Raw genomic sequence first — 237,715 nt, forward strand, 5'->3', positions numbered from 1 at the left:
CATCTTAAGGCCTTTGCGATGTTAAATTTTCCTGATAACATCAACATGGCAATATTGCTGGAAGCAGGAAATGCCATGTTTTACACTAAGATTTATTGCTCATAGAAATGTAATCAGATCATTATCATACACTCCTGAACAAAATCTTAAGACCAGGAAAAACATTACAAGTATTCGCATTTTGTGATCATCGTACTTCTTTAAAATGTCAAAAGAAGAAACAGGAACAAGAGACAAAAAGCATGGAGTATGCCATTTATTGAAAGCTGCATTTAAACTCAAATAGGCTGTTTATCAGCTGATCAAAAAGTTAAGACCATAGCTTTAAAAAGTTTAAATATGCACAAAAAATTAAATTGCGTTTATGTCATTGTCCTTCAGACAGTCAAACTGCAATGGCAAAGGCAAAAAGGTTGTCTGACTTTGAGTGTGGCAGGATTGTTGAACTGCATAGGCAAGGGCTCTCACAGTGCACCATCGCTGCTGAGGTGGATGCAGTAAGACAGTAGTTTTAAATTTCTTAAAATATCCTGAGAGTTACGGGACAAAAAAGTCTAGTGGTAGACCCAAAAAAATTCTCCTGCACTGAGCCGGAGGATCCGACAGACTGTTCGTGAAGACACCGGCTGATCCTCAACCCAAATTAAGACCCTTACTGATGCTGACTGCAGCCTAATAACGATAAGACAGCATCTGCGAGGGAAGGGCTTCAAAAACAAAAAGCGTCTTTAAAGACCCCGTCTCCTCCCACACGACAAACTTACTCGCTTAGAATTTGCAAGGGAGCACCAAAGATGGGACATTGAAAGGTGGAAGAAAGTTGTATTCTCTGACAATTTTTTTTTAACATGGATGGTCCTGATGGCTTCCAAAGTTACTGGCATGACAAGGAGATCCCACTAGAGATGTTTTCTACGCGGCACAGTGGAGGAGGCTCAATCATGATCTGTGGTGCTTTTTCCTTCAATGGGAAGATGAAGCTTCAGGTTGTGCAGGGGCGTCAAACGGTAGCTGGCTATGTGGACATGCTGCAGCGGGCATCCCTCCTGACTAAGGGCCTTCGTCTGTGTGGTAATGACTGGGTATTTCAACAGGACAGCGCTACAGTTCACAATGCCCGCCTGACGAAGAGCTTCTTCCAGGAGAATAACGGCACTTTTTTAGACAATCCTGCATGTTCCCCTGATCTAAATCCAACATGATCTCACAAAGTTCCGTGGGATAGTCACAGAATTTTTGGCTCATTTTTCGGTGGCATTCTCACGGATTTCCGCATATTTCCGTGGCCCTGCCACGGACTTTCTTTTCCGTGGCATTCTCACGGATTGGTTACTCAACTGCTTTTTCCTATTTTCAAACCATTGTCGCTTCGGTTTAGGGTTAGATTTGGTGTTTGCGTTAGTATTTCACTTTAAGTATTGGTTTATACTATTTTTTCTGATGTATTCTTTTATATTTTCTAAACTTTAATCAATTGTCGCCTGGCGTTGGGGTTATAGTTGGGTTTGGGTAGGGATGTCATTTTATGTAAATCTAACCCTAAAACGAAGCGACAATGGTAAGAAAATAGGACAAAACAGTTGAGTAACCAATCCTTGAGAATGCCACGGAAAAGAAAGTCCGTGGCAGGGCCACGGAAATATGCGGAGATCCGTGAGAATGCCACGGAAAAATTAGCCAAAAATTCCGTGACTATGCCACGGAAATTCGTGAGATCAGGTTGTCTAAATCCTATTGAGAACATTTGGGGATGGATGGCAAGGGATGTTAACAAAAACGGACGTCAGTTCCCTACTGTAGATGCCCTTCGTGAAGCCACCTTCACCACATGGAGCAATGTTCCCCCAAGCCTCCTGGAAACATTCTTCCATCTGTTGGTGCTGTGAACTCTGTAAGGAGAGGAGGTTTACTGTGAGTATTGTGTGAAGTACTGAAGGCATCGTAGTCAGATCAACTACTGTGTGGAGAAGTGGATGTGCTGTATTGTGTTTCAGATGCCCGCCCCTGTCTAGATCTCTGGTCACGCTGTGGAAGAGGAGAGGGAAGCGATAGGCCGACTCATACCGTACACCCTTGGTGTAGTGCTTCGATCTGTAATACCCATATGAGGGATCTTACTTGTGGCTGTGGTAGGCCCTACGTGCAGCAGCCTGCCTTGTATTTCCACCTACTCCTTTGTGCAGCCCAGTGGTGATGTATTGACATTTAATTGCTCACTGAAGTATTTCATCGCTTATAAAGCTCTGTGTGTGTTACTGCCGATCCTCAGTTTCGAGCCAAGGGCTCTGTATCGACGAGGGACTGTGTTACGACGTGTTGGGAGCCCCCGTCTAAGTGTGTCCGCCAGGAATCCGTCTCAGTAAGGAGGATCCGCTGTGTGTGTGTGTGAACCTATGTCCTCTCTTGTTGTGGAAGGTCTGGAAACTAAAAGTAAAATCCCTGTTGTCTCCGGGGTGGTGAGTCATCTCCGTAAGGTTGAAGTTCCTTCGCCTTTATACCTACCTGTGTATCCAAGCTACGAGCCCAGTGTACTTGCCCCTTTTACATTTACCCGTGCATCCAAGCTACGAGCCCAGTGCATTGCCCCTGTACACTTACCTGTGCATTCAAGCTATGAGCCCAGTGTATTTTGCCCCTTGACACCTACCTGTGCATCCACGTTACAAGCCCAGTGTATTTGCCCCTTGACACCTACCTGTACATTCCAGCTATGAGCCCAGTGTATTAGCCTCTTGATACCTACCTGTATATCCAAGCTACGAGCCCAGTGCATTGTCCCTTTACACTTACCTGTGCATCCAAGCTACGAGCCCAGTGCATTGCCCCTTTACACTTGCCTGTGTATCCAAATCACGAGCCCAGTGTATTTGCCCCTTGACACCTACCTGTATGTCCAAGCTACGAGCTCAGTGCATTGTCCCTTTACACTTACCTGTGCATCCAAGCTACGAGCCCAGTGCATTTAAGTAATTCAATAAAGTTTGTTTTAAATTGATACTCACTCTCTCGTGTGTCTGGTCATTGGGGTGCTTTTGGGACCTCCTCGAGGTGGAAACTAGGGAGGGGCGAGACCTGTGACACATACAATGTCCGACCTGTACCAAACTTCATATGTTTGACAAGGGTCCTGGGCGTGAACACATCAATATAACAACAATCAGTTACAGTTATAGCGCCACCTGTTGCACACAGGAGGTGTTTGGCACATCAAAGTTCCTTTGAATATCCACCCATATTAACCTACTTAAATTCATATCCCCCTGGTTCACTGCTTAACTAAGGCCCTAGGATGGCGGTACCATGCATGCGAGGGCCCTACCATTGCTGCTTGCAGCTTTAATGTTTATTGTTTTTATGTTCTTTTTTAAAAGAAAAACTTAAAAATATATATTTTAAGTAGCCTTAATAAAAACGAATACGTTTTGGTGCAAACTGCTGACACTACATCGATTAACATTTTTACACTTTCTAAGTGTGCCCCATTGGGTTAATAATGCACGATTGGGATCTTCACACTCACTAAAGCCAAAAACAGGATATACGTCATGAAGGTAAGTAGTCGAATGGTCAAGTGCAAATACCGCAAGTGTGGTTATTTTTGACACAGCCAAAAACTGACACAGGTTATTTTTTTCTTTTGGATTAAAAGAAAATAAGGTAAGTAGTGTGTTTTTCTGCCCCCTACTGGCTAAATTAACGTTGTTTGCCACAGAGATGTGAAGATCACACTTTTAATTTGTTTGCACCAATGATCTTTTTTACATTAGTTATTTAATTTCGTATAACTCATTACATGTAATCCTATTCGTATTCTTTTGAAAAGAAACTCAAAAACATGTATGCTGTAATTTATTATTTCACTGCAAGCCACCAACTCTGAGTCTCCAGCATGGCCCTAAAATTAACTCCAAAAGGTAAAAAAATCTTTATTTATATTCTGAATTTTGACATTTTATGTTTATGTTAATTACATTTAGGCATTTCTAAAACAAACAAACAAACAACAAAGCAAAAAATGTAAACTAAAATATTGTTCTTTGAACCTCCACCTATTAAACTACCATACAGAAACAGACACTAATTACTTTTGTGGTATAAATATATTGGTAATGTTACAATTTTGAAACCAAAATGTAGCAATTAGTATTATAAGAAATACCCAGTGTTTTGTTTCTTTTCCTGCAACAAAGTGTTTTGGTCTTCCTTATTTTGGTAATACAGCGGGGGAAATAAGTATTGAACGCGTCAACAGTTTTTTCAGCCCATATATTTCTAATGAGGTTATTCACATGACATTTTCACCAGCCCAACTCAAGAAATTCACAAATATAAAGAATTCACATAAAGATATGTGTAATAAAGTTGAATGACAGGAAAAAAGTATTCAACATGTTAAGATTAAAACTAGTCACCAAGGCAAGGAAGCAGCTGAAATCCATAAGTATTTAGAAAGTAATTCAATTACCTATCTACCTAAATTGATGAGCTATAAAAAGGCTTTTCGTTACCAAGGTGTCACACAAAAACCATCTCATGATGGGTAAAAGCAAAGAGCCCTCCCATGACCCTTCGCAACCTTGTTTTCATGAAACATTGATGGAATTGAATAAACATGTATTTCAAAACTTCTGAATCTTCCTGTAAGCACCACGTGGGCCATTATCTGCAAGTGGAAGCAACATCATCAACCAGCCACATCAGGAGAATGTAGTCTGTCCAGACAAGAGCAAAGTTTATCGTTTTGGCTGTCATGACTCATGCTACACACCATGCTTGGAGAAGAAATGGCACTGCACATCACCCTAAAAACACTAAACCAACAGTGAAGTTTGGAGGTGGAAGCATCATGGGGCTGTTTTTTTTCATCACATGGTCCCGGGCCCGGCAGACTTCATGTAATTATAGGAACGATGTATGGAGCCCTTTAACGGGAGATTCTTGATAAGAATCTGCTGCCATCCACCAGGATGATAAAGATGAGACGTGGTTGGATCTTCCAGCAAGACAATGATTCAAAGCATACAGCAAAGGAAACTCTCAATTGGTTTCACAGAAAGAAAATCAAAGGTCTGCTACCTCCAACACACTCGACCTGCAAATCATATATTTGTCTGTGTATTATTGTGCACTCATATTTGATTTGGTCTTCAATGGTCTTGCTGGTCATCACATGACTTAGGCTCAGTTGATGTAGTCTTATCTTGCAGCGGTGAAGACCTCCATGCTGGTGGTCCAGAGATCTGAAGAACCCTTTAATGCAGCACTGCTTTCAGCTTTAAACCATTGTGATCTACAGCAAGCAGTCTGTGGATTACTCAGATGCTATACATTTTTATTGACTGATGGTATGCTGAAAACCTTTATGTGGAGTGCATGTATTAGGCTAATGCACATCATAGTTTCCGTTCCATCTTTCTCTATCATTTTTTCCTAAAATCCAGAGGAGTTTGTTCAGGCAGTTCAGAGCACTGCAGGGATGACTGTTGTCCTGCTCATTAGATCTGTTTTGGGAAATGAAGATGATGTACCTGTCACAGTGAGTGAGCTTACTTCATTCAGTTCATGACTGTATCTGAGTCATGGAGCTCTGGCCATAAAGACTCTCGGGTCAACAGGCAGAAAAAATGAAAAATTGTGTCCAAGGATGGAGAAACTACTAATACCTGAAATGCTTCTCTCTCTCAAGATGCAAGGTGCTGTGGCATACATATTTATATTTAGGATATTACTTGGAATAAAAGTGTACTTGTTGTTCAAAGTTGTCCAATGGAGTGAAAGTTAAGAATACAAACATAAGGAGAATCTTGATAGTGACAGCTTTACATTTCAAAACTGAGGCGATATCTCCTTAGCTCTTGTTTCTGACACGTTTGTGATGTTTTCACAGGCGCATTATTCAGCCAGTAACTATGGGTTTCCATCCAAATGTGAAGCGAATCTTTTCAAAATTCACTATAAAACGAAAACAAAGAAATACGAATTAAGCAAATGACGGTGGTTTGGGGTAAATCTAGCAACCAACAGTAAACAAAACAATGTAGCAGTGGGTAAATGGAGACAGGGCTGCATGCAAACATCAGACCTAGTCTAGATCCTGAACCTGATTTTCTTTCAGATTCTCGGGTGGGGTTGGAGCCGATGGTGTAGTGGGCATCGCTCCGTCACCTGTACTTTCCTGTCTTCTCCTTACACACTGTTAAATAAAGGCAAAATGACAACAAAAAAAAGATTCTTGGGAGGGGAAATCAGAATACATTTAGGCCGAAAATCTTGTAGAGCCTGGCTTTACAGGGCATTTAAACAATCTTAAGCAATTTTATCAGTTCCCTGGGACCTTTGCTCTACCAGTTGAGCTACAGTAACATTTCTAAACCTGGCTGTACTGTTGTATTTTGGAATAGTAATGAGTTAATCAGACTAAATTTCTTTTAATCCATTGCTCGCTTTCTCTTAGAGCAGTAATTCTGAAAGTGTGGTCCGCGGACCACTAGTGGTCCGCCAAACCCCCTCAGTGGTCCGCCAAAAGATGACCTAAATTAGGCAAGTGTTTATACAATCGTCACTTATTTAAGTAGATTTTTAATGCACTTGTGTAACTGTGATATCAGTTCTTGCTATTTTGTTTTAATAACATAAAATGGATCGGTGGCTAAACCAAAGAGGAGTTAAAAGAAAAGATCAAACGTCAACTGAAAGCAGCTAAAATCCACAGATCCATTAGTTTTGTAATGTACTAGTTTTTCATGTGTAAAATCCCTGTAATTTCAGTGATTTTGGACATTAAGGGGACATTTTTTTCAGCATTTCATTGTTACCATAGATACAACCATAAACTTCACATACCCACCACCTCAGTTTTAAACTAATGGCTCTTTGGAATGACATTAAGTGGGACCTAGGCTGTTACAGAATGTTTAATTGCATTTCACATTTACTTTTTCAAATGAAATAAAATTCATATAATAATTTCTGAACATAGCATCGCATTTGTGTTTAAAAAATTAGTTTTTGACTAAACAGTTGCATATTAAACTTAAATTTAGCTTATCCTTCCTATTTTGTTGTTTTTTTGGGGGCGTGTTAGAGTCAGATTCTGTTAGGTGGTCCTCAATAAAATATTGAAAGATGAAGTGGTCCTTGGGCTGAAAAAGTTTGAGAAACACTGTCTTAAAGTGAAGTAGTCGTTGCAGTTGATTGTGTTCAGGCTTACAAGTGTTCCCCTCTCCTTTACCTTTATCTCGTCGGGGTTTCTCCTCTGACCACACGCCTCCACCACCACGTCTACTCTCACTGGGAACAACCGCTAACGGTTGTATTACCAGACTCAATTGCTGTTTCAAAACCTGCTACTTATCTACCAGCATAGAGCACATAACCCACCGCCAAAGACTATATTGCTCATCTTACCCCAGATCTTCTAGCTATGAAGTGGCATATGAAAGAGAAGTACCAGCACCCTAGCCTGTCTGATGGAGCATTTAGAAGCGGAGCATCTTCTAAGGCTTGATGACGGTCTTCCTTCCAGCCTGCTGGGTTTGATGGGAGATCAAACATTGGCAACGTATGCCAATGATCTGCTGGAGAAGCTGTTTGTGAGTCATAAAGCCCAGCTTTGTGCCCGGTTTAAAGATGGTCACGCCTAGGTGAAAAGCTGGCATGAGGCTTAGGTGATGCCACTCTTGCAGGTTCTGTGTGTAGCCTAGCTGGATCAGACAATGTATACACCGATTCTAACAAATCAACTACACTTGTCCTCAAAGTTGATGGGCAAACGTAAGGATCTTGGAAATTGTGATGGCTAGACAACTGGGTCAGAGCATCTCCAAAACCGCAGCTCTTTTGGGTGTTCCCGGTCTGCAGTGGTCAGCACCTATTAAGGAAAAGCGGTGAACCGGCGACATGGTCATGGGCGGTCAAGGCTCATTGATGCACGTGGGGAGCGAAACCTGGGGCATGTGGTCTGATCCAACAGATGAGCTACTGTCGCTGAAATTGCTGAAAAAGTCAATGCTTGTTCTGATAGAAAGGTCTAGTGAAGCCCCTGCCTCGACAGGTCAGGGCTGTTTTGGTGGCAAAAGGGGGACCTACACAACATTAAGCAGGTGGTCATAATCTTATGGCTGATCGGTGTATATTGGACTACTTTCACTTGAGTCATCATGGCAGCTACTTTACAGTTTGTTTATTTTATTTTTATTTTATTTGTTTATTTGAAAAGGGACAATGTACACGTATCAACATTCATAACAAATGTAAGTGAACCCGAATTAGCCACAGGCTAGTTTTCATCGGCAGTCCCTTTGCCAGATGTTAATAGGCATCCTAAAACAGAAACTGTTGTGATACAATAAAATTGTTAAGAAAATACAAAAGGTAAATTTATACTATAATAAAATCACAACCAATCAAATAACCAAATAATATATAAATATATATACACATGCATATACATACATACATACATATATATATATATATATACATATACACACATAATATAAATACATAATATTGTGAGTTAACTTGTTTGTTACATAACATTTACATACAAAACACTTAAAAATACAGAAAATATTGCATAAGTGTCTTGCATGCCTGTTAATCTCTCTATGCATTTTTTTTTTTTTCGAGTCAGTATTTAGAAAAAGTAACTATGGTTTTATTATAGTGAACGTGTTCAAACCATGCTAGGATTATAATTGGACTGTTAGATGAATGTATAGCAAACTTTATAACAGAACAAATACACAATTTATAGAAAACGTCACATGTGTTGCTGTTTTATTGTTATGTGTCTGTTTTACAGAAAAAAGCCAACACAATGCTTTCAGTTTGTCATCCAGGGATGATACAGCAACAGATAGAAGAGCAGGAGATGATGAAATGAAACTATGATGATGATAATGAGATGAGAGGAGCTGGCATTGAGCCAGTGATTTTGAAATTAAATGGGAGATGGGATGTCTTAAAATACACAAATTTCAATGACCTATTTTTTCACAAGCTTGCAGAGAATGGTTTACCAAAACTAAGTTACTGGGTTGATCTTTTTCACATTTTCTAGGTTGATAGAAGCACTGGGGACCAATAATAGCACTTAAACATGGAAAAAAATCTAATTTTTATGACTTGTGTAAGGTCTTGTGATGATAAAGGTAATAAAAACCTCAACCCACCCTCACCGCTCCTTTCACACATTTTCACTGCAAAGTGATCAAAATGCACTGGAAAGTCCATATGCAAGAAATATGCAAGGAAGGGTGTGTTTCTTTATGTGGGTTCCTGTATAGGTGCACAATAAGAAATATCTCACAGCATTGGAAACTTTGTTTACTCCGTGGCTATATTATTTCAAGGTAGTCAACCCACAATGTTTTTGGGGCTGTGACAGTAGTTTTTTGTTCTGAAATATAATAACCTTTTTTAAGAAAGGAGGAGTATGTTAGTACAGTATTTTTTTTGTCTTACATTCCTTATGTGTATTTCTTTAAAGATATTTTTATCTCAAACAGCAAATAAGGAAAAAGTAAGGTCATTTATTACCAGCAGTCGGATGTGGTCAGTGTTGTGTGAAGGATGGGTGTGCTTTGATAAGCCATTTAAAGGAAGAAAACATTGTGACATTATTTACATTATAACGAGCTTCTTCTGTGGCAGAAACAACCTGCAGCTTGAGATAAGAGTTGCACTTTTTGATACCCATTTACAAAGTCTCTTTTAAAAACGCACTTGTTTAATCGGGCCTATTAACATTACATTCGTATAATACTGTGTAGTTGGTCTTTGGTTAGCTTTATTCTTTTGGCTTTCAATTTATTCGTTTTTTCTTTCTGTTTTATGTGTTTATGGTTTGATTTTAATGTCAGCACTTTGGTCTTGAGACTGTTTTTAAATGTGCTCTATAAATAAATGAACTTGAACTATGTGATCCCAAAAGAAACATCTGGTTAATTTATAACCTACAGTGTAATTGAATAACATGAACAGGTTGTTGACTTCAGAAGAGCACACAACAACCACTCTCGGATAAATATTGATGTCTCCTCCATGAAAATTGCCATGAGCAACCAAATCCTTGGTGTTCACCAGGTGGAGAACCTAACCTCGCTTTAGTACTAACCATGTTTTTATGTATTGATTACCATTTTGTGACAACCTAGAAACTATTAATTTTTACAGCGTGACAGCTGAGAAGGACAGCTGAGAAGATCATTGGGGTCTCTCTTCCTGCCACCACACAGACTTCTACCACACACTGCATCCGCCAAACCATCAGCTTTATGGATGATCTCACATTTTCCTGACATGACATTTCCCCGACATCTCCACTTTCGTGCTGTCTGGCAGAAGATACAGAAGCATTTCAGACTGCTTGACAGCGTTTCACCCAAGCTCCTCACACTGCTAAATGCCACTGGGTAGCTACCATTAAGTATGTGGGGGTTACCATTATTTATCAAAATATCTTTTTTAAATTTTAACAGAATAAAGAAAGAGGGAGTAAATGAGAGTGAGTAATAATGTCATAATTTTCATTTTTGGATAACCTTTCCTTTTAATAATGTTGTTGTCTTATGTAGCCCTGTCATGTGTCCTGTTTGGCTTTTGTACACTGTGGTCATGGAGGAATGTTGTTTTTTTATTAAACTACAGTATGTGCAAGCTATAAATTGATGAATAAAATGACAATAAAGTTTGTCTAAAAATACAAGAATTTCACTTATTGATTTGACACTGATTGTAATCTTTGTCATTAGTCAGTATTAAATTAGACAAAGATATCAAGGTTATATGTATGTTTTAAAAAAAATATGTTGCTGGGTTTTTCCACACCGGGTCACATACTGATACACCAATGCTGGAGAGATGTGATGGACTGCTTTAATGCAAAGAACAGATATCTCTATGTAAGCCTTCTTTCTGAATATATTTAGATATAAGGGAGATTTAAAAGGGTGTTATGATCTGTGACCACTCTTTGAAGTTAGGACTGTGGATATGGCTCCCTCTAGAGGACTTCACCTCAATGAAAGCATTTTTCTTTTCCCCCTGGTTTCATCCATGGGCAAGATTTCTCAGGGAATGTCTTGGTGAGAACATATTTCATATATTTTTAAGCCTGGATGCAGGAAATCCCACAATATTAATGTATGGATTTTGCATAGCATTTGAATGCAGGATGGAGTTTGGATATCCCTGGCATAGATAAAAAATGAAAATCTATTACATTTTGAACAGGAACTCTCCAATCTTTCATGAAATTTACTCCCTGGTCTCAGTCCCTGAATTTTCCAGATATGCCTATAGCAGTGTTTCTCAAACTTTTTCAGTCCAAGGACCACCTAACAGAATCCCACTCTAACACTCCCCCCAAAAACTCCCCCAATAGGAAGGATTAGCTAAGTTTAAGTTTAATATGCAACTGTTTCAAGTCAAAAACTATTTTTTTTTAAACAAATGCAATGCTATGTTCAGAAATTATTATATGAATTGTATTTCATTTGAAAAAGTAAATGTGAAATGAGTTGCAGCTTAATATGAACATCAAACTGCACATGTGAAAAAAAAATGCAATTAAACATACTATAACAGCCTAGGACCCACTTAATGTCATTCCAAAGAGCCATTAGTTTAAAACTGAGGTGGTGGGTATATGAAGTCTATGGTTGTAACTATGGTAACAATAAAATACTGAAAAAAATTTGTTCCCCGTAATGTCCAAAATCACTGAAATTACAGGGATTTTACACATGAAACAAAAACTAGTACATTACAAAACTAATAGATCTGTCATCTGTGGATTTTAGCTGCTCTCAGTTGACGCTTGATCTTTTATTTAGACTCCTCTTTGGTTTAGCCAACCAATCCATTTTTACGTTATTAAAACAGAAAGGCAAGAACTATAACAGTTTTGCAAGTGCATTAAAAATCTACTTAAATAAGTGACGATTGTATAAACACTTGCCTTGTTTAGGTCATCTTTTGGCGGACCACTGGGGGGTTTGGCGGACCACTAGTGGTCTGCGGACCACACTTTGAGAATTACTGGCCTATAGCTACTTTTGTCAAGAACATATTGCTAACCAACAAATGCCGATATAGCATCCAACTGTTTATATAAGATGTTATGTGTAGAATACAAACAAACGTGTTGCTTGCTCTATCTTGCCTTTGTGTCTGTAGTTCTGTATGCAAAATATGCCAAAAACTTATGTTGCCTTCATTTTGTTGCTAATCACTCTAAACAAATCCAATTTTCCAAATTAAATTAAATTTTGCAATTGCTCTACACCACTTCCCCAGCATATCCTAAAGGGGAATATTCAGAATTAAAACAGATCCAACCAGAAGATGAGAGGAAACAGAGATGTAGCTGCTTATTTTCTATCAGTATGTTATCGTACAGTATGTTATCCACACAATCAGTTACCTGCTACAACATGGAGCTTGTGTGTGTGTGTGTGTGTGTGTGTGTGTGTGTGTGTGTGTGTTCTGATACTGTATATGTGGTAAATGTGTGTAATGCCATGTATACTGTAACAACATAAACATGATTAACACAGTGAGTGAAATGCTTAAGATATAATAAATTATATTGTTTTATAAATGAAAAATGTCAAAGGAGGCTTGGGGGTTGAGTTAGGAGGAGGGTATAATACAGTGTACAGTATAAAATAATATTTCAATATGTCAATGTGGTGTCTCTATAAACCAGAGGGCAGGGGCTCATAAAGGCCTAAAAAATGTTTCAAGGGGGCTTCTCCAGAGATCAGTGGTTCCCAAACTTTTTCAGCGTGTGCCCCCCCTTGTGTACGGTGCATTCCTTCGCGGCCCCCCAAAGACAATTTGTGACAAAAAAACATTAAATTATACAAAAAAGTAGTACATTTGGTTAGTAGCCTTATTTTTTTTTAGGTTTAATTACACAGAATTCATGGTAAAAATGAATGTATTTGATAAAATGTCATAAAACTGGGGCCCCGATGGCACCATCTCGCGGCCCCCCTGGAGGCCCCGGCCCCCAGTTTAAAAACCACTGCTCTAGATGACTAAAAAAAAGGCAAGCATTAAAATGAGCTAAAACAACAAAAAATATTTTTGTAACAATTATAGAATTGTCTGGTTAGGCCAAACTCCAAATATTGTTTAGGATGGGGGACCTTGAAGTGAAAAAGGTTAAGCTTACTGTGTGTGTCTGATCATCCTTACAGTGTGGGGACCCCACAAGGATTGTTATACCAGAATAATATATACATTATACAGAATAATGTTCTTTAAAAATGTTAAAAAGTGGTACAGTTTTCTGTGAGGGTTTGGTTAGGGGTAGGGGAAAGGTGAGAATATACAGTTTGTACAGTATAGAAAAATTAATGTCTTCTATAAAACATGGAAATTAGTGAAACTGAAACACTTAGTTTATGTAATTAGCAACTGTAGCTATTGTTGCATTTTGTATGGGCCTGTCAAATATGATATGGACAACGTAAAAAGCTGTGTTTACATAAGACAAAATAAAAAATAAAATCTGTATCCTTAAGGCTCTGAGTTTTGTGACGGTGAAGCACCGCCTCTGATCTATTATCCCTCCCCTTCCATCCCCTGCTCACACTCCTCCTGCCTTCAGTGGGAAAAATTCCTGCTGGAACATCCATGCTGGATTGAGCTCGGGAATTGTAGCGGAAAGCAGGCGTCTGTGATACAGCGAGGGGATTTCCCGCATGTTTATTCACATATCGTTCAGGTAGGTTTATGTGATTACAGAATAAGACACGATCAGAGATGTGTTATTGTGAATTAGTGAACAGCGGTGTCGAGTGACGTTAAACACGACAGAACAGTGCACGCAGATGTCGTTGTGGAAACACTGAACTTCCTAAATATGCCGTTTACCCGTGAATTGAAACAATGTTTACTGTGCAACCGATATTGCTGTTAGAAACGCTATCTTTTTACTTACGTCGTAGTTAATTAGCGTTATAAGGATAAGGAAAAGTTTGAGATTTCGTTGTTGTTGTTGTTAGCTTTCCTTTTACAGTTATCGCATATTTTGTTTAATGGACAGTAACAGTACGATTATGTGATATTAAAGCAAATAATTGAGTAGCTGACTGAAAATATGAGTTACAGTAACGGTTTATTGTACAAATCATAGTTCACATCAAACCCATTCATTCATGTTATATCTATCACATGTTTAAAAATGTCAAAATCTTACATTTAATCCATGACCCATAGCAGGCAGTTTAAAGTGGGTTGTTTATACATTAGATAAAAGATACAGAGTTTATTTTTATTTTGCAAGCAAGATAAGTCTGTAATATTTCGCCACCCACTGTATCTCCATCTTTGTGTCATTTTGTTCAACCAACTACCTAATGACAGTAGAAAAACAAGGCTTTTAAGAACATGACATCTGTTTTCCTCCGGGCTGGGCTGTCCCGTCCCCTAACGCACAGTTGTAAAACAAAGCAAAAAAGTTGGGTTTCCTCTATACCACAACAGTGTTAATTTAAGGTCACACAACTCCCATAAAGCTGCAGCCGGCTCAATTTTTCCATATTCATAGGATCAAATCCATGACCACTGAGAAATACACTCAAGTGATAAATCTCTTAATACCTGTCGGAGGAAGTTAGGTTTATAGTTATCCAGAAATATTCATTCGCTTTCTAAAAAGACATAGCACACACAAAAATGTGTTAGATTTTTTTATGGGATGAGGTATGCCTGTTTTTGTATATTTGCAGTATTTTCTTTTGCCGTCTTCGTTTTTTAAGGAATATTCTAGGTCCCACATCTGGAACACTTGGCTCGCCCATAAATTTAGCGATTTCTTCCTCCCTTTCTTTCTCAGTCGCTCTTCTGCATCCCTGCATGAAAGCCAGCAGCAGTCAAGGCCACACTGAGCCTGGCCCTGTGGCCACCCTAACCACTGCAATAATCCCAGTGACCAACACCGCTCTCAGAACCGGATTGAGTTTGAATATAGTTTGTCAGTTCCAATGACTTCGGCTGTGTAAATGTCTCTCTCAGTGTCCTGAGATCAGAAATAGACTGAAAACCAGAGACCAGACAGGATGGCTTTTCTTAAATTATGATATGGCCAAGAATTAGATGTATAGATGTATATCTGTAAGCAGGAGTGTCATTGACGTTTTCGTCATCTTGATTTAAATATACATCTTGTTTTGGTCTGATCTGCCTTGTTTCTGTCAACCTGGCAGTGGTCAGCAGATGGTGGATTGCTTTGTAAAATACCTTTCTAAGCCACCAACCCTCCCTTCTTCTTTAGGAATTCAGGGTAGCGCACCAGGCATAGAGGCAACTAGCCAGACAGATGGAAGGTGAAAAAGCACTATTGCCCCTTCTGCATTTCTTTTCACTGAAAGGAGAACAAGTCGTGTGAGTGGTTGCTATGGCGACCTCTCATTTTCAGACGACTCGAACCCATCTGCTTGCTGGCTGCACTTAGACGGAGAAACCATGGTTTGAGGTTTTATATTGTGTTTTGGCTCCTGTTTGTGAGCTATTCTTTGTCTGAGCCTATGTACAGAACCCACATCCTTCCCCCATGTGTGTTTATTTTGATAGGATGTTTCAAACGCAATACACCTCCATGTAGTATAGCTCAATCAAAGCTGTCATATTTTGCCATATGATAGTTCAGTGTTTCATTTTATTCCAAATTCAGATTTTTTGTCCTCGGTGGCTTTGCACCTTTTACACAGAAACGGCTTCTTTAGATTGCATGCTGAAATGACAGCATACCTCCAGTCATTGCCTATTAAATGCATTCCAGGGGTCCACACCCATTTCTTACTACAGTTTGCTCACCTTTAAAAGCTTCTCGACTCTTTTCTCGGTCTCTGTTACCTTTTCGCAGGCACTATTCGGCTATAATGAAATGTTTCGCACTGCTCAGGCATGTGGCGACAGGATTCAATGTCTACAGAGATCCGTCCTTCCTAAATGATTGATTAATCTGTGAATGTGAAATGTAACCTATCTGATAGCAGATCAGCAGGAAACCAGGAGTAGTAGTAACCAGCCTTATTGTCAAACGATCTGACGGCTCTTTCGAGGTCCCTCGCACCCCTGCTGTGATAATCACAGCCAGGTTTGCGCGACTGCAGAAATTTCTTTCTGCATGTCTACATTTCTTAGTATTAGATACAGTTTCACATTCCCTAGCTGTTTTGTGCAGTTGTGTTAAGGGTCATTATTTATATTTGGAGACCCTTATTGGAAGTGGCAGCTTTGGACTGCTAAGCTCGTGATTAGCATTGCTGTGCTACACTGTGGTCTGATGTAATTTGATAAAGTGTGCTAATGATGTCTCAAAGTCTGCGAAAGCTGAGAGATGTTTAATGCTATTACTGTATTGTTTTGCAGATTGTAAACTTTTATGTGTTTGATGCTACCTGCGGAAGCAGTTATGATGATTTACATTGTTTATTGGAAGTTTATTGGCTGTAAAACATTAGCTAGGTTAATTTTGCTTATATGCATAAGACACACTGTGACTGGAACCAATGAGATTCAAAGTTTTTGATGTGCTGCTGTATTTGAATTCACTGTGCTGATCTGTATGTTAAAGAACTTTCATATTTTGCTGAAAAAATTCTCAAAACATGAACTGTTTTTTTCACAAATGTTTTTTTGCTCCAGAAGAGATTGGCCTATTATTAGGGCTGTGACGATTAATCGTGCAAATGCGCGTTTTCTCAATGAATGGATTTTAAAGCTCACATATCACACACCGATGTTGCCAATTTAATGTTAATCTTGGTTACCAGAGTAGTAGAGTAGCCTTTTGTGTTGTCAGATTTTTAAAAGATTTTTTTGAAGAAAGCTGCACACTTGAAGGCGTATGGTGGTGGGCATAGCTAAAGAGTTATGGGTATGCGCAGCCCTTGAATACTTATCTAACAGCTGTGACATCGATGGAAATCAAACTGAAATAAACCCTTTTTTAAAAAAAAAATAACTATGGCATACAGTCAGATACAGCCTTATGATACACATGATCCAGAATTGGATACTGAGTCAGTAATTGACTAAAGGGACCAACATCAGCAACGGTTACAGTCGGACGTCTCTATCTGGTTGTTTGTGAGATTTAGATTTACTTGCGCCTGTGGTTTGCGACTCCTAAACAGGGTCTCTTTTAAAGTTGGGACCGCTCCATCAGTTGTAAACAAGTGGCAAATCTGGCATCAAACTGAGCCTTGTTTGTAAAGCAATCATCTCCGAAATGCAGCCAGGGAACAAACATAAACCCATTCGTAATTATGTTGCTGTCTTCGAAAAATGAACTGCATTCTTAAGACAGGGAAAGTTAAATAAGGTTTTCTTCTCCTTACATCCAAAAACACACTTCTTTCGTCGAACCATCTTGATAAAACAAAGTTGTTGTGTGCTGTGCAGTGATACCGGTGACTTCTACTTGACGTAAAGGCGCATTAAAGGAATATGGGCTCAATTTTTTCTTGTAAAGGATAGCCCAGTTCGAAAAAAAAAATGTTCAGAAACTTGTAGGAAAAAGGAGGCGTGAGCTTGGCCCAGAAATACTCCCATCACAAGCCTTTTTGACACTTTTCTTATGTTTAGCATGAGGGTTACAACTCTTAAACTGTGTTAATAAGTCAGAATACATGAAATCGCATTAAACTCACCCTTTAATGAATTACGGTGAAATCCAGGCACATCCAAAAGCCAGAGGGCGCTCTCATGCAGAAACTCCATTAGTGCCACAGAAGAAGTACCAAATGGTATTCTCAGGGGGGCAGGGTTTCATATTTTATTGAAGCTTCCCTGGACGCCGCCATTGCTTAGCGAACACCTATCTGCTGTTAGCATCCCATTGACTCCCATTCATTTTGGCGTCACTTTGACAGCGAATAACTTTACATCTGATGCGTTTAAAGACTCCATTTCCCCATTAATTATTTCGTAAGAAACACGAAAATGTATAAAAGGCTCCATTACCATGTATCTTACGTTATGTCCCAGTAGAAGCAGTTTTTGTAAAAATAGGCTAACGATTGCGTCATAACCTGCGACTTTCTGTCGCACAGTAGAGAAATTACGGTATGGACTGGGAGAGAAGCTCACAGGCAATCTTTTATTTTTTTAAAAAATATTTTTGTATTATAGAAGTATCGGATCGGGACTCGGTATCGGCAGATACTCAAAATCAAATGACTCTGATTCGGACACGAGAGCAAAAAACCTGATTGGGACATCCCTACTATACCCACTAGAATCATTTAGGGCATACTTGCACTCTCCAGATTGAACCACGCCTGAGCACATTTGACCTCCAAAGAATGGTTTGTTTGACTAGTGTGACTGCTCTGTACCATGCCCAGGTGTGGTTTACTTGGCTCAAGTGTGGAAAGCACAGTGTGAGCACAAATTGCGCAAGAGCGCGGTTTACAAGTCAGTTGCACGGCAGTCATCTTCATCTGCCTTCGTAAAAACATTCTGATGGGGCATGCATGTGATCACATCCCAAACGATTTGAAATAGATTTGAAATAGTGCCTCCACTGTTGAGAGACCAATTTACTTTCTTCGCATTCTAATGACAAAACTAGGCTCGGATCAAAAAAAGTGTGAGTGCAAGTTTAGGAGGGATGATTACGCTTAGACACGTTGCCTAATGTAAGTACACCCTTAGATTACTGCTTTTTGAATCTTTACCAATTTAACATTTTCACATTGTGTTAAACTGCTCCTTCAATCATCATTCAATTTAATAATTTGCAGGAATGGGAGGCTGAGTTCTGTGAAGCCTGATTTTGATGCATAGGGCCTGAATTAAAATTGATAAGAAATATTGCAGTCTCATATTTTGTCACCAGACACCTCTCCTTAGCTTTCTTTATCCCTTCCCCAACCTAATCAATGCATACTGTTTTCTTTGAAAAGAAGTGTTCTATTAAGGAGTTCCTTAATTATGCATGAAGACTGTAATGGCCTGTTTTGCTTCAGTGCTCATGTTAATAAATGCAACCATATTCTTTCCTCATTACACCGTTGTGCCCCAAATCACCAGTAATGTCTTGAAATATTGCAGCATTCACCATGTTACTCCAGCAGTCTGTGGGCACTGCATTGGGTTAGCATGATTTGTGTCCGCCCACGGCTAATGCTTTTTCAGTCGTTAGGCCATTTTTTGGAGAGTTCCTCTTCTTTAGTCACTTTCCCGCCTGTCTCTCCAAACTGTATATTATGATGAAGACTTCAGTGCTAAGTTAACAGAGCTTTCTCAAGATCACACCAGCTATTCAGAAATACACGCGTAACTACAGTTTTTTGTGTGAAATTAACACATCATACTCGTCATCACACATTTCTGAGATGCAGATGCTATGCCAAAAATATATAAAAAACCGTAACTTTTTGATTGTTGTTGTTCACTTGCCATTTAGCTTTGAATTTGAGGCAATCCTGCAAAAATGTAGCCATTTTGAAGTTGGAGCAGCAGGAAGGAAGTCATGAGGATGTGGGTTAGAGTTGGGTGAATGTTGTCTCAGAGGCCCATGATGACCCTGCTCGGCCCCTTTCTTTTCTTCTTGTAGAAACAACTCTACAGCCTGTCTTCAGAGTGGTTATAAGTCACCTTTTAGCCCCGCAACAGGGGCCAATCCATCTGGGAGTAAATGCACTACATCATCGGATATTCTCTGCTTTACTGTGGCCAATTAGTTTGCACCCCGGGCCCATAAGCAGTCTGCCAGATGCACAGAGCAGTGGTCTGTGGCTTAGCGAGGGATGGGCTTCAGTACAGAGTCTAGGAGTGGTTATTACAGAGGCCCATCTCAGTCCACACACGCCCAGAGATTTGCCTGACCATGATGTTGATGAGAAAGTAAAGGAACATAAAATAAACTTTTGATACGTAAGCCTGAATGCACTGTAAGTCGCTTTGGATGAAAGCATCTGCCAGTTGCTTAAATGTAATGTAAATGTACAAAATTGGGTATTTCTTGATATAATGCAGTCAGACGTTTCAGGTGACTTCATGTTGAGCGTTTCTCTTTACGGCCTTGACTGGTAAGTGTTTGGCGTGGTGTTGGCAGATAGTGTGAGTGACTCATCAATGTTAGAACGCTTTTGTTCTGTTTTATCACTGAGCACAGATGAGAAAACCATGAGAAGGCTTTATTATATGTTGGCGTCAGCCCTCTCTTTAATAGTTTTGTTAGGGGGCTGGTTCCTTTAGATACAATCAAATTAAACTCCCCACGGTATCTTCAGATTTCTCTTCAGTGGGTTTGTGGTTGACTGGATTAAAGCCAGCTTTACTCCTCTGTCCATTGAGATCACTCATGTGCTTGCTTGGCAGCACCGTGTTTGTGATTCTTGTTGAAGTGGACCTCACAGAGGATGATTTATGTTAACAGTCTTGATATTCAATAACAGTCTGGAAAAGACAAATTCGTTCTCTCTTTTAACTCGGTGGAGATGGCATTTTTCACAAACTTGGCAACTGACAGGGTGATAAAGCCTTTCCTCTCAAGATCACACATGAGACTTTCTTGCCCTGTAATTTCTACATATACATTGATGCATTTGGCAGAAACCTTTATCCGAAAATGATTTAAAGAGCATCCAGGCTATATTTTTTATCAGGATGTGTGCATTCCTCGGAATATGAGCCCATGACCTTGGCATCACAGGCACAGTGCTCTACCAGTTAAGCTATAGGAAAGTATCTCCCCTGTTGGTCCATCAGCAGACATATTTACAGGGCTTTTATGGTTAGTCACAGATATTTTACAATCGTATTATTGTGATGACTGGCTAATGCAGCATTCCTGTATTCTGTATTCCTGGAAAACGAATAGGGGAGAGCGGGGGCACAACCTAACGCTTTTTGACTTTGGCTCTATCATTAAAAAAATATTTAAGTTAGATAAATCATTCTTTTTTACACAATCAACACACACATCTCTGCTACAAATTAACAGTTAAAGTTTGTTTGTGGGACCTACCGTTGTCGTACAATTACACTGAAAGTGACAGGAGTGCAAACGATAAAACTTACCCCATAGGTGGTGTTAATTGTAACAAACAGAGGGTTTGTTGTAGCACCTGCTAGAAAATTTGGTTAAAAGACAAATAATTCAATACAATTCTGTCTATATACTATAATGTGGATATTGTTTATCTGCCGATAATAGGTAAATCTGTGGATATCTACCTTCATCTAACCACCATCTTTGTTTGTATTATGCATCAATGCATATAGATTTTTTTTAAAGGGCATGCACAATTAAGACAAAATAATCATAATTGTGGGTTATACATCTTATTAACAGTTAAGGGTGTCACGATTTCGATTTTAAATCGAAATCGATCGAAATTAAGTCACAGCTTCGAACTTCGAATTAAAAAATGGGATCGCCGATGCTGCCACGCCCCCATGTCACGTCCGGTCGGCTTGCCAAGAGAGGGAAAAAAACTCTCAGAGATGCCTTTAAAAACATCTGTCCAGCGGAACGCGATCATATTTTAAACACGAGGGATGCTACAACTCCTTGAAATGCATATCATAAACAGGATTAATACCTAGTGATCTGCCTTTGGACAGAGCGCAGCTCTCTGCACGAGCGCGAGAGTGAGAGAGGCACAAAGATGCAGCGGATTATATTTGAAAAAAAAGGGATAGTTTGCCTCAGCTCGCATGAAACGCATAAAACTGAACAAATACATAAGGATTACTACTTTAGTTTATGTTTAGACTTCGGACAGATTCGCGAGCGCGTGCACGTGCAGGTGAGACAGAGAGAAGCGCAGCTGCTTATGATGCTGGATTTATTTCAGATGTTATGAGTCCAAGACACGCGCATTAAGTCCATGTGCATTAAGTCCATGTGCGTGCAAGAAGGAATCCTCTCTCTACAAGCTCTCGCGTTAAGTGAAGCCCACAAACTCTCATGCGAGTTGTGCAATGTGCATGTTAATGTTAAACTATAATAATAATAATAATAAATAATGGCATATCATTTTTGTCTTCAAAAAAATATGTAAAAATCAAGAATCGGATCGAATCGTGACCTTAGAATCGAAAATGTAATCGAATCGAGGATTTGGAGAATCGTGACACCCCTATTAACAGTTATCATTTTGTTGAATAGTATTTACATATAAGGTTGGATTTGGTGACTTAAACACCCAACTTCTCCAAACCTCCAAAACACTCTTTAATCAATATCTTAACCAAAACACATCAAAACTTTTTACAAATTGACAGGAGATTATCTTCTGACAGTAAGAGAAAAAGACCAAAAGCACAGATTGCTCAGCCCTGTAGAAATATAGCTGCGTTTCAATTAACCCTGCGTTAGTTTGTGCCCCGCTCACCCCTACATTTTGGGTGTTAGCATTAATGTATACCCATTCAGTGATAATAAAGTTCTACAAATATACTTCATCTTCAGCCTTTTTAGACACATAGCTGATTTTTTGAAGGAAGGCAAAAACATTATCAATTTGGAGAAACATTCTCCCTAGCCCTAGGCAAGGGCTACACCGTCAAAAGTTGATAGACTTGTGTTTCTACTTTTGAAGGTTTTTCTCCCAAATGCCTTCCATTACAAACTGTGAAATATTAGCAAACATAGAAACAGACAACCACCCCAAATAGACACACTTAGGGGCTGTCCACACGGAGACGCGAATCACTGTATACGTATACATTTTTTATCGTATTGGCGTTTCGTCCACACGGATCCGGCATTTTGGGAATCCGCTATTTTTTGAAACCGGGTCCTAAAGTGGATAAATCTGATATCGACACCCTTGGGGTTTCGTGTGTACAGCCTATCCGTTTATTTTGTGAAGCGAAAACGTCATCACATCACGTGTCGGCAAAATCACACGTAACAGCAACAACAATAATGGCGGACTACATGATTGTGTTCGTGCTACAGAAGCTACTAAGCCTACTAGCTTTATTACAGCAAAATCTATTGCTTCTATAGAATTGTGGTGAGCAAGCGATAATGGACAACACCATACGCCACATGCTCTTAGATCCACCGCGGAAGACAACCAGGAGAAAGACAAAAGGAGGCTTTTGCTCTTGAAGTTGCCGCGTTTGCCATCACTTCTTCTTCTTGGTTCGTATACAGCGCACAAGGTTATGCGCATTCTCAAAGTCTTCTTCTCCGTGTATAGTGTATATCTGTGGCAGAAGTACAGCGCCCCATACTGGTCTGGCATATATACTACACCGCTTTCAGTCGGTTTCAGTGGTTTTGTTTGTGCGCAGATATTTCTTGAGACGACGCTGTGTTTACGGATTATTTTTTTTAGAACGAGAAAAAAAATGATCGGATAGGGAATGCACCGGCTTTGTGTGGACAAAGCCTTAGACCCTTGGTATAGTCTGTTGTTTTACGTATTCGTGAGCGTATGCGCACAGTCGAACACACAGCCTTGCAAAGCGTAGTACATTTGACGTTCGACGCATGCACATTGTGACACATTGCAGTACCTTTCATGGACCACACAATCCTGCACACCTACACCTACAGTATACGCAAGATTTGAAAATTTCGTCGGTGCACATACTTTTTTCTGATTACGAAAAAACGTCACGTGTACAGGACTGGGACCCTTGTGTAAATAATGGTCTATACGTCTGTCTTTAGACCCCACATCTGCATGATGTCCCTGAAAAATTACTGACTATTGTCTTTAATCACTTCATGGCTAAAGCAATGTATTAACCTACCTAAAATAAACATGCATTATGTCTGTGTTTATATTGCTCTGTTCTTTAATCAAAGGAAAGTATGTGAGAGAAATGGGAGTGTTTGTTTTTATTCTGGCTGGATGTGTTCGGCTGATGGCTTTTGTGTTCTCTGGCTGAACCGCAGAATGATGTGATTCAATCTGTATTTTCTCCCATTCATGTATCAATTCAGTTGCTGGATTATTATTATTATTAAGAAATGTGTAAGTTAATATATCTCCATTATAACCCTTATTTAAATTACTTTAAATAATTTAATCGCCTCAAGATGTCAGCAGTTGAAATACGTTTTTGAAAACAATTTAATTTTTATGAGCAATATTCCCTGATATTTGGTAACATGTTTCTTGAAGTTATTAAAGTCTTCACCTACCACAGATGTACAGTGGAGGTCTTTTTAATTGTACTGTAGTAAGGCTATTGCCGTGTGTTTGTGGTGTGTCTGTGTGCTGTTGTGGTGTATCGTCTTCCTCATCTGACCCTCATTAGTGGTGGGGATGGGGAACATGAGGAGTCTGTCTGCGGGACTGTAGACTGTCTCATCCCTCTCTGCATTAGTCTTGTGTCACACTCAAATGAATAAATAAGACCATAAGCAGATGGTCTTTATAATCCCTCTGTGTTGCTGTGAATTTCAGTTGTTTTAAACAGTTAGAGGGGTCAAACAAACACTTAACTTTTTTCCTTCTTAAAGTCCAGACTGTTTGACCCAGAGTGAGGGGTCAGGGGTTGGAGTGGATTAAGATGTTTTACGTGTTCAGGTGTTACTAGTAAGATGATTTTAAAACAATGTTAGGTTGTTATACAAAAATTAAATTACCATGTGTTTGGAATAATTTGTGTTGCACTACATACATTTAGGCATAACAGTTTGAAACAATATGTGACCCTGACCCACAAAACCATTAACTCTTTCCATGCCAGCATTTTTTTTTTCACAAAAGTTTAATGCCTTCCAGAAAATTTTCTTCTTCAAAGGCTCTCTAAGCGAATATGTTCAACGTCACTTGTTGTTGATATTTGAACTGTTTTCAAAGGCTGCGTTTACATTTTGCATTAACATGCGATCTCGGTGATCCGTTCACGCAGATCCGATCATTCGTATATCAGGACACGGCGCGTTTACATTTGTCACATAAATGTGGCTTCTGTATCTGGATGTGTGATCGGATCCCGTGCGGGGAGACGCGCGCTGGGTGGATAGCTGTCAATCAAAATGGGTACAGCTGTCTTTAGCCACATGATTTAGGGTTTTCGCGCTAACCGCAATCCCGTATTGTACAGTGCTACTGAGAAGCCAACAGCAGAGAATAACTAGCAACCCCAACAACCGTGATGTTCACGTTTTGAGCGTTATATTTTTTTAGCTTTAAAAGCCTTATCTTTAAAAGCCTTATAGCGTCCGCACCGCGGATGAATGTTCTGTTTAACTTTACCTGAACTTGACTTTCACCCGCATGCTTTAAATAAACAACAACATCCGCGTGAAACATGACCGACTCCACTGTTTTATTCTGCCTTAATAAAGGGCTTTTGGCTCTGCCTGAACTTATATGTATATTTATATTTTAACCATAAACTGTTGCTAGTTATGATTCCTGGTAATTTTAATATGATTTAATTAAAAGAGCTAACAATTTCCTGAATTTCCTGTTCATAGTGCGTAAGAAGTAATGTAATTTACAAACACGTATAAGTAACCTTGCATAAAACCAACACTGAATAAATGTGTTTGGTTAATGTTATTATGGTTTGTACGTGTTTTAAAGTAACTTAAAATGTGTTAAATGAGACAGAAACAGCCGATTGACCAGAAAGAAGCGTAACATTCATGTTGATATGTCACCATGGAAACGCAAACATTATAACGATCCTGATTTCTGCCATTAAATATTAAATCTCTCTATGAATAGGAACATATAACATATGCCTGAATAACTTAAATACAGTCAGCAGTGTTAAAATGCTTTTGAATATCGATTTATTAAGATACTTTTAAGCGTATCTTTCGTTGCTCCACAAATATGAATGTATGCGTCTCTCACCTGCGCTCCATGACCTAACGTCCTTTATTTTTGACAGCTGTCAGTGAGAGGAGATGATAGTGGGTGGGGTTTTTCGTGACGTTGACCTGTAAATGCAGATACGATGGCTGGATTGCGTTTACATTACACTGAGATCCGATCACAATGCGTCCTCGACTACCTCTGCATCAGGACACACAGATCGGATAACATTCCGATCACAGACGCGTTTACACTTGTCTTTTCAATGTGTATGTGGACAACATCCGGATACAGGTCGCATGTTAATGCCAAGTGTAAACGCAGCCAAAGAAACGGAGCGTAGCTAAATCCTCCCCTCCCCCTCCTCCTCCGTGCTTTCGTGAACGCGACCAACCCCCACCCCCAAATCCTTCTTGGCGTTTATTGGCTGTAAAGCTTTGTTTTGTTTCGTGGTGCAGGTTTGGCCACTGTGTGTATATTGAAGTTTGTAGAGCCTGGGCTGTCTACAAAGATCGCGTTTTTTACAGTTTGATCAGCGGTCAGGTAGCAAGCAGATAGTGAGGAGATGTGTGCTGTATGTAACAAAAATATTTTTATGGTCTAAAACGCGTGAATTCGCTTAGAGAACCTTTAAATAACATATCAAATGAAAGAACAGCCCCTTTGTTTTAATAAAAAGTTTCATCCTACCTTTATTTGTTCTATTTTTATCAACTCTCAAATGCGTAGGGTTTTGGGATTTATAAGTTGGGTAATAGCGGAATTATGGATTGCTGGAAAAACTCGTCATTGACAGGGAAGCGTTTTCTCTTAATTGACGAGTTAACTTGTCAATGGCAGGGAAAGAGTTAAGGGTCAATTTTTTAAAATTGAGATTTATACATCACTTGAAACCAAATGGCTTTCCATTGATGTATGATTTGTAAGTAGTGATGCACCGATGTATCGGCCGCCGATATTTATCGGCCGATTTTTTATGAATTTGAAACCATCGGCATATCGGCAATAGCACGAGAAAGGCCGATACCGATTGTTTATTAATTAAATGCATACAGAAATCCATTATATGTAAAAATGAGTTAATGTTGTTAATAAAATAAATGCTGAATAGCAAAAACCACCGTTGAAGGTTGTCATGTTGTCTTATTATATTTGCTTAATTATTATGTTGGTCAGTTGAATGTTCATTAGATCAAATCCATGTTCAGTAAAAATAATTTGATGCAGAAATAAACTAGCTAATAGACCAACTGTATAGTGTTGTATACAAGTGTTTAATATCGGTATCGGCATCGGTATCGGCCAGAAGTTGTCTTATTAAATCGGTATCGGCATCGGCCCAAAAAAATCCTATCGGTGCATCCCTATTTGTAAGGATAAGACAATATATGTCTGAGATACAACTAATCGAAAATCTGGACTCTGAGGGTGCACAAAAATTTAAATATTGAGATAATCGCCTTTAACGTTGTTCAAATGAAGTCCATAGCAACATGTATTACTAATGATAAATAATTTTTATATATATTTACAATAGGAAATTAAAAAATATCTTCACGGAAGATGATCTTTACATAATATCCTAATGGTTTTTTGGCATAAAATAAAAAAATTATATTTTTTGATACCCATGCGACTTAAGACTGGTTTTGTGGAACAGGGTTGCATAAAAACCTGTGCTTTTTCACTTCCGCGGGTGTAAATTTGGTCAATAAATTCTGGGGTGTAGCAACTTTCGGGTAAACATAATATTTCTAAACACATTCTTTAAACAGTTATTTCTGAACTGAATCTGTATAAAAACCTTCATCAAAAGAAGAAGCTCCTTGTCTGCTTCAAATATGGATTTTTGACAGCTGTAGAAACCTCAGCAGTTTTGCTGCAAGAGTAAGCGGATAAATGATATCCCCTTTCCCTTAGCCCATCATTGTGAGGCAGATCCTTTTGAATAAGTAATAGCTATCTGATGCTGGTGTGGATTGTCAGACAGCCAGCAGCTTTACAACTTGACTTCATCTTCTAGTAGGACAGTTATGCCAGTTTGACATTGGTTAACGCATATTCACTGCAGTTAAAACTTGGAGACAAAAAATGTATAAAAAAAATAAAATTCTTAGTCATATGAGATAATATTTAGAGATGCTGCCTGTATGGTCTCTCAGTTCTGGTGTGCGAAGTGATTAATGGTTTAAATCAATAGCCTGTCTTCTGTGGTAAATGTAAACCAGTCATGGTACATCCATCTGAGTGCTGTTAGGGTGTTCTCTGTGTCCATCAAAACAGCCCAAAGATAAGATGTGAACATGACGCGTTCATGGGTCTAGCTTGCACGTTTATCAGTCCGTGATCAGAATTACTGCACACAGTTAATGGTCTACATTAAACTGTGAAGGCTGTGTTGGGATCTTTCATCTGGATTTTGCAGATCACCATGGGTCAGATGCATTAAACCGAAACCCCAGATTCTGGAAAATGCTCAGATTATGTGTCCTATAATTTGTTCTGTGATCGGTTGATTTTTAGATCATTCACACTGCTAGTACTAATCAAGGAACCGGCATTATTGACGAGAGGCGCGTGACAATCACATGCGATTTATTGTGCAGCCCTAATTTTTTATATACCAAATACACAAAATAATGTTATTTTTAGCAATGGAATAGGTGCACTTAAAGAAAATCTCTTTATTATGTAAGAAGTAACACTACAGGGTTTTGTTTAAAACTGTTTTCCAGTGTTAGTCTATGTACTTATGCCTCAGGGATGGGTGGTATAACCAAAAGCGTGTATTGGGGTATGAGTCAGTTTATTTTACGGTAATGATATATTCAGCAATATACTGTACATTACAGGTTACTTTACATATTTACTATTTACATTTCCCTGAGAAATCTGGCAGACAAAATCATTATTTAAGATCGTCACTGTTGTGAAAACAAATTGTTTATGTATTTGCTCAGGAACTGATTTTTTTTTACCAAGTAAAAGTTACTTATTGTAGCCTTCAAAATGATGTCTGTTTTCAGTATGTATGTATGTATGTATGTATGTTTTGTGATATTGGTACATAATAAATTACAATTATTAAGTATTACTTGAGTAAAAAGCTTGTTGAAAATATTCCTTTTTATAACTAGATGGATCCCCTGACTCGCTTTTTACCATTTCACAGCCATAACATACACATTGGCTGATATTTGATATATGGCTCAAAGGTCGAGAAATGAATAATAGCTGTATTCACATCCTTATCTCTCACTCATGCAATCTGCAATATCTTAAATTGATCTACTGCAAACATTTGTTTCTGCTGAGCAAGTGTTTTTTTTTTTTAAGTTTCCTTAAGATAGATGTGTGTGGTGTGCATGTGTGTGGTGCTGTGTGTCAGTCTCATGTGAACCAGACACATTCCTTTAACTGTGTTTTAATTTTTTTTAACTGAGCCTTTTTAGCTCCCACACAGACTTCAGTTGTGATTGTACTCCAGTTTGTCTCACAGGCACAGTAGTGCTTGATCATCCAAATGGGTCTTGTACTTTTTATATGTTCACTCAAGACAGATGTGTTTGTAGTCTAAAGCAATCGGAGTCATTAGTGAGATTCTGTTGGAGGGCTTCTTTTAAGTTTTTTTTTTCTGGAGTTTGGAATTTGTTCTGACTCATACTGTAGTCTAGTTTGATCCACCCTTAATACATCCCAAAACGTCACCCCCAGTCTCCATAAGGATTTGCCTTAAGTTTCTTCTTGGCAAATGCATATTTGGCTGCACCTTTTTTTTAAATGTTCAAGAACAAGATGATCTACTTTCCCTATATACTATATTACCCACCAACCTTGTGTGTGTGTGTGTGTTTAGGTCATGTAGCGTGTGTGTGTGCGCGCGCGTGCGTGTGTGTGTGTGTACATATATGTATATTATTCTTTTTTTCACTGAGTCATTGTTCAGGATTGCACTGTGTCCTAGATTATGATACCTGGAGTCTGGAGTAATTTACTGTTGACATTGAGTAGCCAATATTTCATTCAATATGTCCATGTAAAGATTCTGCATGATTGAATGGGGTGTAGGAACGGGATATGAACTCTGTCTCAAAAGTGTAACTGGGCACTTGTTCTGTAATTTTCTATGGCACACAAAAGGGCATGTAGGGATGAAGAGGAAGTGGTTTCCTACGGGCTTTTGATCTGGCCTCACCGCTCACAGCACACTAGTCAGCCGTAGCTGTAAGATATTTGTTGGGTGGTTCCTGGTGGAAATGTTTTACTCTGACCATGCAGTCCCCCGGTAAATTTATTAGAAAAGACAAGCACAGGTTGAGAAACCCTTTTATTGATGTGGCAACCTAATTATTTTGTGGGCTTCATTTCAGAAAAGACCAAATTGGAATTTCCTTGCTGGTTTATTTTTGTTTGTGCATGTTAGGTCAAGACACTACAAAGGGGAGGAGATTTAGTAGTAAATCGCCATCACCTGCTTTCAGATGAAGCAGCATTTACTACACAAAGCCATATTTCACCGAGAAGCTCTGCAAAATTGCAAATATTGTTGCAGGTGATTTGTCCACAATTAGTGCTGGGCGATAATTCGATAACGATAATTTTACCGATACAAACGTTTTCGATAAAACGATAAGGACAGTTCGATAAGTGATCGATAATGTTTACGCACTGTGCGTAATGTTGCGCGAGCACTTCCGGATGCGGCACGCGCTCTTGGTTTACAATCACAGTGAAAGTTAGACTTGAAGGAGTGGAAGATGAGGCAAGTTATTCATTTATTAGTAGAGACCTATGATTTTCGCGATGCGGATAACGCGGACGGAATCACGGAATCCAAATGCGCGGAAACATTTTCTTGTGTGTAATGTTGGACGCGCAAACAAGGTTCGTCAAACACAGCCAACACAATAGGTGCAGTATACTGTACTTTCATTCAGCGTCCGCCTTGCGCACGCACTCGTCCGCACAGCTTTAAAAGTATATTTACAGGACATTCACAAATTCAGGAAACTGAGGAAAAGCAGCAGATCCACCACTGCAGTGAATATAGTGTTTGCGTATGTGCGCTCCCACAGCAAAGTGACACTCTTGACATCCATTTATCAGCGTCTATAGCTCGTATATGTATAACACACGCGTGATCACTGAACTAAGTTTTCTTTCTTGTTTAAGTGAACATAAACAGCTGTTACTCAGTATATTGAAACCTAAAGCAGTCTGTCTTGGGTCTTAAAGTGACAGTAGTCTGCTGCTTTTGTGTCAGAAATGTGTTGATTTCATAACAAATAGATTTACATTTAATACAGATGCATTAAAACAAGATTTTAGTATTTGTATTTCTCATGTTCTGAATAAAAAGTAGTTTAAAACCATTATTAACTGTCTGGTTTTTACCATTTTCATTCAGGAGCAAAAATCTGCCTTTAAATTTGACAGGAGTAAAGATTTGTAATTTATCATGATAATTATCGATATCGACTGATATGGAAAACATTTTCTCGATAATTTTTTGGGTCATATCGCCCAGCCCTATCCACAATTATGAACGGTCTTTTGCCTAGTTTCTTTGTGAAATATGGCTTTGTGTAGTAAATGCCGCTCCATCTGAAAGCAGGTGATGGCGATTTATTACTAATCATGAAACCGGCTTTATTGAAGAGATACACATGAGAATCACAGGCGATTTATTGCCCACCCCTAGGTTCTGCCAACTACTATTTACACAATCTGCACTTTAGTAGATGTCTGTGTCCTGTTTCTCAACCTTTTCTATGTCCTCACATAAATTCTCCACATTAAACTTCTCTTTTGATGTAAATTTTGTCCCACTAGGTGGGCCGTATTTCATACTGGACTCTGTAATCAAGTCAAAGCTCTAGCAAATGAAATCATACTTGCGGGCATCTAAGTGCTTTTATCGTTGTATATACTGTAATGTTTCTGTGGTGGCATGGACTCGCTGATAGACTTGTTTGTATGTTTGTAGTGTGATCATGCTGTGTATGGTCTGCAAAACATCAGGGGCTTTTGTTTGTTTCTTCAAGACTGTGGATGTAGTTTTTGTAAATAATGGGCTGCATGAAATCTCTATTTACAACGTGTAATCGGAAAATCTGTTTTCTTGAAAAATGCATTCTATGATTGAGTTTATCTTTTTGATGTCTGCTGATTCTAGCTGGCTTAATTTCAGAGATAAATGTTAAACAAAATAAATGCTTTGGAGAAAGAGGAAACTAAACGCATCACCCCCTAGGGATTTTAAGGACCTTTCACTTTACTCCTCTCTCTTGCATTAGTTGTTGTCATCTCCAGCTCATTGTCATATTTATTTAAAAATCAATTCTGTTACATTAAACAGCATCAGAATTTGTTAAGGAATATCATTTTTGTTTGTTTTAGATCTATTACATTCTGGCTCATTCAATTCTTGTGGTAATAGATGGAAAATAAAACGCTCTCCTAAAGGGAGCAATTCACTTCCAGACCTCTTGAGAGCTGTCCAGATCTCTGCGTTCTTTCACAGTCACATAAATTATGAGTAAATTTGCTATTAAGAGCACTACATTTGTGCCAGCCACATCTCCACACTATGAAAAGCAATAGTATTTTTTTAAGAGCACGTTTATGAACTGCCATCTTTCTAAGAATTAAATCTCTGAATCTGTCCATTAGTGATATTTATTGTATTTATTCAAAAGCTAAGTAGCCATTTTTTGAGGGACTGTGATTTACTGTATAGACAAGGACATAAAAGTTAGTAAGGCTGTGTAAAATAATATTTTTCAATATAAATATGAGCTATAATTTTACATACTTTTTTAGAGAAGTAACAACTGAAGTTAAGCCAGAAGCTGTCAAATATGCACAAACCTTTACGTATGAAATTTTGATTCGGCACATCAGTATTTTTTTCCGTATAGGCATAATTACCCTGTAGAATTAGACTGCTGGCCCAGTTTTGGATATAAATTACAATGAAAATGTCACCTCTATCTAACTTTATGGTGAGGAAACCAGTGCATGTTTGATAGTGATGAAAAAGAGGCACAATCAAAACAGAAATTGAAAGAGAGGCTATATAATGTGAATGTGACTTGAGATGTGCTGATGAGCAGAGTATAGATTTAAAAGCACTAAGAGACGTGGAGAAAGTTATTGCTGATTTTCTTTTTCTCAAGATTCTCAAAAACTCTTTTTATGTTTTTCACACTCATGAGCAAGTGGTAGTGGAAACTTACTATGTTGAATCTGCAAATGATTTATGTAGTTTCGTTTTTACACCAAAAGTAGACTTTTTGCTGCTGGGTTTTGCCGCTCAGGATGAGTGGATGTGTGGGTATTGATTTTAAGCCTTAAATTGTGGTTTTGTCACCTTAGTTGCTGTCTGTCTGAAAAACTTTCTAAAAGGAAATAAGTGGTTAATGTGATATGCTGGAATAAAAGTTTATAACCCCCTGGCAACATAAAATGTTACATGCGTCATGGCTTTTTGCACAATTCATAATAATTGCATATTAAGCTATTTAATCTTTTTTTCAAAGTTGATAAGATGTTATGTAAACTAAGAGAAAAAGAATGACAACAAAAATTCAAGGGGTCATGACAACAGGAATTAAATTTCGCTCGATCTTTTAACATATAGACGGTTTCATCGGACACATCGGACGCGATTACGTGTCTGGTCGGAACTTTACTTCCGGTTTCAGTTTTTGTAATGGTCTGACTAGTTGCTGAACTGAACTCTTGAACAAATACCTCGTCGAAAATAAAAAAAGTTTTGGTTTCCTAGGTAATCTACGTGTTGCTTGTTTTATAAATTAACTTACTTTAAAAGGACTTTGTTGTTATTTCTTCTTAGTGAAGTTTACCGGAAGTAATGTGTTGATCACGAAAGCCGCTTGTTTATGTTGTTACTGCTGAAACTGTCTATAACCGATCTTAGTATCAATCTTTTTATAGATTTAAAAGCACTGAAAGATGACTTTTATTGCTTAAGTTCCATAGCTTCAAATCGCCATAAGGCAGATGTAGAGATTGTATTATTTTCCCTGTGGTGGTGACGTACAGTGAGGAAAAAAAGTATTTAAACACCCTGCTATTTTGCAAGTTCTCCCACTTAGAAATCATGTAGGGTGCATGTCCAAAAATCCAGAAATCACAATGTATAATTTCTTTTACTATTTCTTTGTATGACACAGCTGCAAATAAGTATTTAAACACCTGAGAAAATCAATGTTAATATTTGGTACAGTAGCCTTTGTTTGCAATTACAGAGGTCAAAAGTTTCCTGTAGTTTTTCACCAGGTTTGCACACACTGCAGGAGGGATTTGGCCCGCTCCTCCTCACAGATCTTCTCTAGATCAGTCAGGTTATTGGACTGTCATTGAGAAACATGGAGTTTGAGCTCCCTCCAACGATTCTCTATTGGGTTTAGGTCTGGAGACTGGCTAGACCACGTCAGAACCTTGATATGTTTCTTACAGAGCCACTCCTTGGTTATCCTGGCCGTGTGCTTTGGGTCATTGTCATGTTGGAAGACCCAGCCTCGACCCATCTTCAATGCTCTAACTGAGGGAAGGAGGTTGTTCCTCGCAATACATGGCCCCGGTCATCATCTCCTTAATACAGTGCAGTCGCCCTGTCCCATGTGCAGAAAAACACCCCCAAAGCATGATGCTACCACCCCCATGCTTTACAGTAGGGATGGTGATCTTGGGATGTTACTCATCATTCTTCTTCCTCCAAACACGTTTAGTGAAATTATGACCAAAAAGTTATCTTTTGGTCTCATCTGACCACATGAATTTCTCCCATGACTCCTCTGGATCATCCAAATGGTCATTGGCAAACTTAGGACGGGCCTGGACATGTGCTGGTTTAAGCAGGGGCACCTTCCGTTCCATGCATGATTTCAAACCATGACGTGTATTACCAACAGTAACCTTGGAAATGGTGGTCCCAGCTCTTTTTAGGTCATTGACCAGCCATCCTGTGTAGTGCTTGGCTGATTTCTCACCTTTCTTAGGATCACTGAGACCCCACGAGGTGAGGTCTTGCATGGAGCCCCATTCCGAGGGAGATTGACAGTCATGTTTAGCTTCTTCCATTTTCTGATGATTGCTCCAACAGTGGACCTTTTTTCACCAAGCTGCTTGGCAATTTCCCGGTAGCCCTTTCCAGCCTTGTGGAGGTGGACGATTTTGTCTCTAGTGTCTTTAGGCAGCTCTTTGATCTTGGCCATATTAGTAGTTGGATACTTACTTGGTTGTATGGTGTGGACAGGTGTCTTTATGCAGCTAACGACCTCAAACAGGTGCATCAAATTTAGGATAATAAATGGAGTGGAGGTGGACATTTTAAAGGCAGACTAACAGGTCTTTGAGGCTTAGAATTCTAGCTGAAAGACAGTTGTTCAAATACTTATTTACAGCTGTATCATACAAATAAATAGTTATAAAAAAATCATACATTGTGATTTCTGGATTTTTTTTAAATTTTGTCTCTCACAGTGGGCATGCACCTACGATGACAATTTCAGACCCCTCCATGATTTCTAAGTGGGAGAACTTGCAAAATAGCAGGGTGTTCAAATACTAATTTTCCTCACTGTATATGTGAGTGAAATGGCTTATGAAATGGGAAAAATGTAGTGCTGGACTTGAATTCGTCCATCGAGAAATGATTGGACAATTTGAAGTTGGATTATGTTGCTAATTGCTGCAATCTTTTCCTGGACCCTGCCCACCTGCCATACCATATGACCGGAAGTTTGTTTTTCATTTTAAAGGGGACAGAGAATGAAAAACCATTTTTACCATGTCTTTGTTAAATAATGGCAGTCTACCCGCATTCACAAACATACAAAAAGTGCTAAACATGCTAAACATCTCAGTCTCATAGAAATTCCTCTTTTATAAATGTCAGCCAGAAAACGGCCCAATCTGAAAAACTGATGCTTATGACATCACAGGCATCTCCCTGCCCCTCCACTTTAAAATAATTAGCCACATTTGTTGAGTGGCAGCAAAGTCAGCCAATCAGTAATGATATTGCAAGTTAAGCCAGTAGGGGGAACCAAATAGGTGCAAAACCACTTGTTTAAAATCCCCCACCCTAATAGAGCTATCTGAGAGAGGTTTTTAGGAAGCTTCTAAGGCATTACAGACCCAAACAAAAACATTTTTGTCTACATGTCACATCACAGAACAAGGATAAATACCCCGTTCAATCATTCTATGTCACCTTTAATTTCATTGCAACTTTAAAATACCTTCCTGTTCAACTAAGACAGAATTTATTTAATCGTTCTCCGGAAAAACTACTATATAATGGCTATATTATTGACAGACCGAGGGAGGGATGAACATACAGATAGATGGACTGATGAATACATATTATTTTATTGTTATTCAAACATGGGTTGTAACCCAGCACTGAGTAATTTTTAACCCAGCTGTTCTATCCTATATTACCCATCATGGGTTAAAAACAAACCATTATCTTTTAGAATGTAGTGTTTATTTATTTTACAATAAAGTAGAATACAGGTTTGAATTATAAGTAAATAAATATAAATAAAAAAATTGTATGTGAAATACAACAGTATGATTATGGCTTCAGGTGTCTTGTTTTTGAAGTGCATTTTATCAATATTTATTATGTTTTTGTTGTTATTGTATATTTCAATGCTAATGCAGTGTTTAAAATTGTTAAAGTATAGCTGGTCTGTTAAAAATATTCCTGCATGGCAGCGTGTGGCCTCTATTTAGTTCTTGGTTTTTGGTCTTGATTATTTCAGACTGCTCTCTCGCCCGGCAGTTTAGTCTGTGGCCATTTCACGGATCGTATGATTGCAGAAATGTAGCGATGTCCTCCCCTCTGTAGGAAGAGACTGATCTTCTGCCCATGTTAATGGAAAACTGCCTCAGCGGAGTAGAGAGGACAATAATACCACATGGTCAAGCTGAAAGGAAGTGTTTTGTCATGGGTTGCCTCTGAAATTGCAACAGCGAGACTCAAAAGTCTTTCCTAACACTCATTACTGCTTACACTTACACAGTGCACACCCACAGGTATCGAACTGCTGCAGTCATTCATTTTCGTTATTCAACAAACTAGATCTAATCAGCACAGAAATTTCCATTGTCACCCTGACAAAAAACCAGTTCCTCAAATGTTTGTTTTTCCTCAATACAATACTAATATTATACATTACACTTTTCCTGTCACATTCATAGCGCATACTCATTTCCCTTTTTTGTGGGGGCTTAAATATATTTTAGAAAACATATTTGCCTGTCAGTTCTTCAGATTGGGTGCTCTAAAAACATGCATTAACAGTCTACAGTAAATATTGCAAAAGTCATTATGGGTTCAAATGTCACATCCATAATTCTGAAATCGCCCACTTGATCCGTTTCTGCCCTAAAGAGACACCCAATAAAATAGGTTTTATTTTTAAAACACTTTGTTCACGCATATAGCTAGCTTTCTCCAGCATGTCTGACACTGTCACAGAGATTTCGACCTTTATTCTAGCTTTTACAGGATGTTTGTAAATCAAGCATCCTGTCTTTCAACCACAGTCTGCTGTGAGAGAGGCCTGAACAAAGAAAGAGAATGGACAGAGCAGTAAGTGTAGCTGTAAGTGTAGCATATATCATTTGTGGCAGAAACCCCACTGAGTAGCAAAATGTCCTTTGCCATCTGCCCCTTTCACAAAGACTTTCCTCCTTTGACCTCCTCCCATCTTCTTTTTCTCCTGTCATAGCTGCTGCTTCACCGACAATCCCCTTTTTATTTCTCTCTACCACCTCTTCGTACCTTTCCTCCTTGCTTGAACGGTCCACATTATTCAGTCTGGCTCGGATTATTCCAGTCAATTTCCATTTTGCGTTCTCCAAGATCCTTATCACACACATGCATCAGTCAAACTTTAACATCTGATCCTTATTAAACCACATCCACGCACACATACTCCATATAACAGCACTGTAAGATTGAGCACCATTAGTCTGGGGGAGGAATGCACTGTTCTTTCAGCCACATGCCCTGTTACCCTCTTAATGTGTATGTGGACTGTGGAAGATCATTAACATTAGTTGGTAAGAGGATATAAGCTACATTACACATACAAGCACATGCATTTATACAGTATGTTAATCTTTTTTTTTTTTTTAAATGAGACCATATGTTGGCTGGACAGATGCAGGACCCAGCTGCATTTGGGTCTCCAGGTGTGATGGTGGACTATGTCCTGTTTAATGACAAAGTGATGGATTGGGTATAAAGATGGACGCTGCACCTGGAGGACAAGCCGCATCATGTGTGGCCTGGCCACAATCCTCAATTTCAAGGACAGAGTGAATTTATAGTAACTGTGGTTCATTTAATGTGGTGTAGGATTGCAGAAGTAATTGAATAAATCATTGTGATTATGGCTTGGCTGCTGCAATACTTTTCACTTGTTTTCTGTATATAGATCATGCAAAACAATTTGTTCATGTTTGTGAGAGGGTCAGTGTAAAATTATTGAAATTTATTGATGAATAATGTAATCTATATATGTGGCATGCAGTTGCTCTATACACAGTACATATTTTTAACATAAACTCACTGATTACAATATCAAGGGAAATTGTGCTTGCTGAGTCTGAGTGTATTTCTTAGCCACCTCATGCTAACTGCTTTATTTCAGGCAGGAATTTCCCTTCTGACAAACTACTCCTTAGGGTACATATGTGGGATTAGATGAAAGAGAATGAAAGATAACCCTGTTAATGTTAATGTTGAATATTCTTACATTCATTTGCATTACAATTCAGCTTGAGATTCACATTGCCCCCTGTTGTTGGGGTGAGGAACACATTTCAAGTCACTGCACAAACTTTACTCCACCCCTTCAGCCACATGCCCTCCAACCCTAAACCTGACCTCCAAATCCCCAACTTGTGTGAAGCAAAGCGAGTGTTTTAAAACCGGCTGCTTTTAAACTCATAAAGAGTCTTGGGTATCAAACAGAGACACAATTATTTATTTCAGTGTCTGTCCAGTGACAAAAACATGTTATGTATGGTATTCTATACAAATCACTTACAGCCCCCTTACTGAATGCTTTCATGCACGATTTTGTTTGACAAATCTCTCTTTATTAACTCCTAATGGATCCAATGGATGTTCGGCTGTCATACATGGTGTCAGTTTTCATAGATGGCTGTAGGGCAAGTTTGTACTGTCAACGTTTCCCAGTCCAATTTAATTATAGTATAATAAATTATAAAATGAGTTCTTTGCAAATAAACGTCTTGTTTGTATTTTATAAATTACATTTATTGTGGTTGATAAATTCGATTTACATTAACATTACATGATTTATGCATTTAGGCAGACATTTTTATGCAAAGTGACTTGGTGACGTGGGTGAAGCTGAGGTGGCTGGTTGCTGAAACCACACCCGCCTAGCACAATTCTAGTGATAGCAGTGGCAGTTCACTGGTCACTCAAGTGGCCACGCCCTTTATTATGCAGAACTTTAAGGCTTAATATAATTTAAACGAATGAGTTGCAAAAAAAATCACCCCCCCACAGCAAAATTAGCAAAATAGACCAAAAACGTTTTTGTACCAGGCTGTAAACATATTATTTTCTGCTCTAAAGATGGGCATTTTAATTCATCGATCGGCCGGTCGATGAATTGCAGTTTAAATCACTTCCATATTGGCTTCATCAGAAAGATCGGAAGGTTGCCCCTCGAATCAAACCCAGACCTTTGCGCTGCTCTACCAACCCGCTGCTCTTTCAGTCAGTAGTATGGTGTTCACAACAGGCAGTTCTGTGCCCTATAGAGGCCCCCTTTAAACCCTGCATAGATTTCCTGTGATGTCATCAGTTTAGGCCTAATCTAGTCTTGTCTTGCCTGTATTATCTATTTTTTGTATGTGTTCTGTCGTTTCCGTCGTCTTGACTTTCATCACCTGGGGTCTTTTTCCACAAGTGTGTCCTACTTTTTCTCCCCATTTTTTTCTTAGGTTTTGATGTCAGGCCATTTGTAAAGCTCTGTCTTTTTATCTGCTGTACATTCGAGGTAGCTACTTCTGCATTTCGCTTTTATCATTGTTCTGCATGACAAAACACTTGCCGTGGTTGATATATGGTTGCAGGATTGACCTTGAACTCATAAGCCGCTCACGCTACAGTTGAACGGTTTATTATTGTCGTTTCATGTTTTGTTGAATGAGGTGATGATAAGATTATCATCTTAGTGCTTGACCTCTCTCTCACTCGCTCTCTCTCTCCCTGTCTTTCTGGCTGCTTTAACCTTATTATTCTCCTTATTGTCTGCATTTCTGTATGTAAAACCTTTTAAGTCCCTAATCCATTCAAAATCTCTTGCGCTGTTGGCTTTGATCGATTTACAAGTGGTTATTTTCACAAGAGGGCCTCCGAAAGTGTGACAGATATGGCTGACCTCTACATGACATTACTAACTTAATGAACTGACATCTGTCCCTCTCTGTGTAAGTTCAATCTGAATCTCATTGGCTGAGGATGTCGTATCATGTGACTTATGTTTCTCACTTGTTTTCTTCATATGGTGCATGTGGGTAATTGTCACGTGGTATGGCAGATACTGTTACAGTATAATATTCATCATGATACAGTAAGTCTGTGTCCTAAATTGAAGTCATGTACTTTTACTATACATGCAGTACATACTGCCATATAACAGAAGTTATTTGTATTTACCAATGACATTTTTTTTAATGTGGCACAAAAACCTAAGCAATGGCTGCTTTACCAAAGGTGTTCAAATACAGTACTTTTCTGTTTCTAACGAACAATGCAGATACCACATGTTACAGATTTCTCAGACAAAATTTATGTAACCACAGCTTGCCTCAGTAATACGCTTGACTTATAGATTTCATGCATAATATTGATATAGTGTTCCTCAAAACATATTTTGACCTTAAAATGTTTTTAATAAAAACAGAGAAACATCCAGTTAGCATTTGGATGTTCAGTTCAAGATATTGTCTTAAAATGATTTAGCACTGATTGAAATTTAAAGCAATACTATGTAGTTTCCATGTAAAAATGACTTGCAGCTCCCCCATGTGGTTGAAAGCGCAACAGTGCCTGGTATCAGACACTCTTCTGCAGGCAGGGGGAGGGGCGGGGCTGTGTGCTCTACCCTCCGCCGCCACTTTCAAAGTGTGCTTGTAGCAGCTAGGAGGCTGCTCAGGTTGCAGCAACAGTACAATTTGTCCAGTTAAAAGTTGTTCTATCACTGAAATAATTTTAGAGACATTATTTAGAGGTAAAAAAACTGCATAGTGTTGCTTTAAGTATAGGCCTACTAATGCACCATTTGATTAAGAGTATGATTATGTTTACACACTGTAAATTTTAATCTCTATGTGACATATACCCTGTCAATCACCCATGCTGATCCTATGCATAGATGTAGTACTGTAGATGGTGCTGAAATCTTTCAGTCTTTACAGGAAATGTACTTAGTACTTAGAGGGGCTGTACTTGTATTTTTTTGGCTCATTTGCATGTTTCTGGTTTGAGAATTGGTAGGATTTAATCATCCATGTCACAGTTTGTGAGGTAATGACAAGGTTGACAAAGAAAAGCCCAAGCTGTTTACACTTTCTCCCATTTCTCTGTAGACCTCTGTGGAGAAAATATTAGGTTTCTTTATGAGTTTACAGGACATTTATTGTGCTGTCTAGCTGGATGGCTAACTGTCAGACTAATGCAAAACAGAGTAAATGATGTTGCAGTGATATAAAACCACAAACTTTGAAAGGCCTCAGTTTTTCTTGCCAGAATTATGAGTATTTTTCTTTGTGGTACGGACCAACTCTAGTGGTTGGATGAATAAACAGGCCTAACCATTGTCTCAGTTGGAAACCTTTTGGCTAACCAGGAATTATAAGGCAGTGCTAAGACATGTGACAGGTTTAACATATTCATTACAATTCATAAACACTATGTTTTGGACTCATTGACTCAACTTATCCTAATTTCTAGTTGTTTTCTAACTTGCTTCCAATCTGTAAAGGCTAAAGTATGGTCTTTATGCGATTTTCTGTATACTTTACACGCACCACCAGATTTTTGAAACCCGGCATACATTGTATGTGAAGGTTGCCCATGCGCCTACAGGAGAATTGACCTTAAAGTACAATTTGTTTGGCTATTGTGATTTCTCCGTACTGTACCAGGGTGCAGTACGCTTACGCTGGATTTCCACCTACTGCGGAACGGCTGGGGATCTGCTGCGAAACGGCGGCAGAGTCAATCGGTTTCCATTCAAGTCAATGTGTGTATTTTCACTGACTGTGTTCCGAATCCGTCACAGCTCTGGCCATCCGCAGCCCTCCGGAACAAAAACGCAGAGCTTCTATTTTTGCCGGATGCCGGACAGCTCCGCAGGGTGGAGCCATGACTATATCGCGTGATCATACCTGAATTTGCGAGATCTCGTGTCATGATCTGGGCTGGTCCAGCAAAATGTCATAATTTAACGGCATAATGGGCGGAGACGGAACTAAATATTACGCGATCATCACGTAAATTTGCGAGACCTCATGGGTGCTCGTCACTTCAGCACGCAGCCGCTCTGCAACAAATTCGGAACTGGTGGGTATTGGCGGACGGCGGAGTGTGGAGCCGATCTGCAGCCGCTCCACAGTTGGTGGAAATCCAGCATTAAATGTACCTTGCTACGCTTTAAATCGGAGGCGGGTCACACGGCAAACGATCTGCGCAGCGTGGATAATTTCAAACAGACTTAATAAACCATAAACTCTAATTACGTTAAACTCCGCATATCTTGCGCATATCTTAGTTTTTTTCAAAACAATTGCATTTTTTAAGGATGTAAGCGTACTGTCATATGTATTGTAAAGTGTAGTGTGAGTGCAGACAAGTTGGGGCAGTCTTACTCGGGTACAGTTTAATGATGTCCTGTATGCCCCTTAGCACCTGTTTATAATGTGAAGTCAAGCAAGCATGCTGCTCAGCTGTAGAGATAACCTGATTGTTTACACTTGGCAAAACCGCTTTGCTCTGAAAAAGCAGAGGACCTTTTATCAAGAGATTGCGGAACGAGAAATGATTGTTGTCACTTTCAGTCTGCGGTTGGAGACCACAGGCATTACAAGCATATAAACTTCCTCTTCCTCTTTGCGCAAATTCGTTTAAAAACCACAGGATCACAGGTTACTGCCAAGGTGTACTTTCGTTCTCAGATGACTGAAATATTCCATTTATCTCAGCCAATTCAAGTTTAACCGAAGGAAGTGCTTAAATAAGGCAGATTTCTATCTTTTCTTGAATATTTCAGTGTATTTGACTATCAAAACTTGTATTATTGGGAACATCAAGTTCCTATAATTTTGGATTCAGGTTGCTCTTTTCCCATGGGGGAATTTGTCTAGCTTAATCACACCCTAGCCTGAGTCTGGATTTTAGGAACAAAAACACTTGGCTTTGTCTGTGTTGATGGAAGAGCTTTCCTGCAGCTGTACTTTGACAGGCATGGGTGATGAACCAGACAACGAAAGATACTGTCATTGTGTCAAAAGGTGACAACAGGGCCCCTGAAGTAAAATGAGCCAAAGCTATCCGAGCGTCTTTCACCATCACTGGCCCATGTGGATGACACTGATCCTCTGTTTGCCCTTAAGATAATCTAAGTTCCTGCTGAGCCACTGAGGAAAATACATATGGATAGTGTGGTTTGAACAAATCGGTTTCGTTTACATCTGCGTATTGAACAACTCTTCTACGGTGGGCCTGATTTGTAAGTCATCGGTTACAGAGATTGGAGAGATGAGATGTGGCTTCTTGCTGTGTGTGTGGTCTCCGATGTTCTTGTCATTGGAAACCTTCATGTAATAATAATGACTGAAATCGCTTGGCGATTTCAAACATAATTTTTCCAATAAAGGTCTTCCCTCTGTGTTTTGCTACAGTACAACCACACATTGTTCTAACTATTTGCTTTGAAATGCCAAACATAATAATGATAATTCTTTTGGCTTCCCAAACTATTTTCATGTTCTCAGGTAGTGTTTGCTATTCCCTCGTTGGTCATAATCTTATATGTAAGTGCTTTTATTTTTCTATTTTTTAAAGAGAAAGTCCTTTTAGCATACTTTGGTCTTGGCAAAGGTTTTGAGCAAACTCTTTATGCTTAAACTGAGCTAGTCTTTGTGTACACTCCATTATGCCTGTCAACCCTTATTCTGGTTTGCTATGGGGTACTGTGAGCTTCCAGATGTTTCCTTGGCATTGAAATATGACCTGAAATGGGTAAGTCAGCTAGGTTAAAATGGGAATCAAACTGAAGGCAAATTTTTGGTTTATTAATTTTCTTGTGAAAGGTAGTGTATACACTGTAGGAGGAGTGTTAAGACAAAATTATGTGACAGAAGGTAAACCATTCAGTTGTTGTCTCATTAACATCCAGTTTTGTAGTTTTGCATGATATAAGGTAGCTGCCACAGGACAAACATGTCATCGTCTAAGACGACAAAAGGAATGAAATGCGCTTTGTAGAACAGTTTGTCCATTTAGGGAGCGTACACACCAAAGCTTTTTTTCGACGCATTTTTTAAAATTTGTTTCCAATGGAAGCACAGTGTTTTTCAAAACAACCAGCAGCTGGCAGATTTTTTTCAGCGCTGAGCGTCTAGAGTTGATAGAGATTCAACTTTGGGTGAAAAGCTCTGCACGTCAATGTCAGTTCTCACACGACCATCCAATCACAGTGGAGGAGGGGCGGGACATGTATCACTACCAAAGTACTCAGCTGAAGAAAGCTTGTGCTCCGCTAAAAAACAGCTGGCATTCAGCGTCCTCTAGGCGTTTTCAGCCCTGTTAAAAAGCTTTGGTGTGTCCCACCCCTTAGGGCTACAGTAGAAACATGACGGCGACTTCCATGTAAAGAGACCCGCAGTTAGGGGTGTGCCGGTTTCAGAATTGGTGATGACGGTTATGACGTGAGTCAAATGTGACGGTTCATAACATAACCGTCTGTGGGGGGCGTTTTGCTCGTTTAAATGCTTGTGGATTGACGCGAAAGTGTCATTTTACCATAAAATCATGAATGTGATGCCAAGTGTGTTTTTAACAGTAATGACTTTAAGCAATTTAACAGAAAGCAATGAAATATTTAAAAACACAATGTTGACAGAAGACTGCGCTGTCACTCTCTGCTCAGAATAAATGAATCCTCTCTCATCTATTTTGATAATCTTCAGAGAAACAGATTTAATTGTGTCTATATCTGTCATTACATGGACCAGAATGTGGGTTAAAAAGCGTCTTGAAGAGGTTTTGCTCATAAATGCATGTAAAGTAAAGTAATATGAACTTGAGATTTTTATACTGTTACTAAACTGCACAGTATGCGCAGCAAACGCAGCCGACAATGGCCACGCGCGGCAAACACTCTCCACATACAGTAGGCGCTGTTCAGTGATCACACTTGCGAAGTAAACCGGCGTTTGAATAAACAAGACACTGATTAGCTACTTACTCTACGTTTATTTAAAATTAACAGCAAGACAAGCAGTGAATGTGCTTTCAGGAGAGTTAGTAGATTAGCATGGGAGAATTTGAACTTGAAAAGCGGAGTGTACTGACGCCTTTCCGCGGTTAAAACAACATTCCTTCTTATGGTCATTCATGTTTATTTGATGCTATAAATTAACTAGAAGGAAGAGATGATTTGAAAGGTGAGACTTTGTTTAATATGTTTAATCTCAAAAGTAACCGAAAAGTAACCTGGTCTGTCCTGTATGTCAGCGCGTTGTCAGTGTCTGCTCCGCTCTGTATTTTTCACTGCGTGAGAACATGGTGGGGCGTATAACACAGACTGTTAACAATTGTTTTAAATAGTATTTAAAAATTCTGTATGATACATTTTTTTATATATATTTTAATAACACGGTTTTGCCGGTTATAGAGTTCTAATGACGGTGTTCAACTATAACCGTCGGTCTCACGGTTATATAATGACCGTCACAGCCCTACCCGCAGTGTATGAAGATAAAAATGGCTCATTCCAAGGTAATAAACGATACAGTTCATCATGTAATGTACGCCATAATAATATGCTTATGTATATTATATTGTTTCTCTGTCAAGAGATTCTCCTAAAAGTTACAGCGTGGAAAATAAGTATTTGACACTTTAGCATTTTTATCAGTAAGGATTTCTAAGTGGGCTATTGACACAACATTTCCAATAATTTTCCATAATAAATAAAGTGGAATGACACAGGGAATAAGTATTGAACACACTTTATTTAATACTTTGTAGAAAAGCATTTGTTGGTGATTACAGCTTCTAGACGACTCTTGTATGGAGAGACCAGTCGTCTGCATTGCTCAGGAGTGATTCTGGCCCATTCTTCCACACAAATGGTCTTTAAATCTTGGGCCTCTTTTATGAACTTTGATCTTCAGTTCTCTCCATAGATTTTCTATGGGATTTAGGTCAGGTGATTGACTGGGCCATTCAAGCAACTTGATTTTCGTTCTTTGAAACCACTTTATTGTTTCTTTGGCCTTGTGTTTGTCCACCCTCTTTTCATTTTCAGCTTTCTGGAAATAATATGAAGACCAGTACCACTTGCTGAAAAGCAGCCCCAAACCATGATGCTTCCACCCCCAAACTTAACTGTTGGTATGGTGTTCTTGGGGTGGTGGGCAGTGTCATTTCTTCTCCAAACATGGTGTGTAGAATGACTGCCAAAAAGTTCAATTTTGCTTTCATCTGACCATACTATAGTCTCCCAGTAATCCACAGGCTTCTCCAAATGCTCTTTCGTAAACTTTAACCAAGCCTTTAACATGCTTTTTGTTCAGCAATGGATTCTTGCGTGGTGAGCGTGCATGGATGCCATGGCGGTTCAGTGCATTGCTTATAGTTTTCTTTAAAACAACAGTAACTGCTGATGCAAGGTCTTCCTGAAGTTCTGCCGAGTGGTTCTTGGCTCTCCTGATTATTCTTTGGACTCTTTGGACAGGGATCTTACGTGGAGCACCTGATCGTGGCCGGTTTATGGTGACGTGATGCACTTTCCATTTCCGGATAATGGCCGCCACAGTGCTCACAGGAACATTCGGCATTCTGGAAATGCGCCTATAAGCATTCCCATTAAAAGGCTTTTCAACAATAAGATTACGAAGTTCTTGAGAGAGTTCTTTGCTCTTACCCATAATGAAGTCTTTCCTGTGTGCCTCCTGGGTAATGAGAAGCATTTATAGGCCATCAATTAGGAATAAAGCAGCTGATGTCAATTAGTACTGATGGGAGGCAGGGTTTCTCCCTCAATTTTGACAGATTTCAGGTGATCTCCTGGCTTTTTATGCTATTTTGCACCTTGTTCTCTCTTCATGTGTTCATTGCTTATTCCCTGTGTCATTTTACTTTATTTATTATGACTCAACTTGTATACTTAAATGTTCTGATTTCTTTCTATGAATTCAATATTTTGCTTGATGGCTACATCTGGTGGAAAGTTTGTGTTAATAGCGCACTTAGAAATCCCCTTACTGATAAAAAATACTTATTTTCCCTGCTGTACATATTGCACCTTTAAAGTTCGGTATTTTACACTTAAAGCCCTGCATTTTTGTGTGAGCATACCAGTGAACACCCCTGACCACTCGGTGAGTTTCACGTCTTTGTAAACGAAAGTTTAATGCATTTTAGGAAGGATTGTTCCAGTGCACCATTAAACCCATTGTAAAGGTAGGAGCTGAAACACAAACACCCAAAAATTCTCGGGGCAGCCGCATATGTCGAAATTTCAGTCAAAACCGTTCTATTTCATCATAAACAATCTGAAAACAGGGCTTTAAGTGTAAAATACTGAACTTGTCCTTTAAACCACAAGAGCATAGGTGAGGTCAGGTACTGATTTTGGGTGGTTGGCTGACAGTCAAACATTACAATTTATTTCCAATAAGATGTTGATTGGGGTTCTAGGCTACATGCAGGCCGGTCAAGCTGTTGACGCCAGACTCTGTGAACCATTTTTTAAAAAGTTTATGAAGGTCTAGTTGACAAGTCGACCATTGTGACTCATTCCTAGGATCAAGAAATCTTTATCTAAAGTTAAGTCTGAACTTTATGAAAACAACAGGCCTTCTTGCTCATTCTATCTACATTAGTTCTGGTTACTCTTTTCCACCTCTTTTACTTTATTCACTCTTGTCCTCATATTGCTTATGTTTCAGTTGGAGATGCTACTCTGATTGCATCATTCCAGTTAATCAGGATCTTCTGCGAAAGCCTCTGGAGCTAATTAAGCATTTTTGCCCCATCTTCTGTTTTCTCACGTCTTCCGTCTTCTTCATTCATATGGAGTGTGTTTGCGTGCGGAGACGGAGCAGCCACGCTTTGACACAGTGTGTTTGACATCCTGTTCACAGGAGCTCATTTGCCTGTCAGCTGTTTTCTCTTTCAGCTGTACCTCAGAAACAGACACCCAGATCATTCCTTCCAGAGGATAATCCACGTATCCTGTTCAAGTCGATCCGGGATCCAGATTGATTCTGCTGTGGACCCAAATTGGCAGCAGTTGCTGTTCTTTGCCATCAACACCCGGTGCTCATAACAGGCCTCACTGAGTTTTGCCCGTTTTTTTTCTGATGAGCCAATAAAAAGGGGCTTTTGTTTGAGTGGTGTTTTATGAGGAGACTATTTGCCTCTGTTTCTTGCCTCACTATGTGCTAATGCATAAGCCTGTCGTTCCCAAAGCCACAGGCCCCACCCATGAACTTCCACTGAGTTTGAACAGCTACTCTGGATGTGGAAAGTGGAGCGTGGGTGTTTGTTTAGTGCCATAGTTCTTGAGTTATTGCCAAGAATCTGAGTGAAGGACACAATGTTTTCCCACTGTAGTGAAATATAGACAATTAAACATGACTTGAACAGATCATATGCTTCAGTTTAAGCTTCAGGGAAAGCATCTGCACCATGCTGTCAGTTACAGCGGTTATGGGGAAAACAGTCAGAAAGCAAACAAAAATCAAATTTAATGCAGTGATATTGAAAGTCTATGAGAAAATATTAATATTACATTAGAGTAAATATTAAAAAAGTTTCTCTATTCTGTGCAATCACACGCACCACCATCAGTACTATAAATACAACAGTGATATCACAATGTATTGTATACTGCAAAAAATGTTGAATACATGGTCACAGATTGGACCGCGGATCAGTACCACTTTTTTGTGGTTGTATTAACTTTCACCTCTCTAGCTAGCTGAGCAGTCACATGGTCACATGGTTATGATTTTGGCTCTTCATGGCAACTCCTTTGGTCACGCATATCTGTTTTGACATTGGTTTTAGTAGTGCTCCCACCATACTGCTTTTCCAATGGGGCTGGTGCCAGAACCTGGGTCCAGTCTGGAACTCAACTGCGCTTTTCCACCCAAAATCTCAGTGACCGGTTGCATAAAAATTCTTAAGTGAGCACATCCCTGAGAACGCCATACAATATAGTTTTTATAGTAATTTATCCGCTTAAAAAATCACCACGTTTCGTTTTGTGGCACCATACTTAATCGTGTAACTACTCGTGTAACAGTCTTTAAATGAATGCAACCATACTTTGTTGTTTTCTGTTCAGATAGAGGGCTGTTTTTGAAAAAATATAATAAATCTAGTCCTTGTTCACTTAAGCCAACACGCTTGAAAAACAGCCATGTGCTTTTTCACACAAGAACTTGCACCCCTACGCTGCAGGGTTGTAACTCTTTTCTCACAGCAGATGAGAGATGCTGGCGGCTTTGGCTGAAGACTTTGACCTGAAACCTCCTCTTTGGTCTCCCACTACACGCTTCCTGCACCTTTAACGGCTTTCTCGTTTCAAAGTAAATATAGCCTGAGTGTGGGAGTGTGAGAAAGAGAGAGTGCTTCAAAATTAGAGCTTCACTGGGTTATCATGGTGTGGTTTGAATTGTTAGATAATTTCAATATTATTGGCCATATTGCATTGACATTTTGACAGAGAGGATCTTTTTTGTCATTCTGTCCTCCTTGAGCTCACTGTGTATTGCATTGCTTTCAGAAAATCTGTTACTGCTGTATGCCTTTCACTGATTTCAGGCTGTGCGCTTTGTTACAAAGCCAGCCGTTGATTGATTTATATTGTTTTCTAATATTTTGTGGTTTTGTGGTGCTGGCAAACTTTCTCTGTTGTTCAGCTCTTCCAAAACACAGATGCTTCATGCCCATTCAAAAGATTTCAGAGCCAAGTGGGTTTCAACATAATACAACTTCCAAATTTTTTTTATAGGAAAATGATGTCGTCATCATCTACCCACCCTCACGTCTTATTAAGATTAAATAAAAAAAATGCATCATCACTTCAGTGTAGTTCAATTGCAATTTTACTTGGTTTACTAAAAAAATGTAAGTCTTATTTGATATTTTAAGCATTATTGATTTTTTTATTGATTTTTTTAATATGAAAACCACCGGAGTAACACATACATTATACATATCTAAGGAGCTATTAAATAGTTAAACATTGTTGCATGTTTTAGTTTAATTTCCATTTAATTTCCATTTAAAGGTGCTATGGAAAAAAGTGAATAATAAGAGCTCTGTACATGGTAATGACATATTGTGAGTCTCAAACGTGTTTGTTTCCTCCTCCTTGTGTAAACCTTGTGCACCCAAAAGACCAATAACTTACTGTGATGTCACAGTTGAGATGTATGCACCAACATTAAATTACACATTAAATTAATTACAAAGTTGTTTAAATCCTAAAAACAAAGTTGTCAGTGAGTTAGCGCTACATGCTAGATAATGCTATATTCTAGTGTTAAGGCTGAAGTTTTACTAATGACTTTACATTTACGTTTTGCAGGTCTATACTGAAAAAACCCCCCCCATAAACACGAAAAACTCAGAAACGTTTAACAATCTCCAAACAATTAGTTGCTCTTCAAAATCTGTAATTTTGTCTGATACAGGCTCAAACATATAAGGTCTGTTTACTGATAGAAGCTACTGGCATGAGCTTCAGAGCAGAACAATCAGAGCCGAGCTCAATATTATTATTCATGCCCCTTCCAAATAGGGCAAATAGACGTTTCATTCAAAGGACAAATCCTAGGGTTGTAAATGGACATGTAAAATTTTTCTGGGTAATTTTTGCACTAAATAAAGTTACATACCTTCTATGTAAATATCAAAGAAGAATTTAACATATTATTTCAATGCATTCTATGGCACCTTTAATTCTGTCTTTTATACCTTCAGAAAAAAAACACTTTGTCTTAATCCCATTTGCTTTATCTTTGCAGAAAGCCGTCATGTTGATGTGGATCATGGCTTCCTGATCGGATCCTCTTGACCCCTATCATCTCATTCCCTGTACCCATCATTGGCTCAGTGATGAACCACACACCCAGCCCCAGCCACATGACGGAGGCCGCCAAGTCCGGGGCGGGCCTGTTGTGCGGCCTGGGCCTGGGCCCGGATCGGGTGCGTTCCCCAGACAGCCTGACCCACACGCCTAGCCCCTCAGGAGGAACGCCCAGTTCCAGCCCTCCTCTGCTGCTCTCTCCAGGGCTGGCCTGTGATGGTGTTATCGGGGACTGGGAGAGCCGCGAGGAGCTGCGTCTACGCGAGCTGGAAGAGGCTCGGGCGCGGGCAGCTCAGATGGAGAAGACCATGCGTTGGTGGTCAGACTGTACGGCAAACTGGAGGGAGAAATGGAGTAAGGTCCGTGCCGAACGCAACAGGGCGCGTGACGAAGTTCGGCAGCTGAGACAGCGTCTGGACGCCCTCACGAAGGAGCTGACGGGGGCGCGACGGGAACGTCAAGAGCTGGCAGCCGAAAACGAACAGCTGCGACAGGAGGCCCAAAGGGTTCGGGCAGAGCAGAGCTCACCAGTAGATGCTTCTTCGGCAACTGCGTCCTCAACGTCCTCCAACCAGCCAACGGGATCAGACGGCAAGCCGCACAACCAGGATGAGGAGCGAGTGAGCGATGGTCCAGGCTCTCCAGAGCAGGAACCTGTGAGAGATGTGGGCACTGAGAAACCAGACAGGCAAAAGGTAGTGTTTTTAGGAAATTACTTGATGGAAGAGGTGTACGAATTTCTGCAAACTTTGCACAGGTGGACTGTTTTAAATGGGTCAGCCAGAGACCTAGTTTTCATTTTTGTTCCTTACCTTACTCTCTGCCTTTGCTTGTGTGCCGGTTTCATTTCTTTTGTCCTATTATTAGAGGCAACCCAATCTTCCCCCACCCCACTTTTGTTTCACCCATGGGGCCACAGCTAGGGGTACAGCAGCCCCGTTCTCTACCCAGCCATCCCTGTTTCATTTCCAGACATGTCTGTGTTTTTCCTTAATGTGTTTTTAATTATTCTTTCAGTAGAATTACCCCTCACACACGTGGTTTAGTCCTCTGTGTGCATAAGCATAAATCTCATCATGATGCTTTTACTTGTGAAGTTAATGGAAAGATAGTGTAGCCCTATACACACACCACACGCCATCAAATATAAAAAATATAAAAATGAATGTCAGTGTCAAACCTGACCTTCATTTTTAAGTATGATATATTTAACAATATATATTTCTGCAGATATCAGCAGGGGGTGTCTGGCGGCCTTCATCGCATAATTCAGTGCCGACTACCTGCTGAGAACCAAACTGGCTTCGCATTTTTTTCATTAGCTAGTGCAGAATAGTTCACTTTGTTTTTGAAGATGGGTCACTTTTAGTCATTGCTGAATAAGCAAACACTGTAAGCATAGTCTGTGGGCTGTTTGATACTTTTCCATTTCCTGATGCTCCATATCTGGATTAACACAGACTGAGTGCTTCCACATGTGAATCTCCAGGTATTTAATAATTAGGCCTTTGGGTCCCCCTGACGGTAGTGAGATGTTATTGCATGCTTGCTTTTATGACTCAGTAGTGGTTTTTCTGGGGTAGTAGTAGGAAGTTGGCAACATGTTTGGTGTCTCATGTCTCTCTCCTGGGGGCCGAGTCTTTGATATGTAATCCCTGCTGTGTAGGAAGGAAGGAGGGTAGATGAAGCATTGAACTGTAAGGCCGTTTTTTATTACTGTACTCTTCCAAAGTGCTTGGGAATTTCATTCACGCACACAGGAAATAAGAGAAAGATGTAATGTTATATTTGTTATGTGGATGAAATAGGAAATGTCTCTTCTGTGGTTTTGTTTAATGAAAGATGAAAAGCAAACATGAAAATTGTTTTTTTTTCTTCAAAATGCTTTGAATGTGTTTTTTCTAAATTCTTTCTTCCTTTTTTCTCTATCCTTCTTTCTTTCTTTCTTTCTTTCTTTCTGTCTGTCGTTCTTTCTTTCTGCCTGTCGTTCTTTCTTTCTGCCTGTCGTTCTTTCTTTCTGCCTGTCGTTCTTTCTTTCTGCCTGTCGTTCTTTCTTTCTTTCTTTCTGCCTGTCGTTCTTTCTTTCTGCCTGCCGTTCTTTCTTTCTGCCTGCCGTTCTTTCTTTCTGCCTGCCGTTCTTTCTTTCTTTCTTTTCTGTCTGTCTGTCTTTCTTTCTTTCTTTTCTGTCTGTCTGTCTGTCTTTCTTTCTTTCTTTCTTTTCTGTCTGTCTGTCTTTCTTTCTTTTCTGTCTGTCTGTCTGTCTTTCTTTCTTTTCTGTCTGTCTGTCTTTCTTTCTTTTCTGTCTGTCTGTCTGTCTTTCTTTCTTTTCTGTCTGTCTGTCTTTCTTTCTTTTCTGTCTGTCTGTCTGTCTGTCTTTCTTTTCTGTCTGTCTGTCTTTCTTGTCTGTCTGTCTTTCTATCTGTCTTTCTTGCTTGTCTGTCTTGTCTTTTTGCTTGTCTGTTTGTGTCTGTCTGTCTGTCTTTTTTGCTTGACTGTCTGTCTGTCTTTTTGGCTTGTCTGTCTGTCATTTTTCTTTCTGTCTGTGTCGGTCTGTTTTTTGCTTGTCTGTCTGTCCTTTTGGCTTGTCTGTCTGTCTGTCTGTCCTTTTGGCTTGTCTGTCTGTCTTTGGCTTGTTTGTCTGTCTGTCTTTTTTCTTTCTGTCTGTCTGTCTGTCTGTCTGTCTGTCTGTCTGTCTGTCTTTTTCCTTTGGCTTGTCTGTCGGTGTCTGTCTGTCTGTCTGTCTTTTTCCTTTGGCTTGTCTGTCGGTGTCTGTCTGTCTTTTTTGTATATGTCTGTCTTTTTGGCCTGTCTGTCTGTCTCTTTTCTTTCTTTCTGTCTGTCTGTCTGTCTGTCTTTTTGGTTTGGCTGTGTGTCTGTCTTTTTGGCCTTTCTGTCTTTTTGGCTTGTCTGTCTGTCTGTCTGTCTGTCTGTCTTTTTTCTGTCTGTCTTTTTGGCTTGTCTGTCTGTCTGTCTTTTTTTCTGTCTGTCTTTTTTGCTTGTCTGTCTGTCCTTTTGGCTTTTCTCTCTTGTCTGTCTGTCCTTTTGGCTTTTCTCTCTTGTCTGTCTGTCTGTCCTTTTGGCTTGTCTGTCTGTCTGTCTGTCTTTTTGGCTTGCTTGTCTGTCTGTTTTTTTAAAAGTCTGTCTGTCTTTTTTTCTGTCTGTGTCTGTCTGTCTTTTTTTGCTTGCCTGTCTGTCTGTCTGTCTGTCTGTCTGTCTGTCTGTCCTTTTGGCTTGTCTGTCTGTCTTTTGTATTTCTGTCTATATGTCTGTCTGCCTTTTTGGCTTGTCTGTCTGTCCTTTTTGCTTGTCTGTCTGTCCTTTTGGCTTGTCTTTCTTGTCTGTCTGTCTGTCTTCTTGGTTTGTCTGTCTGTCTGTCTGTCTGTCTTTTGTCTTTCTGTCTGTGTCTGTCTGTTGGTCTTTTTGGCTTGTCTGTCTTTTGTCTTTCTGCCTGTCTGTCTGTCCTTTTGGCTTGTCTGTCTGTCCTTTTGGCTTGCCTGTCTGTCCGTCTGTCTGTCTGTCTGTCTGTCTGTCTGTCTGTCTGTCTGTCTTTTTGGCTTGTCTGTCTGTCTTTTTGCTTGTCTGTCTGTCTGTCTGTCTTTTTGCTTGTCTGTCTGTCTTTTTTCTTTCTGTCTGTTTGTCTTTTTTGCTTGTCTGTCTGTCCTTTTGGCTTGTCTGTCTGTATGTCTGTCTACCTGTCTGTCTGTCTTTTTGGCTGGTCTGTCTGTCTTTTTTCTTTCTGTCGGTGTCTGTCTGTCTTTTTTGCTTTCCTGTCTGTCTGTCATCTTTGCATGTCTGTCTTTTTTTGCTTGTCTTTCTGTCTGCTATTTTTTCTGTCTTGTATATTCTTTTTTGTCATTTCTTTCTGTCTGTCTGTCTGTCTGTCTGTCTGTCTTTCTTTCTTTCTTTCTTTCTTTCTTTCTTTCTTTCTTTCGCCTCCCTGACTGCCAGCCTGCCTGTCTTTTATCTGTCTGTCTGTCTTGTGTTTTCGGTTTTGTCATTTGTCTATTTTTGTCTGTCCTCTCAGGATTTGGAGTTATTGGAGGCTCTTCTCAGGGTAAAGTCAGAGGCTCCAGACTCATGGGACATGCGCAGTGTTAGTAGCTTGCGTTCGGTTCTCAGTCGGCAGGACCGGAGCAGACTGCTGTGGGAGGACCTTGCTACACTGGAGGAAGACTCCAGCAAGCTCAACGCTCTCCAGCTGCGCCTGGACGAGTCTCAGAAAGTCCTGCTGAAAGAACGAGAGTAAGATGACATGGTTATGGTTGGCACCTATAGATACATAACAACAAACCTAAACTGAATCAACAAAGCCCTTTAGAATTATAGAGCAACCACGAAAGGTTACAGGAAAATGTGTTTTCTTGCTTTCTTTAAGTGAGTTAATACACTACATGGTTCAAACAGTGTCAATACTGTGTCCCAGGTTGGATTTAACACTTACATCTACATCATGGGATGCGTCCTGTAACCATTAGCTTAAAAGAGTTTTTTCAATAAACTGGTAGTAGCTTCTAAGGTAGGGCTGCACTATAAATCGCATGTGATTGTCATGGGCATCTCATCCGTAAAGCCGGTTTCTTAAGTAGTAGTAAATCGCCATTACCTGCTTTCAGTTGGAGCGACATTTACTACACAGAGCCGTAGTTCACTGAAAAGCTAGGCAACATCCCTTTTATTATCACAGACGATTCGTCTGCGATTATGACTAAATACTGGTTCTTGCCACCAATATAGCCATAAAAGCTGTTAAGCGGAAAGAAAAAGAAACATACCCATTCTGTTGCTTCCATTCTGCCAAGTAACATTTTTATTTTTAGATTAGCTGTTGAATTGCACCAGAGACAATATAATGTAATGACATGGGCTTAAAATAAATCACACTACTCAATTTGGCTGGAAAATTGTATTGCTGACTTGAAATAGGTTATTGCAAATTAATCTTGGTAAACTTTTAAGGAGATTTCAGTTTTTCCCCATTCAAAGCTGTGTGACTGGAAATAGCTGCCTGAAGGCATTGCCAAGAAAACCGAGTGTTTTAAATGGACTTTGATTGCACTCACAGGATTGTAGGTTGTCATAGGCAGTGAATGATACACATATGTTGTCTTCATCTAATGGAGGCATATCGGCAGACAGAATAGTTTTGCAAATATTTAGTTTACCTACCTTCCTCTGAGACCTGCAATGTGTAGTTGCAGACATCACAAGTGTATCTGTTACATAGATATGTGAACCTCAACATGTTGTGTCTGTTCTCTTGTGTCTCAGGGATAAACATGCGCTCATCAAGAACATTGAGAAGCTGGAGGCAGATCTAAACCAATGGAAACTCAAATATGAGGAGCTAAACAAGACCAAACAAGAGGCCTTAAAACAGGTAAAAGAAACAGTTGATGTGTACCTACAAAGAGGCTTATTAAAGAAAAACACCACAGTTTTTCAATATTTTTTACTATGTTTTTACCTCAACTTAGACTAATTAATATACACACCTATCTTTTTTCAATGCGTGCACTTAATCTTTGTACAGCGTGTCGTGAATGTGTAAGCATTTAGCCTAGCCCCATTCATTCCTTAGGATCCAAACAGGGATGAATTTATAAGCCACCAAACACTTTCATGTTTTCCCTATTTAGAGACTGAGTAGTTTTACATAAGTAGTTACACGAGTAAGTATGGTGGCACAAAATAAAATGTGGCAAATTTTTTTTTAAGCGGATCAAAAAAGTTTTTGGCCTTGAGCGCAGTAATGTTGATGGAAGTTTGAGAGAGAGGTGGAGTAGTCAGGAGTGATGATGTTACTGCGCGCCGAGGTCAAAGTCCTGCATACTAAGTGCTCTTCCGCCATTCAATATAGTTCTCTTTTTTTTAACCACCTTACGTTTTATTTTGTGCCACCATACATACTCATGTAACTACTCATGTAACAGTCTTTAAATAGGGAAAACATGGAAGTGTTCGGTGGCTTCTAAATTCATCCCTGTTTGGATCCGTAAGAAATAAATGGGGCTAGGCTAAATGCTAACACATTCACGACGAGCTGTACAAAGATTAAGTGCACGCATTAAAAAAAGATAGGTATGTATTAATTCATTGAAGTTGAGGTAAAAATATAGTAAAATATTGAAAAACAGGTGATGTTTTCCTTTAAACATACAGTACTGGAAATAAAATAAAGAAACCTCACAAGATCACCTTGCACATTTTCTTGGCAGACTTTTTACAATGTATCATGGCAATTACAATAGTACTTACAATAAATTCAGATCAGAGGCTTAAGCTGAAACCAAATAGCTTTTTAACCCGTAACACTGCGGCACATTTAACTCACTGGCTTCATTTACTGGATGATGCTATTTTAAGCTATTTGTTTTATCGTTGATGCCATTCCAGCTTTGAACATCGGTGTTCATACTTAAGTGACGTATTTGTTATCTGCATATCAAATACAGCACTGTACAGTGCTATGGTCTTTTCACAAGGAGGTGATTTGAATAGTTAGACCATGAAATGTGTTTGGGAAAATATGAGTGCATTGAGTTCGAAATCATCACTCCACTTTCAAGTCCTGATGTCTTATCACATGTCTAAAAGAGTCTGACACAAATCCTCTTTACACTGTCATATATTATCTGTTTCAAATAACACGCACACACAAAATGGGGAAATGATAAAACGCCACTAGGGGGCAGTTGTCACCTATGGAAGGCACTTCTTGACATTTAGAGCATGAATCCGACTTTGCTGGGTTTTTTCTTTGCTGACAATTTTATGAAAGACAGCCACATTGATGAGACCCATTAAAACTTTCGCTCTCAATTCAAGCCTCCCATTAACAGAATGAAGGACTGCTTCAACATCATACACCCAGACTTTAGACATACAGAGGAGAGAAAATGTAAGTGACAAATCCAGAATAGGCACTGTGTTGCACAAAAGATGAGTGCATAGAATGGAGGAATGCATGAGATGATGGGTAGGAAACACACACACACGTGCGCACACACACACACACACACACAGTAATGTAATAGATGAGCTTCCTTTCCTCAGCCAATCTGCGTGAGCTCCCGACCTGCGGCGAATGTTAATCACCACGTGTGAGTCACAGTACACTGGGTGCGAGACACTTTTGAGAGATCAGCCTATGACCATAGAGCTCTTCACACTTAATAGCAAATGTGCTCACCCAATATCAGTATGAGTCGTATTAAATGAGCAAAGACTTTCACTGCGTTTCATCAACTGTGAAATGAGAGTTGAGCTAACAAAAACATTCAAATCGAAATGTTAAATCTGTTTGAATACCAGTGACATCTTCAAAATATTGCATAGTTTAGTTGGTATAGCCAAGCAAATCACATGCCAAGAAATGTATTTGAATACCACAGATATTCTCCATCAACACAACCGAAAAGTATGTTTTGCTTACTTTCAGTTCAGTAATAACACCGTGTCTTTATCTCCTCTATCTTCAGCTAAACTTGCTGAAGGAGGTACATCAGGATGAGCTGGGCCGCATGTCTGAAGATCTGGAGGATGAGCTGGGTGCTCGTACCAGTATGGACAAGAAACTGGCAGATCTCCGTACAGAGGTGAGACGCACGTACATCGACCATCTGTTGCCTTTTACAGCTGCACACAGCAAGCCATTTCTGTGTCACCGTAGGATATGCTGTGATGTACATCAAAGCGAAACATCCTAAGGCCTTTGAACATCCATCCGCTGTGTTTTCAGTGTTTGGACCAGCCTCAGCATCCCTCTGTTAATCAAGCTTGCCTCATGGCAGAAAGCTGCTCTAATGCTTTCCCAGCATGCATTGGGGCATTGCTGAAATGAACCTGGCGGGTGACATTTTGCACTTTTTGATGTAAATCTAATAAAGGCTACTTCTGTGTGTCAGATCGTAGCCGCCATGTCCCCTCGTCTCCAGAACCTCCCTTCACCTTTGCTCTCAACAGTCTTTCTTCTCTCAATAGTAAAATGACAAATATTAATGACTAGCTTGTCTGGAGAGACTTTCGGATATGCCGGGAAAGTCAGTCAGCACTTAAGGTGAAGCTTAAAGAGATGGTTTCCCATTAAACTGCTTTTAGCAGGAGGTCCGTACCGGGAAATCACGCGAGCCCTTCATTCAGTTCTACATCGTTCTGTGCTAATAGGAGTCCTGTGTACTAATGTACCATCACTTATTACTGATCATGAGTCTCATAAAGGAGGCTGCTGTGTCTGTATATTTTATATATTTGCAGCTCTGTATACAGTATTTGTTTAGTAATGCATCAGATTTGGTTAATACAGTAGCTGTATTTGTATTTTGCTTTTTCACTGATGGCCCTTTTACACAAAGTTTGGCAAAAACTTATGTCACATATGACACCACACATTTTTCCCATCAAACATTTTTACCCAGGACTCAAGTAAACATTCAATACTTCCTGAAAAAAATGCACATACCTACAATAGGAAGAGTGAGTATTGTGTCTGTCTGTACATTATCCCACTTATAACATGGCTATTTACCTCATAAGTAAGGTAAGGAACATTAAATATTAATTTGAAATATTTTATTAGCAAATTTTTAACGAATGCAGACCTTCGGTGAGGAAAACCGTTTATTTTCGGTTTTAAAATAAGAAAAGACGTTCTAATGTCACAAACACACTATTTTGTTTAACCATTTGTAAATAAAATTTCATTTATATTATTACAGTACATATTTATATTACATTTTTGTGTAATATTAAACTGTACCTGTCAAAACGATTTACAGCATCTGGGTTATCGTGTGTTATTAGTTTAGAGTGGTTGTTATCTGGGAATAACAAACCTGCAAATTTCGCAACTGGCCAATCAGAATCAAGTGTTTCAACGAGCCGTGTAATAAAGGATGCTAGGGACCAATTGATTATTTATTTATATATTATTTTTGTTTGGAAACAGGCCTTTACTGTAACTAGATAATCTGTAACTCAATATCTCCTCCTTTCTCTTACCCTTACCCCATGTAATTAAATGTACAGTATATTTACTGTACGTGCGCTGTCCGTGTGTGCAGATGGAGCGTTTGCAAGTGGAAAACGCAGCCGAGTGGGGTCGGCGGGAGCGTCTGGAGACTGAGAAACTGGCCTTGGAGAGGGAAAACAAAAAGCTGCGTGCCCAGATGGAAGACCTGGAGGAGCAGCTGGCACGCAAACGCAGGCAGGCCGCCAGTGCCCTGGACACTGACCTGAAGACTATCCAGTGTGAGCTGTTTGAGAGAAACAAGGTGAGTGGAGGAGAGCACAGCAAACTCGCACAAACAATCTTTCCGCCCAAGCACCGTCCAGTAAGAGTTCCTGGCCATCCCACCTAAATTCCTGCGAGGTTATACATCAGAGTTTACCAAACAACATCGTGGCAGCATTTAAATTTTTTTTTGTAGTGTTTGGCTAGGTTTTCGTATGCGTTAACGTGCAAAATCATCTAGAAACCGATTTGCTTGATCACTAATGCTGTATATTTATTTTGTCACTGGGCACCATAAACTGGCTTGTACCGGCTGCTAACAATTAGTTGTACGAGGCTTGATCTAGAGTCAAGACACATTCATGAATGAGCTGAGATGCACTTAACTATAATGCAAGACTCTATCATTGTGACACATGCACAGTGAGGTACAATATATGGACGGTTTTATCAGACACACAAGCGTTTTCGCTGTTACCTGCCTGAAACTAAGTGAACTACCGGTTTGTATTAATTTATTTGTATGGCTTTTGGCTTAACTGATCTCTGAAACAAATACCATGTAGAAAAAAAAATGTTTTGCTTTGCTAAATATGAGGGGATACGACAAACACGGATCCCAGGAAGTAAACTGTTGCGTACAGTCTGTGTGTTTGTTGTAGTCCAAAAAAAGAGATTTACGTTGGAGACGAAACTTGCGTCATCGTGTACTTTAGGATATGTACCTTTTGCATATCGTTAACATGTACTAATACACACCAAAGCAAATGTAAAACCATGAATCGGCCATCGGTTCTCTTTAAGGCTGAGCTCGACTAACCAAAAACCCATGATAGCGTGATTTATAGATTGGTTACAACTGCCCATATAAAACAAGTAAAACACCTATAGTCAGATGTTTCATTACTCTTTAAGTATATAGCTTCAATTCTGTAATAGTTGTGGGAATTTTGGAACTCAAAGATGACCATTAGAACCTGCAGCAAACCCCTGCAGCATATACTGTAATAGAGATTGATAAAGTGTGAAGGTAAAATGTTGAAATCTTTAGTTGCACTGGTTCAGTCCTGCAATAAATCTAGTTAGTGTCATTGTGATGAAGAGGCCTTATCCATCAGCTGACCTACATCAACACCACGTCGGAACTGTGAACGTCTACATCCACAGTGGCTGGGACATGGTTTTGGTTTTATTTTTATTTTTGACGCAGGATCATCCTTATGTCAAATGGCGGTGTGATGATGGTGAAATATTCAAGTAATGTGGCCAGAAATACAGACACTTATAGCCAGAGCTCTTATGAGCAGCCATTAGCGCAGGCAGAGATTTATGAAGTGATCCCAAGCTCTTCTCATACAGGCGCTGTAAATAACTCGCTCACCTGCCAGCTTTCCACTCCCTTGAAAGCCGGAAAGATTTAAGGAGAAGCTGAGGCCAGAGAAATGAATGAGCGGAGATAGGGGTATCGAGAGGAAAAGAACAAAAAAAAACAGTAAAAGTGAGTTTAGAAAATCAATTAGAGCGATTAAACGGGAAGAAAACAAAATTAGTGCCAGTAAATGGACATGTAATCCATGCATATGAGGCTGAATGTTTTGGCTTATGTGTTAAATGCTCAACATATGGCATCCAAGCGTTGTGTCTCTCTGTGTGTGCGCGCGTGTCCACATGCTGTTGCACATTCCCACACAAATGATGTCCTGATAGTGGCCAGGGGCCTGCGGTTTGGGAGAGAAACACAGAGAGATTGATGAGCTTGCTCAGGAGCTGTTGAAGCAAATGGATCGATGAGGACGGGATCGGAGAAACAGGCCACGGCGCACTGAGGACAACCAACCATCGCTGACATAAAGAACAAAGTGTGATTGATACTGAAATCATATCCTGGTCCAGTCGCTCGCTCACTTTCACCCGCGTTTCGTTTAGCCCCCCGCTGGAGATGGATGTATACTGTCGCGTCTGCTGTTAAACTCAGCACTTGCAGAAGATTGGGAATGGGACTCTGTGGCTACTTCCTGGGTGTGTGCGTCTTCCTGGGGTTTGCTATCTCAACAAGAAATGAAATATTGATTAGATAACATGGATAAGCCTCGGCCACTCTTTATTAGTGTCTTTGAGCTTGAGGCCTGCGCTTGGGTAGAGGTCACCAATTACCAGACCACGACCCAGACCTAGATCTCAAATTGGTATTCCAACATGCTTTGTGTTTGCATATGAGCCGGCTTTTAAAGCATGAACAGGTGTGTGACTTTTTAATGAGACACAGCAAATGTGTATTGTAAAGTAGTTTACTCATTTATTTCTTCGTAAATGTTTTACTTATTTATGACAAGTCACTTGATTGGTGGACAAAAAAGAAGCAAGGGCAACACTGTCATGACCGCAAGCTTCTTAAAACTGATGCCATTATTCCATCTGGGAGGGAGCATTAATCCTGCCAGGGAGTGGGAACAACAAACTTGTTGTTTTTAACCCTCCGGGTGCCTAACAACCTCTCTAGTGCAAGGAAATGTCAGAGCTGCGCATATTACAAGTTCAGGTGCTAGAACGAGTCCATGCTGTGCGGATTCATACGTACATGCAATAGGGCTGGGTATCGATTCAGATGTTCCAGATCGATTCGATTTCGATTCACAAGCTATCAAATCGATTCGATTCTGATTCACGATTAAATTTTCGATTCTGGTTCTCAGGTAGGTTTTTATACTCGATTCTCGATTCAACTCCATGAATAAAGATTTAATACACATACTATATTAATAAAAAAGAACAGCAGTTTACAAGTGGGTAATTAATAAGAAGAAATTAAAAGCCACAACACGTCTTGCTTGCAAAATCTAAAATGCTTCCATTCCTCCGTTCAATGTTTGCGGAAATAAATATGAAAAAAAAATCGATTCTGCTCTTTGAGAATCGATTTTTAATCGACCATGTTTTAAAAATCGATTAATTGAAAAATAAATTTTTTTGCCCAGCCCTAACATGCAAGAAGGAATCTGCGCGCATTACAAGTAAAGCCAACAAACCCTCTCGCAGGAAAATGCACATGTTAATGTGAAACTATGATAATAATAATAATAACTATCGCCAACTATTGTCATGAAAGCCCGCTGTTAGCGATATGTCTGACGATCGTCGATACAAGATACTACCGTCTATCGGCACAACTCTAGTTTACTACATGTCTGTATCATTTATATGCCAAAAACACAGACATTTGATGGAATTTTACTTATTGCCTGCGATTTATGAACGGAAGTTTTATTGCTGGAGCGGCCCAATTTTAACTAAATCAAGTGTTAAACAGACACACTTGCACAACTCCGCTGCTACTCCCAGACAAATAAACTACATTCAATGTTCCCAACATCCATGCTGTGTTTTTTTGGGAAGCTAAACAAGCTTAATTTTCCCTCACAAACAATAACACATTTTCAATTAACGCTGATTTCGTGTCAGCTTTTGTTTGGTGTGTGCGTTCACTATTCTGGTTAAAATGCCCATAAAAGGACTTCCACTGTACTTCCGATTTTGTTACATAACAGAATCAGTAGTCGAAAAAACTTTTCGAAAAATTATATATGATCACTATACAATTGCAGAAACAACAAATCTAATGTTTGCATGGTGGCCTAAGACTTTTGCACAGTAATGTGTATATATCCCTACAGTAGAGGTATTAAACAGTTGGTAAGGGGGCTTTATCCTTGTCTTTAATGTCAGCCCCCCTAAAAATACCTATAATAAACTGTCAGCACATCAATGATTTTTCTGACTTTTAAACTTTTGGGTCTGGGACTAACATGATATGATGCCTGTTGTCCATCTGGATGACTACATGTTGATTTAAAAGAGATTTATCAGGTTGGCCGAGTCTCAGTCAAAGCCTTCAGTCTGACAGTAGCACGATGCACACACACAGCTGCAGTTCAACACATACAAAAAGGCTTCAGTCAGATCCTGCAGGTGGAGGTAATGCTGTTGTTTTTGCTGTTGTTTTCTCCATGTGGTGTGATCACACAGACTCATGGTTTTGTTTGGTCTCGCGACCTCTCGCCAACAAAGAGAAACTTCAAAGTAAGCATGTTGGAGTGAGCATTTTTGTGGGGCTAATACATTACGACACCGATGTTCCAACAAGTGGAAAAAATGAGTGGGGCTTCATCCAGATGGAGAAGCGTTAGCGAAACAGGCTGTGCATTTTTTTTTTTATTCCTAAAGGGTTTGTTGAGTCTAGAGAAGACAAGCTTTGAACTGAAGTCAAGTCTGTCTCTTACTCCTGGATCAAAGAAAAGTTAGTCAGTCTATCCGAAGGTCAGTTTAATACTATACTTTTCTGTCTTTCTAGCTTTTGCTCTACTTTTGCTCTTTTTTTTACATTTGACTATCAGTCAAAAACATGATTTTAAGCAAAGGTGTTTGATGAACACATGCTAAGGGCATTCAGTTAATGTCATAAATTTATTATTGACGGAGGTGACGTTTAGTGGATTTTGCATTAGTCCTGGCTTAATCTAAACCCTGTTCAGTCCAACTTAATCTGTTAAAATGTAACATTTTTGTTTATAGGCAGAATTTATAGTTGCCTTCAAAACGAATTCAACAAGCATTTTGATCAAACGGTTTTCAGTATAATGAGAGAGATAAATTCAGTTTAAGGGAATCCAAACTTCTGACTGCGGGTGTACATCTTGACTGTTTGTATTTGCTTAGTCACTCTTTCACTGCCCGTCACCCGTCTCATCGTACACAGATGTGTTCTTCACGTTCTGCTCAACATCTCGTCCCACTTAAACTCTTTCAACATCTGGCCAGCTGTCTGCACCTCCTCACAGGTGTTTATCCCTCCTGCTCTGTTGGCATAGAGATGGAGTTCATTCACCAATCACAGTGATTAATGAGGCTATATTGGCTGCTCATCTGCTGCTTCTGACTGCAGTTGCTCTCACATTCTGATGGAAATGCGGTAAACATTATTGACAGCCAATGTGGGAGCCCATGTGTTCTGTTTTCCCTTTCTGGCTTCACAAGCAGCATATGAATCATAATGTGTGTGTGTCTAAATGAGCTCCTCTGGAGTGCTACATCTGGAGTAAGCCGGTGTGAAATGAATTGTCTTGCCTTTCAGATTCTGGGCTGCTCCTCCAGAGGTTTTCCATTTGGGCGCGCTGTGTGTTTTCTCACAGGGGTCGGCCTTTACTGATTGAGGTGTCGCACACATTTTCTTTCTTTTATTTTTAATCTGTCACTCTTTGCTAGCTCTCTTCCACCCCTAAATGCTTTATAGTTATTCTGTTTTTATTCAGGAGTGTTATTGGATCAACGATCGGTTCCAAATAGCTTTCTTAAACGCTACCGCACCTTTTTTTCCTACCCCATCTTTCAGTGATCTCACAAACGGGTAGTTCCACCCTTAGCACTTGCCATTGGTTGAGCCAGAAGGTCACCTTTCAGGCTGGTCAAACAAACAGGAGGTTTTTGCAAGTTGCTGTTTTTCTTCAGGAAGTCAATCCACCAATGACTTACTATTTAATGTTAATGTGTAGAGTAGTTGTCTCCACATTTTAAAGGGACACTTTTTTTGAAAATATGCTCAATTTCCAGCTCCCCTAGAGTTAAACTTTCAATTTTTACCATTTTGGAATCCATTCAGCTGATCTACGTGTCTGGCCGTACCACTTTCAACATAGTTTAGCATAATCCATTGAATCTGATTAGACCATTAGCATCGAGCTAAAAAATAACCAAAGAGTTTCGATATTTTTCTTATTTTAACCTTGACTCTTCTGTAGTAACACTGTGTACTAATATTGACTTTTAACTTGGTTACTTTCAATAGCAGGGAACTATTTTCAGGTGTTGCGTAATATCATTGTGCCTGCAATGATAATTTTCCGTCGGTCTTAGTGCACAATGTAACTACAGAAGAGTCAACTTTTAAATAGAAAAAATATCTAAACTCTTTGGTTATTTTTTAGCACGATGCTAATGGTCTAATCAGATTTAATGGATTATGCTAAGCTATGCTAAAAGTGGTACCGCCAGACCCGGAGATCAGCTGAATGGATTCCAAAACGGTAAAAATCAAATGTTTAACGCTAGTAGAGCTGGAAAATGAGCATATTTTTAAAGTGTCCCTTTAAAAATTAGTTAGCCTGAAATTTAATTTGCTTGCTCAGATGTAACACCCATATAACTTAAATAATGTTCTTTAGCAGAACACAATCAAATATTGGATCGTTTTCATCAAAATCAAGCGAACGCTTGGAAGTGACAAGCGAGACACTGGCACTTTTTTTGCTGACGCTTTTGGGCTCTTGTTGAAGTGTTTAAGTGAGTCATAATGTTCTGCAATTGTATTGAATTCACCCAAGCAGAAATTTATTACATTATTTCCTTTTATGATCCGCAGAAGAAAGTCATACAGAGTTCAAACGCCATTTTAGTTTAACCAAATCCTTGGTAGGATGGGTGAATTATTTTAAAGTCTCCCTGATCATTTTATCACTTAAAACTCATATTTGAGCATCATAAGAGCATGTGACCGTAATTTCTACATGCATAAAAATGCTTCAATATAATTCCCTCATTTAGTATAAGCGATTCTATGAATATGCAAAGTAGTCTCCGCCTCTAATTTTCTGTATGCATAAATAGATGCTAATTTCGCTATCTTAAAGGAATAGTCTACCCTTTTGCCATATTAAACTGTAATTACCTCAACCTAGACGAATTAATACATACCCATCTTTTTTCAATGCGTGCACTGTACAGCGCATTGTGAATGCTTTAGCATTTAGCCTAGCCCCATTCATTCCTATGGTACCAAAATAAAGTTTTATTTTGTGGCACCATACTTACTGGTATAACTTCTCATGTAACTGTCTTTAAATAGGGAATACACGGAAGTGTTTGGTGGCTTCCCTGTTTGGTACCATAGGAATGAATGGGTCTAGGCTAAATGCTAACACATTCATGACACGCTGTACAGTGCACGCATTGATAGATATGTATTAATTTGTCTAAGTTGAGGTAATAACATAGTTAATATGGAAAAAGGGTAGACTATTCCTTTAAGAGACATAGCTGCCAAATCCAGTTTCACAATGCAAACACTAATTGTTTTTAGCGCTGATCTTAGCCGGTTAGATATCAAGATATCTTTGGGAAAACTCAAATAGTATGGATAAAATACTCCGCAATGATGTTGAATGATGAAGTGCACGTCTTAAAGCATGTCAAAAACACCACAGATACATATAAACAACAAAAAAATTTGATTTTTACCACACCGGGACTTTAACAGACAAAAATAATAGCATACTTTACCTTTTGACTGTAGCGATTGGGTCAGATTAGATAGTGACATAATTGAAAGTCTTCACCCACCCCTCCGTCTGGCCTGGCAAATGGTGATTTATATCAATAACCTTTGTCACTTAATGCTCATGCTGTTGTATGCTGTGTAAATCGAGTCTGTTTCTGCTGGCTGAATGTGTTGGGTCCCTGACACTGCTACGCACATCACTCAGCTGTCTCATGATCCCAAGCCAGTCTGCGAGGCTCTATTAGTGCAGGTCTGAGTTTAAATGAACCCATTAGCACCTACCGCTATGGCTTATTTATGAGCCACTGAAGCTAATGTCCCAGTTAGCCAGCGCTGACAACATGCCATTAAAGCTGATCTATAGCCCACTATCTAACCCGAAGGGACAAAGGACAATATGTAAGTATACAGGTGATATCTATAGACTATGGGCCCTATTTTAACGATCTGAAACGCAAGTGCGAAGCGCAACGCGCAAGTGACTTTTTGGGCGGATCTTTGGCGCTGTTGCTATTTTCCCGGCGTGAGAAATAACTCTTGCGCCGGGCGCAAATCAATAAGGGGTTGGTCTGAAGTAGGTTCATTATTCATAGGTGTGGTTTGGGCGTAACGTCAAATAAACCAATCAGAACGCTATCCAACATTCCCTTTAAACGCAAGGGCGCAAGTTCCATGGCGGGTTGCTATGACGGATTTACCAGGCGTACGCCAGGAGCGGTTTACAGCCGAGGAGACCCACGTTCTTGTAAGAGCAGTCAAAGACAGAGAAGTTGTTTTGTATGGGGATGGGAGAAACCCGCCCAAATCAGCGTCAGTTAAACAGGCGTGAGAGGAAATAGCCACAGTCTCATCAGCTGGCATCCCCAGGACGTTGCGCCAAGTGCTACAATGATGTCAGGAGACGGGGGAATCCCAAGCTTGCCAGCATAAATCGGGCACGCCGTGTAACGGGAGGTGGATCTGCCTCTACACAGGACCTGACGCCAGCAGAGGACATCGCTGCGTCCACCCTCACCGCTGAAAGGGTTTGGGGGCTTTGAAATCGGACCCAAGAAACGCAAGCAAGGTCCAACCCCAAAGTACACTAACAAATCAAGTTCATATACATTAAGGTTTCTTATGAAAACATTTAAATTATTATTTACATAAAATAAACGTAATACAGCCACACAACAAACGTATGAAAATATTTTAATCGTTATTTGCATGAGAATTTTTTAACGCAGCCACACAATAAATAAAAACTATCACCACAATGCTGACCACTATGATTCCCCTTATCTCGTGTATTAATATTTTTTAGTTAACAATTTATGATTTGCAAAAATAACTGTTGCATCTGTGTAGATTAGATGCAAAGTGTATGCGCGTTGTGCAAGCTATACATTATGGTCAAGCATGCGCCCTTAAAATAGCATAATGAACAACGCACAACGCGCCACTGACTTTAAACTTTATTTTTCTGGTCAGTGGCGCAATTGTTTTTTGAAACTGCAAAATAGCATCAGGGATGGTTTGCGCCGAAACACGCCTCTTTTTTTGCGCTGAACCGCCCAGGGAGCGCAAGTTCATTTTCTAGTTTGCCAACGTGCGTCTGTGGAGGGAAAAACCCGCTGTGCGCCGGTGCAAAATACAAATGATACATGCGTCACTGACAAAGTCAATTGCTCTGGGTGCAAGATAGGGCCCTAAATGTTCTTAATTTTTATTATTGATATGTAATTTTAGTATGTAAAACTCAAGGGAAATCTTTTTTCTTTCACTTATTTACATGTTAAAGTTAAATATACGCCTAGATATTAGTCTTCAACAGCTGAGCAGCTCTGATACCAGTGTATGCATCCTTGGCTTGTTTTTTATTGAGAGTTTTCGGTCAGCAAAAAAGCCTCCTCTCAGGACCAATATGACGAAAAAGTGGGGGAGGTGAAATGAAGGTTGAACAAAAAAAGACTCGGCAAAAAATAGAGAGAGAGAGAGTGATAAGGACGATGATGTGAGGATAATACATTGAAAGAAAGTGCAGTGTTCATCTCACTTACAATGGAGAGATTGTGAAAAGAGGAAGAAATGGACGGATGGACAATACAATCACACAGGACAATGGATCCACAGTGTGAAATTGCATGTCGGTAATGAAGGTGAGACATAGAGGTTGAATGGTGGAGTTGACAGGGAAGTGAAAAAGAGGGGAGGCAAAGGAAAAAGTAATTAGAACATCAGGATTGAACAAGGAAAGAGGGAGGAAGGTGAAATAGTATGGGTTTAAATCTGACGTTGGGGTCAAAAGTCTCGAGATGTTTCAGGGGAGCAGGACGCAGGACGAATGAGATGTTCCTTGTGTGCTGTAATTTACTACCTATAGCAGCGTACCAACCCACCAATTACTGGAAACCAACACGGCTCTTCAGCACAAGGCCAGCTGAGGTCACGGCTGTTTGTGTGAAACATTTCAATGAAGTTTAATTTAACTTAGTTTAGATACAGTGACTTTTCTAAATTCAAGGTTTTAATCACTCTAGTAAATAATAGGTGGTAAAATGTCAAGTTTATTATAATAGTTATTTTTGCTGCAATTTAGATCAGACCATATAGCACAATGGCCATGCCACTGCATGCTCCTTGTGTTTCTCCATATATCAACAAAATAATTTGTTAGTCACATCATTATTTTGTGACTTACTGTTTTCTACATAAAGACATTCTACATAATGTAAAAAAAAATTCAACTTTGATATCTTTTAAAGGGTACGCCGACTATGAACACATTTATGGCATAATGGATTAACATTGGAAACAGTACAAATGTCATAGTTTTAACTAACTTGGGAGGGGGGAATTCACTCTAACTCGCTGTATTCACTGTATAGCAAGATAAATGTAGTTAACAAGTCTTCTATCAGTAGATTGTAAAATTATGTTAAACAGAATATTAGAGTTATAAATGCACACAGACAGGAGGTGGCGGTATGTGGTCTTGACACATGTATGCCATTAAAAATACAAGAGCATCAATGTCTTCTGTTAAGCCCTTTCAAAATGAACCAGACAGTAACACAGATGATGAACAATACAGAAAACATACAAATAACAAATTAACAGAATAAAGATGAAGGTGGAAGCACGGCTTAATACATTCTCACATGAAAAACTATTGTAGATGTCATAGTCTTATTTACTATAGTAACTCAACATTTGCAACAATTATTACACATAAGAATGCAATGTGCGAAACATAATGGCGAGTATTACATGTTGGGATTTTTTAAAGTAAATAATGGATTTTAGTAGTAGAAGGCAAATATAAAGTATTAAACAAAATTTTTTATTAATTTATTCGTGTTTGCTAATACAAATTTTTGCAGTTTTTTTGTGTCTCTGGAGATTAATGTCTTTTTTGTCCTTCACAGCACAAATTTCTATCAATGGCTTTTCATGTCTGTGCCACGACTTTCTTTATCGTGTCATTTTTTTTTTCTTTTCTCATTGTTCATTCCTATTTTTTAATCAATGTCGCTTGGGGTCAGGGTTAGATTCTGGGTTTGTGTTTAGTACTTGGCATAGATTAATCTAGATTAATCTCAAACAAAATAAAAGTAATTTTTTACATAATATATGAGTTTGTGCTGTGTGTAATTATTATGTATATATAAATACACACACATTCATGTATGTATTTAAGAAACATTTACATGTGTATATATACTTATTAGTATTTTTATATATTCTATATTATATGTAAATAAAAAAGATACATTTAAGAAATGTTATATATATGCATTTCTTAAAGGCGGAGTCCATGATGTTTGAAAGCCAGTGTTGATATTTGAAATCGCCTAAACAAACACGCCCCTACCCCAATAGAATCTGGACCTTCTGTTGATAGACCCGCCCCACACATACGCAACCCGGCATTTGATTTGATTTGATTGGCTATAAGTGTGTTTTGGTAGTCGGCCCGTCTCCTTTTCCAAACCGTTTTTCAAACATCGTGGACTCCGCCTTTAAATGCATATATATATAACATGGGGCTTTTATATGGGGCCCCATAAAATGGGGCTTTTATATGCATATTATATGTATGTGTGTGGTTAAATATGCATAATATTTATACACCGCACAAACTCATATATTATGCAAAAATTTTCTTTTATTTTGAATGAGATTAATTTAGATTATAGGCCCAGCCCTAGTTAGGATGTAATTTCTACATTTTCTACATGTTTTTCGTCCGCTTTTAAAACTATTCTTGCCTGGAGTTGGGGTTCGGGTTAGGATGTCACAGAAAGTGATTCTAACCCAAACCCCAAGCAACAAAAACCCCAAGCAAAATAGAAAACGACGTTGAGAAAACAATATATAAAATGACATGATAAAGAAAGTCGTGGCACAGACACAAAAAGCCATTGATAGAAATTCGTGCTGGGTAGGACGAAAAAGACATTTGTCTCCAGAGACATGAAAAACAGCAGAAATTCGTGTTAGCAAACAAGAATAAATGAATCAAAATTTATGGTCATGTCAAAGATTGAAAATCAATTATTTAGCCTGGATTTCACAGACGGGATCACATTTGTGTTTAGTCCAGCATATTTTTTGATAATTGTGTCGCTAACAGTACTTAACACTCTCAGAAATAAAGGTACAAAACTGTACCTTTTCTGTCACTGGGGCTGTACCCTTTCAAAAAGTCCAGCTTTGCACCTAAGGATTTCATTTTAGTACCTCAGAAGTACATTCTGAGACCAAAGAGAGCTTATTAGTACCTCTAAAATACATATTAGTATCTCAAAGGTACATACTGGTACTAAATGTTTACATATCACCTAATGGTCCATACAATTACCTTTTTAAAAGGGTGCTGCCCCACTGACATCCAGGGTACATATTTTGACTTATTTCTAACAATGTAGGTCCTTAAGGTACGGTAATCTACCCAAAATTGTATTCTGTTTTGTATTCCTGTAAAGGTATCAAACGAAAACTTTGGGTTCAGCCCCAGTCACAGAAAAGGTACAGTTTTGTTCCTTTATTTCTGACAGTGAAGAAGAGTCAGTCACAGTGAGATGCTCTCTGATCCTAACATTTTTCTTAGATGGTTTGTGCGTCATTGATTTGATTGCTTGTGTCACTTACAAATGTGTTATTTTGCACTTTCCAACAAAGCAGGTTTTTTTCTCTCATTTGGCACTCGACAAATGTTAATTTTAGATCCTGCTTGTGAGGATGTACGTTATAACAACCATCTGCCTGTAGACTCTTTAACGCGAGCAGTTTAGATTCAGACTGTGTAGACTGCCTACAAAGCACCATTCATTCATTCCCATAGGAAAGTCCATGCATTTTACTGGTCAGTAGTATAATTTTGCTGTTCTCAGGTCAGGGCCTAAGAATCACAGACAGTGTTGTATCATACAAGTAGCTCCTGGTTGTTGCTCACTGTGAGGGTGGAAAGAGTGAATCATCTTCCCAGTGTGACAAGATGAATAGTGTTAGGAAAGCACAAACTGGCAGAGGAGCCATTATGGTCCTGGTGTCGACTGAGCCTTCAGACCACTATCCATTCTTAGCTGTTTTATTAAAGCCATATCACACCAGCAAGAGAGCTGTTACGGTCGTATATGAGCACAGGCAAGATATATGGCCATAGCAGCACCATTGCAAGTGTCATTTTGCTTTCAAGCAACAGTTAAAGAAAACAAAAAGTATGTAAATGGAGTGTTGTGAAAAAAATGTGAAACATTCCAGTGCTGTTCTTGAACGCCTCTCATCCAGATTCGAGCACTATTATCTAGAACGTACTATGTATCGTGGAGTTTATTTGATCCTTAGTTGTAATAATAGCTCTGAGGCAGGGTTAGAGGTTGTATTGGATTTCAGCTGCACTTGAACTTAAATAAACATATAAAGAGGGTATGGCTCTCTTGAGCAAAGCAACCTAATCTTCTTATTCTTTAGAAATAGTCCCCACGGAGCAGGTTGAGTTTAAGTATTCGGCCTGAGGATACCATGGCAACAGATGACCTCTGTAACTCACCCGTTTATGAATTTGGACCTATGGTCTTCCTCTGTCCAGATCTTTAAGCAACCATATCATGACTGGGTTGTATAACTAAGCTACAGTATGTGGGCATGAGGGTTTTATGTGAGTAGATACAAGGACTCATCTGCTCATTTGGCCTGTAACACTACACTCGGGACTGAGCTTACTTTTTCAGGAGAAAGCCTGGGTTAGGTATAAAATTAAGAAATTGTATAAAGCAAATAGCTGGTTTCAGACATTGTGTGTGTGTGTGTAACTGGTTATTATCACCTTGTGGGGACCAACGTGTTCCCATAAAGATAGAAATACCAGTAAAGTTGTGACCTTCTGGGGACATTTTGAGGTCCCCATGAGGAAACAATCTTATAAATCAAACAGAATGATGTTTCTCGAAAATGTGAGGTACAAGAAAGTTTTCTGTGATGGTTGGGTTTAGGGTTTGGGTTAGGAGAAGGAAAGTGTGTTTGAAATTATATTTGTAGACAAAAAAAAAATATATATATATATATATATATATATATATATATATATATATATATATATATATATATATATATAAAGATTGTTTTTATATTTACACTATAATATGATGTTTTCTTAGTTGGTTATACATGTGCAGCACCAGTTGAATCTATAACTGCTCACCTTTTGGTGAAAATGTACTGAAAAGCTGTATGAAAGATAAACTGAAAAACAAATAGAATATTCTAGTGTGTTTGTGTGTCTCTGATCGTGTAAGTAAGAGACAGAGAGAGGCAATTGTGTATAGTGTTGCGAGGTGCATCTTCTGAGCGCAGTGGGCCAGATGTTTAAGCAGATTTCAGGATCTGAAAGCCAGCGAGGGGGAAACATTTAACAGCCTTCCCCCCCATGTGGCTGTACAGCCTTGCTCCTGACTCCCCTCATCTTTATTCACCCACAGTGTACTCTATGTTTCTGTGCTTCTGAATGCATTTATCTCTGTATTACTGTTTTTATGTCTTCTCGGCCTTCTTGTGTTGTTTGAGTCTGCTTGTTTGAATCTGAATGTTTTAATAGGAATGTTTGAGTATGATTATTTAAAATCGAATCTGAATGTTTGAATCTGCTTATTTGAATCAAATCTGCGTGGTTGAATCTGCGTGGTTGAATCTATGCGTTTAAATTTAAATGTTAGAATCTGCGTGTTTGATTCAAATCTGAATGTTTGAATCTGAATGTTTTTGAATCTGTGCGTTTAAATATGAATGTTTGAATCTGCGTGTTTGAATCAAATTTGTTTGAATCTGCGCGTTTTTGAATTGGCGGGTTTTTTATCTGCGCGTTTTTGAATCTGCACGTTTTTGAATCTGTGTGTTTGAATCAAGTCTGAATGTTTGAATCTGAATGTTTTTGAATCTGTGCGTTTAAATTTTAATGTTTGAATCTACGTGTTTGAATCAAATTTGTTTGAATCTGTGTGTTTAAATTGGAATGTTTGAATCACTGTGTTTAAATCTGAATGTTTAAATCTGCGTGTTTGAATCAAATCTGAATGTTTGAATCTGCGCGTGTTTGAATCTGCTCGTTTTTGAATCTGCGCGTTTTTTTTATCTGCGCGTTTTTGAATCTGCACGTTTTTGAATCTGTGCGTTTAAATTTTAATGTTTGAATCTGCGTGTTTGAATCAAATTTGTTTGAATCTGTGTGTTTAAATTGGAATGTTTGAATCACTGTGTTTAAATCTGAATGTTTAAATCTGTGTGTTTGAATCAAATCTGAATGTTTGAATCTGCGCGTTTTTGAATCTGCGCATTTTTTTTATCTGCGCGTTTTTGAATCTGCACGTTTTTGAATCTGTGTGTTTGAATCAAATCTGAATGTTTGAATCTGAATGTTTTTGAATCTGTGCGTTTCAATTTGAATGTTTGAATCTGCCTGTTTGAATCAAATTTGTTTGAATCTGTGTGTTTAAATTGGAATGTTTGAATCAGTGTGTTTAAATCTGAATGTTTAAATCTGCGTGTTTGAATCAAATCTGAATGTTTGAATCTGCGCGTTTTTTAATCTGCGCGTTTTTTTATCTGCGTGTTTTTGAATCTGCACGTTTTTGAATCTGTGTGTTTGAATCAAATCTGAATGTTTGAATCTGAATGTTTGAATCTGTGTGTTTGAATCTAAATGTTTGAATCTGTGTGTTTAAATCTGAATGTTTGAATCTGTGTGTTTGAATCTAAATGTTTGAATCTAAATGTTTGAATCTGTGTGTTTAAATCTGAATGTTTGAATCTGTGTGTTTGAATCATATCTGAATGTTTAAATGTGCGTGTTTGATTCATATCTGAATGTTTAAATCTGAATGTTTGAATCTGTGTGTAAGTCTAAATATAGAATCTGTGTGTTTAAATCTGCGCGTTTGAATCACATCTAAATGTTTGAATTGGCGCGTTTAAATCTGAATGTTTGAATCAAATCTGCATATTTTAATTTTGTTATTCATTTTTTTGTATCTGTATGACTGAATCTGTTTGAATCATCTATATATTTGAATATTTTTTAAATCTGTATTCTGAATAAGGGATATGCACTATGATTAATCTAACTGTGGTAGAAAGTCATAAAGCCTTGTGTATATATGATCCATTTAAAATATTTAATCTGTGAATCAAACAGTCAAATCCCATGATTAGTGGTGCTAAAGTAGGTCATAAATGTGTGGTACGTTTGCCTTGTGTAATGATCACTTAACATTTACCGTAGGCTGTCGTAAAAGAAAATTTCCTGAAGCCTTCTCGGACGGGATCACAGTGGTTGCAGTTAAAGTGTATGATGTAATGAAAATATTTTTTTTGGTGAAAGTGTGTGTGTGTGTACCTGGTAATTATCACATTCTGGGGACCAATTGTTCCCATAAAGATATGAATACCAGTAAATTTGTGACCAAACAAACTTATAAATCAAACAGAATAATGTTTCTTGAAAATGTGAAGTAGCAGAAAGTTTTCTGTGATGGTTTGGGTTAGGGAATAGAAAAAACAGTTTGTACAGTATTAAAACCATTATGTCTATGGAATGTCCCCACAAAACATGGAAACCAGAATGTGTGTGTGTGTGTGTGTGTGTGTGAGAGAGAGAGAGAGAGAGAGAGAGATCAGGTGTGTTTTCCGGGTTTCCATTTTTCACCTTCCATTCCTTCTGCTGCAGTACATTTCTATACCATCATGGATCATTCATCAAGCTATGGCATGTTTTATTCATCCAACCCTCTCCATACTTCCACTCAGATCCTCTCTTTCACTATCAAAACACTCAGCAGAGATGGCAAGACCCAAATTGCCCCAGATGAAAAATTAAACCTTTAAGTGGAGAAGGCTGTTAAATCACAGACTCCTTTTTTTGACGTGACATCATTTGCAATTTTACTTTATCTTTGCTTAAAATGTTTTCTTTAGGTTCACTTACTCTCTTCAGACTGTTGTCTTTCTATTCTGGTGATATGAAACTTGGCTTTGAAGTTTTCTACTTTTAGATAAAATCTCACTACTGTACATGCTGTACTTGCCTGTGTATCGTTGCCTACGTGTTGTGAAAGCGAGATTGATGTGTTTTTTCCTTAAGCATTACTGTTTTTAAGCACCTCTGAATCTGGTTGTGATCTTACAGAACATAGTAGTTTTTAAATAAATAAAAAGTGCCTTTTGCCTTAAGTAAGGAATTATTTCTTGCTGTCTTTTTTGCTGCTCCATCTTCTGTACCTCTTCCTGATGACATGAACTTACTGTGAAGTAACATTGCTTGCTCAGGGGTTGCTGATTTGCTTCAGGCCAAATATAGTTTGTGCTGCCCTTTCCTTCAATAACAGCCGCTTTACAGCCTGTAATACATTGTGACAGCTTAACTAAACAGTCTATGCACAAACTCTGGAGGTCTGACTCACATAATCAGGCGTCAGCTGTATATTTCTTGCATTATTCACAACTGCATGTGCTAATCCACCGACTGTTTAGGACAACGCCTGGCAAACATTTATGTCTTTATTGTTATTGTTTTAGTGGTATTACTAGTCATCCTGTTTCCTTGTTATTACTAATCTGGGTGGCCAAATTGCAAAAGATTGAATAAGCATTGTTGCCCTGTATATGCACCATGGATGTGTTTTTGTGTTTGTTTTTGCTATAAAAAGTGAAAAAGGTTTTTAGCGTTGATTCAATAGATCAGGGATTTTCCAACTTCATGATGCCAAGGACTTAAAATATATATCCATTTTTATATTTGTATGTATAAATTAACTTTAAACTGTGCAACCATAAAAAACAGTGAGTGAGATAAAGGGGAATGTAGTGGAAAAAACAAAATATAAACAATTCTTGAAAGTATATGCTGTATGTACTAAGAAAGGAGAGATAAACACTTTAAAACTAAAATTATCATAATAAAGATGCACCGGTATCGGACGATAAAAGCAATTTTTCACACAATCGGCTGGTGGCCAATATATTATGTCAATCAAAAGAGAACAGGAAAATGCAATGAATTTGAGCTCTGTGTATAGAAATGTAAAGAAACATCCCTAGTTTGATGTTCAATATTAATGGTCACTATATAAATCATAACATTTAGAAAATGTAATCTTCAGAATTTAGTTAACGCAAGTTAATATAGCCACCAAACTATTAGTATCGGCACTCTGAATCCTGCACAGGTCCATTTTTGGAGACCCGCTCCCGCCTGTACCCGCAAAGTTCAAAACCAGATCCGACCAGTCACCCGTGATAATATAAATATTAAATCCACTCCCGCCCAGACCCGTTAATATTTAGCCCGTTACACGACCCGTACCCGCACACGCACAAATCACACATGCTAAAAACAAGAAAAAATACAACCTTCCTACACAACCCTGGCTGTGCTCCCATGTCTCGTCTCAAAATGCTTTCTAAAAGAAGTGGTTCCACACCTCCGGCTATCAACGGCAAAACTTTATGCAACTCCTGCAATGCTCGCTCCAACCAGGGGGGCAGGGTTTCATATTTTATTGAAGCTTCCCTGGACGCCGCCATTGCTTAGCGAACACCCATCTGCTGTTAGCATCCCATTGACTCCCATTCATTTTGGCGTCACTTTGACAGCGAATAACTTTACATCTGAGGCGTTTAAAGACTCCATTTGTCCATTAATTATTTCTAAAGAAACACGAAAAAAGGCTCCATTACCATGTATCTCACGTTATGTCCCAGTAGAAGCAGTTTTTGTAAAAATAGGCTAACGATTGCGTCATAACCTGCGACTTTCTGTCGCACAGTAGAGAAATTACCGTATGGACTGGGAGAGAAGCTCACAGGCAATCTTTTACTGACTATGAGGCAATCGGGTGGACGTGGAGGCATAAAGTCAAGGGAGATTATTAATCAAAATACTAACCAAATGTGCTCCTGTTCACGCTCGCCGTCTCTGCAAGATTCAGTAGGTTATTCAGATTTCCCATGGCACGGCTATTAGAAGACTTACAATTGTCACACAGGTTGCTCACGTGACATCCACGTCATTGAGCTCAGTTTGAGTCTGCGCAGTACGCTCGACACTCAGGAAGTGCGTGCTTCTAATTGACTTCACTTGTCTCCGTTGAATCCAATGGGGTCGCTGTGTCCATTTCTTTTACTGTCTATGGCTCCAACTAGCCTACGAGAAGCATCAACAAAGGTCGCGCACTGTCGCAGTGGTGGTGACGTGATGGGTCAAATGTCATATGTTGCGCGTGTAATGTTAATTTAGACATACAAATATTGCACATATTTTCATTTGCGCTACTACCCGCCCTCACAGAGTTCATTATCCGCCCGCATCCCTACCTGTGAATTTTAAGAATGTCACAATTCACCCGTTTTAGACTCTTTTACCCATTGCAGGACTCTGCTCTGAATAATCAGCTATCGGTATCAGTGGACGATTTCATATCAGTGCAATTTTTTCTTTCACTTTCATCTTCTGAAGTTTCCTGGGGACCCCTTAAATGGATGGTTCTGCCAAAAATGAAAATGACACCGTGATTTTCTCACCCTCAAGCCATCTGAGATGTTTGTACATCTCAGGTGGCTTGAGGGTGAGAAAATCATGGGGACATTTTCATTAATGGCTGAACTATTCCTCTGGAGGCCCACTTGCAATTACTGGGATTACCCCAGATGACGTTTTTGGACTGGAAAAGATGTCTTACCTCTCTAAAAGTTTACAAACATTTGCAAATTACAATAATCTCTTATTTCAAATGTAAGTTTTAAAAAGAATGTATTTTGCATGATATAATAATTCATTTGATGCACCGAAACCATTTTTATAATCGTTCATTGATCCTTTTACCCTTGTATTCATTGATCCTCACCTTTCACTTGACAGATTGTACTGAAGGATAGACTCCACATAGAGTCATGTAATTTGCTCTGGGGTTAACTATGCTACGGCTCTCTCAGTAAAACACAAGAAGATCTTGTCCTCTTTTTCAGTGACCCAGAAATCAATACACGGCACAGCAGCATGGGAATCTCATTCTGTCAGGTGGCTTAGAGAGTATACGTGTGTGCCTGTAAGTGTGTGTGTCTTGTTGTAGCGTCCCTCGTGTTTCTTTAAAGCTTTGCTTCTCAAGTAGCTTTAACTCAGTTCTCCTATTTTATATTGGCAGCCTTATTGTTTATACCAAAATAGTTTATTGCACAAAAGCAAGCTATTTTTTATCTCAAAAACAAAAATTCAATTGTATTAACATCATCATGAACAGGATAATGCAATGTACTACAGCACCGTACTGTGTATACAGAAAATGATTTTGGTTTTAAAGCACCCAGTAATCAAAATGTGGTCAGCAGAGACAATTTTTTTGTAGATAACAATAAAGGCATGTCACATAACCTGTTGTGGTCGATTTCATTTGTCTAGGTTTCAAGTACAAAATTAATTTGCACCAAAATAAGTTGACTGGACTTATTTACATAAACAGAGATACAGAAGCATTCGTACTAAACATACGTGCACACATGGTCCTGCACTAAAACAAACAGACGGTTTGACTGATGTTGTGATGGGGGAGGTACATTATGAATGAGATTTGTCTAGCTACTTGATTATCCTCACAAATTATTAATTGGATTCTGGTGCTTCCCTTGAGGTCCATCCCCCTCAATCTCCCTTGACACCCCTCTCTTTGTTCTTCACCGTTAAGACCACAGAGGGGTTTACATTATGAGCTTTGTGTGGCTATAGAAACATAAGAAGGTCAAACACTTCACTGAATGTAGATCATACTAGGTTGTTTCACATTGGACTGGTATTTGTTTTCACCATTGATTTGAAGTTACTGGTTAAGTAAGGCCTGACTAAGCCTGACCGTGTTCTTTAAACACAGTGGTTTGTGTTAAATTTCTTTTCATTCGATTGAATCTATTAAACTTAATGGTTGAACAGTGAATTGTCCTCCATTAATGTTTAATTGTAAAGAGAGTTTATGGCTCTGTCTTAATCAACAGGGTGAAAAACCGTACTTTTAAGGGGCCAGTTTCCCCAGACAGGGTTTAAATTAATCCAGGACTAGGCCTTAGCTATATTAGGACATTTAAGTAGTTTTTGTAAACATACCATACAAAAAAAAATATTGTTTGCATCTTCAGACAAAACAAGGCACTGATGTATATTAAGATATGTCAGTGTCAGGTGTTTTTTAAATTAAGGCAGCTCAAACATGCATTTTAGTCTGGGACAAGGATAGGCCCCCAGTGTATAGTGAAAGGCCAGTATTGTCAATGTGTTTTTTTCAATATAAGCTTTGGTATCAAGAATCTTAACAAGTGAACAGCTACTGCAGTGCAGGGTTTTGGTGGTTGTACGCAGGGTTTAAATTGCTCCACGGCAGTGCGCCCACTAGTGCTGATCCATGTGCACTGAGGCGAAACAAATAACGTTTATTCATTTATTAATTCCTATGGAAAATAGGCATCAGGCTCATTTTGTCGGAGGCATCCCCGACAAAAACGGAATTCATGACCGGGTTTTACCGGTCATTTTGCATGACGCGTCAAACGTTTTTGTCACCACGCGCTACGCAGCCCTGCCTTAAATCGAACACAACACATCTCACTCAGAACCTCGAGAAGGTGCAGGGTCATTAGAAATGTGAGTTAGAAAGAGAATGAAGATCTAAAGCTGCATTCAGACTAGCAGCAACTAGAAGTAGCAGAGCGACGCAATCTCATTGATTTCAATGGAAGCTTGGCGGCTTCCGGCAACATGAGCGACAATGAACCTTGACGACAGGATGGGGTGTGTCCAGTCACGCGACAAAGTTAAGAAATTTTTACATTTATGCAAATTATGAGCGACTTTTGGGAGTGACTACCAATGAGAACAAAGCAGTGGAGTTCACGTATTCCGTCTTTTGTCAGTTACTGGAGTGAACGGTACTCATTTGTTTATGACATCCTCTTTTGAAAGAGACGAGCGGCACACAGCTACTAAACAGTAAAGTTATGGGGTCCATGTCCTTCAAGTCCAAAAAATTTGCATCTATTCTTCCCCAAAGACATCCAAACAGCTTCACGATGATAAACAAAGGTCTTCTGAGGGTAATCCGCACGGTGTTGTTGTAGAAATATCCATATTTAAAACTTTATAAACAGGGCTTGACATTAACTTTTTTGCTCACCAGCCAATGTGGCTAGTTGTTTTCCAAAGTTACTAGCCACTCAGCATTTTCACTGGCCACAATTTTGTTGCTGGTAAAATAAATTTTATATTAATAAACTTGACAACAAACGGTCTCTGTGCGTTGCGCTGGGTGCAGAGTGCTCATGCGAGTTGTAGTTTCCCATTGTCGCATTGCGCACTGTTTATCATTTCGCATAACTTTTAAGAAAACTACAATTAAAAATGTATTTTCAACCAGCCAAAGTGGCTTGTGGGATTGGCTGTCTTACCCGCCACAGCCGAAATCTACCCGCATTTGGCGAGTTGGCGGGTGTTAATGTCAAGCCCTGTTTATAAATGAAAATAACTACCTTCCGGTAGCGCCGCCATCTTAGACTCCTCTGTATTCAGGTGAGTATTAGTGTAGTGTACGCACTTTTTCTTAGTTACGTATGACAAATTTCAGAGCAGCAGTAGAGAAACCTCCGCAAGCTGCGAAAGCTCTCATCCTGAATGCGGACGCGACAAAGATGGCGGCATTACCGGAAGGGAGTTATTTTCGTTTATAAAGTCTTAAATGTGGATATTTCTACAACAAAACGGTGCAGATTACCCTCAGAAGGCCTTTGTTTATCATCGTGGAGCCATTTGGATTTATTTTGTGAAGGAAAGATGCACATTTTTTGGACTTGAAGGACATGGTCATGGACCACATAACTTCACATTTTCTAAAATACCTGAAAATGTGTTAGTCTAAAAAATTATGGACATTTGCATCTCGGATGGCTTCGGGGTGAGTAAATCATTGGTTTAATATCATTTTTGGCCCAACTATCCCTTTAATTGTGCATGATGACATGTGTAACAAATGCATATAAAATTCAAAGGTTTGCAACATTTAATGCAAGTTCAGGTGCTCTTTTCTTGCAAAGATTTTTGTCAACCTTTTTCACAACTTTAAGGCTAAACTTACAGTATCAAATCCTTTCCAGCAAAAGAGGTCCAGCATGACAATGAAACACACCAGTGTTACTCCTCGCAGGGTAAAACAAATCCTAATTTAGCCCCTGGTTGTACGTTATGATTTTTTTATGTCCAGTGCTCTCAAAGTGTCAAAATGAGGCTATGCTATCATATTAAGTTTTGGGAGTGAAGAATATGGAGATAACAATACAATGTATACACATTACAATTTAAAGTAGCAGTTTACCAGTGAGGTCCTACCACAGGTCAAGTACAAACATTGTCCTTCATAATTATGATGTCCGGGAACATAATCAGCTTTATTTTCATTACTGCTTGGATTACCAGCTTTTTGTGCTTGAGTTCTCCTTCGTATTTTTAATCTTTCTAAAAGAGTTTTTCACAGTATAAGATTGAAAACCTTGAATGAATCCTATTCTAAAAGAGCTCACCGTTATAGCACTTCATATCTTCAACAGCCTTTTTGTCCTTCGTGAAACTGAAATGACTTCTGTTGAGGTATATGGGGCCGGTTATATCTCTCTGCAGTCTGATGTCTGAAGTCAATACATCTGCTCTCTTTGCAGGAACTGGCAGATTTGCGACATGTCCACTCCAAGGTTAAGAAGCAGTACCAGGAGAAGACGGCCGAGCTGGCACATGCTAACCGGCGCGTGGAGCAGCACGAGGCAGAAGTTAAAAAACTCAGACTAAGGGTGGAGGAACTGAAGAAAGAGCTGGGTCAGGCTGAAGATGAGGTGAGACAAAAACCCAGAGTTCATTATTGTTTTAATAAAGGTTTGATGTTTTATTTAACTCTGATATTTTGTGTGTGTGGATTTCAGTTGGATGAAGCTCATAACCAAACCAGAAAGCTGCAGAGATCTCTGGATGAGCAGGTGGAGCAATCCGAAAATCTTCAAGTTCAGCTGGAGCACCTACAATCCCGGTAAGCACGCAGAAAAATATATCATTGACTCAACAATCTCTCCGAACGGCCTAAGCAGTGCATTTTGTTTGAATAATATGTTAAAAATGCAATTCTCTTTTGGTCAGTAATGTATTCAGGATAAGCTTCCTTGTTACACAACATCATGAATAAGATGGCACGTTTATAGTGTAAACTGTCAACGATTCCCTCTGCCTCTTCTCTCTTTCAACATCTCTCTCTCTCTCTCATTATTCTGGCTGCATTCAGGCTAGCACCTACCCGCAGCCAATCCCGAGCTGCCTGGCAGTGGGTTACCGTAGTAACAGGGAGACTTGAAGCAGTGTTGTGGGCTCAGGCAGCTGGAGAGAACGGTGACAGGCATGTCGGCATGCCGGTGCTTATAGAGACTTTGATGGAAAGCTTCTAACGATTAAGACGTTCGCACGGCATAATTCCTCCACTTCACACCTGTGTGGTTACAAAACATGGGTCGTTTATCTACTATGTGCAGTCCTAATGAATATGTTTCTCGGTGTTTTATTGCTATGGGAAGAGATGGATTCAATAGACCTTTTTCAGCTGCCATGATGATTGCAAAGCAAGGCTTTGGGAAAGGAAGTCCAGAATGTTCGCTATGGCTTATTGTTGTGTACCAGGATGTCAGGTGTTGAGCAGTCTAAACAAACAAAGAATACATCATTCAAAAATTTCCATAAAACAAAAAGCTCAGGTTGTTATAATTAGTTGGGACATAGGACTTAATTTTGAGATAAGAATATTGTATTGTTTATATACAATAATTTCTGGGGAAAGCCTGTTGGCAAACTCATTTTGTCGTAAGAATGCTTACCTTTCTTTAAACTCTAATATAGATATTTTAAAAACAACAACTAAGTATAATGTCAAATCCACTTGAGTTTTTCCACGGCATGGGGCGACTTGGCTACTTTGGCTCGGTTTACACCATAATACAGAAGCGCTTCAAAGTGGGTGGTATTATAGACAAAAGAGCCATTCACATTATAACTATAACGTTAACTATAACGATAACTATTTTGGCGTCCACGCCACTGGACAATCATGATAACTTTATGCTAATTCGCTCGCGAGGCCCAGTACTCACGCAAGTCATTTACCTTTAATGGCATTACCTAATATTGCATATTTTCTTTAATAAAAACACTTGTAATTGTTCACATGTCATTGAATGTATAACTACGTGTTCTTGATGCATTTACACACCGCGTATAACCAGCAGATCTCCTCAATATGCCGCGTTCATAATTCAATACAGTGAATCTAGTAGTTTGTGTAATCTAATAACTTAGCTTTTGGTGGCGCTGGATACCTGAGGTAATTTTATGTTATAGACCTCAGCAATGAGCTTCTCCAGAGTGTCATCTGTCTTTTCAAATGCATGTGCACTTGAAGTTTTTTCTATAGATTTGATTGGCTGTCAGTTTTTTGCCGTTCATCAGTTGGGAAAAAATTGTTCAGAAAGAGATCCCAACGATATTGTTCATTGTATTTTTCAAGTTATAGTTGTGGTGTGAACTCCGCTATTCTCTTTAATATAAATTTTTTTAAACTCTATTTGTTATAGTTATCGTTATAATGTTAACTGCCCTTTTTTGTTGTAGTTGCGTCCAGTGTCAGCTGGTGACTTTTTTTCGAGGGCAGGCGATGCGAAGTTCGTCACAACATGTATGTAGCTCGTCATGTGTGTGGTTCGTAATGTCAAAATATGTGTTCTGCGTCTTGTCAAAATAAGTGCTTGCTGCAGATGCATATAAATTGTTTATGATGAAAGAGATGCTCATGTTTGCCAAATACTCGCATAATCTCTTGCATAATCAGTTTGGTGTTAAGGGAGTGTCTTGCGTGCATTTTGTTAACGTGAGCGTCTCTTTTATCATAAACGGTTTTGACGCGTGTGCAGCAGGCACTTATTTTGACAAAACACGTGATGCACATGATTCACATGATGCAACAAACACATATTTAGAAAACATGAGCAACACACATGATACTCCAAACACATATTTTGAATTTGCGTCCCTCAGAAGAGCAGTCACCAGCCGCCACTGGTTGCGTCGCCTCTACTGTTGTGACATAATTGTAAATGCAACACAAACTCATAACACAGAAACAATGGATCATATAGATGGAATGGTGTTCTTGATTCCTGGCATGTGGATGCTTTATCGTACAACAAATCGCAGATGACGACATGGTGTGACTCGCTTGGAAGTGGTACCCCCCAAAAAGTCGTACTTTGCAGTGAAAAAACGTCACAATTAAATGCTGATGGGAATTACCCTTCCTTTAGCTTTCTGATCCCAGTTAATGTTCTTGGAAAACTTTCAGTGAAAAATGTTTGGAATACATTCTTGTATTCTTTATAATATACTTATTAAAGATATTTGCACTTAGTTGGTGTCGTAAAATATCATAGTTTAGCACTAGATTCGTGTTAAAAAAAGATAACAGGATTATAGCATTACAAATTAGCGATTAGCCAACTTGCTAATATCTAGAACTGATTTTATATAGAAAATACAATATTCTTACCTGAAAATCTAAATAAAACAATTTTTATTAAACAAATACCTTGTTTTAAGTTACAACATTGTTTTTCAATTGATAGGATGTTCTTTGTGGTTGCTATAGCTAGTATAATTCACACAGATCCAACGAACTGCGTCCTACAGTACATCAACAAGTGCCAATGATGCGCTGGTCAATGTAAAAAATACAGCAGCCCGACCAACGATTTCAACTAACCCGCCCACAACTCGGATCGCAAAAAAATAAATAATATTGTACTTGACCCACTTTCTGGCCTGCATTTTTTAAACGTAGAAATTGTTTAAAATGTATAATTGGCCTCTTTATTTCAAACAACCCGACCGACCTCGACCAGAATATCATTAAATATTTTTGGATGACTCATAACCGCGGGTTACTGCAGGCACCCGCTCATTTTGTATCATCCCACACATTACTGACCAGCGCCAACATCACTGAATATAATTCAGAATGAATGAGTTTGTTGACGTATGTTGGATCAGTGTGAATTCGCCTTAGGGGGTTGGGTTGATAAGGTATTGTGTAGCTGGTTGTATTCTGGATAGTTGCTAGATGGCTCTTTGCTGGTCCAAGCCAAATATATCTACCACCAAGCCTCTATGATATTCTGGTCCCTAGATGTGACTAAAAAATGTAAGCCCAGTAATGGCCTTTTCACAATAAGCCCCACAATATAATTCATGCCTGCAGCGCCAACGTTGTAGGATTAGTTACATGCTGAAGTTTAATATTTAAGGTTATTCAATCAGCTCATGTTCTTTTTGCTCATAAGCTTTAAGCAGCCGGCATTCTATTGGGAGAAAAGGTTGGTGACCATGTTATCAGCCAGGACCGTACATCAACATAAAAGAGAATGAGACGAATAAAGGATGAGAGTACAATCACACCGCCCATCTGAGAGGTGGGCCAGAGTTCAGCCTTATCGCAGCAATAGAGGAGGGGAGGAGCATACCATGGGTGGATAGGGCAACAGATGGAGATGAGTGCTTGTCCAAGTTGTCATGGAGACTGCGGATGGTGTAGCGGAGGCTGGTTTGTCAAGGTGACAGGAGAGGACTAAAAATGACTGTATTGGGGAACTGATGGCACTTTATTCTTAATGGACTTGATTGGTTTTAAAGATAAAGTGTGAAATTCATAATCTCACGTTTCTCTGTGGCGCATCGCTCTGTTTGTTTGAGCCCCCCATCCAAACCAACACTGATGTAACTAATGCTATTTGCCGCTGTGTGTTGGAGTTATCCATACTTCTGATAGATATGTGGAGTGTCTGGGACACATAATTGAAAACAGTTTTGCAATTTTCTTGAGTGAAATTATTTCTGCACTGCAGTAGCGCATAAACTACACACATTCATATCTACATCCAATGCCGCAGGAAGTTCAGAGTAGCATCTCGTCACAGCTGGATGTGTCTCCGCCCAGCCAAAACCCCATAAGCAACATCTACACTGGACACAGTGGATTCTTATAATAGAAAAGAAGAGGTTTAGATTCTATGATCGAGGTTGGCTGAGGTTGTTTGCAGCGTCTCTGCCTGTCTGTTAGTCTCACAGCACGAGACGGGATCTCTTCTCAGCCTGCCAGCAGCACCATTTGGCACCCCCACCGTGCCTATTTGCTTCTTTTTTCAGTGTTAAAACTGTGAACTTGGCCTCTCATCTCACTGTTTCACCCTTAGTGGCTTGTTGCATGTTGTTTGTCTCTTTAACCTTCCCCTTGTCCTCACTGCCCCTTTCATTATTGTCCTTTCTGCTACAGTCTCTCTCCACTATATTTTATAGTCTCTCTCTCTCTCTTTCTCTCTCTCTCTCAGCTTCCACAGAGAGTGGATAAGAATTGACTGTTTGTGCTTCAGTCTATAATCATAAACCTGGTGTGTAAATCGATATATGAGCACAGACAATGTTTCACAGCCCTGCGTGAAGTAAGCCAGCCCTAAATCCATCATTTCACACTGAGCTCCTGTTTTCTGTACGCGTTGAACTCATGTTTTGTTTGTAAGCGTCTTTCAATGGCTCAGAAACATATGTAACCTTAAACGTATCGTGTTATATTTCAACTATTCAACCTTTTGAAGAGTGATGATTTTTTTTATTTGATAAATGTCCAGTCATTTAACCACTTTAACATCCCTCAAAAATGTAAATAATACATAAAGTAAATAATAAGACTTTCTAAATGTACAAAGTGGGACATTCCTAGCGGTTTTCTAAATCTATTTTGGTTATATTTGTGACACTGCCTGTGAAATTCAGATATTTTTTATTTCAGTCTTTGACATGACCTTACTGAGATGATAGTCGATCGTATCACAAATGGACGAAGACAGGTTTAAAGGGTTGTGAAACGCTTCGAGCTCGTCCACTTTTGACCACATTCAGAGGTAGTGAAAAACACATTTGACCGGATTGCTTTTGTATTGTAGACGCGCGTGTGGTTCAAGCAGCCACACAAGAAGAGCGCCTACTCTCCACCTATTGATCTAATCCACTGTTTCCCTACCAAGGGGTCGGGGCCCACAGCGGGGCCTCAGCCGATTTCCAAGGGGGCCTCAAGGTGACTTAAAATGGACAAAACAAGCAATAAGCTAAGCTTAAACAAGCAAAAATCAAGATGTTTCTTATTTTTTTGCCATTTTTGTAGCCATATTTGTCTAGTCATTCCAAGATCTAGTTAATTTTATTTGGAATTTTATTTATTTTGAGTGAGTAGGGGGAAGGGGGGCATTCAAATATTGTTGTGGGAAACTAGGGGGCCTTGAAGTGAAAACGGTTGGGAACCACTGATCTAATGTAATGTACTAAGCACAATGTTTTTCCATTGGACATGACTTCTACTTTAGTGCGATCTTGAGCCTATAATTGATCAAACTGAAGCCGCTGCTCTCTGCCTTTTTCATTTGTTTCATTATGCAAGCGTTTGAAAGTTTGCGAGCTTATTTCATCAATTGCTCTGAAATATTAGAGAAAGTTCTTACATGTACACATACAAAACTCTGTGCCTGTGCAGCATGTTTACAAACAACAGCAGAGGGTCTCGCCCCCAAACCACCCACTGAGAAAATTGGATTAAAATACCAGGTGTAAATGTGAATGTGTCTTTTTTGTCCAATTGTGATCCGATTGACCGAGACACATTTTAATAACAGGTAGAAACAGCCCCTTTGTCAGTATTAAAGATATCAAGATAATATTTTCCCATAATGTTGTTAACATTACATATAGGATAATTTTAGGTAGAAAACAGTAACTCATAAAAAATTTCAAATTTTCAACAAAAGTGATTCTTATAGCTGACACAAGTTCAATGCCAAGCGATATATTTTCTTTAACCGAATTCGTTTTTCAAGGACTACAAAGAACGGCCGGTTTGGACTGCAGCCCTCTACTTCCCAGATATATGATGTCAATATTCTGAGTGTTTGACTAACCTCCGCCCACAGGAATACACCAGTCACCAGCTAAGCTAAGCTGCTGTCGAATAACAACACACTAAACCAGCTACACAATCAGAACTTGTTAAATATTTCTGAAGGATGGACTTCATAATCCCTGTCCCAAATGGCACTTCGGACTTGTGGACTTCCTCAGTGTCCACACTTTGATGACATCATGTAGTGCAGACTTTAGGGACCCTTGATGCAAATCCACAAGGGTGCACCAGAGTGTTATTTTGGGACAGACTTGAGCATCACGCCAGAAATAGGAAGAAAAGTTGCCCATCAGTGAGAACTCCTCCCATCTGTTTTCTGATTGTTCTTTTGCAAGAACTTATGGGTTGGTAAAGTGCGTGGAAGACCGCATAGATGAGCACACTTCAGAGCATAAAAATGACAGATGGGACACCCTACAGATTCGTAGACTAAGCAAGCACGCACAATTTAAGGCAACAAGACTGAAAGTCCACACGAAGTGCGCCATTTGGGACCAGGCCATAGAACAAGAAAGACATCAGCACGTTTTTAGGACAGTGAAAACAGCGGTAGAAAAAAGTAAATTGTGTGAAAAATTATGTGTTTTTTTTACACGCAAAACATAAACACATGTTATATTGTGCACAATAATTAAACACAATTAAAGCTTTCAAAACACAGGAAAAATTTGACCTTTAAAGACCGCAAAGTCAGTCGTGAGGGTTAAACATGGAGACGCAGGATGAAAGTGTGTGTCATGTGCTTTTGTGTTAAGCATTGGTTCTCAGTAAAGCACTTTGAAAGTGCTGTGGAATGTGACAGATAGGATTCTCAGTGGAGGGCTGAACTTCACAGAGACTCTGTGCATAAGATAGATGTGATCTAGAAAGCTGGTGGTATGGATCTGCACTGCTTTAATGTAGCTCACCGGTTCTTATCCGAGTTTCCAGGCATTAAAAATCAAGTATGTAACACACACCTCCGCTGAGTAACAGGCAGCTGATAAGCTTTGTATGGCCGTGTATTTCTGCGTTGTTTTGTATATCATGCATGTGGGGGAGGATATACCGTATTAATAAATATATCCTTTGTGTGGCAATGAAAAGGTCTTTGGTGTTGTATTGGATTATTATGTATGTCACATTGGTGTCGTGATTCGTGTGTGTGTGTGTTCTTTTATTACATGTCTCCGTAATGGTGATGTTGGGCTATAAGACCATTACACAGCTGCTTTCTCATTGGTCAGATTGGATTTCCAATGGTTTGCTAGTACAGTCTGTTCCATTAACTGACCCCCAGTTTCGCAGACAAGGCTTAATTCTACTCCTAGACTAAAACTTAACTAAAAAAAATTGCACTGACAGATCTTAAAATATGCCAGTGCCATTGATTTGTATCAAGATACACACCAGTAAAGTCTTTTTCTCTGGCATGTTTATAAAAGATGCTAAACATCTTAATTTATAAGGCATAATCCTGGCTTTAGCTAAGCCCTGCCTGTGAAACCAGGCTTTAAATTTCAGTTGCTTGTTCATGTGTAATGTTTTCTTCTGTAATGATACATTTTTCCATCGGTGGATCTCTACTGCAAAACAGGACTGATAATATCAGCTGGGTTTAATTCAGGGATGGGCAACTTCGGTCCTGGAGGGCCGGTGTCCTGCAGATTTTAGCTCAAACCATAATTAAACACACCTGAAGAAGCCAATTAAGGTCTTATTAGGCATACTAGTAACTTTTAGGCAGGTGTGCTACGGCAAGTAGGAGCTAAACTCTGCAGGACACCGGCCCTCCAGGACCGAAGTTGCCCATCCCTGGTTTAATTTTTACCCTATTATTAAATTAAAGAATAGAAGGTTCATGGAAAAATTCCAGGTTATCATTCATCATTATTATAATTAAATATAATGTAAAACAGTAAAAAGTTTAGTTTTTATTTATTTAAAGGATTACTCCACTTTCTTAAAAATATCCAGATAATTTACTCACCTCCATGTCATCCAAAATGTTGATGTCTTTCTTTGTTCAGTTGAAAAGAAAATGGGTTTTTCGAGTAAAACATTCCAGTATTTTTCTTTATTGGACCCCAAAAGTTTACAGTTAAAACATTAAAAGTGCAGTTTCAATGCAGCTTTAAAGGGCTCAAAATGATCCAAAACGAGGCATAAAGCCGAAGGTATACTAGGGACGTCTGCGTATGTGCACCGTCCGCATGACGCCCTTTCCGCGTACGACAGTGCATGCACATGAAAATGTTGAGACAGACAGGGCACTTCACTACAAACAATTACACAATGGCAATAAACAGCATTTGCGCGCTTATTTTCACGTTTTACAAGAACAGAAACTGTGGAGCATTTGTGTCACCATAATGTTTGATTTCTGTTCTTTGTTTTCTTGTTGTTTGTTCTAAACTTTGTTTGCAGTGGTGGATCCGCTAATTTCCTCCATCTCTCCTATTTTTTTAATATACTGTAAATGTTTCAAATCAATGCTGCCCTGAACGCCTGGTAGAATAAACATTTGAATAAGAAATCTTTGCTATTGCGTATACATGTCGCGTGTAGCCGCGAGGAGTATACTTGGAAAGCTGCACGGACGCGTGCACGTGAGAGCCGGGTGCGGAAAAAAGTATACCCCAAAGCTACGTCAGGGTCTTATCTAGCAAAAGATTGTTATTTTCGGCAAGAAAAAAATTACTTTGAAAATTACATGTGACACGACAGCCAGACCTCACGTAATGCACAAGCGTGCCGCACAAGCCCTGAAAAGTGAAGCCAAAACATCTCGATCGCCCCCTAGTGACTGGTCCCAGTATAGTTCATATAGCCTGCCTCCCCATGTTATTCAATGGGACTTGAGTCCAACTAAAAAATTTAATTACACTTCAATTATCTTTTTTCCGAAGCTGGTTTCTGTCATTTACTGTAGTTTTTATCACGCTGATGTAAATTCAAATGTTTGTTTTTAAAATAAGTGTGTGTTTAGTTAGTTATTTAATGCTATAAAAATGGTGGTGTCACGTCATGATTGACAGCTGTGATATCGTGTGATATGCGCATTCTGCGAGGGCGGGGTCTTGATTTCGCGGCTTTACTTCCTGCTCACTACTGCGCAGGACTGGTCCCGAAATCGCTACTGCGCAGACTTAAGACCCAAGATTTCAGCGCCATATCGGGACACTGGCGGCTTTGCTTTTCACCAATGGAAGAGAGCGAACAGGCGTCGTCCATCTTTTTTTACAGTCTATGGTAATACATAGATACATTACAGAGCATTTTAAACAATTAACTAACACAAAGACATTAAGTATCAATCCACATACAGCAACGGCGGAAAGGTCCTCTTCTCCACACTTGTACTGGGGCGGTAGTTTCGCATATGTACATGTGTGACCTTTCGACGTCATGTGTGTCCTTTCGACGTCATTACGCATTACGTGAGGTCATCATGGCGCGTCACACGGCTAGTGCAAGACGAGAAGTTGTGGTTTATAAGTACATATTTTTATTTTCTTGACGAAAGTGACAATCGTTTTGCAAAATAAGACCCTTATGCAATTTTAAACTGCATTTAAACTTTAAACTGATGAGGTCCAATAAAGTCTATTAAAATTAGAAAAATTTTATTAATAAAAAAATTAATTCTTCTCGACTGAACAAAGAAAAACGTCAACATTTTGGATGACATGGGGGTGAGTAAATTATCTGGAATGAAGAAGAGTAATCCTTTAAGCTTCTGCTTTTTCATACCATAGGACTAGTGATGTGAACCCCATAAAAGGTTTCAAGTGAAATACTAAAAAATAGAATTGTGGCTAGCCAACACTTTTACTTTCACATGTCACTCGGTGAAAACCGAGCTAAAGTCAATTTGTGCTTTTCTTTATCCCACATAATACAAAGAACATTGTGTGAAAATGTATCCTTAATATCTTTAATATTGACTCCGTAAGGTCATGAAATCAATGAGTGAAATCAACCCTGTATGCTCTTAATCTTTACTGTACTGTATGTAAATTTGACCCTACTGTAAAATTTTGATGTTTAAAGAGGTCCATGTCATTTTAACAACCCAAATGCTCGGTGTGTCTCTCATATAAAGACAGAAGACATGAGTCACTGTGTGGGTTTAACAAGAATCTCTCTTGTTTCTCTGTTTGCATGTGTCTTTTTATTTATGATCTCTCATGTAAATGTGTAGCCTTGTAAAGCTTTGGGCTCAAAAAGCTTTTAGCCTTTGTGAGCGAGGCACATTGAGGCAATGTGTAATTTAGCGGTGGTTCCTGACTGTACGGCCCTCTCCTGTGGAAGATTCAGGGCCCTTTTATGCACTTGTATGCTCCTGAGAGGCTGTTCAGTTATGCAAACATTAACAATATAGTGAGTCATCATCATCCGCCTTTCACTGACAAGAGAAAAATGTTTTGTCTTCCTCCTTTACTTACATCTGAACATCAATCTCTTGTTCTTTTTTGACGTTTTTCTGTTTGGAATGTTTTTACCAAGCTTGTTTGTGCCTTAGGTACTGTAATGGACAGGAAATGTTTAAAGCCACAAGGCTGTTATTTTCATATAATAAAATCATAAAAATTCAGTGTCTGAAAAAAAGATGGGCAAATAAAAATTGGACAATAAAAGTTTATCACCTTAATGAATTCTTTTTGCTGGTGGCCAATAGGCTTTATGCCCAGCTGCACTACTTCCTGAACTTCAGCCAGCGCCTTGTTTCCTGTCCGCCATTATTGGACAAACTGATTAATCCAGGTGTGCCTGACCTCAGTAGTCACAACAACAATAATCAGACACACCTGGATTAATCAGTTTGTCCAATAATGGCAGACAGGAAACGAGGAGCTGGCTGAAGTTCAGGAAGTAGTGCAGCTGGGCATAAAGCCTATTGGTTGGCTGCGGATCATTGTAAAAACAAAGGTTTATTTCATTCATATGCCCACTGATTAGTCATTCTAAGCTCTTCTGTATTTGCACACACAAACAAAGAGAGAGAGAGAGAGAAAACATAATCTTTTGTTTATTTTCTGGGTGCAGGTTTGGTGCTGATGTACTTGCTTATCTTTTAGCATGTATTTACAAATGTATTATTTTTTTCTGCCAGTGGTAACCATGCCAGCGAGGGGTTTATATGATTTTTTTTTGCTGCTTAAAGCTACCATCTCTAATGCCTTGTTATTGTACTAATGGGTGTTATAGAGGTATCAAGGGCCAACCTCTGTGTTGTTTGAGTAAACAAGTACATAATCAGTTCATAAAAACTTATAAATGGCCCTAAAAAGTACTGGAACATGGCCCTTTTTACATTCATGGCTTTAAATAAAAGTATCAAACGGTTCCATAACCAGTTTTAATTACCCAACTGGTCCTAGAGTCATTTTAATAGATGTATGAAATCAATTCCCGCAGGTGTCCTAGCAAGTACGCAAGAAAATGCTATTGGCAACTAGCTCCCTCGGTTGAATTTTTCAACTACTGTACTGTATATGTGCAGATTAATCATTAAAACGCATATATCAGTGGTCCTCTATATGTAATTCTCCCGTCATGTGTTTTTAAGGCTAAGGCGTCAGCAGAACCCTGGTCTCTTTGGCAAGATGAGGACATCAGCTCCATCGCGTTTCGGGGCTGAAGATGCCGATGGACCGGCTAGTGACCCTGATGATGAGGAGGAGGAATCGCTACAGCTTCAAATCCCCTGAACAAATTTCTCCAAACCTGGAAATGTACGAATGACTCATAGATCACACCCAAGCATTTCACCTTCCCCTTCATTTCATCTCGGCTGAAACCAGAAGAGGACATAGATTTGAAAGGCGCTGTACTGTCTGTCTTCACACCCCTCAGTAGACAGATAAACACAACAGTAATGTCGACAATGAACAACTTAAAGTTTGTGGCAGAGCCAGACCCTTGATATTTACAGTTTTTGAAGTCTTTTCTAAAAGTCTGCTTGTGTCTCCGTTGTTGGTTACAGTCCAAGATGGCACATAGATTATAGAAATAGATACGCATCTATGTTTTAAGGTTCGTTGAGTGGATTTGTTGAGTTTTCCTAGCTAGCCCATTTGAAGACTCCTAGAAGCCTCATTAAAACGCAGCAAGCACAAGCATGCCAATGCACACACACGCTGATCAAACCTTATACAAGCCTTTTGTGAGCCGTTCACTGGAGAAATGTTTAAGGTCTGAACATTACATTCCCATCTTCATTCTGATCTCTGATGACCTCTAAAGGCATCCATGCATTCATGCTTATGTCTCTGCTGCATGTCTACATCCATGTTCCCCGCCTCCTCTTTTTTTAAAATACTTTTAAAGACCTGCATTATAATATTATCTTGTCACCCATTCATTTTCTTTTTTTTGCCTTTTCTCCCAATCATTTTAATTTCCCATTTAATCGTTTGTCTGCTTTCACACGCAACCCCCATCCCAACTCTCACATCACTATTCAAAACAACCCATTCAGAACATGATGGTTATGTTTCCTGTGTCTGGGGAGCATTTCATTTCTGCTGCGTTGTTACTGATGGGCAAGCTGGTGCTGTTGTCCCAGAGCTTTCTCGTGGCCACGTAAACGTGTTTCTTTGCAGTGGGGGAGTCGTCTTGTGTTATGTAGGAAGTGGGGAATCATGGGTAGTTTGTGAACTAATTATTTCTGTTCGTGCATTACAGGTGCACGGAGAAACACTTAAACAAACGTTGTGTTGATATAAAGCAGATTTAAGCAATATGGTGCCGTCTACGCATCAGCAATGGGGACCAATACTGACTAATCTTCAACTTGGACATTTATACTGGTTATTAAGTATTTATCTGATGTTGTTTTTTACAAAAGTGGTCTGCATTAAAGTTTTGTATTTGTTTGTGTTTGTATTTTACCTCTATAAATGTTAAGTGTATATACATATTGGCTGTGTGACCGTTTTTTTTTTGTGTAAAAGTGGTGTGGTGTGAGACTATACTTATCTACAGTAAATCACAGGTGATTATATCACTGCTTGGGACCCGGTAGGTCTCTATAACATGTAAAGGATAATGTATAGGCAGCAGGTTGCAATCGCAGAAATAAGCAGTGTGATCAGGAACTGGCGCGAAGCGGAGCCTGAACTATATATATATATATATATATAAAGACGAGATGTTAAAGGGCCTGTTTACACGAGAACGCTCAAGGGTGAAAACGTTAAAATATTTTATCTTTTAGTTTTTGGGGCTTAAAAACACAAAGTTAAACCACCCTCCAGAGTGGAAATCGTAAAAACAATCTACCCTCGCGTTCCAGTCTAAAGGGTAAAAAAGCTAAAGTCTGCTCACGTCGCGCGTTTACGTCAAAGGCATACGCCAGTTCAAGAAATTAACTACAAACATGTTGGATTATTTCCATATGTCGGACCCTCACGTTGCCATAGTAGCTCTGATAAATATACAAGAGTCTTTCCAGCAGTTGTACGAAATATTCACAGCTATTACTGATCAGAGAAGACGCATTAATCACCTCCTTCAAACTGTTGATGCGCAAACTTGTCAGAGGCAAACCAGACGGCTTTGGACGAGACCTGGGAGAACAAGGAAGAGGGTTGTACGCAGTCAGTGTTGTGTGTCAGTGCTTCACATTGCCATCTAGCCGTCTGGAGTGCATACTACATCGAATATCACACACTTTTGCGTCACCATATGCACGCAGATTTCCTCCTTAAAACGCTCGTATAAACGCGGAATTAAAAATGATAACGCAACGCCACTTTTTAGATCGTTTCCGTGTAAACGTAGCCTAAATGTCCTGAACACACTTGGTTTTATTATTTGTAAATATAATGTCATATATGTTATTAAAAGACATCAAAGGGGACATATCATGAAAATCTGACTTGATCCATGTTTAAGTGCTATAATTGGGTCCCCAGTGCTTCTATCAACCTAGAAAAGTGAAAAAGTCAAACCTAGTAACGTAGTTTTGAAAACAAACGTATAAAAAATAGGTCCTTAATATTTTGCTCCCCTTGTGATGTCAGAAGGGGATAAAACCGCCCCTTGATCTGCACTATCTAACCACGGCACTGCCATTTAGTGCAGATATCAACTCATTTGCATTTAAAAGGACACACCCAAACATGGCACATTTTGCTCACACCTATAAAGTGACAATTTTAACATCCTATAATAAATTGTCCGTGTGGTATTTTGAGCTAAAACTTCACATGTACTCTGGGGACAACAAAGATGTATTTTACTTCTTAAAAAAGTCTTGTGAAATGTCTTTATAAAATAAAATTTTTGTGTAATATTAAACCAGTCAAAATGATTTCTAACATCTGAGTTACCGTGTGTTATTAGTTTTAGGCAGTTGTTATCTTGGAATAACATACCTTGGAATGTCAGGACTGGCCAATCAAAATCAAGCAATTCAAAGTGCCGTGTAATCAATAATTGAGTCATATAATAACATCTCTTAAAACCTTACATCCTTTTCTCTTCTAAATTTAGCGTTGGCATTCTCAATGATAACTATTATCCAAGCAATGTTTGACATATTTTAAATTGTTTGTCTATCAGACAAGCTCTCTGACACATCTTTTCCGTATGCTTTGTTCAAGCTTTTCAAGATGTGTGTCTGTTGTAATGAGTTTTTACTTGGTTGTATTAGTCGAGATTATTACAGCTGTGTGCTTACAAACAATAAGACTTTTTTAGGTATTTCAGAAAAGCTAAAAATTGGATTTTTACTTCTTCAGCATTTTAACCAGTTTTTTGTCCATTTGAAAACACATTTAAAAATCGCAGATTCAGTTGAAAGTTCATTGTGCTGGTGCAATGAAGCATAATATTAAACCAAACTGTACAGTCATACAAGCTCTTCGGAGCCATGATGTCCCAACACACCTATTATTTTGTTAGTCTGTTTAAATATGCAGTCTATTTAAATCGCATCAGGTTGTGTTCCGCTTTATTTGATCTTTTGCCTTTTTCTGAGACTCTTGGGAAAACTTCTCGGTCCATTACACATTAAACTTCTCTGTATTAGTATCTAAAGACCCACATATTCCACTTAGTATAGTTTTATTCCTTTATTACCTGGTTTTTATAACCTCTGCACTGAAGATCATCCACTGCATCTCGTACTTTTCTCCATCCATGTATGACAGGTGCTGACAGAGGGTTTCTGTGCCACTGGAGGAGAAGCACAGCGTTCACGTTTTTGCCACCTAATGTAGTGCGTTCTCAGTTTTACCTGCACTTATGGTTAATGTACTGTAGCGAATCATAATTTTAAGAGGGGTAAGACTAAAATAACACCCTCGCTCCGTGCCAGTCCCTTTAATGACCTCCAATTATCCAACTTGTTGAGCAATCTAAGCACTTCGGTGGAATCAAAATTTAATACAGTCACCTGAAGACCTCAAGTTCAGTTCAAAAGCATGCATGCAACAGTACGGTAATGTATGGAGATGAATGAGGGTTTTCTACTACCCACGCTTGTAGTACCCATTTCGTTCATTTATGCCTAGTATTGCTTGTCGGCGGGAGGAAATGCAGTGTGTCGTGACTAAAGCTTTCCTTGCATAGCTTCACCATATTTTACATAATATCTCATCATACTTTATGAAATTACCTGAATTAAGAAAAGGCCAGATCACACATGGAGAGGTCCTGCTGCAAATATGATAGCCACCTTATGGATTTTTACATTTGAAGGAAATGTCAGTGCTTGCACGTTGCTCACACAATGTTAACATGTTGTGCAGGGCCGTGTTTAACTCTAGGGGAGCTGGAAAATAAGCATATTTTCAAAAAAAGTGGAGTGTCCCTTTAAATAAATTGATTGCAACCACTTGCCTTAAAAAATGTGTAAGTTGAATTAATCTTTTTTTCAGTGAAGGTCTTAGCTAAACAAAATAAAGCATTTTAAAGCGAAAATAAATGGTTATTTAGGCTTTTAACAAAAGAGACACATAGTGCAATATGCTCAGAAATGAAACTTTTGTTCCTATTTAATGGCTTCATTTGCAGTTAAAGTTACAATGCTCTTAACAATCATCATTGTTCTGGTTATGTTGACTGGGTAACTCTGTGTGACATCACTTATTACTTGCCTGCAAAAGAAGGCAGCTGTTTATTTTTTCTTAACACCATTCCAGCATATTTATGGTGGAAACTGGTTAATCTATACACAAGTTAATGCGCACATGTTATGGGAAGGGCAATTTGACATTTCCAATTCAGTACCCAGAGTAAAGCAGTTTCTTTAGATGCAGGGAGGAGTGCATACAGTATATTTACAGATTAACTCTGACAGCAAAAACCTACTAGAAGCATATTTAAACCTGAAAAGACATGTTGAGCAAAGATGCCTCCCGAGCAGACTGTGAAAATGACAAATTATGGCTAGCAATAAAATTTATATATAATATTATGGTGATAAGATGCGTGCAAATTTACAACCCACACAAATTTTTAAATGTCACCATTTGTCATTTTAGTGACAGTTGTTATCATCTCAGCCAAGACTGCACACCTATGGTGAAATCCAGATGTTGCACTGCCGGAATCATGTTCACACTTCTGACTCATGCAGGATGATTTAAATTAGGTGTAAGAGTGTGTGTGTGTGTGTGTGTGTGTGTGTGTGTGTAGGTGTGTGTTAAAGCCATCTATGTTTGAGTGCCAGTAGGCTATGGTACATTTCAGTGGTGTCCAGTGACTTCTTTTCTCGAGGGCATTCGATGCAAAGTTTGTCACAACATGTATGTAGCCCGTCATGTGTGTGGCTCGTCATGTCAAAATATGTGTTCTATGCGTCAAGTTATGTGCATCACGTGTCTTGTCAAAATAAGTGCCTGCTGCAGACGCGTCTAAAGGGTTTATGATAAAAGAGACGCTTGCGTTTGCCAGATACTCGCAAAATCTCACGCGTAATCAGAGTTTACTGTTAAGGGAGTGTCTTGCGTGTATTTTGCCGGGGGGCCCCAGTTTTATGACATTTTATAAAACACATTCATTTATCATGAATTCTGTTTAATTAAACCTAAACAATTAGGCTACTAACCAACAGCACTACTTTGTATAACTTAATATGTTTTGTTTAATTAAAATGTTAAGTATTAGAACATAAATCATAAATTTTCTTTGGGGGGGGCCTGAAGCAGTGCACCGTACACAAGGGGGGGCGCACGCGGAAAAAGTTTGAGAACCACTGTACTTAATACATGACATGCATATTTTTGTGTCCGGAGACATTGTTTACTCTAAAACCAACTACATTTATAAAATGTCACTCTATAAACCTTTTTAGTTTAAATACATTGTCAGTATTCATAATTAAGTATTCAAAAAAAATAAGACTTCATCGGTTTGACTTAAAACTAGATGAATTTGCCAATTGAAAGGAACAGCTTTTAATTACTGATGCTTGGTTAATACAAGCTGAGAGTGCTGGTGTTGTTCTGGGAAGCTGATGAGAAGAAAACAAATCTGAATTGCTTGCATGCCTGGTAGATAAGAGCTAGTAATTAAACTCTTGTCCTCCATATTAGGCAATTCAGTCCACACAGCTTTCAACTATTTTGTGGTGTTTTTCAACCTTTAGTGTTGCGGGTTTCATACAATCCTCCCATCATTCTCATTTGGGAAAAGAGAGTTTGTGCATCTTTCAATGCAAATATACCTTTGTTGTGTCTGTCTCTTTACAGAGAGACAGTTGAATAAAGTGATCATGTCAGATTTATCAGCTGAAATTCCCATTATGGCTCGACTCTCAAACCGTTCGCTTTGCTTTCAGATTCAAATAAACTCACCTGATGCCGACCTTGACAGACAGGAGTAATAAAAAAATAAAGAGTCAATTTACAGAAAACAGAACGGTTGTCCCACATCTCTTATTTAAATCCCTTCCTCTCCATCAACCATCGCAGAGCTGTCTTTCCCAGCGAAAACATATTTTATAGGCATCCACTGATGCACACACTATTTCCTTCGTATCTCGTCCCCAGCATGCTGTAAGAGTTAAGAGATAACAAATGACTGAAAGACCGAATTGGATAACAGATTCTCAAATATCACTTGCATGTAAGGCAGAAAATGTTTTGATATTCATCTCACGGTCAGCTGTCATTTCAGAACGTATATCTCCAGAGTCAGCTGGTGTGGGCTTAGTGCATCCACAGCTTGTTTTATTTAGTTTTATATGACTCCTGTTCTCAGGTATCTGTGGTGTAGAGCTGTCATTCGATTACACACAAACAAGCAATCATGAGAGATAATGGCCAGGATAGGAATATGGTAATCTTACTCTTGTTTACTGGAGCTATCTGGGAAAGTCAGGCTTGTTGGTGGGCCTCATATGGAAAAAAGCATTAGGATAAATCAGTCTTGCTTGTAAGCTGTAATATAAAATGTATATAAAGGTTTAAAAATCACGATTATAGCTTATTTTGCTTGCTTTTACAAAGCAAATGTTTGTAAATGAATCATTTAGCAGGCATTTAGCATAGAGATTTACTGTACAGATTTAGTTTCTTAGAGTAACTGTAGTCCTCCAGGGCGAAATTGTGACAGACAAAGATTTACGCTTGGTAGAGATCGAATCTTGCGACTTTCCAATTATCAGTTGGTAGTTTCACTTATCAGACATTCATTAAAGAGGACCAATTACCAGATTCAGGATTTAACATTTCTTTGGTTTGTAAGTGTGTATTAATCAGCCTGATCTCACGAGAATTCGTACATACTTCATGAGTTGGCTAATTCATATGAATTCATACAAAGTTAATCGTGCAAAAACGTACGATTCTCATGAAAAAATACAACAACGAAACCCTTCCCCTAATCCCAACATCACAGGGTCAAGGCAAATTGTACAAAAACTTACGAATGTGGTGGTATGAATTAATCCGAATTAGCCAACTCATAAAATTTGTACGAATTCTCGTGAGATAGCGTTGGTATTAGTACATGTTAATAATATGCAAAACCAGGGCCGTGCACAGGGGGGTGGCCCAGTGGTTAGAGCAACTGCCCCTCTGCCCTAATTGGCTGAGGTGCCCCTCTCATCAAACGCCGACCCCGGTCAAAGTGCTTTATCGCTCGTCGAAAGATTCACTGTTTCTGGTATTCCACTTCGTGATTTCCCGCCCGCTCCGCAGCATCTCTGATATTCTGTGTCCACTCTTTGAAGGGGCGGAGATGGCAGTTTGTTGTATTAACAGGTAGATTCAATACATTACCTCAGTTTTTGAGCTGCTGAATTTGGTAGTTTAAAGCCGAGAGAGGTCGTGCACTATATTTATTTTGCTTGTTTTCTCGTGATCTCGACATTACAAAAGTTGCATTCTTGTGATGTGATTAAAGCTTTTGTGTACTTAATAGGACGTGTTGTTTTATTTGTAGACAGCAAAAGCATACTTTGCTAAATTATCATGGATTTTGAGATTTTACTTGGATCAGGGATTCGCTCAAGATGACAATTTGATAGCAGTGAATTTAGGGACCGTCTTTAAAGTAACTCCATACGTTTCTACTTTAAGCATGCATTTAAATGAAATGACTTAAAGTCAACAAACAGACACAAAACCAACTGTAAAATGTTCATGTGGTTGTCAACTATAATACACACTTTTTAGATTTTTTATATTTATTCAAATAAACTGTTAAATACTATTGAAGATAGAAACGTGTACAGTATTACTTTAGAGATGGTCCCTAAATTCACGAACATCAAACATCCAACTTTATTTATTTATTAGGTTTATCGGCAGTTAGCTACAGTGGTAACGGCGAAGACCCCAACTCATAAGCATCAACAGTCCAAATAAACGACATTTCATGGACAGGAAATTACATTTGGATTATCATGTCAGGATAACGAGAAAACAACTTTTGTTATGTTGAGATGACGAGAAAAAAAGCAAGCAAATATAAAAATATGTATGACCTCTCTCGGCTTTCGTATGTTTTTGTATTTCTGTCGGTAATGATTTGCTCTCGGTCTTCTAAAAGTGCTAACAATGTAGCAAGTAAATAACAACAAAATATCTATTCTTAGAATTACAGTGATTGTCTTATCAAAGTAATGTACCTGATGAGATCTAATATAAATAACACCAAATTTGCTGTTGTTGGCACACTTTGTAGACAAAAAATTAAAATAAAAACAATGTTTTCAGAAAAAAGAAAGAAGACAGAGTGGAGAGGGAGGCTGCAAAGGATGTCCAACATTGCAAACATGGATTCAAAGCCTCATCGCGTAAATCATATAGAATATTAAGCAGTTTTGTCACACTTTAATTCTTGTTATTAAGTATATTTTCCAATATAATCACTTCTCTTAGTTGATACTAACACATCATATTTATAATATTTTGTTAAAACCATATAAATTGTACCCCCCAGTGCCCCCATTTTGGTTTGGGCAACTGCCCCTCAAAATGTCTGTGCATGGCCCTGTGCAAAACGGTACAAATCCCAAGGAAAACGATAATGCGAGCTTTCGTTTCCAACATAAATCTCTTTTCTTGGACTACAACCAACAAACACACGGATTGTAGGAAACAGTTTACTTCCTGGGCCGGTTGACGTGGAAACGACATTATCATTAATTCCACCCGCTTCTGAAATACAGCCTGTAAGTAGTCTATGTTTTAAATGTTTTAAAGAATTTCCTACTGACTAAACCATGACTCAATCCCGACTTTTGTGCAGTGCAGACTAGCACTTGATGTGTGTCGTTTCTATGATCACAAATGCAGACATGCTGTTACTCAATATGCGCTCTTCAGCGATCTTGCGTCCTCATGTTCTCGCTCTACATCATCATTAGCCGCCGAAGTTCAATTCCAATTCTCAAGAACGCAAGTACAGAGGACGCATGAAAATACCCGGATGTGTTCTTGATATCAAGGATGCATCAAGTGCAGACTTGCGTGCTGAAAAAATTTTGCGACCAAGAAATCGTTGCGGCGAAACATGGCGGAGGTCATGTGACCAACAGGAAGGTCGCACACATCTCAATTCTCACAAGTACGTTTTGTGTTCTTGCTACCTTCTAAGTTCGTTCTTCCAAGGTTGCCTGGCAAGACCAATCTCCACAAGAACGCAAGTCCATTCTTGCATTCTTGGAATTGAGAAACAGCCAAGGTTTTATGTTTTAGTAATCCTTACCTTACCAATATGTTACGTCCTGCTCAAGCCGCGTTGGCAAAGTTGACCGATCAACTTGGTCATCTGCATTTTCTGGATCAGATTCGGTTTGTATTGAAAAAGTAGTAAAGACAATATTAACTCCTGTCACAACTCATTGTGAGCTAATCTTCAAAACAGGGTAAGGAGCAAATCAGAGCGTTTGAGGAAGGCAGGGATATCTGGAACAAAAATGTACGGTATATGAAAAATAATGTGTTTTCTGAACCATAAACCACGCAAACACACTGTATTACACCAAATAACATTGTTTATAGCAACAAAATGGGTGCTCTTTAAGGTAAATGGTTGGTTTTGAAACAGAAATACATATTTTCAGTTTTATGATCATTTACTTAAACTCATAGACATTGGCCAGTCTCCCTAAAGTCAACACATGTTGGCATATTCCCCACTATACAAAGCAGATCTGAATTGTGCTACAATCTAACCACAGGAATAGTATTACATGTTACCCAGAAGCTAGCAAGCTTTGGATCGAGGAAAAAGCTGCTGCTTGTCATGTGTCATTTGTGTCAGCTGCAGGAGTATTCAGGCTTTGAGCACCTCAAGCCAAGTTATGTCTCTAAGCCTTTAATCTCAGTACATGTTCTCATGCACTTACAGTATATTGGAGGTTTCTCGGTTCTTTGAGCCAAGCGTAACCCAAGTAAGGATGCTTGAAATTATGGGTTTTGTCACGGCACCCTCATGGTGTTCGATGAACGTGCTTGCCATTTGCCTCATGGATTCAAGCTGTGTCCGGCATGTTTCTGTCTCCTCGATGAAAGGAAGTACTCGATTCCGGTAATGATCATGCATGCTTTTAGCGCCATATCATGTGGAGATACCAATCAGACCATAGGGAACTGTAAACAGCCCTAAGACACACAGAGCACAATTACTTTCTATGGGTCTCATCCACTAACCATGTCGGCTAATGAGTTAACCATAGCAACCATCCTTGTAAGATTATTTCCAAAAACACAGTAAAGCAAAAACAGCTATTAGGTGTTTTTTTAATTCTATGAAAAAACAAAAATGTTGTCTGATCTCCTTGGTGATAATAACAGGCCGAGTCACCCGACACCTGGTCATTACGGCTTATGTGAAGCTTGGCGCTGAATCGCATTCAATATTGAAAGACACTTTCAAAAGATGAGTGTTGCTTCTGCTGCTTCCATTCTCCCGCAACAGCTTTATTGGTTCATTAGGAATTCTGCAGCCGGTGCCAGGTAATGGACTCTAATGTAATGCAATCACAGCCTTGTGCAACTGTAATGAAATCTAACCTACTAGTGCATGAAGATGCATTGTGATTCTGATATTGTATCTGTATGAAAACATCTTACACAGATGGGAAAACTGAAAGTATTGTAAACAAATGAAAAGCGGTTATGAAAGAACATTTAAATAAGAACAGATGCACATTTTAAGAGATGTTTCTCCTTGCCTTGCGTTTCTTTCATTTCATTGCCTTTCTTTTCATTGAGATCACTATGGGTACAGGATAAAAGTGACAAGTGGACTGGAGTGGTGCTACTGGAGAATGATTGGATGTAAAGTGGATCTGAGTGTCCATTCGGCCCTTAAGACACTGTTGAGTTTCAAAGTGAAATCATGCACCCATTCTTTTTGATTTAAATATCAAGTTTAGGACATTTTCCAGCATATTTGGTGAAAAATATTTTACCCAACATTTTATTTAATATTTAATGTTTTCATGTTTAATTTAATAGATGATCAGGTAGGTAGGTACACTGTAAAAAAAATTGCTGCCTTAATTTTTTTGTTAAATCAACTCAGATTTACAAGTCATTTCAACTTACTATTATTTATCTTGACAAGTGATGGGTTGCTACAACTTCAAGAAAGTCGACATCAGCATTAACAACATAAACAATCGGCTGTCGTGGTCTGCACATAACTTCCGGTAAACTCCGCTATGAATAAATAACAACAAAGTACTTTAAACGTAGTTTATTTATATAACAAGCAAAAAGACAACACATAGATTACCTAGGAAACCAAAACATTTGTTATTTTCGACGAGGCATTTGTTCAAGATATCAGTTTAGCAACTAGTCAGACCATAAAAAAAAAACGGAAGTAAAGTTCGGATCCAGACGTGTATCGCATAGCGCACGTGCGTCCGATGAAACCGTCTATATTTTACAAGTTTTATTCATTGCAAGTCAAAATAATAATAGTAAGTTAAATTGACTTGAAATGAGTTGATTAAACAAGAAATTTAAAGTAGCAAAGAATCTTTTACAATCAACCTGATCTCACGAAAATCCGTGTCTTTTCCGTGTCACTCCCACGTATTTCTCGTGTCATTTTATGTATTGTTTTCTCATTGTTTCTTACCAATGTCACTTGGGGTTGGGGTTAGAATCACTTACTGTTACATTTTTAGACATCCAAACCCCAACTCCAGGCGAGAATAGTTTTAAAAGTGAAAGAAAAACATGTAGAAACCAATACATAAAAGTACATCCTAACCGAAACCCCAAATCTAACCCCAAGAGACAATGATTTGAAAATAGGAAAAAACAATGAGAAAACAATACATGAAATGACACGAGAAATCAGTGGGAATGACACGGAAAAGACATCCTTGCTCCCGTCACAGAAAGCAGCTGAATATCGTGAAAAGGACACGGATATAGTGATCAAATTTTCTGTGACAATAACATGGATTTCCATGAGATCAGGTTGTTTACAATGTAGGTAGGTTGGTAGGTGACTTCTTTTTCGAGGGTGTATGAATGCAAGCTCGTCAAAACATGTATTCAGCCCATCATGTGTGTGGCTCGTCATGTCAAAATATGTGTGTCGTCCCGTCATGTGAACTTATGTGCATCATGTGTCATGTGATACATGCCTGCTGCAGAAGATTCTAAAGGGTTTATGACAAAAGAGATGTTGGGTTTTCCAGATACTTGCTTGATCTCATGTCTAATCAGAGTTTAGTGAGTAAATATTTTGTGAACTGGGCCCATTTCTTTAATCATAAACCATTTTGACACAACAGGCACCTATTTTGACATGGCGCATGATGCACCAAACTCATATTTTGCCATGATGAGGAAGAGAATAGGCAGATGGACAGACAGACAGAGAGACACTTTATTGTCTATCTCTTGTCAACTTTATGTAAAAATAAATGTAAACTTTATTGTCATTGCATAGTACAAGTACACAGCAATGAAATGCTATTTAAATTCCTGCACTTCTTGATAACAGTACATGATGATTTTTGCTGTGGTTTCTGCGAGTAATTTTAGTTTAATTTGGTAAATTTGTTTTAGATTTAGGATCAGATTTTCATGACACATTCTGTTTTACAATTACACAATTTAACAGAACTTAAGAGAAGAACATCAAAAACACTTGATCTGTAAAACATCAAGATTGTTTCTCCTTTCACCATCTGTTTTATAAAAAAATATGGTAACGCTTTAGATTACAGCCCGGAAAGTACTACGTAAGTACAGCGAATTTACAGCGTATGTTTCTGTAATTATAGTTTACTTATGAAGTACGTACGTGTAATTATAAGGGAACAATTTATAATATTTGGGGAATAAAGGGGTAACAACCAGGAAAAATACAAATAATATATGCAGTAAAGTAATGCGTAAGTACAGCGAATTTACAGTGTATGTTTCTGTAATTATAGTAAACTTATGAAGTACGTACGTGTAATTATAAGGGAATAATTTATAATATTTGGGGAACAAAGGGGTAACAACCAGGAAAAATACAAATAATATATGCAGTAAGTATTTTAGATTACTAAACAAAACTTAAAATTCAGTTAATGTGTTTATGCTATTTATTAGTACGATACAATTTATTTAGAATTTTCAATAAAGGTTACTTACCTTAAGAAAGAAAAAGAGTAGAGGAATTTGTTGGGTCATCAAGCAAAATTAAAAAATAGGCAAGGCAACTTTGGTGAAAACAAAGCAAGCAAAACTAGAACTTTCTGTAGTTACTGTTTTGTGTTGTTACAGTCTAAGTCAAAAAAATGTACCCCCTTGTTTCACGTAGTTACAGAGTAAGTACAGAATCTGCGGGCTGTAAATTAAAGTGGCACTTGTTACCCCCTTGTTTCATGTAGTTACAGAGTAAATACAACATCTGCGGGCTGTAAATTAATGTGGCACTTGTTACCCCCTTGTTTCACATAGTTAAAGAGTAAATACAACATCTGCAGGCTGTAAATTAAAGTGGCACTTGTTACCCCTTTGTTCCAAAAATATTATAAATTGTTCCCTTAAAATGGCATGTATGTACTTTATAAGTACACTATAACTACAGAAATGTATGCTGTAAATTTGCTGTACTTACGCAGTACTTTACTGCATATATTATTTGTATTTTTCCTGGTTGTTACCCCTTTATTCCCCAAATATTATAAATTGTTCCCTAATAATTACACGTACGTACTTCATAAGTAAACTATAATTACAGAAACATACGCTGTAAATTCGCTGTACTTACCTAGTACTTTCCGGGCTGTAATCTAAAGTGTTACCAAAAATATTAGATGTTAGATAAAGTATTTGCAATTTTAAGAGATTCTTCTAACTGTCTTGGGCCTGTGTGGTCTAAAGAAACAAAAAAAACTGTCTCAGTTTTTTCCAGCTCTTTTGCATATTAAACAGGCAAGCAAATACAATGCTATTCCTGTACGCTCTGACTAATACTCCCTGTTTGTTAAGGTGAGTTTTATTAATAATGTAACCAAAGGCTAATGGTGTTTATAAGCAATATGATAATAGTCACTGTGCCTCATTTACAGTGGCATGGCCTAATGAAATGGTCAAATGAACAGCAAAGCGTCTTTACAGCAGCCAACCGCTTTTTGAATGCTTTGGCATTTATCTTATGTAAATGTACACCACATCTGAGCTATTATATTGACTTATCAAGTTTGCATTAAACGGTGCAGATTTTAACTGAGAGTATGATCAGAATCAATAACTACTCTATGCCTGTGTGATGTATGGTTTCATTCATTCTGTTCAATTGCGGTCTAGCAAACCTCTCCAATTCATCTCACTGCCATATGAGATTGTTATGATAAAGTGCATAACCAATATAAACAGTTGAAATGATGGATTTTTCCCTTTATCTAGTTATTCAAACATGAATGGGTTTAGTTTGAAATGTGAGCTGGCTGGTATGGATGTGTGCTCCCATAGACGTTTTCGTTGGATGCACGTGCCTTGCCGCGATTAGTCGTCTTGCCCTTCGTTCAGTTTGTCTGGTGACTAAACCTACCTCAAGAAGAAATACCTTGTGGAAAATAACAATGTTTTGGTTTCCAAAAGACGAGGGGAGAGTGAGCATGGACCACCACTGTGTGGATTTGGCATTTGCGTTGAAACTTTGTACCCATTTTACGAGGTGGCCAATTCGTATGATATTGTGCGATCTCATTCGTACGTTTTGGTATGATTTACCTTAATTGCTGTGACACTGGTATTAGGGGTGGGACTTTATTATTGCTTTTTTTAAGTAATTGTACGTATGTGTACTATACGGGCCACATCTTATGAATTTTTTCTAATTTGCAAAATACTTTATGTATGAATTCCTTTGAAATCAGGTTTTGAATCTGCCTTGTAAATAAAAATGGCACTAAAAATGTGTAAATTATTAATTCAATATAATTTTTTCTTTTTCAATTCCTAAAAATACCCTTTAATCTGATTAAAGCAGAGGAATGTGCATAATAACTGCACATTTGCATGCATGTAATACTCATTGAATTAAAACTAAACATGAATTAAATACAGATTAGTTTACAGTTCAGGATAGTTTATTATTCAAAAAGGAGACATAACGACTAGAAATGCTAGTAATAACAGGTGTTTCATTACAAAATCTTGTAAAACTTTGAGCCTTCTGCATATTGTTTCTGATTTGCTCTTTATTATGGTGGTCAGCTGTATAAGCATTGTCCCCTACTCTGGATTAATGGTCTCCTTCAGAACTCCTTCACTGTAAGTTTTACTGTGCTAGCAGAAAATCTGTCTCTATCCATGATACAGTACGATGTTGCTCAACTGAAGCGGGTCTCATGAGGCTCTTGGTGGATTATAAATAAATACAGGCTCAATATTATTGCAGAGCTCTTCTAAACTGCACATCATTTTACTTGCTAGAACACACCATGACCTGTTCTCAAAGCTTTAATGGGTTACGAACAGTCTCACGGGGGATCTGCACCTGCCGAACTCTGCAAAAACTCTACGGATTTCTTCAGTGGCTCTTTAGTGGATTATTTTATTGTTGGCTTTATATATTGTTAGACCATAAATCCCTGTTGGGCTCTAAGCGTTGAATGCAAAGACCACGAATTTTCATTAAGATGTTTTTAAAAAGAGGCCATTTTGAATAACAAAGTGAAAATTATCTCATGAGCCACATTGAGAGGTAATAGATTAATGTTCCTTAAACTCATTGTGAGATAACAAGAAGTCATTTCTTTAAACATCAATTGAAATTTAAGTCATTGCATAGAAAAAAAAGCCATTAGAGCAAGCAAGTTTTTGGCTGGCAGGGCTGCATCGGAGTTGCTTGTGTCGTGAATCAGAACTGTCAGTTTTCGTCCCTCTATATTAGAGCGGGTCAAAATGCATAATGAAATAAAAGACTCACATCTTGGGAAGCCAAAAAATCCTTCATTTAAACTAACGAATTATAACAGGAGAAACCCTGTTTGAATGAAAACCAAAATTAGATATGAAATGGAAATGCACTAAACGTATAAAAAAGTATGATAGAAAGATAAATGAACAGATAGAAATAAAGAAGTAGGAAATACTAAAATGATGTGGTCTATTTCCCTCTGCACTGACCGCGGTGACAGATGGCAGAAGGCCATGTCAAGAGAACCATTTGCCACGCAACTAAAATGTAAGTGTAGCTCTGCATCGCAGATAAAAGTGCATTTAAACTGCTCAGAGGCCTCTTATACATCTGGCACTCGCTGGAAAGGAAAGTTCTCCAAGTGAACATTGAATTGTAAAGTGAATAAAAATGCTTTTTACACATGGGTGCCTGAGAGAGGACTTTTATGGGAATACTGTACATGCAGCTGCAGTATTCACTGTTCTGCTTCAAATTCACCAATATTATTTCCTGTCCTGCCTTTTAAAACAGGACAAATATTTTAAGGGAGATTCAAAAATCTAATTTATGGCTGGCCCAGCTGGTGGCATCACAATGATATTAGTTTCATCTTCTGACAAAAATGGACAAGTTAAATCTGTATTTATTTCTTCAGAGCTGTTGAGCACTGTCCTCACTACATGCTTTTGATTTGTCAAATATCCTAAAAAATACACATGAGATGAGAGGTTATGAAGTTAAGAAGACAGTGGTTTAATGTCCTCAAACAATTTTGAGATTGACATTTATTATGGCTTTGCGCACATTTATTCATAACACGCACATCTGTTGCTCATTTGATCATAATTGTATTAGAAGGCACTTTTTCCTCAGTGCTCATGCCAAAAGCCCAAATATACACAGTGAGGGATAAAAAGAGGATGGCAGACTGGAAAGAATTTATTTAGGCCCGATAGTGAGTGTCCTTTAAACTTTTTATAAAATTTTATTTCAGATATTGCTGATAAATTAATTTGAATGTCTTGTGTTTGTGTATCCTGTTTCTACTTAATGTTTTCCCATCTGTTCTCATTACTGTCTTTATTTCTTGTGCATTTCAAAAGAGGGCTTTTTTCTGTTATAATAAAGTAAGTTTTAGTCTTTTTGGCTGTTATAATTGGAAAGACGGCCTGGATTTTATAGTATAATGTAGTAAAAGTTTATATGCTGCCCCTATCCCCACTGCAATGTTTGATTTCCATGCCTCTGTTTCCTCCACATTCCTTTTTTCTCTCAGACATCGCAGGATTTGTGAAACCAGCTTGTCAGGTTTAATAAATTGTATTGTTTCGTTGGGAGGGATGCAGTATGATTTGGACTCCAGGCATCAAAGGGAATATTTCTCCATCCCTCAAGCCTTTTTAGCTGTTCAAACATTACATTACACTGACTAACACAACAATACATTTAGTTTAGATGTAGTTATAATTGGGAATTGTTATTTTAATACTTCCATTACTGTTAAGGGAATCATAACTGCAAGTATATGTTTATTTAAACAGGCAACGTGCACCACGGGATACGCTCTCTTCAGTGTCTTGTTTGGGGCATAAAAAAGATTGTTCCATCAAATCCTTATATGACTTATCAAACATTGGTCTGTCATGAATATGTGGGTAACATTATTTGCTTGCTATTATTTGGTTTTTTTTATCGGTTGATCAGCCTGACCTAATTCCAACATGGCCACTGGTGATGCCGGACAGTCAGATTTTGTGGTAAGTAAATGAATATTAATCTTACTGTTCTTCTTAAAAAAAAATTATACTGCTAATATTAATTGTGAACATTGTCTTAAGGTGCTGAAGAAAAAAATTTGGTTATATGTTGTTTATATTGACACAATATTTACTATCTTTTTATTTTCAGTTGAAAAATGTAATAAATTATCAAATTTGCAGGTTAAACTGATATTCGTATATTTAAGTGACTGCACCTTAGCATTTTAACTGGATATTTTCTTTCGCGGCTTCACAACAGCTGTTTTTATTATAAGGAATATTATATATTATAATTATAAGGAATAAGAGCGAATTTGAGTTATAGAGCCAATACCAATGATTTCTTCAGATTTTGAGAAAAGTGATGAAGTTGAAGTTTTTGTGACAGTGCAGCGGTGTATTAGAACCAAGACATTTTATATATATATATATATATATATATATATATATATATATATATATATATATATATATATATATATATATATATATATATATATATATATATATTTATTTATTTGCGGGTGGAAGAGAAAAAGCACCAATGAAGCATTCAAAAACTGGTCATTCTTAGTTAGACCTACTTACATTTAGTTGGGTTATTAACATGCATTGTTACTAGTAATGCACATGCATTGTTAATAGGGCAATGTATCCTGGGAGATACAACTCATAAAATCCTGAATTGAATATTCCAATGAATATCTTTCAAGTCCAGATGATACAAAAAATGTCATGAAATGATTTTTTGCTCATCGTTTTCCACTCTTGACTGTTTAAGGGTTAAAGAGAAATAACTACCTCACGTTTCCGCCTTTTTTGTTCCTTTTTTATTAAGACCAAATGAAGCAAATGTTTTATCAAGTGGAGCTGTGTCGACTGCACTTCTGGCATAATATTGATTGCCATAAAGCAGCGTTGCCAAGTATTTTAAATTGAAAGTAAGTAAAGGCTGCTTTAAAACGTTGCTGAATGTTGTCAGATGATGTCATAGGCTAATTAGCATATTCGTGAGACCATTACGCATTCTGTCTGGTCTCTGCAGTTTTACTTTTTACTCTCTATGCTTACCTTAATATAGTCCAAAAACAACATCCCTAATAAAGCTAAAGCTTTCTTTTAAATTGCTAGGTGCTTTAAATTTGGTCTAAAAAAAATTATGACAATGCTATTGAACATCCCTGTCACAAAGAATAATTGGAAAAAACTTTGAATTTGAGAAGTTATTTACCACTTAGTAACTTTATAAGCAGTGTGCCACATCAAGGTTACCAAGTCTGCGGTTTTTCTGCAGAATTGGGCTCTTTTTAAATGATGGGATGGCTTTTAACATTCAATTTAACATTCATTCATAATAAAAAAATATTTCACATTTTTTTATAGGTGCATTTTTGTATTGGAGAGACCACTCATCTTGTAAAATGTTCCTACTACATATGACCTGTTCAGTTGGTCATTCCAATAATGACAAAACGGGTACATATTCAACACCAATAATGTAAGATACAATTTTAAGGCTGAAATATTTGAAACGTTCTAATTTCACTCGCCATTGCAAGGTGTGGTTTAAAAATGTGGTAATGTAACTTTTTTAAGGAAAGTTTTACTTGTTGGTGGTAATTGCTTTTATTCTAAGATTTTTGTCAGTGTGACTTGGTTTGATGCCCCTGTTAGTCAGCTGACCTTCCACATGACAGCTCTTCTCTATCTTAGCTCTCTATGTATCACAGGGGACCTGTTAACCAAGCTCAAACTGCGGAAAGGCTGATGGAAGCCACAGCACACACTAGCTTTGTTTCATATTAATCAGCCCCTGTGCCTGGGGTGCAGTTATTCTACCCACACAGCAACACCCAGAGTTGCAGCCTCCCCAGCCTGACACAGCCCCACAGCAAGTTGCCAATCACTGACAGATATTGAGGGTGAGCGAAAGAGATGCGAAACGAATGAGGGAGAGAAAAGGAGAGGGAGACTGTAGATGACAGGCTGATGTACTCCCTTGGCTCATGTAGCGGTGATATGGGGGCTGTCTGTTCTGAATAATAATAGAAATCAGCAGTTGAAAGAGTGCCAGCGCAGGGATGGGAGGGAACGAGGAGATGAATGAGAGCTGCCATCAATGTTGGACGTTCATCAGTATGGTTAAGCCGTATGGGTATTAAAAGTCGCAAGTTTTTTCATTGATCTCAGTTTTATTACGCAAGTTTTTTTGTCAGAAAGCGATGTTAAGAAAACTATAGTCCAAAATCAGCACGAAAGGACATCTATGGATGTCAGCCTTGGGTGGTGCGGTGATTGGTAGATGTTCGGCTGGATTGTGTCCATGCATTGGGGGACAAAGACAGCTGGAGGCTGGTAATAATGATCTGGTGTGGAATCATTACACTGGACAGTGGGAATAGAGTCAGGGGAATGGCACAGCCGGCCACAGAACACATGTAGAGAGACAATTACATTAGTTTCAGAACTTTACTGCGTAAATGAGATTCACCATTCTACATTTAGTACCCTTGGCGAAGAGTTTTCTGACACTGCACTGTAAATGGAATGTCTTTATCACATCTTAAATGCATATGTACTGTATAAATGATTGGAAGAATGCATAAATGTTAACTTAATATTACATGGTGCTTTGAAACGCTTAATTATGATTGGCCAGTGGCAACATTTCCAGGTTTGTTATTCCCAGATAACAAACGCCTAAAACTGATAACGTAACCACATCTGGTGCTGCAAGTCAACTTGACAGGTGCTGTTTATTACTTATAATACAATATAAAAGTGCATAATTAAAAACATACATCTTAACAACATATTAAACCAATATACTGTGTAGATTTACTCGTGGCAAGTAGCTGTGTAATAAACGGGATAACGTACTACCAGATGGTTGTTATTGCAAATACATCCCTAAAGGTTGATACATGGTCCCTGTTGGGATTTAGTGTGGGATAAAAACCTGCCGGCTTTATGTTATTCACTACTTGTCCTTTATGTGGTAACATAAAGCAACTTTTTTTCTGCTTGTATGTTCTTCACGCCATTCCGGTATCTTTGGTGAGAGCTGGTCAATCCATACACAAGTTGGGTGAGGGGCATTTTGGCATCTCCAATTCACCTAACCTGCATGTTTCTGGCCTGTGGGAGGAAACTGGAGTACCCGGAGTAAACCTGCATGGGCAGACACAGGGAGAACATGCAAAATCCACATAAGGCCACCTGACCTAGCCAGGGATTAGACCGGGGACCATTTTACTGTGAAGCAAAAGTGCTACCCACTGAGCTGGCCCCAACTGTTTTTTAATGCAAAGAAATATAAAATAGAAAGAAATGAAATAGATAGAAATAATAAAAAATAGAAATAATTATATATATATTTTTTCTTACATTTATACATATATAGTACACACAGTACACATACAAATATATTATATAAACACAAACTTTTATTTTGTATGAGATTAATCAAGATTAATCTATTGACAGCCCTAAATATAACACATTGGGTTAATAAAAAGTATTTTTAGTCAGATCAGGTAGAAATAGCTGACATCTATAAAGTTGACGATTTTTAAGGTGTCACAGAGAGCATGGTCACAACGTGTACAAAAAAATGAAAGCTTTATTGCTTTCTCACCATATGTAATTTTCGCCAGGCAGGGCAACCTGTGGTGATAGTTGTTGAGAAAACAAACCGTGGCCAGGACCTCATTTTCTGCTTGTGAAATAATAATGTTAAGCTCTCTGCATGCACGTACAAGTGTAAATTTGAATCCCTATGTGAATGTTAGCCTTTTTGTGAAGAACAGCAGTTTGCTTTGCTTTAGCCCATTAACGAGAGAGAGAGAGACAGAGAGAGAGAGAGAGAGACAGAGAGAGACAGTGCCAGGTTCTTGCATGGTGGCCAAAAGGGCTTCATGTAATTTAAGAGTTGCTTTCGTTTTAGCACTTCCATCTATCATGCAGACAGATAAAAGACGCTTCTTTTATCACTGTAAAATGTGTTATCTTGCAACAAGATTTCTTCACCAAGACAATGCCAAGATAAAATAAATACACCATAAATTTCTGATTTGAGCTTCATTCTCAGGACAGTTTGTATATCGCTCGTCTGGCTTCTAGGTGCGCGTCATCCTATCATTTCTGAACAGCCCACCAACTGATATGGCAACATTAACCATCTGCCTATAAATGAGAAAAAGAAATCCCACCTAATTTATCAAGCAGTGGGAATGTTTTTCTCCTCACTGATCCACTTTTATTCTTTCTTAATTTGCATTGGAGCTGTTCTTCTTCAACTGGTAAATTAGGAGACTATTTCCAGCAATTATTTTTGTGAAAAACCTCCTCTTAGGTTTTGGATACACTATATTAATAGTGATCCAAAATTCTCCATAAGTAATGCTCAAATTTAGCAAAAGAGCAACAGCTTCTCTCAGTTCATACTTACTTGATAATTTCGAGTAAAATGTTATTGCATAACCAAAAATGTGGGCCTATTTTGTTTCTTTGTATGTTGAGTGGGTGTGGATATTCCCATCCTGTTTTCTTTCCTCGGTGAGTCGTCTAGTTGTTTGTTTTTCTGTTTACTGTAGAATTCATTCATTCATTGTTCTGCCTCTGTTTCATAGCATTCACTAAGCAATAGCTCAATGTATTAAAACAACAACTGTACAACAAACATTCAGTGTTAAAATCCATATTTGAACAAGTGGATGCAGAAAGTGATGGGCTTACTAATACTGGAGAATCTTGTTAGAGGTCAGAGTTTGTGAAGCTCAATGGGAAGGGAAAACTCTAACATAAAGCATTTCAAACGCAATAGAGTGAGAAAAAGATTTTCTATACAAAGACAAAAATATATCAGGCAATTCAACTTCCTCAAATCTGGTGCTGGTCCGGCAATTTTCTTATTTGATGTTTTTTCTTGCATAGCACTGCTAGTAAAACAGTGAAAGCTGAAAACTCCCTGTGTTGCACTAAGATGAAGATATCCCACTGTTGTTGCGGCGCTCTCAATTGAACAGCTTCCTTGGTTCATGACTGTGAATTAAATAAAATTTCCTATATGAAATTACTCCCCTGATATGCAGCTGGTTTTTAATGAGGTCACAAATTGCAAGTCGCTCTGCTTTTTGGCAATTATTACTGTATTTCATTTTTGTACGACTGCATTGAGATTTTATTTTCTACTTGATAATGCTCTGAAATAAAAAGCTGCATGGCTTGCAAAAACATTGGACTCGAACCTGTGAACAGTACATTAGGACTGCCGTGACTGATGACATAATTAGCAGTGACATAAACATTTACAGCGGGCTAAATCTATAGCACTCCAATGAAAGGATGTAAAAAATTATGACATGTTAAAGGCACGGAAAGGAGACATTTAATATTGTAAAAAAAATTAGGAAAATAAAGACAAGAAAGGCTGTAAAAAGGATTTTGTGGAATTGATGTAAGTGTTTAACATATGATGAGAATAAGGTATTATTTTATTTATGGTAAATCTGTTTAGATTAGGTCAGATGTTTTTCAAGACATTTTCCAATCAACAATTAGTTTACTGTGTGCACTTCCCACATGCCTCCTTACCTCCGAACACATTGGAGTTTTAGTTATTTCTATATTATATATTATTAAAAAAAAACTTTTTTGTTTGCACCATTCTGCAGCAGCAGTCGATTGACTGTTAAAATATTTTGTATGTATTTAATGTATTTTGAATGTCTTCATGTATTATGATGTGTTAGAAAACTGGTATAAATGGATTTAGCATAGACAGTTTGGCAGATCTTGATTTTGCCGTGCCGTGCGAAATTAGGAGTCAGTGATATTTTTTCCAGACATGTGGTTCAGTCTCTCAAAAGCTGCCATATGGTCACGATTACACTCATTTATGAAACGTCTCACACTGGATGCTTTTAGACTGCTGCTGTGTCTCCTAAGTGTTTGTTCTCTGCACTCAATTAAACCAGAAAGTCTGTACAATAGAGAGAGCCATAAGCATAGATGCTTATGATTATCATGTAGGCCTAATGCTAGTTGGTCCAGTGCATGTATTGCCTGATTATATTTATTGTGTTTACTATTGGGAATAGAGAGCTGCAGGGATGACTTATTTTTGTAGGCAAAACCCGGAGGCGAGTTTAAGCACTTACATTTCCATCGTCCCAAACGTATTGGGTTTTTCAATGGGGTTTTGGTTAAACACCCTAAATAAGATCTTGGGTTACCCAAGATATTTTCACGTTTTATTCTACGACATAAAACACACCAGTAATATCATTACTCGTGACTTTCAAAGCTTTTACCTGTCTTAAAAGGGTGGTTGGTTGCTAACAAATTGCTGACTACTGACGTTGGGGACTTTAAATGTCATCACGCATGAAGATCTCAAAAACAATGCAACATGGGCACAATTCCCAACAAAGATTCATACACAATGTATGTCTTTATCAGGGGTGTATTCCAGAAACACAATTTAGAGTTAGTTCAGTAAACCCGCTGAAAGTAACCCAGAGTTAATGCACGCCCACGGTGACAACATAATGGCATTGTTAATGGATTGGCTGTCTGTAACCATGTAACCGGAAGAGAACTTAAAAGTTTTCAAATGAAAAAGATCATATAAACCAATGATTTCTGGCTAAATTAACGTTTTAGGATTGGGATAGAAGTGTGAAACACTTGATTACAAAACAAATCAAATTAATTCATTTATTAATACATTTTGTGTAATGCATTTCGGTACACTACACTAAGAATAATCATTAATTTGCATTGGACGATTATAGGATCTGCTCTGACAGAAGTGGAGAATGGAAATGTTACATTAGTGCCCATAGTAATATGTTATATACAGTATGTTCCAATATGTCCTTTATAATTTAATCTATTCAAATATCTCCATTTCCTTTTGTCTAAAAATAAAAGCTGAGGAAAGTAGCTGCAAAAAAATTTGATTTAGAGAAAGACCAACTATAAATAAAATGTAGAGAGGAGGCCAAGGATCTGAAGTGCATGTTTAAAAAACAAAAATGACACTATGAAATATATATTTATAATTTCATTTCATTATGTACCTGATTCTAACTGATAATAGGAAATCTCTGACCACTCCAGTGGGTGTCACCTAATGAAGTCTGTGCTTCACCTGTGTTACTGTGGGTCAGTGATAAATGCACATCCCTGTGCTTCATCTCTGTCATTCAGTGGATCAGTGTTTAATAATGCCTGCGCTTCACCTGTGTCATTCTGTGAGTCAGGTTAAGTGCACATGTCTATTAGAGACTGCAGGCAGGGGTAACTTCTGTCCCTCAGTAAATAATCAATTATTTTTTTTACCAAAGGACAGGCATTAAGGGCATCTGTTATACCCATTTACTGTAGCATTTGAACATTGTCAGTTAGGTATCATATGTTAAAATTTCAGGCTCAACAAAGCAATGTATTTGCACACACATTTATTGTGTTGTATTGTAACATTAATGAACTGATCTAATTGTAAAGTGTGTTTCATTTATACATCCACTGATGTTTGGAGATATAATAATAATAATACATGTATATGTAAATATATAGGATTATTAAGTCTTATCACAAATAACAATCAATTATTTTTAAATATATATATATTTTATTTTCAAAAAGTAAACACATTTACTAAGACAGAAATAGACAGCAATCATAATCTGCAACTGTAAATGTAATAAAACAAAAGTTTTAATATTATAGTATTGCACAAAATATGTGCTGCCCGCTTATCATAAGTGCACGCATGTGCAGACATCCTCCGAAGCTTAGTGTCATAAACTAAAATAAACTAACATTAGTTATCCTGGGCAGGTTATCCTCAGTGAGGATTTTGCTAAGTTGCTATGGTTACTTACATAACCCGAAAGTTAACTGTTTTTAGAACTGAAGCAGACTTGCTTACTCTCAAATATACCCGGGTAAGCCACATAACCAGTTTTTTGGAATACACCCCAGAGAACATGTTTTTAAATGAGTTTAATAAAGTTTGAAAGAGCTGTCGGAAGCTTGGTGGTCATGATGTTGATATCGAGAGACCGTAGTGTAGTTTGCTTGTAGCCTAAGGTTGGCATTTTGTTTCTAGCATTTATACTTCAAAATTCATAAAAGTTCTTGTCAGACAAAACTAGTACAGTAAAATCCACTTTTACAAGGTATGGACATAAATGTGTGTTGGAAGTGTGAAAACAACCACCTTACAATGAAAAAAACACCCACTCCTTTTTTAATCCCAATTTCACGAGTTCGCATTAACATGTCATCAACAGGATAATGAGATATTTGGCATGCTGTCCAAAGGGAGGGCTCTTAGCTTGGAATATTAGCCCGAACCCGGAGTACTCCCTTTTCTTAAACTTGATGTACCAGCAGAGAGTTAGGCGATGGGGAGGAGGAGGGATGCTGCAAAAACTTACCTAATAGGACGGAGGCGAGGGATGGCTTTATATATAGAGACTTTTTATGCTGAGTGGTTAGATTACATGACCATGCTCCTCCTCCCGAGCTTCATTAAAATAGAGCAGTCTCATTAGACATGCTGTTTTGATTCTCTTCTTAATGTGATGTCATACTGACAAAACTCTGTCCACAGCCAGTGACTGACTGGTTAACTTTACCCAAAAGCTTTCCTAAATGTGTTTGTTAGCACATTGTAGCACTAATGCAGCTAAAGATACTTTTGTCCCAGACGGTATTCACAAAAATCAGGTCTATTTTAACCGAAATCAGTAGCTCATTTGCATTTAAAAAACGTTTTTACTCCCGCCCAAATAGGAGTAAACATGCTACTGTATAACAAATGATCTGTGGGGTATTTTGAGCTGAAACGTCACAGATATATTTTAGGCACACCTGACACTATATAACAGGGCATTATTTGACCCTTAAATAAAACTTAAATAACACCTAAAATAAATATCATATAGAATATCACATTATTTAGCGTGTTATTGCATATCGCATTTTTCTTCAATATTGCACAGCCTATTGGGAATACAATGAAACTAGGATCTTTTTAATATCTATTTATTTAAATGCAGTAGGACAAAAACTTTACAAAAATGTTGAAGGCATATAAAGTAGCCTAAAGCTAATGTAAATTTAGCACTATGCAATATACAGTATGTAAAGCACTCAATTATTAAAGCATGGTGTATTATTCCTGAACAGGAAGTTAATAATTTTAGTTAATCATTTAAGGGTTAAATGATTTAAATCTAAAAACAGATTTAAGCCTATAAGATTTAAGAATTGTGTGTGTACGTGCTTGCGTGCGTGCATGAATGTTTGTGTGTGTGTAATTGCAAGCATGCGGGCATGAGCCTTTGCCTGTCATCACTTGCCCTCATGTCTGTCTCTTGTCCCCCGCTGTCTCCCTCTGTCAACATTATCGCACACTCTTATCAGTGGGGTGGCACCATTTATCGGAAACAAATTCCGTCCATCCCCCCATCCTCAACCATTCCCAATCACCCCCTATTTACTTTCTTTTCTCTAGAACAAGAGGTTGCATGTGTACAAAGCTCTTTTTCCATTCTCATTAAGTCGGTACATTTTACATAAAGATAAAACCCTGAAGAAAGAGGCCAGTTAGCCCTGAGTGATTTAAAGATTTTGAGACTGAGATCTGAATTGAATTTCATACTCATTTAAAGTGCTTTGATAATAACCACATGCCATGATGACAAGCCAAGCAATGTAAGTTGGCAACCTGCCTATTTAGCTGCTATAATTGAGCTTTATTCCTTATATTGGTTCGTAATCCCTTACTGTGGTTCTTCTTCGCTGCCTCGCTGTGCATCATATTACCTGACTCTGTTACCATGAGAACCGAGGACAAGGACAGAGCAAAAAAATTTTTACTGTCACCATTTTAAGATAACCCCAAGTGGTCCATATAATCATACACATGTTCCACTATAAACCATCTGGGGCCAATAAATTCTTATCTCAAAACTTGAAAAAAAAAGGTTTCATGCTTTGTCTCAATAACTACTGTGTCTTTCGACATCCTCCAAATCCTTTAAATGTTCATGCATTGCTCTTAAAAACACTGATCACTTTTCATTGTGAGTGATGATGATGTATCTTGCCTAGAAACTTCAGCATCAGCAACAGCAGGCTTGGTTGAATGCCCCACTAAAGATCCATCATTTTTCCTTTATGACTCTCTTGGGTATCACGCACCATGTGAATACTTTCACTGCTACTGAATGTGTGAGAATGCGTACAGGTAACACTTCCATGGCCATCTCCCAAATGCCACCTTAAAGGGATAGTTTGGCCAAAAAGAAAATTACTCCAGGATTTACTCACACTGAAGCCACCCGAGTTACATTTGTCCATCCTTTTACATAAATGTCCTACCTCTTCCAATCTTTATAATAGATGAATATTGGGTCCGCTCCTTCAAGTTCAAAGAATGTGCATCCATCCTTTGCAAAAGTAATCCGCACGGCACTTTCTATAACAAGAAATTGAGAAAATGAAAACCACTATTTTCTTTTACAAACTTTCACATTGCATCTTTAGGTTATAATAACATTAAAAATTCGAAAATTCAAGATTTATTATAAAAACTGAAATTTCTTTCTGAAAATGCAATAAATCCATGACGTATAAATCCTATAAATTTATTGAATCAATATATTAATGTGCATTCATCTTTGCCATGTTATATTCATTTAGTTGACTAGTGGTATACACTGATTAAAAAATAAACATTAATGGCATTTAACAAAACACTTACTTTGTCATATTAATAACACTGTCATTGCTGCTGTCATCCTTGGGACGTCGTCACTGAAACTTTTTTTTTTTTAGCGATCAGCTGTAAAATGTTTTGGTCCTGCTCGATTTTCATTGACTTCAAATAAAATAATGTAAAGTTTTTCATAAGATCCCCTGGGGTCAATGTGTTAGCATGACAGAAGCTTGATACTGTTGTGTGAGAACAAACAACTGACGGATTTTTCCTTCGACCGAGTGCCTCTCACGTAAATTATTCAATTTTGATGGCTTACGTTTCTTCCCCGCCACAGAAAACCACCACAGGTTTATCAATGCCATCAAAAGTATTTTGTTTTTGTTTGTTGATCACGAAGTACAAAGTAAATGAGGAAAACTAGGATTCTGTGTGTATTCAAAGTGGTGCCCTTGGTTTACAGTGCATGTAATGGTGCACTGTGATTGGTTAAGCGGATTTATTGCATTCTGCAGAGAATGAGGACTGGCGTTTATTGTGGTTTGGGAAGAATTAAATTTTTACTTTTAAATACTGACCTGATACAATACTGATTTTGGTGATAACTATTTTTTTAAATGCCGTATATTGCGTTTTTGAACCAAACTCTTCATATATGTTGACACAGACTGACTGTACTGTATGATTACTAAAATTATTTTTACATTGTTTATTATTTACTGTATTTGCTATGTATTACTAATATCTATTCAGAAGAACCTGTAGTACACTTACTACAGAAAAGCCCTCCCCATCAATGTATCTTTGTTTAAGCACCTTGCTCGAGGGCACAGTTATGGTAGTTCATGAATCACCCCTTTTGGGTTTTGAACCTGCGACCTTTTGGTTACTAGCCCATGTCTTTAACCACTAAATCACTGTACCCAAGAAAGATTTATGAAGATTTGTCTCCACAAGGTCAGATGACATTAGTTTTTCTGGTTTTCATGGAGCCACAACAATACTGTTGGGAAAACATTATTTGTTGTTTGACATTAAACTCTTTTTTGTTACTAAATAAAAGATATGAAAGTTATGTTAACTGTAAGTAAACTTAAAAAAAGCTAAAGTTGCGATAAATCATTTATTGTTACTGTCACAATAAAATGTATTAAATGATTCAAAATCAATTATTCTGATTGGTCAGTCCTGACTTTCAGTTTTTTTTATTCTGGATCACAACCGTTTAAACGCGCTTCCGTGGTCGAATCGTCTTGACCGGTACTAGCCTAAATATGTTAAATGTATCCCTCCGCTGTCTCTTCATTCCAACACAAACTAAATGCTTAACTGCTGCCAAAATATTTAAAATGACAGTTTCGTGTCTAATTATTTACTTGAGGTAGCCGTGTTACAAAAGTAGTTCTGTTGGACTGAATCGCGTTCGGGTCCTGATCACCCTGTCGGTGTCTATTTTGGACTCCGGATGTCTACACTATCAGGTAAATATGGAATATCAAAGAAATGTTCTTCTTGAACTCCGTGTCTGATAAGATAGCAGCTTCTGACTTACATCTGTCAAACACGTTGAAGATTTGCGGGTTTTATGTGCGCTCTTCTCCGACTCGTTACGGTAAAGGCTGGACTTTTGTTGTCTGTTCGGGCTGGAGACAGACAGCTGAGCGTGTAACAGCCGTGTGTTCAGAGTTGGAGGTTCAGGCGCGGTACACGGCGTCTCGTCCCGAAACACAAGACGACAACCGAGAAGAGTAACTTGGATTACTGACAGCAGATCTGAAGCCCAAAAGAAAATTTGCTCATGTTGCGTCTCTGTTAGTACGCAGACCAAAAACATTGCATTTTCCACCTTTATGAGCAGCAGTCTCTTCGGAGAGGGGCCGCACCTTCATCAACATCATCCAGGTAGGCTTATGAAAGTTCATCTGCTGTTTAAGGCCATGTCTATGTCTCCAAACATTAAAACAACAGAAAACAAAAAAGAAGAATTTTAAATAAGATTTACTATTGGGAAAACGTTGAATTCAATACATAATTTTCTCTTGAACAACTTTTTGTGCAACAGCATCCATCGTAAAATTCACACACGGAGATAGAAAATTGAATAGCATTTGTTGAAATATTTGTTTGTTAAATATCAATATAATCTTGCTGCTTTTCTGCGCTGTATTTCGGCTGCTTCGGCTGTCTGACAGGCTCAGTGATGTTGCAAGTTGACAGCTATGAATATGCGCCTTTGTATAAAGTGAAAAAGATGTATTTATTTTATTCATTAGCCTGTTTATTAATATATATGTTTACCATTTGCGGTCCACTAGAAATTTAATTTAACATGCATGCATTCATTATTGTCTGTGGTCATCATCAGGTACCTCGACTCACTTTAGACGAGACAATGCTTGTGTCTATAAACCTAGTAAACTGCCTATAATGAACTTATATGCACGGTTGATTGTGACGGACATCTAAATGTTTAATCCGCTGCACGCGTCTGTGATGCTGAAGAATGCTGTCTAGATAGACAGCTCTCTAGATGTTGAGACGCAGCCTGAGGCAAAACAAAGAGCGCGGTTTCTGCCTACATTATTTCCCTACTTACTGTCCTTATTGTCCATCGTTTCACACGAGTGTCCAACTATGGGAAATAATTGCCTTGCATTTTGTCTTCCGGGCTGTTCATTAAATTAAAGCAGTGTCTTTTGAATGTGCTGTACGCTGATAAAACGACAGCGTTTAATCTGAGCCTTATCTCACTTTGCAAAAACAGCTTCACTTAAGCTCATAATAAATAGTCTGAAAATCCTCCTCGACTGTTGGACCATACAAACTCGGAACTCGGAAGTGAAAAACATCTTTTCGGTTAGCTTATTACTGTGTTGCTGTTATCATAGGTAAACTGCTTTTGAGCACAATTAAGATTATAGAGGATAAAGTCCTATTAACCTCTAACCTCTTTAAACTGAACCTGACTGCTTGTTTAATGCTTGAAAGAGATTAAAAAGGTCGATTAGATAAATGTCATCCCTGTCACAGGACTTTTATTAAATCACCGTTAGAAAAAAGGCTTGTATTCGTGGTGTAAGATTTATGAATCAGAGGCATTAATAGCACATTCTGGCATTAGTAAATAAATAAATTAGTAATAAGGTAAATTGTTGGGAATCTAATTAAGTAACTCTAAATCTCATTTGTTTGAGACCATAAGAAATCTGTAATGAGTTTAGCCTGTAAAGCACAAAAACATCTTGTGTTCAATCTTTGTGTCTTCTCTATTTTAGACTTCCACATAATACACAAATTGTAACTTTAAACTTTAGCCCTAAAGGACTGTTTACTTGGTTAAGTGTCTGGACTTTTGTACTGCAGGCTTAAACTCTTCCTGTTATTATAGATAGACTCGTCTAGTAAAACAAAATTTGGTTAGTGGGCTCAGTGGATACGGTTGCTATGCACGCGCACACACACTTAATTCAACTGTATCTAATACTTTTATAGGTTTGCAGTGTGTTTGTGGGGGAGGGATGAATCTGCATGCATAAATCGGACACAAAGTGCATTTCCATTTAGTGAAGGAGGACTTGCATTTCATTGATGGAAATAAGCATCAATGCATGTGCTTTGGTGGCTGGAGAGATCTTTGCCATTCAAGAGAAAGCATGTATGTGTGTGCAGCAAAATGCCCAATAATGCCTAAAAGAGCATTAAAGGAAAATGTTTCAAGAGTGATGATGACTTTTGAGTATTACCAGTACGTTTTCAGGGTTTTTTAATGTGGAGTTTATTACAAATCCTTACATACATGAAAACCATCATGTGGGTTTTGTTGCGTGCATAGTTACCGGAGTCATATTAGACGTATTATTCAAACAGCTGTCCTGGTGTGTGTTTGCACTTCTGCATTTTGTCTGAAGGTTGCAGCTGACAGCAGAGTAGTGTGGGAGTCGGCTGGTTTTGGTTGGTTGGCTCACAGAGAGAGAGAGAGAGAGAGAGAGAGAGAGAGAGAGAGATGAACACTCTGTAATTAGCACCCGCGGCTGCATGCTGCATTCCACCTCTGTAAATTACAGAGTGGCCTGCCTGCACTACTAAACCCAGCAAACCTGCCTGTGTGATTGTATCCAGACCCCCCCCTTCGGCCTTGCGCATGCACGCATCTGCAAAACTATGATATTACCTGCTAGGCAGCAGACATTGCCTTTTGCTTCCAGTTCGCTTCCACACTGTTTGTTTCTATGATGCAGTAATTGCGGGTGACGGAGGCTCGGTCTCTCCTGGCCTCTGCCTGCATTGATTTGTTTGGATTTCTGCTCCCCCCCAAGAGCTTCGGCACACATACTGTACATGGTACAGAGTCCCTACGCTGCTGTCTGTCATGCCTGAGTGCATATTTCAAAAGTCAGGTTGGTGTTTATCGAACTGCATGGAGATTGAAATACACATAGGATTTCTATAAAGTGTGTTTTAATTATAAGGCATACATTTTTAATGTGGATTAACAATCCTTTGTGAAAAATTGTTTTTAATTTGAAGCTTATTTATGTTTGTGATTTTTTTTTTATACGGTTAAATAAGTATGGACCCTAAAGAATGGCTGTTTTTGATGTATTTACAAAAACATATTTATGACCGTTATGTGTGTGTATGTGTGCAAGAGTGTGGGTTTGAAGGTAACATTCATGTAGAAATCTGTGGTGATGGATTGGATACAGTAAATGGCTCTGACCCTGACAGAAGACCCAGTCGAGGGACCGAATGTTCTGTGTGATATTGTGTCTGTGTGTAAGATAAAGTGCAGGTATGTGTGTCTGTGCCTGAAGTACAGCATGTCATACAGGACAAGTGGCCTCTCTTCCTTTCCTCACATGCCATACTCTGATTTTGTCTTGGTAGATTGATAATACCAGTTTAAAAATACTATTTCACTTTGCAGCTGACACACTTTTTCTATACGTCCAGTCGAACGTATGTCTATATGCCCAGCTAAATATATAGTGCTTTTGTAGTGTATGTCTATAAATCCAGTTGAATATAGTGCATGTCTGTGGGTCTTGCTGAATATAGTGCTTCTGTAAAGCTCTCATAATGTTATTTTTCTACAGTCTCATCAGCTGACTCTGCTAAAGAAGATTTGCCAAACTGCAGTTTCCTGTTTATATCAGTCCTTCCTGTGTTTTAAGTCAATGTAAAAAGGCCAGCTAATGATAAACGGTGATGATGCCATCAAACTCCTATTTTAAAGTATTTATTTGTTGCTGTACTTGTCAGTGTAGAAAATCACTGCTTAAGACACAACTACATTACGCAAGCATATTTCACATGACTAGTGCTTGGTAATATACAAAAAATTTTACCACAGTGCCTGGGTGTTCTGGATATTTACCAGGGCATTGTTAGGTGGCTGCTTAGCTTGGCCAAAAGAGTCTAGGTCTTTATGAAATGCTGGTCCCAAGATATGGCTCTGAATTATCCCATTATAACTCTCTGTTTATTTAATTTATTTATTGTCCACAAGACAAAATTTAAATTCTGATGTCTTGGAAAAGTAATAAACTTACTGATGGGAGATCACTAAGTTAACGCAGATAGGGGCAGTTTCCCAGACAGGGTTTAGATTAATTCAGGACTAGGCCTTTTAGGACATCTTAGTAGTTTTTACAAACAACCCTTACAAAAAAAACAATACTTTTGTGCATCTTGAGACAGTACCACCTCGGTTGGGGTTCCAAGCGAGCTGAGCCGATACTAAAACGTGACATGCAAACATTGTAGATTGGTCTGAGAATATCATTATTACCAGGGTCATTGCTGATCAACGCAAGATTAGCTTTAGCTTGCGCTGTCTTGAGCAAACCTGTTGTCGTCTTTGCTTTGATGTAAGTTCTCAAACTTCTTTTAGCTGTGAAAAACATCCACAGGCTGAGAATCAGGAACCTCATACCAGTGTTTTCCTTGCAGTTTGTGGCAAATCGACTGACGCCATAGGTGTTTGTACAGAAACTGTCATGAGAGGTAGTGATAAACGTGATGTGCAAACGTCTATCTGTGGTGTTCAATTTAGATTTTGTGACAGATTGACAAATACATGAGTGTATTGGAAACACTGCATTCCAACGATGCTCGCTCCCACTTTTTGTATGATATCACAGCAGTAGGCAGCAGAAATATAATGACACACCTATAGTGGGTCCGTGTAACGCTTTTCAGTTCTTTTTTCAATTTGCACCATCAAAATGAATCAAATGAAAAATTGGTTTCAAACTTTCATTTTTCAATTTTCATGAGTCCTTTATAAACGGAAAATTGTCTCTCGGTTTAATTTTCAATTCTACGTGTTTAGGTTGTTGCTTTAGAATTTCAGGTTTTGGAACAAACAGAAAAATGACGGCTTGTTCTAATTTTCCATTTCTGTGTTTGCGCTTGCGGCTGGAACGTACCATTATCGCCGGGGGTGTAGTGTAGTCTACAGCCGGTCACGGACCCACAGCGCTATCGCGTTAAATCTCACCATATTTATCTCCTCTATGTATATTACACATTTATTATATATATTTTGAATAACAATAATGCCTGTAAACATTTATCTATCGGACCTCGGTTGCCGTTTTGGTTTTTATCAGTAGATGGCGATGTAACGACCTGGCAGTAAGTGCATGCACTCAAGACGTGATGGATAAACCTGTATCTGCCGCAGTTCAGCCTGCATAATGGCTCGAAAATTTTAATCATGTTACCCCGATATATTACGAGGTAGCGAGTCAGGTTTGTCACCTGAAAGTTGCCGTTTCGAGTCTCACGGGCGGCCGCTTGGGACGTGTCATTGAGCAAGGCACTTTACCCATTGCTTCCCGGGCGCTGGGTGCCCACTGCTCCGGGTGTCATGACTTACTAGCAGTGCGTGTGTTGACTACTTACTGGATGCATTCCTTACTTGAAAACCATGTCACTTTCACTTTTGTTTTCCTTTTTAAAAAACTTTATTAGCCGCGAATGCCCACCCCGTGACGCCTGCCCTGTTATATTGGCTCATTTACTATATTAAAATTTGAGATATCCACAGTGTATCCATTCCCAGCTCTTCTACCAGCTAACGGATCACACCTACAGTGGTGTTAAAAACATGGTAGTGTACTAATAAAGGTGAATAAATTGCAAACATTTTATAATTTGATGCTGCATGATCATAAACAGTGGTGTTAAAAAAATAGCAGTGCAACATCAGTAACCTGATAAACCACTATTGTTATTAGTAGTAGTAATATTTCTGGAAATTATTTATAGAAAAAAATAGAGCCATTGGATCCACATTACTTGCTCTGAGTGATTCATTTATTGAAAGTGGCGTGATCAAAATAATAGCAGTATGAAGTTTAAAATGAGTTCAACCTGTGAAAACAGCTTCTTTCTGTCCTTTATTAAGAAAGAGAGAAGAAGAGAGAAGAGAGAAATGTTTTGCCCATTGTTATAAAATATATAATATGCTGCTGAATTTCTAAATAAAATGGGTCGTTTCAAACATTGCTCAGAGGAACAGAGCAATTTGATTAAAAATTTGAAAACCTTTAGAAAGATAAAAGATGATGATCTTGTGACAGTCACTGATGCAAGAAGCCCCAGTAAAGCACCACTGTTGAAAAAAAGACATCTATAGAATTACATCAATACATCAGCTGGCCCAAAGAAAAATAGTGTAAAATTTTGTGGCCTGATAAGATTAAAATCTTTCTTTTTGGGGTCTTTACAGAACCTCAGGCAACCCCCGGGTACTGAATTCAAGCCACAGTACAGTGTAGCATGGCGTTGTAAAAGTCATGGGATTGGGATGTTTTTCATACTGCCGTGTTGGGACTATTTATCAAATACAAGGGAACATGGATCAGTTTGTAGTATACTTGAAGAGATTATGTTGCCCTTTGCCGAAGAGGAATGCCCCTAAAATGGGTGTCAACAAGACAACAAACACAAAAGCAAGAGGGCAAAATCTGGTTCCAGACAAAAAGGATTAAGATTATAAAGTGGCCAACTCAATCCTCTGATCTCTCTGCACCATTAAAAACTTGTGGGGTGACATTACAAATGCAGTTTCTGACACAAACCTAAAAATTGACAGGAACTGTGAATACTGTTTTAAATTAAGGCAGCTCAAACATGCATTTCAGTCTGGGACTAGGATAAGCCCTGTCCGGGAAACCACCTTTAAGTTGTTAATGCTTTGTTTTGGAATTGAATGTGTAATGTTTTCAATACATTTAAAATAAAGAAATAATCTCACTTTATATTTTTTTCGCAATTTATTCACTTTTATTAGTACCATGTTTTTAACACTACTGTAGGTGTGATCTGTTAGCTGGTAGAAGAGCTGGGAATGGATACACTGTGGATATCTCAAATATTAATATGGTTAGTAAATGAGCCAATATAACAGGGCAGGCGTCACGGGGTGGGCATTCGCGGCTCATACCCTAATAAAGTTTTTTAAAAAGGAAAACAAAAGTGACATGGTTTAAAATATGGAATGCATCCAGTAAGTAAGCAACACACGCACTGCCAGTTATGAACACACACCCGGAGCAGTGGGCGCCCAGCCCCCGGGGAGCAATGGAAGGTGCCTTGCACAAGCGGCCGCCCGTGAGACTCGAAACGGCAACTTTCAGGTGACAAACCTGACTCGCTACCAGGCTCGTAATATATCGGGGTAACATGATTAAAATTTTCGAGCCATTATGCAGGCTGAACTGCGGCAGATACAGGTTTATCCATCACGTCTTGAGTGCATGCACTTACTGCCAGGTCGTTACATCGCCATCTACTGATAAAAACCAAAACGGCAACCGAGGTCCGATAGATAAATGTTTACAGGCATCATTGTTATTCAAAATATATTTAATAAATGTGTAATATACATAGAGGAGATAAATATGGTGAGATTTAACGCGATAGCGCTGTGGGTCCGTGACCGGCTGTAGACTACACTCCACCCCCGGCGATAATGGTACGTTCCAGCCGCAAGCGCAAACACAGAAATGGAAAATTAGAACAAGCCGTCATTTTTCTGTTTGTTCCAAAACCTGAAATTCTAAAGCAACAACCTAAACACGTAGAATTGAAAATTAAACCGAGAGACAATTTTCCGTTTATAAAGGACTCATGAAAATTGAAAAATGAAAGTTTGAAACCAATTTTTCATTTGATTAATTTTGATGGTGCAAATTGAAAAAAGAACTGAAAAGCGTTACACGGACCTATAGTGCCTCCCATTCTGAAGTAGTAGGGGAGAGCGGGGTAAGTTGTCACACTGTTCATAACTCCAACACTAGAGGCTCTATCTTAACAATCAAATAGCCACTTTGTGTGACGATGACTTCTATAGTCAACTTTGTGTTCACATGTGGTCGCTGTAATCTAACGTTAGCACAATTTTCTTATTTTTTTGGCTTAAGTAAAAAATGTGCACTTAAAATTTTATGCAAAACAACTTTGTAAGGTATACATGTTAAAAAATATTATTTTGCACAAAATAGAGGAGACAATAATGTGTCTTTTAAAACTTTAGCTGACGTGCTATGTTGAGCTAACCCTGATATTTAGCCAACATTAGCACACATGTCAGTTTGGGGCAAGTTGTCTCAATGACTTTGGGGCAAGTCGTCAGATGCTATAAACACTAGTTTACCTAAACTTCAGGTCAACAGAATTCTGGGATATCTGTTTCATGTTTCACACTGTTTGTACTTAACCAGCGGTTAAAAGATAACCCTGGGTATTCATAATCTGATGTTACACACTGTGCATTCCTAAACCCTATGTTAGGTGTCTGAAACCCTGCTCCTACACACCTGTCTGTAATTATCAAGCAACCCTGAACACCTTGATTAGCTGCTTCAGCTGTGCTTAATCTGGGTCATAACATTCTAATCCTCCTTCGCTTGGCACTGTAATGTGGGGTTAATTTCTACAAGTGTGAAATGTCTTTAACCTAGGGTTAAAAGCGAGGTTTAGAACGAAGATAACCCAGGGTTAAGCGCAGTATGAAAAGCCCTAGATTTATTATTTCCAGTTCTGGTTTGAATTTAAAAATGAAAATCAATAGTCACAATTAAGTTGCGTTCCTATTTTTAGATTATTGTGAACAAGTGAACATTCTCTATTCAACATTCTACAACTCTGTAATGAGATAATATATGAAAATGTAATGAATACAACATATGTGCCCAAGACTTCCTTCTTTCATTTAGTATGAGATTTATACCATTGTGATGTATGGTGCTCAGTAAATGTTAGACAGTGTGAACAGTGTGACAGCTTACCCTGCCTCCCCTACCAAACTTAATGGAAAAGCCAACCAAGCCAAAGTAAGGTAGGCTGACACGACCTGACCCATGGGGTACTATGCAATGGAAAAGCGCCATTAGTCTTGGACCAGGATTAGCCCTGTCTGGGAAACCGCCCAAAAGGGTTTAACTTGGATGTTCTGTTAGAGGTTTTTGTATTGTATGACTTGTAGTTATTCTTGCCTTTAACTCATATGTAAAGAACATTTAACGAATAATACATCCTTTTCTTTTACAGTAATGTATTTTACCAAGTCCATGACCCATGCTTTTGAAAAGCACTTCCTGTGCTGAAGCTGACATTGACTCAACATTATAAGTTTGGCTCTTCTGCTAGGCCTGCTGCTGAGAAGGCCCCCTGAGAGCTCCACAGCAGTTAAGAGACATCAAACAACATCCATAATTTATGACAGAGATAGAGATGCGGCTTGCGGCTTGTTTTTGTGTCTAAGTTGTGCCCTCACGCATTCCCTCTTTAACAAATGAACAGTGAATGCATTTCCTCCTGCTGTCTTTCTCTTTCTGTCTTTCCTCTCACACTCAGATTTTTGCTGTGTCCCATAAATCAACTTATAGGACAAGAATGTGACATAATAGACCCTCTTTTCTTTACAGAGTTTTTAACTTTATGTAACTTCAGTAATTATGTGCCACGGTGGAACTTTGGCAAACATTTTTTAATTTTTCTCCATGTCATCTGGGATTCTGTTGGTAGTTCAAGTCCTTATTCCTAGTGGTCTTAATGTATTGTGGTACTTTCAACATACAAGGTGTAAAATAAGATATTGGACTCTTAAAGTTTCAATCTGTAACTTTTTTTGGGTTATAAATACTGTAAACAAAAAAGTTATTTAGCAAGTAAACAATTAGGGGGTGTGCACACCAAAGCTTTTAATGCGCAAAAGAGGATGTTTGTTTTATACATTTTTGCAATATTACTTGAAACTGTCTTTACTAATTGATAAAAGACTATTTATTAGGTGCACTGAAAGTAATAACATTAATATACGTCATCTGTGCACAAGATAGGGCCTTTAAAACATCAGCCAATTGCTCATGCGGTCATCCCATCAGCGATTGGCCCTCTGGCTTGTCAATCACTGCCATTACGATCCTTGTGAGAGACGTGTGCGCTCCAGTAACTTTACACAGGCGACGCATGCGCATAGCGCATGAAACTCCGTCTTAAGTTTCGGTTTGTTTTCATTGTCGATCCTGCTTTCCTCCTCGAATTTGCACCATGGAAGAGAAAAAACCCGAAGGAGGACGCAAAAGAAAGACTTGTTTAAAGGCGCTGGGAATAGGAGAAAATTGTCAGAAGAACGTAATGTAATCAGAGTCGTTATTAGAGAAACATTTCAACGCTGGAGAGCAATGAAGGAACAGAGAGGTGTCAAGACAGAAGCGCAGTTCCCAAAAATTCTTCCCGACAGGTAACAGAGATTATTCTTTCTTTGGGGAATAATTATTGTTGTACTGTTATTCAGGTATATTGACGTTGTTCTTGTACTGTAGTTGTAAGGCAGTGACCAGTCTGCTACATGCTAGTTGAAATGGGAGTAGCGTCGACTGATCTAACGTTTTAACGTCTTATGTGTTTATTATCATTTCACACAATGAATCCACTGACGCGACACAGCATATGCCGGTGGTAAACAAACACTCGTGTTCAAATATTCGTGCTTGAGTTTTGGAAGGCGTTCCCTAGACATGCGCTGTGAAGGAGGGAGGCTGTTCTTACGCATGCGCTCATTTTAAAAACTCAGTAACCGTTTTTAGATTCTCAGTCGGCGAAAAACATCCTCTTTTGCGCCTTTAAACACGGCTGAAAAAGGCAGACGGACGCCGACTGCCAGCTTTTTTTAATTGAGCGCTTTGATTGCTGTGATAATTCTGCTTTGTTTATCAGTCGTTGAATGATGCACTGGTTGGTTGTTGTGATATTTGTCCCGCCCCTCCTCCACTGTGACTGGACAGTCAAGTGAAAGTGACATTGACGAGCTGAGCTTTTCGTCCAAAGTTGAATATTTTTCAACTGAGTGCCAGCGTTCAGCATGGGAAAAAACGCCAGCTGCTGGCTTTTTTGAAAACATACACCGGCCGCAGGAGTAAAAGCTTTGGTGTGCACACTACCTTAGTGTTCAAAACGATCTGCTTATCTTACTATCTTATTCACAACATTAAGCTTAAAATAATGATTCATAAATTGAGCTGTTAGATTTTTGGTGGAAAATGTCAGTTGTTATTATAAATATATGAAGAGTTTCGTTGCAAAACGAGATGACTCCGTTTTTTTAATTTTTCAGAAATCTAATTTTTTGGTTGTGCATTCCAATTAAAATCAATTCAACTGCAGTTGGTTTGTTTTGATTAAAACCTTCATAACTTAAAAATACAGCTAAGTAAAACCAAAAAACAAAATAATAACACGATAACATAATAATAAACATGTTTTGACAAAAATGTTAAAAAATGGATTTATCTCGTTTTGCAACGAAACTCTTCATATGTAAATATAAGTACGTATTTTACGCAATTTTGTATTTTGGGTAAAGTATAGCTTTTTTATTTATGTTGTAGCCCTAGCTGTAAGTAACATCTGCAGCTTCTAATGAAGCTGACTCCTAAGGGATGTTACAGGCCACAGAGTGATCGTGCAATCCCTAGAAATGTCTTACTATCTGTCCTGTCTCTCATCCTCTCACTCTTTCAGTGCACTTCTTTATGATGGAGTGCAGAGTGTCATGTTGTTTTGAACTGATGCGTGTGTCACCTCAGTCTGTCACGAGAAAGAATCTTCAAAGTGAACGGCTCCAGAATGCTGACGTGAACAATCCTCTGTGTTCGACTTCCTCCCTGAGCCCCTGTTGGTGCATCTGTCTGTGCCTCATTTCTACTACATTCATCTTTTCCATATTTTTCTCTGTTCACTGTCAGTCATACAAGGACCCATCTGTGTGAGAGAGAAACTCTTTGGGTAAGGTTGAGATTTTGGGAAAATATGACTAATCTATTTCTAGACTTATCAGAGTAACCTGAAAAAGACAATCGGAATTGAAGTGAAAGTCATTCAGAAAGGACTAGTCTGAGAAACAAATGTGATAACTAACAAATATATCACATACCTTCTCCTGGAAACTGCCTCTAAAAGTGCAACTTTATTACAATTGTTAAAAAGTATGCATTAGTGGCAGTTTAAAAAAAGTTTTAAGGGACATTTCGAAATGCAGAGGGAAAGTTGGCTGTTATTTTTAAGGTGTCTTTTATAAGGGTTTTGGCTGATGCTTCATAAGAGTTGTTGACTCATCAACATAATTTTTTTTCTGGGTGCCCTACAAACCTCAGTCTAAATTAGGATAACTGTTTTCCTTTAGGCCTAGTTAACTTAAAATGTCCCTTGAAATTTGATGGCCTGTTTTAGTATCCCTAAATGTTTTAAAGCCTTAATACTTCATTCTTAAACACATGACTAGGAAAAGGAGATTCGCTTATAAGCCTCTCAGTATACTTGCATGGCTTTAAAATGTAGATTGTTGCATCTAAAGTGTTATGGCAAATGTTAAAGGGTGATTAAAAAAACAGTGGATGAGGAAAGAGAGCGACAGACTCCAGACAGACCACCTCAGTTCCACAAAAGCCAGACAAATCCGACAGCCAGTTGTTGTTGTTCTTCACCTCGCCAAATATCTGCTTTGTGTGACGGCAACGCTGGGAATTTGGGCCTGTCTTAAATATGCTTTCTCTCCTCTCTCCTTTTCCCCCCTCTCACGCTCCCTCTCTCTCCTCTTTCAGTTTTGTTCATTCATGCTGTGAGATGGCATGATAAATTCTAGACTGTCATAACACCTTCATTTGTCCCTTCATTAGCTTTGTCCATGGGGGATAAGCTAAGCATCAGGAACTCGAGATGGTTTCTGTCACATTAGGTGTGTACCGGTTTGCCTACTTGTGCACTGTTCTACTATTTCACCTGGATGATGCTGTTTTTCGGTCTCAAAAAATGTAGATTGTAATGTTGCGCACTTTGTGTAAACAGTCGTTGCTTTCCCTGTGTTGCAAAAGAGGCGGGGCTAAAGCTAGCTGCAACGTGTTGCATGCATTTTGAATCATCATTTTCTTCATCTGGAAATCACTGTAATCTCCCTGTAGTGAAGAATTTTGTCATTTAAATTGCATCTTTGAGCACCATAATAGCGTATATAAAAGTTTTACCTGTCACGGTAATTTCTTCATCTTTTAAAGATGTATTGTGTATCTTTAAGGAGGATCTCTTGACTGAAACGCAATATAATATACATAACAATATTATCAGTGGTGTATAAAGACCTTACATAATGATTGTTTTTATTACCTTCGAATGAGCCGTTTTATCTCCGTTTTTTTATGTTTCTACAGTAACCCTAAACAGACAAACTGTTCTACAGAGCGCATTTTGTCCCTACGTTGTCTCAGACGACGGCATGTTTGTTCTGTGGCGGTTGGTTGCAATATCACAATCTCACCACTGTATGCCACTAAAATTGACACATACTAGTGATGCGCGGGTCAAGGTTTTTTCCAACCCGTGGGTCCCACTTTTATGGAATATTTGGCCCGCACCGCACCACTGTATCTATTTTTACGACCATTAAAATAGACATACCAGACATTTGTAATGTAGATCAAAAGTGGCTTTATTTCAGCAATAAAGTGCTTAGAAACAGCCATTAGATTACATCACCCTATAAAGTGGCAATAACATACGCTTATTAACTATAGTAACCAGCATGGTCATATTAATATAGATAAAGGATAATGATAAACATTTTTAACATTTACAAAGCAGCGTTTGTATTATCTATTCACAAATTCTCAACCTTAATTTCTACCGCACCTCATCTTTTTTTATCTTCACTATTATTTCTCAGTTTGTTTTGTTGTTGTGGCTGGCAGCTTGGCCCTTTCATGATGTGACGCCAAATGTTTGGGGATATCAAGTTACGTTGTGCAAGTTACGTTGCTACGTATTTTAAACTTATCAAACTCAAAGAACATAGTAAAATATGAAAATGTATATTCCCAAATATTTAATATAGGCTATAGGGAATTGCACGCAACCTAAATGTTTTTTTGTTTGTTTTGTTTTGTTTTTAATGACCTGCCCCAACCCGCCCCGCAACAAAGTGACAATTTCTTTACCCGCCCCAACCCGACCTGTGGGTTATGAGACAACCCATGCATCCCTAACACACACCACCTTTATAACAGCTTGAATGTAATGCTGCGTTCCAGGCAGGTTTTTGAGCTCGTGAATTACGACTTCAAAACCACGACTCTATGTGTTCCAGGCACCCTGTAACCAGTGTTTTTACAACCTTCTACCTGTGAAAATGCACTGGAACGGCAATCAAACCCGTGACTTCCCACCCGTGAACTCGTACTAGATCGATGTACTCCCAGTTCAGAGTCGTGAGTCGTGGTTTTGAAGTCGTGATTTACGGGTTACAGGTTGCCTGGAACGCGGCATAACTCTACACTTATAAATATGCAAATTAGTCTCCGCCTCTACTCAATCACACAGCTCGAAACATAGATATGAATATTGGTGCTTTTCCATCGCATAGTACCCCACGGTTTGGTTTGGTTTGGGTCGGGTCAGGTCAGCTCACCTCACTTTGGCTTGGTTAGCTTTTCCATTGAGTTTATGGGCGTGTCATTATATTTGCCCTGCCTACTGCTGTGACATCATACAAATGAGAACATTGTACATTCCCATACATTTATTTATTTCTCAGTCTGCCACAAAATTAAAATTGACCACCACAACTAGATGTTTGCACATCGCGTTTATCACTACCTCTGTCTCACATGACACACAGTGTTTTCACTTCAAGTTTTGGTATCAGCTCGGGTTGCTTGGAACCCCGACTGAGGCGGTCCTAAAAAGTATCGGGTACTACGTACTGCACCCAGTGGAAAAGCTCACAAAAGTAATCTGACACAAACCAAACCGTGGGGTACTATGCAGTGGAAAAGCGCCATATGTGAATTTGTCACCGCCTCCACTCTTTCGTACCAACGGGTTACAGCATTTACCCTGCACGTTTGAGCAGCTCGTGTAAGCAGCAAAGAAGCAGAGCTGAAGCTGAAATCGTTTTAGCGCTGAGTCTATGGTGCATCCATACATCTATAACTCGAACAACTGATCCACACATTCAATTATGTTACATTTTTTGAGACATTGGAAATGAAACCAATTTTAAACCGCGAGAAATGAGACTGTCTCCAGTTTTATGGAGAAAATACTCAGCATTGGTCTTTAGGGGTGCACAGATAACAACCGATGATGCTTGCTATGTTTTTCAATAAATTACGGTGAAATGCCGCTACATCCAAAAGCCAGAGGGCGCTCTCGTGCAGAAACTCAATGTGCGCTTTAGACAAAACATCATACACATGCAGCTATGACAAGCAGCTCCAGGAAATGTCTTAAGAATATATTTATATTGCTGTTCTTCAAACCTTTTCAGGTATTTTCATGATAATAAAGAATATGTGTAATGATTATGTTTGAAGAGTGTTGCTTTTTCAAATGCATGTTATAAACGACTCAAACTAATAGTGATTTCAGATCGATAAGGACTTACTGGTCAAAAGCCGTAGTACATCAAACAGCTATGAATAATATCGGCTGTGCGATTCAGTATAGTTATTGGCCACGTATTATTAGTGTATATCGGCATTTATTGGGGCACCCCTAATAGTGTTTGATGGTGAATTTGCACATGCCTTGTCATATAACATATTAAAGACACCACATAGACATATAAACAACAAATGATATGTGCCTAGTTACAAGATTATCATGTGGCACGCATTGTATTTTATTGTATCAGATATGTAGTCATAGGAGGATTAACAAAGTATAGTGAGATTCAAGTGAAGGTCATTTTTATATTTTTATTTAAAAATCATGTTTTGCATTTATACATTTCTAATACCCAGGACAGCTTTTGCTGTTATTTATTCACCAGTTTGTACGAGTTAAATAAAACATATTTAGACGTTGTAGGAAAGCAAAGATGATAAAGGCTGGGTTAGATGGTCAAACAAAATATGTCAAAATATTTTTGCGAGAACTCTTTGCTCTCTGCACAACAAAGCAATTCCTTTTAGACTTTATTATATTTCCCACCAACCATCCCACACACACATTTATTTACAGTGTGTACACAGGAGTGCCGTTGGAAAACATTGGCTGCCTTGCACATTGTTAAAATTTCTCGCTGCTCTGCAGAATTAAATGTGTTTGGATGTCTTTAATAGTGCCCCATGAAGTTAAAAACCAATAATCGTATCTCAGGTAATAGCAAACCTCTGCTTTCATGCTTGTAGTGAATGGAAGAATTATAAATGTTTTTATTTGCTGTTGTTCTGCTGCAGTATTTGAGAGATTTGAAAGTGTGTGTGTTTGCACAACTATGCGTGTGTTTTGTGGAATATGTCTCTAGGACTAGGAAGAAACTGAAGTCAGATGGGCTTTGGTTTCAGATGTCATAAAGAGACTCTGCACAATGTCAGAAAAACAGACACTCATGGGTCGTCACTACTGGGAGTCTGTTCATTCTGACTCACTGAGAAGAATATATTGAAATGCGTTGACACCTTCCTTCTTATAAACAAACAATGAACAGTATAATTTTATGACCAGTTCAGATTAATTTTGCTAGGACATTTTTATAATAGTTTTATGTCTGCTGTTAAACATAATAATAACTTCATTATTTATTGTTAATGTTTGGTGGCAGTATGCTTTATGGGACTATTATTTTGCATAGTCAAATAATTAATCTAAGCCTTTTTTTATTGGCAACATAAACTTGTCCTAGGCTTTTCACTTAATTAATGTAACTTAAAATTTGAAGTCGTATCACTTTGAGAGCCAGACACTGAACCTCCAGAAGCCCTACTATCAGTCCTGCAAGATGTGCGTGTTTGGCGAGGAGCACTGAAACTAAAAAAACAGCTTCAGAATGCAGCTTTTTGATCATTTCCATATACTTGAAAATATGCTTTACATTTGAAGAACTCTTTTCTTTCATCAAACTTTAGAGATCATTATCTTGTTGAAAACAAGTGATTGAACAAGTGTAAGTGCCATATGTTATAAATCTTTCTTGCACACAATGTGTGTGTGTATTTACATACTTGCGTGTTTTTCTAGCTTTATCTGATCTGATCTGGTAAAGAGGACTGGAGACAAAGTGTCGCGTCAGGCTGTAGGAGTGGCGCTGAAACAAGTTGTGTGTATGTGTTTATAGCTGCTGTGTTATCTGTGTTAGATAGAGGCTTGCAGACATCATGTCTCATCTGCCTGTGCTGGGGCCCAGCGTGTGTTTGTGTGTAAGGTCTATGTAGAATAAGACCTGGAGTTTTTCCATAAAAGGGTCATAATCAGGGCGTATAAACCCTGTGAGTGAGGCATCTTCATTCCATTCCTCCAGCAATACCTCTCCTCTACTTTTCCATCTGTTTTCTCTCTCTCTCTGTGTGCCGTTGATCCACAAGATCTCCAAACTACTTTTTGCTTTTTGATTCGTCTCTTTTTACTTAAGAGTTATTCGTGTTCTTGTAAGTTGATTGATTTTTGGTTACACTGTCTTAACCAGATTGCGATGTGATATGATCCCAGCAATATGGCATTTGTCTGTCCATACTAGACGTGAAACAAGGGGCGTGGTGCAAATCAATCAGTCAGAAAACGCAGCCAATCAGAACAGCATTGCCGCTGAGAAGCACATATACATACAGAGTAGGCTACAGAGATGCATACCTCCACATTTATTGCAATTTGAGAGATTTGATGTTTCTGCTTTTAAAGATCTAATCAGTCTCTTTTCATCCATATTTGATGATTAATATTCATAATGAGCAGAACTTTCATTAAATAAGATGACTGTATAGGCGACATCTCGCAGAAATAGAAAATGGAAAACACTGTCACTTGTCACGGTATCGCATCTGTTTAGGACAAAACCGTTAATTAACATGGAAAAGATACCTTTTATTGCATGTCAGGGCATCACGTGTAGTTAAGACAACGTCTTACATTAACATTTCTTCATTTATCAGATACTGCACTGTAAAAAGTAAAGGTTTAATCTACTTAATAAAAACTTAACACTTAAAAATTGGTAACACTTAAAAAATGTAAGTTTCATCAACATAGATTTCCTCACTTTAAAGGAACACGCCCAGATTTTGGGAATTTAGCTTATTCACCGTATCCCCCAGAGTTAGATAAGTCCATACATACCTTTCTCATCTCCGTGCTTGCTGTAACTCTGTCTGACGCAGCCCCCGCTAGCTTAGCTTAGCACAAAGTCTGGAAGTGAATGGCTTTAGCTATCAAACTGCTCCTAATAAGTGACAAAATAACGTGAACATTTTCCTATTTATGTGTTGTGATTTGTAGTCACACCGTGGACAAAAAACAAGGTGATATGAGACACAGCTATCTTTTAACAGTATACATACTGGGAACTATATTTTCAGAAGGCGAAGCACTGATACGTGGGCTGAGTGATTTGATCGCAGCACCCGAGAAGCTCCTGGTGAGGAGCAGAGAGTTCGGTCAGAGTTGTGCAAATCACTCCGCCCAGTAGCAGTGCCTCGTCTTTTGAGAATATAGTTCGCGGTATGTATACTATTAAAAGATCGCTGTGTCTCATATCACCTTGTTATTTGTACACGGTGTGACTATACAAGTCACAACACATAAATAGGAAAATGTTTGCGTTATTTTGTCACTTATTGTGAGCAGTTTGCTAGCTGGAGCCATTCACTTCCAGTCTTTGTCTGACGCAGGCCCCGCTAGCTTAGCTTAGCACAGAGTTACAGCACACACAGAGATGAGAAAGGTATGTAAGGACTTATCGAACTCTGGGGAATACTGTGAATAAGCTAAATTCCCAAAATCTGGGCGTGTTCCTTTAAGTAAAAAATGTAAGGTAAAAATATAAGATAAATTCCCTGCCGAATGTATTGAGGTCACCAATGAAAAATAATAAGTGTGAATGAAAAAATAATAAGCGTAAATCAGAACTTTAAACACATTTAAACTGCATACATTTATATTGCAGAAAACTGGAAAAAGAACGCAATTATCCAAATTGCATACATAATTACGTTTTATTATCTCTGATATTTTCTGCTTATATTTAATTTTGTGTATGCTTGTGCTGTTTTTTACCTCACTCTTATTTCCAAATTCTGTGCTTGCTTTTCTTAAAGCTGCAGTTAGAGGGTCATGCAAATCAGAGCGGGGTTTCTTTGAACTGCCAATATGTACCAGTATGCACTTTTTGGGTACAAATGTGTGCCTTTTTGAAAGGGTACTGTCCCAGTGACAACTTTTGTACCTTTATTTCTGAGAGTGTTGAGTAGACCCATTGTGTTTACCCGGGCATTACCATATTTTATTAATACAAAAATTTAAAATAAAACTCAACAATACAGCTTTGTTTATTCTCTAGGTTTATTCTATGCTAGGTATAGATGAACTGCATAACAGAGTTAAATGACACAAATAAAAACCACTATATATGCACAACTTACATAAATTATCGACTGATGCCTTAAGCCTCAAAGTATTTTATCCAGCAAGCTGCACAAAATTAAACTCTAAGTAAATATATCTGCCAAAGTCTCTGAATTGTGAGTTTGCATTAAAAGTTCTTTATTGAGCCAATTCATATGCTGACAGCATACAAAAACCAAACATGGGTTTAAAAACACTGCATAACCTTTTAAAGCATATGACGTGTGTGAACTAACCAATATCAATATTGTATTTTCACATAACAATATAATTTCGATGTTATTGGACATATAAAGGAGAGTGGTTTAGGATAGTTAAATCTGACCAACCTGTCTCTTTGTGTGTTGGTCAAAACACAGAAATGGATCAAAGCTGCCAAATAAGTGCAAAGTTTATTTATAACCCCAACATAAAATAAGAATATCAAGGCGACAGGTCGAAAGGCTACATTTGATTCAAATTGTAAAGCATGCCTTGACTGAAAAGTAATCCAAAATTAATAAAAGCCCAGCCAATGGTTATCCATCTTCCCCGCACTCCGATCCGCATGCATGAGTCACACTAGAGTGATGTCAACTCCCTCTTCAACTGATTGGCTAGAGGAGAAGCGGTCAATCTAAAACTTGTGGACCAATAGTAACACTAAAGTCCACCCATATTTGCATGAAACTGTGACTTTTGGAAAAGCAAGCGCAGAATGTGAATATAAAAGCAAGGGAAAAAACAGCACAAGCATACAGAAAATTAAATATGAAAATATGAAAAAATGAGTAATATAAACTAAGAAACATGATTTTGAATGCGATTTGGATAACTTTGCATTTGTTTTCCAGTTTTGTGCGATATAATTTTAAATGTGTTTGAAGTTGATTCACGCTTATTATTTTTTGATTCATGACCTCAATACAATTTATCCCATAAAAAACTCTTTAAAATAACTTCAATTGGTTAACACCAAAAATATTTAAGCTTTAGCACCCTAAAAAAATTTCACTTTATGTGAAAAATTTGAATTAATCCAACTTTCACTTTTTACAGTGAGACAGTAGTAAACATTTTGTCTTATGCTGCGTTTTACACCAGCCGCGATAGAGGCGGCAAGCACAGGTGATTTACATGTTAAATCAATGCAAAGACGCAATTACACACGGATTATTATCCTGCGGCGCAGTACGCGTGGTACGTGCGGTGTGGAACGCGCGAATTGAGTGTTGAAAAATCTGAACTTCGGCGGATTTCTACACCACGTTAACCAATCCGGACCTTGCTGTAGTAGTGACGTGATTACAGGAAGCGAGCGGAGTTGCGGAGTCTCCGCAGAGTCACAGAAGCCCCTCCCATGACGCGTGAATTTCCCGAATGACTAGAATTTCACGCGTGGATGAAGCGAGTGAACTCAAATGTTCAAGCGTCTAACTACCCGCGTGTGTAAACGCAACATAAGGAACCATCAATAGGTGTAGCCTAGAAAGTAGGGCTGCACGATTTGGGTAATTTTTCCCATTGCGGTTATTGATGCTAACATTGCGATGTGCGATTGCGATTATAATAAATGGTATCATGAGTCAACTTGATGGGTTTTAAGGAAAATCCACACACAGTTTAGGGATAATGCTAAAATGTGTATTTGTAAAACTAGAAATGTTTTCGTATTGCCACGTGATGTAGCAACTGCTCAGTGTCAGTAATCCTAAATCCAAAATACTGCCATACAACAGACGTAGGTTTTTTTCAGCTACCAGATCACTGTCAATCTCCTCTGCATCCATATTCGCTTTGGTATTTCTGCGCTGCGCACACACAAGTGACAACGCACGCCACACACGTTCATGCCACACGTGCACTGCCTTTTTTATTCGTTTTTTTTTCTCTTTTTTTAAACAGCAAGAAAAATCATCAAACTGTTATCAGAAGGTTTGTGTTAACAAGTCCACACATTTATTTATTTAATATAATTGCAACATTTTGCTGTCATATAATTGCACAGGCTGACATCGCGATTGCGATTGCGATGCGATTAATTGTGCAGCACTACTAGAAAGCTATGCTTACATGTAAGAATAAAGTTGTAACTAGGGAGAGATGAACAACATAGACGGTAGAAGGCTTTTTGATATATTGCTTGCAAGGTTGTGAGTATCAGCCAAGGTCGACCGATCAGCCGTGATCATCTCAAAATTCCCAAATGATCGGATTAATCAACCTTTACATCAGCATTTACAGTATGCATTTGGCAGAATGTTCAAACGTGGGATCAAACCCATGACCTTTGTGCTATTAACGCAATGCTCTACCAAGTGAGTTCCTTGGTCTATAACTAGTTTTCTACCCACACGTCATTTGCATGAATGCTGCACTGTCAGCTTTATTAGTCTAATTTAATCATGTATGTGGCTGTGTGGGGAGTGTTTAGCTTTATTGCTTCTGAATGTTGATGATGTTATGCCTTTTCGGCATTGCTAAATGAAGGATGGGAAACTGTTGATGTGGCTAAAAGCTTTGAACTTTAAGTGAAATAAGGGAAGTGAGAATAAAAATACAAATATGCACACTGTATTTTTTAGGGAAAGCAAAAATACATTTTCTTAAGTTTGGTGCACATACCTTATACCAGGGGTTTTTCAAACTTTTTGTGGGTGTGGACCACTATTTTTTAATCAAGAATTTTCGCGGACCACCTCATACTCATAATAAAATATGTCTACACAAAGTTCTGAATTTATCTGCACCTCTAAATAAGCTTACTAGCACTAAAACTATAACTGGTCATTACATCAGTACAACAGATTCTTAAAACATATTCTTAAAAATATATATTATTTTATATTTTATTTTGCCTTTATACGGACCACCTGCAGTCCCCTCACGGACCACTAGTGGTCCACGGACCACAGTTTGGGAATGGTCGCCTTATACCAACTGTGACCATGAAAGATTAATGTGCCATCCTTATTTCTCCATTTCTCTCTCTCTCTCTCTCTCTCTCTCTCTCAGTGGCCCACTGATAATTACCTGTGTTCATCCCATTGTGACGTTGATTGTGACTAGACCAGTTGGCGGCCATAGGGTCAAATCCCCTCCAGTGTGTAGTGTATTAATTAAAGCTGTCCTTTTACCTCATCTGAACCCAGTGGGGCTCCTTGAGCCTCAGGCATTGATTTAACCTACAGCTGATTGGTTATGAAACTTTACTGACCTCAAATGACTGAATTTTTATAAGAATTTCCTTAACCCGAATAAATAATTTTACAGGTCATTGATGGCGAGCAAGAAAAGACACACACTTAAAGATAAAGGTGCTAAAAGGTTCTTCACAGCAATACCGTAGAAGAACCATTTTTGGTTCCTCAAAGAATCATTTAGTATTTAAAAATAAAAAAAAACTTTTTGGTGGTTCTTCAGATGTTAAAAGTTCTTTATGGAACCATTTATCAATAGAATCATGAAACCCCTTTATTTTTAAGAGTGCACCTAATTGAATGTAATATGTGGGTTTTATTAAAGACACTGTGTGAGATACGACAGCTCGATAGAAAGGATGGTAAGACTGAGGTAGAGAGGGTGGGAGATAGAGAGGCATGTCCTTGCACTCTTCCTATGGCAGTCAGATAACAACAAAGCTCTTTAATTCAGTGTGAAATTGGCTCCAAGTGCAGATGAGTATATGCAGAGGATCCAGTGTCCTCGAGTAGGATGTAGTATGCCACACACACATATATCTGTGTGGAGGTGGTTTGCACAGTTGCAGCACCACAGGAGAGGAGAGAAAAATTCAATCGGCCAATCATGAGGCCAGCTGAACCCTACTGGGTCTGGTCGTCCTTATTGGTGTCCTATCGGGCTCATGCCTCCCACTGCCTTTTCCTCTCTGCTTTTTTCTGTTACCTTGTGATAGAGGTCACACGCACCTGGTAACACTTACTGAACTGACTGTGGATGAAGAGAGCCAAACCTTTCGATCTATTCAAATCCATCGACTTAGTTTCGTAAACGAATGGTAAGAGAGAAACGTTTGTTCTTTATTCTCTAATCTACAGATTTCACTGTGAGATTTCAAGAGTGTTTTTCGATTAATTCCTGATCAATTGTTTTAATTAGAAGTAGACCGCGTTGGTCAATGTCACTAACAACCTTTGATTGGCTTAGCTCAATTAGTCCTGGTCCAGTCATTAAGTCCTGCCTGACCCTTTTTGTGATGAGTTGAATTGTTTTCCCTCTGCTTTTGTTTCCAGGAAAGCAATGTAAATTGTTCATAATACTTTGGAAGCTGAGAATGTAGATTCAATTCTTAATTTTATTTAGGCAATTTATATGATTTAATATTGTGTTGCTTTGTTATACTGTTGAATGTTTAATGAAGGTAAAAACAAACAAAAATGAAAGTGTAACTGGCACATTTCCCCATTCCTCTTTTTCTAATTATTGTTTCTATGATTTATATTTTTAATGAAAAAGTGGGTACAAAAGACCATGCTTTATTGTGAATATAGACATGGCTTTTGGGCATTGCCACATTGCACAGTGACCATATTAACACTAGGGATGATGTCTTGAGAGCTTTATGCCTTTATTAAACATCAACAAAAAGAATTTGGAATAAAAAATGTGTTATAACTATGTTATAACATTGAATGCTGCATAGCAATATGGAGCTTTATAGCTGGAACATTGAGTGCGTTTACATGCACAGTCTTATGCCGATTATGCTTAATAAACTAATAAACTGAGTGAAAATTTCTGTGTCCCTAATTGTCCTGCTAATCTGTATGTTGTGATTGGCCTGAATACCTCTGATGTCAGCTGGAAATGTAATGCTATTTACCATGTTTGAAAGATTTGCTCATAATGCAATGCTAACGGGACTTAACTTAAAGGCTGTTAGTCCGAAGCGGGAGGAATTATGATAATGTCGGTCTTGTCTACGTCACCAATCCCAGGAAGTAAACTGTTGCCTACAATCCGTGTGTTTGTGTATCATTTACTTTGGGGTTTGTACCTTTTGCATTTCGTTAACGTGTCCTAATACACACTTACACACCAATTTAAAATTGTGAATCGGAGGATAGTTGGTCTTTAACCATCTTTCTCGCAATTTTGTCCATGTGCACATGTCTCCGCGTGTAAAAGATAAACGTCACACACAGAAGTGCGTGCAAAGTAACACATAAAAATCTGCTCTCGACTCAAGCAGTTGGTAGACAAACTGCGAAAATGAAAGCTCATGTTACATTTAAAGGTTCTGCAGTCATGAGAACAGGTACAACAGTATAGCTTAAAGACAGATTTCCTGTCTGCTTTTTGAACGACTATATGTACTATACTGTATAGTGTTGGGCGATATGCCCCATTTTGAGATCGTCCTATTGTCAGCCTGTGAGATCGGCGATACACGATAGTATCGGGGGGCGGGGCAGTAGTTTACTCATTTATTTATTTGTTCATTTATGACAAGACTTGATTGGTGGAAAAAAGATCAAGAGCAACACCGTCATGAATGCATCTTTCTTAAAACTAATGGCATTAATCTGAGCGCGTCATTAAAGCCAGACGCTCTTTGCGTGCCAGAGAGCGAGAACAGGACACGCGCTGGTTTTAACCCTCTGCGCGCTAACAACCTCTCTAGTGCAAGGAAATGTCAGAGATAGGGCTGCTCAATTATGGGAAAAATCATAATCCTGATTTTTTAACACGATTATTTAATGACTGTAAAAACATGCACCTGCGCAGACACACGCAGCGCACATAAAAATTATTAAATGCATTTGTTTAGTGCTGTTGCAGAAGGTTACACGTGTCAAGCAGTGGTGCTCTCAGAGGTGCCTTTTTAAACACACTGGTCCAGCGGAACACGATCATATTTTAAACACGAGGGATGTATTGCTAAAACTCCTTGAAAAGCATATCATAAACAGGATTACTATCGGACTTCAAGTTCAGACAGAGCGCAGCTCTCTGCACGTACGCGAGAGTGGCGCCAATATGCAGCAGGTTATATTTTAAACAAAAGGAATAGTTTGCCTCAGCTCTCATGAAACGCATTAAACCGCACAAATACATAAGGATTACTACTTTAGTTTATGTTTAGACTTCGGACAGATGCGAGAGCGCGTGCATGTGAGACAGAGGGAAGCGTAGCTGCTCATCCACGCGCTGGATTTAGGTGCTAGAACGAGTCCGAGACGCGCGCATTAAGTCCATCTGCGTGCAAGAAGGAAATCTCTCTCTACAAGCTCTTAGCGTAAAGTGAAGCACAAACCCTCATGCAAAACTATGATGATGATAATAATAACAACCATTCGCCAACTATCGTCATGACTATCGCCATGAAAGCCTGCCATTGGCGATATGTCGGACGATCGTCGATACACGATACTATCGTCTATCGGCACAACACTAATACTGTACATATATATGGTACTGCCACCACTGCCTGCAAGAAACCTGACAAATCTTCAAATCCCATGTAAATGCAGTTTTCTGCAAAGCCAGTTTATTGATTTGCATGGTAATGCATGAAAACATTATTCTATAATAAGCAGATTTTTGATAGTTATCCGCTTATTCTGTGCATGTAAAGGCACTCATTGTATTGAATGTAGTATTGATTAGGAACTGTTTCGTTACATTTATTATTTTTATACTGAAAAATCATCCTCCTGTAAAATATGACAAAATGTTAATAACAAACGTATTTTTTTTGAGTGATGAAAGCATGATAAAGTATTAAACTTGATGAATGTGGAGATCTACAGCTCTCGAGCTGAGGTTGGAAGCACAGTGATGTGTGTTGTTAGTATGACATGTACACTTACAAGGTTCACCTCTTGCGTAAAATAAGCAAGCAACATGCTGTACATTTTAATACACATCATTACAAATATATCCGAAATAAAATGCACTCCACGACATATGTAGAGGTCTTACTGCTTGGATGCACTTTCATAACAGGAGATTTGGAGATGGCAGATTTGATCATAATACATTGTGCCTGTATGTGTGTGGTTTGCTTTCATTGGTCCTCTCTGTGTCGTCCTCTTTCTCCATTCACGCACGCATGCTGGTGCAGCTGCTGGTTTCCTCAGGTGTTCTAGGCAGCTGCCGGCCTTCAGGAAGGAGAAAAGTGCAAAATATGTCTTTTTGGCCCTCTGACAAACTTCATACTGTGTTAATACCTTCAGATAATGTGCCTTTTCAGCAGAACCTGTTGAGAATGGGAGGTCTTCTCAGGGTGGGATATTATGAGATAGCATCATGCGAAAAAATATTATTGTTCATTTTCGATTTGTGCTAAAGCCAGGAAAATAGACTATTTTGTTTCCAAAAAGATTGATACAAAACAGTAATGTTTCAACCAGTCAGGTCTTTCATCAGGCACAGTTTCTTTTATATAAGGAAAAATTGATGACAGGCCGTTGAATTATTCGTAAATAATGCACACCCAAGGTGGTAATGCGGAAGCCGGTGTGCATTATTTCCAAAATTATAAGGACCAGAGTCAATTATTCCACTTATACCACGGTTAACATCGCTCTGGTGCCTATTATTAAGACATTTGATAGGTTAGGTGTGCAGTTTACAGAAAATTAATCAACACCCATGGAACATTTCTCAGCCAATCAGAATAAAGCATTTAACAGGCCCGTAGTATAATGCTTAGTGTAATGACGGCTGCAGGCACAGCACTGTCTGCACCTTTAATGTACATCACGCACCTTTACTGAGAAACAGGGATCATTACTATGGTGGCTTTTTGCTGAATGTGTATGTGGGTTGTTTTGTTGCCTTGAAAGACATGATGAATGACATTTTTTACATTTAAGCATTTGTCTGTCACTTTTATCCAAAGCGTCTAGTGCATTACAAAGTATACATCAGTATGTATGTTTCCTGAGGATTGAAACCATGATTTTTTTTCTCAACCAATTGAGCTGCATCTGCTCCTCTCTTTACTCCCGCTCTGGCCATAGCTGCCAATGGTATTCATTTTGAGGTTGCCCAGTGTGTTTGGGCATGGACTTTCAAAAAGTAATATGATCTCCCTAAAAATGGGCGGGATTATGATTGTTATACCCCTGGGTCACTTTCGTAATTTTAAATGTATCAGACAAACAACTGCTTGGCCAGGGTGAATGCTGCTTTGGCAGCTGTTTTAATCACTAAGAATATGTAAATCTTATATCAATAAAGACTTAGTATGAAGTCTTGTTTATTTAGGTTATTGCTTGGAGTTTCAAAGTAATTTGTCTGTGTTTACACTAACTGAACATTTACCTTGTGTTACTTTGCAGAAATAGAAGCAGAGCAACAAAATGTCATGTTGCATTTTGTTGTAGTTGCTGGTTGCAATCGTATTTATTTATTTCTTGTGCTGTAAATGTAAATAAATATTTTATAAAACTCAGATTCACATGGAATAGATATATTCAATTGCTTCATAACAGTGTTATGCCAGTATCATAGCAGTTAGGACTAAGTAAGCAGGTTAAATTTGTAATATATTTCATCTTATGTCAATGTCATAAATAACAACAAAATTTTTCTAACTGTAAATGCCTCTCATTGTTGTTTTTGGCACTCTTATGATCACTATTTAAATCAATATAAAAGAAATGTGTGAAAGCGTTTAAATTTTTATATCCTTTTGTATATTTTCAAAAGATCTTTGTTATGAATAATTCCCTTTCTTGTTCAATACCGCTTTTATCTCACACTTATTTTTGCAACAATAGACTGAGATTATGTAATTGTATCATTTGTATTGTTATACAGTTATCACCTTGAAGTTATCATCACTAAAGGCGCATTTTCATCTGTCAGGGATTTATTTCCTTATCCAAACTACACAGAATCGTGTGTGCTTTGTAGTACAAGCTGTTGTTCCCACAGCAACATACAAGACGTATCAATCAATCCATCACAGCGCGATATTATGTTCCTCAAAAAGAAATTTGATGCTTTTATGAAATAAAAAAACTTCAAAATGAGAACCCAACCATGTGGTGTGACCCGGCGCTCGCTCGCAGGGATTATAAAGACATGGCGACGAAGCATTGCAGGCCTATCATTAGCTGACTTTCAACAGACGACTCTGTCTGCAGCATGATCTGTGCTCTCTGTCAATACCCACACTTAACCGTGAAAACAGATGTTCCTCTTCCATTTCCCCTCCCACGTTCAGTGTCACCTGCGTCTTAACAAGCTGTTTGTCGCTAGTGCTGCGGGGGACTGGGTGGTGTATTCTGGTGTCAGTATTCATTATCCGAGTCTTGTTCACACCTGGATTCCTGAATCACCACTGTTTCTCCTGCAAAAAAACAAAAAAAAAACAAGTGCAGAGACACCTCAGCTCAGGCAATGACAGGCCTCACAGCTCATTTCTTGGCAGTGTTGAGATAGAAATGATTACCAAGATTGCCAAGATAGAAGAGATCTCAAGTTCTTTCAAAACTTGGAATAAATCCCCTTAACACAGTTATAGCTGCCTACTTGCTGTCTGGGTTTTGGCACAGCTGTAAAAGACACCTCTTCAAACTCATCTTAATTAAAAAAGAATCTCTGGAAACATATTCAGGCCTTTACACAGACCTTAGCTTAAAGGAGTACCTTACACAAATATGAAAATTCTTTTAAATTGGACTTAACCTCATGCCATCACAGATGTATGACTTTTTTTCATTAAGTTGAAGACAAATGGATTATTTTAATGTCTTCATGTTTTATTCTTATGTGGAGGTCACATAGTGAATCTCTAGTAGATCAAATGTGACCTTGGACCACAAAACGTCTTATGTCACACTGGCATATTTGTAGTAATAGCCAATAATACATCAAAATTATCTATTTTTATGCCAAAGATCATTAGGATATTCAGTAAAGATCATGTTTCATGAGATATTTAGTAAATTTTTTTACCGTAAATATATAAAAAATTTATTTATTCAGTATTTGGATTTTTTGTAATCTCAGATTTCAGATTTTCAAATATACCAAATATTGTCTTATCCTAACAAACCATACATCAATGGTAACACATAAAGCTTATGTATTCAGCTTTCAGATGAATCTCAATTTCTACAATTTATTCTTACTACTCTAAATGAGCCTAGTGGGTTAATATATGAAGAGCAAAGATGCAAAACCCTCTAAGTGCGTCTGACATTTTTTTGAGCATTTTTCATCAGAATCTTATTGTATTCTGCCAACAAACAGGTATTTTTGAATAGTCTGAGGCTGGGATTAAGGGGATCTGAAGCGGACGTATTTGATAATAATATGATAATTTTGGGGGCGTTTATCTGCTTTTGCATCTGAGCTCTCCATACGTCTCCTCATAGGATCAAATTTATATTATACATATACAAAATTATAGAGAGCGTGTGCTAAGTTCAGAAATGTCGGCTCAACGATAATGTTGATTCTCATTGTTTCTCACATGTTTCGCATTTAGTTGTCATATATGTTTTATTGCAAGTAGGGATGTTAATATCAGTTAATTTTTCCGACCGACAACAGCAGCTTATTAACCAAACATTAACCATTAACTTATAAGATTTTAATATTAAATAAATTGTCATTGAGTAAAAATACAGTTGACAGTTAAATGTGGTAAAAACAAAACATTTCATATAATTTGAACGTGCAAACAGCAGCGACAGATCAACAACAGAACCAGGATTCATACATTGTAGGTATGTGACAAGAATTGTAAACATGTTTAAATGCTAAAACTAGTTGTTCAGATAGAAAAAGCTGGAAAAAAAAACTTTACAATGACACTAAGAATATGTCTATGGGTTCAAGAATAACAAAATACTGGCCATTTGAAACTCGAAAATCATCACCTTGTTTTGTCCCATTGTTTTCCATTTTGCGGGTGGTCAAACAACCCTTGTACGTCATTCAAATTCATTAAGTTCACTTTAAGTTTAGCAATTAAACTAAATCTAAGTTACAATTTCAAGAATGTTTTACTCCGCACATCGCTTGAGGTAATCCGAAGTTTGTCTAGAGGGACCAAATTGTCAGCCATGACAGCCGAGATTGTCAAGTACCTTTACATTATCAGATATTCACGCAACATTACCTTATCAAAAAGCATGCGAACAGTCCAGATGATTAATATCCAAAAAGGGCATCTTGTCTATTTTTCATCTACCACAGTGGCCATTTTTAAAGCAGGACGCATTTGGAAAAGTTTTGCTTTTGCAACGGCTTTCTGCGTTTTGTGAAAAAAGAGAGATGTTTATGGTCGGGGTCAGAGGCCATCAGCGAAGGTCTGTCCGGATGTGCATTAAGCATTTATTTACTTACCAGGCTAGGTGAAGCAGCTCTTTGTGCCTTTTAACGTCTCATAATTAGTCCTCATTTATGTTCAAGAGACTCAATAATAATCTTTTACACTCAATCCTTTATTCTTTTATATTTAAAAGCGTTTTTTTGCTGCTGCACATTCATGTATGTGATAAGCAAACCCGCGTTGTCGTTCCATTTATAGGCGAATTTTACTAACGCGCTCTTTAAATAACAAAAAACATATTGCCATTTTAGTTGCCTCAAAATAGCAATGCGCCAACAATCCGCCTGAACACACCTCATTTTTACATTTGAACGCCCATGGGCGCAAAAATGGGCGCAAATGTATTTCCTATTTAAACAACGTGGCGCTAAATGTGAAAATGATCATTGCGCAGGGTGGAAACTAGCAAAAGACACTTGCGTCGCGCATTGTGCCGGGTGTAAGATCATAGAGCCCAATGTGTTTGTGTTTAACTGACAAAGAGAAGTCATATACATCTGGGATGAACTGAGGATGAGTAAATTCTAAGAGTATTTTCCTGTTTGGGTGAAGTATTGCTTTAACAATATGGCATATTGCTTCATACTCTTCACGATGCTTTACACAGCAACAGGCTCTTAGCGGCTCTTATGTTGAATTGGTGCTTTTGAGCTTCAACTTTGCACTTGATTTGTATCTATTACCTCCTGCTGAACAACAGTAATCGTGACACTACATACACATTGATTCATTAAAGTCTTTGCTAAGAAAGCCTGCCAAGAGAGAACATATTTGAATGTCTGGTTCCTGCAATATGCTGGCAATAAAGGTGAGAAATGTGAATCCAGCGAAGATTTAAAACTACATAATCACGAAGGACGACTTGTGTTTTTCCTTTTCACCTCTTCTCGCAGCATCTAAAGGATTCGAAAGTGTTTCAGTGCTCTACGAAGAAGCACAGCTGACTTCATTCAAACTTCATTTTCAAGCTGTTTTGATTTTCGATTCTCATTATACTGTTCCTTTAAATCACCATTGAGGTCCTCTCAATGTCAATACCTCATATCCTTCCGTAACTATCTTTCATCTGCCTTTTATCTTTATTTCTCTATTCACTCTTCTGACAAGGGCTTTTGAAGCTAGGTCATGAGAGCACATAATAATGGCATTATGATTCACTGATCCTCTGCTGGAACAAACGGCCCCTCCTTCCCCGAGCGAGACACTTTTTAAAACCAACAGCGCCGACAACGATTAGCCTGACTCTGTCCTGGCTAATGAGCTCCTTGTTAAAGTTTAATGTCTGTGTTCCACTGCAGTCGAGAATTTTTAACTCCGGCTCTCTTCTAGGGGAAATGTGCAGCATTGGGGTATTGTGCCAGAGTATGCTGATGATGGCAATAGTTAGCTACTTATAACCATCTCCCAGTTCGTTGGCCTGAGGGCCGGAGCTCAGAGGGATGTTATGAATATGCTTGGTTTTGCTAAGGAGGAATGAAAAACTTTTCATGTTCAACCTGTGTGCTTTACTAAAGCAATAAGCCCCAAGAAGCAGTGGCTTACCAGTTCATTTTATAACTGCTAAGGGCCTAAAACCCCCTTATCTGTTATAAAATGAACTGTAACCCCACTACTTCGCGGGGTTTATTGCGTTTATAAAACTGTTACTTCATATGCATAGCAGGGTTTCACAAAATGAAACACAAATAAGTTGTAATTATATTAGTACAAATATTAGTCTTTCGCCAAACAAAGTAGTTCCTCAGAATCAAGTGTGACTGAAACAGAGCGCAATTCTCAAGCAACACAGACGCAGCAAAGACACAATGAAAATATGATTAAAGACTGTGGTGTTTATTTTTATAAATCAACATTCATCTAAAATATACATTAACATTTATATCATGCAACTGTTGAAGTGATGATCAAATATGCTTTTTAAGTTGCCACCCAGTATTAGTTTAATGCCTTACAGAAAAATTATCTTCTTTAAATAAACATAAAATTTCAAATGAAAGAACAGACCATCCGCTTTCAAACAACAACAACAACAAAATGTTTCATCCTACCTTCATTTGTTCTCTTATCAGTTATCATCTCTCAACTTTTCAGCTAAAAGCGGAGATAATTCAATTTTTGTGAAGAACTTTTGTAAGAGATCAGATTCAGAGTCATCAAAACTTATACATCACGCTAAATCCACCACAACGCTGTTGTGTCGAGTGAATGCGTCAGTGTTTAAGTTGGGTAAGATCGCCATCTAGTGGATAATAGCTGAAATATCAATTGAAGACAAAAACAACTCGGAGAACGTTTTCTCTTTATTGATGAAATGACTCAACAATATTTATTGACATTTATCTGGATATCGCCATAATTGTGCAAATGTAGAAAATTTTTTATATGATTTAAGACTGTGGTGTTTATTTTCATATATATTTTATCGCGTCTTAGAACGCGTTTCAACCAATCAGAATGAAGAACCAGAACGAGCCGTTTTATAAACTGCTTTCTATATACTGTGCCTCTATTACTTATAATAAGCCGTAGGGGTGTAGGAAAATATAGATACATGGGGGGGGGGTATTCCATTCCAAGATTCATGGCAGTTGTTTCATTTGGAGTTTCCATCCCGACCACTAGATAGCATCTTTAAACTTAAAAAGTGACAGGAAGAACTAGCATAGGGGCAAGCCACAAATAATATTGCTAAGGTTTGCATATGGGTGTGTGTTCTTAATAACAACAATTATATCCGGTTTTATTCCTAAAATAGGAAATATCCCACTATACGGACTCGATTTACAACATCGCAATGTACAGTATCGCAGCATATTGCATTGCAAGCACTGTATCGTGATACGTATATAGCGAGATTCTTGCCGATACACAGCCGTAATAAGCTTGTAGTTCTTTTTTCTTTCTTTTTTTTCTTTATAATTTGAGGGTTTGTGTAAGGTTACAAGATGGGTCATGCAAAAAGGTGTTTCTATATGCTAACACTTACTATACCAGTCCAAACTAACTAGTTTAAAGTCTGCAACAGTAATATCTCTGCCAAAGGGTTGTGCTATTTGGTGCAGAAGTAACGTTAGCAGAGTTTATTTTTAAATTAGGCCATTGTGCCATTTGAAGCAGTATGTCATATCATAATACAATTTTCATGTTTGCTCTTACTTTCTTAATAGTCTAGCAATGAAATGTTTTAGTACAAAAAGAAGTGCATTCCTTTGGAAAGGTGGGCAGATTTCCATCACCAAATGAGTGTGTCTGGCACTTCAATGAATAATCTATGATAATGTTGCATGCACAAGCAACCACCATTCTCTTAAATGAATAATTCATGTACCACTTTTCTCTTTTTCTCTTAGCGATCATGCAGGAGTGAGGAGGCACCCTGCTGGTAAAGCGGATCTGAAGATCTACGTGATCTTCTGAGCGAGAAACTCCTAAAAGTTTTCAGAGCAAAAGAGATCAAGGAAGCCAAATAAGGAAGAAGTGGTCGGTTGGATTGGCTGAGGGGGGACACAGAGGGGCTGGATGCTAACCTCTATTCTTTCGAGAAGTTCCCAAGTTCCTCAGAGATGGCCTCCAACTTCAATGACATTGTCAAGCAGGGCTATGTCCGCATGCGGAGCAGAAAACTGGGGGTGAGTAGAAAAGAGCAGCATGGGTAAATGTGTTTCAAAGTTTGCTGGTGCTTCTTACGCCGTTTAATTAGGATATTACAATGCTGTTGATGTGGGCTTGACCTTCTGTTGGTTTACACACATCTTATTAAGACTTTAGTTACACAAAGCAAACTTTATATATCAGTATTTAAGTTAGCATTTGTGAACCTGACTGTGAAAACCATCATTTTTGTGATTTACATAAAATTATAATACATGTAAAGTAGGGATGCACCGATAGGATTTTTTTGGGCCGATACCGATTTAAACCAACAACTTCTGGCCGATACCGATATTAAACACTTGTATACAATACTATACAGTTGGTCTATTTGCTAGTTTATTTCTGCATCAAATAATTTTTACTGAACATGGATTTGATCTAATTAACATTCAACTGAACAACATAATAAGAGAGACACAAATGAAGCTAAAACAAATATAATAAGACAGCATGACAACCTTCAAAGGTGGTTTTTGCTATTCAGCATTTATTTTATTAACAACATTAACTCGTTTTTTTTTTACATATAATGGGTTTCTTTATGCAGTTAATTAATAGGCCGATACCGATTGTTTTTCTAGTGCTATTGCCGATATGCCGATGGTTTCAAATTCATCAAAAATCGGCCGATAAATATAGGCGGCCGATACATCGGTGCATCACTAATGTAAAGATCATTCAGTGAAAATATCACATTTATTTCTTTAATTTTGACTGAGACTGTGATTGCCATGTCAAAGATTCAAATTTAAGTGAAATCAATGAGGAAAACTTTGATGCTCCAGATACTTTTGCCAGGATTTCACAGACTTGGTCACATTTGCTTAAATGAAGTATGAAAATTTTAACTAATCCTCTTGTGGGTTATCACTTCATTGAAGTCAGATTTGACATCTTGCACAACATATTGCTTCAATTCATAAGAGAATTTTTCCTTGTGTAACAGATAATTTTATTACTTAAAGAGGACATTTCACAAGACTTTTTTAAGATGCCAAAATAAATCTTTGGTGTCCCCAGAGTACATATGTGAAGTTTTGGCTCAGTATATTATAGAGATAATTTAATACAGCACGTTAAAATTGCCACTTTGTAGGTGTGAGCAAAAATGTGCCGTTTTTGGGTGTGTCCTTTAACATGCAAATGAGCTGATTTCTGCACTTAATGGTAGTGCCGTGGTTGGATAGTGCAGATTAAAGGGCGATTTATAGACGTGCGTAGGTCCTACGGCGTAGGTTCCGCGTCGGTTTTCATTTATACTTTTGCGTCGCCGTCCGCGTCGACGTGCAAACACACGCGAAACCGCTGGTTGGCAGTAATCACGCGTGTAACCACAGTAGCAGCAGAAGTCGTCACAGAAGAGGAAGCTAAGGAAGTTAACCCACGAAGAAGAAATAGCAACTTGTTGTGTATAATTTGAGAAGACCAGCAATGATGGAAGTAAATAAACAGCGACTTATGGTGCAGTTTGAGTTAAATCACTCCTCAACTTGGCTCATCTTTGTTTTCACCGTCTCAAACGGAAATGCCTATGACACAGTTTTTTTTTACCTGACGGGAGGGGTTCTGGTGGACCAATCACAGCGCTTGCGGCCCGCGTAGAGCCGACGCACTGTAAGAAATTTTGTGAGGTGCGCGTCAGGCTACGCAGAGCTACGCACAGGCTACGGATAGCCTATGCTGTACCTACGGCGTAGGACCTACGCACGACTATAAATCGCCCTTTAGAGGTGGTATTAACCCCTTCTGACATCACAAGGGGAGCCAAATTTCAATGACCTATTTTTTCAAATGCTTGCAGAGAATGGTTTACCAAAACTTAGTTATTGGGTTGATCTTTTTCACCTTTTATAGGTTGATAGAAGCTCTGGGGACCCAATAATAGCACTTAAACATGGAAAAGTCAGATTTTCATGATATGTCCCCTTTATAACTCAAATTTGAGCAACGTAATAGCATACGTAAAAGTTTTTCGTGTGACAGTAACTTTCAGCAATTCAATCAACAGTAATTGATTTCTAAAATGTATAAAATACTCAGCAATAGAGTTGAATTATGAATTTGCACGTTTGTCTTAAAGCAAAAATTAAAAACACCACATAGACATATAAACAACAATAAAAACTCCACCATAGTGACTGAGCAAGTTTTTTAGGAAGAGGTTTGTTGAGAATATAATGGTACAGACTATGAAAGATTATTTAACCTCATCTGTAGCACAGAGACCTCATTACAGTTTTACAATGTTCCTCTTCAGCCTCACTGGGTCTGTGAGCATCTTGTCCGTAACTGCTGTCCCAATTTTTTTTACGATGCCTTTGGAAAAATCATGTTTTCATTGTGTCATTGTCGTTTATTTGCATTCCAGTCACTTTACATTACATGTTTTTCTGATCCACATATGCATTTCTGATTAAGAACATGTGTCTTTAAACTAGTGCTCTCATGAAATCAATCTGGAGCCGGCGTGTAGCCATGTCTTGTGACTTTTCTGAGTTCCTCTCGACTCGAGCGAATGCATACGGTCGATAGCTGAATTATGTAGTCAGCAGGATTGTGGTTAGTGTGGCAGCAGTGAGGTTGTGACACATGGTCCTCTGGGGAATGCAGTGCTAAATTATACCTAAGAAGAGTTTGGGTTTAGCTTTTTTTTCTTTTTTGCTATCACTTAATCTGATTTGGTTTTTCTTCTACCTCTCACTCTCATCTTATATTTCCTTTATGCAAGGACACATCTTTGCTTTTTGATTCAAAACAGGCACCATTCTGACCTTCTTGTTTAACAAATGGCTTTCCTAATTGTAAGTCAATTTCCTTTTGTCTATTTAATGTTATGCTTGTGCACGTAATGCAAGCATAATGTCGTAAATCCCTGCTTATGCACAGCTAATACTATTTACATCCGAGCTGCTGCTTCAGCTCTGATTTGGCAGCAGCACAGAGTGCGTGGCGGCATTTGCATTTCTGTCTGAGCCGTGACAAAGCCATATTCCTGCCTTTATTCCTGTCTATAGCTCTGTCCTATTCTAATGAAATACTCGCCAATGATTGGAGGAAGGATTGTATTCTTCTCTCATTCTCATAGACAAAAGCTCCCAAAATTACAGCATTTCTATTATACTAAATCTGTCTACCACCAGAGTTGCTGTAAGGCTTTGACCAGCCAGGTGTTCCTGATGATCTGGATTATTAAAGGGGACATATCATGAAAATCAGACTTTTTGTGCTTGTATCAACCTAGAAAATGTGAAAAAGATCAACCCAGTAACTTAGTTTTGGTAAACCATTCTCTGCAAGCACTTGACAAAATAGGTCATTGAAATTTGGCTGCCCTTATGATGTCAGAAGGGGATAATACCTCCCCTTATCCTGCACTATCCAACCACAGCACTGCCATTTAGTGCAGAGATCAGCTCATATGCATTTAAAAGGACACACCCAAAAATGGCAACATTTTTTGCTCATGCCTACAAAGTGTCAATTTTAACATGTTATAATAAATTATCTAGATGGTATTTTGAGCTAAAACTTCACATACGTACTCTAGGCACATTGAAGATTTGTTTGACATCTTAAAAAAGTCTTTTGAAATGTCCCCTTTAAAACATTGGCTTGTTTGTTAAGGTAAATGTTCAGTGTTTTTTCAAAATGTAAAGAACATTATATAAGGAATAATTGATGACGGTCCATTGGATTATAAGAAAATAATGCACACCCAAGGTGCAATGCGGCATGACGCGAAGCGGAGTGCCGTTACACCGCGGGTGTGCATTATTTTCAAATAATTCAAAGGACCGGAGTCAATTATTCTCCTTATACCACGGTTACCACAAACATTGCTCTGGTGCCTGTTTTTAAGACATTTGACAAGTTAGGTGTGCGGTTATCAGAAATTAATGCATACCCACGGAACATTTCTCAGCCAATCAGAATACAGCATTCAACAGACCCGTGGTATAAGTGAAGATATAACTTTAATATCTTTAATATTGACTGAGTAAGGCCATGTCAAACTTTGATGCCCCTAATCTCAAAATTAGATTAAGACCTTAGTCTGGATTTCACAAACACAGGCACATTTCTGACACATTCATATGCAAATGTCTGGATGGTTTTAAAGGGATAGTTCGGCCAAAAACGATATTAAACCCATGATTTACTCACCCCCAAGCTGTCCGAGTTGCATATGTCCATCGTTTTTCAGACAAACACATTTTCGGATATTTTAGAAAATATTTTAGATCTTTCTGTTCATTAAATGTAATGTTACGGGGTCCAGCATTAGTCCATGACCTTCAAGTCCAAAAAAGTGCGTCCATCCTTCACAAATTAAATCCAAACGGCTCCAGGATGATAAACAAAGGTCTTCTGTGGGTAATCCGTGCGGTGTTGTTGTAGAAATATCCATATTTAAAATGTTATTAACGTTATAAACTACCTTCCGGTAGCGCCGCCATCTTGGAGTGATCCGCATTCAGGATGAGAGCTTACGCAGCGTACAGAGTTTCTCTGCTGCTGCTCTGTGCCCCCGCCCTCCGAATTTGTCATACGTCACTAAGAAAAGTGCGTACACTACGCTAATACTCTCTCCTGAGTCTAAGATGGCGGCGCTACCGGAAGGTAGTTTATAACGTTAATAACATTTTAAATATGGATATTTCTACAACAACACCGCACGGATTACCCACAGAAGACCTTTGTTTATCATCCTGGAGCCGTTTGGATTTAATTTGTGAAGGATGGACGCACTTTTTTGGACTTGAAGGTCGTGGACTATTGCTGGACCCCGTGACATTACATTTAATGAACAGAAAGATCTAAAATATTTTCTAAAATATCCGAAAATGTGTTTGTCTGAAAAACGATGGACATATGCAACTCGGACAGCTTGGGGGTGAGTAAATCATGGGTTTAATATCGTTTTTGGCCGAACTATCCCTTTAAGCACACATGTGTCAAATTAAAGGTTTTCTTTTATAAATACAATCTTTGGCAGCGCTGTATGGTGTAATTTTTTGCAAAGCATTTAAGCTCAACACAATATGAAATCACTCCATTCTCCATCACTGATGGACTGCTACCGCACCTTTCTTTGCATTAAACCAAAGTACATAGTGCATTAACCCCTATTCATTATAAAAAGAAAAAATATCTGTTTTGTGACACATTTCACCAAATTTGCATCAACTGCACACAAAATCATTTAATTACTCATGAGCACTGGACCCTGCCACCTGCTTTCTCTGCCAAAGCTCATGCCCCTCATGAGCGTGGCTGTCAAGCATCTCCTCATACTGTTCCAGACCACTGTCTTTCCAGCCCTCTTCCTCCTCACGTTCTCTCTTTCACCTCCCTCGCCAGGATCCCCACGCTCCTCTAGGGATGCTAATTAGTCAAACTGCATGCTCCTCTATCCCTCCCTCACTTTCTTCCCATGTTTCTCTGCGGTCCACTTAAAGACCAAGAGCTCCAATCAGAGCGCTGTTTAACATTCTGCTCGGTTTCCAGCAGCCCTGTACCGACGGCCCCGCTGCCATGCTGGATTCACCCTAATTGCTCTTCAGCCATTGCCAGCTCTGTTGAGCACATTTGCAACCCAACACCACGCATCGCTATGATGACACTACCCCAGACTTTTAATTGAGTGGGGGGGGGTTGATTAAAGAGGATGTACAGACATTGATACCATGGTGTCACTGAGGGACAAACATAAAATTGTTTATGGTTTAGCTTGATCAGAGACCTGCATCAGTTTTGAAGATCCCCAAAAGGTTTCAGTGGACACAGTCAGGAAGTTGGCGTTTTAAATTTAGACTTGCCTGAAGGGAATCGGTTTAATTTAAACACAGAAACTGTTGTTTTAATAGTGCTACACTATTACGCTGCCCATCCCCAGATCTCAAGCTGAGTTTTGGAGATTTAAAAGGAAGAGGAGATGAGACTGAAATTGAATGGATGACAAAAATGAATTAATAGGCCAGACAGACTCATCATTATAGCCTTATGGCACAATTAATTTGCATATTTTGCCTCTTTGTTTCTTTTTTATTCTCCTTGTGTGCATCCCTAAGCAGTTATTGTTCCCCTCATCTCCTCTGTTACTGTATATTGATCTGCAGTAAGTACTTTCGATAAGTGCTGTGGATTCCTCCAAGCATTATTTCAGCATATCTGTAAGCCATTTGCCTTGACATACCATGACAGTTCATTCTCCAGGGAGGAAATTAGGGAAACAGCATATGTTTTAATATAACGTACATGTCGATATGAAGATATCCGCACATCAGAACATTGAGTGCAATAATTTACTAGAGTCATTTACCCTTAAAAACATTGCCTTTTTATAGTAACTGAATACCTTCTAGAAAAATTGGTATTTTAACCTAGTTTCTGTACTGTAGGTTAGTCTGAATTAGTGACATTGCGTATGATAGTATTAGTGATAGATAGTATTTCTGTGTGTCTGTTTATCTGTGTTTGTGTAAAGTTGCCTACGGTATCAGTATTGAGAAAAGGCATGACTGACACACAGACACACACGCGCGCGCACACACACACACTGCTGAAGCTGTTCAACAGTCTGTTTACAGAGGATTAGTGATCCTCAGGGGACAATATGATGCAAACAAGGGATAAACTTTTTACCTCTTGTGAATAAAAAACAGCATGCAGCTTTTTTCTGTTTCTCCACATTATTAGGAATAGTCCAAACATTAAAATGGCAATTATAATAAGGTCAGCTTAGTTGACACATACAGTTCACTTTCATTCATCTTGGCAGGAAATCGGACATTTCATTAATTCATACAGTTGCGTGAAACTGTTATCCTCTTAATGGATGGTTTTATCTTCTTAAGCCTAAGATTTAAACACTTTTATCACTTTGTCCTCTTAGACATTTTAACTCGATGAATTCTGAATGCGACTTACATAATCATTTGATTCTATGATTGTTTTGAGCATGAATGGAGGCTGGGGTTTAACCCCTTCAGACCCCTCTGAAATGGACGTGATGTGTTTTGTGGTTCAAACCAATTAAAATGATGATCAACCGATCTAAATAAGGCACACTTAAAAATCAGGTATGAAGGGATTAAATCATTTTCTTTTGAATATTTGGCTTCTGCAACGATCCGTGGCTTCTTACAACAAAGTCACACTTTTTAGCAATTCAGTAGTCCTTGAGGATAGTAAGAAACACATTTTTTATCTGCCTTGCTTATTTCCAATCCTTCTTATGGCACCATGTAAGTCAATATACGTGCGTGACACTCATGCTAGTTAATGCAGTTAATGTTATGACTGTGTATGACTTACAGCACTAAACATTTAAAATTTGATCAGTGTGTAAACACAACCTATGTTAGATATATGCCTTAAAGGAGAATTTCACCCGTGGAAACATTAATATTTATTAAAATTGGATCATATTTGTAGTTGAAATGTAACATAAATTTAGAATTTGGTGCCTATTTGACAGAGAAAAGGAGTGTTTGTAGTCTCACCACCTCTACAAAGATATAAGACTTCCTTCTTTCAATAATGCAAAATGATGATTTTTAAATCATTGAAAGAAGGAAGTGCAACACTGAAATCTGTATTTCTCCTGTCTCAGGGGAAACAGAGGGAATGATGCATGACCATTCAAAAACATGACTGGGGTTCTAACTTTACAAAGATTAATGCAAATGGGTGAAATGTCCCTTTAAAGCCTAATATCTTATTCTCTTACTCACCAGAAGACATTTAGTCCTGAAAATAAAAAAAAACATTGTACATATTTCCTGTATTTTTTGTTTGTATTGGAGGGACAAACAGAAGATTGTTAATGGTTTAGCTTGATCAGAGACCTGACTTGATTTAGAAGATCCCAAAAAGGTTTAAGTGGACACAGTCAGGAAGTTGCCTTTTTAAATTTAGACTTGCTTAAAGGGTTTAATTTAAACACAGAAACTGTTGTTTTAATAGTTTTCCACTATGTCTGTTTGATATTTTTTATGCATAAATCTTGCAGTTTTCATTTGGTTTAATTGGCAAACTGGTGATTCTGTAAAGCCTATACATCAGACTGTTCAGAAAAAGGTCAAAATGGTTGTTGAAAAGATAAAATAGAAATACTATTGCGTAAGAAGTTTGATTTCTAGCAGATTGAGGTGATCTAGCTGTAAGAGAAGACCTGTGATAACAGTGAGCACGATTGGCCTTGGGCTGGTTGGAGCGCTAGCCTAAACGGATGGAGGTTACCGTGGCAACTGTAGGTTTGGTTGTTGAAGGACATCAGAGGTATAAACAGAAAAATAGCTTTTCATGGGAGGAAGGTTCAGAGAGGAAGAGTTTGTTTTTACCGAAAGTTGAACCCAGATCACAACTGGTGTAGGTTGAAAAGAAGATTTTGTTAAGAGCAGATTTCACATTTGATCAGCTAAGGCCTGGGATGATTTTTACGTCTTAAACTATCTTTAAAGGGACACTCCACTTTTTTTTTTAAATATGCTTATTTTCCAGCTCCCCTAAGTTGCTCCCCTAAGAGTTAAACATTTCATTTTTACTGTTTTGGAATCCATTCAGCCGAGCTATCCGGGTTTGGCTGTACCACTTTTAGCATAGCTTAGCACAATCCATTGAATCTGATTAGGCCATAAGCATTGCGCTAAAAAATAACCAAAGAGTTTCGATATTTTTCCTATTTAAAACTTGACTCTTCTGTAGTTACATCGTGTACTAAGACTGACAGAAAATTAAAAGTTGTGATTTTCTAGGCAGATATGTCTAGGAACTATACTCTCATTCCGGCGTAATAATCAAGGACTTTGCTGCTGTAACATGGCTGCAGGAGGCGCAATGATATTACGCAGTGCCCGAAAATAGTCCCCTTTGTAACTTTCACTTTGTAATTTTTCGCCCCTTTGAGACCACACACGTGATGACTGTAGTAGCGCTTTCAAAGCGACGTGAGATCTCACAGAAATGCGAGATCAAATGTGACTTGAGAAAAATAAATGGTAGTTGTTGCCATAGTTGTACAAGTGAATATTCTTCCTCAATACTCGTCTTTCTTGTTTGTCATGTTTGTGGGTGTCTTGTTTCAGCTATAAAAGCACGCAACATCCGGTTAAAGCTTAAAGCTCTCATTGGCTATGGGAGCTGTCATGTCGGAGGCAGTCCGATCAAGAGTCCTAAATTTATTTGATATTTACGATTTGGGATCAGGGAGGCTTCAACACGACCGGGAGCAGCAAAATAATTGCAATTACACCACACACACAAAGGTTTTTTACAATAAATTGGCTGCGGTAAAAAATACAAGGGTCGCACCCCCTTTCATTTACTGAGGGTGCAAATCATGCTTAAAATATTTACGTGTGGCCAGTCTTAGTGATGTGTTCTTAGTAGTATATATATTACATTTACAGTAGCTGTATAACTACATGGGATCTGGTTATATATTTCAGATTTATCGACGCTGCTGGCTGGTGTTTAAGAAGTCGTCCAGTAAAGGTCCTCGCCGACTGGAGAAATACCCTGATGAGAAGTCTGCCTACATCAGAGCTTGTCCTAAGGTAAACTTCTTCTCACTGCAACAGTTCAGCCGAATTCTAATCTGAGCCCTGAAAATGTCACAAGAGGTATTCAAGTGACACTTCAGTTGTTCAATTATACTAACAGCCTTATGGAGGGCATTCAGAACTGGAGGAAAAGATCACAGAAACCAGACGAGCAGTGTTGGGGGGTTGTGAAGGGGTGAATTGTGAGTCAAATCAAGGACCAAAAAGTCCTCGCATCGAACTTTATAATGACACACACCAAAAACCCAAAATGTCAAGGAACTTCTGTCAAGCACTGATAAACTGAATAATGTTAAATAAAAGGATCCAGGTAATGCAAGGGCATAGATTTATTATTTGGGGGGGTAATTAAACACTGTATATGCTGTAAGTATTGAGAGTTGTAATTGCTTGTTTTATTGGGTTAGAACTACGCCCCTGATGCATCAACTTCCATATTACCATGGTATTTTGCTGACTCACATTTCCCCATTTTTGGTCTGTTTATCAGTCTCATTTGCCTTGCTTTACTGCACCCTGCGACTCTCACAACCAAAATGAGAGATGAATGAGATGATTAAGAGAATACAAGAGCTTTTACGAATGATGCATTTCTAGTTGTTCGTGAGTTTAGTCTAAATGACTGTGCTCGGTCAGGATTTTGTTTCACTTTGTTTCACAGGTAACAGAAATTAGCAACGTAAAGAACGTGACGCGGTTGCCACGCGACACCAAGCGGCAAGCAGTGGCCATTGTCTTCACAGATGACACTTCTCGAACGTTCACTTGTGAATCAGGTATTTTCTTTCTCATACTAAAGATTTACTTTTTTCGATTCTTACTTATAAATTGATAATGTGCTGCTCTCAATGTTATGGAACATATTCATTCATTTGTAATCTTGACACCAGAGCTGGAGGCCGAAGAGTGGTTCAAAACCTTGTCTATTGAGTGCCTGGGGATGCGTTTGAACGACATCAGTCTTGGAGAACCGGACCTTCTGGCAGCTGGAGTTCAATGTGAACACACAGGTAAGAGTCTGAAGTCCCTGGGACTTTCGCTTACCTGGGTCAATGACGTGGCGTTAATGATTTTGTGTCCGTATGGTTCAATTAAATGTAAAAGGGTTAAAATTTCAAAATAAATTTGCAGATTACTTTCATACCTTTTCTTTTTTGAGGACCATGTCTAACATTTCAGGTTTTATTTTATTGAAAGAATATTTGGGGGATAATTGCAAAAATGTCAATGTGGGGTAACCGGTCTGTGTCAATTGTTGTTTTTTTTAAATGAAAAATAAATATATTCACAAAAAATTTGGAATAAAATATAATCATCTAGTTTAGTATAATATTATTTTTACATACATTTTTACAGATTGGGTCAAAGATTATTTATAAAAAAAAGCTGTTGTTACATATGTCAGGACAAATATTACAAAAACGCATTAAAATGTATATTTAGAAATAACTAATAAAATTTTATTTTAAAAATATATTTTTTTGATGATTATGCTATATATATATATACATATATCTCTATATAACTCTTAGATGTCCGTTGTGTTTTCCTACAGAGCGCTTTAACGTATTCCTGCTCCCCTGCCCCAATCTTGACATCTATGGGGAGTGTATGATGCAGATCACACACGAAAACATCTACCTGTGGGATATTCACAACCCTCGGACCAAGCTAGTAACCTGGCCACTATGCTCGTTGCGACGTTACGGGCGGGATGCTACACGTTTCACTTTTGAGGCGGGCAGGTAAAGCACATATCATAACTGTAAAGCAAGTCTGACAGTTCACAGAAATGTGAGATTGTGATGAGTATTTCAGTTCACTCTGTGGTCAGTCTGAATGCAGGATGTAACTTATATAAACAGAAGAAATGTTGACAGTCATTGAACGGTGGGCCTCTTAAAAAGATTTGTTGAGTAAATTCACTGACAAATTAAGTGCTCTTATCTATCTCAGTGCTTTGATCAAATAATAAAAGAAGCTTCACCAGCTGGATGCCCTTTGAGAGAGAACATGAGACCTTTATCTTACAGAGATTAAAGTCTGATATAACACTGCCTCCTAGTGGCTTTCATACTGAAACACACAAAGTGGTTCTAGAGGTGTCACAGTGATGTTACTCATTATAAAATTTTAAGTAATATGTGGCCCACTCTGTGAAATTCAGGCTGAAGTCTCGTGATCTTATTATGAGATTAGAAGCATCACATTTGCACTCATTGATTTAAACTTGATCTTTGAAATGGCTTTTCTCAGTCAATATTAAATACATCAAGATTATATTTACACAGAATGTTATTTATGTAGGATGATTAAAAAAATACAAGTGTATGTGTATGGGTTCTGTTTTAGCAGTACATCAGTTCAAAATATAGTTTTGTGTGTGTAATTGATATAAATGGTGCTTGTTTTTTAGGATGTGTGACAGTGGTGAAGGCCTGTATACTTTTCAGACACGAGAAGGAGAGCAGATCTACCAAAGGGTTCATTCTTCCACTTTAGCTATAGCTGAGCAGCACAAGAGAGTCCTCATGGAAATGGAAAAAAACAGCAAGGTAAACGAAGCATAGATATCTAGTGCACACAGACAGCATTTTTCATTAAAGGAATAGTTTTCCCAAAAAAATGAAAATTCTGTCATCATTCACTGTTTGAAACCTGTATGAGTTTCTTTATTCTGCTGAACACAAACAGAGATTTTTTTCGATAAATGATGGTAAGCACACAAGTACCCATTGACGTCCATAGTAGGGAAAACAAATACTATGGAAGTCAATGGGTACCACTGTCTATGAACAAAATATCTTTGTCCATGTTTAACAAAATAAAATAAAAAACTCATAGGTTTAGAACAACATAAGGGTAAGTAAATTATGACAAAATTTTCGGGTTTGGGTGAACTATCCCTTTAAAGGAAAACACCACTGTTTTTCAATATTTTACTATGTTCTTACCTCAACTTAGACAAATAAATACATAACTATCTTTATTCTATGCATGCACTTAATCTTTGTACAGTGCATTGTGAATGTGTTAGCATTTAACCTGGACCCATTCATTCCTTAGGATCCAAACAGGGATGAATTTAGAAGCCACCAAACACTTCCATGTTTTCCCTATTTAAATACATGAGTAGTAATATTGACGGAAGTTTGAGCGTTTTTTTATCTGCTTTTAAAAAATGCACGTTTTATTTTATGCCACCATACTTACTGGTGTAACTACTCATGTAACAGTTTTTAAATAGGGAAAACATGGAAGTGTTTGGTGGCTTCCTGATTCATCCCTGTTTGGATCCTAAGGAATGAATGGGGCTAGGCTAAATGCTAACACATTCATGAGGCGCTGTACAAAAAAGATAGGTATGCATTTATTCTTCTAAGTTGAGGTAAGAACATAATAAAATATTGATAAACGGTAATGTTTTCCTTTATTTTAATATTAATGTTTGTGCATTATCTTGCTAAGGCACTTACGGTAAAAATAAACCAATTTGAATTATTTAACATTTGAACATTGGAAATCATGCTAATATTCACTGATTAATAACGCCATTTAAAAGTAAATGCATTCTGTTTCTCATCATCACTCTTATCAGCTCCTCTCTAAGGGTACAGAGGGAACGTCCTACCCCTGCACCCCCACTGCAATCTTACCGCGAAGTGCTTTTTGGCACCACATCACCGGATCACAGGCTGGCATGGATTCTGCCAACGGTGAGACAGTTACCGGAAATCTGAATCTTAAGTGCTAGTGGTGATTTGTACAAACGGCCTCTTGAGGAAAACATTACTCTTGCTGCTCCAGCGTATTCTTTTTTTTATTGAATATTGATGTACCAATACAGTTTATAAATGCGTTATGAGTGGCATTTAGGGTGAAGCATGGCATAGTTATTATTATATTTCAGATATTACTGTATTGTCCCGAATATAAAACATAATTTTTTTTACAGAAATGTCTCTTAATAAACGATGTCGAGCTTATATTAGAAGATTACGTGTCAATCAGACCGTACGCCCACTATCATTAGGACAATGCATGTGCTTTCACCCGTTGACCCTTACTTTATCTATTTTGTATCTGCCTTCTTCCCTTTCATCTTAAATCAGGTGACATATACAGCGATAGTCAATCAGGAGTGGACGCTGACCTCTTCTCTAAACGCCTTCCTCCAGAACGACACTCGACTCTTCCTGTGGGCCACCACTCGACCCAGCCTCAAACGCACTACCCCACGTATCCCAGCGAGTGAGCAGCGTCACAGTGAAACACTCTTGTTTTTTACCTCTAGACCGCCCTCCACACTGCACTTTGCCCTATGTTTTTCCATCAGCTCTTCATCACCAGGGGCCAGGGGCCTGATCCACACTGCCTCAGCCATCCCTGAGCCCGCCAGTGATAGTGAGGGCACTTAATATGGAAAGAGGGAAGGCTCACGGCAGTTCGATTGGAGAGGGGGGGCCCACAGACCCTAAAGAAGACATGAGAGGGGAAGGGTTCCCATGGTCTCTTGCCGGGTTTTGTGGGAGTAGAGATAGGTTTTTAATACCTTTAAATAGATTCTCATGCACGTACTTCAACCCTATGCATGTCCCCTGAGGTAAACAGTTTAGCTATGGAAGAGCTTCATAGACACGTATAAAAGTCCTGTCGCTGTGGTCTACGTTGAAGGGTGTCTGAGAAACTACACAGACCCAGCCGAGGGCCTCCAGTTTGACCTGTTTTAAGCTTAAACAACTCTTCAACAGCAGAAGCTTTAATCGTAATACTGACTTACATGACCTGCCCAAGACCAGAGGACTCTGAGGAACCAGGAGCCCTTTGTAAAGAATTTGGGAAGTGACATTTCTTACATTTGTCAGTTATACTTTATTTAAAGAGACTTTAATGGGCGGTTACAATAAACACTGTCTCTGCAGTCTTACGTAATGAAGAAAGCCATCTGGATGAACGTGACGGTTAAATCCTTTCCCTGCTGATGTCATCCATGCGCTTTGTGTTTTAGGGAGAGCTAAGAAATGAAATCTGTTTCTGAGAGAAACAGAAACGAGAAATATATTCAGCTGTGGTGGCTATGTGACATCGCTGTTTTTATGAACTATTTATTTATTTATTTAAATTTACCAACAAAGCACAAGACAAATTGAGGTGTGTGTGGTAGATTTTCCTTTCTTTCAGCAGTTGTGTATGTAAAAGGGTTTGTACCAGCTCTGTAAAAGAGGAGGAAAATATCTTAAATAAGGTGGTAGGCCTCACAATAAATGCTTCTTGCTTTTCATGTTTGTCTGCTATTTTCTAAGGCAGTAATTTTCATGTTATCAAGTGTATCACCAAGGTCACCGATGTAATTTCTCTGCAAACCTCTATATTACATGACTAAACCATGATTTGAAGTATTCTCAGCTTTAGTAATACTGTTTTTATCATACTATCACTCTCTTAGTAATAGTACGTTGTAGGATTGTGAGCTGGGTGGCTCATAGGGCTGGGCAAAAAAAGCAATTTTTCGATTAATCGTTTTTTTAAAACGTGGTCGATTAAAAATCGATTCTCAAAGAGCAGAATCGATATTTTTTTCATATTTATTTCCGCAAACATTGAACGGAGGAATAGAAGCATTTTAGATTTCGCAAGCAAGAAGTGTTGTGGCTTTTAATTTCTTTTTATTAATTACCCACTTGTAAACTGCTGTTCACTGTTCTTTTTTATTAATATAGTATGTGTATTAAATCTATATTTATTGAGTTGAATCGAGAATCGAGAATAAAAACCTACATGAGAACCGGAATCGAAAATCGAATCGATTTGATAGCTTGTGAATTGAAATCGAATCGATCTGGAACATCTGAATCGATACCCAGCCCTAGTGGCTCATACGGCCAACAGGAGTTTGAGTTTGGCTTACATCTTGTTCCCTCTGTTAAACTTAACCAACTTACATTTTTATGCTGTTCAGACAGTTTGTGCAAGTTTGGTGTTGACGTACAACACTGTAAAAGAAAAATTTGGGTTGTTTCAACTTAAAAAAGTACGTTACTTGGATGCCTTAAAAATTTTGAGTTCATTCAACTTAAAAATATTAGTTGACTCAAATAAGGTTATTGTCAAATAATAAGTTGAATGAACTCAAAATTTTAAGGCAACCAAGTAACTAACTTTTTTAAGTTGAACAAACCATAGTTTTTTTATCACATCTGCTTGTTAAGTTATGACGTAAAAAACATTTCTGGGTCCACACGCTTCATATGAGACAATCTCTACAGCCGCTTATGAGCAGTATATATTCATATTACACATGTAAGCTATATTAACTCGTGGTGTACAATACATTATCCAAGCTCAGAATGTCCCAGACAACAGTACTAACAATTCATAAAAGATTCATTACTTTCTGGCCATCTGGGTCTAGAGCCTGTCATAAAGTTTTTATATATTAGTTCCGTTTGTTGTTTCCTTAAGGCATCTAATGGAGCATTTGGACCCTGAAGTTGAAGTCAGACTTAACAAATGGAGAGCTGGTGAACCACCATACACTCTAAAAATGGCTGGGTTATTTTTTACCCATAATGCGTAAAGTTTGGACAGAACACATGCTGGGTTAAAAATTACCCAATGTTGGGTTGTTGTTATGCAACCATGGGGTGTAATAATAACATAGCGGTTTGGTTAAAACAACCCAGCACTGGGTCAAACTTAACCCAGCGGTGTGTTCTGTCCAATATTTACCCATTATGGGTCAAAATCCCAGCCGTTTTTAGAGGGTAGCCATGCTGTTTACTGGTGAAGCTGAACTGTAAAAAAAAATACACAGCATTTTTGTCAAATCAACATATATTTTTATGCTAGTAAAACTGCTTCAACTAGTTTTTGTTATGTTAACAATTCACAGGTCAAAACTTGAAATAATATGCTGACAAAGTTGTTTTAACTTCATGCTGCATTATTTTACAGTGTGGTTAACACAAGTAGTCTTGCCGGTTAGAAGGCATAAGCACACCAACATCTAAAACATGTCTTATGCTGGTCTTATGAAAGGACCACCCTATTTTTGCATCATTTCCTGTTTTTGCTTCAATACCCCCATATAAATAAATATTGAAAAAGCTACAAGCAAAATGAAGAGAGCTCAGTACAGAATGTGTGCTGTCTGTGTGATTGACTGATCTTTTCCGAGTTCATTTTTGAGGTGTTACTACCTGCTGCTAAATATAAATTCATGCAGTTCATTCAAAAAAAGTTTCCTTGTGTCATTTATGTTCAATTTAAAAGGGCTTATTGAAAATAAGCTGTTTGTTTTATTGAGTGTTACTGAATGACAGGCAGCTGTAGCTAATGTTTGTGTACTAGGTTGATATGAGTATACATTTAGATAATACAAAGATGAATTTATCACAATGCCCCCTAAGACAAACAACACATTCTTAGTGAAAATTGTGTGGTGCTTTATTACAAAAGTGACCCCCCCTAAGCTCGTACTGATTTTGGCAAGTGGTTGATGTCCTCTGGGCAACATTTTTCTAAATTAAACCTGAACCCAACCATAACCAAACCCTAAAATCAGAGGGACATGATAAGTGAAAAACAATGGTCTACAAACAGCTAATCCTGGTTGTAAGCTTAAACTTAAAACAACTGGAAACTTATTTCTGAAATCTGATTGGTTGATTGAAATGTTGTCCCAGGGTCAACATAACATTGCCCTGAGGACATCAACCACTTCTCAAAATCAGAAGAGCCATCTATATAATTATTGTTCCAAAATTGTTCCACATACGAAACCGTGCAATATATACTACATTTACATCAACCACCATACACATCAAACCACACATCAGTATATACATGCCAAAAGCTGTTATTTTATCATTTCTTCCCAGGCATTTATCCTAAAAATCTATCCTCAAATTTATTAATTAGCCCAATGTGAGTTTTATGTTTGTATGTGGAGTCCTGTAAGCTTCATTGGCTGGCATTAATAACTAGAAGTCCTGTGAAGTACTGAGATGTTTTCCATGTCTGTCTCAATGCTAAACATTAGCACCGCTTTGAAGGTTAACACTAACATATGAGAGTGATGTCATGAAGAAGGTCCATAAAATCAATAGAAAACTTTGCTTGTTGTACTGAAGCACACATTTCTGTGCTGTATTTGTCAGAGATAAACCAATAAATTGAAAGTTATTTACTGGATGCTGTGTTAGTTTTGGGAAAGTTCAGATTTATCTCTGAGCATGTTATTATCAAGAGGAATCCATTGCATGTGTATTCATTGCTAAATGACATGTGTTCTGTAATAATATTTTACAGGGTTTTTTTTTTCAATAAAACAAAAACTGTTTTTATAAAATGAAAAATTATTTTGCTTTTTACATGTTAATTTTTTCAAGTGGTAAAACCTTTGACTATGATATATGAACTTGAAATGGGCTAGTTGAGACAGAAAATATATATTTACATAGTCTGAAAAAATAAATGTTTACTTGTTAAAACATTTGGCATATTTAAGTTTGTGTGTGTCACAGGAAAATATTAAGAACATATTCATTTCTATTGAGCTACTAACATAGCAGTTTTGCCTATGGTTGAGCTTGTAACCCAAAAGTCATCGAGTTTGAGACCGTCAGGCAACGACTGAGAAGACTTTAAGCAAGGCATCTTCCCCCAGTTGCTCCACAGGTGCTGCAGTGATAGCTGCTCATGGTATGCTCTGGACTGGGATGGGTTAAATGCAGAAGTCACATTACAAGTATGAATTATGACCATACACTGTCCTTTATGTCACATTTACTTTGACTAGATGTGAGTAGTAGCAGGCGATTGTGTCTGAGTTGCCTGATTAATTATCCCGACTCACTTATACTTTCACTTTCATCAGATTGATCTGGTAAGCATTGCTCACATTGTTCATTTAAAGGCAGAGTACAATCCAGTGTTATTGATCAAGAAAGCAAACTTTATGTTGTAGTTGGTGGCAGACTGTGGCACACACACTTTCTTTCATCTTCCCTCTGTTCATTTCTTGATTACTACTTCTGTCCTCCCTACACTACAAGCTGTAATATACTCTGACTCTTTTTTTTTCTGGTTTTCTTGTCTTGTTCATGTCTAATTTGCTCCTCAGTGGGTGTTTCGGTGCCATGACAAAATGGTTCAGTTAATTTAAGTTTGATTCTTGTTCGGTTTTCAATAACAAGAATGGTGATTACATACGTCATGGAGGATTGATTTAATTAAGCAATCATGGCTCTTCTCAATTTCTGAAATGTTGCTGCTTGATCAAATACTATCAAGTAATAGCAATCAATCTACACAATTCAATTACATTAGTCCATGTGAGCCCGGTTTCCATTATTAAAGCCATACAAATTCAATATTTAACTATATGAGAATACATGTATGATTATTGTTACCATGTTTGCACTGTAAAAAAATTCCGTAGAAATTGCAGCTGGGTTGCCGGTAACTTACCGTAGATTTAAATTAATGTTTTTTACTGGCAACATTTTGTTCAAAGTTAAATGAAAATTAAACATTTACAAGTCTTTGTCTTTACAGAGTAAAAAAACAGCATCAAGCAAAACATTCTGGGAAACAAAATCTGAAGCAAAAAACAGAAAAAGGTTGATGATGATTTCTGGTTCCCAGAATGCTTTGCATGAGGCTGTTATTGTATAGTTTTCTTCTGTAAAGATAAAGACTTGTTAATATTTAAAATTTATTTAACTTTGAACAAACTCTTGCCAGTAAATAACATAAATGTAAATCTACGGTAAATTACCGGCAACCCAGCTGCAATAACATTGTAATTTCTACGGATTTTTTTTACAGTGTGTGACATATATTTGTACATGTATCAACCAACAGGAACGTTTTTAAGCTTCATTAGAATATCTTTGTTGAATGAACATCTGGGTTATTACAAAGGTTATTACTTATTTCAGAATCTCGATAAGTGCCGGGTCATTTTAACCCAGTTGTGTGCTCTGTCCAATAATGACCCAACCCTGGGTAAAAACAACCCAGAATTTTTTAAATGTTTGGTTGTGAGTGCAGAAATCACAAGGGGTGGATCTAATAAAGCAACAGTGGCTGCTCTCTTTCTCTCTCTCTGTAATGTTTCTTCTTCATACTGCCAACCATCACGAACCAACAGCATCTCAGTGTCAGGTAAAACCTGATCTTTTTTGCCTATAAAGTCATCATTCTTAGAGTTTTGATGCATGAGGAATTCATATATTGTTGAGAGATGACTTTTTTGGTATTGTTAACTTTAGGTTTAGAAGCCACTGTATATTAACAATTTAGACAAATCAAGTTTTCATTTTAATTGTAGCTATATTTCATTTATCCATTCATTAACAAGGTTCCAAAGCAGCATTATAATTATTACTTATTGGCCCGGTTTAACAAACAAGGCTTAGTTAAAGCTAGTACTATGCTTTAGTAAAATTATGACATTTAAGCATTTTTTATAACCTCCTAAGTCCTGGATGTCCACATATGTGGAGATAAAAATTTTTGGGTGTTTGCACCATAATACTTAATTCTGTGTAACTGGAACCTGTTGTACACAAACATGGACAAATACACTGCTTCATGTTCAAAGAAAAATATTTGGTTATTATATTTATTGGTTCTTCCCCCAAAATAGCTGGAAGAAATCTGAAAAAAGACAAACCAAAGCTCGGGTCTTAGGAGGATAAAATTGCCTAATACGTTACTGGTGTGTATCTTAATATAAATCAATGGTACTGGCATATTTAAGGATCTGTATGTACAAGTTATTTTCAGTTAAGACAGCTCAAAGTGTTTTAGTCTAGCCTTAAGCCTTGTCTGTGAAACCAGGAGATTAAAAAATATTTATTTAACATTTTCGTTGTATACCTAACAATGTATGACCAACTTCATGATCAGCTTGGATAAATAAAACCAATGAGGTGCTCAAATCAAAACCAGCTTGATTTTCGTTACAGTTGAATTTTCTGAGGAAATAGTTTCTCCTGAAAGCTCACCTGAAATGATGTTACAAGAAGTGTCAAACCCCTTAAAATGGATAATGCTGGATTTTAATTGGACATTTGTGGAAGAAGTTTACTGCGCATCCACGTCTGAAATAGTGATTATCTGGACTCTCTTCTTCATTGAACTTTTTGTAATCTGTCTGGCCCTCTATGGATTGTGCGTTCTGTTTAAGTCTGACCGGGCTATTTCCACATTTGTCATAAACCTCTTCATAACTGATATCATGCAGATTTGCGTCAGACCTGTTCTGAATTTTTGTGCATTTAATATAATTTTTTATGCTTTTTGGATTTACATCATCAGCATACTGTCTAATATTGGCTTTATGGTCTGTATCTCTCTTGAAAGATATGTGATGATAAAATATCCTGTATGGTACCGACTTCATCGTAGCTTAAGGCATTCTATTCTGTTGTGCTTGCTAGTTTGGGCAATATCATGCGGTTGCATTGGGGCTGATGTGTATTTAATATTTAATGGGCATCTGGAGTACGCATTTTTTATAAGTGTCTTTATTTTTTTGACGCCTTATCCACTGGTTATCTTCTGCTTTGTGGGTTCATGGAGGGCACTGTCTCATTCAGTCTCAGTCACCCCTGAAAACCAGAAGAAAATTTTGAGGATCCTGGCTCTTGTTCTTTTCAATTACACTGTGTTGTTCCTGCCGAACATTGTCCGAAACGGGATTTTGGCAGTAACTATTGCTCGTGGACAACAACTAAATTATGATTATTTGCAAGTTGTGTCTGGAATCATATTGTATTTAAATCCATTGGCCGATTCATTGCTGTATGTTTTCTTAAGGGAGGACAATAATAACATGCTTAGATATTTGTGTTGTAAACATTAGTGAAACTCACACTGTAAAAAAATTCCGTAGAAATTACAATGTTACTGCAGCTGGGTTGCCGGTAATTTACCGTAGATTTAAATTTATGTTATTTACTGGCAAGAGTTTGTTCAAAGTTAAATAAAATTGAAATAATAACAAGTCTTTATCTTTACAGAATAAAACTACACAACAACAGCCTCATGCAAAGCATTCTGGGAACCAGAAATCATCATCAACCTTTTCTGTTTTTTTGCTTCAGATTTTGTTTCCCAGAATGTTTTGCTTGATGCAGTTTTTTTAGTTTTACTCTGTAAAGAAAAAGACTTGTAAATGTTTAATGTTCATTTAACTTTGAACAAAATGTTGCCAGTAAATAACATAAATTTAAATCTACGGTAAGTTAGCGGCATCCCAGCTGTAATTTCTACTGCACTGTCAGGGTCACTGTAAAAAATTTGCTGTAATTTTGCAGCTGGTTGCCAGTAACTTACTGTAGAAGATAAAGACTGAACATTTTTCATGTTTATTTAACTTTGAACAAACTGTTGCTAGTAAAACATAAATGTAAAATCTACAGTAAGATACTGGCAGAGTTGCCGTAATACCCAGTAATACTTTAATTTCTGTCAAATTTGTTTAGGTTCTGATTGATTTTTTATTCATTAGAGGTTTTAAAGATAAAGATAATATTGTTTTGATAGGATTTGAAGGACAAAAAAAAATATGTGGGTTTGTTAAGAGAGGCACGTTTAGACTTAAATGTGAGAAAAGTGAAGCATTTAGTATGTAAATAAATGTATTAGCATATTTGAATATTTTAGACAAAATGGTTTCTAGCTGTACTCTTTGATAATGTATTTGCACCTAAAGAGGTCCTACTAGTACCTCAGAAGTAAATACAGATACAAAAGATTGGATATTAGTACCACAAAGGTACATACCTAATAAATACGCATCTGTATAAATTATATTATGTCCATTTTTAAGTTGGGCAATTATTTGACCATTTTTCAGTGTATATTAGATTTTTTTGTATAGCAGAATGTACTGTTCAAAACGCATAAATGTTCTTTTTCTCATTTCATCTCATTTCATCTCGTTTCATATCTGTAATAGATACAACATGAACAGGAAACAATTGAGCAAATTTGATCACTTTACTGGCTACTCATCGTTACTCACTTTTAAAATCCACTATTATCTCTGTCAATTTTCTTGATTATAATCCAGTTACAAGAAATGTTAGCCTTAGTCAGATTACATAATCATTATATGACAAAAAGACAGAAGTGGAAAATGGATCTTGTTAGAAATGAATGTCTCCAGCCCTCGCTCTTGCTGCTTGCCGTTTCTTCATCGCTTAAATCCTCCGACTTCAGCTCAGCATCAGGTAAAACAGTTACTTTGTGCCCTATGTGTGCATTGTTCCTAATTCATATTTTATTTATTGTTCAGTTATTCTTTACAGAATTAATTTGTGATTAAATTTGACTGTTACATACTTGTATGCTAAAGGTTTTTGATGCCAAGTTTATATGGTTTTGTATTGCGTTCAACATAAACAGTCTCTTAAATGAAATATTTATTTAAAAATAATTGTACCTTTTTAAATTTCAGCTTAAGAGAAGTTTCACTTCTTGTAATGAATTAATAGAAAATAGAAAAGTCATCACAACAGGACAATCAATGTTGCCTATATATGTAAAATGTTGTTTCTAATGCACTTTAGACAATAACTATGTATATTTAAATACAAATTTAATACTGTTTCCCTTCTTTTCTCTCTGTCGTTATAAGATTTAAGAATGTACAGTATGTATAATATCTTGTGCAACTGTTGCCTACAATCCGTGTGTTTGTTGTAGTCCAAGAAAAGAGATTTATGTTGCGTCATCATTGACTTTGGGCTATGAACCTTTTCCATATTGTTAACATTCACTTATACACACCTACACACCAAAGGAAATGTAAAAACGTGAATCGGACAATAGGTGCTATTTAAAGGGATTCACCCAAAAATGAAAATGATGTCATTATTTATTCACCCTCGTGTATTTGTAAACCTTTATGAGTTTCTTTATTCTATTACACAAAAGAAGATATTTTGATAAATGTTATAAGCACGCAGTTGGCAGTACCCATTAACTGTCAGTATTTTTGTTGGTACTGTGAAAGTCAATGTGTCAGCTGTGTGCTTACCATCATTACCTAATGTGAAAAATCACTTGTTTTGCAGAGTCCAAGACATAAAGATGATTTTTCCTGAAAACTCAACCAATAGGACATTTCAACTGGATTTAAGATACTTTCCATGGATAACGGAAGACTTTCACAGGACATTACTAGAAAATTTTATTTGTTTGTCCTTAGTTGAAATTGTGATTATCGGGATTCTTTTCTTCATCGATATCCTTGTCGTCTCTCTGGCAGTTTGCAGACTGTGCTGTATGCTTACATCTCACCAGGCTATTCCTATATTTGTTGTAAACATCTTCGTTTCTGATGCCATACAGATTTGTTTCAGACCTTTCCTGCATCTTTGTACAATCACTGTCAGATTTGAGCTTGTCTGGTATATTTATTCTAGCAGCATAGTGGCTAATATTGGTTTCATGGTTTGTGTTTCTCTTGAAAGATACGTAATGATAAAATATCCTGTTTGGTATCGGTTTCATTATTCAGTTAAGTATTCTCTTCCGCTGTGCCTCTTTGTTTGGACAATATCTTTCATTGAAATTTGGATTACCTGGATTCTTGCATATGGACAACATTTGGCCTATGCAGGTCAGTTAGGTGTCATTGTTTTTTTGATGCCTTATCCGCTGGTTATCTTCTGCTATGTGGGTTCAAGGAGGGCACTGTCTCATTCGGTCTCAGTCACCCCTGATGAGAAGAAGAGAATTTTGAGGATTCTGGCTCTTGTACTTTTTAATTACACTGTGTTGTTCTTGCCGAATATTGTTAATTCCATAATCTATTCATTATCCTATGAACAAAACAGTGGTATGAATTTTTTACAGACACTCTCTGGAATCTTGATGTATTTAAATCCTCTTGCAGATTCTTTGTTGTATGTTTTTATAAGAAGTGATGCTAATAGCAATTTTAGATGTTTGTGTTGTAAGCAGCTACATGAAAATCAGGTGCAGGCAGTAGAGTCCTCTCGCATGTGACATAGAAATCATGCAGAGGTGAGTTATGTGCTGCATGATATCGATAAATTTTGGTAAGCACAATTAGTTGAGAAAATTATGTAGACTGAATCATTACAGTTAATATATTTTGTACAAACTGATTATGATATCAGTTATATTTCTTTGTGAAATCCTAGGATTTGATCTTCCCTCACTCTAGGACAGGAGGTGGTCTAAAAGTGACTTCAGTCGCCAAAGCCATGGACTGATCTTTGATGCCCTCAGGAAAACGATACCAAAGCCCACATTCATGCACAAGCTAAATAAGGGACAGCTTTTATCTCACGATATCAAGACTGCTGAACACCCAGAACTGATATGCTTTTATACATCACATTCCCACTTCATTTAATCTTGTGCACTTTAACAAAATCAACTCTGCCATCATCTTCTCAATGTCATTTTGTACATCGTGCAACAGCATTATATGTATAATCTGTATTCTGTATTTTTTTGTGTGCAACTGTATTTTGAACTGTCTAGACCACATACTTGACTCGCTGATAGTGATACGACAATAAAAGTCACATGATTTGATTCAATGCTTTAAGGCGTAACTTAAAAAAAAAAAAAAAAAAAACATTTCAAGTTGGACAGTTTCAGAAGGTAATGTATAGATGTACTGGCATACACAATATGCCACATCCCTTATGAAAATTAACCGTGGTTTTACTACAGTTAAAACCAAAAACCATGGCTAGTGTAGTAAAACCATAGTTTTGCTGATAGTAATCAATACACAAAAAACATGGCTACTACACTTTTACCACAATAAAACCATGGTTTATTTTCGTAAGGGATGTCCATATAAAAATTTCATTAAACTGTTTTAACTGTAGATTTTACCTTCATCTGTTCCATCTGCACTTGACTGAAGTATTTATATTATTATTACATTTTATGTTGACGTGTAGGATGAATCGTTTTATTGCATGCTAGGCCTAATAGTCTTTTTAGAAGTATCTGCTGAATATAAATGCATTTCTGAGACCTTTTAAGATGGCATTCTAGTTCCGCATATAAATCAAATAATTTAGAAAACACATTATTTTCTGTAATTAATATGGCCGCAACCACCAGCACATGAAACTAGCAGGCGTCAGTAGTTGCCTGGCAACGAGATGGTTGTGGCTAGAAGGGATACAGCTACGGCCATAACCTCATGAAATCTCGCCAAATGCGCGCTGCATTCAACTTAATCCGACCCTCAAACCTAACCCTAAACCCAACATTTGATTTAGGATGCAGCTGTATCCTGTGTAACCAGAACCGCTGTTTTTCATCTTAAACCTACCCCTAAACCCAACATCTCGCGAGATTTTTAGCTGTATCGCCTCTAGCCAGAACTAGAGCCGTACCAGAACCCAGATTATACGGCTCTGCCAGAACCCAACACAACGAGATAACCCACTCGCGGGGAGCTCGCACACAGTTATTTTGGTCTCCTTGACTTCACGCGGCGCTGCGCAGACAAAATGACTTTTGATATCAAAGTACTGTGAGAGTGAAACGTTCGAGCCGTTCTCGCGGTACTTGGATGTCATACGCCGATCGGTCTGCGCGGTGCCAAATGAATTTGAACTGTTGTCTAGAATGGTCTCTATGGAAACTTCAAACCTCAAGTAGTTTCAAGATCTACCAAGGTGTACAGTACGTCCGCGGGCGAGTTCGGATACTTTTAATCTCGATCTAAATTGTTTTCCAATATAATTGCTAAATGCAGACAAAAGTGAACGCGGAGGACGGGAAAGCTGAATCTGAACAAAACGGCAAAAGTGAAGGAGTCGTGTGTTTCACCTCAGGTACCTTTTCAATGTCTTCAAAAAACTTGCAAAACATGCATTTTTTTAATGCTGGGGGAAATAGTGGATTAAGTAAAGTTGTTGTTATATAGGCTATGTATGATTAAAATAATATAGGTCCTGATCAAAACGCAGCTGTCGATATGAAAACCGTCAACGCGGATACTGGCGAAACCCAAGGGTCTGAGGAAATCCATTCAGGTCCCAGGTGATCAGCCACATATTTATCTAACACTTATGATGTTCACTAAATGATCCATAGGCAATCATAAACAGTATAATGTACTACTAAATTATTTGTTTTACATTTTTTAAGAATTACCAAATCGTTTTTAAGAGATCACTGCAAGAAAAACAAACTGTACCTGACTCCAAGGTTGAACGACACACTTTATCTACACTACAAAGGTTTGGCACATTTCATGCAATTTTTTATGTTGCTATTTTTCTTTTAATCAAAATTACACAACTTACTCATACTTCTGAAATGTAGGTTTTTCCTGTATTGAGGGTTTGGAGGAATACACAGGACTGCGTTGCTTGTGGCTGGAATGTAATGGAATTCAGTCGATTGAGAATCTGGAGCATCAGATGGAGCTTCGCTGCCTGTTCCTCCATCAAAACCTCATTCACACACTGGAAAACCTGGAACCACTAAGCAAGCTCTGCACACTCAATGTCTCACACAATTATATCAAAGTCATTCAGAACATATGTGAGTGCTTGCACAAATAGAAATACCAAACTTTATACTTTAAAATGACACTTTAAAGTCATGTTCGCTTTCTCCTCATTTTCTTTTAGCATGCTTGAGTGAGCTGTCCACACTGCAGATCTCCCATAATGCTCTGGAGAATGTTTGTGACATGGAGGAGCTGTCCCGCTGTCCATCCATCAGTGTTCTTGATCTTTCACACAACCGCATCAAAGATCCAGCCATCATTAGTATTCTAGAGAGGATGCCTGAATTGGTATAAATATTGTATTTGTCCCTCAAAAACATAAACGATTACTCGTATTTCTAGATGTGGACTGAATAGCTTTTTGTTATTTCACAGCGTGTGCTAAATTTAATGGGTAATGAAGTCATCAAAAAAATACCAAACTACAGGAAGACTATGATCGTACGTCTAAAGCAGCTGACCTATCTTGATGACCGGCCTGTGTTCCCAAAAGACAGGTTAGCGGCTAAGTGTTTTTGAACTAATGTGCTTCCACAATTTTTATGCTGGAACTTTAGTTAAAGGAATTGTTCACACAAATGTGAAAATTCTCACATCATTTGCTCACCATCATGCCATCAGATGTACGTATCTTTCTTCAGTTGAACACATACAAATGAAATGAATTGTATTAAAATGCTGTCATGTTATCCATTTTGGGCTTTGAAATGACTCCAGTGGGTTTATGTATGTGTTCTTATGCATAACAATATGTTGTAAGAGAAAATGACTAATACTTTCAGCTTATTTCATGTTCAATAGCCTATGTCACATTTTTTATAAACAATGTTGTATGTCTTTATCTTTTGAGGAAAACACGCATATGAAAGCGAATTATAATGGCATTTTTATAAAAAAATTATTCATCTGTGTTAACAAGTGATATGTATATAATGACAGTATTTTCATACCCGTATGTGAGTAAACTATTCCCTTGAGCTCAAAAGCATTAAGTTAGTTTATGATTTGGATGAAACCCAAAAGTTTTCCTGAATTTTCCTTTGGTAATCAAGGGGCTGTTCAGATCTTGGATCTTTTGTTTTTGAGTTGCTTTAGGCTTTGATCTTAGTCCTAGCATATATTGTTGTCCACAGAGCTTGTGCAGAGGCATGGGCAACTATTGGTTTGGAAGCTGAGCGACAGGAGAGGGAATTGTGGCAAAGCAGAGAGAGAAGGAAAGTTCAAGAGAGTTTGGATGCAATGGCTGCTATCAAAGAGAATGCACTCAAACGGCAGCAAGCTCAAGAGTTTTCAGAAAAAGGCAAACACATATTTCTGTTTACTTATTCATTTCTTTCTTGCTGACAGACAATTTCATTCTAATTTTACGGTTTACCTACAGAAAACACAGAGCCTCAAAATCCTGCTATTGATGATCTGATCTCTGAAAACGACATTCATAAACCTCCATCAGAAAATGCACCTGCAGAGAGTGACACGTCAAATTTGGTATGTGAACAAACTGATTCACCAGCATCAGAGTTGAATTACATTAATAGCTTGACCACTGATGAGGAGCATAGTGTCCAAACAACATTTGAGGAAATTCATTCTGATCACTCAAAACCAAGGAGGCAACATATTGACATCTCAGCTTCAGAACAGGTTCTGCAACCAACATTATACCTGGACCAGACTGGCAGGTCAGTAACATCAGAACTTAACACGAAAACAGGGGAAAACAAGGCGACTTTTCATTCCCCAGAAGAGAAGCACCAGAAAGGGTGCAGTGCTTACGCAAAACCATCAGAGTCTAACACTTCAATCACTGGTCCTGGTGCCCTCATCACTGAACTGATTTCTGAAGATGAAATAGAGACTGTCAACCTGTCAGATGGCTTGTTAACAATTGATGTGAGTGCTTGCATAAGTGTGCCAACATTAAACACTATACCAATGAAAAGCTCATAAACAAACAGTTCACCTATATCAATATAATCTGTAAAAATGTGTAATTTATTGTTAATTCTTAAATCTAATGCATGTAATCTTAACAAGTGGAACATTATTGTAAGGTCTCTTTAATCTGATTATTGTGTCTTTAGGATCTTCCAGACCTGGAAGATGTAGAAAATACTTTGATGATCCCAACAACAGGTGCACAGGTAAGAAAGCATTTATTTAATGGTGATACAAATATAAAATTACAGGGTTTAAAGCAAATAGTTGTATGTAATCACTGTACCAGTTATCATCAAACTAGAGTGGGTATTGGACAGATCTAAGTTTTTTACCTGGATTATTTTTCAGAGTGTGTTGCATCCTATGATTGAGGTCATTTCTGGTGATGACACAGAATCAGAAGCTGTAAATATGTATCACCGGGCTCATTTTGAAGAACCGGACCCTAACCAATCACAGCTGCTTATTAGTGTTGTTTCCTCTAGGAGCTCATCAGTTAGGCAGCAAAGCACTGTCTTTATGCAACCGCAAGGTGACTCTTTTCTTCCAAAGGCAAAAGAAAACAAAACCACTGTCCTAATTGAGGAACTTGATTGAATGTTTATGGCTGAATAATGAACTAATACATGAGACCAGTGAAGACAAATTTTGGACATGTTTTTTTCTAATTAATGTCTGTCTTATATTTTTAAAAGCTTTCTTTGTTTAGGTGTTGAACTAAATTTGTAAGTTAAATTGACCTTTTAAATGACAAATCAATAAAATTTAATATAAAATATATGCTTTAATTTTTGTCTAGATATAACCATGTGTTATAAATATATCACACATTTTGTTTATTATTCCACACTAATATAAAACTAATATATGCTGCTACATATTCAGTTTGTCAAACTGTTAAAAAACGCAAAGACACACAAACAAAAACCCAGTTTTGATACAAACTCCAAGTACTGATGGAAATTTGACAGATTTAGACTTTAGAAGAACGTAAAATAAAATTTAAAGAGAAAAACACTATCATTGGACAATAGCATCAGTCCAGCTGAATGAAAGCAGCAGGAGAAGAGTGAAGCATGTTAGCAGCAGCTCTGTGCTCGGCAAGTGCTTGCCAGAATGAGCAAATCCTTTGAGGGACTCCTGATTGGTTTGATCAGTGCTGGGAAGACCCTGTGTAGGGGTTGCGGTGACGGCCTCTGTACGTCTAGCACACATGTCGTAGAGATTCCCAGCAAATGTTGTTTTCCGAGACTCTGCTCTCAAAGATTCCCAAATCTTTGCTGCATCACCACGGCAACCTGAGAGCACATCACTCACACACACCTGGAAAGCATCCCATGACCTGCAGATGTTAAGAGTACAAATGTAAAGAGATTCAAAATATTGTAATTGTTTTTGTGTGTATGTGGATAGGTTTAACAATTTTGGGAGGGACCAAATTTTAAACAAAATATACACAAATATAGTAAAACGTGTTAAAATGTGTGTGTGGACAGTTTTGCCTGTTCCTTTTAAAATGTCTTGTCAACAAATGAAGCAAATCAAGAACTTGGGAAGGAAATTTTTGGTGGTCATCATAAGAAATTAAATACATATCTATTGATATCCAAAGGTTAGAGCGAAGTTAAGTGGTATAACAAAGAAAATATAATTTGCCTGATATTAAAAATGAATGTATACTATATTTTCTCATCAAAATTGTGTGATTGTGTATGGGTTTGAGCGGGTGGGTGTCCACGAATATGTCTCACTTGCAAATAGAGTTGATGTCTTGTGGGTTATCATTCTTCGAGCTCACACTGTCACCCAGAGTAACCAGGCAATCGGCAAAGCCCCTGTATACAGCGCTACATGGAGGTTCTATTGCTGCACTCAGCACAGAGGAGCAGAGACCTGAAGACAAATTTTTAAATGGGGTGGATACAGAATAATAATTCAGAATACAACTGAAATTTAAAGAGTACCCTTTTGTGTTTTAGCCATGAAGTATAACAACATCAGAGCAAATGCTGTTTTTTAAGGTTATGTGTTTGTTTCTGTTATGAAGTCTTCTATTACAGTATATGTTGCCTGACATAACCAGGGTTAATCCTAGGATTAGAGCCAAAGCCACATTTAATCTCACCACTGCAGCTTGGTAATACAAATTTTTTTAGTGTTTCTGTTCTTAAACCATCTATAAATATGTTTGTTTTTATATCTATCTCTCTATATATAGATATAGATATATTGATACTGATATAGATATTGATATATATAAAATAAAGTTTACTGCTCATAAATGTAATAACATAGGAATATTACTCCAAGAGTGGCAACTCCTGAACTTAAATAAGGCACCAAAATCCAATCGTTCTGGATGGCTAGTTGTCAAAGTTTTATAATATACTATTAAAGATCACCGATATACCAACAAACAATTATTTAGACTGATATCTGCCCATACCGATGGCGATACAGATCAGTTTGTTGGTTATATTAACTTGCATTAACTAAATTCTGAAGATTACATTTTTCTGAATGTTATTCATTCATATAATGACCATTAATATTGAACATTAAATTAGTGTTGTTTCTATACACAGAGCTCAAATACATTGCATTTTCCAGTTCTCTTTTGATTGACAGTTTTGGCCATGACCATTGGCTGTTTTTAATCTGTCGTCCAGTAACGTGAAAATAGCTTTTATCAACCTATAAAAAGGTCTGCATTATCTTTAACAACATATTTTATACAAAACTAACATGGATATAAAGTAGCCTATATTAAAAAAAATGTTTGACATCACAAGACACTGACAAGCAAACACTTACAAAGAGATGCTCAAAGACAAGAAAGAGTTTTACTCACTGAGGCAGAATGAAATAAACAGCAGCAGATGCATTCCGCTGAACAGGCCAGAATTATGAACTGAAGGCCACACACAGACAAGCACCCCAATGTTACACGCTTTAACAAACAGTCATGTATCAATCATCCAAACATTCTTGAGATCCCATCAAACTTTCTGTTCTGGAGAAAAACTGCAGCTTTGGACCCAGTTGTTCAGTCTGATAGATAAAGGGGCTCGCCACATCTGATTACTAAGGGAGGGGGATTAAAGATCAGTTATGGCAGCACATTGCATCATAACAGAGAAGAACTCTAGTGACAATGTGCCTGTCTGTCCTAAAATGTCTCTTAGTCATTCTCTCTTCCCCTCTCATACACACATATCCAAAACAGATATGAAAAAAAACAATAATTACTGGCATTTAATGCCAACATGGTACTTTCTAAATATAGACAGTGGACAAACCCTCTGTGATTGACAGGCTTGGATTATGCCATTGCATAAATCTACAGGGATAGGAGAATAATGATGGATTAGGAACACTCTTATATAAAGCCATTAGTTTTTGCGCTCTCTCTCTCTCTCTCTCTTTCTCTCTCTCTCTCTCTCTCTCTCTCTCTCTCTCTCTCGCTCTCTCTCTCTCTCTCTCTCTCTCTCTCTCTCTTCTGGCTCTGCACCTGTCACTCAATTCCATGATTGTGTCTTTCTCTGTATTTTTTTTATTCTGCACAAAGTAAATTGTAGTAAATTACTACATATTGTAGTGTTTTTGAAACGTACTATAGTAAATATCATACTAGGCCTATACTACAGTATTTACAACAGTTAATCAACTTGCTGTAGTTAAAAGTACAGAATACTGTCCTATAATGATTAACAAAAATGAGTAATTACTGTAAATAAGCAGTGTACTATAAATAACTACATAATAAATATCAAAGTACAGTTTTTTTCATGTGGGAGCAGCAGTGTAAATAAAAAACAGACAAGGGTATACTAACATTACAAGAAAGTACCATAGTACATAAATATTATTATGACTAAGGCAACGTTAATATATGATATAGCATATAAATGTTGTGCCCTCACTGTATCATAGTACACAACACAGCAGATTAGAAGTAGCTGTTTTGTGTGTTGTTTTTTATATTATTAATGTACATTTTTGTTATATTACAAATATTTTGCTTTTGTGGAATTGCTTTTAAAAAACACCATTAGGTGGTAGTAAAGTCGCGTATTAAGCTACGGCCAAAATCTCGTAAAATCTCGCCTGATGAGCGCTGTTTTCATTTTAATCCTCCCACCAAACCTAACCCTAAACTCAACATCTCGCGAGATTTGGCCATAGCTGTATCGTCTCTAGTCAGAATCAAAGGGGGTTCGTGTACGGAAGTGACGCAGTTTGTGTGGATGTGTGGCTGTCATGGATGAAGTTGGATCACTGGCTCTTCGTCGCGGTGGTTCAGCGGGGCTCTCTGCCGTGCAGTCCGACACCATAGCTGGCCTGACCGAGCTGGATGATCTGGAGCGAGTATATGCGCAACTATGTGCCGAAGAGGTGAATATTTATTTGCAAACTCGCTGTCAGTACCTTACGTTACAGTATTTCCCTATGAGCTGTATGCATCATCAACACCAGCAGAGTAAGAATATGAGGTCTAAATAAATGACAGGTTATTGTGGCAGTTCATTTATTGTTGAACAAATTACATTGTCGCGTCTTTGAACGCAGGTGTGTATTAACTGGCACATATAATTTAAATTCCTCTTAACAGACGGAAGTAATGGTGAAGTTGGACGCTCTTATGGGACAACAGAGCAATATAGAAACAAAGATGCTCGACCTGCAGCGGATGGGGTGAGCGTACATTTGACTTAGTTACACTTAAAGAAATAGTTAGTCATCAAAATTATGATTTATGTACCCTTATTACGTCCTAGCTGTGTGACTTCTTAAACACAAAACACAAGCAGCGTTGTAGAAATAGTAACAAAAGCACATCCAGCATTTGTCCACCATTAAAGTACTCCCTAAAACTCCAGTGGGTTTAAAATGTCCACGATCATTGGCTGAGAATGTGCCTGCCATAATCAGTTGTTTTACTGTATGTGTTTCATAGTCCCAATCTGCAGCTGATCGAGGGGGATGCTGTGCAGCTTTCTGGCATGATCAACTTTACCTGCAGCCTGGCAGAGAACGTCAGTAGTAAAGTCAGACAACTGGATCTCACCAAGGTGCCCAACATGCGTTTACTCTTCACATGTGTAGTACATTAGCAGTGAGAACCCATCAGGTTTTACATCTGAGTTTTGCACTGTATTACAGAAAAGGCTGTATCAAGCAATTCAGCGAGCTGATGACATTCTTGACCTAAAGTTCTGCACCGATGGTGTTCAGACCGCCATGCGTAACCAAGACTATGAGCAGGCTGCTGCTCACATTCATCGCTATCTTTCTCTTGATCAGTCAGTGATTGAGCTCAGCAAGCAAGGAGGAGAAGGTGAGTCCAGATGCTTTGTTTTGGGGATCTAAAAATCAATGGTAAAAAATATTACCATTACAGCTGTAAAACACAAGACACTAAAAGTACAGTATTATTAGAATTACAGTGCAGTGTCTACTGTGGTGTCAAAGTTTTTTCAATGTTTTTAACGGCTGCTAAGATAAATGCAAACATAATTTTAAAGGATGCACAGACATTTATGCATTTACAATATTATTTGTATAATATACATTTTGCAGGCAGTGCAGTTGAAGCCAGTCTTGCATTGCTTCAGGAAGCAGAGCATAATCTGAAGGCGCTGGTTACCAAGCGACTCGAGGAGGCAGTTGCAACAAACGATCTGCCCCAAGTGGAGCGCTTTTTCAAGATCCTCCCTTTACTGGGACTCCACGAACAGGGACTTGCACAGTTTGCTCAATATCTGTGTAGTCAAGTACGTGTATGAATGTCCAGTCAATCTTTTAAGAATTCAATGGTTTGAGGGTCAAATTTATTTCACTTTGCTTCTCTTTCAGTTGGCGAGTAAGGCAGAGGAAAACTTGCTCCTGGCTCTTGGCTCTGATGTTGGCGAGCGCAGAGCTCCAGTCATTTTTGCTGACACCCTCACACTACTGCTTGAAGGTAAGCGCAAACACATGCACAGACACATTGCTGTTGAACTTGGAAACACTGAAGAATAAAAATCAACTGAACTTTATCTGTGTGTTAGGTATTGCACGCATTGTAGAAACCCATCAGCCTATAGTGGAAACGTACTATGGACCGGGCCGACTACACACACTCCTCGCACACCTTCAGAAAGAGTGTGATAAACAGGCGCAGCAAATTGTGGACAAATTCATTAAACAGAGAGATTACTACAATAAGGTGCGTGTAGTTGTACTGCCAGCCTGAAAGTTTTAAGATAATTAGTGTTTGCACCAATAAATAAAGTACTTATGTGTTCATACCTATGTACTTTTTTTCTTTTTCAATAGTTTCAGGTTGTCCAGAGCAGCATGATGAGGGGCATGTCTACAGAAAAGATTGAACCCAGGTGTGTATAATGTAAGAAATAATTGACCAATAAATAGTTTTATTTATAAATAAATGTTTTATTTCAAATATTTGGCTGGAGTCAATTGTTTTGCTTATACCACGGTTACCACAGACATTACTAAAGGGGGGTCACACACCGGACGAGAAGCGGCGCGTCACGCCATGTATCTAAAAATAGAACACTTTTTTTATGAATGTACACACACTGGCAGCGGCTGTCCGCTGTGATTCTGGACGCTGCTCAAATCCCTGCTGTGCCACAGAGCGCCACTCACATAAAATAACATATTTGCCCCAAATTTTTAATGATTAACAGAGGCTGCTAATGCATATTTTGCATCTTGAACTAGACTCTGCTTGACTAACTTTGCGCTATTTAATGTGCATGTCTGGTGTGTGATACCTGCAAGTTGTCCTTCACGCATCCCAACGCTTCTCGTCCAGTGTGCGACCCCCTTAAGACATTGCTCTGGTGGTATTATAAGACATTTGACAGTTCAGATGTGCCTTTATGGAAAAATAATGCATACAAATGGAACATTTCTTAACCAATCAGAATAAAGCATTCATCAGTCCTGTGGTATTAAATCATATATCATTACAAAAAATGTTAACTATAATGGGTATCTTTTGAATTCTAGTATTAAGTATTTGTCATTGTTTATTTAGGGATCTGGATCCTGTGTTATGTGAGGTTACGTTAATGAACTCAAGAGCAGAGCTGTACTTCAGATTTCTGAGGCGGCGTATCGTAGCTGACTTTGAGGTTGCAGATGCAATGGCAGATGAAGCGGTTATTCAAGGTAACAATAAAATGCCTTTTCCGGGTTGTGTGTTTTACTGCAGGAATGTACAAAATTAATTTGTATTGTAGTAAAATATAGTAAATAAAAAATATAAAATGAGCATAAATGTCATTGCTGTGACATAATGATTGTTGCATATGCTCCAACACATGATGTTTATTTGGGTGCCATGGGTTTACGTCTGTAAATCATTGGTCAGTAAATATATAATAATCAGTATTATTAGCTCCCCGCCAGCCTTTTTTTAAAAAGTTTCACAAAATGCCTTCCAGAAAAATTTCTTCTATAAACATATAAACATACAATATATTCAATTAAAGAACAGAGCCTTTGCTTTAATAATTTGGGTAAGAGCGATTCTGTGTATCCCTGCACAGCACCTTTACCAACATAAACATCATGTTGCTGTTCACAGTTAGTCAGGGACTATTTTTTCTAGCACACTTTTTTTTAGGAAGGCTTTAAGTGATTTGATGCACATTTTCAATGCAACATAGTTGAAGTGTTTTTATTTTCTCTTGTGTATAACATTATCTCTTGAGGTTAAAGTTTGTTCTGGTTGTTTTCTAGAACATCAGCAGAGTCTAGAACAGTTACTGAAGGATTGCCAGCTGAGTCGTACTATGCAGGAGCTGATCGGCTATTACATTCCTATGGAGGAGTATTACATGAGAGAGTCTGTAAACAAGGTGCAAGACATAAACACACTTTGTGACACTTCATGATGTGCTGCCACATTTAGATGTACTTCTGTTATCTTCATTATTTTCCATTTGTATGCATAATGTTTTAGGCTAATAAATATGACTTAACAGGCAGTTGCCATGGACACAGCGGAGGTCGGTCAGCTGAGCTCCAGTATGGTGGATGATGTGTTTTACATTGTGAAGAAATGTATTAGCAGAGCCCTAACCAGCAATAGCTCTGACTGCGTTTGTGCTATGATAAATCATGCAGCTAGTGTTCTGGAGACAGACTTCAGGTATATTTACAAATTAAATTACTGTTATTTAAATTTGATTTAATTTTTGAGTATTTTTATTCATGCATTTGCCAGACGTTTTTCATGCATTCAGTCTATACATCTATTTTGGTCATTATGTGTGCTCACTGGGAATGAAACCTGTGACTTTTGAGCTGCTAATCAACTGAGCTACAGGACTTAGATAATGTCAAAGTCAAAGCTAAAATAGATATTCACATAGCATTTGGAAATAGTATTGTTGTTGTCTAATCTTTCACACTGCTTTTGTAAACTTGCATCTTGAACATCTCTTTCTCGTGTAAAGAGAGGTATTGGTGTGTAAGCTGCGAGCTGGATATCCAGTCAGCGCTCTGCAGGACCTGCAGCGTGGGGTCAGCAGTGCTGTCAGCCTGATGCAGAGCAGCCTGCAACAAGGCAAAATAACAAACCTAACACAGACGCTCGGCATTGAGAGTCAGGAGCAAGCAAAGAGCGCCTACTTGGTCAGCATCATGCATAGACGTCTCTTTTTTTATTAATCTCCCTCTGCCTAGTTTTCGCACCACCATACTCAGTCTTTGTCTTAAGTGCAATAATGATTTATTTATTGATTCTCAGGTGACTCTCAATAATGTGGAAGTCTGCAGTGAGAACATCAGCACCCTGAAAAAAAATCTAGAGGTGAGTTTCTGATGAATTGGCATTGGCGGACCCTTAAGATGCTGTGATGTAAATGTTTATAAGATTACATATTCATGTTTGTGGGAACTTTCATTTAGAAATTGTTTATTCAGACGAGGTTACAGAAAGGTTATGCTTCAAAACTACTTTTCAAACCCACCTACGACCCATTGCATTGCCTAGTACAACTACTTCAGAAAATGCATTTTCTGAATCCTTTCTTTTCTTCTGTATTCCAGAGTGATTGTGCCAAGTTGTTCAGCCAAGGGGCAGGCTCTGAGCATGCTAAAGCTAAGATAGACAGCTGTCTGTCTGATTTGGTGAACACCTCCAGCAGGTTTAAGGACCTCCTCCAGGTATGAATTAAGGGTTTTAAAAATTCTTTATTGTAAATTATTGTACTATGTATTTTAATGGTGTGAGTGTGTTTATACAGGAGGGTCTCCAGGAGCTTAATAACACTGCCATCAGACCACAAGTAAAACCCTGGATCAGCAGCTTCCTGTCAGTCTCACACAATATTGAAGAGGTGCAGTATGATAATATTGCCATATTGATACATTTCTCATGCCTATAAATGATTTAAGTTTTGCTGAGAATTTAACATTCTAAGGTCTTGCCGTTTGTGTTGTTTTTATGTTCAGGAAGAGTTTAGTGATTATGAGGCCAATGATCCTTGGGTTCAGCAGCTTATTGTACAGCTGGAGCAGCTCATGGCTGAGTTTAAGGTATATTTATTCTGTGTGCATACATACAAAGAAAAACAAAAAAGATTCCTAATTCCCTTTTCTATAGGTTGGCCTGTCACCGATCATCTATGATACTTTATCTAGCCTGATGACGAGCCTTATCGCCATGGAGATGGAAAAGACTGTCTTCAAATGCACCTTTAGCAGGGTGAGACTTCATGTTTACACAAAAACAAACTTTTGTTTCATGTCACAGAATCTTTAACTGTCCTGTCTGTTCCCGGTTTTTAGCTTGGTGGATTGCAATTCGATAAGGAATTGCGCTCTTTGGTTGCATATCTCTCCTCTGTCACCTCTTGGACCATCAGAGATAAATTTGCCAGACTGACACAGATGGCAACTATTCTGAACTTAGAGAGGGTATGTGGCTTTTTGCAACAAAAAAAGCTGTTTAGAAAATGTTTATATTGTATATGAACATGCATGTACTACCATTCAAAAGGTCAGAGTTTGCAGAAATTAACTCTTGGCATTTAATCAAGCAGCTTCTATTCAGGATTCATATTGATTATTTTTCCTTTATTATTCAGTCAAAGTCATATGTTAATTTTTTTTGTAAAATTATAGTTTTCTAACTAACTTAATTATTTTATGCTGGCTCAATTATATTTTTCTCTTGTTTACAAAAGTAATTTCAAACATTTAAGCATACACCTTCAGATTGAATAATTTTTAGAATTATATAAAACATCCCAGCAAGCAATAGTCATCATTTTCATAACAACTACTGTAATCGTTTGCAGAATAAAAGTCTTTGTTTACATCATATGTGTGTATTGTGTATACATAATTATTATACACAATACACACCTATATTCTGCAAACGATTAGTTGATATGCAGCCCTAGATGGCTGTTGTCTTTAAAACAAAAAATTGCTTCCTGATTTTAGTCGTGTTCTAAAACCTTTGAACGAAAGTGTGTGTATATATATTTATGATGGACTAAACATGTAAAAACAGATTTTCTGTTTAATGGTGACTATTTTCTTTTAGGTATCCGAGATTCTGGATTATTGGGGGCCCAACTCAGGGCCTTTGACTTGGCGTCTGACCCCGGCTGAGGTTCGGCAAGTCTTGGCCCTCAGGGTGGATTTCCGCAGCGAGGATATAAAAAGATTACGACTCTAACAAACTTCAACATGACTTTTTATGCATACAAAATGGATAACTTGAGTCAAGATGTTATCTCTGAATATTGTACACATGAAGATTTGTCCTGTTTTATACATGTACAAAATAAATGAAAAACAAATATGTCCTTCAGCTATTCTAATGTTTACATTCAGAAAGTTCCTCTTTACATCTGAAGGTAAATGTGTATAACATGTGCTCACAATTGTAATTGTTTGATGAATACTGGCAAGTTTAGTTAATCATAAATACATTACTGATAATTCATTTTGAAATCAGTTCCCAGAAAATCTACGACGTACAAAAATCCAAGACAGCATCATAACGGAAAGAACTGTTTCTGTGTATACAAAATCATAGTCTTAACAAAATATTTAAACTAGACTCCATTTTGTTTTGCATGCCCCTGTACCAAAATAAAAGACCAACAAGTTAAAGTTCAAAAGCTGTTTACTTCAAACCATTCACCTTTTTTAAATGCAGTTACTTGTAATAAATCACTCCACCTGGACAAGTAGTTCAGATCTTAGCACTCGGACATTTAAAAACAACAACAAAGGAAGGAAATAAGCAAATGCTTTACACACTTATATGAAGAAGTCTCTGTGTGTATGTAACAAGACTGGACTTGGGCTGCTGCAAACAGATAAAAGGCCTTCATCACAGATCAAACCCAAATGCATATTATTAAATATGAAACAGAAAGGACCGGTCTCCTGAATTCATCTTAGTCCTATAATGTAGCGCTGTGCCTGACAGCCCGTGAATACATGTTCAACTTGTGTATACTGAAACACACAGCTCTCTATCTATTAATCGGGAAAAGACAAGAGAAGTCAAATGAGAACTACTGTGTAACTCAATTGTCGTCGCTTTGTTGCTGTGATATTACAGATTCACCGGGCACAGACCGTCCTGTATTAAGTCCATCCTTTTTGCGTTGCTCGTCAGAGTTTCCTCTTGATGATGGTGGTGGTATTGGTGGCGGTGTTGGCGGGCATCATACGGTCCCTCTCCCGCAGCTCCTCCTGCAGACGCGCCTCGCTGATCCGCAGCTGTCGGATGATGTTCTTCATTTCCTTCATTTTAATCTCCATCAGCGCAATGATGTCCCGCTGCTCGTTCAGCTTCCTCAGCAGTTCTGCGGACGTCGTACCGGTGGTGAGCGAATACGAGTGATCGGCTCCGCACAACCCGATATCGGCCTGCGAGAAAACCACGGGTGTCGCGCTGCCCCCGGGCAGATCTCCACTCGAGCCCGAGACTACAGCAGTGAGACAGGAGCCGTCCCCTGAAGCGGTGAGGTCCACGGGCGACATGTATTCGCCGTTCTGATCTATCTGCACAAAGGTCACGTTTTTCGTCTCCGACTCTTCTTCCACTGGCGCTCCCGAATCGGGGCACGAGCCAACGACGTTAGTAATGATGGGTACGACCATGGAGACCTTTTTGTTTCTGCCCCTTCTGTTCTTTCTCTCGTTCACCCCACGCAAAGGGAACAGAGTGGGGACTCTAATAGTGTATGTTTTTCTGCCGCCCGTAAAGTGGACGCTGCAGACGCGATGCCCGGTGGTGGGCTGGAACGTGCTGAAACAGCCACTCACCCCGGCCCGCGAAATGTTCTTCAGCCATATCTCGCGCTGATCGGGATCCTTGGGAAAAGTGTAGAATCGCAGTTCGCGGTCTCGGTGTGAGTTATTGTAGCATCCAGGCACGCAGCAAGTGAACCCGGGCATTATTGTGTAGAAAATCTATTAGTATTACTGCAATTCCGTGTAAGTTCGCTTATTTTTGTTCTGTTTTGTTCCTTCCTGCGCTATTATCTAGAGCAGCGGCCTACAAGCGGAACTACACGTCCCACAATACTTACGACTTCCTGTTTTAGTTTCTGAAGCGAGATGATTACGTAAGCAGTGTAAAAAAGACTCATCATTAGCGACTTCAACTTGTAAAGCGCCTTGAAACTAAATGCCCACATTAAGTTATTTTGGGTTTATGACTTCGGGCAATCATCAAGTACTGTTTAATAAAATACATAAAGCAAGAATAAATAGATGTGTCAATTACTCACAATTGGCCTACAATTGGCTAGATAGACCAAAGAGAGGGTCAAAAACTTGATAGAAATTTTTCAATGTATTTGATGTAAAAATCTTGTGAGTATTATACATGGACCCCAAAGAAAGTAAACCTTTAAAACTCAAACAAATGTATCATATGTCAGGTGAAGATACAAATTTAGTTTTTTTGTTTATTCAAATTTGATTTTCCCAATAAAAATAGGAATAAAAGCTGGTAGGTGTAAAAATAACATAACAAATGTATTTAAAATTGGAAAACATAGTATTGTTTTTACAAAATCTGTGGTGATACTCTTTCTATAGTCTCAATTAGAAGTATCTGGCAACACATGTTAATACGAAATGTAACTTTTAACAAAGTCATTTATATTTACCACTTTTTATGTCCTTATTTAATGTAATTTTAAACACATTACACTGTGATAAACAAATATGAAGTTAAATATAAGCGATATTGTCTCAATGCATTTTGCCACTTAAAAATGTATTAAATTTGTTTTGTTATGTGGTGCATGTAACAAAACATGTGTCAATTAATTTTTAAGTTTAAAATGTCAATAATTTTAACCCTGTAATGAGACTGCCTTATGTTATCTTGTCACTAAGAGTTTTAGTTTCTTAAAATACTGATTAAGATCATATATTTAATATTAGACCAGACCCATTTATATATTTATAAACATGATTTCATCATTTAAAATGTGAGTAGGCCTGTCATATTACAGTAACATGATTAGCTAAATGGATGAGATATATATTTTGTTATTAACCGTTCAAAATGATTGTTTTTATTATTGTTACAATTATTGATAAAATTGTATTATTCTTATATGAAAAAAAATGAACGACAAAACTTCTGCTCAAAGGTCAATCTATGGAGTTTATCTTAATGATAAGCCTAAAACACTGCGTAAATATCACTTTGTACCTAAGATAAAGAGTTCATTGAAAGTTGTCAGTAAAATTTTTCCGGTGTTATAAATCTGCACTTTGTTAGTTTAAGGAAGCCTTCTGCCGCTTGTTTCTGTTCAAATGAGAAAGTGGTCGCCCCTCTCCGGTATGGGCGTGGCAGAAATACTTGACGGCTTCGCACATGCGCACATCATTTCGAGTATCGCTTTAGTGATCACACACAGCAATGGGCAGTAAGCAGACAGCACAACAGCACTCTACGTATGGCCACAATAGATATGCCACTTACTAGGCAGCTTGTGGTGATTTCAAAACAGACGAAGAATGTCCCAATCGGTGGAATGGTGGGAGGCGTGACGAGTTTGTCCTGTTTTTCTTCTTGCTTTTGAAATGAGAGCTTAGATCACTGACTGATCAGAGAGGGAGGGAGGTGGCCATCATCCCCTGGCCATCATCAATCTCAAGAGCACCCGGCGCCATCGCATCACACAGCTTTGTGTTTCAGTAAGTTACAACCAGTATGGCGTTAAAATCTGAGGCAAACCCATACAAATTCCGTAAGGATGTCGCGTAATTGTGTGTGGCTGAGCTCGAGTCTCGGCTAAGCTTCAAAGGTACGACCTGCAGTATTGGATTACTGGAAATTAGAGTAGTTGTTTTTACAGCAACTGGCTTGATAGTTTAATTAAGGTTTTATATATAAATTATATTTTATATGTGTGTGTCCTTAAAGGATAAACTTTTTAAACTTATTGAGTGTTAGCATTTTCAGTCGTCATCCGTGTTGGCGCAAGGAAGTGATGCTTGTAACGTTACTACTGATATTGTTTACTGTGCTTTATTGAATAATTTGTCCTGATAACCGTTTTAGTTTATTTTTAGATTAGTTTATAGTGACGTATTTCTCAAACCCATGTTCAAACACTTTATCTCCATGTCTTGATGTATATAACTAAAAAGAAAAATGTGCAAAGCAGGATTTTTTTTAAATCCTTTGATACTACCAGGAAATTGTTGTTCAAACATGGGAGGAAAAGCAAGCTTGCTTCTCATTTGCCTGTGTCGGGCAGGTGCACAGCTTTTGACATGTAAATTAACTGTAATTTACATGGCATCTGGTAGTAGGTCAGCAACGGACAGCCTTGTATCTGACAGCTGTCACTCGAGCCATTGATAACAGTGGGGTGATTCAACTCTTATCTGTATTGCGTTAAGTAGCTTTAAGGTTTATTTTACCTAAGTGCTAAGTGTGGGTATGTTTGGTCCTCCATAACAGGCTTTGTGTTTTCATTATATTATCGCTTCTAACAGATATGCGCTCATGCACTGTGTAAAGTGTCTGCAGATTATTTTACACGTTTTGTGTCGTAACACTTTATTTTTTGTCTGTTTTCACAGGGTGGGCATCTGTTTCACAAGAGATCTGCAGTGTGGCATGAGCATTTTCGTTGAGGAAGGCTCACCAGTAACTGGTTGCAAGTGTCTTCATTGCTCATGCATGTGTTAGCATAATGTTGCCAGGCGTTGGTGTATTTGGAACAGGGCAGACAGTGCGTGCCCTGGTGCCGTTGCTCCAAAAAGAAGGCTTCCCTGTTCAGGCCGTTTGGGGACGTACACAAGAGGAGGCAGAATCACTGGCCAATGAGTTGGACATTCCCTTCTCCACCAGCAAAACAGACGATGTACTGCTACATCCAGAAGTCCATCTTGTCTGTATATTGACACCACCACCACACACACGGCAGATCGCAGTAAAAGCTCTAGGTGAGAGAAGTAAAAATTTGCATATTTCCCTTCCGCTTCTTATCTTGATTGTCCATGTCGACTCTGGGGATTGGGCTGGGTTCCTTCCTGTATTTAACCAGAGTGTTTACTGTTCTGCAGTTTACTTAACTTCTTGGCACAGGCCGAAGCAGATTTTTTCACTCTGTGCTAATCGAATATAAATAGTATCCAGGGAAGAACACAATGAAATCACCCCCATTCCATCCAGCAGGGTATGCTGAAGCACTTGATCTGCAAGAAGAACATTGTTAGGCAAAAAGGATTTTTAGTTTTGATCATTCTTGCATCCTCATTTCTTTCTCTTTTGTCTTTTTGTATAGGTATAGGTAAAAATGTGATCAGTGAGCAGGCGGCTACATTGATGGATGCTTGTAAGATGGTGACAGCGGCCAGATATTACCCACAGCTTATGAGTATTATGGGAAATTCCTTGCGCTTCTTGCCCGCCTTTGTCCAAATGAAACGCATGCTGGGGGAAGGTTATTGTGGGACCTTGCAGGTATTTGATTTTTTTACCATAAAAATTTGTAATGTATTTATATTAGATTTAGTAAAGTCATTTAAAATGGTAAAATGGTAAATATTTGATGACGTTGAAAACTATCCTTGACTGTTTTGTTTAAAGGGACACTACACTTTGTTTGGAAATATGCTCATTTTCCAGCTCCACTAGAGTTAAACATTTGATTTTTACCTTTTAGGAATCTATTCAGCTGATCTCCGGGTCTGGCGGTACCACTTTTAGCATAGCTAAGCTTAATCCATTGAATCTGGTTAGACCATTAGCATCCTGCTAAAAAATTACTAAAGAGTTTCGATATTTTTCCTATTTAAAACTTGACTCTTCTGTAGTTACATCGTGTACTAAAATTGACAGAAAATTAAAAGTTGCGATTTTCTTGGCAGATATGACTAAGAACTATACTCTAATTCTGGCATAATATTCAAGGACTTTGATGCTGTTACTTTGGCTGCAGGAGGCGCAATGATATTACGCAGCATCCGAAAATAGTAATCCTTTCATTAGCAGAGGACTATTTTTGGGCACTGAGTAATATCATTGCGCCTGCTGCAGCCATATTATGGCAGCAAAGACCAGAATGATTGTATAGTTCCTAGCCATATCTGCCTAGAAAATCACAACTTTTAATTTTCGGTCGGTCTTAGTACATGATGTAACTACAGAAGAATCAAGTTTTAAATAGGAAAAATATTGAAATTCTTTGGGTATTTTTTATCGTGATGCTAATGGTCTAATAAGATTGAATAGATTGTGCTAAGCTATGTTGAAAGTGGTAGCGCAAGACCCGGATATCGGCTGAATGGATTCCAAAATGGTAAAAAATCAAATGTTAAAGGGGAGCTGGAAAATTAGTATATTTAAAAAATAAAATGCCAAAACCAAGTTGGTTGGTATACATTGATAAAAGGCACATGTTACTGTATAACACAAATCAACCTATTTACTCATTTTGTTTTTCAAGGTATGTGAAGCACGTGTATATGGAGGCTCATTGCTCAGTCAGTCATATGGATGGGCATGGGAGGAGCTTATGGGTGGAGGTGGCCTTCATACTGTTGGCTCTTGCATCATTGACCTGATGAGCCATCTGACAGGGCGTCGGGCCATTCGGGTTCACGGAATGCTCCGGACTTTTGCACGTCAGGGTGGTCAAGGGGGAGGAATTCGTTCTGTAACTGCGGATGACTACGCTTGCTTTCAGCTACTGATGAGTGGAGGTGTGGTCTGCAGCGTGACGTTAAACTTTAATTTGCCCGGCACAGATATGCATGAGGTCATGCTTGTGGGTTCATCAGGGCGTCTGATTGCTCGAGGAACGGAGCTATATGGTCAACGGACCAGCATGCAGATAGAGGAGATTCTTCTGAGTGATGATGGAGGAGGAGTAGGGCCATCTGTCAGGGGACTGAACGCCATGGTGACTCAGCTCAGACTTTCTTTTCAGGCACAGGAGGACAGGCGCTCTTGGGTGCGGCACCCTGTTTCCATGGCAGCCTCATTTGAGGATGGCCTATATGTACAGACTGTTGTCGATGCCATCAAACGGTCAAATCGCACTGGAGAGTGGGAGTCAGTGGAGGTCAAGATCCAGGACGTGGATCCTAACCACAACCACTGAGCCCTATCACACTAAAAAACACACACTGTTACATACTACATATACAATTTACTATGCCTAAGAAGATTAGGCCTGGTAACATTATAGACCCAAGTTTACAATAAAAAACTACGTTCGAATTTTAAACCTAAAGAGCCTGAATGCATAAAACATTATTATTGATATAAATTTATCAGTGGACTTCTGTGCTTGATAAGCAGAAATGTTTTAGTTTCAGGGCTGTTTTGTTTCTTATTTACTGTAACACAAATAAGATGTGTGAAGCTTAGCTGTGAAACTCTTACTAATTTTATGTTGTTTAAATTGCATTATTCTGCCTAAGTTTGAGCTCATTTTTATATTTGTATGAGTACTGATTATAAGGTTTATTTCTGCTGATGTTTTGTATATGCTAGAAAGTTCAGTGGCACTGATTTACTTCCTATGCTGGACACTAGAAATCATTACTGTAATATGCCTGTGACTTAAAAAAAAGTAACGTCCAGTGTATTGGACATGTAAACGGTTCTAATAAGCTGCACAACGTTTCTTGAATTATATTTTATTGCAACATTTGTGTCTGTTCATTGTTTAAGAGTGACTGTTGGGCTATGTATGGACTGTTTTTATTGTTGTATAATAATAAATATTTACCTAATTTAAATATAACAAAACGTGGGGTTGACAAATAACGTTACCTGCAAAATAAAACAATATTTTTTAGAAAATGCTTTAGTATTTTCTAGTCAGCGGACGATACAGCGCCTGTCCTAAAGGGGGCAGTCAAATAAAGCCTTCAGTCAGTCACCATTCAACGTCTAGCATTTCGAAAATGGCGGCACGAAAGCGAAGTATAGTCTGGTCATTTTTCCAAGCAGAAGATGACAGGAGAGTATTATGTCTTCTTTGTATGAAGACGGTTTTGTATTTTGGTCACACGACGAATATGCTTCGCCATCTACGAACGAAACACCCCGCTGATTTTTCCTCTTTGGACAAAAGGAAACCCGTGACAGATGCAGCATCCAAGCGGAATGATTGTGTGGAAGGTATGAAGAATTAAATCATAGTTTTCTAGTGTTTACCCTAATGTACATTACTGTTATAAACCCTACTATATCTTATAAATATCTGTCTGATTAGGGAACTTAGATGTGACAGCCAATATATTTTTCTGATGCTTCGTTTTACCTTCATAAGTTGGCCTGCTTCGCATATGGCTATATCCCGCCAGATATGAGTAATCGAGCAAATACAGTGAGACCTTTCTGCGTAAACCAGCGCTTGTTGTCATTGTGCGTTTCAGTGTCGACTCATTCGTAACGTAAGGCTCTCTTTACAGAGTCTTTGTCAAAGCAATGAAAGATCCATTATAGCAAGGGTTCATGTGGACGTTTCAAAGCCGCCATGTTGTTTTCAAACGATTGTCTGTTACGCCACACGTTGCTTTATGGATAATATTGTCTGTCTGATGCGGAGTGAAACTATTTTTAGCGACTTGAGGCGATTCGAATCGATTCGTTCAGTTAAATGAACGGATCTTTTGAATCGGGTCACTGATTTGGATCAGTTGTACACGGTGCTCAAAAGAGTCTCCTCGCCCCCTCCCCTTCATCGTCAACCTGGAAAACGGTTAACCGACTTCATGTAAATTAATTTATCTTGCTTAATTAAATTGAGTATATTTAAAACTAAATAAAAAGTAAAACTAAATAAAAAATGCTTGTAAATACAAAAAAAGTATTTATGAAATGTAAGGTACTGTTCAATACTGAGCGCACATCGTCACGTGATGCATTATTCCCGGATTGGCGCTGTTTTTCAAAATCTGGAATGCTGTTCTTTGTTTAAGACCGAATTTATGCTGATGTTGTGGCTAATACATCGTAATTACATTTTTATTACACTTCATTGAGGAGGTTTTTTATTTGGCAGTATTTTATTGTTGTTTTGAAAGTGAAAGTGACGTATTTGCCAATGTATGGTAACTCATACTTGAAATGTGACCTCTACATTTAACTCATCTGGTGAGCAATGAACACACAACACCCGGAGCAGTTGCCAGCTATCACTGCAGCTCCCTAGGAGCAATGGGGGCAACCTGCCGGCCGTGACACTCAAACTGGCAACTCTCTGGTTACAGTGACTATGACAGCCAAAATGTCATGTTGATGCATACTGTACATTTTCTTCCATTTGTGTACTTTAGTTTATCTGTACCCTTGCAAATCTCATGCATTTTAACCATTTTATTGTAGTTATAGTAAGGTCACTTAAATGAATACCTTTGAAATTACAGTACAGTATGTGAAGTGTCTGAAGTTCAGTCAGAAGTTCTGTTATATCCTTTTCTAAGGGAATCAAATTTTCTGTTTTCTCTGTGCCAAGTTACAGTGTTGATGGATGAACAGCAGGTGGAGGTGGAGTCTGTGGGAGAAGATGGGGAAATGGATGGTGCCATCAGAGGGATCCTCCGTGCTGCAGCAGGGGAGGGGGTACCTGTAGGAGAGGGACCTGAGGATGAGGGGGAGGGACCTGCTGATGAAGTGGTGGGGAAAGACGCACCTGATGATGAGACCGCGCCGCTTATGCCCGGTACTCGAAAGTGGAGTTCGGTGTGGGTACATTATCGGAAGCTTGGGCAGGAGCCTAGAGCCATGTGTTTACTCTGCATGGAGAAGATACAGCACCGGAGTAGTACGAGTAATCTTATCAGACATCTACAGCATAAGCATCCCACTGAGTTCGCACAACTCGAAGAGAACCCGCAAAAACGGCCTTGCAAGCGTAAATCTGAAAATCCAAGCCAATGTCCCTCCTCTCCTATAACTGGGACCCCTAATAGGTCTCAGATTATGTCGCCAGTGCGTACACAAAGCAGTACCAGCCTAGAAAAATATCCAGGTACACAATATTTTACACATTAACATTCTAAATGTTTAACCAGGTAATACATTTTTCATTAATATTAAAGGTTATCTTTTCTAGTAAAGTGTTGGCAATCATTGTTTTGATTTCTGTCTGTGCAAATCCTTTTTTAATCAGTATGATCTAAAACAGGAATTTTTGCTTCTGGGCTTCATTAAATAGCTGAAAATTCTTCTATTTTAGGTACTAAGTGGGCTGAGGGTGTGCGTATTTTGGAGCGAGAACGGGAGCTGACGGAGGCTTTAAGGCGTGTCCAGCAGGAGGAGGGGCGGAGCATACAGCTGCAGAGAGAGTTACTGCAGCAATTCCGTGAAATGGATGCTGAAAGGAGGGCACTTCAAAATCAGAAATGTGAACAAGAGCAGGAGCATGCAAGGCTGCGAAAGGAAAAGGAAGAGATTCAGAAGGAGAAGAATGAACTGCAAAAGGAAAAAGAACAGATGCAGAAGGAGAGGGAGGAGTTTCAGAAGGGGAAGGAGGAGCTGGAGAAGCAGAAACAGGAACTGGACTCCTGGAAAAATGCTCAGGGACAGGCACAGACCTCTGGATTTTACAATTGTTGATATACCTCATGTATGGAAACAAGATTTCCTTTTTATGGAAAGAGTTTTTCCTTACCCCTTTATCTTTTAACAAAATTAATTTGGATTGGGGAAAATGGCGTTGTGGGACTAGAGATGACGACAGGGATGTTATTATATTGTTATATTTTGTTTAGCTGAATGAAAGTTAACATTAATCTTCTAGGATTTCAGACATGCTTAGCACATACACAAACACATGCATGCAAAATATAAACTGCCCAAAGGGTAAATTATAGTTTAGATTTATCATGACAAGGCTATCTGCATACTGTACATAATTGTTGAAAAGCAAGCTTTGATGTTCCAAAGTGGACCAGTGTGTGAATGTAAGTTGTTTTTGTACATTTCTGCACTGGAAATAAAAAGAAAACATTCAGCAAACTTCCTTTCTCAGTCATTTGAGTTGTAAGACTAGTTAATATAGCACTTTTGAATATTTTTTTTTATAAATTTAAAACGTTTAATTGCTTTGCTGCTTCATTTTTATTTTAAGATTGAAAATGTCGTTACTGTAGAAACGTATCATTATAATATCACAATGTAATCTTAGTGAAACTAGTTTCACATTCTGAAAACAAATCTTAAATTGAGCTTATAAAAATCAAATCATTGGTTCAAAGCAAGTCCAGTCTTTGCATTTAAGCAGAACAAAAACTGAACGATTAAAAAAAAAACCCTGCAAACTTTATAGTAGTGTCCGATTTGACGCGGTGCTGCGCAGGCCTCAAAGTATCGCGAGAGTATTCGAGTTTCGAAAGTGTACAGAACTGATAGCTAAACTCTCGCGGTATTGTGCTGTCATATGCTGGTCGGACTGCGCAGCGCCGCATCAACATAGCTAATTTTGAACCTTGTCACTTGCCGTAATACGTCTGCCGCAAAAGAACATCATGTGACATGTGTCAACAGCGATATGTTGCATTGCACAGTATACTGGTTGTTCAGTCGTAGCGTTTGGAAAATCGATGCTAGACCGTTCCTTTTTTGACAGGAGATCCACCGCACAGTTTACTGAGATACATTTCCACCCGATTGGATCTAATTCGTCTTCAGAATGGTTAATTTCTGTCCTCAATGCGGTTCAAAGCTGCAGCCTGAATTTAAGTTCTGTCCTTCGTGTGGAGGGAGGCTCCCAGAAGACTCAACAGAACCTTTACAAGCGATCTATTCTGAGCTAAATTTAAACTCACCTGTACATCAGTCAGTGAGCTGCTCAGAAGGTAAATACTTGTCATTTTATTGAAAATAGTTAATTTGACGACTTGTCACGAGGCACGAATGCATCGTCATTACGCAAATTATTTGGCTTTTAGTGAAAAGTTGATCAACTCTATGTGTTAATGTGAGGGTCCCATTCATTTATGCACATGCCCAAAGCATTTTAAAGAATGTTGTAGAGTATTGAATAGTTTCAAAGTAACTATAAATTTTTTTACGTTATGATAGAATCATATTCCCAGCCATCAAAATTACATTGACAATAAACTGTCATTATGCTGTTTTCTCTGATGTCTGCACTGCTTTTTTTCAAAGTTTAAATTGCATAAGGAAGTTTTTATATGCATAACACATGTAAATTTATGAAAATGTATAGGCCTCTTTTCACCCCCTGTGGCTTCCAGAGTGGCAAAAAAATAATCAGCTGTTTTCTCAAGTAGGTTCTGCTGAGGACTCTGCACTGATTCGGCCACCTTTGCATTCAACACGTCAAAAGACATTGGGTAGCCCAGCCACACCCACAGAAGCTGTAAGGTGTACAGGTATGTTTAAGGGCATTGTGTGGTTTCATAGTTCTGAAGAAGACTATGTGTACATGTTAGACTTGTTAGTCTTAATAACTTTAGATTAAAAGTATTTGTGTCTCAAAAGTTCAGGCATTCAGGTTAAAGAGGATATGTCAAAGAAAAACATCTCCCATTACAACTCTAATGCCTTATTAGACTTACAAACATGTGAAGAATAAACATGATCTTTAAATTTGGAGTAACTTGTTTTATCTTACTCAAAGCTACATAGAGAAGACTATCCTGCTATTTCACGCAGCAAATATTATATTATAAACATGTTTTCCCTTAAATGCAACATCAACAGTGGTTTTAAGGACCATTTGAAGATTTGTACGAAATGCTTCTGCTTTATTACAGATAAAAGGTCTCTGCGAAAAGGAAAAAAATCCAATCAGATTAAAGAACAAGAGGTGACCATGCAAACCTCTTCAGTTACACTTCAAACTCCAGGTAAGATGCACTGTTGATCGAACTGTTGGCATTATCTATTTTATATCTATTATGCTTTTACATTTTTAAACCTCAGATCATTTAAATTGAGAAAATGACCATCATATCTGACACAAAAATGGAAAATAAAGAGAGCTGATGTTGGTGTGAACTGAAATATTACTGTTTATGTTTTTCTTTTCCAGATAAGTCTTTAAACTTGTCTCTAAAACGCAAGGCTTCTCATGAGGTTAATGAAGAGAAGACACTGCAAACGTCCGTCATGTCTCCAAGTCCATGTAAGCTGTGTAACAAAAACGTTTATTATATGAAAAAATAATGTGTCACTATTTGTTTGACTCTAATTAGCTGAAATGTACCTTGTTATTACATGGATTTTCAGCTAAATGCAAACCCAAGAGGCGGGTGAGCACTGTTATACATGTCCAGGAGGGCACAGTGGTCTGCGACCAGTCAAGCAAAAAATGGAAACTTGTTGAACTTCTGTGGCAAACAGAATTAGACCTGACATATGCAGGTACCATACATATGCAAGACATTTAACTATTGCTTAATTAAAGCTTAAATTTGGTCCTGAGATGAGGAAATTGAAAATAACAACAATGTAACATCTTTACTCTCTGTCTCTGCATTCAAGTGTGCCAGGTGAATCAGTGCTCCGACTCAAATGAGTACATAATGAAACTGGTAAGCACAGTGTCTACTATAGTACATTTGAGTGTACGTGTGTTTGTTACAGTATAATTAAAAGTCCTCTTCCTTAGGGTGCTAAAGAAGGACCACTGTTTAATGAGCAGAATTTCCATCTGAGAGCAGCTAAAACTGAGGCAGGTCAGTCATCTGATCTCAGCATGTGTACTGTATAGTGAATAGAGTCAGATAAGTGCACAAAACATGCTTCTCTGTTTTAATAGTGGAGAAATGGGTGAAACTGCACAAAATGGACTTCCTTGGGATACCACCATGTCTGGGGTTTGGCCTTCATGAAGCTTACAGGTTTGTGTCCATCTGTTCAACCTGGTTTTTGTATTCGGAGTAATGCACTTCAAGTCGCGGCGTAAATGTAAAATTAAAAGTATCAAATCATTCCTGCAAATAACTGATGATACTCGACCTTATCTCAGAGCTGATGTCATTTTTATAAACAATTTTAAAGCTCAGCACACATGGGTGCAATATCTGAAGACTATAAACACTTCCTTGTAGGTTTTTAGTTTTTCCTAGCATGGGACAAACTCTACAGTCAATCATGGATGAAAGGACGGGTTCTTTGTCTGAGAAAGCTGTTCTCCAGATTGCACTTCAACTAGTGAGTTTACCACTTAAAAACTTTACTTTAAAATTTGTTATATTATAACATCAATACAATTAAATACCATGTTTTGTAGTTGGATTCACTTGAATATGTCCACGAGAAGGAGTATACTCACGGAGACATCCATGCTGGAAATATTTACATCAAAACAAACGGTCACACAGAGGTCAGTAAGCATGTCTTTAATGAACTTGAAGGATGCTCTATTGCTTAGGATTTCATATTCAAGTACTTGTTTGTGTTGTAGGTTTTTTTGTCTGGCTTTGGTTACGCGTTCAGATATTGCCCAGCTGGAAACCATGTGGAATATCGGCAAGGTAGCCGCACTGCCCACCAGGGTAACGTCCACTTCATCAGCCTGGATTCACACAAGGGTGCTGGTAAGCATCTCTTATAAATGCCAGCTGCATTATGCATTTAGGACTGCACAATAAATTGCATGCGATAGTCATGCGCATCTCATCAGTAAAGCCGGTTTCATGATTAGTAGTAAATCACCATCACCTGCTTTCAGATGGAGCAGCATTTACTACACAAAGCCATAGTTCACTGACAATCGGGTCAATTTCGCATTACAGTAATGATCACGGATGTATTACCTGCGATATGTATGCTTGTCAGTGAACTACGGTTATTCTGCGCCATCTGAAAGCAGCTGATGGCAATTTACTATTGATCAAGGAACCGGCTTTACTGGTTTTTAGGATGCGATTCAGCTTGCAGCCCAATTTGCATTGTATATTTTAGAAAGCAAGTCTAAACTGCATGCGTGTGGATGTTTTTTAGGTCCCTCTCGGCGCAGTGACCTGCAGTCTCTTGGTTACTGTATGCTGAGCTGGATGACAGGCACTCTGCCCTGGAGTCACATGACAAACACAAGCACTATTGCTGCAGAGAAGCAGAGGTAAACAAACACATAGTTAGGGTTGTGGTATAGTGGTTATAGCTTAGGGTGGGTGAATGTGAGATTGCTGTATTGATCCCCACTGAGAAATGAAATAATAGAAATCATCAGTATACCTTTGAGCTGGCACTGTCTTTGTAATATGTGTATTCATTAAGGAAAAATAGTTTTAAACAAACCGCTTTATATACACCTTAATTCATCAGTTTTTAACAAAGTAAATATTAGATTTAATGTGTTTCTTCCTATAGGTTCATTTCTGATATTCCTGGACTTGTGAGTTGCTGTTACCAAAAGAGAAAGGCTTCAAGTGAGCATTGCATATTTCAGTGGTCTAAATGCATTTATTCCCACACATTCATATAAACTAACCCTGATCAGTAACTAGACTTGTTTATGTACAAATTGTGTATTATTATTTTTTGTAATAAAGAATACCTTTGTGGATTTTAGATGCATTAATGGCATACCTGTCCAATGTGATGAATCTGCAATATCCTGAGAAACCAGATTACTCCCATCTGAAAGCTGGGCTTCATGAGAGCCTCCAAAAGATGGGTGGGACTCTAAAGGAACCATTGGATTTGCAGGTAACAAATATTAATTCCCACATGTACATGCAATCAATACAGAAATACTTGGATATTAATCTTTGCATATTATCTGGTTCGGTTTGTTTGATTCACAGGTGAAACCCTAACGTGCCATTTCATTACATGGGAAGTCAAAGGACGTAGGATTTGGAGAATGGTTTTAAGAAACGTGTAATGCTTTTAAGAACGATTTTATTGCTGTTTTACAATGATGTTTTAGTTCAAACTTTGGTGATTTTATTTCACTCAGCAGTTGTCTGTCCGTCTGCTACTATAAATTGAGTTTTACTGTTTTTAGGAAAGCAATGTTTAGATAAAAGAATGACTTTGTTGTTTAATAAACAGTTTTTACAAACCAATAACAAAGATCTGTAAAGTAATTTGGGTGGGAATACATCATGGAGGTCAATACATAATACCCACCTGCCGACAAAGTTTCATACACGTGTCTCTGTCGCATGTCTAATAGTTACAAAGTGATTAAAGAACATGCCTGTAATTACAACATTGAACACTTACAGCTCTTAAAGGGATATTTTGAGTAATGTTTTGGGGTTTTTTGTTCATTTTTGAGTGAACTATCCATTTGCCTAGTTTCCAAAGTGGCATCTGTAGTGTGCATTGTTGGAGCTTTTACTTTAACTTGTCCAGGGCTTTTTTTCTTAACATTAAATAAAGTAAAACAAAAAGTCATATTAAAATTGAAACGCTGAAAGATCAAGCCTACGCTGGTCTTTACTGCCCTTGTCAAAGGTTAAATATCTGTACAGCGTCATAAAACCTATGTAATGTAGACATTGTTTTATTTTACAGCTGGTGTAAAATTTGAAAATAAATCTTTTTTTAAATAAATAAATGACATCTTACACCAGTGGCCGCCCAAATTTCATCTTGTTTTTAAAGGTATAGTTTATCCAAACATAAAAATTCTCTTGTAGTTCACTTACCTGTATGCCACCCCACCCCAAATGTATTTAACCTACTTTCTTCAGTTAAATATAGTTTTTTAATTAAATTACAGGCATGTTATTTTATATGGGTTCAACATAGCAAAGCTCCAGAAAGCACCTTGAATCTGAAACCTCCTAATTTTTAACTAATGTTTTAATGGATATACAACAAAACACTAAATAAGAGTTTTCTCTCATAAACGCATAATTTTGCTTTCAGAGGACATACCGTTATATATTAACAGAACAGAGTAACGTTAGCTTCTCGTTGAGCCCCACAAAAGAAGATAACATGATAGCAAAATTATTTGTTGTGTTTAACTGAAGTATTTGGAAAAGGATTGAAGTTAGAAGTGAATTAGAAGAGAAAATTTATATTTATTTGGGCGAACTAACGTTTTGTTTACCACAAGGGGGCACCAACATGCCTTTTATTTGAACACAGACGATTTCTAGCGGAACTCAAGTTGTTTGGTTTCTCTTTCTGCACGGAACAAAAACATTGCTTCACTTTTCAACAAGGGATGCGCGAAGAGGCCGATTACCCATTTACATTGAGTAAAGTATCAGATACACAGTTTAATCCATGGGTCCACCAACAATCAAACGTCGCCGAATGGGAGAGCTGGAGCCGTGGGTCGAGAAACTCATTCAAGACTACGGCAAAAACGACAGTGAATTTAAGACTGTCAAAGCTCATGTTGTCGGCGTAAGTAGTTTTGTATAAATGATAAGAAGTGCATATATTTTGTCTTAACCTGATAAGTGTAAGAAAAAGCTTGTGTGTGTGCTGGTGCAGGTGTGTGATCTGACAGAATCGCAGCGGACGGAGCACACAGACACCTGCATGATGTTCCTGTCCGACGGGAGCGCGCTCATTCCCGCGGTGCTGAGCGGAGCCGCGTGGGAACATCTGCTGAAGTGAGGGACTTATTAAACCTCTGTTATGACACCACACCTGAGCCCCTGTTTTTATCTTACTTACCTGCTCCTGGAGTAATGAATACCATGCTGAATGTAACCGTTTAAACAAACGTTTTTTTGTATTTTGAATTTCAGTGTTTCAAGAGCGCCCCTATTAAAACAATATACATTTATTAAAACCATTTCATAACCAGAATCCTTTTATGTAGTGTGTTTTGGGGCCGTATTCCATTAGGATTTAATGGTGCTGCATTGGTCTCCATACACTATCCCAGCAATAGAACCCAACACATTACCAGTAGAGACCCACAGAGACCATTATAGTTTCCTTTTAAACTAATGCAATTCCTAGAAGGGGCACCATTACACTTAACAAGTTACTGTAATAAAATCAAGCCATCCACTGAAATATCAGTCTCTGATCTGTCTGTTTTTTCTACAGAATGAGTGATATAGACTCCTTTTCTGGCCTGATCAATGCTGTTATTTATGTACGCGACTTCAAACTGGAGTTTCACATGAACCCTGATCTGGTATGTTTAATGTGCCATTTTAATTCCAGCCTCCAATATTATCTATTTCAATGGAGTCCTTATGCTTTAGCAATATGAATGCACAAATATTTTTTATCATATTTAGAGTAAGACACATTAAAACGCAGTGTACCTAAAGCTGATTTGCTTATAAAAAGAGCAATTGTTTGTGTTTATGCATTTTTGTGTCCTTTTCTTCAACAGGCCTCTTGCCAGTTTTACTTAAATGTCTATCAGATCCACACCACATGTGTTTCCTTTAAATCCCACCATCCACCCAGCTGGTAAGACATTGATATCAATACATATGCACATAACATGTTCTTAACAGTAAGTTATACTCAATCACTCACTGTTTTTTATTTCAACCTTATAAGCACATCACTCCCATCAGTTAGAGAACAGATTGAAAAGACATGGAGGTGGGTGAAAATGTACTTATAGTATAAATGAGCATTGAAGACTGCAGTAAGATTGTGTATTTAACAGTTTGCACTAATTGTATTCTGTCAGATCTCTCAGAGAGAGTTCAGCCAACTCGCTTAGTTCAGCATCTGGTAAGTATTGTTCTTATTACACATTACGCCCTTTAATTTTTTCTTACCCTGAGCAGCTGACATATACACACTTTTGTCACTGAACTGTAAATGCATGTTGCTTGGAAAGTGACGACAAATGCTGTTTCACAGAAATGTTAAAGACCTGCAATATCTACATAATTTCTCAGGGGTCTCTCTCTCCTCTCTGTTGGGGGCGTGGCATAGTGACATTATTGTAAATATACTAAATGATGCAATGGAGAAAATAACAATGTCTGCAACACATTGTCCAAGTGTGACACCTACTCACTGGCATCGAGAGAGACTTAACTGGAAGGTAATGCTGCATCCTTGGTTACTGAATGGCACCAGCTGTTGACCCCAGACAAATTATGATTGTGTATGGGTGTGTGTGTTTTTCCAGGTACAGGAGCAGTTCGCTGTCCCCGTGCCTTTTCTTCTCATCCCAGAGGAGCAGAGGGAGCTGATGACAGCTGATCCCAGTACTGTCTGCTTTCTAATTAATTGCTTTTTTCATGAGAATCCTTCGGGGATTCGAGCAGATTTTACTCTGCATGGAGCGTGCTGTGTTATATGTGTTTTTATATTAAGTATGTGGATGCTCACAGGTGCCGATTGCGAGAGTCCAGGTGTTGTGGCTCCGCCCCTAGAAGAATCATATCAAGCCAGCTCATCAACACCAAACCAAACATTAGCTGCTGAGGATTTAAATGATTCCGGTCCAAATGAAATGCAGTTCACCCCGGACCACACAAGACCAGGTGAGATTTTACAAAAGGGGTCATTGTTGCTTCAGGAAGGTTATCTGTTATTGAACTCGTGCCCTTTGTCTCCCAGAGGTTTTGTGTGGAACAGGGGAGTTTACTGGGGATGAAGAAAGCCCATGGGATATGTTTACTCCGGCGCCAGATTTATTAGGTACACATACCACTTCTGCCTCAAGGAGTAATTTTTAAAGGAAACATATAGTATCAGATCATTTTTACTCTGCAATATTGATTTCATTCATCATTTTTGCAGATACTCATTCTCAGCCAGAAAGCCAATCACTATTAAAAGAAACAACTACTCCGTTGCCCTTAGCAACAAGCACCCAATCTCTGATCTCAAAGCCCATTTCAGATGTGGTGTCAGAGGATGCCATTACTCTGGCTCAGAGACCACAGCTAACCCAAATCAGCCCGCCCCACTTGAGTGGCAAGTCTGACAGAGACCCTAGTGAAGAGAATGAGAGAGAAAATCCATCGAGTCCTCCCTCATGGATCGTTCAGAACACAGCCCCACCCTCTAAATGCACTTCCATACTGGCTCCACCCACAAATCCAAACTCATCTTCTCCACCCACCAAAACCAAGAATGTGAGTGTAAGTATATATTTTGCAGGGTCTTTGTGTACCCTGCTATTGTTTGTTTAATATGATTTATGGTTTAAGTATCAAAATATTTCTATTTACTTAAATTGCATCTGAAACATAATGTAGCATCTTACATTTTTGATGTACAGTGGAAGCGTCCAACACAAAATAAAATTCCTTGTGTATGTGTGTAGACACTCTAAGCAATAAAGCTCATTGTGATTCTGAAATGTTGTGAAATTTTTCCACTTTCTTTCATACAGGTGCACTCAAATGGAAAAGCTTTTTCTTATTTGTATCATCCCGACCCTCAGGTGGCCACAGCCCTCAGCCGTTTACAGTGAGTGAAATCTCTTTCCTATTGCAACATACTGATTATAATTTCTTATAGTCCATGCTGATAATATTTGTGCCATATATACCTCACTGTCCCTTTAAATTAGACCCATTTTAAAGATTGTGAAACAACATACATTAGTCAAGTGTTTCCAAATGTTTGACTTTTAGTGTATTTAGAAGCTATCAGTTTTTGCTATTTACACATTGTCCATAATAGTAAAAAAAACTCAACACAGTTACCAGCTTAGCACTAAATCAAAATGAGATACAACAGTGTCACGGACTCTCAGTAACATTTATCTTTTCCTAACCTCAGTTAACACCACCATTTTAGATCCAGTGTCTGTTTGTTGATTGTTTCTCTCTATGCATGCTTGTGTGTGTGTAGAATCCCAGGGCAGCTCATACAATGGGCGGTGAGGTATCTGGGGACCTCTGACTCTGCAGATATCAACGCAGGAGCTGATTCTTAAACCATTGCCTGTTACCTCAAATGACATAATGTTATTACTTTTTTGTACATTTTTTATTTATTTAAACTTGTATATAATCCGAAAACAGTTATATATATATATTTTATAAACAAAACGCAGTGTTAATTGATGCTTGTTCTTTGTTTTTGTTTTTTTTTACTAAGTGAATTCAGCAGTGTGTCGATTGGAATAAATTTTAATATCACAATACTATGACCTGTGTCACAATTGATCTCTTGTTTTAAAGGGGACATATCTTGAAAATCTGACTTTTCCATGTTTAAGTGCTATTATTGGGTCTTCTATCAACCTAGAAAATGTGAAAAAGAACAACCCAGTAACTTAGTTTTGGTAAACCATTCTCTGCAAGCATGTGAAAAAATAGGTCAAAATTTGGCTCCCCTTGTGATATCAGAAGGGGATAATACTGCCCCTTTATCTGCACTATCCAACCACTGCAATGCCATTTAGTGTAGAGATAAACTCATTTGCATTTAAAAGGACACACCCAAAAATGGCACATTTTTGCTCACACCTACAAAGTGGCAATTTTAAAATGCTATAATAAATGATCTTTATGGTATTATGAGCTAAAACTTCACAAATATACTCTGGGGACACCAAAGGTTTATTTGACATCTTAAAAACCTCTTATGAAATGTCCCCTTTAAAGGAATCGCATGCCCCTTTATCACAAGGTAATAGATTGGTATAAGGTTGATATGGAGGAGTGTCTTCTACAGTGATGTTTACTGCTGGTTAATTTTAATGTCATTGACCATGCAATGATTACCAAAATATCTACAGTAGTTTTGCTTTATGGGAGTTTATGATTTCACACACAATGGCTTTGTCAAGATATGTATGAAGCACTAATGCCAGCTATCCACAGCTGAGTTTAAACTGCACAAAAGTCTTAACATTAGCACAAGCCCAAACATAATATATGTATATGTTTGTAAAAGTATTTATCAGTGAATTACTTTTCCTGTTTTTATTTTTATTTAAGTTTATTAATATTGGTAATTAAAAAAACATAATTTAACTGATTGAATTAATTGTGGAAAGAATCGCCAAATTACTCAATATAATTGATAGTGACAGCTAGTGTTTATTAAAGTGGGATGTGTAGACTGAAAGTCCCTTAACTTAATTTTTTTTTAATTTCCAAAGGTTTTCAGAGATTTTGCCCCTGTTCCTCAGCTGACCTGCAGGGGCTGTAGTGAGTTTAAAAATCCTTTAACTGAACGGAAAACATAAACCAAGAAGAGGAAACGGAATCGCTTCTAGACATCGATGAGAAAATAAAAGTCCCATAGGACTGTATTTCCCTCATGGTGTTGATATGTCACCTAAAAAGCGCCAGAATGATGTTAATACCCTTAAGAAAAACAAAAAAGAGAAACGAGGCGAAGTCGCTGTGATAAACTCCGATCTGAGGGATGAAGATATCCAGAAAGGCATGAGAGACGCGTGGCAGAGGAAAGACAGCTTTTCTAATGGTATCTAAGCTATGTCCACCCACGTGATCATCCATTGTTTTGATACAGTAACTTTGAACAAGTAAAATGTTTGAATAAGGATACAGTTGCTTTTGAGAGGTAACGCATGCACTGTCACATAAATTCTCCTTTCCTCTCTTTCCAGGTAATGTCCATCTGGATTGCAAGCCCTTCCCTCACTGTCAGATCACTAATTTTCTACAGAGTGACATCTTTGTGGAGAGCCTACAGGCAGAGCTATTGCAGCTGAACTTCAACAGCAAGTCAAATGACTTGTACAAGTTTCAACAGGTATCAGTCAAGATTCATAAAAAGAAGAATTTGCTTGCTGAGTCCTAAACTGTGTTTCTTCTGCAGTCAGATGATCTAAGGGAAAGAAAAGAACATCACATAGCACAGATCAGGTAAAATCATGTTTAAACAATGACTTTACATTTTCTTGACACATGGATTTTGTTGACAGATTTGTTGTTTTTTTGAATATCAGATCAGTGATTTTTGGAGAGTTTCGTTTGTGGTTGTCGGAGGTGTTGCAGGTGGATTTGGAGGAAACTGTTGATATATCCTGTGCCAAGTATGAGCATACAGGTAAACCATCTGACAACCAATCAGAGCGTCACTGGGTTTTTTTGGAGGAGGTGAAGATGCTGGATTCTCAAAGGTTTACTTGACATCTCTTTCACTTTTCCTGCAGATGTTTTGCTGTGTCACGATGATGAGCTAGAAGGCCGAAGAGTTGCGTTCATCCTCTACCTGGTGCCTCCTTGGGAGGCGAAAGATGGAGGAACACTGGACCTGTTCAGCACTGATGGTTTGTGATAGACAAACATGATTCATGCAGTGGTTGTCTATGACCTCAAAGTAATTGGTAGCATGATGGTGTCATTTTAGTCCCACAGTCTGTAATGTTACATAGTGGAAACAGGATAAACAATAAGAAATAAAGGATTGTGATTTAATCTTTTTAAATTTATGGCATAATGAAATGTACAGAAGAGGATTAGGGCCACTGGTGAAAAAAATATTTGAATTCTGACTTTAATCTCAGAATTCTGACTTCAATCTCAGAATTCTGACTTTAATCTCTGAATTCTGACTTTAATCTCTGAATTCTGACTTTAATCTCTGAATTCTGACTTTAATCTCAGAATTCTGAATTCTGACTTAATTCTCAGAATTCTGACTTTAAACTCAGAATTCTGACTTTAATCTCTGAATTCTGACTTTAATCTCTGAATTCTGACTTTAATCTCTGAATTCTGACTTTAATCTCAGAATTCTGAATTCTGACTTAATTCTCAGAATTCTGACTTTAATCTCAGAATTCTGACTTTAATCTCAGAATTCTGACTTTAATCTCAGAATTCTGACTTTAATCTCTGAATTCTGAATTCTGACTTTAATCTCAGAATTCTGAATTCTGACTTTAATCTCAGAATTCAGACTTTAATCTCAGAATTCTGACTTTAATCTCAGAATTCTGACTTTAATCTCAGAATTCTGACTTTAAATTCAGAATTCAGATTTTAAACTCAGAATTCTGACTTTAATCTCAGAATTCTGAGATTAAAGTCAGAATTCAAATATTTTTTTCACCAGTGGCCCTAATCCTCTTCCGTAGTAATGAGTTGGAAGAAAGGAGCTGAATAAAAATAAGGGCGTAAAACTATTTCAGTGACAATTTTATATCATGCTATGATATGCTATTATATATTTATTTTTATTAATATTTTTTGTCATCCTTTATGTGCCCCAGATAACTTTCAGCCTGTGAGTGTTGTTAAGTCTTTGCTTCCTTGCTGGAACTCGCTAATGTTTTTTGAAGTGTCCCCGGTCTCCTTCCATCAGGTAGTCACGAGCGCAGACTTTGTAGTCATTAATAATAAAAGTAAATCATCTGAACCGTAAATCTGCTTCTCTAAGGTGTCAGAGGTGCTTGCTGAAGAGAAGTGCCGTTTATCTCTAAGTGGTTGGTTTCATGGCCCTTCCCTGCCGAGACCCCCGCGGTATATCGAACCCCCAGTTCCTCGTCAAACACACATCCCCAGAGATGTAAGTCATGATAGCAGAAGTGTGTGTGTTTAGTGCATGACCGAATTACCATGTAACATTTATTATATTTATATTACATGTAGCTCAGTTGGTAGAGCATGTATGGACTTTAAGTTACTATGGATAAAAGCATAAGTGTAAGCGTAAAATAAATTTGTTTGTTTTTTACAGGAGAGTTTGATCTTTGAGTGGGTGAATGAGATGTACCTTGATCCTTGCTATCAGGCTCAGGTGCAGGAAGAGTTTGAAGATAGTTCAGAGATTTGCTTGCCTAATTTCTTACAGGTGAGCCATTATCAGCATTACTATTATTGTATAGCAGTGCATTAATAATTAATCTAGGATGCACTTTACGAACAAAATGGGTGCTTAAGCATCCTTGTATTCATTGTAAATATGTACTGTAACATGTATTTAATCTGAAAGGCTTTTATAAGCCCACTTTTGTCTTTGATGTTGTGAAGGTTAGTGTTAGTGACACGTCCCATGCCCACATTAAAGGCATGTAGCCAGAGTACATTGTAAATAATAAAGGATTTAAGTGATTTATTTTTCATTTAAACATTCATGATTCACTTTGCCGACTTTGCATGTAAGCATGCTTATATACAAGAGGGATAGGAAGTGCCAAACTCCACATTACTATGAAGCACACACACATAATGCCTGCTTTTATCAGAAACTGAACATTACGTTAATCTTGAATTCTGCATTTTTTGATCTGTAAGGAAGAAAAATTAAGGCAGGTGCGCAGTGCACTGCAGTCGTCTGAGATCCAGTGGCAGAAAAGGGGTCCACCCAATAAAAGGTGAGATCCTCTTGTTTTTTATATAGTAAACATTTCTTTGTAGAAAAGGCTGGTTGGTTTTTATCTGCGTATGTACTAATAATATCTCTGTGTTTAGGTCTTTTGGCTGTGCAGATATGCAGACTGTTCCTTCATGTGTCAAAGAATGCTGGGAACTTCTCTCCTCTGAACCGTTTTTTATCCTCCTGTCAAATATGACTGGTCTCCATCTGCACTTTCTGGCCCAATCTAATGATGATGATGATGAGAGCGAAGATGAAAAGAGAGAGCCAGAGAATGGAGATGAAGGAAATACACACGCAGAGGGATGCAGTAGTACTACAGAAACGGAAACTTCTTCGGCTGAGAAGAAACCCAAAGGTGCGCACCCTGTGGATTTGTGTAGATTTTAGAAAAGGTCAATTACTACATCCCAAATAAAGTCCTTTTTTGCAAACGCTTATTTTGATAGGACCTCCTACATGTGTGGGAGAACTGCATCGCTGGGCACATGGTGACTACACGTTATTACACGACTCGGTCAAAAGAGAGTATGCGCTGGATCTTCAGCTACATGTTGGTTGTGCAGGTACGTGTGCTCTTCACAGTATACAAGATTAAAGCGAAATCCATTCATTTAAAATACCTTATTTACTATTCATTAATGAGTTTGTGTGTTTAGAATGAGCCATTTTGGAATTTGAGCAGATTATTGAAATGTACAACACAGTGATGTAACATTAGGATGAACTGGGGGATTAACAAAAGCATATCGGTGAGATATCAGATCCTTTTCTTTCTGTCAGGTTGGAAGGCGGAGTTTGGAGGATTTACATCCTATATTGCACATGATGAAGATGAGGAGGTGAGTGACAATGTTACAAGATTGTTTTTATTTTTTTGTATTATTATTATTATATTTGCAAGCACAGGAGACTAACTCACAAAGATAACACAACATGGGTGTTTTGTGTGTCCTGTAGCTCCTGACAGTTTATCCAGAAGATAACTCCCTTGCTCTGGTCTACAGAGACAAAGACACCCTCAAATTCATCAAACATATCAATAACAGCAGCTCTACACACCTTTCTGCCCAAAATACCACAGCTTTTTATGACTTCTCTTTTAACTACTATGAATGATGAATCAGAATGGCTTGGTTGATTGACTGATTGTGTAAATGTCTATGACATCATTGTGCAAGTGCATTGGCCGTAATAATGTAAATCAGTGGTTCTCAACTCCGGTCCTCGGGGCCACCACTCCCAGAATGTTTGGATGTTTGAAACCTTTTTTTTAGTAAACACACTAACAAGCTTATGTACTGAATTAGGTGTTTTATATATGGAGACATCTAAAATGTTTTGGGGGGATAAGGACTGGAATTGAGAATCACTGATGTAAATAATAAGGGCTCAATACACACACAAAAAGGATTTCTATCTCCCAAAAAAGCACTAGCACTGTGCTCTGTCAATAAATGTATTATAGACAACACTTAAATAATGTCTTCATTTAATGCCCACTGCATCACAACACATCTGTGCCATACATAATATACAGTGCAAATATATTGTGGGGTCCAAAAGTTTGAAACCACTGATACAAATTATAATCAGCATATCAATTATATTTAACAACATTTTGAAATTAAAACCATTACATAAATAAAACGTCCTGTTTTTGTTTACAGCATGATGTCAAGCTAGCATAGACTTTTGATTGTGCAAACCCTGATAATCCATGTGATTTCATCTTAATTTCGAAATAATCTGTGCATCCTCCACAGCAATGGAGGAAAGGAAGTGTGATCTTTTGTCTTGATCCCCATGGATTAAACCTACCGATGAAATGCATGCCTTCATTGTAATGCTTTGGATAAAAGCATCTTTAATATAAATGTGGTCTCTGATCTCTCAGTTCTTTGCTTGTGCAAAGAACGCTTCAGCTAAAGCAGATCACCCATGTCTGTTTATTACTTTAGTTTTGTGTAGGTCCAGGGATGAGGCTCTTTATATATTTTAAGTGTATATTTGCTGAGGTTTGGACAGTGCGTTATGAATGCCGTTATCACTTCTTGTGAGACCAAGCAAAAGCAGTGAACCTCCCGAAGCTTAACACACTGATGTGCTAAGGATATCAAAGCAGAGTTAAGCTGAGGAGATGGAGGTGTCTGCAGCTCTAAAATCTCAAGTGTGTTTGCGTAACTCTTCTCTACTAGACGAACCTCTTCCAACAGCAATGTCCAAGTGAGCAGGCGTAGGCATCGGACTGGGATGCTGGGCTGCAGTACCGCTGGAACATGCAGTTCAGGGAGGGTGTGGTCTAGTTCAAGCTCCACCCACAGATCTGGGTGTCGCCGTTTTAACTCCAACCATATTTGGTCGCAGAGAGGTGTAGTGTACTTGAGTGAGCGTTCACAACGAAGCTCCAGTTTCTTTAGCGCTGGCCGTTCTGGCAACATGAGATCTTTCAAAACGTCTTCAGAGAGACTGGCCTGAAAAACCCCGAGAACGTTGAGCGATGGGCAGGACTTCAGCGCTTGCCTTAGTGTTTCTGCAACCACCCCACACACCAAAGAATGGTTGTTGATGTAAAGATTTCGCAGAGCGGGACAAAGCATGGATACGCTCCTGACGAAGGAGTCGTTGAGGGTGAAAGGTACACCCCTAAGGTCAAGCACAGTAAGCGATGACCCATTTGTAAGTATATCAACTAAGCCTTGCTGCAGGTCCTGACCAGCATAAAATAGGGGTGGACTCCCCAAACAACAGATGGAGAGCGACTCCAGTTGTCCATCACCCATGGCAACGGCCTGCCTCAGCACCCACAGCCCTGTTTTACGTTTTTCTGGATCTGTCAGACTCATACTTAGCTTCAAATTTCTGACCAGTGGAAGAAGATCAGAAAATCTTTCAGGCAAACTGGTCCCTGAGTCACACCTAAGATAAAGAGATAAGAACATTGGAGCAAGAGGGTGAAGGTCAATTTCAAGGGTGTTTAACCATTTAAGGTTAAGTAGTAGAAACAAATAATAAACAATTAAAATAAGACCAGTTTTACCTGACTTCCGTGTGTTTCCATGAGCTTGGATGAGTCATTGTATTAGACCATGCCTTACAAACACTAAATGCATTGCATTTGTCATGTAAAGGCAGAAAAGAAAATATATATGCAAGGATTTCCTCTGGCAGCTCCATTAAATTACAAATCACCTATCACTTCAAAATATCAGCTATTTGGTATCATACATAAAACCGCCTAATCCCCAACTTCGACATCTACCCGGACTGTGCTGTGTGTCTGTGTGTCGGACCTTTATGCGTTCTCAAACTTTGCGATTCTGTACTTCCTCCTCCGTCACGAGTTCCGTTGTCAAAAGCAGCAATAAAAACAGATAAGAAGCATATAACCAATCACCATTGAACGCGACCTCCTTTGAGCCAATCAGCGCAATCCCTGAACACATTAGTAGGCGTGTCTTAAAGCGGCTAAAGACAGTGCTTCGACATCTCAAAAGTTTTCTTCGAGTTAAGTTTTCAGACGTCCGTCTTATTATTCAACCTAAATCCAGCAAATCATTTTGTAAGTAATCATATCATAATTTGTTATCATTATAAACAAAGCGCAGGTTTTATATTCGTTATGATATAAATTGAAACCACGTAAGTTATGTGAAACATTCATACGGGAAATATTGTGCGTTCAAGTACAAATTAAAGTATATAATAGTAAACTAACATTAAAAACGGTTGAACTATCATATCTGTAGATGTTTAATTCACTGATCACTTAAAATATGTAATAATTCAAGTTTTTCTCGTGACGCATGCGCGTCACTCCGTCTTGCGTTACCTGTAAACATGTGCATTTCGTGTTTGTTACAATCTGACCTCGTTAATACATGCGGACGACGAGCCAACACTCACAACCTTATAAGGACATGCTTACAAGATAAAAGATTAACAACGAAGCTCATTGAGGTGTAACATTTCTTTGTCTCAATATCTGTATGTTGTCTTTGTGGCGTTGATTTGTTTGTTTTTTTTTACACTCACAGGAGTTGTGAAGAGAGTTGACTCAGGAGATGGACAGTATAGACACAAAGGTATATGTTTGTATTGAAGGTTGTCTGTCCAGATGTTAAAGCATGTGAATGAACAATAAGTTTTTGATTTTATCTGTGTTGCAGAGGTTAAATGAAAGCAACTTAGATGATCGTGCGTGGTCTGGGTGTGCTGTACTTTTCTTGGGGTGTAGCAGTCCAGCACACAACCTTCTGTCTATTTACAAAGATGAGCAGGGGAAATTTAGTTTGTTCAAGGTTATTAAGCTTACCCTTACAGGTAAGTATCAATACAAATCCCAAAGACACCTAAATTGAAAATAAGAGAGTATTTGTATTAATATTGTATTAAATGTTGCTCCGAATAGCCTATGTATACACATTATATCATAGCCCTTTTCAGTTGTTTGTGGCTTGGGGTTAATAAAATCCTAATTGAATTTTAATCCAGATTCTGTTGGTGGACTGGAAGGCTACGAAATCCTGAAACTGCATGATGCTGATCCCTTCCTCGGAGTGGAACTTAAGTTTATGGACATGAATCTCTGTCAGCGATTCCTGGAGAGCTATGCATGTGGTTCGCTCCTTCAGTTTCTGTCTCAGCATGCCTCACGGCTTCTTAGCATTCCTGATGGGGTTGTCATGGAAACACAACTCAAAGCTGGAGCACACACGATGGACCACAGTCTAAATGACCTAGACAGCTGCCTAGAGCATGTTCGCCAATCACAGGTATGTGTGTTTATGCATAAACACTGGGTTTCAAAGTAGATTAAATGAGTTAAATCATTTACAAATAAATAATTTAATATTATAAATATGACAGCCATTAAAGATTGTAAGGGCCATTAATTGCGCAATACCTTGAAAGTTTCAGTTTTTCTGAGAGTTAGTTTTGAGAGTTAGTTAGGAAGTGATACTGAAATCATATTTACCACATTTTATTTCACAATACTAATGCTTATTTGTTTGTTGAATCACCTCAATTCCTAACCTACACATTTACTGTTGACAAAAATGGAATGCAACATTTGTTTTCAGGGTTAAAAGTCATTTCATGCTTTTGAAAATGACTATTATTTTCCTCAAGTCCACTTGTTAGGGAAGTGTCATTGAAATATCTTGATCCTGATACTGATCCTAAATCAGCTGCACAACCACAAAGAACAGAGCACCCTGCATTATAATTAAGGAATAATTGACAACGTTCCATTTGAATTATTTGAAAATAATGCACATCCGAGGTGGTAATTCGGGGTGCATTATTTTTGAATAATTCAACAGACCATTATTCCGCTTGTACCACGGTTACCACACCATAAGACATTGTTTGAATGTTTTATTTTAAGACATTTGACAGACTTAGTCTTTAACTCTTTCCCCGCCAGCATTTAAAAAAAAAGTTGCCAGCCAGCGCCAGCATTTTTCATGATTTTCACAAAAGTTTAATGCCTTCCAGAAAATGTTCTTCTTTAAATATATAAACAAACAATATATCAGATGAAAGAACAGACCCTCTGCTTTCAAACAAAAAAACCTGTTTCATCCTACCTTCATGAGTTCTCTTGTAATCACCTCTCAAACATGGGTAGGTTTCTTCAAAAACACCCAATTTTGAGCAAAAAGCTGAGATAATTCCATTTTTGCGAAGGACTTTTGATAGAGATCAGATGCAGAGCGATCTTTAAAACATACACAAAGTTCTTTCTCTTTCACGTGTGGCGCTGTATAAGTTGCGGAAGTGCTGGTGGATAATAGCGGTATTGCGGAAAGACGGAAAATCTCGTCATTGGCGGGGAAGCGTTTTCTCTTAATTGACGAGATATCTCGTCAATGGCGGTGAAAGAGTTAAAAGGCTATTGTGAGTACTGTGTTGGACTGGGTAGTTGCTAATTCCAAAACGTCATTTTATAGCGTGTGAGAGAACTCACCCTTCCACACTGTTTGATACAAAAGTAAAGGGATAAAGTTGGCCTATCAATATTCATAGTTGTACATTTATATTAGTAGTGGGCAGCAATTTAAGCGGATACAAAATAAAAGTGAGTTTTTGCATAATATATGAGGGTGTGCTGTGTATGATATATATATATATATATATATATATATATATATATATATATATATATATATATATATATATATATATATATATATATAATATATAACACCACCGTTTTTCAATATTTTGCTATGTTCTTACCTCAACTTGATGAATTAATACATCCCTATATTTATTCATGTGTGAACTTAATCTTTGTACAGCGCGTCATAAATGTGTTAGCATTTAGCTTAGCCCCATTCTTAGGATCCAAACAGGGATGAATTTAGAAGCCACCAAACACTTTCATGTTTTTCCTATTTAAAGACTGTTACATGAGTAGTTACACAAGTAAGTATGATGGCACAAAATAAAAAATAAGAACTATATTGTATGGCAGAAGAGCACTTAGTTTGCAGCACTTTGGCTTCGGGTGCAGAGAGAGAGAAAGAGAAAGAATGTTAGCATCTATAAGCCATTCTTAAGGGCTTTTGACACATGAAATAGTTAACCCCAGGTTATTCTAAACCCCATTTTAACAGAATCCTGGGTTATCCGTTACACATTTCACACTGTTTATACTTAAGACAAAAGTTAATGTTAAGACAAAACCCTGGGTATTTATAATCTGACGTTTCACACTGTGCATTCCTAAATCCTAAATTAACGTTATCATTTGCATATTTGCAGTCTCAACAGTGATGATTGGATAAAAGCGATGTCAAACTGAGTGAATTGAAATAGCGTGCCGTGCTGTTGCTTTAAAGGGATAGTTCGGCCAAAAATGATATTAAACCCATGATTTACTCACCCCCAAGCTGTCCGAGTTGAATATGTCCATCTTTTTCAGACAAACACATTTTCGGATATTTTAGAAAATGTTTTAGATCTTTCAATTAATTAAATGTAATGTTATGGGGTCCACGACCTTCAAGTCCAAAAAAAGTGTGTCCATCCTTTACAAAATAAATCCAAACGGCTCCAGGATGATAAACAAGGGTCTTCTGAGGGTAATCCATGCTGTGGTGTTGTAGAAATATCCATATTTAAAACTTTATTAACGTTAATAACTACCTTCCGGTAGCGCCGCCATCTTAGTCGCGTCCGCATTCAGGATGAGAGCTTACGCAGCCTACAGAGGCTACTCTGCTGCTGCTCTGTGCCCCCGCCCTCCGAATTTGTCATACGTCACTAAGAAAAGTGCGTACACTACGCTAATACTCTCTCCTGAATACAGAGGAGTCTAAGATGGCGGCGCTACCGGAAGGTAGTTATTTACGTTAATAAAGTTTTAAATATGGATATTTCTACAACAGCACCGTGTGGATTACCATCAGAAGACCTTTGTTTATCATCCTGGAGCCGTTTGGATTTAATTTGTGAAGGATGGCCGCACTTTTTTTGGACTTGAAGGTCATGGACCCCGTAACATTACATTTAATCAACTAAAAGATCTAAAACATTTTCTAAAATATCCGAAAATGTGTTTGTCTGAAAAACGATGGACATATGCAACTCGGACAGCTTGGGGGTGAGTAAATCATGGGTTTAATATCATTTTTGGCCGAACTATCCCTTTAAATAACCACTTGTTTCGTGCTTCCGCGTCAGTGACAGAATGGGTCACAACGTAAATCTCTCTTGGCTCTTTTAAGTCTCCTAGGATGTCATTTTTACTTCAATTCGGATGTTTTCATTACAAAGATCGTGATAAGAGGCACTTGCACTTCAATTTCTGATTGGTTGTCTGTTGGCAAGCATCGAGTCATGGTTTCACACTGCATGCGTTTGGCACCGCAATACAGGGTTTACCACGCAAAAGCAGGTTTCATAACCCTAGGTTAATTTTAGGGATAACCCTACTTCTAAATTACAAGTGTGAAATGCTCCTTAACCAAGGGTTAAAAGCGGGGTTTAGAATGAAGATAACCCGAGTTAAGCGCAGTGTGAAAAGCCCTTTTGTTTCAGAACAGATTTATATAGGGGTGGCCTGGAATTGTCCTGTCATTAAATTAAGCTAAAATAAAATGCTGTTTGGCTTGACTGAAGAGTGCTTAACTTGTTAATGAAGAAAACCAGAGGGGCTTCTGGTGAACCCAAATTGTCTAACATTCAAGGGAACATCTTTGAAAGGATGAAACAGTTTGATGTATCAGCCTTGCTCAGGTGGGGCAACAGTGAAAGAATATCCATGCATTCTGAGTTTCCTGTAGAAATCTTTTAGAGTTAAAGAAATGCATCATTGTTTTGTTTAAACCTAGCAGCTGTTTACGGGTGCAATTGGTTGATCTGATGGATGGTTATTTTGTAGCCTGTGCGTTTGCGAGATGATGAGGTCACACAGTTGGAGCAGCAGCTGCAGAACAGCTACGGTCCTCCCAGTCAGTCCCCACAAGAACTGCCAAAGAACTGCTTTCTGTTTCAGAAAAGAGTGTTTGGTGAGAAATTTAGGTGTTTATATTTGTCAGAATGCATTAGAGAGTGTAACTTCTTCTGAATTAAAATCTTACTCTTCATGTTAAATCTAGGATGAAGTCTCATAATCTAGGATCACAAATAACTGTATTATCCATTTATATTATCAGTATACTGTTTTATTCCAAAATTTAGCTTAAACCCCATTAATATGTTAAGTGTCTGCATCCCTTTCCAATCCTCTTAGATGATAGGCCATTGACATCTGCAGACCAACAACGATTTGCTGCTCACATTGGACGGGATTGGAGGCGAGTGGGAAGGGCTTTACAAAAGAACTGTCGTGGTCTTAAAGGCCCAGCTATCGATAATCTTGCCTATGAGTATGAAAGGGAAGGGCTTTATGAACAGGCCTATCAACTGCTTGGACGTTTCATCCAATCAGAAGGCAGGAGTGCCAGGCTGGGCCGCCTCATTAGTGCACTAGAGGAGACAAAACTGACCAACATGGCAGAGATCATGTTGGGCATTCAGCCACGAGATTGAGCCTTTATGAATGATGGATGTGTATTTTTGTATGTGTGCGTGTGTGTCTGTGACTTTTTCCAAGATATTACAGCAACAATTAAAGAGCATGCCTGTTGATGTTTGTGATTTTGAATTTAATCTGTCTCAGAAGTTGTTTTATTGTCCCAAATTATTTGTTGAATGGTTAATAAAGTTTTTCATACGTTTTAAGAAACTCCAGATTCATTCATGGTCCTATGCTTTCTTACATTTCTTAAATTATAAGGAATACACTTTTAAAAATGCTTGGCTATTTTTAACCCACTGTTGGGTCAAAAAGGGACCGTCCCAACCCGCTGGGATGTTATTTAACCTTTATGCTGGGTTATTTTAACCCAATGCTGGGTCAGATATAGGCCTAAACATTTTCTGAGTTAATGTAACCCAACATTTGGGTTCGTCCCTTTTTAACCCATCCAACCCAGCATTTTTAGATGTGTCTCTTCTGTGTGCATATAAAGGATATTAGTGAACTATGCTTTTATAATACGAAATAAGCTTTTTAGTCCAAAAAATGCTTGATCTGATTATAAAACTGTCCAGTGGGTATAGGTCACCTATATTGATCTAATGTTTTTTTAGAGACTATAAGTCAAATAGTCAGTTAAAACAATAGGAAAAATAAAAAAAATAAGTCAACATCTGGATCTGATTGTGTTCTAATATGACATGAGATGCCGTTATTCTTTGAAATTAATTTTAGCTTAATGGTATCTATTGAGGGCGATCAGATTAATGAAATGGAGGAGGCCTGTCTCCATTAAAGCATTACACAGACCTGCCATTAAAGTATTAGATGGTTAAGAGATCACATTCATTTTAGTTATGGGGATTTAGAAGCTCCTAGTCGTTTTCTAGAGTGAAATCTAACATTTTCATTTATGAGAAACCTAGTGATTAAATACAGAAGACAATGTTACCCAACAGTTCCGTTTTCAATAAACGTTTACGCTTACGAAAATTAACCATGGTTTTACTACAGTTAAAACAAAAAAAACATGGTTAGTGTAGTAAAACCATGTTTTTGCTGATAGTAATCAATACACCAAAAAACATGGTTACTACACTTTTAACACAATAAAACCGTGGTTAATTTTCGTAAGGCTAAGACTGAAGTATTTCATGATTTATACATTGCTGGAATATAGAGAATTCTGCATTTCAACTGCACTATGCTACTTGTATATAATAATGTAATGATATAGCAACATATTTGTGAAGTTGAGACTTATGGAAGAGGGTCTATGATGCTGTACCCACCATGGTAATAATGATAAAAGCATGTTAAGCTACCCTGTGGTTTGATATTGCTCTCATCTTAGTAAAGTAATCCATCAGAGTGAATTGTGTGTGTGTATGTCAGCATAGATTCAGTTAGACATTTATTTTCACATGGAGGCCTATGCATCTTTCATTTTGTATATTTGAAGAGTTTGGTTCCAAAACGAGATAATTTTTTTTCTTCAAAAATCTTGTTCTTTGATTGTGCATTTCAACTCACATTAATCAAACAGCAGCATCAAACACCCAATGCATTTGGTTTGTTTTGATTTAAGCCTTAAACATGCACTTTTTTGAAAAATTTCCACAATTTTCCTCTGTTTGCTACTGCTTTGTAAACCTATAATTTTTTTCAATTTGTTCCATATTGCAATGTGATACTGAACATTTTGTCATTAGAATAAGTCAGGATGTTCAGATGTTCATAATTTTGGTTATGCATCAGATTATTTAAAAATCAGCATGTTAGCTGTTGGTGAAGTAGAGATTTAAGCTTTATTGTATAACTGAAATCCAGCAGCAGAACATCTGGCTCAGAGGTTAGGTATTTAAACAAATTTTTTTTTTTTTTTAATTGTAAGAGTTTGTAAGGTTGCTTTATCTTTGTAATATAGATAAACTGATTAAATATTTTTTTTATTATATATTTATGTGTTGGGTAAGTTAGTACAATATTAAAGTTAAAAGGTTGCTTAACAACGATGCCACGTTACAACAATGCCATGAAGAAACATTTTGATTCCTCAAATAACCGTTTCTTTCATACCATTTCATCATCTAAAGAACCTTTTTACTCCAAAGAATACTCTTAAAAATAAAGGTGCTTTATGATACCATAGAAGAACCATTTTTGGCTAAATGGTTTCATAGAAAACCTTTAAAATCCGCAGTGTCTTAAGCAGTCTTTGTAGTGTAAATGGTTCTTTAAATTGTAAAAACGAAAAAAAATGTTTCTTAAAAGAATGAATGGTTCTGTGGGTTCTTCTATCTATGACATCGCTGTGTGAAGACCTTTTAAGAACGTTTTTAAGAGTACACCTTTTTTAAAACAGAAAGTTTCTTTAGACTAAAGGTTCTTTTTTAAATCATTCAGTCAGAAATTGTTATTTAATGGCATCGCTAAGCAACTTCATTTTTTAGAGTGTAATTACATTGTCACAACTATTTAACATACATTTCCTTAACACTTAGTTACAAATATAAATACTCCACAAATGCAAATGTCTTTTAGGAATAGTCTTCTGTAAAACATTTAAATTTGGGAAAAACAAAGAGGGGCATCTCCCACACATCTACACCAAATGACAACTGATCAGGCTGTCACAAAGAAGATGTCTTTTATTGCCATATTGTCTATTACATTGTAATCAGTGAACAAGACAGTATTTCCTTAAAGAGCACCTATTTCATTGCTAAAAAACAACGTTATGTTGTGTATTTGGTATTATACAATGTATTCGTGTGATTAATGATTAAAACATATTATTTTCCACATACCGTACATTTTTGTAGCTCCAGATTTCTCTCTCTTCCTGATACGCACAGATTTAAAAAGTTCTGTGTCCCTGATTGGCCAGCTAATCTGTACGTTGTGATTGTCAACCGGAAACGTGATGCTCCTTACCATGTTTGAAAGATTCGTTGCTAACAGTAGTTAATTTACAGGCAGTAAGTCCAAAGCGGGAGGAATTATGATAATGTCGGCTTTGTCTACATCACCAATCACAGGAAGTAAACTGTCTACAATCCGTGTGATTTGTTGTAGTCCAGGAAAAGAGATTTATGTTGGAGACAATAACTTGTGTCATCGTTTACTTTGGGGTTTGTACTTTTTGAATATCGTTAACATGTACTAATACACACTTACACACAAAGGGAAATTTAAAAATGTGAATCGGACAATAGGTATTCTTTAAAGGGGACATATCATAAAAATCTGACTTTCAATGTTTTAGTTCTGTAATTGGGTCCCCAGTCCTTCTATCAACCTAAAAAAAATCAAAGATCAACCCAGTAACTTAGTTTTGGTAAACCATTCTCTGCAGGCATGTGAAAAAACAGCTCATTGAAATTTGGCTCCCCTTGTGATGTCAGAAGGGGATAATACGACCCCTAACCAACCATAGCGCTGACATTTAGTGCAGAGAT

The 237,715-nt window shown here is 38.1% G+C and overlaps 13 protein-coding genes across 19 annotated transcripts; 10 read left to right on the forward strand and 3 right to left on the reverse strand.

Moving 5' to 3' along the window:
* The first annotated feature begins 13,603 nt into the window (after window positions 1–13,603).
* On the forward strand, window positions 13,604–97,240 carry ccdc102a (coiled-coil domain containing 102A). 2 transcript variants are annotated; one of them, XM_065267647.1, is made up of 10 exons: window positions 13,604–13,741; window positions 51,135–51,891; window positions 55,221–55,438; window positions 56,465–56,573; window positions 58,675–58,791; window positions 60,256–60,465; window positions 83,971–84,141; window positions 84,229–84,332; window positions 84,582–84,692; window positions 95,890–97,240. In XM_065267647.1, exons 2-10 carry the CDS (start codon window positions 51,226–51,228, stop codon window positions 96,029–96,031), a joined length of 1,848 nt encoding a protein of 615 aa, XP_065123719.1. In that variant the 5' UTR covers window positions 13,604–13,741; window positions 51,135–51,225; the 3' UTR covers window positions 96,032–97,240. The 2 variants fall into 2 exon arrangements, with proteins under 2 accessions (XP_065123719.1, XP_065123720.1); XM_065267648.1 differs by lacking the exon at window positions 84,582–84,692.
* A 28,957-nt stretch (window positions 97,241–126,197) lies between these two features.
* dok4 (docking protein 4) lies at window positions 126,198–178,479 on the forward strand. The gene is made up of 9 exons (XM_065267666.2): window positions 126,198–126,557; window positions 160,206–160,484; window positions 169,962–170,069; window positions 170,737–170,851; window positions 170,966–171,085; window positions 171,631–171,820; window positions 172,492–172,630; window positions 173,674–173,791; window positions 174,188–178,479. Exons 2-9 carry the CDS (start codon window positions 160,419–160,421, stop codon window positions 174,328–174,330), a joined length of 999 nt encoding a protein of 332 aa, XP_065123738.1. The 5' UTR covers window positions 126,198–126,557; window positions 160,206–160,418; the 3' UTR covers window positions 174,331–178,479.
* Window positions 178,480–186,733: 8,254 nt separating this feature from the next.
* On the forward strand, window positions 186,734–190,292 carry dnaaf1 (dynein axonemal assembly factor 1). Its single transcript, XM_065267816.2, is given in 9 exon segments — window positions 186,734–186,928; window positions 187,046–187,136; window positions 187,245–187,336; window positions 187,422–187,643; window positions 187,733–187,899; window positions 187,987–188,108; window positions 188,745–189,504; window positions 189,696–189,755; window positions 189,901–190,292. Coding segments are annotated over 9 exon segments (1,848 nt in total). The 5' UTR covers window positions 186,734–186,843; the 3' UTR covers window positions 190,150–190,292.
* Window positions 190,293–190,407: 115 nt separating this feature from the next.
* Window positions 190,408–192,552, reverse strand: nrn1lb (neuritin 1-like b). Its single transcript, XM_065267920.2, has 3 exons — window positions 192,404–192,552; window positions 191,304–191,445; window positions 190,408–190,894 (listed from the first exon to the last, which is right to left on the reverse strand). Exons 1-3 carry the CDS (start codon window positions 192,435–192,437, stop codon window positions 190,573–190,575), a joined length of 498 nt encoding a protein of 165 aa, XP_065123992.1. The 5' UTR covers window positions 192,438–192,552; the 3' UTR covers window positions 190,408–190,572.
* Window positions 192,553–193,783: 1,231 nt separating this feature from the next.
* On the forward strand, window positions 193,784–200,395 carry cog4 (component of oligomeric golgi complex 4). The gene is made up of 19 exons (XM_065267863.1): window positions 193,784–193,947; window positions 194,165–194,247; window positions 194,510–194,624; window positions 194,716–194,890; window positions 195,133–195,326; window positions 195,409–195,514; window positions 195,603–195,760; window positions 195,871–195,929; window positions 196,601–196,734; window positions 197,308–197,426; window positions 197,553–197,719; window positions 198,027–198,204; window positions 198,320–198,382; window positions 198,622–198,738; window positions 198,819–198,911; window positions 199,027–199,110; window positions 199,178–199,279; window positions 199,363–199,491; window positions 200,126–200,395. The coding sequence occupies exons 1-19, from the start codon at window positions 193,813–193,815 to the stop codon at window positions 200,258–200,260; spliced, it is 2,346 nt and encodes a 781-aa protein (XP_065123935.1). The 5' UTR covers window positions 193,784–193,812; the 3' UTR covers window positions 200,261–200,395.
* Window positions 200,396–200,695: 300 nt separating this feature from the next.
* thap11 (THAP domain containing 11) lies at window positions 200,696–202,581 on the reverse strand. Its single transcript, XM_065267868.2, has one exon. It carries the CDS (start codon window positions 201,997–201,999, stop codon window positions 201,211–201,213), a length of 789 nt encoding a protein of 262 aa, XP_065123940.1. The 5' UTR covers window positions 202,000–202,581; the 3' UTR covers window positions 200,696–201,210.
* On the forward strand, window positions 201,425–207,860 carry gfod2 (glucose-fructose oxidoreductase domain containing 2). 3 transcript variants are annotated; one of them, XM_065267867.2, is made up of 4 exons: window positions 201,425–201,562; window positions 204,655–205,020; window positions 205,362–205,540; window positions 206,526–207,860. In XM_065267867.2, exons 2-4 carry the CDS (start codon window positions 204,768–204,770, stop codon window positions 207,180–207,182), a joined length of 1,089 nt encoding a protein of 362 aa, XP_065123939.1. In that variant the 5' UTR covers window positions 201,425–201,562; window positions 204,655–204,767; the 3' UTR covers window positions 207,183–207,860. The 3 variants fall into 3 exon arrangements, with proteins under 3 accessions (XP_065123939.1, XP_065123938.1, XP_065123936.1); XM_065267866.2 differs by lacking the exon at window positions 201,425–201,562 and adding an exon at window positions 203,087–203,870; XM_065267864.2 differs by lacking the exon at window positions 201,425–201,562 and adding an exon at window positions 203,110–203,760.
* A 112-nt stretch (window positions 207,861–207,972) lies between these two features.
* LOC135749254 (uncharacterized) lies at window positions 207,973–211,054 on the forward strand. Of its 2 annotated transcripts, none has more exons than XM_065267790.1 (3): window positions 207,973–208,210; window positions 209,550–210,065; window positions 210,273–211,054. In XM_065267790.1, the coding sequence occupies exons 1-3, from the start codon at window positions 207,994–207,996 to the stop codon at window positions 210,650–210,652; spliced, it is 1,113 nt and encodes a 370-aa protein (XP_065123862.1). In that variant the 5' UTR covers window positions 207,973–207,993; the 3' UTR covers window positions 210,653–211,054. The 2 variants fall into 2 exon arrangements, with proteins under 2 accessions (XP_065123862.1, XP_065123863.1); XM_065267791.1 differs by having other exon boundaries at window positions 209,556–210,065.
* Window positions 211,055–211,551: 497 nt separating this feature from the next.
* Window positions 211,552–216,009, forward strand: vrk3 (VRK serine/threonine kinase 3). 2 transcript variants are annotated; one of them, XM_065267680.2, is made up of 15 exons: window positions 211,552–211,893; window positions 212,329–212,433; window positions 212,818–212,910; window positions 213,096–213,188; window positions 213,293–213,427; window positions 213,548–213,597; window positions 213,675–213,741; window positions 213,825–213,906; window positions 214,117–214,219; window positions 214,299–214,391; window positions 214,473–214,605; window positions 215,012–215,129; window positions 215,381–215,439; window positions 215,583–215,719; window positions 215,818–216,009. In XM_065267680.2, exons 1-15 carry the CDS (start codon window positions 211,728–211,730, stop codon window positions 215,827–215,829), a joined length of 1,446 nt encoding a protein of 481 aa, XP_065123752.1. In that variant the 5' UTR covers window positions 211,552–211,727; the 3' UTR covers window positions 215,830–216,009. The 2 variants fall into 2 exon arrangements, with proteins under 2 accessions (XP_065123752.1, XP_065123753.1); XM_065267681.2 differs by having other exon boundaries at window positions 212,332–212,433; window positions 215,818–216,008.
* Window positions 216,010–216,697: 688 nt separating this feature from the next.
* acd (ACD shelterin complex subunit and telomerase recruitment factor) lies at window positions 216,698–221,081 on the forward strand. 2 transcript variants are annotated; one of them, XM_065267678.2, is made up of 13 exons: window positions 216,698–217,381; window positions 217,472–217,593; window positions 218,039–218,129; window positions 218,334–218,413; window positions 218,507–218,551; window positions 218,643–218,686; window positions 218,857–219,005; window positions 219,093–219,171; window positions 219,298–219,450; window positions 219,527–219,607; window positions 219,710–220,053; window positions 220,308–220,384; window positions 220,772–221,081. In XM_065267678.2, the coding sequence occupies exons 1-13, from the start codon at window positions 217,259–217,261 to the stop codon at window positions 220,854–220,856; spliced, it is 1,473 nt and encodes a 490-aa protein (XP_065123750.1). In that variant the 5' UTR covers window positions 216,698–217,258; the 3' UTR covers window positions 220,857–221,081. The 2 variants fall into 2 exon arrangements, with proteins under 2 accessions (XP_065123750.1, XP_065123751.1); XM_065267679.2 differs by having other exon boundaries at window positions 219,710–220,047.
* A 1,028-nt stretch (window positions 221,082–222,109) lies between these two features.
* Window positions 222,110–226,694, forward strand: ogfod1 (2-oxoglutarate and iron-dependent oxygenase domain containing 1). Its single transcript, XM_065267568.2, has 13 exons — window positions 222,110–222,358; window positions 222,504–222,649; window positions 222,716–222,762; window positions 222,846–222,946; window positions 223,053–223,169; window positions 224,115–224,206; window positions 224,282–224,410; window positions 224,582–224,695; window positions 225,139–225,218; window positions 225,316–225,578; window positions 225,670–225,786; window positions 226,004–226,062; window positions 226,181–226,694. The coding sequence occupies exons 1-13, from the start codon at window positions 222,202–222,204 to the stop codon at window positions 226,337–226,339; spliced, it is 1,581 nt and encodes a 526-aa protein (XP_065123640.1). The 5' UTR covers window positions 222,110–222,201; the 3' UTR covers window positions 226,340–226,694.
* A 1-nt stretch (window position 226,695) lies between these two features.
* fbxl8 (F-box and leucine-rich repeat protein 8) lies at window positions 226,696–228,451 on the reverse strand. Its single transcript, XM_065267570.2, has 2 exons — window positions 228,261–228,451; window positions 226,696–228,139 (listed from the first exon to the last, which is right to left on the reverse strand). Exons 1-2 carry the CDS (start codon window positions 228,395–228,397, stop codon window positions 227,173–227,175), a joined length of 1,104 nt encoding a protein of 367 aa, XP_065123642.1. The 5' UTR covers window positions 228,398–228,451; the 3' UTR covers window positions 226,696–227,172.
* A 225-nt stretch (window positions 228,452–228,676) lies between these two features.
* On the forward strand, window positions 228,677–234,455 carry tradd (tnfrsf1a-associated via death domain). Its single transcript, XM_065267573.2, has 6 exons — window positions 228,677–228,782; window positions 229,258–229,305; window positions 229,390–229,543; window positions 229,715–229,995; window positions 233,616–233,742; window positions 233,967–234,455. The coding sequence occupies exons 2-6, from the start codon at window positions 229,285–229,287 to the stop codon at window positions 234,263–234,265; spliced, it is 882 nt and encodes a 293-aa protein (XP_065123645.1). The 5' UTR covers window positions 228,677–228,782; window positions 229,258–229,284; the 3' UTR covers window positions 234,266–234,455.
* The last annotated feature ends 3,260 nt before the right edge of the window (window positions 234,456–237,715 follow it).

This window comes from Paramisgurnus dabryanus, chromosome 2 (assembly GCF_030506205.2).
Source record: "Paramisgurnus dabryanus chromosome 2, PD_genome_1.1, whole genome shotgun sequence".
NCBI classification, from domain to species: domain Eukaryota; kingdom Metazoa; phylum Chordata; class Actinopteri; order Cypriniformes; family Cobitidae; genus Paramisgurnus; species Paramisgurnus dabryanus.

Bases quoted from the DNA above. Each gene is read 5' to 3' on its own strand.
- LOC135749254 (XM_065267790.1), top strand. From the start codon at position 207,994: ATGGCGGCACGAAAGCGAAGTATAGTCTGGTCATTTTTCCAAGCAGAA. The intron at 208,211-209,549 runs GTATGAAGAATT...CTCTGTGCCAAG, and splicing joins GCGGAATGATTGTGTGGAAG to TTACAGTGTTGATGGATGAA. The intron at 210,066-210,272 runs GTACACAATATT...CTTCTATTTTAG, and splicing joins CAGCCTAGAAAAATATCCAG to GTACTAAGTGGGCTGAGGGT.
- gfod2 (XM_065267867.2), top strand. From the start codon at position 204,768: ATGTTGCCAGGCGTTGGTGTATTTGGAACAGGGCAGACAGTGCGTGCC. The intron at 205,021-205,361 runs GTGAGAGAAGTA...CTTTTTGTATAG, and splicing joins GATCGCAGTAAAAGCTCTAG to GTATAGGTAAAAATGTGATC. The intron at 205,541-206,525 runs GTATTTGATTTT...TTGTTTTTCAAG, and splicing joins GTTATTGTGGGACCTTGCAG to GTATGTGAAGCACGTGTATA.
- fbxl8 (XM_065267570.2), bottom strand. From the start codon at position 228,397: ATGGAGCTGCCAGAGGAAATCCTTGCATATATATTTTCTTTTCTGCCT. The intron at 228,140-228,260 runs GTAAAACTGGTC...TCTTTATCTTAG, and splicing joins TGGAAACACACGGAAGTCAG to GTGTGACTCAGGGACCAGTT.
- dok4 (XM_065267666.2), top strand. From the start codon at position 160,419: ATGGCCTCCAACTTCAATGACATTGTCAAGCAGGGCTATGTCCGCATG. The intron at 170,852-170,965 runs GTATTTTCTTTC...TCTTGACACCAG, and splicing joins AACGTTCACTTGTGAATCAG to AGCTGGAGGCCGAAGAGTGG. The intron at 171,821-172,491 runs GTAAAGCACATA...CTTGTTTTTTAG, and splicing joins TTCACTTTTGAGGCGGGCAG to GATGTGTGACAGTGGTGAAG.
- acd (XM_065267678.2), top strand. From the start codon at position 217,259: ATGGGTCCACCAACAATCAAACGTCGCCGAATGGGAGAGCTGGAGCCG. The intron at 218,414-218,506 runs GTAAGACATTGA...CAACCTTATAAG, and splicing joins TCCCACCATCCACCCAGCTG to CACATCACTCCCATCAGTTA. The intron at 219,006-219,092 runs GTAATGCTGCAT...GTGTTTTTCCAG, and splicing joins GAGAGAGACTTAACTGGAAG to GTACAGGAGCAGTTCGCTGT.
- ccdc102a (XM_065267647.1), top strand. From the start codon at position 51,226: ATGAACCACACACCCAGCCCCAGCCACATGACGGAGGCCGCCAAGTCC. The intron at 51,892-55,220 runs GTAGTGTTTTTA...CTGTCCTCTCAG, and splicing joins AGAAACCAGACAGGCAAAAG to GATTTGGAGTTATTGGAGGC. The intron at 55,439-56,464 runs GTAAGATGACAT...CTTGTGTCTCAG, and splicing joins GTCCTGCTGAAAGAACGAGA to GGATAAACATGCGCTCATCA.
- ogfod1 (XM_065267568.2), top strand. From the start codon at position 222,202: ATGTCACCTAAAAAGCGCCAGAATGATGTTAATACCCTTAAGAAAAAC. The intron at 225,219-225,315 runs GTGAGATCCTCT...CTCTGTGTTTAG, and splicing joins AGGGGTCCACCCAATAAAAG to GTCTTTTGGCTGTGCAGATA. The intron at 225,787-226,003 runs GTACGTGTGCTC...TCTTTCTGTCAG, and splicing joins GCTACATGTTGGTTGTGCAG to GTTGGAAGGCGGAGTTTGGA.
- tradd (XM_065267573.2), top strand. From the start codon at position 229,285: ATGGACAGTATAGACACAAAG. The intron at 229,306-229,389 runs GTATATGTTTGT...TCTGTGTTGCAG, and splicing joins TGGACAGTATAGACACAAAG to AGGTTAAATGAAAGCAACTT. The intron at 233,743-233,966 runs GTGAGAAATTTA...CAATCCTCTTAG, and splicing joins GTTTCAGAAAAGAGTGTTTG to ATGATAGGCCATTGACATCT.
- vrk3 (XM_065267680.2), top strand. From the start codon at position 211,728: ATGGTTAATTTCTGTCCTCAATGCGGTTCAAAGCTGCAGCCTGAATTT. The intron at 214,606-215,011 runs GTAAGCATCTCT...GATGTTTTTTAG, and splicing joins GGATTCACACAAGGGTGCTG to GTCCCTCTCGGCGCAGTGAC. The intron at 215,130-215,380 runs GTAAACAAACAC...TTCTTCCTATAG, and splicing joins ATTGCTGCAGAGAAGCAGAG to GTTCATTTCTGATATTCCTG.
- cog4 (XM_065267863.1), top strand. From the start codon at position 193,813: ATGGATGAAGTTGGATCACTGGCTCTTCGTCGCGGTGGTTCAGCGGGG. The intron at 194,625-194,715 runs GTGCCCAACATG...ACTGTATTACAG, and splicing joins GACAACTGGATCTCACCAAG to AAAAGGCTGTATCAAGCAAT. The intron at 199,492-200,125 runs GTATGTGGCTTT...ATTTTCTTTTAG, and splicing joins CTATTCTGAACTTAGAGAGG to GTATCCGAGATTCTGGATTA.
- nrn1lb (XM_065267920.2), bottom strand. From the start codon at position 192,437: ATGCATCTGCTGCTGTTTATTTCATTCTGCCTCA. The intron at 191,446-192,403 runs GTGAGTAAAACT...ATTTGTCTTCAG, and splicing joins GTTTATTTCATTCTGCCTCA to GTCTCTGCTCCTCTGTGCTG. The intron at 190,895-191,303 runs GTGAGACATATT...TAACATCTGCAG, and splicing joins GACATCAACTCTATTTGCAA to GTCATGGGATGCTTTCCAGG.
- thap11 (XM_065267868.2), bottom strand. From the start codon at position 201,999: ATGCCCGGGTTCACTTGCTGCGTGCCTGGATGCTACAATAACTCACAC.